At 45.2% G+C, this 288,358-nt stretch overlaps 1 protein-coding gene across 2 annotated transcripts; it reads right to left on the reverse strand.

Annotated features, from left to right (window-relative positions):
• Positions 1-60,127: 60,127 nt before the first annotated feature.
• Positions 60,128-210,567, reverse strand: LOC141108365 (histo-blood group ABO system transferase-like). 2 transcript variants are annotated; one of them, XM_073599924.1, is made up of 4 exons: positions 210,391-210,567; positions 196,583-196,645; positions 136,730-136,765; positions 60,128-63,123 (listed from the first exon to the last, which is right to left on the reverse strand). In XM_073599924.1, exons 3-4 carry the CDS (start codon positions 136,762-136,764, stop codon positions 62,346-62,348), a joined length of 813 nt encoding a protein of 270 aa, XP_073456025.1. In that variant the 5' UTR covers position 136,765; positions 196,583-196,645; positions 210,391-210,567; the 3' UTR covers positions 60,128-62,345. The 2 variants fall into 2 exon arrangements, with proteins under 2 accessions (XP_073456025.1, XP_073456023.1); XM_073599922.1 differs by lacking the exons at positions 136,730-136,765; positions 196,583-196,645; positions 210,391-210,567 and adding an exon at positions 94,472-94,601.
• Between the last annotated feature and the right edge of the window lie 77,791 nt (positions 210,568-288,358).

Raw genomic sequence — 288,358 nt, forward strand, 5'->3', positions numbered from 1 at the left:
CGGGCTGTGGTTGATCAGACACACTGGGAGACTTATGACAACACATTAATATAAAATTTTCCACAACATGTTGCGTCCAGAATAAAGTTGAAAATACATGAGACTGGGCATGTTTTAAGACAGGAAAGGGGGGTGTCCAGGGCTTATAAAAAAGACATGTACCACAGTATTCTCTTCAGAAATGACGATGACAGCATGAACATGTAATGCAATTCATTTCTCTTGCATATGCAATAAATATTACCTTGATGCCCGAGGACGGTCTGAGACGGTGAATTATTTCCCTAACACCCATCACATCAGGAGTCCCCAGCGGGCCCCCCTCACATCAGGAGTCCCCAGCGGAGCCCCCCTCACATCGTGAGTCCTCAGCGGAGCCCCCCTCACATCAGGAGTCCCCAGCGGAGCCCCCCTCATATCAGGAGTCCCCAGCGGAGCCCCTCTCACATCAGGAGTCCCCAGCGGAGCCCCCCTCACATCAGGAGTCCCCAGTGGAGCCCCCTCACATCAGGAGTCCCCAGCGGAGCCCCCTCACACCAGGAGTCCCCAGCGGAGCCCCCCTCACATCAGGAGTCCCCAGCGGAGCCCCCTTCACATCAGGAGTCCCCAGCTGAGCCCCCTCACATTAGGAGTCCTCAGCAGAGCCCCCCTCACATCAGGAGTCCCCAGCGGAGCCCCCCTCATACCAGGAGTCCCCAGTGGAGCCCCCCTCACATCAGGAGTCCCCAGCAGAGCCCCCCTCACATCAGGAGTCCCCGGTGGAGCCCCCCTCACTTCAGGAGTCCCCAGCGGAGCCCCCTTCACACCAGAAGTCCCCAGCAGAGCCCCCACTCACATCAGGAGTCCCCAGCGGAGCCCCCCTCAAATCAGGAGTCCCCAGCGGAGCCCCCCTCACATTAGGAGTCCTCAGCGGAGCTCCCCTTCACATCAGGAGTCCCCAGCGGAGCCCCCTCGCATCAGGAGTCCTCAGCGGAGCCCCCCTCACTTCAGGAGTCCCCAGCGGAGCCCCCTCACATCAGGAGTCCCCAGTAGAGCCCCTTCTCACATCAGGAGTCCCCAGCAGAGCCCCCCTCACATCAGGAGTCCCCAGCAGAGCCCCCTCACATCAGGAGTCCCCAGCAGAGCCCCCCTCACATCAGCAGTCCTCAGTGGAGCCCCCCTTCACATTAGGAGTCCCCAGCAGAGCCCCCCTCACATCAGGAGTCCTCAGCACAGCCCCCCTTACATCAGGAGTCACCAGCGGAGCCCCCCTCATACCAGGAGTCCCCAGCAGACCCCCTCACATCAGGAATCCCCAGCAGAGCCCCCCTCACATCAGGAGTCCCCGGTGCAGCCCCCCTCACATCAGGAGTCCCCAGCGCAGCCCCCCTCACATCAGGAGTCCCCAGTGGAGCCCCCCTCACATCAGGAGTCCCCAGCGGAGCCCCCCTTACATCAAGAGTCCCCAGCGGAGCCCCCCCACATCAGGAGTCCCCAGCGGAGCCCCCCTCACATCAGGTGTCCCCAAGGGAATCCCCCCTCACATCAGGTGTCCCCAGCGGAGGCCCCCCTCACATCAGGAGTCCTCAGCAGAGCCCCCTCACACCAGGAGTCCCCAGCGGAGCCCCCCTTTACATCAGGTGTCCCCAGCGGAGCCCCCCTCACATCAGGTGTCTCCAGCGGAGACCCCTCACATCAGGTGTCCCCAGCAGAGCCCCCCTCACATCAGGAGTCCCCAGCGGAGCCCCCCTAACATCAGGAGTCCCCGGCGCAGCACCCCTCACATCAGGAGTCCCCAGCGGAGCCCCTCTCACATCAGGTGTCTCCAGCGGAGCCCACCCTCACATCAGGTGTCCCCAGCGGAGCCCCCTCTCATCAGGAGTATGCAGCGGAGCCCACCTCACATCAGGAGTCCCCAACGGAGCCCCCCTCACATCAGGAGTCACCAGAGGAGCCCCCCTCACATCAGGAGTCCCCAGCGGAGCCCCCTCACATCAGATGTCCCCAGCGGAGCCCCCTCACACCAGGAGTCCCCAGCGGAGCCCCCTCACATCAGGAGTCCCCAGCGGAGCCCCCTTCACATCAGGAGTCCCCAGCGGAGCCCCCCTCACATCAGAAGTCCTCAGCAGAGCCCCCTCACATCAGGAGTCCCCAGTGAAGCCCCCCTCATACCAGGAGTTCCCAGCGGAGCCCCCTCACATCAGGAGTCTGCTGCGGAGCCCCCCTCACATCAGGAGTCCCCAGCGGAGCCCCCTTCACATCAGGAGTACCCAGCGGAGCCCCCTCACATTAGGAGTCCTCAGCAGAGCCCCCCTCACATCAGGAGTCCCCAGCGGAGCCCCCCTCATACCAGGAGTCCCCAGTGGAGCCCCCCTCACATCAGGAGTCCCCAGCAGAGCCCCCCTCACATCAGGAGTCCCCAGCGGAGCCCCCCTCACTTCAGGAGTCCCCAGCGGAGCCCCCTTCACACCAGAAGTCCCCAGCAGAGCCCCCCTCACATCAGGAGTCCCCAGCGGAGCCCCTCTCAAATCAGGAGTCCCCAGCGGAGCCCCCCTCACATTAGTTGTCCTCAGCGGAGCTCCCCTTCACATCAGGAGTCCCCAGCGGAGCCCCCTCACATCAGGAGTCCTCAGCGGAGCCCCCCCTCACATCAGGAGTCCCCAGCGGAGCCCCCTCACATCAGGAGTCCCCAGCGGAGCCCCCTCTCACATCAGGAGTCCCCAGCAGAGACCCCCTCACATCAGGAGTCCCCAGCAGAGCCCCCTCACATCATGAGTCCCCAGCAGAGCCCCCCTCACATCAGCAGTCCTCAGTGGAGCCCCCCTTCACATTAGGAGTCCCCAGTGGAGCCCCCCTCACATCAGGAGTCCCCAGCGAAGACCCCCTCACATCAGGTGTCTCCAGCGGAGCCCACCCTCACATCAGGTGTCCCCAGCGGAGCCCCCCTCACATCAGGAGTCTGCAGCGGAGCCCCCCTCACATCAGGTGTCACCAGCGGAGCCCCCCCTTACATCAGATGTCCCCAGTGGAGCCCCCCTCACATCAGGAGTCCCCAGCAGAGCCCCCCTCACACCAGGAGTCCCCAGCAGAGCCCCCTTCACACCAGGAGTCCCCAGCGGAGCCCCTCTCACATCAGGTGTCTCCAGCGGAGCCCACCCTCACATCAGGTGTCCCCAGCGGAGCCCCCTCTCATCAGGAGTATGCAGCGGAGCCCACCTCACATCAGGAGTCCCCAACGGAGCCCCCCTCACATCAGGAGTCACCAGAGGAGCCCCCCTCACATCAGGAGTCCCCAGCGGAGCCCCCTCACATCAGATGTCCCCAGCGGAGCCCCCTCACACCAGGAGTCCCCAGCGGAGCCCCCTCACATCAGGAGTCCCCAGCGGAGCCCCCTTCACATCAGGAGTCCCCAGCGGAGCCCCCCTCACATCAGAAGTCCTCAGCAGAGCCCCCTCACATCAGGAGTCCCCAGTGAAGCCCCCCTCATACCAGGAGTTCCCAGCGGAGCCCCCTCACATCAGGAGTCTGCTGCGGAGCCCCCCTCACATCAGGAGTCCCCAGCGGAGCCCCCTTCACATCAGGAGTACCCAGCGGAGCCCCCTCACATTAGGAGTCCTCAGCAGAGCCCCCCTCACATCAGGAGTCCCCAGCGGAGCCCCCCTCATACCAGGAGTCCCCAGTGGAGCCCCCCTCACATCAGGAGTCCCCAGCAGAGCCCCCCTCACATCAGGAGTCCCCAGCGGAGCCCCCCTCACTTCAGGAGTCCCCAGCGGAGCCCCCTTCACACCAGAAGTCCCCAGCAGAGCCCCCCTCACATCAGGAGTCCCCAGCGGAGCCCCTCTCAAATCAGGAGTCCCCAGCGGAGCCCCCCTCACATTAGTTGTCCTCAGCGGAGCTCCCCTTCACATCAGGAGTCCCCAGCGGAGCCCCCTCACATCAGGAGTCCTCAGCGGAGCCCCCCCTCACATCAGGAGTCCCCAGCGGAGCCCCCTCACATCAGGAGTCCCCAGCGGAGCCCCCTCTCACATCAGGAGTCCCCAGCAGAGACCCCCTCACATCAGGAGTCCCCAGCAGAGCCCCCTCACATCATGAGTCCCCAGCAGAGCCCCCCTCACATCAGCAGTCCTCAGTGGAGCCCCCCTTCACATTAGGAGTCCCCAGTGGAGCCCCCCTCACATCAGGAGTCCTCAGCACAGCCCCCCTCACATCAGGAGTCACCAGCGGAGCCCCCCTCATACCAGGAGTCCCCAGCAGACCCCCTCACATCAGGAGTCCCCAGCAGAGCCCCCCTCACATCAGGAGTCCCCGGTGCAGCCCCCCTCACATCAGGAGTCCCCAGCGAAGACCCCCTCACATCAGGTGTCTCCAGCGGAGCCCACCCTCACATCAGGTGTCCCCAGCGGAGCCCCCCTCACATCAGGAGTCTGCAGCGGAGCCCCCCTCACATCAGGTGTCACCAGCGGAGCCCCCCCTTACATCAGATGTCCCCAGTGGAGCCCCCCTCACATCAGGAGTCCCCAGCAGAGCCCCCCTCACACCAGGAGTCCCCAGCAGAGCCCCCTTTACACCAGGAGTCCCCAGCGGAGCCCCCCTCACATCAGGAGTCCTCAGCGGAGCCCCCTCACATCAGCAGTCCCCAGCAGAGCCCCCCTCACATCAGGAGTCCTCATCGGATCCCCCCTCACATCAGGAGTCCCCAGCGGGGCCCCCTCACATCAGGAGTCCCCAGCGGAGCCCCCCCTCACATCAGGAGTCCTCAGCGGAGCCCCCCTCACATCAGGAGTCCCCAGCTGAGCCCCCCTCATACCAGGAGTCCCCAGCGGAGCCCCCTCACATCAGGAGTCCCCAGCGGAGCCCCCTCCCATCAGGAGTCCCCAGCAGAGACCCCCTCACATCAGGAGTCCCCAGCGGAGCCCCCTCACATCAGGAGTCCCCAGCAGAGCCCCCCTCACATCAGCAGTCCTCAGCGGAGCCCCCCTTCACATTAGGAGTCCCCAGCGGAGCCCCCCTCACATCAGGAGTCCTCAGCGGAGCCCCCCCTCACATCAGGAGTCCCCAGCGGAGCCCCCCCTCATACCAGGAGTCCCCAGCAGACCCCCCTTACATCAGGAGTCCCCAGCAGAGCCCCCCTCACATCAGGAGTCCCCGGTGCAGCCCCCCTCACATCAGGAGTCCCCAGTGTTAGGTGCAGTTTTCAACTTAACTGCTTCTAGTTTATATTGCTTTGCCAAATTTAGCTATCAAAGAAATAAGACACAGAATATAGGTTTCTGTATATCAGATCCGAGCCTTAAAGGTCCCGTACTCTCAACTGAACCTGTCGGCTCTTTATTGGGGCTTTTTATGGGCTGGTTACAGAAGCATCAGTTTGAGCAAATTTCCATATAAGGTAACAAGCAGTATAATTTCAACATACATGACGCTAGACTTACACATCTGGAAAAACTTAAGCTACGTCTTACAACTGACACGCACACATTATGTAGAAAAATGAAAAACAACTTAAGTAGAACTCCAACCTATTATTTCCAACCTTATCAATTTCCCCCTTTGACATCATCCCCTCCACGATTCTGGGTCCTTGCAAACAAGTGAACAGCCGATACTTCAAAGAGTGCTATCCCTGACCGCGGGTTGTCAGAGGAGGATAAGTCTTCTTTATTTACCCTCATCCCTCAAATCCATACCTGCATCTTATAAGCAAAGAGAATAGAAAAGGGGTGATGTCAAGTTACCCTTTTTGTCATTGGAGTTCCTAATACCTTTCTCTTTCCATTCTATCTGTTCATACCTTAATCTTCCTATATAAGCAACAGTTTATCACGGTAAGCAGTACAAAAACTAAAATTAGAATAAGTATCGGATTGAGCATCCAATTAAAAATTGCCGTAGCACTGGGTGATCGTCCAGCAAATACATCATACCAATGATGTGTTGTTTTATCTCTTATTTGTGAGGATAAATGTATTAATTTCCCTTTATCTATAACCGCAGATATTAGATTATTTTGAAGGGTATGTTCTTGTGTCTCTATGTGTTTTCGAAGTATTTCGGACTCATTTAAGATTTGCCGTAAGAGCTCTAATGATATTATAAAAGGAGTAGTATCAGTAAGATTATCTACCGTCCATTCTAGATTAAATATTCTATGTGCATCTGGTTCAAAAAGGAAAGTGTCATTTTGTCATTTAAGCATTTTAACATTCTTTACGCATCCTGAAAAAGGGGCCGTTTTATTTAAACTTTCCATAGTTTCCTGATCATTTGTGACTAAACAAATATGTTGTGTTCCTATCTCCATAAATCTGTTTCCTACACCTACTGGTAATCTCTGAAACTTACATATGTTAGATTGATGTTTCAATAAGCAAGGTTCATAGACTGGAGAACTTCTTCCACAGACTATTCCCTTATTAGTTTTAGCACATAAACTTAGATCATGAGTCATGTTTTGTGTATCTACATAGTGTCCATAAATGTCAGAATACCAAAATTCAGGTAGATCCTTTCCTATCAGGAGTGGCATCACTATTAACTTACACATTACCTGGACCTCCTCCACTTTATATACATCAAACCTTCCAGCACACCATCTTTCCTCACATTCAACTTCTTTTCCTGGTACTTCAAACCATGTACTTTCTAAATTTAAACCCTTAAAATAGTTCATCCAAGTGCGATTTGAATGTGATAAGATAGTGTAGAAAAAGCACATTGAGTAATGTTTATGAACTCCTGATTTTCTTTCCACAACTCCAGACTAGCTAGTGCTGTGTGATTAACCATAATATTGAGATATTTAGTTAATTGTACCTGGCTAATTTGTGTTTCGAATGTTGTAGGTAACCATTTGCTTGTGATTATTAAACTATCAGCTATGTGACTTCCTGCACATTTCCACTAATTTTGTATCATTTCCATCTGTATCCCATTCATTATTCCCATTCCAGTTCCTGCAGCTCCCAGAACTGTATCATACCATTCTCGGCGATACCATTATTCTGGTAGCTGGGGAAAAGTTACATTAAATTTGATTTTTGTTTTCTGTTGTGATACCGAAACATTTATGCAAGATCTAGGAATAGGAATTAATACAGAGGATTCGAAGATGGTGGGTAGAGCGTCTTCTATCTTTATATTGAAACCATAATGTTGCCATTGTATATATATCCTCCTGTTGTGCTTTCCCATTTCCTTTCTGGTACAAAATACCATTCGTAGTAATGATATTGTGTTATACTCTTATCCTGATTTACCCATCTAAGATCAGTACTATTTTCATGAACTGTTACATTGATACCGGGAGTCCATGTATAAACAAACATTTGAAAACATTCAAGCATTATGATCATAGTTAGGAGAATCTTCATTCTGTTTCTCTCGGTTCAAGACTCTTTTTGCAGTGTGATGCGTGGATCCAGGCTGCTTTTCCTTCCAATTTCACTGAAGTGGCTGTGGTCAAAAGCACTTGATAAGGACCTTCAAATCTAGGTTCCAATGTCTTTCTGGTGTGTTTCTTTACATATACATAATCTCCTGGTAGCAGTGTATGTGTACCTGCTATTGAGTTAGGGTCTGGAAGAGAAGAATACACACTTTTGTGGATCTTAGTTAGACGTTGTTGTAATTGTATCACATATGCAGTCAAACTATCACATTGCAATTGCATACTCTGTGGAAAGTATAGACCTAATCTAGGTGCATTCCCAAAAAGTATTTCATATGGGTTTGTTTAACTCTTGCATGGCTTTTTGTATTTTCAACTTTATTGTCCCATTTACTCTTTCCACTGATCCTGAACTCTGTGGATGATAACGGGTGTGAAAACTTTGTTGAACCCCTAACATGGTCATCACATTCTGCATGATTTCTCTTGTAAAGTGCATATCCCCTATCTGATTCTATTGTTTCAGGAAGACCAAACCTAGGTATTAACTCAGTGATCAGTTTCTTGGCTGTGACTTTTGCTGTAGCTTATTTTACTGGATAACTTTCGGGCCAACCTGAGAATAAATAGATACACACGAGGACAAATTCAAAGGGGCCGCTCTTAGGCATTTGTATGTAGTCAATTTGCAGTCTCTGGAAAGGGTATTGGGCCTGAACCTGGTGTTTTCGTGGGGTTTTTACTCTCTATCCTGGGTTATTCAGGAGACAGATTTGGCAGGCTGCACAGTAGTTTCTCGCAGTACTACTGAATCCAGGGGCGAGCCATCCTTGGTTCACAATCCTATACATGGAATTGGAACTTCACATGTGTGGGTAGGTGAACTGCCGCTGCCATTGCTGGGTACAGAGAGGCAGGCAGGCATATTTTGCCTCCTTCCCTCCATACATTGTCAAGGTCTGGTGCTGCTCCCATCCTGACCCACTTATCTTTCTCGCTCTCCCCTGCTTGCTCCTGTAATTTACTCAACTGCTGCCATGTTGGTTCTGGGATACTCACCTCTACCGCTGCTAAGGTTTCAGGGCTTCCTTCCCCTAGAGCTGCCTGTTTTGCAGTCAAATCTGCAAATGCATTTCCTTTTGCCTCAATTGTTTTTGCGCTCGTGTGTGCCGCTATCTTCATAATGGACACTCGTTTAACCTTTTGAAGATTGTTCAGAACTCTCTTAATCCCTTCTCCATATGTGGCCATAATCATGTGCTACACCATAAGCGTAGGCAGAGTCAGTATAAATATTCCCTTCTCGTCCTTTTAAGTATTCTAGGGCTTGTTCTAAAGCTTTTAATTCTGCTTCTTGTGCTGACATATGGGCTGGTAAGGGCTGTGTTTCAATCACCTGTGTCAGTCACTACAGCATACCCTGTGTGATATTTACCCTTGTCATCAGCAAACCTACTACCATCTATGTACAAAGTGTGCTCAGCATTTAAGATTGGTGTATCTGTAACATGTACCTTTAAGAAAAAATGTACTCTGTCTTAATTAACACCAGATGTTCCTTCTAACTAGAATTACTCTATTGTAGGGATGTTTAACCCTTTCAACTCTAAAAATACACTATATATGAATGTAAAAAATGACGTGTAAAAAATATCTCATCTTGATATAATAAACATGTCCTGTCACATAAAAAATGATATATAAAAACTGCAACATATCTGATGGATAAATTATTTCATCAGTAGTCAAAAAAACTAAAAAGTCCATTGTTTTTAGAATGTCCTCTCTTATCAGAGGTTCGAGAATTTTTTTTTTCTTTTTCCTCTTCTTCTTCCTTATTAGCACTATTATTCCCCCTTGCCAAATCTGGTGACTGAAGAGGCAAAAAGGTGGCCAAATTTAAAGTTGTACAGCGCTGAAAAGTAACATTTGGAGGTAAAAGTAAAGTACACTGTAACCTTAGTTGCCTAGCCATTGAAATGTGTTTGGGCTGAACTTGAGACAAGATTGCATGTATGTCATGTGTGCTGTGCACTACAACTGGATTGTCTAGAACAATCTCTGATGACTTATCTAGGATTATCGACACCGCTGCTACCGCCCATACACAGGACGGTGAACCTCTGGACACTGGATCTAATGCTGCTGAAAATTAAGCAACGGGTCTTTGTTTTACATGTGCCTGTGTCAAAACACCTGTGGCGTGTCCAGTGATCTCAGCAATGTACAAATAAAATGTCTTGGTGTAATCTGGAATATCAATAGCCGGGGCAGAAATCAACAACCTTTTCAAAGTGACAAACGACTCATAAGCTACTTCTGTAAGCATATACGGTACAATTTTCAAACAATCGTATAATGGCTGCATCAAAGCGCTAGCATGTGGTATCCATTGTCTACAGTGTGACACAATACCTAAAAACATACGCAATTGTTTGAAATTCCGTGGGGGTAACATTCCCTTTATCACTTGAACCCTCTCCTCAGTGAGATGTCTTGTACCCTGTGATATACAATGTCCCAAAAAGATAACTTTTTCCTGACACACTTGCAACTTTTTCTTATTAACCTTGCAACCTTTTTCTGCCAAAAATCGCAACAATTAAGGGTGGTATGCAAGCTTTCAGTCTTTCACTTATCTGTGGAATTGATCCTTCCATAAACTGTCTATTGAAGGCTCAGATCGTGACTGGCAGAGCCAAATCCAATCCCTCATCTGCCATCATACTTTCCATAGATAAGTAAAATTCTGATACAGTCTGTCCTGGCATTTGTTTCATGAGTGATATTGACCCCCTCTCCTGTTGTTTTGCCTGACAGAAAGCTTCTAATCTAGCAATAAAAGGAGCCCTTGAGTCTATGTGTCTGACCTCCTGTCTCTAAATTGCCATCCCCCCTCAGCTCAGTCTGCAGGTCGGTCATAAACTAGTTAAACAGGGTCAGAGTCATTTTATGTCTGCATAAATCCTCCCCATCCTGACAGGTTGCTTCATGTGTATTCATTAACTGTGTCACAAAAAAAAAAAAAATCTACAGAAAGCAGCTGGCTTTGCTATACAAAACCTATCCTCTACCCTCAATTTCAGGATATATCTTGTGTAGTTTACGTACTATGTCAGTATATGGGGGTGGGATGGCTGAACTAAGATTACTTAAAATTTCAACATTTTTTTTTTTTTTTTTTATTCTTCTGTCTTTCATATCCCAACCATCACAATCTGGATTATATTTCCACCCCTCTTCTTTTGCTCTATTTGAGACTTTAATTAAGCATTGAACCTGACGCATCCATTGCTTCTCTAACACCTCTCCTTGTCTGTCCCTTTTTATTTCACTCCATACATCCAGGTCTAAACCCGCTGCTCCTTTCACCTTAAATTTACGAAGGACATCCTTTAAGTCCTATACTTCATCTTTCCCATAGATGTTCTTAATTATCTGTGGCACCGTATAATGCACCACAATTCCCTGACGGGGTTTCGTGTTCTGCTGGCCCATTCTGACAGTCCGTGCCTAGGTAGCGTGTGGGACACTTAGTGTACAGTACTAAATACTAAAAAAGCTACACTAGTTCCTCGTTGCCTTCCTCCTAGGGTGCCAGAATACTAAAAACCTCTCCGGATGAGATTTCTGAAATCGAATTACTTTATATGCTAGCCAACGCACAAATATTATGACCAGACTGACAGCTACACATATACAAGCATTCCTTTAAGTGATCAGGTATCCGACTAGATCTCCGGGCTTATGGAGACCTCATTCCCCCTGTATCTGGGATCCCTCTCATACACTCTTATCCCTGCTTTATGGAGCAGACAGGGCTTATACTTTCAACCCGTCTATGGTTTATGAATTAAATTGAATATCAAACTTAAGCGGCAGACCCCCAAAGTCCTCTTGCGAGGTAAGGGCGCATTCCACTGCTCATTGGGATGATATTCTTTCAATTCATACCAACCTTGGCAAGGCTCATTCACTTTCTCAACAAGACAGACAGACAACAAACAACAATTAATTCCAGCAATATAAACCACAATATACAATAATTCTAGACTCACCACTACAGAGGCTGGTGTTTTAAAACCAGGAGAACCGTAACTGACAGAACGGATAGGCACAAATCAGGGGAGCACAGAATATAAGAAAAATAAAGCTTTTTCTTACCTGCGCAGGTTTTCAATCTGTGGTTCCCGGAATGCCTGTCCTTTTGTTCCGTCAGTCCAATTCATCCACCTCTTGAAGTATCATCGGTGCGTCCCTGTTCGGGCGCCAGAATTGTTAGGTGCAGTTTTCAACTTAACTGCTTCTAGTTTATATTGCTTTGCCAAATTTAGCTATCAAAGAAATAAGACACAGAATATAGGTTTCTGTATATCAGATCCGAGCCTTAAAGGTCCCGTACTCTCAACTGAACCTGTCGGCTCTTTATTGGGGCTTTTTATAGGCTGGTTACAGAAGCATCAGTTTGAGCAAATTTCCATATAAGGTAACAAGCAGTATAATTTCAACATACATGACGCTAGACTTACACATCTGGAAAAACTTAAGCTACGTCTTACAACTGACACGCACACATTATGTAGAAAAATAAATGAAAAACAACTTAAGTAGAACTCCAACCTATTATTTCCAACCTTATCAACAGCGAAGACCCCCTCACATCAGGTGTCTCCAGCGGAGCCCACCCTCACATCAGGTGTCCCCAGCGGAGCCCCCCTCACATCAGGAGTCTGCAGCGGAGCCCCCCTCACATCAGGTGTCACCAGCGGAGCCCCCCCTTACATCAGATGTCCCCAGTGGAGCCCCCCTCACATCAGGAGTCCCCAGCAGAGCCCCCCTCACACCAGGAGTCCCCAGCAGAGCCCCCTTCACATCAGGAGTCCCCAGCGGAGCCCCCCTCACATCAGGAGTCCTCAGCGGAGCCCCCTCACATCAGCAGTCCCCAGCAGAGCCCCCCTCACATCAGGAGTCCTCAGCGGATCCCCCCTCACATCAGGAGTCCCCAGCGGGGCCCCCTCACATCAGGAGTCCCCAACGGAGCCCCCCCTCACATCAGGAGTCCTCAGCGGAGCCCCCCTCACATCAGGAGTCCCCAGCGGAGCCCCCCTCATACCAGGAGTCCCCAGCGGAGCCCCCTCACATCAGGAGTCCCCAGCGGAGCCCCCTCCCATCAGGAGTCCCCAGCAGAGACCCCCTCACATCAGTAGTCCCCAGCGGAGCCCCCTCACATCAGGAGTCCCCAGCAGAGCCCCCCTCACATCAGCAGTCCTCAGCGGAGCCCCCCTTCACATTAGGAGTCCCCAGCGGAGCCCCCCTCACATCAGGAGTCCTCAGCGGAGCCCCCCTCACATCAGGAGTCCCCAGCGGAGCCCCCCTCATACCAGGAGTCCCCAGCAGACCCCCCTTACATCAGGAGTCCCCAGCAGAGTCCCCCTCACACCAGGAGTCCCCAGTGGAGCCCCCCTCACACCAGAAGTCCCCAGCGGAGCCCCCCTCACATCAGGAGTCCCCAGCGGTGCCCCCCTCACATCAGGAGTCCCCAGTGGAGCCCCCCCTTACATCAGATGTCCCCAGCAGAGCCCCCCTTACATCAGATGTCCCCAGCGGAGCCCCCTTCACATCAGGAGGCCCCAGCGGAGCCCCCCTCACACCAGAAGTCCCCAGCGGAGCCCCCTTCACATCAGGAGTCCCCAGCGGAGCCTCCTCTCACATCAGGAGTCCCCAGCAGAGCCCCCCTCACATCAGGAGTCCCCAGCAGAGCCCCCTCACATCAGGAGTCCCCAGCAGAGCCCCCCTCACATCAGCAGTCCTCAGTGGAGCCCCCCTTCACATTAGGAGTCCCCAGCGGAGCCCCCCTCACATCAGGAGTCCTCAGCACAGCCCCCCTTACATCAGGAGTCACCAGCGGAGCCCCCCTCATACCAGGAGTCCCCAGCAGACCCCCTCACATCAGGAGTCCCCAGCAGAGCCCCCCTCACATCAGGAGTCCCCGGTGCAGCCCCCCTCACATCAGGAGTCCCCAGCGAAGCCCCCCTCACATCAGGTGTCTCCAGCGGAGCCCACCCTCACATCAGGAGTCCCCAGCGGAGCCCCCCCTTACATCAGGTGTCACAGCGGAGCCCCCCCTTACATCAGATGTCCCCAGTGGAGCCCCCCTCACATCAGGAGTCCCCAGCGGAGCCCCCCTCACACCAGGAGTCCCCAGCAGAGCCCCCTTCACATCAGGAGTCCCCAGCGGAGCCCCCCTCACATCAGGAGTCCTCAGCGGAGCCCCCCTCACATCAGCAGTCCCCAGCAGAGCCCCCCTCACATCAGGAGTCCTCAGCGGATCCCCCATCACATCAGGAGTCCCCAGCGGGGCCCCCCTCACATCAGGTGTCCCCATCAGAGCCCCCCCTCACATCAGGAGTCCTCAGCGGAGCCCCCCTCACATCAGGAGTCCCCAGCGGAGCCCCCCTCATACCAGGAGTCCCCAGCGGAGCCCCCCTCACATCAGGAGTCCCCAGCGGAGCCCCCTCACATCAGGAGTCCCCAGCAGAGACCCCCTCACATCAGGAGTCCCCAGCGGAGCCCCCTCACATCAGGAGTCCCCAGCAGAGCCCCCCTCACATCAGCAGTCCTCAGCGGAGCCCCCCTTCACATTAGGAGTCCCCAGCGGAGCCCCCCTCACATCAGGAGTCCTCAGCGGAGCCCCCCTCACATCAGGAGTCCCCAGCGGAGCCCCCCCTCATACCAGGAGTCCCCAGCAGACCCCCCTTACATCAGGAGTCCCCAGCAGAGTCCCCCTCACACCAGGAGTCCCCAGTGGAGCCCCCCTCACACCAGAAGTCCCCAGCGGAGCCCCCCTCACATCAGGAGTCCCCAGCGGAGCCCCCCTCACATCAGGAGTCCCCAGTGGAGCCCCCCCTTACATCAGATGTCCCCAGCAGAGCCCCCCTTACATCAGATGTCCCCAGCGGAGCCCCCCTCACATCAGGAGGCCCCAGCGGAGCCCCACTCACACCAGGAGTCCCCAGCGGAGCCCCCTTCACATCAGGAGTCCCCAGCAGAGCCCCCCTCACATCAGGAGTCCTCAGCGGAGCCCCCCTCACATCAGCAGTCCCCAGCGGAGCCCCCTCACATCATGAGTCCTCAGCGGATCCCCCCATCACATCAGGAGTCCCCAGCGGAGCCCCCCTCATATCAGGTGTGCCCAGTGGAGCCCCCACTCACATCAGGTGTCCCCAGTGCAGCCCCACTCACATCAGATGTCCCCAGCGGAGCCCCCCTCACATCAGGAGTCCCCAGCGGAGCCCCCCTCACATCAGGTGTCCCCAGTGGAGCCCCCCTCACATCAGTTGTCCCCAGTGGAGCCCCCCTCACATCAGGTGTCCCCACTGGAGCCCCCCTCAAATCAGGTGTCCCCAGTGGAGCCCCCCTCACATTAGGTGTCCCCAGTGGAGCCCCCCTTACATCAGATGCCCCCAGCGGTGCCCCCCCTTACCTCAGGTGTCTTGGTAGGAGGGGGTATACACAATACTGTCTCCCTCCGCCGGCCACATGTTTACATTAGAACCCCCGCCCCTTTCCATAACAGACCAGCAGCGGGGAGGGGAGTAGGCGGGGTGAGGCAGAGCAGGGCAGAGGGTGGGCGGCGATGCAGGAGCTCCATCTAGCCCCCCACAGCTATCCTCCTGATCTTCTCAAAAATGGCGGCCAGCAGAGACGGACCTCTAGTGGCGGCAGGCGGCGGCGGTGAAAATCCGTGAAGAACAGGATTTCTCGGTACATTTCCCAGGAAACTATAAAATTGGGAATATAGTCTAAATCCCGGGAATGTCCCAGGAAATCCGGGACAGTTGGTAACTATGTGATCGTTGCCTCTCACCTCCCCCACTGCATTCTAAACGGACAGCCAGAGTTGCAGGGGGAGATGCCGGGTCTTGGCTCCCCCCCACAGCACCAAAGCAGTAGGGCCATTGCAAGAGCGACTGCTGCGACGGTGATAGTTCCGCCACTGCTATGAGCCTTTGCAACCACAAATGCAGTGGAGAAATTAGTATTGGGAAATGTGTTTCTGAGCAGGTTTCAACAAAGTCTCCTGGGTTCTGATTCAGGAAGGCCCACAATCCTAAGATTGTTTCGCCGCAGGTTGTTTTCAAAGTGCATCCAATTACACATTTCCCTGTCTTTATTACATTTTGCTAATAAGCTCCTCGCAATAATGTATGGGAGGCCAACAAGGAGAAGCAGACATTCCCATGCCACTGTAAGGGGACCAGCAGCGTTTGTGACACAGGCAAAGGTGGTTGTGGTCCATCCTCAGGCAGGGCACCATTTTTTCTGTTTAGCGATTTTGCCCGTGCTATCCAGCCACAACATGCAGAGGAGGTGGTAGAGTGGCTTACTAAACCATCCTCATCCTCCTCCTCTTCTACTACAGAAAGCAGAGACTGGTGTGTGCACAGTCCATCACAGCTGTCAGAGTGGCTTATTCTGCCTCCTTGTCCACAGCTACTCTTGCCATAGCCCCAGCATCATGCAAGAAGGAGTCAGCTGGGTTATTTGTACACAGAATTAGCCACTTGCTCCTTGACGATGCACAGGCAATATTTGATTCTGATGTTGGTTCTGAGGTTGAGGAAGGTAGGAACATGAGCCTACAGAGAGGGGAGAACACTGACAAACAACAAATTAGCGGTCATGTTCCCCCAGCCGCAGCGTATTGCCAAGTTGGCTCCAGTGATGATGAGGATGGAGGGGATGATGATGATGAGGTCATTGATGTGACTTGGGTGCCGGATAGAGCAGAGGAGGAAAGTGAAGGTGAGGCATAACCCCAACAAGGCAGGATGCCCTCCAGCGGCAGCCATCGTGAAAGAGTAGAGAGCAGCCACCCTATTGCATCAGATTGTGGAGCTGTTATCTCCTGGCCCACTTCCCACAGCTCAGCTGTCTGGGCCTTTTTAGCATGTGCAGCCGATCACACTGTTGCAATTTGCAAACTTTGCCTCAAGCGGATCAAGCTTAGAAAAAACACCAGCCATTTGGGTACCACATGCTTGACAAGGCATTTAACCCCTCACCACTCAGCCCATTGGCAGGAGCACCTGAAAGCCACACAAAAGGGACCCATTTCTTTTCCTCCTCACTCCTCCCCTTGCAGGTCTACCCCCACTATATCTCATAACCTCTCAGCAGCCTCCACTGACAGGGATGACGGTATAGTGAAGGGTGTCACAGGTCCTTGCAGCACGTCTGCCACCAGCAGCACACCACCAGCTGTAGAGTATAGCAGGCAAATATCTCTCTGCCCCAGCTGCAGCAGCGAAAAAAGAAATACAGTCACTGCCACCCACATGCCCAGCGTCTAAATTCCAGCTTGTCCAAGCTGCTGGCTTTAGAACTCCTGCCTTTCCATCTGGTGGATTCTGCCCCCTTCTGTGATTTTGCAGTATGTGCTGTACCACAATGGCAGGTTCCCAGTTGCTATTTCTTTGCATGCAAGGCCATTCCAGCTCTGTACCGTCACGTGGAAGGCAATGTTGCGGCATCCGTCCTGACAAAGCATACGATCACGTGTGCAAAATGCGTTGATGTAGGCAGCGCCGCAGGGCCCTGCCCTCCACCATGCGTCCCAGCATCTAAGTGTCATCTAATCCGCCACCCGCACAGACCGGTACTATGATCACACAGACTCCAGGTGGCCACAATCCATCAGGCATATGCAGAGGCACTTCCCACTTACCAGCAAGGTCATTTGAATACAGCAGCTGAGGATAATCGGACAGATGGACCCACAGAAAGTGATGCTGATCTATTAAGGACACATGCATATATACAAAGGATTCGCCCTGGAACTTTAAACGAGGTGAGTATGGTTAACCAAGAAACATATCATAAGTATATAAAAAGCAAATTTATTTTAAATTGTCGTGCATGTGCAACATAACAGCAATAGATGCAGGCCGATGGGGTATACAAAACATTATGAAAAGAGAACAATCCACATGCATTGATAAATAAATCTTATAAAAGCAGCATACAGGTATCAGAATTATATGCAGGCGTCTGGTCCCCTTGGGGGCACAAATTGGAGCCTGATATGGCAGTGTTTCCCATTCACAGCCTGACCACGCACACAACAGTAGCACCTCCATGAGGGGAAGACATCATCCTCTGGTTTTCATACTGCACTCAGGTAATCACTGTTGTTTTTTAGTTTAGCTCACACCCCAGTACATTTTTCCTTCATACCTCACATCATTTTCATCCACATTGCAACCTTACACTACTTGCCAATATCCTTTCACATTTTTGTAACAAGATACTTTACTGTCCCTTCGGTCCCCCTAGTCCATACCAGCATTTACCTTATGCTGGTTAATGTATATTCATATGCATACCAATTTACTGCATTCAATTTATCTGCACTTGCAGGGTCTTTTTAAAACACACATATACTTTTTTTGAATACTTTTCAGCAGTCTTTCATCATGGACGATGTGAGACTTCTATAGACACTTGCACCCATCAAAGCCATGTCGGTTCTCCGGTTGTTCCCCTATTGGGGTTGCCAGTTGCTCTGCCCCCCCAGCTCCCGTGCTGGATGTCTGTTGCTGCCGCCACCTGTGGAGTCAGTGATTGTTGACCTGGCCCAGCCCATTGGTGGGTCCTACATCCAGACCCCTATGATCACTCACCTCTCTGCAAATGTTGTGCAACATACATTTATTTAGTTTACTACTTTTATTGCAGATATATTAAAGCATCTACCCCTGAAGAGCAAGCAAGGGGGTACTACTGATGCCTGCATATAATTCTGATACCTGTATACTGCTTTTATATACGAGTTATTTATCAATGCATATGGATTGTTCTCTTTTCATAATGTTTTGTATACCCCATCGGCCTGCATCTACTGCTGTTGTGTTGCACATGCATGACAATTTGCAATAAATGTACTTTTTATATACTCATGATTAGGGATGAGCCAAACACCCCCCGGTTCGGTTCGCATCAGAACATGCTAACAGGCAAAAAATTTGTTCGAACACGCGAACACCGTTAAAGCCCATGGGACACGAACATGAATAATCAAAAGTGCTCATTTTAAAGGCTTATATGCAAGTTATTGTCATAAAAAGTGTTTGGGGACCTGGGTCCTGCCCCAGGGGACATGTATCAATGCAAAAAGAAGTTTTAAAAATAGCCATTTTTTCGTGAGCAGTGATTTTAATAATGCTTAAAGTGAAACAATAAAAGTGTAATATTCCTTTAAATTTCATACCTGGGGGGTGTCGATAGTATGCCTGTAAAGGGGCACATGTTTCCCATGTTTAGAACAGTCTGACAGCAAAATGACATTGAGAGGGTGCTTTGAGGTAGCCCCCCAAAGCACCTTGTCCCCTTGTTGATGGGGAGAAGGGCCTCATCCCTACAACCCTTGCCCGGTGGTTGTGGGGGTCTGCGAGCAGGGGCTTATCGGAATCCGGAAGCCCCCTTTAACAAGGGGACTCCCAGATCCCGGACCCCCCATGTGAATTGGTAATGAGGTACAAATGTACCCCTACCATTTCACAAAAGAAGTGTCAAAAAAGGTTAAAAAGCACAAGAGACAGTTTTTGACAAGTCCTTTATTAATTTCTTCTTCTTTGGGCTTCTTCTTCCATCCTCTTTCTTCTGGTGTTCTTTCGGTGTTCTTCTTCCTCCATCTTCTTCTTCTTCCTCCATCTTCTTCTTCCTCTGCTCTTCTCATCCCGCATCTTCCTCCAGGCTTCTTCTCCGCTCTGTCTGCGCGATCCGCCTCAGTGGGAGTCTTCAGCCGTGTGACGCTTCACTTCTTCTGACATTTCTTTTTGTACCCCATTACCAATTCACATGGGGGGGTGGGGATATGGGGGCCCCCTTGTTAAAGGGGGCTTCCAGATTCCGATAAGCCCCCCCACCCGCAGACCCCCACAACCACCGGGCAAGGGTTGTGGGGATGAGGCCCTTCTCCCCATCAACATGGGAACAAGGTGCTGTGGCGGGCTACTTCAAAGCACCCTCCCAATGTTGAGGGCATGTGGCCTGGTACGGTTCCGGGGGGGCGCTCTCTCATCCCCCTCTCTTTTCCTGTGGCCTGCCAGGTTGCGTGCTCGGATAAGGGTCTGGTATGGATTTTCGGGGGACCCCATGCCATTTTTTTTTTAATTTTGGCACGGGGTTCCCTGAAGGGTCTGGTATGGATTTTGAGGGGCACCCCCATGCCATTTTTTTTTAAATTTGGCGCGGGGTTCCCCTTACTATATATATCAGACCTGAAGGGCCTGGTATGGAATTTAGGGGGACCCCCACGCCATTTTTTTTTTAATTTTGGCGCGTGGTTCCCCTTAATATCTATAGCAGACCTGAAGGGCCTGGTATGGAATTTAGGGGGACCCCCACACATTTTTTATATATTGGTTCGGGGTTCCCCTGTGGGGAAATCCCATGCCGTTTTTATCAATGAACTTTTATGTGTATTGTCGGACCCACAATTCATTATAGCCGCGAGTAGTTTTAAATGACTACGAAATTTAACGGAATATTACACATTTATTGTTTCACTTTAAGCATTATTAAAATCACTGCTCCCGAAAAAACTGACGTTTTTAAAACTTCTTTTTGCATTGATACATGTTCCCTGGGGCAGGACCCAGGTCCCCAAACACTTTTTATGACAATACCATGCATATAACACTTTAAAATTAGCACTTTTGATTTCTCTCATAGACTTTTAAAGGGTGTTCTGCGGCTTTCGAATTTGCCGCGAACACCCCAAATTGTTCGCTGTTCGGCGAACTGGCGAACAGCCGATGTTCGAGTCGAACATGAGTTCGACTCGAACTCGAAGCTCATCCCTACTCATAATATGTTTCTTGGCTAACCATACTCACTTCATTTAAAGGTCCAGGGCGAATCCTTTGTACATATGTATTGTATTGGGGATGGAGGTGATGTTGGGGTGACACCAGACCTTTTTTTATGTTTTTATTAAGGACACATGTAACAGCACCGCGGAGTGGTGAGAGCCTCCGGGCAGAACTTCATAGTCATTTCAGCATTGTGCAATGAACTATTAGCCGTGTCTTAGTCCTAATCCAACATGCTGTAGAGCCTTTTTGAATTGCCACTAGCTGCATGACTTTTTGTTTTATCACCGTATGCCCCTGTAGTGGGCACTAACAGCATTGATGAGCAAACCAAGTGAATGGTCTGATCGTTTATGGTGTCTTGTACGGGACTGTTATGAAGCTGAATAGATGCCCTATTCCATAGCCAGTTTGGCTTGTTTCAGGATGATTGCACTCACAGCAATTTCAAGTGTGATACCATCAACAGAGCTATTTCTTCTCCATATATGATTTGCATTGCTTTTGTGACCAACTTCCCAGTATTATTGGAACTACTTTACACTATAATGTGAACTTTCCAAGCATCTTTCATCTAATATTCAGTCTGAAACTAGAGCTAGCATGCCATCCCAATACATTTATACCATTAATCTCATACAGTACCATCCACAAGCTGTGTAGTTTTTCCAGCTGTCATGAGTGACATTCTGGACATTTGGTGGCCACCCCTGTAGCTCCACATTCTGACTCTACTAGGCTCTGATGATTGCACGTTTCCTTCAGTGCACTACGGTTGTTCAATGCCCCACTGGGCTTGCATAACACTGAACATTTGGGTATAGATATGTGGAGCACAGGACATTTTATATTCAATCTGAGTCTCACCCCAGGTCTGTATGTATGTACTGTATGTGTGGCTATGGTGGACCTTGGAGTGTGGCGTTTTGTGACAACATTGCCTTTTGATCATTTTTAATTGGTGGGGGTATTTGAATGTGGGGCACATTCCAAATTTGGATATATCATTTTTGTATTGTGAGTCAACGATTTTTCAAATAAAGAATTTTTCCGTTTGTGGTACACTGTGGATGGTCCTCCATATCTAACTTCTTTTCTGAGTTACTCTCTTTGGGCCTCGGTTTTACTGCTTATCTGATTCTATATGTTGAGGAGGTACCCGTCCTATGGACGAATCGGTGACCTGATTGCTGGCTGAATCGTTTGGAATTGAATTGTAGGTCCTTTAGTTACACTGTCATGGTTATGCAATAGAGTTTGTCGATCAGCCTACCTGTCTCCATGTGTTCATCTCTAGAGACCAGCTGCCCCTCACCTGACTGCTTATCAGGGAACCCTATATTAACCTGTGCACTGCAAGCCAGCAGTGCTGATCAACCATTGTGTGTTAGCCTCCGTGTGTACTTGCTGTGTTTCCTACGTCTGATTCCTGTTACCGACTTTGGCCTGTTCTTAACTATTCCTGTCTGCTCGTGACCCTGACCTTTGGCGTGTCCCCGACCATCCCTGTTTGCCTGTGACCCTGAACCTTGGTGTGTACTCTGTTGTCCTTATCTGCTTGTGGCCCCGACCTTGGCTTGTCCCTTACTTCCTTGTTGTTCCAGCCTGCTGCCTCCTTCCTCTTCTCCTGTAGTCTACTGTGAGCGTGAGCTGTGAGACCCTGGGGGCCGCGACCTGGAGCCAGACTGCAGCGCAGTCCATCCTTACCATTAAAGGCTCTGGTGAACACCTGCTGGCTCTTAGACTCCGTGCCCTGGGGAATCTATGCTCTAGCTCCCAGTGGGATCTGTGTCAGTGATCCAGTAGACCTGCTTCCTGAACCTCCCAGGGGTTTATCCGCAGCAGTCAGTCCTAGGGTCAACTACCTAGCGGTGCACTTCTGACTCCTACAGAGTGCATCTGTCACCTAGCCTCAAGGTGACCTGACATGCACTTTTTATTTTCATACAATTTTGTGGCATTGTTGGGCAAAGCAGTCAGCAGCAAGGTCCACCTTACTGCCGTCACATGGTCCAGCAAGCATGGTCAGGGAGGCTACAGTATTTCCTTCACAGCCCACATCGGTAACTCTGCTTGCAACTAGGAAGGATGCAGGACAGGGCTCTGTGTTGAAGCTTGTTTTGCTGCCATGTCTCCACACAGCTGGGGGTGATGATATGAGATTTGTCAGCTCCACCCGCTCCTACTCCATGCCCTCCTCTGCTGAATTGTCCTATGAACCACCAATACCCACTAGGCGTTCAAGGGGCTATTCAACGAGTCAGGCTAAAAGATGCCATGCAGTGCTTCAGCTGGTCTGTCCAGGGGGAAGGAGTCACACCGGAGCAGAGATTCTTTCAGCTCTGCAAAGGCAGGTGGTTCATGCCATGCCAGCTTGAGCCTGGAATGGTGGTGTGCGATAATGGCACTAACCTCCTGTCCACCCTTCAACAGGCACACATGTCCTGCCGTTTCTTTAACAGGTACCCAGGGTTACAAGATCTTCTGAAGCAGGCCAGAAAAGTACACAGCCAGTGTTCAGTTGGCTGAGATTCTGTGGGAATTCCACCAGCCTGTAAAATGCCTGATTTGTGACATGCACACCAGGTGGAGCTCAACTTTGGCAATGCTACAGCAGCTGCACATGCAGCAGAGGACTGTCAATGAGTACCTGTGTGAGTATGGCACAACAACAGGCTCAAGGCGGCTCTGCTTTTTTCCCTCACGTCAATGGCTGATGATAAAGGATGCATGCACTGTAAAGCCACCCTTTGAGGCGGCGACAAGGATGGTGAGCTGTAACAATGCATGCATCAGTGACACAATCCCTGTTGTGTTCCTGCTGGAGCAGACTCTGCGTGGCACTATGGAAATGTGTAGGTAGTCAGCAAATCAGATGCATTGTTTTTGCCCCTCGAAAGCCTGAAGGTGCTCCTTGGATTTTGGGCTTATCTATGCAGAAAACTATCTCACATGAGCGTATTGCTAACCCCCCCAGGAGTCGCTGGTATTTTTCCTGGGTCTCCACCACTTTTTGCTCCGCATCCAGGCACAAGGTAGATTCAGAAAGCCAGGTGCACACACACACTTCTGCTCAGTGTCTCTAATGACCAGTCTAGGGGTTTTGTTTTATTGGAGAACTCGGATATGGAATGGATATAGTAGGATACTCCAAATTGAACTGTTCACACCGAGAACGCTACCTTCCTTTCTAGTGAAACTTGGCTGAAGTCCTTGCAGAAGGCCCATAAAGACTTTTTCACAGCAGCATCACACTGATTGCAGAACTGAGCAATGTTACTTAGTAAAGTAGTGGACAGTCCTGGACTAAGCTCTAAGAACACTAGCTAGTGTTCTCTTTGTGTGTGGAACTTCAGCTGACTTAAAGGAGAACTACAGCCTGAGCTCGTTTGGCTGGGCTTCTCCTACGGTTTACAGGAGTGTAATTCGTTTTGCACTCCTGTGACTCATTTTTAGCAGAGAGCGGACTGAAGTCTGCTTTCTGCTGACGTCACAAAGATCAGTCCAGGCACCGCTTCATCCCGACTTTGGGAGTCTGGATCCGCCGGGAGTCTGGATCCGCCATGAGCCTGGACTGATGGCTGTCTCAGCCTCTCAGCGAGCCGATGAGACGGCCGCTCCCCGCCCCTCCACAGCTCAGCACTCCAGTGAGCGTGGAGGAGCAGAGAGGAGAGCTGCTGACTGACAGACAGCAGCTCTCTGCTTGGGGAGCTGAGATAACCAAGCCATCGGTGATGTTCGACCGCTCGGTTCTCAGTGAAGAGGTGCTGGGGGACAGATGCAGCATCGGACCGATGCTGCATCCACCTAGGTAAGTATGTTTCTGCAATAACCCCAAACCCATACTTCTTTTTTAAAGCACAAAAGGGGGGTAACTGCCTAAGGCTCCTTAGGGTGTCTGTACCCACAATGCTCCTGAAGCACCACCAGCAGCCTTCTCTCTCCATGACACCAGACCAGATGCAATGTAGACTCTCCCTGTCAGCTATGGTAGGACCAGGGTCAGCCACACAGCCTTCAAGCCCTCAGGTCACCCACCTGAGGCCACATGGTAGCAAATGTCGGGGGAAGCAACGTCTCTCCCCCCAGCCTGGTGCAATCCTCTGCTAGGGGAGACCAAGAGCCCATATGCTCCTCGAACATAAATACAGGCACCCAGCATGCCCAGGGTATCTCTCCTTCTAATTGGCCGGGGCTGTATGAATATTCATGCTCCCATCTACATGGTTTCTGCCTACTATCCAGCACTTTCCACAGCTGAATGTGTTTTGGAGTGTAATTGTAAGAATGGTAATGCAGTGAGACCTTTATTGTGTCCGTCAACTATGTGAAATAATATCAAATTTAATTTACATTCTTTATTTTCCAAAAAATTGTGGCAAAAAAATCTACAACTTCAAAAAACTCACCATACCTCTTACTAAATACATTTGACTGCCAAAATGTGTAATTCTGAGGCTGTTTGTACTGTCTTGGCACTTTAGGGCCTCGAGAAATCAGACATCAGGATTGTTATTTTCACATTCATGTACTGTAGTGTAAACCATAGTTTGTAGTTGCGATAACTTTTTACCAAAGAAATGTAGAAGAATACATTTTAGCCTACATTTAGGATTATTTTCTTGCAAAGTTTCACAGCAGAAACTTAAGTTTTTTCCAAATTTGTTTTTTTTCCACAAACAAAACAAAAACCCAGAGGTCATTTAATATCAGAAAGTTCTCTGTCTCAAAAAAAGATAAGAAAAATTCATTTGGGTACAGTGTTGCATGACCAAGTAATCATCAGTCAAAGTATGACAGTTCTGAAAACTTAACAATGGCCTTGATAGGAAGGAGGGTTAACATGCCCATTTTCAAGTGAGTTAATGATGTGTGTGTCAGTCCTAGCAAAGCAGAGTCAGCGTGGGACTGCAAAACTAACATGAGCAGAACTTTGTAAATTTCCAACATTTTACAATAAAATGATTTTCAAAATGAGTAAGAGAAGGTTTATTAAAAAAAGATTAGTTTTGGTATTTTCCTTTAACCACTTAAGGACCAGACCTTTTTTCAGACTTGGTGTTTACAAGTTAAAATCATTTTTTTTTTTTTGCTAGAAAATTACTTAGAACCCCCAAACATTATACTTTTTTTTCAGACACCCTAGAGAATAAAATGGCGGTTGTTGCAATACTTTATGTCACACCGTATTTGTGTAGCAGTCTTACAAGCGCAATTTTTTGGGAAAAAAGAATAACCTTTTTTTAATTAAAAAATAAGACAGTAAAATTAGCCCAATTTTTTTTTATATTGAGAAAGATGATGTTTCGCCAATTAAACTGATATCCAACATTTCACGCTTCAAAATTGCGCCCGCTCATGGAATGGCGACAAACTTTGACCCTTAAAAATCTCCATAGGTAACGGTTAAAAATTTCTACAGGTTACCAGTTTTGAGTTACACAGGAAGTCCAGTGCTAGAATTATTGCTCTTGCTCTAATGATTGCGGCAATACCTCACATGTGTGGTTTGAACACCATTTTCATATGCGGGCACAACAAACATATGCGTTCGCTACTGCATGCAAGCTTGGCGGGAGGCACTTTACTTTTTTTTATTATTTATTTTACTTTTTATTTTTATTTTGACACTGTCCTTTTAAAAATAAAATGTGTCACGTTTATTCCTAATACAAGAAATGTAAATATCCCTTGTAATAGAAAAAAAGCATGACAGGACCTCTTAAATATGAGATCTGGGGTCAAAAAGACCTCAGATCTAACATTTGCCCAAAAATGCAAAAACATTTTTTTCTCTTTAAGACCATTGGGTGGAAGTGACGTTTGACATCGCTTCCCCCATCCATTGGTGTGGAGCCAAGAGGGGGCCATCTTTCCCTCACTCGGCATTCAGCCTCTGAGGGGAGAGGACCCAACCGTCTCCCGCCCCCGATAAAAGTGATCTTGCGGCAAATCTGCCGCTGAGACCACTTTTATCTGAAAGCAGACCACCCGCTTTTGAAGAGGATACAGGGGTTATGACAGCTAGCTGCTGCCACAACAATGGTATTCCACTTCAAACAGCTGCCGTATAATGCAGACGGGCGGTCCGCAAGTTGTTAAAGTGTAACTCCACTTTTGTAGAGAAAAATACATTCCCCTCTGGGTGATCTACAGTATGCAGTATGTACATTACAGGGATTTTGACAAACTGTTGCAGATTCCCACCTTTTGTTATTCTGAAGAAATCCCTGTATATTTGTCTGTGTCCATGTGCAGAAGTGAATCTAATGGAATGTATGTACTCTTTAATAAATATTTATTTATAAAATATAGAATTTATACAAGGAAGAAAACGATGCAGGTAATAAACTACAAAGTCTGAAAACCTACAAAAATTTTATTTACCAAAAATCATTAAATCATTTCATTCACATTTTGCGGCATGTGTTGTGGCAATGCACCTGCTCTACGTGTGGTGTGTTGTGGTTCCATTCATTTTACACAAAACCCAATACAATGTACAGAATAAGTTAACAAATGATTCAGACTGCACCACAACATACAAGCATTGTGGTGCACTGTGTTACTAAAAAGAGACTGAAGAAGTAGCCAGCACACCAGTGACTTGCAGAAAAAAGGCTTTATCAAGACGTTTACTGCAAGTTAGTGGTGCGCTGTCTTCTTCTTCAGTTTCTAGGATGCAGGGTGCCTCCGCTGCCATTCATTCTTTAGAACAACCTAACCTTTCATTTCTAGGATTGGTCTCACAAGGACAGCAGTTAAAGAAAGTCTCACCAGTGGGTCACAGACCAGTTCCATTGAAAAAAATAATACATTTTACGAAATCTGTGTGCCATGCATCATTCTACTGATTCTGTGGGGTGGTTGTATTGTTCCCAGAGCTTATTCTTGGCTAGATGGTTCCCATACTTCAAGTTACATATGAGCATCTCTGAACTTTAACCACTGTAGGAAAAATTATCCTTTCCTTATTTATATAAAAGTTGTTACAGTTTTCATTTCAAGAGAAAGAAATTGTATTCCATAATTTGGCTATTGGAGACCAAGGTGGCCAAAAAAGAGGAACTCAGTTTTTTGGGCTTGGAGCATAGAGCACTGCACCCTGAGCCCACCCAGTTGTGTGACAATAGCGAATTAATATTTGCAACTGTTTGCCTGATTCTCCTCCCGTGTAAGACACGTCACCCGATTGGCTGAGAGGAGAAGTGATCCTATTGGCCTTCGAGGAGGAGGAAGGAGGAGGAGACGCCGGGGAAGCCGCCGAAGCCCAGGAGGAGAAGAAGCAGCGTGAAGCTGCCGCCCAGGGGAAGCGCTGCCTAGATGGGGTAAGTGCGGGGCTGGTGACCCGACCAGAGGGGGGTTTTGGGGGCGGGTTGGCTTGTTTGCTGCCCCCACCAAAAAAATACCATCAGCTGCCACTGCTAGGTGGGCTAACACAGGGTATAGGGACTCACTTTCTTTACATGAAAACTTCATGCAGTCCCCTTAGCAATCCTCTAAAGCGATCTCTCAGGCTATGTCTTTGATTAAACTTAAAGCTTTTGGAACAGTCAGCATTAGGGATGAGCCGAACACCCCCCGGTTCGGTTCGCACCAGAACCTGCGAACGGACCGAAAATTCGCACGAACGTTAGAACCCCATTGACGTCTATGGGACTCGAACGTTCGAAATCAAAAGTGCTCATTTTAAAGGCTAATTTGAATGGTATTGTCCTAACAAGGGTTTGGGGACCCGGGTCCTGTCCCAGGGGACATGTATCAATGCAAAAAAAACTTTTAAAAACGTCCGTTTTTTCGGGAGCAGTGATTTTAATGATGCTTAAAGTAAAAAAAAAAGTGAAATATTCCTTAAATATCGTACCTGGGGGTGTCTATAGTATACCTGTAAAGTGGCGCGTGTTTCCCATGCTTAGAACAGTCCCTGCACAAAATGTCATTTTTAAAGGAATAAAAGTCATTTAAAACTGCTTGCGGCTTTAATGTAATGTCGGGTCCTGGCAATATGGATGAAAATCAGTGAGGCAAACGGCATGGGTATCCCCCAGTCCATTACCAGGCCCTTTGGGTCTTGTATGGATATTAAGGGGAACCCCGCACCCAAATAAAAAAAGGAAACAGCAGTATACAGGCTCTGTACTCTGAACAGCAGTATACAGGCGGTACAAACAAGACAAGGACTGTAGGTTTGTTAAGTAGAATCTGTTTGTAATTTTGAACTGGTACATTTTTAATGTGTTTAGCTCCAGCCAAAAAATCTATTTTAAGCTTTTTGGAAAACATAGGGAAATGTTATCACCCCTGTGACATTTGTTTTGCTGTCTGTGCTCCTCTTCAGAAGATTTCACCTCCCAATGACAAATGTTTTTTGAAAATTTGGGTTTTTTTGTGAAACAAGGATTGGTTATAAAGCATCAGTGGAAAGGAGAAAGGTTTTTCCCATATTAACCCTTACAGGAGAGAATTTCCCTTCCTAGGGGTAGATTTCATCTCACTTCCTGTTGTCTCCTTCCGTTTGCAAGTAGGAGTCGTTTGTAAGTTAGATGTTTGAAAGTAGGGGCCTGCCCTATATACTCAGCAGAAATTTGGGCCTTAGGTGTTGTTGTGGCCACAACACTGTAAGCCCTCACAGGGCCCTGCTGTCAAATATTAATTCAAGAATTGTAATTACATGACCCTGTTGAACAAGGGCTGAAAAATTGGGCCTTTGGTGGTGGTGGTGGTGCTGGTGCCACAACACTGTAAGTCCTCACTTGCTCTTGGTGGGCGCAGAAACGGGCCCTGCTGTGAAATATTAGATCAAGAATTGTAATTACATGCCCCTGTTGAACAAGGGCAGAAAAATTGGGCCTTTGGTGGTGGTGGTGGTGCTGGTGCCACAACACTGTAAGTCCTCACTCGCTCTTGGTGGGCGCAGAAATGGGCCCTGCTGTGAAATATTAGATCAAGAATTGTAATTACATGCCCCTGTTGAACAGGGGCTAAAAAATTAGGCCTTAGGCACTGGTGCTGGTGCCACAACACTGCAACCCCTCACAGATAATCTAGTTGGAACGCAGGAACAAGCCCTGCTGCAAAGTATTGCATCAAAAATTGTAATTACATGCCCCTGTTAAACAGGGGCTGAAAAATTAGGCCTTAGGCACTGGTGCTGGTGCCACAACACTGCAACCCCTCACAGATACTCTAGTTGGAACGCAGGAACGAGCCCTGCTGCAAAGTATTGCATCAAAAATTGTAATTACACGCCCCTGTTAAACAGGGGCTGAAAAATTGGGCCTTAGGCACTGGTGGTGGCGCCCAGAACCAAAAATGTTCTTACAAGCTATCAGTGTGATCATTGAGGAGGAAGAGGATAATTACTCAGGATAGTCACTCAGCATCAGCATAGGCAGTCTTTGAAGGGATCTGAGATTTAAAAAAAAAATTATTCGGTTACATTAGCATCAGGTGCTTGGTAGCTGGTGGTGATCCAAGACTGATTCATTTTTATGAAGGTCAGTCGATCGACCGATTCGGTGGACAGATGCACCCTGTGATTGGTTACAAAGCCTCCAGCAGCACTGAATGTGCGTTCTGAAAGAATGCTGGATGCAGGACAGGCCAGTAGCTCAATTGCATACTGTGCAAGCTCTGGCCAGTGATCCATCCTCGAGACCCAGTAACCCAGAGGATTTTCGGTGGGAAAGGTGTCCAAGTCAGATCTTGCCCCTAGGTATTCCTGCACCATGTAAAACAGACGCTGGCGATGGTTGCTGGAATCGATCATACCTTGGGGCTGCGGACCAAAAAATTGTCTGAACGCATCGGTCAGACGGTCACCTTCTCCACCACTCCTTCTTTGACTGACCAAAGCCTCAGCAACACGTTGTCCAGAAAACAGGAGTTTGTAACCTCCCAGTCTCTGGGAACGCATTGCACAGACCTTTCTGCAAGGCCTCCCGAAGATGTTTCATCCTCTGCTCCCTCTGCAATGGCAAGATAAGGTCCGCAACCTTACCCTTGTAACGTGGATCAAGAAGGGTTGCCAGCCAGTATTGGTCCTTCTCCTTGATACCACGATTACAAGGATCCTTACGCAGGCTTTGCAGGATCAGGGAGGCCATGCAGCGTAGGTTTGCTGAGGCATTCGGTCCGGAGTCCTCTGGGTCACTAAGGACGACATGATCCGCAGCCACCTCCTCCCAGCCACGTACAAGTCCATGTGTTTCTTGGGACTGATCCCTTAAAGACTGCTGCTGATGCTGAGTGCCAGGCTCCACCTCTATACTGACACAATCTTCCTCCTCCTCCTCCTCCTCGTCCTCTTCCTGTGTGATCGGTGGGCACGCAGGAACACTGTCTGGATAAAGGGGGCCTTGAGAGCTAAGGAAGTCCTCCTCTTCCTGCCTCTGTTTTGCCTCAAGTGCCCTGTCCATTATTCCACGCAGCGTGTGCTCCAACAGGTGGACAAGGGGGACAGTGTCACTGATGCATGCACTGTCACTGCTCACCATTCTCGTGGCCTCCTCAAATGGTGACAGGACAGTGCAAGCATCCCTGATCATGGCCCACTGGCGTGGGGAAAAAAAACAAGCTCCCCTGACCCTGTCCTGGTGCCATAGTCGCACAGGTACTCATTGATGGCCCTCTGCTGCGTGTGCAGCCGCTGCAGCATGGCCAACGTTGAATTCCACCTGGTGGGCATGTCACAGATTAGACGGTTCTTGGGCAGGTTAAACTCCTTTTGGAGGTCTGCCAGCCGAGCACTGGCATTATATGACCAGCAGAAATGCACACAGACTTTCCTGGCCTGCCTCAGGACATCCTGTAAGCCCGAGTACCTGCCCAAGAACCGCTGCACCACCAAGTTAAGGACGTGAGCCAAACAGGGCACATGGGTCATTTGTCCCTGTCGGAGGGCAGAGAGGAGGTTGGTGCCATTGTTGCAAACCACCATTCCTGCCTTAAGTTGGCGTGGCATCAACCACCTCTGAACCTGCCCCTGCAGAGCTGACAGAACCTCTGCCCCAGTGTGGCTCCTGTCCCCCAAGTACACCAGCTCAAGCACCGCATGGCATCTTTTGACCTGCCTACTTGCGTAGCCCCTTGAACGCCTACGGAGCACCACTGGTTTCGAGGACAAGGCACAGGAAGAGGCCATGGAGGAAAAAGAAGAGGAGGGGGTGGAGGAGAGAGGTGTGTCACAATCATTAATAGTGGCATTTTGGAGGCGTGGTGGTGGAACAACCTCCAACACTACTGCACCTTGTCCTGCATCCTTCCCAGCTGCCAGCAGAGTCACCCAATGTGCCGTGAAACTTAGGTAACGTCCCTGTCCATGCCTGCTGGACCATGAGTCAGCGGTAATATGCACCTTACCGCTGACTGCCCTGTCCAGCGAGGCATGGACATTGCCTTCCACATGCCGGTAGAGAGCCGGAATCGCCTTCCGTGAGAAAAAGTGGCGTTTGGGTACCTGCCACTGAGGAACCGCACATTCCACAAACTCACGGAAGGGGGCAGAGTCTACCAACTGAAAAGGCAGCAGTTGAAGTGCTAGCAATTTTGCCAAGCTAGCATTCAACCGCTGGGCATGTGGATGGCTGGGAGCAAACTTCTTTCGGCGGTGCAGCAGCTGGGGCAGGGAAATTTGCCTGGTACAATCTGACGTCGGTGTACTGAAAGCAGATTGCCCACAAGTACTTGGCTGTGACCCACCTAATTCTACACCTTCATTCCTCTCAGTGCAGGTCTCAGAGAGGACTGAAGGTATAGTGGGGTTGGAGATCTCAGCTGATGAGGAGCAAGGAGAGGTCCTCTTTGTTCTTTGGTGTGGGTCTTTTAGATATGCTTGCCAACGAACTACATGGCAGGTCAACATATGTCTGGTCAAGCATGTGGTACCCAAGCGGGAGATGTTTTGGCCACGCGAGATACGCTTGAGACATATGTTGCAAATAGCAGCAGTGCGATCTGATGCACTCATCTCAAAAAAGGCCCACACCAAAGAACTTTTTGAATAACGTGCAGAGACTGCAGCGCCCTGCACATGTGGAGCTTTGGGTGTGATGCAGTCAGTGTGCTGCCCTTAGGCTGGCCCCTGGAGGGCATCCTGCCTCGTTGGTGATGTGCCGCCTCCTCCTCCTACTTCTCCTCCTCTCTCCTATCAGGCACCCACGTTGAGTCAGTGACCTCATCATCCCCTCCCTCCTCATCACTGGAGCAAACCTGGCAGTATGCTGCTGTCCTTCTTGGGCACCCCCTCTGTCCGTGCTCACGTTACTGCCTTCATCCAGCTCAGTATCATCATCAGAGCCTTCCAAATGCTGGGCATCCTCCTGGAGCATGTACCCAACACTGTGGGCAAACAGTTCGAGGGACTCCTCAGGAGGACATGGTGGGGCTAGGGAAGGAGTCACTGATGACATTGAGCCGAGGGAAGAGGCCGCTGCTTTGCCAGACTGAGCATGGGTGAGAGAGGATGAGGAGGATGAGGACGGCTTGGTCATCCACTCGACCAAGTCTTCCGCATGTTGCGGCTCAACACGGCCAGCTGCCGAAAAAAAGGCCAAGCATGTCCCATGGCCACGTGCTGATGAGGATGCACCGTCTCCACGACCAGCACTAGACACAGAGCCTGCTTGCCCTCTTTTATTGGCTTGTGACTGTCTGCCTCTCCTTGTTGGCCTTCCAGACATACTATGCAGTGCAGAGCTCGCAAAAAAATAACTTGCAGCTTATTTAGCTGCCTGCAGTAGTGATAGGATCAGTAAAACACCACCAACCTTCTACAGGTAGCTTTAGCTGAACACTGTGCAGAGCTTGCAAAAAAAAAATAATTGCAGCTTATTTAGCTGCCTGCGGTAGTGATAGGATCAGGAAAACACCACCAACCTTCTACAGATAGCTGTAGCTGAACACTGTGCAGAGCTCGCAAAAAAATAGCTTGTAGGTTTAGCTGAACACTGTGAGGAGGACGCACCACACTAACTTGTAGTTTTAGCTGAACACTGTGAGCAGGATGCACTACACTAACTTGTAGCTTTAGATGAACATGGTGCAGAGGTCTCACTACACTAACTTGTAGTTTCAGCTGAACAGTGTGAGCAGGACGCACTACACTAACTTGTAGCTTTAGATGAACACAGTGCAGAGGTCTCACTACACTAACGTAGTTTTAGCTGAACACTGTGAGCAGGACGCACTACACTAACTTGTAGCTTTAGATGAACACTGTGCAGAGGTCTCACTACACTAACTTGTAGTTTTAGCTGAACACTGTGAGCAGGACCCACTACACTAACTTGTAGCTTTAGCTGAACACTGTGCAGAGGTCTCACTACACTAACTTGTAGTTTTAGCTGAACACTGTGAGCAGGACGCACTACACTAACTTGTAGCTTTAGATGAACACGGTGCAGAGGTCTCACTACACTAACTTGTAGTTTTAGCTGAACACTGTGAGCAGGACGCACTACACTAACTTGTAGCTTTAGATGAACACTGTGCAGAGGTCTCACTACACTAACTTGTAGTTTTAGCTGAACACTGTGAGCAGGACGCACTACACTAACTTGTAGTTTTAGATGAACACTGTGCAGAGGTCTCACTACACTAACTTGTAGTTTTAGCTGAACACTGTGAGCAGGACGCACTACACTAACTTGTAGCTTTAGATGAACACTGTGCAGAGCTCGCAAAAAAATAACTTGTAGGTTTAGCTGAACACTGTGAGGAGGACGCACCAGAACAATTTGTCGTTTTAGCTGAAAACTGTGAGCAGGACGCACTAAACTAACTTGTAGCTTTAGATGAACGCTGTACAGAGGTCTCACTACACTAACTTGTAGCTTTAGCTGAACACTGTGCAGAGGTCTCACTACACTAACTTGTAGTTTTAGCTGAACACTGTGAGCAGGACGCACTACACTAACTTGTAGCTTTAGATGAACACGGTGCAGAGGTCTCACTACACTAACTTGTAGTTTTAGCTGAACACTGTGAGCAGGATGCACTACACTAACTTGTAGCTTTAGATGAACACTGTGCAGAGGTCTCACTACACTAACTTGTAGTTTTAGCTGAACACTGTGAGCAGGACGCACTACACTAACTTGTAGCTTTAGATGAACACTGTGCAGAGGTCTCACTACACTAACTTGTAGTTTTAGCTGAACACTGTGAGCAGGACGCACTACACTAACTTGTAGTTTTAGATGAACACTGTGCAGAGGTCTCACTACACTAACTTGTAGTTTTAGCTGAACACTGTGAGCAGGACGCACTACACTAACTTGTAGCTTTAGATGAACACTGTGCAGAGCTCGCAAAAAAATAACTTGTAGGTTTAGCTGAACACTGTGAGGAGGACGCACCAGAATAACTTGTCGTTTTAGCTGAAAACTGTGAGCAGGACGCACTAAACTAACTTGTAGCTTTAGATGAACGCTGTGCAGAGGTCTCACTACACTAACTTGTAGTTTTAGCTGAACACTGTGAGCAGGACGCACTACACTAACTTGTAGCTTTAGATGAACACTGTGCAGAGGTCTCACTACACTAACTTGTAGTTTTAGCTGAACACTGTGAGCAGGACGCACTACACTAACTTGTAGTTTTAGATGAACACTGTGCAGAGGTCTCACTACACTAACTTGTAGTTTTAGCTGAACACTGTGAGCAGGACGCACTACACTAACTTGTAGCTTTAGATGAACACTGTGCAGAGCTCGCAAAAAAATAACTTGTAGGTTTAGCTGAACACTGTGAGGAGGACGCACCAGAATAACTTGTCGTTTTAGCTGAAAACTGTGAGCAGGACGCACTAAACTAACTTGTAGCTTTAGATGAACGCTGTGCAGAGGTCTCACTACACTAACTTGTAGTTTTAGCTGAACACTGTGAGCAGGACACACCATACTAACTTGTAGTTTTAGCTGAACACTGTGAGCAGGACGCACTACACTAACTTGTAGCTTTAGATGAACACTGTGCAAAGGTCTCACTACACTAACTTGTAGTTTTAGCTGAACACTGTGAGCAGGATGCACTACACTAACTTGTAGCTTTAGATGAACACTGTGTAGCAGTGCCTGTCAGAAGTAGTTAGTGTAGTGCATCCTGCTCACAGTGTTCAGCTAAAACCGCAAGTTAGTGTAGTGAGACCTCTGCACAGTGTTCATCTAAAGCTACAAGTTAGTGTAGTGCGTCCTGCTCACAGTGTTCAGCTAAAACTACAAGTTAGTGTGGTGTGTCCTGCTCACAGTGTTCAGCTAAAACTACAAGTTAGTGTAGTGAGACCTCTGCACAGTGTTCATCTAAAGGTACAAGTTAGTGCAGTGCGTCCTGCTCACAGTGTTCAGCTAAAACTACAAGTTAGTGTGGTGCATCCTCATCACAGTGTTAAGCTAAACCTACAAGTTATTTTTTTGCGAGCTCTGCACAGTGTTCATCTAAAGCTACAAGTTAGTGTAGTGCGTCCTGCTCACAGTGTTCAGCTAAAACTACAAGTTAGTGTAGTGAGACCTCTGCACAGTGTTCATCTAAAACTACAAGTTAGTGTAGTGCGTCCTGCTCACAGTGTTCAGCTAAAACTACAAGTTAGTGTAGTGAGACCTCTGCACAGTGTTCATCTAAAGCTACAAGTTAGTGTAGTGCCTCCTGCTCACAGTGTTCAGCTAAAACTACAAGTTAGTGTTGTGAGACCTCTGCATAGAGTTCACCTAAAGCTACAAGTTAGTGTAGTGCGTCCTGCTCACAGTGTTCAGCTAAAACTACAAGTTAGTGTAGTGAGACCTCTGCACCATGTTCATCTAAAGCTACAAGTTAGTGTAGTGCGTCCTGCTCACAGTATTCAGCTAAAACTACAAGTTAGTGTAGTGAGACCTCTGCACAGTGTTCAGCTAAAGCTACAAGTTAGTGTAGTGCGTCCTGCTCACAGTGTTCAGCTAAAACTACAAGTTAGTGTAGTGAGACCTCTGCACAGTGTTCATCTAAAGCTACAAGTTAGTGTAGTGCGTCCTGCTCACAGTGTTCAGCTAAAACTACAAGTTAGTGTAGTGAGACCTCTGCACAGTGTTCATCTAAAGCTACAAGTTAGTGTAGTGCGTCCTGCTCACAGTGTTCAGCTAAAACTACAAGTTAGTGTGGTGCGTCCTCCTCACAGTGTTCAGCTAAACCTACAAGTTATTTTTTTGCGAGCTCTGCACAGTGTTCAACTAAAGCTACAAGCTAGTGTAGTGCGTCCTGCTCACAGTGTTCAGCTAAAACTACAAGTTAGTGTAGTGAGACCTCTGCACAGTGTTTATATAAAGCTACAAGTTAGTGTAGTGCGTCCTGCTCACAGTGTTCAGCTAAAACTACAAGTTAGTGTAGTGAGACCTCTGCACAGTGTTCATCTAAAGCTACAAGTTAGTGTATTGCGTCCTGCTCACAGTGTTCAGCTAAAACTACAAGTTAGTGTGGTCTGTCCTGCTCACAGTGTTCAGCTAAAACTACAAGTTAGTGTAGAGAGACCTCTGCACAGTGTTCATCTAAAGCTACAAGTTAGTGTAGTGCGTCCTGCTCACAGTGTTCAGCTAAAACTACAAGTTAGTGTGGTGCGTCCTCCTCACAGTGTTCAGCTAAACCTACAAGTTATTTTTTTGTGAGCTCTGCACAGTGTTCAACTAAAGCTACAAGCTAGTGTAGTGCGTCCTGCTCACAGTGTTCAGCTAAAACTACAAGTTAGTGTAGTGAGACCTCTGCACAGTGTTTATATAAAGCTACAAGTTAGTGTAGTGCGTCCTGCTCACAGTGTTCAGCTAAAACTACAAGTTAGTGTAGTGAGACCTCTGCACAGTGTTCATCTAAAGCTACAAGTTAGTGTATTGCGTCCTGCTCACAGTGTTCAGCTAAAACTACAAGTTAGTGTAGTGAGACCTCTGCACCGTGTTTATCTAAAGCTACAAGTTAGTGTAGTGCGTCCTGCTCACAGTGTTCAGCTAAAACTACAAGTTAGTGTAGTGAGACCTCTGCACAGTGTTCATCTAAATCTACAAGTTAGTGTAGTGCGTCCTGCTCACAGTGTTCAGCTAAAACTACAAGTTAGTGTGGTGCGTCCTCCTCGCAGTGTTCAGCTAAACCTACAAGTTATTTTTTTGCGAGCTCTGCACAGTGTTCAGCTAAAGCTACCTGTAGAAGGTTGGTGGTGTTTTCCTGATCCTATCACTACCGCAGGCAGCTAAATAAGCTGCAAGTTATTTTTTTGCGAGCTCTGCACAGTGTTCACCTAAAGCTACCTGTAGAAGGTTGGTGGTGTTCTCATACTACAGGCAGGCAGTTGATTTTGCTAGCTGCAGTATCAGTGCATATATATATATATATATATATATATATATATCCCAGCTTAGTGCAGCTACAGGCCATTAGTATGTCTGGAAGGCCAACAAGGATGGGCAGACAGTCACAAGCCAATAAAAGAGGGCAATCAGGCTCTGTGTCTAGTGCTGGTCATGGAGACGGTGCATCCTCATCAGCACGTGGCCGTGGGACATGCTTGGCCTTTTTTTCAGCAGCTGGGCGTGTTGAGCCGCAACATGCGGAAGACTTGGTCGAGTGGATGACCAAGCCGTCCTCATCCTCCTCATCCTCTCTCACCCATGCTCAGGGTACTTTGTCTGGCAGAGCAGCGGCCTCTTCCCTCGGCTCAATGTCATCAGTGACTCCTTCCCTAGCCCCACCATGTCCTCCTGAGGAGTCCCTCGAACTGTTTGAGCACAGTGTTGGGTACATGCTCCAGGATGATGCCCAGCGTTTGGAAGGCTCTGATGATGATACTGAGCTAGATGAAGGCAGTAACGTGAGCACGGACAGAGGGGGTGCCCAAGAAGGACAGCAATCTGGCAGTCATGCTCCCCCTGCTGCAGCATACTGCCAGGTTTGCTCCAGTGATGAGGAGGGAGGGGATGATGAGGTCACTGACTCAACGTGGGTGCCTGATAGGAGAGAGGAGGAGGAGGAGGAGGAGGCGGCACATCACAAACAAGGCAGGATGCCCTCCAGGGGCCAGCCTAAGGGCAGCACATTGACTGCATCACACCCCAAAGCTCCACATGTGCAGGGCGCTGCAGTCTCTGCGCGTTATTCAAAAAGTTCTTTGGTGTGGGCCTTTTTTGAGACGAGTGCATCAGATTGCACCGCTGCTATTTGCAACATATGTCTCAAGCGTATCTCGCGTGGCCAAAACATCTCCCGCTTGGGTACCACATGCTTGACCAGACATATGTTGACCTGCCATGCAGTTCGTTGGCAAGCATATCTAAAAGACCCACACCAAAGAACAAAGAGGACCTCTCCTTGCTCCTCATCAGCTGAGATCTCCAACCCCACTATACCTTCAGTCCTCTCTGAGACCTGCACTGAGAGGAATGAAGGTGTAGAATTAGGTGTGTCACAGCCAAGTACTTGTGGGCAATCTGCTTTCGGTACACCGACGTCAGATTGTACCAGGCAAATTTCCCTGCCCCAACTGCTGCACCGCCGAAAAAAGTTTGCTCCCAGCCATTCACATTCCCTGCGGTTGAATGCTAGCTTGGCAAAATTGCTAGCACTTCAACTGCTGCCTTTTTCAGTTGGTAGACTCTGCCCCCTTCCGTGAGTTTGTGGAGTGTGCGGTTCCTCAGTGGCAGGTACCCAAACGCCACTTTTTCTCACGGAAGGCGATTCCGGCTCTCTACCGGCATGTGGAAGGCAATGCCCATGCCTCGCTGGACAGGGCGGTAAGGTGCATATTACCGCTGACTCATGGTCCAGCAGGCATGGACAGGGACGTTACCTAAGTTTCACGGCGCATTGGGTGACTCTGCTGGCAGCTGGGAAGGATGCAGGACAAGGTGCAGTAGTGTTGGAGGTTGTTCCACCACCACGCCTCCAAAATGCCACTACTAATGATTGTGACACACCTCTCTCCTCCACCCCCTCCTCTTCTTCTTCCTCCATGGCCTCTTCCTGTGCTTTGTCCTTGGAACCAGCAGTGCTCCGTAGGCGTTCAAGGGGCTAGCTTACCAGTCTAAATATGTCTTGTGACTTGTTAAATCATCTCTGTTCCTCTCTGTTTTCTGTATGTCAAAGATTGTTCTATACACAGTGTAGCGCACTACCCCCGTAGGAGCTGCTGGTAGTTCATTCTTTTCTGTAGTGTGGCTCTGTTACCCCCTTGCACAGATTGACACAGCAGACAGTCCAGAACATTTAAACATTATTCTTTTCCGGCACTTATTGCGGTACTGTGATACAGAGTCACTCTGAATAACTCTTACAGATTTGGCATTAAGTGAAGTAAATCCTGAGAATACATAGTCCAGATCATATAGAGTCACTCTGAATAACTCTTAACCTGCACTTGCTTTCAGTTATACTTTGCAGCTTTCCTTCCCCCTGTTTGTTGCTACTTCCTGACTGTACAGTACTTCCAAGTATCCCCAAAGAACGTTACTCTGAATAAAGTTCTTTGGGCCGACTGATTGGATTTCTCCTGGATATTAATTCTTTAAGGCCCAACTCCCTGCACAGACTTCTTTATTGACTCGCACTCCAACACTCTTTTGGGGTATTGATTCTCTAAGGCCAAAGATCTGTATCTCCTCCTGGACCCGCACTTTAACACCCTTAAGTCTCCTGAAAGTAGTTTCCCTGGGTTTCCTCTCACTTGCACTCCTGAGTGTTAATTCTTTAAAGCCAAATCCCTGCACAGACTTCTTTATTGACCCACACTCCCACTCTTTTGGGGTATTGATTCTTTAAGGCCGAAGATCTGTACATCCTCCAGGACCCGCACTTTAACACTCACTTGTTCTCCTGATCAATCGTCTATGTTTGCCAACAGAGGGTAGATCACCCAGTCTTTCTCCTGTTGGTAATAGCAACTTCCTCCTGTTTGCTCCTCCATCTCTCCTCCCCGCATGGCACATTCCCCTCCCCAGAGGGGAGAGCGCCTGAGCTGCACCAGCCCCTACATGCTTCTTTTTCTCCAAAGTCTAGCTTCCAGAAGCATGTGACCTTCGCTTTTATAGCAGTCCCGCCTCTGCCCAAGCAAAACAACGATTGGTTCAGAGAGGTCTCCAAAACTACCTGCCACTCTATTCCTTCAGTCCACCCACTTTCCAGAACATCTCAAGGAAAGTGATGGAAATCTTGCAGGGCAGAGTGTAGATGGCCACACCTTCCTCTATTCTAACAAACCTCCCAACCACATTAACCAACCAGCTTACACCAACAGGGTAAAACACTGGCAATTTTACCTGATCATAATCCTAACTGACTACTTTAGCACACACCTAAGTAGGTGGGCGTTACAACAGTAATAAGGCTAAAGCATTGTAAAACAAGATGGATATACTGACCAACTGAACCTAGAAGTGTCTTGTGCATTGACTTCTAAGAGGTAAAATGGAGGAACTGTGAGCATAGTTTACAAGCTACACCCTTCACCCTTTTGTGCCAGTTCCTTTTCGGGCAGCAAAACAAAAGGTATGCCATTCTGCAAATTTGTTGTCATTATCCCTATTATTATTATTATCCCTGTTGTCATTATCTCTATAATTAATGTAAACAAACAATAAAACACTTTGCTCTTCTCTTGAACAAGGAAAAAAGAATTTCACAGAAACAGTTTTTGGGTGGAAAGGGGGCGAGATGAGGTGAGGCATGGTTTATGTAAAAAAATCTCTTAACCACTTGCCACCCAGGCCAATTCTGACACTTCGCTCCTTCATGTAAAAATCTACTTTACTTAGAACCCCCAAACATTATATACATTTTTTAGCAGAGGCCCTATAGAATAAAATGGTGGGTGTTGCAACTTTTTTTGTCACACCGTGTTTGCACAACGGTTTTTAAAACTACATTTATTTTCATGAATTAAAAAAAAAAACACACTAAAGTTAGCCCAATTTTTTTGTATAATGTGAAAGATGATGTTACACTTTAAAATTGCGTCTGTCCATGGAATAGAGGCAAACTACGGTGCTTAAAATTCTCCATAGGCGGCACTCTAAACGCCTTAACAGGTGACCAGTTCAGAGTTGTACAGGAGCTCTGGTACTAGCTCTGGTGCTAGAATTATTGCTCTTGCTCTGACGTTCGCGACAATACCTCACATATGTGGTGCGATCACTGTTTACATATGCGCGTTGGAGTAACGTATGCGTTCACATTAGCGCGTAAGCACGGTGGGACGGGGGGGTGCTTTAAATTTTTATTTTATTTACACTTTTCTTTATTAACTTTATTGCTATCACAAGGGATGAACAAACATCCCTTGTGACAGCATGGGCTATGACAGGGCCTCTTTATGGAGAGATCTGAGGTCTATTAGACCCCAAATCTCTCCTCTAGCTTCCCATGCAGCCGATCAGACAGATCGGTCTGATTGGCTGCTTTCCTGGCCGCTGGTGGCCAGGTAAACAAAGAGGCGGAACCGGTAGTGACAACATAACTTGTCGCTCCCGGTTGAGAAAGGGGAGTCACCGCTCCAGGCAGGTCAGATTGAAATTAACCTCTCCTCCTATCTGGAAGCCACAGGTGCTGGCAATGCGTATAGCAATGAAGTTTTGAGAAAAATTCTGGACAGCCACACTCCAAAAATTAGCCTTTATTCGTTAAAAGGAATCAAAAAATACATGCCACAGCAGAACGGACAGAAGAGTTGACGCGTTTCACACTATCAAACAGTGCTTAATCATAGCTAACAATCACAGAAATGAATATCATACATATACTTTTGTCTTTCAACCATGTGATCAAATAAGTGAATAACTGAGTCCAATCAACAAACAAGCAAGTGCTGTGAACACAATCAAGGACATGAGTAACCTCTGTGATTGAGTGAGGTGCCCAATAAATTTGTTTTAACTGGATAAAAAAAAATAAGTGAGAAACTATATATATATATATATATATATATATATATATATATATATATATATATATATATGCATGTGTGAACATTTAACCTTGAATAAAAAGTTAAAAATGTGTGCTTTAATATATATAGTAAATGGTGTCACTTAATCCATATCTAACAAAACTAAATCTGTGCTAAAAAGGAAAAAGATTTAAACAAGTTTTTTTTTTTATGTATATACCTAAGTATAAATACTATAAATCCCTATATATATGCAGAATATAGATGTTATTCATATTAATGTTATATTTAGATTTATTATATGTTTTTCAGCATATACTAAAACGATATATGGAATATATGCAAATGTGTGCAAATATGTAAAGAAAGGTGTTGTATGTGAATAGAAAGTAAACGATAAAGAGTAAACAATGTGAAGATGAAGTGAGCACTCACATATAATGAATGCATGCTATGCACACATCATCTCACTTAAACTTGTGTAAATCCTATCATTAAACACCTAATAATAAGCACCTCTCATTTACATAAATAATATAGTGCATATAACAATAAAGATTTTCTTTGTGAATACATTAACAATGAAAAACAACATTGGAATGTCTCCATAAACTAGTGACTCTAACAAGACAAAAATTGTATACAAGACAAAAATTGTTCCCGGGGTTAAAGAGAGAGAGGAACGATGTCAGTTTCTCCTTCACTGTCCAGGAAAGCCATCCCCGCCAGCCGCATCGCTCCCAGGCACTGCGATCTTATGGTAGAGTATGAGAGAGGCGGGGGCGCCAGAAGGGCGGTGGGACCCCCTTCCGCTACCCACAGAAGTAATCGAGTGGCTAATTAGCCACTCTAATCACTTCTGCATGAAAGTGTGACTCGGAGAAGAAAAAATTGACGCAGGGTCGGCATGACTAAGGGAGGAACAGGTCTGGGAAGGGTTAAAAAAATAAATAGTTAGTAGGGATGAGCTTCGAGTTCGAGTCAAACTCATGTTCGACTCGAACATCGGCTGTTCGCCAGTTCTCCGAACAGCGAACAATCTGAGGTGTTCGCGGCAAATTCGAATGCCGCGGAACACCCTTTAAAAGTCTATGGGAGAAATCAAAAGTGCTAATTTTAAAGGCTTATATGCATGGTATTGTCATAAAAAGTGTTTGGGGACCTGTAACCCCCACCCCTTCTGACCGTCAGAGGGGGGCGGGGTCACCAGGTGCCCCCCCCCCATTATTTAAGAACCGTCAGAAGAGGAGGGTGAAGGGTCTGGTATAGATTTTGAGGGGGGACCCATGCCATTTTTTTTTTTTAAATTTTGGCTGGGCTTTCCCTTAATATCCATACCAGACCTGAAGGGCCTGGTATGGAATTTAGGGGGACCCCCACGTCATTTTTTTTTTTTTAATTTTGGTTCGGGGTTCCCCTGTGGGGAATTCCCATGCCGTTTTTATCAATGAACTTCTATGTGTATTGTCGGACCGGCAATGCATTAATAGCCGCGAGTAGTTTTAAATGACTTTTTTTCCTTTGAAATGTCATTTTGCTGTCAGACTGTTCTAAACACGGGAAACATGCACCCCTTTACAGGCATACTATAGACACCCCCAGGTATGAAATTTAAAGGGATATTACACTTTTATTGTTTCACTTTAAGCATTATTAAAATCACTGCTCCAGAAAAAACGTCCATTTTTAAAACTTTTTTTTGCATTGATCCATGTCCCCTGGGGCAGGACCCAGGTCCCCAAACACTTTTTATGACAATAACTTGCATATAAGCCTTTAAAATTAGCACTTTTGATTATTCATGTTCGTGTCCCATAGACTTTAACGGTGTTCGCACGCTCAAATTTTTTGCCTGTTCGCAAGTTCTGGTGCAAACCAAATAGGGGGGTGTTCGGCTCATCCCTAGTAGTTAGTGGGGGTAGGGGCATAGCTTACCTTATTGGTGTATTAGGGGTCAGATGGTCAGGGTGGAGCCGCAGGGGGTGTTGTTCATGCAAGGGCTGATGGGTAACCCCCCGGAAATTTCTGTTGATTGAAGAGCTTCTGCTGTTCCCTGCAGAAAGAATAACGGACAGGATGAGCGACTTGGAGGCCTTAAGGGACCAGGCCAGGACCACAGCTGCTATGTGGGGTCCGCAGTGGCTCCAGCAGCAACTGATGGGCATGATAGGGGGTCGGGGGTTGATCCATCTCCTCCTGGGTCCCCCCATCATCAAAACGTGCTAGGAGGGTTCGCCCTCCTGAGCCTTTCTCACAATCCCCGGGTCCGGCTGCCGCATGGGAGCGCCAATAGGAACCCTCCAGTGTCCCCTGCTGTGCCACTTGCCTCTGGCTCCTGCAGTGGGCCTGGAAGGAATCCCATTCACCGGCGAGACCCGCGGGAGGAGGGGACGCCCCGCTCTTATTCCCCCTTCTCCCCCTCTTCTCTATCCCTGGACATGGCGGCTGGCTCTCCTGCTGATGTACCTAGCAGGAGATCAGCTTGGCGCGGGAATTGTTCGGCTGCGGGGAGGGGCAGGAACCCTGTGACTGGGAGAGAGGCTCAGCGCAGGAAGAGTCCAGCACCAGGCAGCAGAAAGATTTTGGCGCCCTCTGCTGCTTCTTCTATGGCAGTGCAGCATGAAAAAAATTATTCTGGAGAGACAGCTACACAGGGGAGTGGCTATGCCCAAATAAAGGGCCAGGGACCCCCTTCCACAGCTGGGGGAACACGGGGACCCCGCAGCTTTCTGACTTTGCTGGAAGTGCCTGAGGTGGACGAAGATACGTCGGGGCGCTCTGGTTCTTAGTCTACAGCAAGAGGGGCGCCTGTGGCAACTTTTTTTCGTGAGTTGTCCGACGAATCCGGTGAGGTATCCAGCGATGACGGTGATGGGCAGTCAGCGGCCATGCGCCCTACTCTTCAGAGCCAGCTGGGATCCGGAAGTGCGGCTGCTCGACATCCTGTGCAAAGGCAGCCTGGTAACTCACATTCTTTATTCAGCTCTTTATCTCAGGGTGTCAGGGTTGGTACAAGAGATCAGGGTGGGTCCCAGGGCGGGGTTACGGTAGGTCTGCTGGTAAGGGACTCTGGGGGTGCATTGGGCTTGGCAGAATTTTTTGTGGGATTTCGTGATTTGCTGGGCTTACTGGGCCCATTTTGGAGCCAACGGGGGCGTGGATCCCTGCCGTGGTCGCATCTGATGGCTTAGGCCTTGATGTCTCCGTCGTACTTAGTTCTTCACCACCGGCGGTGGTGGGCACAGGGTCACAGCATGACAGGCTGGGGAGGAAGGATGCAGCGGTGGGTACCAAGGTTGCTTTATCCCCGGCGGTAGTCGAATCTGCCTCCCCGACAGTGAAGGCTCGCGGCACGAAGTCGCGTAAGGCCAAGGAGTCTGGAGATGATGGGGTTCGTTTGGCGGATAAGGTGCAATGCGAGGTCTATGTATGCTTTGAGGGTCCATTGGGGGTTCATCTTAAGCCTGAAATCAGGGAAAAGATTTGGCGGGGAGAATATGTGGAAATATTCTCCCTCTTGCCTTTAGAGAAGTTTAATATAGACAAGGGGAAGGCTGACGAGAGCAGGAAGGAGGAGGACTAGAAGCGTCGCTGGCGGCTTATCCCTCAGACTTTATCCAATTGGCTTCAGGCCTTTGCTCTATTGGCAAGCGTCATCGGTGAAAGAGAACCTGAGAACTGTTCTCTGCTCTTTTGTTACTTGGACGCTAATAGGCCCATAGGGTCTACGGAGGATTGGTGTGGCTCTGCTATGACAAGCAGTTTCATCAGCAGAAAGCCGTGAGGCCTCAGCTACGCTGGGAACATAAGGATATTGGGCTTTGGATGAAGCTCATGGCGCAGGCATGGGCTTTGGGACAGCCCTTTCAGGGGGGGGGGGCGGCAGTTCAGGTGACGCTGGACAGTTGGCCACACACCAGAAAGACTACTGTTGGCAGTTCAACTAGGGAATGTGCCGTTTTGGCGCTGCCTGTCGTTTCCGCCATGAGTGCTCCGGCTGCGGGGGCTCCCACAGTTATGCCAAGTGCTTTAAAAAGGGGAAGAACTAATCAGGGGATTCTACTTCAAAAAGGGAGGACCCCAGCAAACCTGTCCGAGATGCTTCTGTGCCTAAATAGGTATCCCAGGAGAGCAGCGGTGGTTTTCCTTGCTGATGGCTTTACCAATGGCTTTCGGATTCCCTGTTCATTACCTCTGACTGGGCCTTCTGTGCCCAAGAATTTAAAATCCACGTTTCAGTTTCTGCAGGTAGTGACTGAGAAATTGGCTAAGGAGGTTGACATGGGCAGGATGGCCGGCCCGATCAACCACCCATACCTTTGTTGCATGTGTCACCTTTGGGGGTGGTCCCTAAAAAAGAACCCCACAAATTTAGGCTGATACATCATTTGTCGTATCTGAAGGGAGCTTCGATGAATGATGTGATTGAGCCTGATTTAACTTCTGTGTCATATACATCTTTTGATGCAGCGGTCAGTTGGGTTCAGCGGTAAGACCGGGGGGGATTGTTGGCGAAGACGGATATTGAATCCGCTTTTCGTCTGTTGCTGGTTCATCCGGAGAGCCAACCGTTGCTGGGTTGTTTTTGGGGTGGGCAGTTTTTTGTTGACCGTTGTCTTCCCATGGGTTGCTCCATTTCTTATTCCTACTTTGGGACTTTTGCGGTCCGTTCTGCATTACCTTGATGATTTTCTTTGTATCAGACCCCCAAAATCCATAGTTTGGTCGGTCCAGTTGCAGACGTTGGAAGGCGTCGTTCTGCGGTTTGGGATCCCTCTTGCGCCGGAAAAAACATCAGGTCCTTCCACGGAGATTCAATTCCTGGGTATCATCATTGACACGCAGGCGATGGAGTGTTGCTTGCCGATTGAAAAATTGGAGGACTTGATATTTGGTGAGGCCTTGCAGGCGCAAAAAGTTAGGCTGAAACAGTTTGCAATCCTTGTTGGGGAAGCTTAATTTCACCTGCCGCATCATGCCTATGGGGCACATTTTTTGCCGTCACCTTAGTGCTGCTACTTCTGGGGTGCAATTGCCGCATCACTACATTAGACTTTCGGGCGAGCACAAGGCTGATCTGCGGGTGTGGGATGAGTTTCTGACCTCTTATAACGGGAGGTCCTTGTGGATGGCCCCGGTGGTGTCGGCTTTTGACTTTGACCTGTATACCGATGCTGCTGGCAGCTTGGGTTTCGGGGCTTATTTCAAGGGGCATGGTGCACGGTTGCGTGGCCAGAGGAAAGGCGTGCATGCCGCGGGATTCTTGAGCAACCTGGTGCTATTGGAGCTTTTCCCGATCATGGTGGTGGTAGATATTTGGGGGCCTCGATTTCAAAATCATCGGGTTTGCTTTCATTGTGATAACATGGGGGTTGTTGCGGTTGTGACCAGTCTGTCCGCTTCATCTCCACCAGTAGTGCGCTTTAGGAATGGGCCGAACACCCCCCTGTTCGGTTCGCATCCAGAACATGCGAACAGGCAAAAGATTAGTTCGAACACTGTTAAAGTCAATGGGACACTAACATGAAAAATCAATAGTGCTAATTTTAAAGGTTAATATGCAAGTTATTGTCATAAAAAGTGTTTAGGGACCTGGGTCCTGCCCCAGGGGACATGTATCAATGCAAAAAAAGTTTTAAAAACGGACGTTTTTCCGGGAGCAGTGATTTTAATAATGCTTAAAGCAAAACAATAAAAGTGAAATATTCCTTTAAATTTCATATCTGGGGAGTGTCTATAGTATGCCTGTAAAGTAGCGCATGTTTCTCGTGTTTATAACAGTCCGAGAGCAAAATTACATTTCTAAAAGGAAAAAAAAGTAATTTAAAAGTGCTAGCGCCGGCTATTAATGAATTGTCGGTCCCGACAATATACATAAAAGTCATTGAAAGTCATTGAAAAAAAAAAAAAATTTCGTGATGGTCCCCCAAAATTCCATTATCAGGCCCTTCAGGTCTGGTATGGATATTAAGGGGAACTCCACGCCAAAATTTAAAAAAAAATGCCGTGGGGTTTCCCCCAAAAATCCATACCAGTCCTGGTGGTATGGAATTTAAGGGGAACTCTGCGCCAATTTTTTTTTTAAAAATGGCGTGGGGTTCCCCCAAAAATCCACACCAGACCCTTATCCGAGCATGCAACCTGGCAGGCCACAGGAAAAGAGGGGGGACGACAGAGGCCCCCCTGAACTGTACCAGGCCACATGCCCTCAACATGGGGAAGATGTCCCCATGTTGCTGGGGACAAGGGCCTCATCCCCACATTGGATTACATCACTTTTTTAGTTTTTTATTTTTAATAAAGGACTTGTCCCAAGCCGTCTCCTGTGGTTTTTTAACATTTTGACACTTTCTTTTTGTGAAATGGTAGGGGTACAATGTACCCCTTACCAATTCACATAGGGGGGCCGGGATCTGGGTGTCCCCTTTGTTAAAGGGGGCTTCCATATTCTGATAAGCCCCCCGCCCGCAGACCCCCACAACCACCGGGCAAGGGTTGTGGGCAGTGGCGTCACTAGGGGGGCTGGAGGGAGCCATGGCCCCCCAAAATTATATTGTGCCCCCAACTAAAAAAAAACAGACACTGGGAATGCAGGGGACAGGTATGGACTGAGCTGCTGTGTTGCTGGCTCCGGCTCCTCCTCCACCTCCTGAGTCTACTCCTGGCCACTGGTTGCTATAACCGCCTCGCGTCTAGCAACCAGTGACGTCAGAGCTGGCATTGATGTTTCTCTCTCCCTTCCTTTCTCTCTCGCACTGAATGATACACAGATGATCTGCTCATTCTCACCCTCCCCTCTCCTGTGTGTGTGTACCGAGGGAAGTGTGAGCTCCTTAGCTTCACACTTGACTTCCCTGGAGCACACATAGGAGAGGGGGAGAAGGAGCAGATCCTTTGCGTATCATTCAGTGCGAGAGAGGAAGGAGGGGAGAGAGAGAGAGACATCAATGCCGGTTCTCGGGCTCTTAGCTGTTCCATGCAGGGACAACCCCCCCAAAGCATCAGTTAATTTCACAGCAGCCAGGCTAGTGTAGCCTATCAACTGCAGGAGCCGAACTGCAGACGCTGGATACCGGCTTAAAATACATTTGTCCCCGATCTGCCTGCATTGTAAAGAAGGTCGGTTCTTGAGAGGTCCCGTATGATGCCGGGAGGGAGGAAGGCACTTATCGTGAGCTTCAGCTACCTATCGGCTGGGAAGACAGCAGGGATCGGTGCTTCTGCCTCCTCAGCCAATGGGTACACACAGTGCATTGTCCTTCCCTGCAAATTCCAGAAGCTGCAGAAGTTCCTGCAATGATCGAGGTGAGAGAGAGAGGAGAAAAGTTACTTTTACTTTCTCCTGATACATCGGCATCTTTCACCCCTAGCTTTACTTTCCTTCCCTCTGCAGGGCAGCCATCAGAAATTTTGGGGCCCCTTACACAGCTTTAGGCCTGGGCCCCCCTGGGGGCCTGACCACTAACGTTTCCCAGGGCCTGCCCACTGGCCGTCTCACCGAATATGCCCACATTGTGGAGACTGGAGGAATAGATGAATGGATGGACAATGCTGGGAGTGGATGTAGATACATTGTGGAGACTGGAGGGATGGATGGATAGATGATGGTGGACGTGGAAGTGGATACATTGTGGAGACTGGAGGGATGGATGATGCTGGACATGGATACAGTGTGGAGAGGGATGGATGATGCTTAGCATGCATTACAAAGGGACCCCCATCAAAGTCTTTCCTATAGTGTATAGTGCATATATTACAAAGTGGACCTGTCAGAGTCCTGCCTATAGCCTAGCATGCATTACAAAGGGCCTCCATTACAGTACTGCTTATAGTGTCACATGCGTTACAGTGGGGAGGGGACGGGGGGCATGAATTATAGGGGATGTGTATCTGAGTCCTGACTATAGGAAAATATGCATTACAAAGGGGACCTATCAGAGCCCTGCCTATTGGATGGCACGGGGTCCATTAGTTCTGCCTATAGTTTAGCATGCATTACAGGGGGTAATGTTGGAGTCCCACCTACAGGTTGGTAAAGGGGGTGTGTCTGAGCCCTCCTATAGGCTCAGGTGCATTACAAAGCCATGCTTATAATGTAACATGCAATACAAAGAGGGTCTGTCAGAATCCCGTCTTTAGGGCAGAAGCCATACCAGCAGACAGATTGAGATAGTCGGAGTCCACATTTCCATTCATGTCTGTCTATGGTCAGATGCACCTGAGTGGGGATGAAGATGATTGAGTTCAGTGGCGGCTGGTGCTCAAAATTGTTGGGGGGCACAAACAAACTGAAAAAATTTTGAAAAAAAAAACCCATCAATTGGAGCCTCACTGTGCCCATCAAACGCAGGCACTGAAACAGTTTGCAATCCTTGTTGGGGAAGCTTAATTTCACCTGCCGCATCATGCCTATGGGGCACATTTTTTGCCGTCACCTTAGTGCTGCTACTTCTGGGGTGCAATTGCCGCATCACTACATTAGACTTTCGGGCGAGCACAAGGCTGATCTGCGGGTGTGGGATGAGTTTCTGACCTCTTATAACGGGAGGTCCTTGTGGATGGCCCCGGTGGTGTCGGCTTTTGACTTTGACCTGTATACCGATGCTGCTGGCAGCTTGGGTTTCGGGGCTTATTTCAAGGGGCATGGTGCACGGTTGCGTGGCCAGAGGAATGGCGTGCATGCCGCGGGATTCTTGAGCAACCTGGTGCTATTGGAGCTTTTCCCGATCATGGTGGTGGTAGATATTTGGGGGCCTCGATTTCAAAATCATCGGGTTTGCTTTCATTGTGATAACATGGGGGTTGTTGCGGTTGTGACCAGTCTGTCCGCTTCATCTCCACCAGTAGTGCGCTTTAGGAATGGGCCGAACACCCCCCTGTTCGGTTCGCATCCAGAACATGCGAACAGGCAAAAGATTAGTTCGAACACTGTTAAAGTCAATGGGACACTAACATGAAAAATCAATAGTGCTAATTTTAAAGGTTAATATGCAAGTTATTGTCATAAAAAGTGTTTAGGGACCTGGGTCCTGCCCCAGGGGACATGTATCAATGCAAAAAAAGTTTTAAAAACGGACGTTTTTCCGGGAGCAGTGATTTTAATAATGCTTAAAGCAAAACAATAAAAGTGAAATATTCCTTTAAATTTCATATCTGGGGAGTGTCTATAGTATGCCTGTAAAGTAGCGCATGTTTCTCGTGTTTATAACAGTCCGAGAGCAAAATTACATTTCTAAAAGGAAAAAAAAGTAATTTAAAAGTGCTAGCGCCGGCTATTAATGAATTGTCGATCCCGACAATATACATAAAAGTCATTGAAAGTCATTGAAAAAAAAAAAAAATTTCGTGATGGTCCCCCAAAATTCCATTATCAGGCCCTTCAGGTCTGGTATGGATATTAAGGGGAACTCCACGCCAAAATTTAAAAAAAAATGCCGTGGGGTTTCCCCCAAAAATCCATACCAGTCCTGGTGGTATGGAATTTAAGGGGAACTCTGCGCCAAATTTTTTTTTAAAAATGGCGTGGGGTTCCCCCAAAAATCCACACCAGACCCTTATCCGAGCATGCAACCTGGCAGGCCACAGGAAAAGAGGGGGGACGACAGAGGCCCCCCTGAACTGTACCAGGCCACATGCCCTCAACATGGGGAAGATGTCCCCATGTTGCTGGGGACAAGGGCCTCATCCCCACATTGGATTACATCACTTTTTTAGTTTTTTATTTTTAATAAAGGACTTGTCCCAAGCCGTCTCCTGTGGTTTTTTAACATTTTGACACTTTCTTTTTGTGAAATGGTAGGGGTACAATGTACCCCTTACCAATTCACATAGGGGGGCCGGGATCTGGGTGTCCCCTTTGTTAAAGGGGGCTTCCAGATTCTGATAAGCCCCCCGCCCGCAGACCCCCACAACCACCGGGCAAGGGTTGTGGGCAGTGGCGTCACTAGGGGGGCTGGAGGGAGCCATGGCCCCCCAAAATTATATTGTGCCCCCAACTAAAAAAAAACAGACACTGGGAATGCAGGGGACAGGTATGGACTGAGCTGCTGTGTTGCTGGCTCCGGCTCCTCCTCCACCTCCTGAGTCTACTCCTGGCCACTGGTTGCTATAACCGCCTCGCGTCTAGCAACCAGTGACGTCAGAGCTGGCATTGATGTTTCTCTCTCCCTTCCTTTCTCTCTCGCACTGAATGATACACAGATGATCTGCTCATTCTCACCCTCCCCTCTCCTGTGTGTGTGTACCGAGGGAAGTGTGAGCTCCTTAGCTTCACACTTGACTTCCCTGGAGCACACATAGGAGAGGGGGAGAAGGAGCAGATCCTTTGCGTATCATTCAGTGCGAGAGAGGAAGGAGGGGAGAGAGAGAGAGACATCAATGCCGGTTCTCGGGCTCTTAGCTGTTCCATGCAGGGACAACCCCCCCAGAGCATCAGTTAATTTCACAGCAGCCAGGCTAGTGTAGCCTATCAACTGCAGGAGCCGAACTGCAGACGCTGGATACCGGCTTAAAATACATTTGTCCCCGATCTGCCTGCATTGTAAAGAAGGTCGGTTCTTGAGAGGTCCCGTATGATGCCGGGAGGGAGGAAGGCACTTATCGTGAGCTTCAGCTACCTATCGGCTGGGAAGACAGCAGGGATCGGTGCTTCTGCCTCCTCAGCCAATGGGTACACACAGTGCATTGTCCTTCCCTGCAAATTCCAGAAGCTGCAGAAGTTCCTGCAATGATCGAGGTGAGAGAGAGAGGAGAAAAGTTACTTTTACTTTCTCCTGATACATCGGCATCTTTCACCCCTAGCTTTACTTTCCTTCCCTCTGCAGGGCAGCCATCAGAAATTTTGGGGCCCCTTACACAGCTTTAGGCCTGGGCCCCCCTGGGGGCCTGACCACTAACGTTTCCCAGGGCCTGCCCACTGGCCGTCTCACCGAATATGCCCACATTGTGAAGACTGGAGGAATAGATGAATGGATGGACAATGCTGGGAGTGGATGTAGATACATTGTGGAGACTGGAGGGATGGATGGATAGATGATGGTGGACGTGGAAGTGGATACATTGTGGAGACTGGAGGGATGGATGATGCTGGACATGGATACAGTGTGGAGAGGGATGGATGATGCTTAGCATGCATTACAAAGGGACCCCCATCAAAGTCTTTCCTATAGTGTATAGTGCATATATTACAAAGTGGACCTGTCAGAGTCCTGCCTATAGCCTAGCATGCATTACAAAGGGCCTCCATTACAGTACTGCTTATAGTGTCACATGCGTTACAGTGGGGAGGGGACGGGGGGCATGAATTATAGGGGATGTGTATCTGAGTCCTGACTATAGGAAAATATGCATTACAAAGGGGACCTATCAGAGCCCTGCCTATTGGATGGCACGGGGTCCATTAGTTCTGCCTATAGTTTAGCATGCATTACAGGGGGTAATGTTGGAGTCCCACCTACAGGTTGGTAAAGGGGGTGTGTCTGAGCCCTCCTATAGGCTCAGGTGCATTACAAAGCCATGCTTATAATGTAACATGCAATACAAAGAGGGTCTGTCAGAATCCCGTCTTTAGGGCAGAAGCCATACCAGCAGACAGATTGAGATAGTCGGAGTCCACATTTCCATTCATGTCTGTCTATGGTCAGATGCACCTGAGTGGGGATGAAGATGATTGAGTTCAGTGGCGGCTGGTGCTCAAAATTGTTGGGGGGCACAAACAAACTGAAAAAATTTTGAAAAAAAAAACCCATCAATTGGAGCCTCACTGTGCCCATCAAACGCAGGCACTATGCCATCAAACGCTGACACTGTGCCCATCAAATGATGCCACTGTGCCATCAAACGCAGCCACAGTGCCATCAAACGCAGCCACTGTGCCCATCAAATGCTGCCACTGTGCCCATCAATTGCAGCAACTGTGCCCATCAAATGCTGCCAGTGTGCCCATCAATTGCAGCCACTGTGCCCATCAAATGCTGCCAGTGTGCCCATCATATGCTGCCACTGTGCCAAATGCTGCCAGTGTGCCCATCATATGCTGCCACTGTGCCAAATGCTGCCAGTGTGCCCATCAAATGCTGCCCATTAAATGCTGCCAGAGTGCGCATTAAATGCTGCCAGTGTGACCCCCGTCCATTCGCCGTCTACCCGGCACTTACCCTGTCTTGGTGGGGCAGCAGGTGACGGCGACAAGAGGGGTCCTTCATGTCTCCTGCGGGCACTTCTAGACACTGTCCTCATCTCCGACTCCCATCCTCTTATCCCACCAGGCATCCAATAGCGATGCCTGTTGTTTCAACCAATCAGGTGACAGGTAACCCTGATTGGCTGAGAGGCGGGTCAGTGTTAGGGAAGTGATGTATTCGCTTCTCTAACACAGCACTGAGTAATCAGCGAACGCACAGCGTTGCGCCTGCTGTTTACCCTTTTGGAAGCCTATTGGAGCCTATGGCTCTAATCAGGCGCCTCCAAAAAAACCCAGCTGCTGTAATTCATATGCCCGGCGCCTGACAAGGGGCCAGACACATGAATAGGGGGCGGCAACTATAGATTCATGCATTGCATGAATATGTCTATGTGAGAGAGCAGGAGAGGGGGTGTGCCTTTTATGGTCTGATTGAGTTTCCTTGTGAAAATGGATGAGGATGACTCTGGGTGGGGATGAGAGTTAGTGATGTAACTGTAATCTCCACCCAGAGTCATCCTCATCCATTTTCACAATGTAACTTGATCATGCCAGCTTATCAGCCTCAGGTGTCCCAACCAAGGAGAAGGAGATTAAAATAAAGTCCAAATATACAGCACATATACAGCACTTACTCTCCCACGCCACTCTCTCCTATCTGCATGCTCCTAATAGGGCTGGGTCATTCACCGCTGCCGAACTGACCACATCCCCTGCCCGAGTCCTGGCCAATCAGAAGTAACCTAGCAGCAACAGCTAGCAGGCTCTGCCTCAGCAGGGAAAGAAGCGGAGCCTCGATCACCTGCAGAGGAAAGGAAGTGGGGGGGGGCTGCTAGTGAAAGGCAGTGGTAACTCAGCTCAGACTTGAATGTAAGCTCCCTCCCTGCTTCTCTATAGCGGCCGCCCGGGGAGGGGGGTTGCTAGCGAAAGAAAGGCCACAGCTCATGTATTTGTGTATGCTCCCTTCTCCCTCTCTATAGTGGGCGCCAGAGGGGGGAAGGGGTGGCCGGGCCAGTCGGGCCCCTTGGGATGCTTGGACCGCTTACATGAGTACTGCCTGTACCCCCCTGATGGCGGCCCTCTCCCTCTGTGTACTACATGGCTCCACATTCTCCTGATAAGACTATGAAGTGAGCAGACACACACCAATCCTCATCCCCCTCCCCTTTCCAGTTCACTATCTGCTCTCAACTCCCATAAATCTGTACTGAACACATCCTGCAGCCTCCAGTCTCAGATTTGGGCATTCCAAACTAGTGACTGACTGTGTGCATGACACCCTTTCATTCCCAGCTTACTTCCAACTGTTCTGCAGCCTCATACATTCTTTACAGTCCTTAAATATATTTTTTTTCTTTCAGCCAGCAGGCTAGTATAGTACTAGAGTGAGACTCAGACTGGAGATGTTGCTACAATATACTGCTGTTACTACTTTTGACAAGAGTAGTAAAAGTATACAGTGCAAACACTGTCTGCAGCCATGAAAGATACAGCCACAGCACCTGTGATCATCGTTATGCTGATGATCACACTGTACAGCCTATATACAGTACAGTCACATGAAGTACTGTGTAATCATCTGCATGATAATGATGATCACAGGTGCTGTGTCTGTATCTTTCATGGCTGCAGACAGTGTTTGCACTGTATACTTTTACTCCAGGCTTTTTTTCTCCTGAAATCTGGACTCTGTACGTAGCACACCCTGTACTCTGCACGTAGCACACCCTGGACCCTGTACTCTGCACGTAGCACACCATGGACCCTGTACTCTGCATGTAGCACACTCTGAATTCTGTACTCTTCATGTAGCACACCCTGAACTCAGTACTCTGCAAGTAGTACACCCTGAAATCAGTACTCTGCACGTAGCACACCCTGGATATGGGTATGGGTATAGAATTGCGTTTCATAGTTGGCCCCCGTACTTTTGTCCCTGTCCCCCCACATGCCCCCCTAAATATGAAAGCTGGAGACGCCACTGGTTGTGGGGATGAGGCCCTTGTCCCCATCAACATGGGGACATCCTCCCCATGTTGAGGGCATGTGGCCTGGTACGGTTCAGGGGGGGCACTCTCTCGTCCCCCCTCTTTTACTGCGGCCTGCCAGGTTGTGTGCTCAGATAAGGGTCTGGTGTAGATTTTTTGGGGAACCCCACGCCATTTTTTTTATTTTGGCGCGGATTTCCCCTTAAAATCCAGTCAGGTATGAATTTTTGGGGAGAACCCCACGCCATTTTTTTTAGATTTGGGCACAGAGTTCCCCTTAATATCCATAATATCCCAATCCGCAGAGCCCCAAAAAGGCCAAGGCAAAAGCCACCATAAACAGCTGCACCTCATAAAGGGAGGTACTAACCCTGGGCAAGATCCCTACCAGCTCCTGGAGCAGCTCAAATGACACCGGGCACCTGGTATCTGGTACCACACGTCCGCGCCGAAACCCTGTCGCACCATGAAGTCTTTTGTAACGTCATGCAGGCCCTCTAGCTTGAAAAGGAAAGCTAGAGCAGCCGACCTCCAGTTAATTTTGGATACAGATGAGCCCATGGAGAACTCTATCATATACAAAAGCAGGGAAAGTCTGTCTTGATCTGAAGAGCAACCCCCAATGGAACTTACCAATCCGTACCAGTCCCACCAAACAGACGAGTAGGCCGTCCATGTACCCTTACTCACCGAGCACTGCACTAGGGCACCAGCTAATCCAATGCCAGTCTCCACAGATGTGCGGGACAAGGAACCGCCCTCTGCCCTGCCACTGGCGCCAGCTTCCGGAACCTGTCCCACTGAAAACGAGACAAGGCATCAGCAATGGAATTCTCATCTCCCGGAACATGTACAGCTTTCACAAAACAGTTCAAACTTAAACAACGAAGAACAAGAAAACGCAGCAAGCACACTAGGGATGGGCTATCTGTTCGAGTTGAAAATGAGTTCGACTCGAACATTGGCTGTTCGCCCAACAGCGAACAATTTGGGGTGTTCGCGGCAAATTCGAAAAGCCGCGGAACACCCTTTAAAATTCTATGGGAGAAATCTAAACTGCTAATTTTAAAGGTTCATATGCAAGTTATTGTCATTAAAAGTGTTTGGGGACCTGGGTCCTACCCCAGGGGACATGTACAAATGCAAAAAAAAGTTTTAAAAACAGCCGTTTTTTCGGGAGCAGTGATTTTATTAATGCTTAAATTGAAACAATAAAAGTGAAATATTACTTTAAAACCCCCCCTTCTTCTTCTTTTTTGTACACACCTGAGGATTGTACATTTCTATTTATGTTATAGGGTTAACACTATTTCTAAAAAGTTATCACCACTAGCGCCACACTTTATTTATTTCCTTACATATTTACACGGGTCAAGTTGTTGTGTTGGCTGCTCTATTTCGTGGGAGTTGGCGCAAATTTTTTGTATACACTTTAAATTTTGTACCTGGGGGGTGTCTGTAGTATGCCTGTAAAGTAGCGCATGTTTCCTGTGTTTATAACAGTCCGAGAGCAAAATGACATTTCTAAAGCCGCGTACACACGGGCAGACTTTTCGACCGGACTGGTCAGACGGACTTTCCGACGGACTTTCAACGGACTTCCGACGGACTTTTCAACGAACGGACTTGCCTACACACGATCACACCAAAGTCCGACGGATTCATATGTGATGATGTACACCGGACTAAAATAAGGAAGTTGATAGCCAGTAGCCAATAGCTGTCCTAGCGTCGGTTTTTGTCCGTCAGACTAGCATAGAGACGAGCAAATTTCTGGGTCCGGCGGATTTACGACGTAAATATTTGAAGCATGTTCCAAATCTAAAGTCCGTCAGATTTTCAACTGAAAAAGGCCGCTGAAGATCCGATGAAGCCCATACGCGATCGGATTGTCCGCCGGACTCAGTTCGTCGGACCAGTCCGGTCGAAAAGTCCGACCATGTGTACACTGCATAAAGGAAAAAAAGTCATTTAAAAGTGCTAGCACTGTATTGTCCCGACAATACACATAAAAGTCATTGAAAAATAAAGAAATAAAAATCCGTGGGGATCCCCCAAAATTCCTTAATATCCATACCAGGGCCTGGTAATGGAATTTTGGGGGATCCCCACGGATTTTTATTTCTTTATTTTTCAATGACTTTTATGTGTATTGTCGGGACCGACAATTCATTAATAGCTGGCACTAGTGCTAGCACTTTTAAATGACTTTTTTTTCCTTTATGCAGTGTACACATGGTCGGACTTTTCAACCAGACTGGTCCGACGGACCGAGTCCGGCGGACAATCCGATCGCGTATGGGCTTCTTCGGACCTTCAGCGGACTTTTCCAGTTGAAAATCTGACGGACTTTGGATTTGGAACATGCTTCAAATCTTTACGTCGTAAATCCGCCGGACCCAGAAATCTGCTCGTCTCTATGCTAGTCCGACGGACAAAAACCGACGCTAGGGCAGCTATTGGCTACTGGCTATCAACTTCCTTATTTTAGTCCGGTGTACGTCATCACATACGAATCCGTCGGACTTTGGTGTGATCGTGTGTAGGCAAGTCCGTTCGTTAAAAAGTCCTTCGGAAGTCTGTCAAAAGTCCGTTTCACATTTTCTGCATTTGCCCACTCATTTCTCAGATTATCATAATGTCCCTATTATTATTTTTATTTTTTTAGATGATTATTACGGTCTTGCTCCTGACGAGTGACTTAAAGGTCCCGAAACGCGTAGAGCTAACAACTACCGTTACAACCACCCATTTATGAACTCACTATGGCCGCTCCTCTTCACCAAGTATAAGTTCTCCTTTTTTCTTAATGTGATGCTTTAATGCATCCTTTTTCTGGTTTCAGTATTATCTACACTGCAATTAATCACGCCCTTATGTGACCCGTGCAACTGTAAAATACTGTCTTTACATTTTCTATTAGAGTCTAGATACAAGTTTTTAATATTATTTTTCCTACTTATCTTATCTTAACTAATATTTCTATCGACGCTTTAATGCGCAAGCTACTTTTATGAGTATTCCTACAATACAATTAATCATGTTATTACGTGACCTGTGTATCTGTAAAATACTGTTTTATAATTAGATATGATATTGTACCTATATGCGATGATCTATCTTGAAACAATGACATACTATATGTAATGTACTCTCAACTTATATTCTAAAAAATTGACTCAATTAATAAACCACTTCTTAATTCTTTTTTTTTACTGCATCCGTGTGCTTCACTCAAAGTCCCGCCTTATCAAAAACCTTTTTTATAACTTTTTATGACAATAACTTGCATATTAACCTTTAAAATTAGCAGTTTAGATTTCTCCCATGTAATTTTAAAGGGTGTTCCACGGCTTTTCGAATATGCCGCGAACACCCCAAATTGTTCGCTGTTGGGCGAACAGCCAATGTTCGAGTCGAACTCATTTTCAACTCGAACAGATAGCCCATCCCTAGTGTGCTTGCTGCGTAAGTTCCATTGGGGGTTGCTCTTCAGATCAAGACAGACTTTCCCTGCTTTTGTATATGATAGAGTTCTCCATGTGCGCATCTGTATCCAAAATGAACTGGAGGTTGGCTGCTCTAGCTTTCCTTTTCAAGCTAGAGGGCCTGCATGACGTTACAAAAGACTGCATGGTGCAACAGGGTTTCGGCGCGGATGTGTGGTACCAGATACCAGGTGCCCGGTGTCATTTGAGCTGCTCCAGGAGCTGGTAGGGCTCTTGCCCAGGGGTAGTACCTCCCTTTATGAGGTGCAGCTGTTTATGGCGGCTTTTGCCTTGGCCTTTTTGGGGCTCTGCGGATTGGGGAGTTAGTGAGCAAAAACAAGCAGGGTGTGTGTGGGTGGGTTGATGTTTTCAGATGTACAGGTCGCTGCTGACAGTGTCCAGGTTCATATCAGCATATCAAAGACTGATCAGCTGGGCCGGGGTGTTGCCATGACGTTGTTCAAAGTGCTTCTGGGGATGGTGTGTCCGGTTCTTGCTGTACAGCATTTCGTGCAGATCTGGGAGGGAGTGCAGGTGCCTTTTTTGCTGTATGTGGATGGATCATCCCTGTCACGTTTTCAGTTTGTGGCTATTTTCTATCGCTGTTTGGTTGAGGTTGGCAGGAAAGCTACCCAGTTTAATACTCACTCCTTCAGAGTGGGGGCAGCTATGGAGGCGGCTCGCTGGGGATTGAGTCAGCAGGTGGTGAAACGTATAGGAAGGTGGGAGTCTGACTGTTTTAAAATTTATGTCCGCCCACACATGCTGTAATGTTGTTCATTGTTCTGTACTTGTTTTTTTGGGTGTTTTTCTTTGGCTCTACATTTTTGCTTTGTTTTTTCTTATTACAGGTTTTCCACAGGGCCTGGTGTGGATATTTTGGGAGACTCTTACATCTTCTGGGGGGGAAATCAGAGCGGATGCACATCCCAAAGGGAGATAACTCAGGGTTCCGTGGAGTGAAGCGGTCTGTAAATGGCTGGGCATTAGAGGCATCCTGACTTTCATTATTTTTCAAAAATTGACAGGCCTGCTGATGTTCTGGTGCTCTCCGTGGGAGGGAATGACATGGGGATTCGGGCTGCCAGGGACCTTGTCAGAGATGTAAAATTTGACATTTTGTGCTTGATGCGTGATTTCCCTGGTATAGTCATCGTGTGGTCGGACATAGTGGCCCGACACAATTGGCGTCATGCTCGCTCTGTTGAGCGCTTAAATAAGGCCAGGATTAAAGCCAACAGGGAGATAGGACACTTTCTGTCTCATCTCGGGGGCTTGGTGGTTCGCCATCAGGATCTGGAGGACCTGACCATTCGCTATTGGAGGGATGATGGTGTTCACATGCCGTGGGCATGGATTTCTGGTTTTTGAGATTACAGGAAGGGGTGCAGAGGACTCTTCAGGCCTGGAGGGACTCGCTTGAGTAAGGTGTCAATCAGGCTCACGTGGCGGGTCAGGGGGTCTTTTTGGGCGGTCAAGGATTTACCAGATTGTAGAAGAATTGGGGGCCCATCTAGGGTATGGCGCTCCCACCTGGTTGGCTGTTGGTGGTTCTCCCAGGAGCTAGGTCCCCTGGGGGAAAGTCAAAATGTGGAAGTTGCAACGTCTTCGAGCCGGATGGGGCATGGCTGAGGACATGGTCGGTAATAATTCAAAATGGGATTTAAAGACCCCCTCCTGGTGTTAAAATTGTTTTTGTCTGTTGTTTATTAATTTGTTAAATAAAAGGGCTGTTGTGGCTGTTTAAATCCATGTCACGCAGTGTTGTGTTTTTATTATAAGTTAAAGGACCGTAAGTTGATGAATCCTATAGTGAAGAGAAGAGAAAAACAAACATATCGGAATGATGCCTGTAGGTGCAAGCATCATTCTAGTATAACCACTATAACCGGGGGACATCCATGGACATCCTCCCGGTGGGAAGTGGTTAAAGTGGAATTGCAGCTTACACCCAACCAGCCATAAAAACTGTCCCCTCCCCCTCCTAACATCTATGCTAACTAACCTGTGTAAGAAGGATGTATATACTTACCTATTTTTAGGCCGCTCTGTGATGTGTCATGTGATCTTCGCTGTGTTAGCCAACAATGGCTGCAGGGATGAGGAGAGAGGCCTCTGACAGCAACTAATAAAGTCTGGAGTGGTGACATCACCCATAGACATCAATGGCTCACCTGTTGTGGACACTGCCGTCTCTCCCCTAAAGCCACACTGGCTGACACAGGGGAGCCTTATCATGTGACTGGATCGGCGTGGCATGAAAATAGGTAGGTATACAGTATACATCTTTCGTACACATATTAGTTAGCATAGGTGTTAAGAGGGGGAGGGGACAGTTTTAAGTCTAGTTAGGTGTAAGCTGCAATTTCAATTTAAGGTTTTACAGTACCCCTGCTCCCACAAGGCAAAGGTGCTACTCCCACAGCCAGCATTCCTTCCTCCAAGCAGTAGTAGAGTGTGGTAACAGCAGGTTCATGAGTATGCACATAATAACAAACATCTTACTCTAACAACTTTAAATGCATTCAAAGTTACTTGATTGCAGGCATTTTAAAATCTTTCTAAAGTCCCAACTGTTGGAAAATATATGGACTTCCCAAATGAAATTTTAGGTTTTTTTCTTTTTGGTAGCCAGGATTCTCCTGCAACGCCCTTTTGTTCCTAATTGCATTGGAATTTTTGGGAACAGCAACAAACCGTCTTCTCTGAAGGAATTGTGGAACACCAAAGCCATTGTCCCACAGATATTCTGGGGACAGGATCTTGGTTGGCTTGTGGTAAAGAAAATACTTATTCAGATAGCTTTCATCATGCCAGATGGCTTCAAGGCTGTTGTTCTTATCAGTCATCATGGCGTTATGGCAGAAATTGGTTAATTTGTAGACTTCTTCCACCGTACCGCCAAAATTCCCTCCTGCATAATAGAAATCCCCCTCATCTGTAGGAATGTAAGCTGTTGACTGCTGTCTTCGCTCATAAGTGAAATGGCCACGTTGTGCATTGTAAAAACCAGGATGTAATGTGCCAAACACATCACTTAATATTTCCACCCCAACGGAGTCACTGAACCTCATGTCTACATCCACGCAAACCAAATAATCCACTTCTTTGTAGAAACGTTGATATGCATGATCACGGATCATCTCCATGCGTCTCATAGTCACTTCCTGCCATCGTTTATAAGTGGGAACTTCTAAGATGACCAGCTGCCTCCCCTCTGGGAGAGTGAAGTTGGAAATGTCATTAACACGGTCTGTAAACACATAGTAGTTGACTTTATACCCCACCATGAAGAACTGTTCAGCAGTTTCAATGAAGGTCTTGATGAAGACTGTGTACCTGAAAAACAGGTCAATGCATCTTAACATTCAGACATGTATAAAATAGATTTAACAGGTTGCACTTTGTAACAGACATTTCAATTACCCGATTGATAGCAAATTGATTAATGTTATTAGCCCTTATTCTGTACTGACACCCCCACGCACCCACTTTGATGGTCCTTAGCTGTTTTTTGCTATTTATTTGTATTATACTTTTTTAGATGTCTTTTTGTAGGTCATGTGAAATAAGGGGTCCTCTTCCTCTTCTTAAATGGAGAGGATCTCTGACATGATGTTGTCAGCAACACTCTCTGTATCATTACACTGTGAGTGCAAGGCACTGAGGTTACATCACTTAAGGGCAATCTAAAACCAAAAAGGAAATTCTGCAGGTACAGCACAAGAAGTAAAAATTGAAGCTAGAACTAGTTTTTTTTAATTCTACCTTCTGTCAGGGGATCTTTTAAGAAAAAAAAACCCCAGAATTATGCTTTAAAGCAGAGTTGCACCCAAAATGGGTCCCAGAGGTCCCAGCTCCCACTTCCTCCAGGCGCACCGTGGCACCGTAAGGGAGATCACCTCTCCCCCTCACATCCCAGATGATTGCCCGGCCAGTCACGGCTTGCGCATGCGCAGTGGGTGCCCAGCTGTGAAGCCACAGCCGGGCACCCACAGTTACAATGTCGGCGCCGCAGAGAAGAGGGGTAGACGAGCGAGGCTTCATTCCCCCACATCGCTGGACCCTGGGACAGGTAAGTGTCCAATTATTAAAAGTAAGCAACTGCAGTATTTGTAGCTGCTGACTTTTATTTTTTTTTTTTAAGCAGAACTCCGCTTTAAGTCTCTATTCACACATATTTGTTTTGGTGCATTGCGGGTATGGCGCATTGTAGGTGTGGTGCATCTTACACCGTTTACTGTAGCTTCAATACCATTTAGCCATATATATAATGCATATTTTTTTCTGTAAATCAAAGATGCAGCCAAGAGTATTTCAGTATACTGTACCTGCAATGTTCAAAGACAAATAAATATGCAAAATGCTAGAGCTTAAAAGCATGTTAAAATGAATACACTAATGTTAAAAAGAAAAAGTCATGAATGCTGTAAAAAGTTAGAGGATCTCCATCTTCCAAACTAAGGACGACCACAATGGATGACCAAGGGAAAAAATAGCAAAACTCTGACACAGGTACATTCCTAAATACCCAACTTGCTTTTACTTTTATGTGAGGACAATACTTAACTTTATTAAAGGTTTATAAAATAAACTACACTAGACATGCCTTTTCTGGCCCTTAAAGCGGTAGTAAACCATGGCTGTTGTAAAAAAAAAAAAAAAACCCACCTACAAGGCAATGGCATAATGTGCTAGTATGCGATGCACATTATGCCATTGCCTTGTAGGTGTTTTTTTTTTCTTTACAACAGCCGCATCACATACTACGGTAGCACATTATAAAATACTCACCTTGGAACAAAGCCCTCCAGCGCTGTGCTGTCACCGCTGAGAGGGCTGACATCTTCCATCATTCTTTCTTCTGGGTTCGCACGCTCTGGCTGGAGCTGTGATGACGTCACTCCTGCAAAGTATGCCGGACCTTCAGAGTGACGTAACTGGCTGCACCCAGGGTGAATATATCCTAAAGGGTGCATGTTTAGGAGATATGCATTTTATCTACAGGTAAACCTTATTATAGGCTTACCTGTAGGTAAAAATGACCACGCAGGCTTTAAATATTACATAACAATTTTCTAATGCAGTCTTTTTGTTGGATTAGATAATGAATCAATAATTACAGGGCAGCATGCTATGATCCAGAATAAGCATTCTTGGTGAAGAAAAGGAACAATTATAAAACCTTGCACAACTTCCACTCTTTGTTCTCCAGTACTGTGACTTTCGGTACACAACTCCTCTAGCATTACCCTAAGCTTGGAGTGCTTGGAGGCCCATCTCTAGCCCATGAAACATCTATGGCCACTACGGTCATCTTGGGGCCTCGTTTTGGTAGCTGCTAAATCTGGCTGAGCACATTAACATATGATTGTGCAATTGTTTTAGACTTACTAAGATCTTTTTAGCACTATGTCTTCTAAAAAATCTAGATATGTAGTGGAAAAGATAAAATATCAGTAAATATATTTTGATATATCTGTATTTAATTAAAATGTTTCTTTGTTTTGCTTTTTTTAATAGAGTAGATAATAGTTTTTTTTTTTTTTTTTTTTTTGCTGAGGAGAATTTACTTCACTTTCTGTCCCAGAGATGTAATAGGAAGTGAGAAGATATCTTTCCAAAGGGAAGAAAAAATCCCCTAAAAGTTATCACCAGAAAAGGTGTTCCCATTGAAAGATATTCTTTCTATTCCTGTCACAGTGACAACTGTAAAGTTTCCCATCACTTTCTGTTCTTTCAGTACAAATAGTGAGGGTGAATTTCCCCAGCTGGGACACAGCCCACAACAATAATATAAGCAAAAGATTTTAACCCTTCTATATTATATTCAACACTTATGCCCCGTACACACGATTAGACATTGATCGGACATTCCAACAACAAAATCCATGGATTTTTTCTGACGCATGTTGGCTCAAACTTGTTTTGCATACACACGGTCGCACAAAGTTGCTGGAACGCGGTCACGTACACCACGTACAACGAGACTATAAAAGAGCAGTTCAGTAACAAGTGTGGCACCCTTTGGGCTCCTTTTTCAGACTCGTGGTTTTCAGATCATTTTCTGCTGTTCAGTTTGTGCTTGTGGGTTTGTATCTGGTCTTTAGTGTGTGCAGCGAGTTCCCATTGACTTGTCATTGTGTTCTTGTTCGTTTGTTACTGATTTTCAGGTCGCTCTTCACAGGCCTTCCTGTTCTTCAGTGTGTTCTTTTACTTCGTTCTGAGCAGCCGACCGTTTTCTCGCCATGTTGCGTATACGTACTCATCGTAGAGTTCGTGCTGTGCGGGGGCTTGGTGTTGGAGTCCATACTTTGACACAAGCCCAGTCCATGAACAGGGCGAGGAGGAGTTCATGGACCAAGAATTGGTTGCTCCAGCGTGACCAGTTCTGTCACATGCCTTTGCTCTGTGAGGTCCGTGAGAATAATTCTGATGATTTCAGGAACTTTCTCTGGATGACGGACCCCGTATTTCACCGTTTGTTGGCTTTGCTGACCCCCTATATCAGCAGGCAGGATACCTGCATGAGGCAAGCCATCACTCTGGAGCAGAGGCTAGTCGCCACCCTGCGGTACTTGGTGACAGGGAGAAGCCTGCAGGACCTCAAGTTCTCGACAGGCATCTCCCCCCAGGCTCTGGGGATCATTATCCCAGAGACCTGTTCTGCCATCATCCAGGTCCTGCAGAAGGAGTATATTAAGGTAAGATTTTTTCCTTTTACATCACATTTTATTGTATTTAATGTTTGATAATGTATTGTATTTCTTTCCTCAATCCCTAATTACCATGATTGTAATATGCTGTGAATGTCCCCTTTGTCCTCATGCAAGCTGGATTTATATGTAATTTTTTTTTTGTCCTTCATACATATTTGCCTTCACTTACCTCCCCAGCATGCACTCCTGGGCATATATACACCTCGTGTAGTAACAATGTATTTTGTCAGCTCCGTAGTAGTGCTTTACCCTAAATACCCCCTAAAATGTTTAAAACTGTGATGTGTGCTTTAAATTGAGGTAGAGTGCCAGAGGCTTTTTTTTTGGGTCCCAAAATCATCTGGAACCCTCCCCCCCCAACTGCTAACTCAGCTGATACCAATCCTCTATCTTATACCCACCTCTTTTGTGGTCAGATTTATGGATGTATTCCCCAAAGCATGTAGTACAAGGCCCTGCCTGAATACTTTCAAATGGTACTGTTTTAAGTTTCTGTATCCTATTATTGTCTTGATAGCTAATAGCAGAATGTCAAAATGTGCTAAAATGTGTACAGTGTGTATTTATATCTTTGTATTATGACACTTCTTACCTGTCCAGTGGGCTGCCAATAGTGTAAAGTAAGGAGGGACTGGCCAAAGTAATACACATTATTTCGGCTTTCATCTCTCAATGAAGTAGAGAGGGTTACCTGTCCAAAACACCCCCCCCATAAAATTTTAAAAATGGCCCATGGGGGGTAGGAATCTGATAGGTGGACCTTATACCTTTGTCTTTAAATACTCCCTAAAATAAATGTTATACTGATGTTGGCCAATAATGTTTGTGTCTAATCTGCTTTCCATGTTTATGTGCAAAATGAATAATTTTTCATTCTTGTTTGACTCCACAGTTTCCTTCCAACCCACAGGAATGGCAGACTGTGGCATCCCACTTTGCCCATTGGTGGGACTTTCCTAACTGCGGAGGGACAATTGATGGGAAACACGTCCACATCGTCCCACCACCCAACTCGGGGTCATACTATTACAACTACAAGGGGTTCAATAGTATTGTGATGTTGGCAGTGGTGTCAGCTACTTATAAGTTCCTGTATGTGGATGTGGGGAAGAATGGCCGGATGTCAGATGGTGGAGTCATCACCCACACGGAGTTCTACAGGTGTCTCCAGAATGGCAGCTTGAACTTGCCACCTCCAGAAGACAATGCGGAAGGACTCCGATTCGTCTTTGTTGCGGATGAAGCGTTTGCGCTGGGGGACCATCTTATGCGGCCATTCCCTATGAGGACCCTCAGCCCGTGCCAGAGGGTTTTTAATTACCGGCTGGCCAGAGCCCGAAGAGTGGTGGAGAACACGCTTGGAATAATGGCCAGCTGGTTCCACCTATTTCTTACACCCATACACATGGCGGAGTATAAACTGAATCACATCATCCTGGCTTGCTGTGTTCTTCACAACTTTTTAAGGAGAAATTCTGTGAACTATGCTGGCTCAGTTGGGCCTGAATCCAGAATTAATCTCAATGAACCAACCCTGACGGTGCTTGAAGCTGGCCGTCCTGGCTTGCCCCCCCTGAGTGCCCGCGAGGTCCGTCTAAGATACATGGAATACTTTGCGAGTAGGGGGCCATCAATATGCCAGACAATGTCTGAGACATTTTTAAAATAAAAAAATATTTTTAACTTCAAAAACATTTGCTTACATTTACTGCTTGTGTTTCTTTTAGCTGACCATGACATAAATTTGAGCATTCCTGAAAACGGCGTGATTGTGTAACATTATAAAGCACTGTTGGGTGTTATTTACTAAAGGCAAAGACACTTTGCACTACAAGTGCACTTGAGACTGCACTGAAACTGCACTTGTAGAGCAAAGTGCATTAGCCCTTAGGAAATAACCCCCATTGTCACAGAAAACACCAATTTTACCAGAAAAAAAAGTTTAGGAGCATTGAAAGAAGAAGCCACACATTGTTGATTATCTATCTTTTTTAATACAAGCACAATCACATGTGCATTTATAAAAGGTTTTTAAAACAAACCAACATGTTTGTTGTCTAAAATATTTATAGGTGACATTAATAAAAGTAGAAATGTCCTTTTAAGGTAAAACAGGCATGTTTAAAACCAACAAGAAATACACAAATCTGGAACTTACAAAGTTCAACTTTTGTAGAACTTGAAGGCAATATCAGACATGAGTATTTATAAACTGTGTTTGATATTGTGTTCAGATGGGGTGAAGTCACCCCTGGAAAAGCCAAATTTTGAAGATGCACACAAATTGCCGAATGTCAACATGTGCTAGCTGCCATCACGGGGGATCAAGGGACGTGTTTTGTGGGTGCAACCCCAAAACACATACATTGATCTCCCATGATGGCAGATAGCACATGTTGACACACTGTGTGCATCTTCAAAATTTGGCTTTTCCAGAATGTATTTTAAAATAACTAAAAAATTTTCAGGAAAAAAAGGCAACAATATTAGGGATTTCGAGGGGTTTTAAACTCTCCCTAAAACATCAATGATGTCCTTCATTTTGTTTTGAACATCATTGATGTTTTGCTTAATGTTTTCTAAGTCCCTATTACCCCCCATGATCTCCCCGATCAGGATCTGGGCACTTTCAATGGTGAAATGACCTTCATCCACAACATCATGATCACCTAAAAATATAGAAAAAAAAACCACCATGTATTATAAATATGCAGGCATCCATCTCTTACCTGAGCCTGTGGTCGCAGACACTCACCTGTTGTGGTGACAATTTCCACCACGTCTCCCTCCTCCTCCTACTGTTGGCTTTGTGGAATTTCCCCTTCTTCATGAGGTGGGGGGTCTGTTGTCTCCTCTGATGAGTGGTGTCCTCCGAGTCTATTCTCTCCTATGTTAAAAAAAATAAGTATACTTAGCACACAGATATTTGATGGCAGAAATAGGATAATGAAACATTGCTTGGAAGTGGGGTACAATTGTCTGTTTTGGCAGAGTTGCAAGATGAAGAAATATTGTTTTCCTTTGTCAAGCTTCAATACTTCCCAGTTTTGTACAAGCTTCACAGATGGAGTCACCCCTATAGTATACACTGGAGCACCTGTGTGGGCCCCCTAATAAAAAGGGTGTTCTGGTGTCCCACACTAGTGCTCCAGCGTCCAGATGTGTAAACAGCTGCTGAGTGTCCTCTCCTTACACAGAACCTAGTTTGCAGTTCATTCTAGGTACAAACCCATCTAGACAACAAAATTATTTTAAGAGAAGTAGGCCAGAAAAAATGTATTGAAATGCATCTGGCCAAAACATGGTGTTTTATTGGCCGAACAAACAATGTTTCCTACGAACGAATAATGTGCCCATGAACATGAAAGTTGCCAATTTTAAGAGAAGTAGGCCAGAAAAAATGTATTGAAATGCATCTGGCCAAAACATGGTGTTTTATTGGCCGAACGAACAATGTTTCCTACGAACGAATAATGTGCCCATGAACATGAAAGTTGCCATTTTAAACTGTACAACTAAACTGTACAACAGTAATGAAAAGCACATGGAGTAGCGTTAAAGTTATAAAAATAAAGAATAGGAACACAGGACAAATAACAACAAAACCTGGGGAATGCCCAGGAAAAAAATCCAAGCCTACTAGGAACACAGGACAACTACTTACTTTTTTGCAGCACTCTCCTGATCCTTCTATACTGATCGCGCTCCCTTAATTTGAGGTCCGACCACCACTTCCTCAGTTGTACCTTGGATCGACGTACCCCAGAATTCCTGTGCAGACTCTTCACAACTTTCGCCATGATCTTGGCCTTTCTGACATTGGGGTTGGGGTAAGGTCCATACTTCCCGTCATAGTCGGCCCTCTTCATTATGTCCACCATCTCCACCATCTCCACAAAGGACATGGAAAGCATAAAAATACCACAAAACCCCCCAAAAAAGCAGCAGTTTAACTGAGGGATATACACAAAAAACAACAGACAAATAGGAAAAAAACTGCGCTATAACATGATGGATGTATGAGTGCATAAAAATTAATTAATACATATCAAAGTTTGTGAAGTGTGAAATCCAGAAAATCCTCTATAGGGATACCAACATCCATGGAATAAAAGAATCCACTAAACCATACACAATAAGTGATATGTAATGCATAAAAAACATAAAATCAATTAGTGCATGTCAAAGTTCATAAATTGAGAAATCCAAGAAATCCTCCAAGAAAAGTAAAGAAAGTCCCAAAGAAAATCCCCTCAATATTCCTCCCTTGTATGTGAAGACTGGAAATAAACACAGCTCACAGTGATCCTCCACCACATAAAATTCACGCTTACCAAAAAGCAAGCAAATTAAGCTTGTATATGGACCCAAATCTGGAAAATTCAGCTAGTGATGAGGCTTCTCTGTGTGCAGCATGACTGCGGAAGTGCGATGGATGGTACACCAACTCGAACTCAAAGGCATGAGGACAAAAGAAAGGTGGCCATAGCGTAAATCCGATAGGAACAGTTTAATTAAAAAAGGTAAAACACTTACACAAAATGTAGTTAAAAGAGCAGTTTGCCGGCCGGCATAGCGAGTGCCCGTTCATAGCAAGATCACAATGACGTCAGAGTGTCAACCTCCCGACGTACGTTTAATCTATAACTGACGTCGTCTGGGGTTCCCAGCCAGCACAGAGGCCCACAGTTGCTCACCAGGCAGGGTTGCTCCTAAATTTACCTGCCAGGTGTATTTGCCTTGGCCAATTGTTAGGGATCAATTGAGTTCACCCTAAGCCTGGAATTGCTGCACTTCTCTCTGTTGCCACTGGGTGGCCGGGTACCCAGTGGCATTAGATAAGCCAAGGGCAAAGCAAGGACAGATTAGGTGTATATGTGGTATCCCAGCCAATGGGCAGGGGTCTTCTTAAATCCATTGGCCTGCAGGGACAACCTATATATTTGGGTGGAGTTAGGTCATCGGGGGTTATGTGCCACCTGGACGGCTGTCTAGGTGGACGTGTTTTGTGCTGCCCGGGCTGCTAGGCTGGAGTTTGGTCCTATCCTGGGCACATCTGGCTGCTAGGCTGTTTGAGGGCCTATCCAGAAGCAAGAAAGAGTAGCGTAGGGATGGGATTGCGGCTTGCAGTCCAACCATAAGTGACGGTTCTGCTGGCCGGAGAAGCTGTCATAGTTGGAGGTGGAGGGGAAGCTGGTCCACTAAGGGTCCATCCACCTCTTTACCAGGGACCACAGTGAGTAGCAGGAGCAAGTACCGGAGCATAATTCTCACCAACTGGGACGGTGAAGAATCAGGAAACTTCAGGAGGTGCCAAGCCAGGGACCTAGCCAGTGGGGTGATGCTTGAGGAGTATCTGGAGTGCCAAGCCAAGATACTAAAGTAAGAAGATTAGAAGAGCTCAAGGGATTAAGTCCGACGAAAGCTTTTCATTGTATATTCCGATCGTGTGTATGCCTCACTGAACTTTTTTTTTTCGAAAATTCTGACGGACCTAGAAATGGAACATGTTCTAAATATTTCTGACAGAACCAATTCCTATCGGGAAAACAGATCATCTGTATGCTGTTCCGACGGACCAAAAACAATGCATGTTCTGAAGCAAGTACAAGATAGAAGCTATTGGCTACTGGCTATTGAACTTCCTTTTTCTAGTCCCATCTTAAGTGTTGTACGTCACCGCATTCTTGATGGTCAGACTTTGGTTTGACCACGTGTAGGGAAACCACTTGAATGGAATCGGAGTTCCATCGGAGAAACCTTCTGAGTTTATTCCAACGGCAAAACGGGTCGTGTGTACGCGGCATAAGACTGTTGCCATAGGAGACAGTACTCCTGCACATGCAGATGTGGTGGCCTGATGGATGCCTTTCCCTGCAGGGCTGTCTACCTGTAGAAGTCTCGGAGTTTGCCAATTGACATTGAAACTACCTAAGCATGTCCTGGCCCTAAACCCTCTCTCTCACAGTTCTGTTCAAGAGAAAATAAATCTCTTTGGATTCAAGAAGTGTCTGGCGCACATGAATCTACCTTACATCACACCCACTATGCCTTGCAACCCACTCTATACAGAAGGATGCAAGCTGTTCCTTGCTCTGGAGGTTCTCATTAGACTAAAGGAGGCCTGGGACCTTGCTACATTTGGTGCCCAACGTGGGACAAAGGAGTTATCCTTGTAGCAGTCGCTCATAACAACTGGCCGCAGCTCCATCTGGATTTCGTCCGGCTCAGTGGGAAGGTGGCAAGTAACATCTGTACTTCCCATGGACTGTGTTATTGTGCATTCTGGCAATGTGGGGAAGAACCAACAAGTCTCATTGTTCAAGGGAGAGGATCAGCCTGGTCTTTTGACACTTCCCGCCAGCGCTGTGAGGGTTAAAACAGACTCCAGAGAGTTTCCAGAGAGCATCTGCACCAATCCGTTGGGGGGGGGATTCCCCACTCTGCAGAAGAGGATAAGGATGTGCTGCCACGTGCGCCTAGTTATGGGTTGAAGAGAAAGATGGCGCGGTTTGGAAGTGAGATGGTGGATTGGAGAAAGTATGCTCTGGGTGTTGGTTTCGGTCTGAGAGAGCCCAAACCAGTACTGACTGACACCGGAGTGTGGTACATACCGAAGGGTAATCTTGCTCTGTACACGGCTGGAGGCTATGAGGCCATGGGATTGATCTGCAGGAAGTGTTCCAGTCTGGCCACGCATCTGAGGCCTTGGATCACACTTGGGACACCTGTCAGAGACCTGATGTGCCTATTTTCTGTGGTTGGGTGAGTGGACCTTGTGGTCCTTGGACCTTCTATAACCTTGCATAAACTGCTTGTGCTCACCAGTAGTTAACCTCCACCCATTGCTCAATGTTAGATAACCCCATACTGGATTAGCCCTGTTAAACGGCTAGAACACCTGAAATCATCAACTATAAATGGTTCTTTGCCGCTCTCCATACAGGATATATTACCAAGCCACATAACAGTAATTCAGCTTAATTCAGTGTTAGGTTACCTAGGGGTTTTTTCTTCATATGTGTGGACTTTTCAATCAATACCGTGGTATCCCCTAGTAGGGGGCCTGTTTTACATATAGTGATGGGATATACACATTGATCTAGGGAAGTGGTTCTCAACCTGCCATGACCCCTTGATAAAATTTCCCAAGTTGTGGGGAACCCTAACAGTAAAAATATTTTGGTAGTGTGGGTTGTCAGCAGCCAAGGCAAGACAAGTAATTTGCACCCCTAACCTATGGACATTTAGTCCCTTCCACTCGTACAGTAATAAAACCCTTTATGGTACATTTTAGGATGTACCACTCTCTCTGTTCTCTTTTCTTTCCCTTCTATCTCTCTCTATCCTAATTTCTTGTTTTTTTTCCCCATCCCTCTATCTAGCCATTTTTCTTGTTCTTTCTCTTATTCTTTCTCTCCCTTTTTCTTTGTTCCTCCCCCTCTTTTCCTCTCCCTTCTTTGTATTCTCTATTTTTATTCCTTCTCTTACTACTTGGTGGGGGAAGTTGGGATGAGAGGCAGTGTTTGCGGGGAGTTGGGATCAGTGGCAGTGCTGGGGGGGGTTCTGTTCAGCCAACGTAGGTGCTCTTGTTCAAGGTCATCTGCTGATCTGCAAACTGTAGTGGAGACTTTTAATGGCAACTATAATCACAGGTAGTGTTACTCACTGTGTCTCCAACTTTGTGGTGTCTCGTAGCAGTGACACCTATACCAAAATCAGAAGATAGGGTCTCCTCCAGCCCCTCCCATTTCGCATTCCTCACCAGTCAGCTGACCTCTAGTTTCTGCCCCCCAGCCATGCCGTGAACTGAATGGGCGGCTGCAAAGAAGCTGAGTGGGTGGCTGCGGGCTCCAGGAACAGCCCAGCTGGGCGGCCGCAAAAAGGCTGGGAGAGTGGCGCGGGCTTCAGAAACAACCCAGGATTCGGTGACCCCTGGCAAATCATCATTCGACCCCCGAGGAGATCCCGACCCCCAGGTTGAGAACCACTGATTTAGGTTGATACGCACTAGGATCTATGTGATGACTCAACAGCCACTTCTCGCACTTTATTTTGTAATCTAATTGAGTATATGATGTGTGCTTGCTGTTTTTACTCAGACAAGGTTGTCTTATGTTAATGTAGTCTAGGTGTTGGTGGTGGGTGCCTAGTTTTTTTTATAGTTTTGTATCAATTTTTGTGCAATAAATAGTTTTTTCCTGATATAAAGCAGCGTGGTCCGCCCGTGACTTCTTTTTCAGGGGGGTTTTCTTCTTCCCCCTGTATTATTAATTTCACTCTGAAAAGTGACCTGTGAAATTCAGCAGGTGACTGTTTCTCCAAATGGAAAGGGGAATTTTCTCATTCCCCAGCTGTCATGTGGACAGATTGAGGATATCGTTGCAAGGGGACCTATGTCCCAAAGTGTGGTCCCTTGCACCAGGGCTTGGCTGCTTGTTACCTGAATGCAGCTGTGCCTCCTTGTCCCCAGAGTTATCCCTAAAGAAGAAGGGGAAACTGCTGGGAAGTGTTGTTCCCCCAAGTGAAAATTTGATGGACAATGATATGTCAAGGGTCCATGTAGTTAGTTAGGTAGGATGAGCTGTGGCAAATTCTTATCATTTGTGTGAATAATGGACTAATCCATGCATCAGGACTGTTTGCTTGCTAAGTAAAAAAAAAAAAAAAGGGGTGTCATTCTCGGCTGAGAATGGGGCCCACTTTCATTATGTATAGAATGTCATTTTATTATAGGGTATAGAGGTACCCACCAGGCAGCCCAGCATTGCCTAGAGGGCCAGAGGTGCCTGCCAGCCAGCTCAAAGGCCCCAGCCAGCAAGCCCAGCATTGCCCAGAGGTCCTGCCAGCCCAGAGGTGCCGCCAGCCAGCACAGAGGCCCACAGTTGCTCGCCAGCCAGCCCAGATTTGCAGTCTGCATACACGTAAGTGGAGTACTCTATAGACCCCCATTACAGGCCCTGGACCCCCCACTACATCCCCTGAACCCCCCCACTACAGCCCCTGACACTCTAAAAAACTTCTTTAGTACTGTACAGTAGTTGTTATTTTCATAGTTATAGGTACCTATCGTGTACGTGCTGTGCATTGCCTGCCAGCCCAAAGGTGCCCGCCAGCCAGCACCGAGGCTCAGAGGTGCCCGCCAGCCAGCACCAAGGCTCAGAGGTGCCCGTCAGCCAGCACTGAGGCTCAGAGGTGCCCGCCAGCCAGCCCAGATAGTACCAAAAAAAACTTAAATCTATTACCTTGGATATGAGGCTAAGAGGTGCCCGCCAGCCAGCTCAGCGTTGCCCACCATCCCAGAGGCCTACAGTTGCTCGCCAGCCAGCCCAGCATTGCAGTCTGCATAAACGTAAGTGGAGTACAGTACCTATACTGTATAGCCCCCACTATAGGCCCTGACCTCCGACTACATCCCCTAACCCCCTCAAACACAGTCCATATTTTAGGAACTTGTACTGTACTGTACTTGTTCTTTTGATTGTTACAGGTACACATGAAATAATTTATTTATTTTATTTATTTATTTCAGGTACTTATATAGCGCCGTCAATTTACGCAGCGCTTTACATATACATTGTACATTCACATCAGTCCCTACCCTCAAGGAGCTTACAATCTAAGGTCCCTAATTCACATTCATACATACTAGGGACAATTTAGACAGGATCCAATTAACCTACCAGCATGTCTTTGGAGTGTGGGAGGAAACCGGAGTACCCGGAGGAAACCCACGCAGGCACAGGGAGAACATGCAAACTCCAGGCAGGTAGTGTCCTGGTTGGGATTCGAACCAGCAACCCTTCTTACTGCTAGAGTGCTACCACTACACCACTGTGCCGCCCAGATAGTACCAAAAAAAACTTAAATCTATTACCTTGGATATGAAGGCTAAAATGATTAAAATATATGATGAAGGTGTAACTCAAGCTGAAATAGGCCGAAGGCTAGGCTCAACTCGGACTGCAGTTAACACTGTCATGAAAAACAGAGAAAAAATTCTTGCCAAAATTTAGAGTGCTACACCTGTTAACATTGGGAAAATCGGAATCGCACTAGAAAGGACTCGTGACCATACATATGATCACCAATCCACAGTATTCCTAAACAATGTGAATAAGCAAATTAAGCAAAAAATATATAAAGGTGATGACAAAGTGACAGTCCATCAAATGTACATTGCTTAATGTGAAATAATAACAATAATAGACAAAAGTCCATGTGCATAAAGTGAATATAAATCACCCATGTGATAAATAAAAGTCCATGTGAATTATGATTCCTGCTGTATATAGACACGAGTGCTTGATCCACCACCGTAGGTAAACAATGGCCGCTTACCGGAAACTCATGATCCCCCACTACAGAGGATCAGAGAAAGCTGTTTAGAGAGATGATAATCCGGATCACAACCATTGAACCAGGAGCCTTGGAATGTGATGGCACATCAAAGACCTCAATGCCGTAGTGAAGGTATTCAAACTGACAGGTAATGGGACACCAACCCGCAGCAGAGTAGATATAATCATGAAAAATAGAAAGGCTCCAATAGTGTAAAACCATTAACTTTTATTAAAATATGTAAACAAAAAAGGATGCACTCACATGCTGATAGTATATAGTAAGCGCCTGAAAATGTCTGGAGCGCTGGCCGAAAGCTCACAGACAACCGGTCCTACTGGTAACCGCAGCAGCGATGAGAGGTGACGCGAACGCGTCGCTCCGCCCTATGCAGCGTTTTGTAATAGAGTTACATCGTCCAGGGGCACGGACAACGTAACTCTATTACGTGCCATGGATCCTGAATACTGATGCACAAGTGACAGATGTTCACATGGCGGGGGAGTGACGTCAACTAGTTCACAGGGAAACTCCCGCTTCTTCAGGACTAGTACCCCCTGGCTGAGACAGGTATAAATACCAGTGATGACAGTTTTTGTCTTCCCATAGGGAGATCAATTAACCATGTTTATTTATATGAGAAGATGAATACATTGTGCCATTCATAGTGAAAGAAGGATGTTTATCAAAATAAACCATCAATGATGTGGCTGGTTGAAATCAAAACACAAATAACATAACATGAAACACTAAGCCTTAATCAGGTAAACAAATAGAACACAATATACAGGACATAAAGAAAGTGACATATGCTTCAATCGTGTCTAATATAAACACGTTCATAAGTGTGTTGATACACATGAGGACATGAAGTTTTGAAAAAGCTAGAGGAGACCAAGATTAATTACAAAAACTGAAAGAAATTTATTGGAAAAAAGTTTTTTTCTTTTGTGTATTATTTGAAAACAAATGTCACATGGGAAACAATAACAAGTCTAAAAAGACCCGTAAATTCATCTCTTTGTTAAGTTCATAAGGCATCAAAGTATTTAATTTATATATCCAGAATTTTTCTTTTTGAAGGAGTACCTTATCAAAATCACCCCGCATTTTGCTAAGCTTGAGGGCATAGATCCCCTTAACCATCAATCCATCCGGTTTGGACTGGTGCTGAAGGAGAAAATGCTGGGCCAAGGGACTCTTAGGTTCTTTATGTTTGATGTTACCCAGGTGTTCGCCAATGCGTACACGGAGTTGGTGCTTAGTTTTGCCTATATAAATCTTTTTGCAAGAGCATTGTAGGCTACAGATCACCTTCGTGGTTGCACAATTAATTAAGCTTTTGATCTTATCAACTTTGCAATTGTTTGTGTTGGAAAAAGTATCAGTGTGCTCAACAAATTTTCAGATCTGGCAGTGACCACATGCAAACATTCCAATGGTTCTAGGAAAATCAGTCAACCAAGAATCATTGGCTGTCTGCAAGAATTCCCACTGAGTAAGCATGTCTGAAAGGTTTAGGGCCCTGCATGCTACCATATGTGGATAATCTCCAACAATACCCAACAAAGATGGGCACCGGGAGAGAGTGGACCAATGTTTGTTTAGAATATCCCTCACTAGTGGCCATCGTGAGCCATATTGTGTAATAAATCTTACGGGTTCTAGTTGTCCAATCCGTTTAGAGATAGGAGAAGAAGACGAAATGTGACCCTGTTGTCTTAAAAGTGAAGATCTGTCCTTATTCATCGCCCTTTTAATTTCAATAATTTTTATTGTTTTGAAGGTAACAAACAGTATCAAACAGTATAAATTGTAGACAATACAGAATGTACACAATATATATTGTAAACAGTACAATTCGCATACAGTTTAGTGTATTTAGATATTCTGCGACATCACAGTTTCGCCTAATATATCATAACGGTTGTTGACTATCGTTAATATGCTAGTATAATCTTCAGTTAGATGTTTGGCAATGAATATTCATACTAAATAGCTATTTTGGAAATAAGCTAGTAAAAGGACTAGTGTTCCGTCTATATACGATTTTGTTGTACTGGTAGTAACAATGTTAAAGTAACATAAATAATAATTAAATAAAATATAAACAGAAAATATGCAGCTTTGTTTTCTTCATATGAGTATGGGTTGTAGATAATCAGAACGAAGATAACTTTAACTTTTATGGTTCTTAGCGTACCATTTTATCCAACTGGACCATTTGGATTGTGACTTCAAATATTGACCCTGGGTTGCTGCAAACATACATTCGTAAGTAGCGTGTGTGTTATTCAACTCAATAATTTCCCTGAAGGTGGGAGGTTTAGTATCCTTCCAATGTCTGAGGATTTTTAACCTAGTGCTAAGTAATATATGTATTATTATAGTTCTAGTAGCTACTGGGATATTTTCTATGCCTAATGAAAGGACAGCCAGGTCTGCTTTCGGGGTAACTGTAATTCCTGCTATTGTTGAGATTAATATAAATACTTTTTGCCATAATGTATGTATACTTGGGCATTCCCAAATAATATGATGTAGTGTACCTACTTGTCCGCAGTTTCTCCAGCATAGAGGCGAGGTTTGTCGAGCGAATTTAGAAATTCGGTATGGCGTTAGGTACCAACTTAGTGTTAATTTATGGGTTGTCTCCCACAGGTTAACGCATTTAGTGGCAGCAAATGTGTTGCGTAAGACTTTTTGCCATTGTTCTTCAGTATAGGAAGCGCCCAATTTGTGTTCCCATGCTATGATGTTGTCAGTTTTGGTGAACACATGTTTGTTGTTGAGCAAGTTATAAAATAAGGATATACCTTTTATGTTGGTGTTGGGGTTTGTAAGGTATAGGAATACTCGCCATGGTACTTCAATGGAAGTGTTGTGGTATTTTTGAAGAAGATGCGATATCTGGATGTAGCTATAATATTCGTAGTCCTCCAAACCGTACTCGGTTTGTAGGGTTCCAAATGTTTTGAATATTGGACCATTCATAAAGTCCTCTAGTGTTCGTATGCCTCTGGATATCCAATGTGCTATACGTAAATTTGGTATGACCAGAGTTAGGCTGGATGTAGTGATCGGAATTCTTTTGGTTGTTTGATTCGTGAATTTTAATGATATGAATGTCTTCCAAGCTAGTAATGTAGCAACCATTGTAGGAGATAAGTGTGTTTGAGTGTATGTCTGGATGTCGGATGACAGCAGCAAGTCAGCCAGGTTTGACCTAGGGACCTGTGCTGTCTCCAGCTCCAACCATCTATGGATCTGAGATTGGGATAGCCAATATTTGGCTTGTGAAAGTATTGCTGCTATGTAGTAGTCTTTTAGTATGACGTGTCCTATTCCTCCAGCTTCTCTAGATCTAGTGAGTTTCATGAATGTACACCTAGCCTTCTTGCCCTGCCAGAGAAATCTATTAATCTGGGATTGTGCATTAGAAAAAAAGGAATTAGGGACAGGGACTGGGAGCGTTCTAAATAAATAGAGCAGCTGTGGTAGAACCATCATTTTAAACGCTGCCAGTCTTCCTGTCCACGATAGTTCAACTTTGGCAAGATCCGAAAGCTTCTTTTGTAAAGCTTGCAAGAATGAGGTGTAGTTAGCGGCCACTAGGCTGTCTAACGTTGCTGTTAGGGTTATACCCAGGTATTTTATCCCTTTATTTTCCCAGGAGTATGGGAATCTTGAACTAAGTTTAGCTTGTATACCAGGGTCAATGCCTATCCCCATTATGTAGGATTTGTTCTCATTCACTTTGTAGTAAGATATTTTATTGAACATTTCTAAAGCGTTGTGTACCAAAGCCAGGGAAGTTTCCACATTGGTCAAGATCATGATTATGTCGTCCGCAAATAAACTTATCTTATGAGTGGACTTAGCCATGCAGAAACCTTTAATGTCGGGGTGGGAGCGAATATATATAGCCAGAGGTTCCATAAGTAAATTAAAAATTAATGGGGACAGGGGACAACCCTGTCTAGTGCCGTTTGTTATGCTAAATGGTTTAGATAATGCTCCCGATGTAAATACTTGGGCCGAAGGTTTAGAGTATAAGGCCAGGATTGCTGAGAGAATGGTGCCAGAAAAACTGAACCTGCCCAAGACCTGAGTAAGGTATTGCCAGTGTATGCGGTCAAAGGCCTTCTCTGCGTCCAACGCCAACAGCAGAGGAGGCCTTTTGTGCACCCTAGCTAAATGTATGATATTTGTCAACCTGCGGGTAGCATCTGACGTCTGACGGCCTTTGGTGAATCCGGTTTGGTCAGGGTGTATGAGAAGGGGGAGTATGTTTAGTAATCGGGATGCAATAATTTTGGCATATATTTTCAGATCAGTGTTAAGCAGTGAGATGGGCCTGAAATTTGGGGGGGTATTGGGTTCCTTCCCTGGCTTTGGTAGTGTCACGATTATTGCACTCAACATTTCTGGTGGGAAAGAGGCAGAGGCAGCAGCGGTATTAAAAGTACGTTCCATATACGGAATTAATAGGTGTTTAAAAGTTTTGTAATAATCCCCAGAGAAGCCGTCTGGGCCTGGTGATTTGTTACTGGGGAGGGAATCTATGGTTTTGTGTAATTCTTCAGTGTTAAATTTTTGATTTAAGGTCTGTATTTGTTCTTGTGAGAGAGAGGGCATGTCTAGGTGTTGTAGAAAAGAATTAATTGCATCAGTGCTAGGTTGTATGGTGTTCGTATCGTCTTTTAAATTGTATAATGTACTATAATAGTGACTAAAAGCGTCCGCTATGTCTTGAGGGTGATAGAGTTTGTGTTTAGTTATAGGGTGTAGTATATAAGGGATCTTTGATTTGTGTCTGAGGCCTTTCAATCTATACGCTAAAGTTTTGCCAGCTTTGTTGCCAGTAGCGTAATATGTCATTTTAAGCTTTTTTGAAGATCTTTCAAAGCTCTCAAGTAATAGTAATCTTAAATCATTGCGTAGCTGTGTAAGATGTTGGGATACTATAGGGGATGTCTTTTGTTTGTTACTGGTTTCAAGCAAAAATATTTTGTCTGTAAGTTCCTTTACCCTTTGTTGCTGCTGCCTCTTGGCTCTAGCCCCTAATTGTATAAAGATACCGCGTATATACGCCTTGTGTGAGTTCCACAGCATAAATTGATCCTGCACAGAAGATTCATTAACGTTAAAGAACTCTTTCAGATGTTGACTTATAGCATTTTTAGAGTCTGGTTGTTGCATTAAATAGGTATTGGACCTCCACATGTGTGGCACATTGCAAGCTGATTCATCACTTATGGATAGGGTGATGGACGCGTGATCAGACCACGTGATGGTATTGATGGTTGTAGATGTCGTTTGGGCTAAGGTGTTTTGGTCCACAAGAAAAAGGTCAATTCGAGAGTAGACTCTATGTGAAGCGGAAAAAAAGGTGTAATCCCTTTCGCCGGCGTGCATGCACCTCCAGGCATCAAATAGGTCCTGTGCGTGAAGTGTGGTCAGGAGAGACGTACCCGGGCGTCTGGTGCTAGAGGAAGAGTCCATACTTGGATCAGGGGTTGTATTGAAGTCTCCACACAGTATTAATCTTCCTTTTTGGTGGGCCTTGATCTTTCGTAGAAGTTTGTGGAGAAAGTGGATCTGGTGTTGGTTAGGCGCATACACATTAACAATAGTGTATGTGATGGAATTAAGGTCACATATCAGGATTAAATACCGACCTCCAGGGTCTTTGATTGTTTCGTGGATTGAAAACGCCACTGTGTCCCGTATGGCTGTGAGGACTCCTTTTGTTTTATTTTGGGCATTGGCAGTAAAGATATATGGGAAGTTCCTGTGAGTGCAAGAAGGAGTAGCTGTTGTGGAGAAGTGCGTTTCCTGCACGCAGATAATGTCAGACTTGTTGGAAAGAGCCTCTTTCCACATTGACATCCTCTTAGCGGGGTGGTTGAGGCCTTTCGTATTAATAGAGAGGATTTTTATACCCATAATTGAGGGATTTGTGTGTTATCCGGGATTTTGTGATAAGTAATCATTTTTGAGGCAATGTTGCACTCTAGTGGTATTTTCAGGGATAGCAAGGAATAGGCACTGTATAGTATAACATAGCTTGAAATGTACTCACATTTGGGAGGCAGTGCGATGATGAATTCAAGTTGGAAATGTGTAGTGAGGAGAGTTCTATCTTCATATTTGTTGTTGAGGTAGGGCATGTCCTTACGGTACTTGTACATGTTCTGGCTGCTGCAGTTCCAGACACAACAGAAAAAAAAGAGAAGGGAAACATAAAAACAAACATAAATTGAAAGGCAGTGTATTCATCAAACTTGTGTGGGATCAGCATTTTCAAGAGCTGAGCCCAAACCTGAAAACACAAACGTTAAGGTACAGCTTATTGCTGTTCAAGTAGGTGGGGAAAAGGGTTTAAGCCTGTGAGCTCTTGGACAGATTTCCAGGGATTAGTAGGTTATAAGTTAACCATCCTGAGTTAAGAGTGTGATTTTGCGTTTTTTGTAGTGACCGTCTTCCACGCAGGTTCCACTGATCTGGGCGTTTTAGCCGTGGTCGTCTCCTGTTCTGGTATAATTTTCCATTCCTCCAAAAGGGAGAGGCCCTTTTCTAGTGAATTCACCACGTGGGTGCGTCCATCTTTAGTTATAGTGAGTTTGGTGGGGTACCCCCATCTATAGGTGATGTGGTGGTTTCTCAGTGCTTTAGTGATGGTGTTTAAGTTCTTCCTTTTTTGCAAGGTGTACTGAGAAAGATCAGCATAGAACTGTAGATGTTGAAATTGCGCGGGGATTTGATCTTTCTGGCGCATGATCAACATCAGTTGTTCTTTGGCATGATAGAAATGTATGCGCATGATCACATCTCTAGGGATGTGTTCTGACAGGTATGACGGTTTTGGCAGTCGATGAATTCTGTCTATTGTGATCTCCAGTTAAGAAAGATCAGGTAGGAGAGATTTAAACAGTGAGGTGGCATAGGATCTTAAGTCAGCTTGCAGGACTGTTTCAGGGATCCCCCTGATTTTCAGATTGTTCCTCCTATTTCTGTCCTCAATGTCTGCGATTTTATCTTTCATCCAATCAGTATCTCCCTCTCTTTCCTCATGGGAGTCCACTAAATCATTAATGGTGACGGCATATTCTCCCATCTTTTGCTCTATGTGCTCAACCCGTGTTTCTACAGCCTGAAGATTGGTGTTAAATTTGTGCATACACTTCATCATATCTGATTGTAGTGAGCTTCTTAGTGATAAGAGCATATCTTTCAGCACTGTGTCTATCACTGGTTGATGCATGGTAGGAAAGGTTTCAATGGAATCAGGGAGCTCACGTGTGTCATCCCCTGAATCAATGCCTGGGCTTGCCGCTCCGAGGGATCCCTCTCCATCCATCCTGAATTTCGCTTTAGCAGGGCTACCTGATGGCGGGGAGGGAGAGTATGGGTGTGGGCTTTCAGATGAGGGTCTATTTTGCCTGTGGCTGCTCTGTTTAGTCAGATGGCTGGCGGGGATATTAGCTGGGGTAGAGGACGACCCGGCGCCATCTTGCCTACCGTCATGTTGCTTCATGCTATAGAAGTCCATCAGGCACTGTGGCTTCCTTTGCTCTTTTCTTTTCCTGGACATCCTCTCTTCCTTGTCCCAGGGCGAATCGCCAGCTGTGGAGAGCAAAAACGGGACCCGATGGCGTGTTTTGTGCCGTTATTTCCCTGGATTTTACCGGAGCTCCGGTCTTATGCTGCCATCTAGCTCAAGCGCAGGCCACGCCCCCATTCATTGCCCTTTTCTTAGCTGTCCTCAACACCCTGTGACTGTAGCCTTTTTCTCTGAATCTAGCATACATTTCATGGCCTCTTTTTTTAATTGGTTTTCACTTGTACAGTTCCTTCTGATGCATAGAAATTGACCTGTTGGGATACCATTCACCAAAGATCTAGGGTGAAAACTATCTGCCTGAAGGAGGGTGTTAGCTGCTGTGGTTTTCTAAAGGTGGAGTTCATTCATTTACCGTCCTTTTTATGTGATCATGAGGTCGAGGAAGGAAATCGAGGCAGGATCTGAAACAAATATCAGCCTTAATATTGCAATCATTATTATTAAGTTCATCAACAAATATATGAAGTTCTGCCTCAGTTCCCTTCCAGACCACCGAGATATCATCAATATATCTAATCCAAGACCCCACCAGTCCATTAAAGAGGTCAGACTTATAGACCTCTTGCTCCTCCCACATCCCAAGGTGCAGGCACGCATATGAGGGTGCCCAAGGCGCACCCATAGATGTGCCTGACACCTGTTGGTAGTAAGTATCATTGAATTAAAAAAAATATTATGTAGCACAAAGTTTAGCAAATCCAAAATAAATTTGTTTTGATGTGACATCTCCAAGTAAAATTTTTCAAAAAGTATTCAACTGCTCTGTAACCCCATGTGTGGGGTATCGACATATATAACGACTCTACATCAATACTAACAAGAAGCCATTTTTCATCTACCTCTAAATCATCAAGCTTATTGAGGACATCCTTGGTGTCTCTAACAAATGATTGCAATGCAGGGACCATGGTTTTTAACAAACCATCAATGTATTGACCTACTTTTTCAAGTGGTCCATTAATGGCAGAAACTATGGACCTCCCTGGGGGGTTGGCAAAGGCTTTATGAAGTTTGGGGAAGATGTACAGGACTGGGATATTGAAGTCAGGGACATTCAGATAATACAATTGCTTCCTGGTGATGAGATCCTCTTCTTGTGCTAAGGTCAATTTATTACCTAATTCCTTCATTAGTTTAGGAAAAGGGGAATAGGAGAGCCTGTGATATATGTCAAGATTACCCAGCTGTCTTCTAACCTCTTTGACATATTTTTCTTCATCCATCAGGATGACATTACCGCCCTTATCGCTCTTCTTAATGACTATGCCTTTTGCATTTTTTAATTCTTTTAGGGCGACTCTTTCTTGTTTACCAATGGTCCTATTCTTTGACAGAGGTAACATTTTTTTAGATTTAATTTTCAAATCAACCTGTCTGAGGGTAATGTTTTCTTCGTCCCTTAATTCATCAAAATCAATTGATCCTTCATCCAAAAGGGCCAACAGATCCTCAGTGGCCCTTTGGTCCTCCTCCTGGATTGTTTCACATGCTATGAGGCTCTTGTTCCGCTGTTCATGTAGATAGTGGAACAGAACCTTGCGGAGAAAAAGATTAACATCCTTGAATACTGTAAACTCTTCCATATTTTTTTTGGAGAAAAGGATAAACCTTTATTTAGAATCTGTATATGTGATTTTTTAAAGGAAACAAAGAAAAATTAACCACCTTATTATCTGGACTTCCCAACAGGGAATCATGAATTAATTTCTCCTGCGCTGACTCCTGGTTCTATACTTGTGGTCCATGTTTTCTCTTTCTTTTCCTCTTTCTCTTTCCACTTCTTTTGGTGTCGCTTTCGTTTGTTTCAAAATCACAGATTTTCTTTTTGGGGACCCTGAGCTGTCCCACTCGTGTTCTAAAAAATCACAGACCTAGAGGAGTTATCACTATCCAAATCACTGACAACTACGTCAGTGTCAGAATGTGAGAATGGAGATTTACCCTGTCTGCGTCTTGATTTATTTCTGCCTTTTTGTGAGGAAAGATCAAAGATTTCATCTTTTTCCCAATCCAAGAGATCTCTTTTAAACTTAGATTGTTTTGTAAATTTTACATTTTTTTGCACCCTATCAATTTCCTTCCTCACCATATCATTTTGTTTAGTAAATTCCTCATCGTTTTTAAAAGGATCCAGATCAGAAATACTTTGTGAACGCGGTGACGTAAAACACGTACGTTGGGGCTATAAACGGGGCAGTAGCCAATAGCTTTCGTCTCTTAATTTATTCTGAGCATGCGTGGCGCTTTGTGCGTCGGATTTGTGTACACGCGATCGGAATTTCCGACAACAGATTTTGTTGTCGGAAAATTTTATAGCAAGCTCTCAAACTTTGTGTGTCGGAAATTCCGATGGAAAATGTGTGATGGAGCCCACACACGGTCGGAATTTCCGACAACAAGGTCCTAACACACATTTTACATCAGAAAATCCGACCGTGTGCATATCTCTCAGGCCTCTGGGAATTATTTTTTGTGTGATGTAGTTCTCCAAAAAAAAAAAAAAACATCCCATTTCGGTTCAAATGTTTGATCAAAAGTTTTTTATGGTTCTTAAAAAGTTTCTTTATATCATCTTCCTTATTATCATTTGTATTCTGACATCAATCTCCTCTCCCAGAACATAGGCCATTATGAGTAGAAGGTTTTGAGGAGGAGGGGGAGATGGGAAACGATGAGGTGGTGGAGAAGTAAATACAGAAAATCCTCACTGGCTAACTCACAAAAATGTATATGAATTTAGACAAAAAAAATCCATAAAAAAAATATATAAATTTAAAATCAGCCTTGGATAACATCGATTGTCAAAATGAACGAACAAATAACACCATATCAAAAATAAACAAACTATTGATATAACCTGTGTTGTGCTGCCTGGGCTGCTAGGCGGGAGTTTAGGCCTATCACGGGCACATCTGGCTGCTAGGCTGTCTGAGGGCCTATCCTGAAGCAAGAAAGAGCAGCGTAGGGTTGGGATTGTGGCTTGCAGTCCAACCAGAAGTGGCAGAAAACCTGTCGTGATCGGAGGTAGAGGGTAAGCTGTCGCCACTAAGGTACCGTCCATCTCATTACCAGGGACCACAGTGAGTAGCTGGTGCAAGAACCGGAACAGTATTCTCACCAACCGGGGACGGTGAAGAGTAGGGAAACTTCAGCAGGTGCCAAGCCAGGGTCCCAGCCAGTTGGGTGACGCTTGAGGAGTATCTAGAGTGCCAAGCCAAGATACTAAAGTAAGAAGATTAAAAGAGCTCACGGGATTCAGTGGCAGTGAATCCTTAAGTCTTGTGAGAAAGACTAGGAGCTCAGTGGGCTGAGAATCTATAAGAAGTGATTGTATAACAGTAAAGAAGTTTGTTACAATTTGTGTTAGAAACTGTTCTAAGACTGTTGCCATAGGAGACAGCACTTCTGCACATGCAGATGTGGTGCCCTGCTGGGTGCCTTTCCCCGCATGGCTATCTTCCTGTAGAAGTCTCAGAGTCTGCCAATTGACATTGCAACTACCTAAGGGTGTCCTGGCCCTAAACCCTCTCTCCCACAGTTCTATTCAAGAGAAAATGAATCTATTTGCATTCAAGAAGTGTCTGGTGCCCATGAATCTACCTTACATCACACCCACTATGCCTTGCAACCCACTCTATACAGAAGGATGTCAGCTGTTCCTGGCTCTGGAGGTTCTCAATAGACTAAAGGAGGCCTGGGACCTTGCTACATATACACTATAATGATGCAGATGTCCTTCGAACCTACATCTAGCATACATATTTAATGTCAAATGTAATCCAATGTGGGAAACGTGGAAAAATCTTGTTCTAGTTATTTTATAGTAACTCCTAAATTAAAACAAATATGGAGGAAGAAAAGAGTGAAGCTCATTTAAGAGTAAAACCAATCACATAGATCATCATATTGTACAACGTTATATAAAATAGAAGGAAATACTTGTTAGTAAAACTGTAATTCACATATGTAAATTTAGTCTTTCTATTCTGTAGATTTAAATGTATTTGATAAGAGCACTGCTATAAGGTCAAAATGCTCAAACTGCACTTTTTTTACAAAAAAAAGAAGAGTATGGTTAGTTGTTGTTAAATCTGCTAAGAACCTATTAGCGGTTTCCTGCACTAGTTGCTTAGTTTTCACTTTTCACCTGGGCTGGTCTGGGTGGAGTTGGCAGAGTATGTTAATTCGTGTAGATGTGTCATGTGACTTGCAATTGTCTGCTTGGCCATGCGCCTTCCCCTGAGAGATTGTACGTTTTTAACTATTGATTTCATTGTGCTGCCACGGCAATTTATGGCCCCTGTCTATTGCAATAAAACCTTTGTAATTATTTTTTTTTCTCAAAAAAGTTTATTGGAATATAGACAAGGAAAAACATAACAGTGTACAAAAAACATACCAGCAACAATCTTCACCTAGATTACAGAGATATAGCAACAACCGTCATATATACCGGACACCCATGGTTCAGTGGTTTAATCCACTCATACATGGCTCATTGTTCATTAGTGTGGGATACAAGTTACCGTTAGCTCCAAGCATCTCCTACATATATCACATCGTATGAGGTCTGTCACTTATACCCATAGAAATACTCCATTTACCCTCACTTGTGTCCTCATCTCTATGTCATTTGAGCAAATTAGAGCAACAGCCTATCCATCACCAGATCTATAGGTGAAATGCCCGGGGTATCCAGCCAGGGTGACCACAGTTTGTCAAATTTTTGTGGGCGCCCCCTATGTTGATAGATGTATTTCTCCAGCCGGAGCGTGTCCCCCATCTGTGCCAGCCACTCCCTCAGCGCAGGAGGGACAACCGCCTTCCAGTGCCTAAGGATTAACTTGCGAGCCTGAAACAAGGCTCTAGCAATGGCCTGTTTCTGATCATCACCGGTGGGGATGTCATCCACAATCCCCAACAGAAAGGGCTTTGTATCCATCTGTACCGTAACCTGGAAGGCACTATTTAGCGTGGACACTACCCCTGTCCAATACCTGTGCAGCTTGGGACAGCGCCATAACAGTTGTATGAGATCCCCGTGGTCGCTCAGACATCTAGGGCAGTGTGAGTAGGACCTCATCCCCATTTTGAACAATCAGTGTATAGTGAACTCTGAGGACAATATATAGCTGGGACAGTCCCTGGGCCACATTGAGGGAGTATAGCTGTACCGCCTGTAGCTCCTCCTCCCACTGTTCTTCCTCGAAGGTGCCCACATCCCTTTCCCATCTACTCGCCGTCCCCTGAGGTATGCTCTCCAGATAAGTGTGAAGGAGCATATTGGCCCTAGTCATGGATTCAGGTAAGCGTTGGTTCTCCCTGGCCGCATTGAGTACCTTAAGTAATTGTGGCAGGATGCTACTTCCGTATTGTTTAAATAGTTCTATGGGAAGACCATCATCTCCTGGGGCATTAAATTTAGGGAAGCGGCTAAGCGCCTCCTGTAGTTCCTCTAGTTTAGGAGCATCTAAAAGTGATCTCTGTGTGTCCATTAAGCTGGGTAGCTTGATGTCCTGTAAATAGTCCTGCAGGTCAGCCGGTGAGTAGTCCACTCGAGATCCATACAGATCCTAGTAAAACCCCACTAGTGTCTGCATGATAATCTCAGGGGTATTAACCAGCTTCCCCCCCTCTGGTCGTAAGGCACCAATGGATGGGGAAGCCTGGGAAGCCCTTACTATTTTTGCCAGCAGTCTACCCGTCTGTTTCCCCTCTTCATAGAAAGCTAGCCTGTTGAAAAACCTTTTCCGATCCGCTACAGAACCAGTAATCCTATCAACCGCCTCCTGTGCAGCTAGCCAGGCCTCCCTTGAGATATCACACGGGTCAGCTACAAACTCTGCCTTCAAACAACTGACCAGCCAGGCAGCCTGCTCCTGTTGGGCACTTGTTTTGGCTTTCACCCCATTTACCTCGTTGATAAGTAGGCCTTTAACGAAAGCTTTAAATGTATCCCACATTAAATTTAGATCGGGGTGTTCTGCATGTCACGTCCAAAACTCAGCAATCTCCTCGGATATCCTTTCCGGGGCGGGGTACAGATTGAGCCAAAATGCATTCAGTTTCCACGGAGCCCTGGGTAGATCTGTGGCCAGTTTAGTTAATATGGATACCACCAGAGGCGAGTCCAACACACCTCTCACCAGGTACACAATGTCCCGGAGAAGGTGTGCCGTCTGGGGAGTGCATAGGCAAAGGTCAATCCTAGACAGGGAGAGGTGTATTTTGGTATTTTGGAGAAGCAAGAGAACTGTTTTTGGTGTGGGTTGCGGCACCGTCACGGATCAATCCATCCGACCTCCTCCGTGAATTTCTGCAGTGCCGTTCGAGCAATTTTGCGGCTATTCGTCGAAAGCGAATGTTTGTCCAAAGCTGGGTCCATATAACAATTCAAGTCTCCCACTACAATAAAAGGAACATCCGGACTGCTCAGCTGGTAACGTCAATAATGCACCTCCAAACTGAAAGGCGGCAGCACATATAGGGCAGCAAGTATACATTTCAACTGGTAAATCCTACACAACAAAATCACATATCGTCCTTCAGTATCTATCAACTTATCTAGTAATTGAAAATCCACCGTGCGGTGTACCAGGACACTCACACCCCTAGAATACGAGGTGTGAGTAGAGTGGTACGCCCATCCCACCCATAAATAGTTCACACAGGGCAGCGAGTCTGGTACCAGATGCGTCTCCTGTAAGGCATATATGGCAGGGGAGTGTTTTTTAAGAATGGTGGACACCATAGTGCATTTTAGGGGACTCTGCAGACCTCTAACGTTCCAGTATCGGTATCACACTCATTTGTCAACATAAATATTTTCCCACACTTTTTCCTCTCCCTTGTCTTCTTTACCCCCATCCGTCACCCCCTCCCTTCCCCCCTCCCCCCCTTTTTCCCTCCCTGTCCTCCTTATCCCATCCCCTCATCTTGCTCCCTTCACGGGCCCTCCCTGTCCTTTCCCCCCCCTATCCTCCTTCCCTCCCCACTTTTCCTCCCCTTCCCCTTTCCCCCCTCCTTCTCTCCCCCCCTCCCTCTCCCCCCTCCCCGTCCTTCCATCCTCCCCTTCTTCCCCTCCCCCCCTTTCCTCCCCCCCTCTTCCTCCCCCCTTCCTGGTTCCCACTCCCCCCCTCTTCCTCACCCCCCCTTTTCCTCCCCCCCTTCTTTCCCCTCCTTTTCACCTTACCTTTTCCCTTCCCCTTCTCCCCCTCTTTTCCCTTCCCCCTCCCTTCCCCTCCCCCACCTTCTCCCTCTCTCTTCCCCTCCCTCAGTCCATTCCACCCTCCCCCTCCCCCCTTTCCCCCCTCCGCCCTCACTGTCCCCACGTTCACTGTTTCCTGTTTTACCCGTTTTTTCACCGGGTGTGCACTCCCCCATATGTTAGTGCTTTCACTATAATTACCAGATATTTTTATTATTCCTTATTTAATTAGAGTCTGTTCATAATCCCCCGTGTCCGCCGTGGGGGATTTATGTTGGGTCCTGCTGTCCCATTGAACCTGCCTGAGTGGGTGAGCCAGTCCTCAATTTTACCATTTCTGTATTTTGTGATATTTGTGATTTTTATGTCTGCTGCACACTCTTAATATGTTTACGAATTAAAGTTTTCCAACATTACCTTATAGACCTGTTTCTCCTGAAGAAGCGTTTTTTACCGCGAAACCGGTCGAGATCAAAATCCTATATACCCCCCTACAGAAAATTTGCGGGCTCTACTCGTTATTTGCTGTATTTAGTGTGGTATATAATTCTGATTTTATGCTTGTATGTATATATTATTTATGTAATTTTGTATTGCAATTATTAAAATTTATATAATTTTTATGTTGTTTTCTATTGTATAAATTCTTTATCTAGTACTGGAATAGTCCCAATTTCCAACTCTGGGGGTGCACGCGTGAATAGGCAGTAGCAGCAACTGCCTCCACGCCTCCACCCCTATATCCCTTTCATTGTATAAATATGTATGAGATATGGCAAGGCCGTTCTAGACCCATGGGTGCCTGGGGCAGTGTCCAGTTACTTCTTGTCAGACCAAGGAAAAGGAAAAGTCCATATCTGAGCCATGGTATTGCTTCTGATCAAGTGGACTCACCCAAAACACAGTCCTCCGTGAGTTCCTGTCCTCACTTGTAATGTCGGCTTCATGACAGTTGCTGGTTAAAATGGTAAAGAAGAAAGTTAAACATAACAGAAAGGTACCCCCGGTCCTACTTGGGTCCCTACACAGGGCCAGGCCTGCCAAAACACAGCTTTGAGTCCCACAGGTAGTAGGGCGGGGACTGCAGCAACTCCGGGGGAATTAGGTAAAACCAGGGGGAAACATATGGTCAATCTAGCCGACCCAACTTATAATTCACTCGTCCAGCAGAGGCCGGACTGGTAGAAAACAAGTACTAAGTCTCCAAATGGTAACTGGAAATCTCACTTGCTCTCAACGCTTAAAATGTAAGTAAAGGTTGTGGCTTCCCAGCCAATCAGATTGATATGTTGCAAACTTTGACCTGATGAAATAGAGTGTCAGTCTCCCTCCGCTGCCCTCCTCCCAGCCTGGCAAAAGACATGTTCATTGGCATCTAACCAGGAGGAGGCGTCTTCAGCCGACTCAAAGAAATGTGACTGACCTCCCGCCGTGATCCGTAACTCTGCAGGGAACAGCATGGCATAAGTGGTGCGAAGCCTCTGTAGTCATTTCTGTACATCTGTGAATCTGGCTCTGCCTTTTTGTATTTCAGCAGAATAATCAAGGTAAAAAGAGATGCGAGCTCCATTAAACTGCACATTGCGCCTCTCACGAGCCTGGCGGAGCACTATTTCCTTATCTTTGTAGTTGAGTAGCTGGGCCAGTAAAATATGGGGTGGGTGTCCTGGTGGAAGGGGCCTGGACAGGACTCTGTGCGCCCGCTCAACCGAGTATAGTGGGGTAAACACCTCCTTCTCAAAGATTTCCAGGAGCCATCTTTCCACGAACTCTGTGGGGTCCCTACCCTCCGTCTTCTCCGGTAGCCCCACAATGCGTATGTTGTTTCTAAGCAAACGATTCTCAATGTCGTCTGACTTAAGTTCGTTCACCTTGGCAATCCTGGCGGTAATCTGCGTATCTCTGAGGAACGGAGTCAGCTTATCCTCAAGATCGCTAATGCGGCCCTCAGCAGCTGTGGTGCGTTCCCTGGTTTTCTGCAGGTCATGTCTAATGAAGCCCAGCTCTTCCTTGAGACCCCCAAAGTGCTCCTGGAGAGTGTGTACTGACGCTGTGCATCTATGCACTGCTTTAAGGATTGCAGCCAGGGTGGGTTGCTCCCCCTCATCCCCCTCCTCATCCTCCTCTGTGTCTGGGGATGGCTGATCAGTGTCATGTGAGGGGCCTTGTGCAGACCATGCATCTTCCAACTGTGATTGAAAAACGGCCGGGGTGGCTAACATGTCCTCTCCCCCTCCCTGCTCTGCAGCACTTGTCAGATTTTTAGTGTAGTACAGCATGCTTTTAGGGGGGTCTTTCGCCATGCCCTTAGGTGTTTTAGGGGTCTTACCTGCATCCTGAGGCTTGTCTGTGCCCCGTGCTCGCTGGGAGAGAGGAACCGCTGCTCCATGTAAGATTTCTTGCGGGCCGCCTGTTTCCATCTGCTTACGGGTCATCATGGCTCTCTCAGTGATCGGTTTCAGGTTCGGGTGGGTCCGCGGAGGGTGTCCCAGGGTAACAAAGCTGTTTTTAAAGTTTTTACTGGCTGGGAAGAGGATCAATGCAGGATCTGAAGAGGGAGCTCAGTGAGACACGTCTGCTCATATGCCGCTCCTGGCCATGTCCCCCCAACCTTCACTGTTGTTAGTCACCTAGGTTTGGAGGTTCTGTTGACTTGAAGTTTCTCAATATATTGCAGCTTCAATGGTCAGTGTCATTATACAAATGCATCATCTCCTTGTTCATGAGTTGCCCTTTCCAATGCTAGCACACAAATTAGTCCAAAACTATAGATTTTGTACTTTTTTTACTTACTTTTTAATAGCAAAAACAGTAATGCCAATACGGACATTTCTTTGATGGAACTGTGCATTCAGAATATCAATGTTATAACTGCCATTCCATATGATTGGAGCAAACCAAGGGGTTGTCATCAAGATATCTGACCTCCTAGAGAGCACAGAAAGAACATTGTACTGGAGTTTAGAGGATATGCAAACATAACATTTCACAGACTTAGCCCCCGTTCACACTGGTGCAACTTGTCATGCGACTTGACAGGTCAAATCGCATGACAAGTGGCACCCTATTGTCGGTAATGGAACTGTTTAAATTGGTGCGACGCCAGCTTTGCGGTGCCGTACTGATTTGAAAATGTAGTTCCTGCACTACTTTTGGGGATTTCAGGTGCGACTTGCATAGACACCTGTGCATGAGGTCACACAGATGTCAGCCAAGTCACAGCTGAAGTCGCACTGACATGCGGCAAGTGCTTTCAAGTGAAGTTGCACAATTTCAAAGCCGCATTCAATGCAAACAAGGGCTTAAAAGAGCTCTAAGCTCACAAGATCTACAGATCAATTAAGGCAGGTATAAAGATGTTCTTTACAGTTACCTCTGTGCTTCCCAATCCAGACATCTTCATCCGCAAAGTTCTGCTTTCTGTGGGCTAATATGCAGCTTTCTAGAATTAGATTTCAGCCCTTTTCATTGGTATGAAGAATCCTCAGAGAAGCAGCTTGTTTCAAAGCAGAAACCATAAAAAGTGAAGCGCTCTATACAGTGCATTGCAAAAGTATTCACCCTCCCCTTGGCATACAGTCAGGTCCATAAATATTGGGACATCGACACAATTCTAATCTTTTTGGCTCTATACACCACCACAATGGATTTGAAATGAAACAAACAAGATGTGCTTTAACTGCAGACTTTCAGCTTTAATTTGAGGGTATTTACATCCAAATCAGGTGAACGGTGTAGGAATTACAACAGTTTGTATATGTGCCTCCCACTTTTTAAGGGACCAAAAGTAATGGGACAGATTAACAATCATCCATCAAACTTACATTTTTTAATATATATAATTGTGTCTGCGCTAAAAAATGGAAAAATGACGTGCAAAATTAATGACGTGCAAAAATATTAAATAAAACCACTATATATATGCTAATAAAAAATACATGTGTAATTAGATAAAAGTGTGCGATCATTTATATGACCTCAAAGTGCATATAACATTGTGCAAAATAGCAATATAAATCAATTGAAAGTGCACCATGCAAAAATAAAAAGCCAGGTGTTATCCGGTGTATTGCAAGTGTCCAACTCAATCAGCAGGTTCAAACTCAAAAAAATGTGCTCAAACAGTGTCCATGGAATGAAAATTCCTCAGAATTCTTCTGAACGGTGCCCAAATCACAGCAAACAATATGTGCTCTCCCGTGACACCCCACATGTGTTTGCGCTCACCTCTGATCGTGTGACCCAGTAACTAAACTGTGTCAAACACGCAATGGGGCCACTTCTGGGCTCCCTCAGGATGGAATGGTATGAATACAATGCTCACAGGTGCAGCCAGAATCCACATGTATAAAAGAGAAAGGAGAACTCCATGGTGTAATAAAGCTGGGATAATTTATTTAATTAAAGAATTTCCTCCAGGAGGGTACTCACATTGAGTGGGTGCTCCAGTGCACCAAACATTACAAGCATGAAAAACAAGCTGCAATTCAAATGGCGTGCAGTGTGTTGTATGATGTCTCCTCCACTGCTGACAGCTCCATCCTACCCCTCCCCGACGCGTATGCGACACAATTATATATATATATTTTGCATTATATTACACGCTATGAAACGTGGTTTAGTGTTTGCTGCTAAATAATTAATGGTTCTCACCCCTTAGAGGCATTTATCCATATGTGGCTCGCAGGAAACTCACATTTTTGTTTACACTTTTTAATAATTGGTTGCAAATCTTTGCAGTCAATTACAGCCTGAAGTCTGGAACGCATAGACATCAGCAGACGCTGGGTTTCATCCCTAGTGATGCTCTGCCAGGCCTCTACTGCAACTGTCTTCAGTTCCTGCTTGTTCTTGAGGCATTTTCCATGTTCAATCGGATTCAGGTCAGGTGATTGACTTGGCCATTGCATAACTTTCCACTTCTTTCCCTTAAAAAACTCTTTGGTTGCTTTCACAGTATGCTTCGGGTCATTGTCCATCTGCACTATGAAACGCCGTCCAATGAGTTCTGAAGCATTTTGCTGAATATGAGCAGATAATATTGCCCGAAATACTTCAGAATTCTTCCTGCTGCTTTTGTCAGCAGTCACATCATCAATAAATACAAGAGAACCAGTTCCATTGGCAGCCATACATGCCCACGCCATGACACTACCAACAACATGCTTCACTGATGAGGTGGTATGCTTCAGATCATGAGCAGTTCCTTTCCTTCTCCATATTCTTCTCTTCCCATCACTCTGGTACAAGTTGATCTTTGTCTCATATGTCCATAGGATGTTGTTCCAGAACTGTGAAGGCTTTTTTTGATGTTGTTTGGCAAATTCTAATCTGGCCTTCCTGTTTTTGAGGCTCACCAATGGTTTACATCTTGTGGTGAACCCTCTGTATTCACTCTGGTGAAGTCTTCTCTTGATTGTTGACTTTGACACACATACACCTACCTCCTGGAGAGTGTTCTTGATCTGGCCAACTGTTGTGAAGGGTGTTTTCTTCACCAGGGAAAGATTTCTTCGGTCATCCATTACAGTTGTTTTCCATGGTCTTCCAGGTCTTTTGGTGTTGCTGAGCTCACCGGTGCGCTTTCTTTTTAAGGATGTTCCAAACTGTTGATTTGGCCACACCTAATGTTTTTGCTATCTCTCTGATGGGTTTGTTTTGTTTTTTCAGCCTAATGATGGCTTGCTTCACTGATAGTGACAGCTCTTAGGATTTCATATTGAGAGTTGACAGCAACAGATTCCAAATGCAAATAGCACACTTGAAATTAACTCTGGACCTTTTATCTGCTCCTTGTAAATGGGATAAATGAGGGCATGACACACACCTGGCCATGGAACAGCTGAGCAGCCAACTGTCCCTTTACTTTTGGTCCCTCAAAACGTGGGAGGCACAAATAGAAACTGTTGTAATTCCTACATCGTTCACCTGATTTGGATGTAAATACCCTCAAATTAAAGCTGAAAGTTTGTTTAATTTCAAATCCATTGTGGTGATGTATAGAGCCAAAAAGATTAGAATTGTGTCGATGTCCCAATATTTATGGACCTGACTGTATACACAGTATATATTTGATTGGATGTTGGATAAATGTAACCCAACATTTTATTTAAACATATTAAAATGCATCTAAAAATTACATACCAAATGGTGTGCTCATAACTGATAGCCACCAACCCCCTCTCACTTTGTGCTCTTATTTGGTTTCTTGTGAAGTGTATATAGAATGTTGTAAAGCTTCCAAAGGATTACCTGTTGGGGGACTTCCAGTGCCGTCCTGAAGTCCATTTAATAACCATTCACAACTGCTCCCAGGCCCAGCCAGCTCAAGAACATGTTACTTCTCTAATGCAATTCATATCAGGATTAATTTAATTCTATTCTCTGTTCTCTATGCTAACCATACAGAGTGTCCACTGGAGATAACAAAAGTCTTGTGCAGAGAGCCAAGTGTATGTGCTGCATAGTAAACAAATTGCCACTAGGGGTCCCTAAAGTGACACTAAAATCAGGTTTTGTTAGCTCACGGAGGACATTATAAGGAGGCAGAAAAATACAGCAAGAAACAATTTAATGAAAAATAGATTACAGGGCCATACTGTATGTGTGGATTCTTTTTGAAAAATAAAGATACTGCATTGTTTATTGTCACTTTAATCATGGCAGATCCTCTGTCCAGACATTTTGCTGGCAATGGCAGTTTTTTTTAAGGGATACTGAAATCTCATCTGCTTTGCCATTTTAAATAATTGCTCACTAATCAGATTATTTTAATCAGTACTCTTTAAAAATGAACTTTACAATATTACTTATTCAGGTCTTGCGGGATCTGAAATGTTAATATAACTGTAAGTTGCCAATACAAGCTGGACGAAAAGGTCAAATAAAGGCACAAATAAAAAGGTTCTATCTTTTGAGCATGATTTTATATATTTTTTTAAAGATCTGTATTATGTTTAAATACAAAGATGTTTAAAGTAAAACTTTAGAACTCTCCCAATCAACATTCATTATTTGTAATCTTTGTAATCCTTATAGGTATATGGGAACTAGTGCGCAAAAACCACAATGTAAACTAAAGACTCTGAAACTGACGGTACGGTACCCGATAGAGAGCTGCCAACATAGATGGGTCCACTCAGTTCCCCCAGGCAAAAACAATAAAATAAAAATATGTGGCGCTAATCTATCAATCAGTAACAATCAGACAATTGGAAACCATAACCGTAATCATCTAAGATAAAGGATGAAGTTGACGAAGTGGACTCCAACATATATATTCAAGGCCAGAAAAAATGCTATGACCTTAGGAATAATAACACCATGCAGGAGTTCATCAAAGAAGACATCAGTTCTAAAATATGGAAATAAGTAGGTGAATACCAACCATTAAAGTGCTCAGTGGAATAAATATATACTGTATCAGCCACCCCTCCTCAAGGGAAATGACAATATAGAGTGAACCTGTGAGTAAAATAAAATGACTTCCCAAACCAGATGAACAAAAAAAAAAAAAAAAAAAACCCTAATAATAGGCACAAACACCAAATAAAGCTTGCAGTGTGTCACAGGCAGCAGCTGAAAATCAAATAATCTCTAGTGCTGATATCAAAAAAAGTGAACCACATAAAAATAGAAATGGATATAGCAAACTAACATAAAGTGCAAAAAAAATTTAAGGTCAGCAAAAATTGATAATGGTGCAGTCATGACATATTAAACGTTCTAATGTACTAAAAGTGAATAATAAATATAAATATAAGGACAGATAATCACACACCAGTGATGCTGTCCCAAACAGTGGCAATAGTGCAATTTAGTCCATAGAAAAGTGCAATTGTGATTAAGTGATGTCCACAAGGAACAGTCTTTGAATAAAGTGCAAAGTGTGCAATGACTGGTGCTCTTCTTCTAAACACGTTCTGGTGCATATACCAAGTGTTTCCCCCAGCCTCTCACCTCCAGCAGCAGCCCCCAGTGGGCCAAGTAAAGCGGGTGGATATTCTAGGAGAGGATATGTTTCCTGGAGCGATGTTAATGGATCTGTCTCTCTGCAACTCCTCCCGCAGCTCCAGCAGCGGCCCCCAGTGGGTCAAGTAAAGCAGGTGGATATTCTAGGAGAGGATGTATTTCCTGGAGCGATGTTAATGGATCTGTCTCTCTGCAACTCCTCCCGCAGCTCCCAGCAATCCCAGCAATCCCAGCAATCCCAGCAGTTATTTAGGAACAAAGGAGAGGTCTCATGCATAGCTGCCAACTGTCCCGAATTTCCCGGGACATTCCCGGGACTTGGACTTCATTCCCGGATTTGTGGTGTCCCGGGAAATGTCCCGAAAAATTCGGCTCCGGTTTTTGAAACCGCCGCCGCCGCCGCTAGAGGTCGGCGGCCGGCGGAGACATTGTCTCCGCCGGCCGCCATTTTGTTGAAGTTCAGGAAGACGGCTGGGGGGAGGCTAGACGAAGCTTCTGCGTCGCCGCCCACCCCCTGCCCCGCTCCGCCTCGGCCCGCCTCGGCCCGCCCCGCTCCGCCTCGGCCCGCCTACCCCCGCCCCGCTGCCAGTCTGATATGGAAAGGGGCGGGGGTTCTAGGTGGGGGGTGAGCGCGCGCACCGCTGTGGGACACGATGTGAGTGGGGGGGGCACTGGGGAAACCTGATGTGAGTGGGGGGGGGCACTGGGGACACCTGATGTGAGTGGGGGGGCACTGGGGACACCTGATGTGAGTGTGGGGGGGCACTGGGGACACCTGATGTGAGTGTGGGGGGGCACTGGGGACACCTGATGTGAGTGTGGGGGGGCACTGGGGACACCTGATGTGAGGGGGGGGCACTGGGGACACCTGATGTGAGGGGGGGGCACTGGGGACACCTGATGTGAGGGGGGGGGCACTGGGGACACCTGATGTGAGTGGGGGGGGCACTGGGGACACCTGATGTGAGTGGGGGGGGCACTGGGGACACCTGATGTGAGTGGGGGGGGCACTGGGGACACCTGATGTGAGTGGGGGGGGCACTGGGGACACCTGATGTGAGTGGGGGGGGCACTGGGGACACCTGATGTGAGTGGGGGGGGCACTGGGGACACCTGATGTGAGTGGGGGGGGCACTGGGGACACCTGATGTGAGTGGGGGGGGCACTGGGGACACCTGATGTGAGTGTGGGGGGGCACTGGGGACACCTGATGTGAGGGAGGGGGCACTGGGGACACCTGATGTGAGGGGGGGCACTGGGGACACCTGATGTGAGGGGGGGCTCTGCCGGGGACTCCTGGTGTGAGGGGTGCTCCCTTGGGGACTCCTGATGTGAGGGGGGCTCCACCGGGGACACCTGATGTGAGGGGGAGCTCCGCCGGGGACTCCTGGTCTGAGGGGGGCTCCCTTGGGGACTCCTGATGTGAGGGGGAGCTCCGCCGGGGACTCCTGGTGTGAGGGGGGCTCCCTTGGGGACTCCTGATGTGAGGGGGGCTCCGCCGGGGACACCTGATGTGAGGGGGAGCTCCGCCGGGGACTCCTGGTGTGAGGGGGGCTCCCTTGGGGACTCCTGATGTGAGGGGGGCTCCGCCGGGGACACCTGATGTGAGGGGGGCTCCGCCGGGGACACCTGATGTGAGGGGGAGCTCCGCCGGGGACTCCTGGTGTGAGTGGGGCTCCCTTGGGGACTCCTGATGTGAGGGGGAGCTCCGCCGGGGAGTCCTGGTGTGAGGGGGGCTCCCTTGGGGACTCCTGATGTGAGGGGGAGCTCCGCCGGGGACTCCTGGTGTGAGGGGGGGCTCCGCCGGGGACACCTGATGTGAGGGGGGGCTCCGCCGGGGACTCCTGATGTGAGGGGGGGCTCCGCCGGGGACTCCTGATGTGAGGGGGGCTCCGCTGGGGGCACCTGATGCAAGGACGGACTCTGCTCGGACATCTGAAGCAAGGACGGACGGCTGGTGGCAGGCGACGTGGCTGGTGACACGCTCAGGGATCCCACTGATTCTGCATTATGGTGAGTTGAATGATTTCATTTTATATTACAATATAATAATAGAAATAATGCGCTTCAATCATCCTGACACTATAACAACCATGGTGCCGGGATGATTGAAGCATTAACACCAGGTGTTTGGAGTATCTTTATCTGCTGATTGTTAAACTTTCTAGAATACACATATTTCTATTGTGTAGGATCTGGGGCTGCTGTCCCGTCATTTCCCTCTCTCTCCCCCTCTCTCCCCCTCTCCATCCCTCTCTCCCCCTCTCTCCCCCTCTCTCCCCCTCTCCATCCCTCATTCATTTCAGACTCTAACCACACCCTCTAGAGCCACGCCCATTTAAGCCACGCCCACAATTTCGCGTAAACCACGCCCATATTTCGGCGCGGCGCGCTTCGCGCGCCGCACTTGTCTGTTTTCGCCAGGCCACGCCTGCTGACGAATGCCCCGCCCCCTAATTATTGGACAGCTCCGCCTACAGCCACAAAAGTGTCCCACATTTTTTTTTTACAATGTTGGCAACTATGCTCATGGTGCAGTAATTATGAACAAGTTTTATTAACAAATATAGTAACTTACATCTAAAATCACAGCGATCAGTGGATGTGTTGAGCTTCCAGGAGTCAGGTGCCGACGCTTCTCGGGGACGGCCGAACCCGGAAGCTCAACACATCCACTGATCTCTGTGATTTTAGATGTAAGTTACTATATTTGTTAATAAAACTTGTTCATAATTACTGCACCATGAGACCTCTCCTTTGTTCCTAAATAACTGCTGGGATTGCTGGGATTGCTGGGAGCTGCGGGAGGAGTTGCAGAGAGACAGATCCATTAACATCACTCCAGGAAATACATCCTCTCCTAGAATATCCACCTGCTTTACTTGGCCCACTGGGGGCCGCTGCTGGAGCTGCGGGAGGAGTTGCAGAGAGAGACAGATCCATTAACATCGCTCCAGGAAACACATCCTCTCCTAGAATATCCACCCGCTTTACTTGGCCCACTGGGGGCCGCTGCTGGAGGTGAGAGGCTGGGGGAAACACTTGGTATATGCACCAGAACATGTTTAGAAGAAGAGCACCAGTCATTGCACACTTTGCACTTTATGCAAAGACTGTTCCTTGTGGACATCACTTAATCACAATTGCACTTTTCTATGGACTAAATTGCACTATTGCCACTGTTTGGGACAGCATCACTGGTGTGTGATTATCTGTCCTTATATTTATATTTATTATTCACTTTTAGTACATTAGAACGTTTAATATGTTATGACTGCACCATTATCAATTTTTGCTGACCTTAAATTTTTTTTGCACTTTATGTTAGTTTGCTATATCCATTTCTATTTTTATGTGGTTCACTTTTTTTGATATCAGCACTAGAGATTATTTGATTTTCAGCTGCTGCCTGTGACACACTGCAAGCTTTATTTGGTGTTTGTGCCTATTATAAGGGTTTTTTTTTTTTTTCATCTGGTTTGGGAAGTCATTTTATTTTACTCACAGGTTCACTCTATATTGTCATTTCCCTTGAGGAGGGGTGGCTGATACAGTATATATTTATTCCACTGAGCACTTTAATGGTTGGTATTCACCTACCTATTTCCATATTTTAGAACTGATGTCTTCTTTGATGAACTCCTGCATGGTGTTATTATTCCTAAGGTCATAGCATTTTTTCTGGCCTTGAATATATATGTTGGAGTCCACTTCGTCAACTTCATCCTTTATCTTAGATGATTACGGTTATGGTTTCCAATTGTCTGATTGTTACTGATTGATAGATTAGCGCCACATATTTTTATTTTATTGTTTTTGTAATCCTTATGCTGCTAGCATTAGTAAATAGATAGGAAAGTATATCATATTTACTTGTTTTTTTTTCTTTACATTTCTTCATTTATTTCCTAGTTTTTTGCCTAGGCAAATGATATCATACATCCCCGGGGTCTTCAGGACGGTGTGAGGGGTTTTCTCAGCTAAGGAAAACTCCCCTGCCTGCATGCTTGAGCTAAGGGCAGATGGATTCCAGAAAGTAAATGCTACATGAATCATTTGCCCTTACTAAAGATGGCCACAGCCAAAAATGCTAGGGGGGTAGGGTGGCCACCTGTTCGGGATTCAGCCAGTCTGGGTTTAGAATCATGTGTTCAGCCTGCCTGAAAACCAGACGAATTATGCAGACCAGACCGTGGCAAATAGCTGGGGAGACAATTAGACATTCTCCTCCCTTCAGCCTGCAGGGGGGCATTAGAGAGCTGACACAGACTGAGAATTCACATCAGTCTCAGCGGCACTGCCTAGGAATTAACACTGTTTGGACACTGGAGAGAGGAATGAGGAGCTTCTGTGCAGTTTGTGATCTTTGAGTACAGGGGTATGGAGGAGACTCTAATGTGTGTAGGGACATCTGGGGGAACCTGAGGTAAGGGGGGACTGTGATGTGTGGAGGGACTTTGATGGGCGCACCTGATGTTAGGAGGGACTCTGATGGGGGCACCTGATGTAAGGGGGACTTTGATGGGGGCACCTGATGTTAGGAGGGACTCTGATGGGGGCACCTGATGTTAGGAGGGACTCTGATGGGGGCACCTGATGTAAGGGGGACTCTGATGGGGACACCAGATGTAAGGGGGACTTTGATGAGGACACTAGATGTAAGGGGACTCTGATGGGGGGTAACTGATGTAAGGGGGGGGGATCTGATGGGGATACGAGACATAAGGGGGACTCTTATTGGATCACCTGATGTAAGGGGGGACTCTGATGGGGATACCAGACATAAGGGGGACACTTATTGGATCACCTGATGTAAGGGGGGACTCTGATGGGGATACCAGACATAAGGGGGACTCTGATGGGGACACTAGATGTAAGGGGCACTGTGATGGGGACACCAGATGTAAGGGGCACTCTGATGGGGATACCAGATGTAAGGGGGACTCTGATGGGTACACCAGATGTAAGGGGGACTCTGATGGGTACACCAGATGTAAGGGGGACTCTGATGGGGACGCCAGATGTAAGGGGAACTCTTAAGGGTACACCAGATATGAGGGGGGGCTCTGATAGGGGAAAAATAGCAAAACATCATGCATTTTGGTCCAGCATCTGTTTGTACTACATTTTGTTTTTCATTTGTTTTGTAAACTACAAAAAAACTAAATGCAGCGAATCGCTAAAGTGTTCGGGTTCGTGTTTTTGGTTTGTCGTGCTCAGATGCAGTGAGGATCTGCTTTAACTTTATCCAGAAGACTAAGCTGGTGGTATATTGTATACATGCAGCATATAATACTGTTTGGGTATTTGACGTTCATTTTAGACTACATTGAGATATTAAACTGCCTACATTTAATAAAAACTCAAAAAACTTGGATTTTCTAATATATATCTATATATAGATAGATATATCTCTATCTATATATATCTATATATAGATAGAGATATATCTATCTATATATAGATATATATATAGATATATATAGATCTATATATGTAGCACCCTCTACCAGAAGGTAGGTGCTAGTAAGGGTTATTTTACTAGGTTATTTCAGCACAAGCAAATTTAGGTAGGCTTATGCTGCAAGCTAGGCCTGTCTGTTTTGATCTGGGGGCTGGGAGTGGTCAGAGTAGCAGTAGGTGTGACCACCTGCACATCAGTTCTGAGGCTCTGGGTCTGGAACTGGAGTGGCAGGCAGCTTGTGTGTGAGCCCTGACCAATCCCCATTGAGATTGACAGGGGGCGGGCCTCATGTATAAGCTGAGGTGATTCTCCACAGGGGTGGAGAAGTTGACTGGGAGAAGTGAGGAATGGAGTGCTAGACAGTCGCAGATGGACACCCCCATCTGGGGGGTGTATACCGCCCACAAGAGGAGGCCCAGGGAGAGCTGTGAAGGAACATTGGCAATGTCTCTGTCACCACACGGTCAGGGGCAGGGAACTCCTGGAGCAGAGGGGCAGGAGAGGCTGTCGGAACCCATGGTCCGGACAAGTTCCTCATCAAGGACTCAGAGCTGGAAGGTCGTGAGTGTTACCAAAGTGGATGGCTGTAGGTGCCAGGGAATCTGTGAGGGAACTCTGCTTCTACATGGTCACTATCACTATCATGGTCTTCATCATGCCTGCGGTTGATGGTGAGGAGTCCTGGATCAGAGAAGAGACTGTGGGGATCTGTGTCAAATCAGTGTGGTCAGAGGGCACATGGTTTGCAAGTTGGGCTGGCTGGGAGCAGTAGTTCATTTCCTAGAAGATGGACTTTAACCTACTAGGCCTGCGGGGAGAGGTTCTTCAGGCCTCAGGCCTAGTAGCAGCGAGTCTCCAGAGCCAGTAGGGGGGCTTATTCAGAGTGAGTTCATACTACCCAATAGAAGAGGATGTGTCATACTTCAATTAACAACTACAAGTTTGTGCAAGAGGAATCAAGTCTGTACAGGAGGAAGCAAGTTTGGGCAGGAGGTGAAGAGATCTAAGACCATTGCTTTTACAAGGTCAAAATTGATGTTTCTGTCCCTCACATGGTAAGGGATGGAGAACTCCTAGGAACAGTATGTAAAACAGAAAAACGTGTATACCATGCTACCTGTTGTAAAAAGCTGCAGCTCAAAAATGTGAGATATACACAAATAGAATAATGATATAAAAACGTGAGCAGCGCTGCAAAAAGTGAATACAATATATGAAAATTATATGGATAAATATAAACCCGAGGATCCGTGATGGACCCAAAGAATGAACAATATGAGTGCCAAAAAAAAAACATAAAAGGGTGGTAAAAATTAGTCCCAACAGTGAAAAATATGGAAATGATAAAGAATCTGTGAATGGAATCATCCAAAAAGTGTTCAAACCAAATGAAAGTGAGGTTAATCGATCACACAGACAGCAACTTGTGACAAGATCCACCACTGTATGTGCTAAACGCTTACCAGATGGCAAGCTTTGGATAGCTTGTAAATACGAAATGTGGACACAATGTGGTGAGAATTTCTCCTGCGCTTGTGAGAGCGTTTGTTGTGTAATTGGGTAGTATTTGTAGATGGTGGAAGGTATAAAAGAGATGGTAATGCGTGTCCCACTGCCTCAGCTGACCAGGGGTGGTCTGGAGAAGTCTGTGTGGAAGGAGGGCGCGTGATCAACCGCTTACATCAAAAACATATTTTGGTTTAATCATGTATAATAGAATACAAAAACAAATAAATATCACCATCGGAATAATACAAATACTAGTTTCATAAAAACAGGTGACAAAATATACACTGAAAGGTTAAAATAGGGATATGCCCATGTAGAGGCAGATGTCTAAAAAAAGGCTGACGCGTTTCGAGGGTGACCTCTTCATCAGAGCCTGAAAGAACGGGAACGCAGTCTGTGTGAGCCAGTAGGCCAACACGTGTACATGGGGAGGAGTGGCTAGTTGGAAGATGTGTCCTGTGATGTAAAGTTACTTATCCTGAGCTCCATAGCAGTCCACGTCCCAACGGTCTAGGTGGAATACAGATCAAAAAACATGATAGTAAGGAGCACATGGTAGGTGTGCGCTGTACACTACAGACTGGAGTCGTATGATGAATTCACTTTGGTAACAGTCAAATCATTACAATTAGTGGGAGGTACCATATCAATATAGAAACAAATCAATGATTGATTGGTTGTGAACGTTGAAGCAAAAGAAGACATGAACATATATATATATATATATATATATATATATATATATATATATATATATAGAGGAGCATAAAAAATATATATAAAAATATAAAAAAAGATATAAAAGATTTTTATATAGACAAATGCATATAAATATATAGAATTAGGCATAAAAGTAAAAATAAATGGGTAAATAATCATGTAAGAAGCCTGTGAGTGATGTTGGATACACATAGAATCTCCCACCATTTGATATGTCAAGTTGTGTTAGCGTACAAAAAACATGCGCATGCGTGTGTGGACATCTCAGCCAGCACAAAGGAAGCTGTGTATTGACAATTTATGGATGTGAACAAATGAGCACAGAATGCACATCAAGGGGCACATAGACAAAAAAATATATATGCATAGATAGATAGATGAAGCCCACCTAAGTGCACGTGACATGTGCCTAATACTGAAGGTATCATATCGGTAGGGTGGGAATACACAGTTTGTGCAGCATGATGGCATAGAGTGTTGAATGTAAACAGATCGAAATATGAAATGTGCATATAAGCTATGCAAGTACAGGGGTGCAGTGGTGTTAAATGATAGACAATTATGATAGACAAATATGCTGCTGTGGAATCGCACCTACTTACATGATATAGTGGCAAAGTAAGTATGTATTCCATTAACGGTGGTACAGGACTGTTGGGTATGCCTGCAGGGAGAGGAGAGATGGACAGGGGGAAAAAAGAGGGGGGGAGCGGCCTGGGATGGAGGGTCCCTCAGGACACTAGGGAACAAACATGGACAGGTGCAGAGTCAAAGTAACTGACCTGTCTCCCGAGATGAATGGGGGAGTGCTGCAGCCTGCACACGTCCCTGGGGGCAGGGTGCCGTGTGATCTGTGGGGTAGGAAGGTGTAGGAAGAATCCTTGGTGGTGCCAGAGCCACGGATGCCTGTGGAGTGGTCGCTCCGTCTGTGACACAGGTACGCATGCTGAGGATATGCTGGAAGGTTTTAAATGTCGGAGAGGGGCGGGTCTGGGGGCGGGCTGGGAGTGGTTTGTGGCCATCATGAAGGGGTGGGTGTGGCCTGCCAGTGGAACACACGCCGAGTGAATGGGCGTGGCCGTGCGCTCCAAGAGGTGATCATATGACTGGTCACCTGTCAGCTCGCAGTGGAGAGAGAGCCGGCAGCGTCCATTTGGTGTATGAGCCGAGATGCTGTGTGCCGTGATAGATGGCACACAGGCAGCTCCCATGCAAGGGCCCCCTGGAGGTGTAAAAATACAGGCAAGGGCAAAAGTGGGAGTGAGTGGGGGAATGGTGTCCCTGTCCATAAAAGAGTAGAGGGGGAGAGGGGGAGTGTGCGCACGAAAATACAGGCCCACATGGCGTTCGAGTGATTTGCATATAAACAAGTCTACACCCCAAAGTGCAAACACACATAGATGCATGCAGCTTGTGTCTGCACACAAATTTTAGAGGATTTTGATACAGTATGTAGTACTAGTAGAGTAAATTGTTGGAGGATTGATTTAAAATTGATTGTAGGTAGAAACTATAATTTAGGAAAAAAAAAAAGGTAAAATGTAAAAAATATAAAATATAATATATATATATATATATATATGTAGTGGGATGGATATGGAAGGAGATAAGAGCACAAAGAACATGAATGATGTGTACAGGTGCTGCTGGGTGGATGAAGACCAGAAAGGGGGGGGAACAATGGGACAGGGGAGGACTACAGTGAGCGGGATGGATGGAAGTGTATAATGGTGCAGATCCTGCATTCAGATAACCCCGTGGATTTCTAAATCCTCATTCATTCCGTCAGGAACCATAGACCCAAGGGTGAAAATCCAGAATGATTCTTTTCTACAAAGTCTGCGAAATCTCCTCCTATTGTCATTGTCTTTTTTAATGGCTTCAATGCCAAACACCTTAAGGCCTGTTGGGTTGCCATCATGGCGTTCTCTGAAATGTCTGGGTACTGAGTAGCTGTGACTTTTCTTATTTTTCATGGACTGATGGTGGGTGTTACTGTTGATGATGCTGCATTTGTGCTCGCCAAATCTTATTCTAAGTGGGCCCAACATACAGTAAGCCACATGGACAGATTAGACCATAGATTAAGTAGGAAGTGCCACAATTGATGAACTGACTGATTTTGTGGTTCCAGCCGTTGGACCCCATGACTTCTTTTTTACGGTGTGCCATAAAGGCACAAGCTCCACAATTTTTTGTTCCACACTTGTAATTTCCCTTCTGGTCAAAGGTGGATGTCCAGTGGCCAGTGGGGGTCTTTGTTTGGTTTAGAGGTTTTCATACTATACTTGGAGCTATTAAACTTCTAAGGTCTTTTGATTTTCGAAATACAACTTCTGGTTTGGATGGTAGAACTAGATTGAGGATGGGGTCCTGCTTAAGAATGTTCCAATTCTTCTGGATGACTCTCTGTATGTCAAAAGCTTTGGTATTGTATTGTGTGCTGAATCTGATGGAATTAGAGACATTTCTGTCGATAGTCTGCTTGTTTTCCCTTGTTTTGTTGGCCTCCATTGCCATAGTGACTGAGGGGTGTTCATCGTACTGTGTCCAATATTTGGAAAAGGCTTGTTCAATGAGATATTCTTCATAGCCCTTCTCGAAAAATTTCTTTTTTAGAATGGACCCATGTTTTTCATAGTTGCTTCTTTTTGTGCAGGTTTTCTTCAGCCTGCAGAATTGTCCGTAGGGGATGTTGCAGATCCACTTGGGATGATGATGGCTTTTCGCATGAAGGTACGAGTTCCCTGCACTAGGTTTGAAATGGGTTTTAGACAGAATCATGCCTTCATTGTCGATATGCAGGTCTAAATCTAGAAAGATGAGTGATGTTTTGTCGACCACGTGAGTAAAGGAGATGCCAAAAGGATTGGAGTTGCAGTGTTCCAGAAATTTGTTTAGATCCGTGTATGATCCGTTCCAAATGATTAGGATATCATCAATGTATCTGGTATAAAGGGCAAGTTGATCTTTGAAAGGGTTATTGGCCCAGATAAAAAAGTCTTCCCACATACCCATGAAAAGGTTTGCGTAACTGGGAGCAAATTTTGCTCCCATGGCAGTCCCCCTGATTTGTCGAAAGAACTGACCCACAAAAGAAAAGTAGTTGTGGGTGAGGCAAAATTCGATGGAATCGAGGAGGAATTTGATCTGCAGGGGGTGTATGTCACTCTTGGAAAGAAAGTATTTGGCTGCTTCTATGCCATGTTTGTGTTCTATGGAAGTATAGAGAGATGAGACATCCAGTGAGAGCCACTTGAACTGCGATTGCCATGAAAATGATGAGAGAATGTTGAGCATATGTCCGGAATCTTTTATAAAAGATGGAAGTTGTATTACTAGATCTTGTAGGAAGTGGTCAATGTAACAACCTAGATTGCTAGTTAAGCTGTCAATCCCAGCAATAATGGGTCTGCCCGGTGGATTTGTCTGATTCTTGTGAATTTTGGGGATGTGGTAGAAATGAGGAGTCATTGGGTGCTGTTTGTTTAGGAAGAGGAATTCACTTTTCGTAATGACTCTATTCTCCTTAGCTTGATTTAGTAGGACTTCAAGAGAGATAGAGAAAGATGGTAGTGGATCAGCAGGGAGTTTCTCATATGTGTCAGTATCCCCAAGGAGTCTCAAGGCCTCTGCCATATAGTCATCTCGATTTTGAATTACTAGACCACCGCCTTTGTCGGCTTGCCTAATGATGATGTCTTCTCTATCCTGGAATTTTCTGAGGACTTCTTTTGGGACTTCGTGATCTTTATTCCTAATGTTAATAGATTTGTTATTGAGGCAGTTTTTCTGGCAGTTCCTTTTAATTTCGTCCAGCACTATCTCGTAGAAGATGGGAATGAACTTTCCTTTTGCCCAGTGGGGATGGAAAGAGGGCTTGGGTTTGAAATCAGTGTGTATAATTCGTTTTTCCATTAGGGCTAGGAGTTCTGGTTCCATTTTATAGTCCTCGCATGCTCCCTATTGGAGTAAACTCTCCAAATTTTCAAGTGCGTTGTCCACATGTCATAAAATGTTGTCGGGTAGAGTACTTGTGGGTGAGGATGACATTTCAGAGGGTCGTTCGCAAAGGGCAAAGTACCTTTTTAGGGTGAGATTTCTTGTGTATCTATTTAGGTCCACAAAAATCTCAAAAAGATTTGGAGGGTTTTTAGGGGCAAAGTTGTGTGTCATTGAACACGGAGCTTGATAGATTGAAGATTTTGATTTTGGTGTGCGTTGGAGTTATCTTTTCCCTTTCTTTATTTTTTTTTTCCTCCTCATCGCTCTCTTTTTCTCCATTTTCTCTTTTTCTTATCAACCTCTGTGGAAGTTCCAGAGAGAGTTCCTGTTTGGCCATGGGGTACCAGTTCCCCACAGTCCCCTCTTCTAAAAAAATACATGGTGGTGCATTTTCCATCGGTTTTTGCTGGGTAGGTGAAGTGACCGTCTGCTGGCTGGTATGGTAATTGGTTGTAGTGGTTTCTGGCAGTGGAGTGTGGTTCATATTATTTGTAGAGGTGGTGGCATAGTCATTGGTGTGTTCTTTTGTTTTCTGGGCTTTGGTTCCTGATGATGGAGTTTGGCCATTTACTCTGTCTAGTTTTTTTGTCCATTTATTTATGTCATTGTAGGGAGAGGGGTTGTGTGAGGCTGTTGCTTGATGGTCTTTGCGAATTGGAATGTTCCCCTCTCTCCTTTTCCCTTGAGAGTAGTGTGGATGTTTCTGTGGTTGGAGACTTCTGTGCGATCTTTGTCTTGTGGTGTTGCCCTTGTTGGTGTTATGCTTCGTGTGGCGTGGAGGAATCATAGGGCGTGTATCGTTTTGGGAGAGTGATATTGGCTTTTGTGTATGGGGGCCATCGACATCGGTAGGTCTTTTCCATTCAAATTCAAGTCCATATAGATAGTCTAGTCTGTCCCTCTCAAATTTGCCCGATTTCTTTCTGATGAGATTGGTCTCAAAACTGACCATTTGATCGTTGATCTTCTTATCCCAAAAATTGAAAGACGTGAGATCAGTAAAGGGGGGTAGATCATCCTGGACACTTTTGAGGTCACTACGGATTTTTAGTAGGTTTCTCTCTCTTTGAGTGATGATGGATGAGAGTAGTTTTTTATTTAGTTCTCTCATTTGCATTGCCCATGCATCCTTGAGACTGTCGTCTAACCAAACGCAGGTCTTAGTAAGTCTTAGACCTCTTGGCACACGATTTGTTTTGATATAGTTTTCTAGTAATAGAAAGTCCCACCACTGTGTCATTTCTTTCTGAAGAATGTTTCTCAGTTTAGAAAAGAACTATGTATGTACTCCTCCAGAAGGAAGGCGGCAAAGAAGAACAACAAGCCGACAAAATCCACTCCTCAGCCGCCCACATCAGGAGATATTAGATGGAGATTCCGGCTCTCCCTTCTCGGCTCCCCAGAACTCAAGATGGCGGCGACGCCTCGAGGTGAGCAATCACTGAGACAGACGGCGGGCGGCTCCGGCTCCGCTTCACCACACAGAGACATGCCACTCACAGACTCATATGCAGGCTTTCCCCCAGACCTCCGCTCCAGCTGTAATGAGCGATCGCAACCCCCATACCAGGGGACAGGGGTAGACGCCGAGCTCCGCTCCATACTGCAGGCGCTGCCCACTAAAGCTGATATCGCGGCCCTGATAGCAACAGTAGAAGCCACGCACCGCACAGAAATGAAGGCAGTGAGAGCTGAGGTTAGTGCCCTAACTACTAGACTGGAGTCAGGGGAGAGCTCCCTAGCTGCATTAGAGCATCGAATGACGCTGTTAGAAGATACCCAGAACGCACAAACAGAGGCATTACAGGACCAATGGCTGAGATTGGAAGAAATAGAGGACAGAAGTCGCAGGAATAATCTGCGACTTCAGGGTCTCCCAGAAGCCACGGGACCTGAAGATCTAGCGGATACAGCAGTCGCTATCTTCCGCAGCCTGCCAGGGATTGATCTACCAGAGCAGATTGAACTGGATAGGATACACCGTGCACTGGGCCCTAAGTCAACCGACCCCCTAAGACCTCGAGATGTAGTATGTAGAGTACACCACTACGTGCACAAAGAGCAAATTCTTCGCAGGGCCTGGGAATCAGATGACCCGGAACTGGATGGCGCTACGATTAAAATTCTTCCTGATCTTTCCCGGGCAACTTTACAGAGACGTGCGATTCTTAAACCGCTGATGGACCTGGCGAGGAGGAAAGGGGCTACATACCGCTGGGGGTATCCGCTTTCTGTCACATTCAGAAAAGATCAGAGAAGCTTCACATTGCAGAAACCTGATGCCCTACCGGCCTTATTTGACTTCCTTGATACAGATTCTATAGAGGTCCCAAATTGGCTTGGTCCACTCCCACGCACGCAGAGTCGTCCGTTTATCTCGAGACAAAATGACAATTTACCACCGAGACAGCAGCGGAGTCGCCGACGACCCAGAACAACCTCTCAAGCAGATGTCCGTGAGTCATGAGCCTAATATTGCTACAGAATGTAGTTTTGGCTATCTGTATTTCACTTGTTTGAGTTGGATTTTTTATATTTTTTCTTCCTTTTACTGCTTCTGAATAAGCATGTGGCCAATAAAGTAATCTGAGCAGGATAACTTTTCAATGACCCAATGCCAGTGGCCTGCATGCCCAGATGTATACCAGATCTACCAGACCACAACCGTTTTTGTCGCGAGCTATGCTATAGACACGCTCTGATGGATCTGAGCTATCCATACACCTCAGAAAATGATTTTCATCAATACCCTCTGGATATTATGGCCAGATATTCCTTTAAAGAGTTCTACTGTCATTACACAGAAGCCATATGGAGCGAGCAAGCTACCTTCAGCTAAGGAACTCCCTTGATGTTGAACTTAGGCCAATACATTGAACTGACGTGTGTTGTCCTGCAACATTTCAAGAGCCTTTCCTGTAAAAAATGACAACACATTTTGATATCCAGACTGGATAATTAGTGGCGGTAACTGATAATTCTTTTGCAGACTTGGATCTTTGACACCTTCTCTAGGGTACTAAAGGTACAGACTAGAATAGCAGAGCTTGATTTCTGGTGACTTCAGTGAGGGCCGCGTCGCCTCCTGCTTAGTGGAGATATGAAGCGGTCCTCCAGAAGTTCTGACAAATAGACATTAAAAGGTAACCCATCTTATTTTTCCAAGATAAATGCTAATACTGAGTCATAAGTTTGCTTTAAAAACCGCATACAGTTTTCTATTATTTTCATTAACTCAAGAGATGGGTTAGACTGCTGCAGGTGGGAGGGAGAGAGCCCTCTCGATGCAGGGTCGTACTCCGATCGGGGTGCTCGATCCCCTAGTTGGAATGTTAACAGTTGAGAATTATAATGCTGTCATGCTTATTATGATGTAAGGCGTTGATCGGTTAATCAATGTATAACGATACATAGTTAATCATAAATAGTTATGTATTTTAGATATGCCGGGGTGGGGGGACAAATGGGAGGCTCTATGTTCGGGCTGTGTCCTTCCTCTCTCCCAAATAGGTCAGCATATACTCCGGGGAGACTGATAAGTGCTTCCTGGAGACTATATGCACAAAACAACTCCCAAAATTGTATGGGGACTATTTCAGACAGGGCACTAGGTCCTGTCTGTATCTGACACTACTTTGTCTGCTATCTATCTATTGTTTCTACTTCTCTTTTCTGCTTCTTTTTCCTCCCCTCTTCCTCTGCCTCTTCTCTCCTTGGCTTGACTTGACCCTCCCCCTTCCCCCCTCCCCTTACTGGTCTATTTTACCATGACAACCAACAAACTTAAGGTGATGTCTCTGAATGCAAAAGGACTTAATATACCTGAGAAAAGACGTATGTTACTAGATGACTTAAAACGGAACCACACTGATATCGCCTTTATCCAAGAGACACACTTTAAGACTAATAGATTACCATACTTACAGAACAGACATTTCCCAATAACCTACCATTCTATGAACCCAGAATCTAAGTCCAAAGGAGTGTCCATTTTAATCTCTGGCAAAGTCCCCTGGCAGTGTCAGAGTTCTGAAATAGACTCGACAGGAAGATACCTCTTCCTCAAAGGCCTGATCGGTAATGTTACAGTAATGTTGGCAACCATCTATGCCCCTAATGAACAACAAGCTATGTTTGTGCAAGCGATCCTGGAGAAGTTTAATGACTTTAAAGAAGGGCAATTGATCTTGGGAGGGGACTTCAACACCCCATTGATCCCCTCGGTAGATACTTCAACAGGTAAAACATCGATACCTCCATCCCAGCTCAAGCGAATAGCTAAAACACTACATAAATCACAGTTAATAGATGTATGGCGCTTTCAGCACTCGGGAGAAAAAGACTTTACGTTCTACTCACATATACACCAGGTATACACTAGAATCGATTATTTTTTAGTTCCCCATGCACAACTACATGCCGTAGAACAAACCTTGATTGGTAACAGGACATGGTCAGACCATGCACCCATATTCCTAACGTATCGTTTATCAAACACTCCTTCTCCCAGACATTGTTTCTGGCGACTCAATGAAAGCCTTTTACAGAACCCCGAAGTCCTGACAGATGTGTCTAAAGCTCTGAATCTATATTTCCAAGAAAATGACCAACCAGATTGCGACCCAGGGATTCTTTGGGATGCACACAAAGTAGTCATTAGAGGGACCCTTATAGCTCATGGAGCTCGCATAAAAAAAGAAAGGAATAAACAGTTGTCCCAACTTCTGCAAAAACTGGCCACTTCAGAAGCCAGACACAAACATGCCCCCTCACAGTCATCAGAGTTGGAACTTTCCACTCTTAGACGACAGATCACTGAAGTTTTGCAATATAGAGCGAAAGCGGCCCTGCAGATCTGCCGCAGACAGACCTATGAATTTGGGGATAAATGTGGGAGAATGCTGGCCAGAATGGTTAGAAAACACAAATCAATGTCCTACATACCACATATATCTACAATAGGGAACAAAAAGGTAACCTTACCTGCACAAATTACCGAGGTATTTAAACAATTTTATTCTAATCTATACAATCTACCACATAGGAGTCCCCCGGCTGCAGAGATGGAGAATTATATAACATCATCCCAAATGCTGTCTCTTCCTCAGGAAATTAGAGAAGACTTGGAATCCCCCATAACTTTAATAGAAATTCAGAAGGCTATAAGATCAATGAAACCGGGTAAAGCTCCTGGCCCAGATGGCTATACATTACAATACTATAAAACTTTGTTCCCAATCCTAGGACCCCGTATGGTCACGCTGTTTAACAAGATAGGAGCTGGTAAAACCTTTGCTAAAGAAACACTGGGGGCTCATATTTCAGTAATTCACAAAGAAGGGAAGGACCCAACAGCGTGCAGTAGCTACCGTCCCATATCATTGTTAAATTTGGATCTTAAACTATTTACAAAAATTTTGGCTGTTCGGTTGGCGCAGCACCTCCAGCAACTTATTCACCTGGACCAGGTTGGTTTCATTCTGTCTAGGGAGGCCAGAGATAGCACCACGAAGGTGCTAAATTTATTACACATCACTAGATCTAGAAAAATCCCTTGTGTCTTCCTCAATACGGACGCCGAAAAGGCGTTCGACCGAGTGAGCTGGCCTTTTATGGTTGCAGTACTCAGACACATAGGCCTAGGTGGGGTGATGCTCAACCGAATAGCCAGCATATACTCTGTTCCCACAGCGCAGGTGAAGGCGAATGGAATTTTGTCAGATCCCTTCCCCATAACAAATGGGACAAGACAGGGTTGCCCTTTATCGCCCCTGCTGTTTGCTCTCTCGCTTGAACCCTTTCTATCCACCATTAGATTGAACCCTGATATACAAGGAATAACTGTAGGCCCCATGCAGCACAAAATATCAGCATATGCAGATGACTTACTTTTTTCCTTGACAAATCCAATGATATCTCTACCCAATCTCCTTAAAGAATTTGAAAGATATGGGGAATTATCAAACTTAAAAATTAATTTCTCCAAGTCAGAAGCGATGGGGATAGCGTTAACACCCAACAACCTCCTACACCTGAAATCTAATTATCGCTTTAGATGGTCTGACTCAGCCTTGACGTATTTAGGCACAAAAATACCACCAGATCCAGCCCGACTATATGACAGCAATTTCCCCCCTTTATTAATTAAAACTAGAGCCCTGCTGGACGAGTGGAATGTGGGACTGCACTCCTGGTTTGGGCGATGCAATTTAATAAAAATGAGCATACTGCCAAAATTCTTGTATCTCTTCCAAACCCTGCCGATTAAGATACCCTCTTCATACTTAAAGCAAGTGCAGTCTCTCTTCACTCGTTTTGTATGGGCGAATAAAAAACCCCGAATCCCAAAATCACAGTTATGTTTATCAAAACAATATGGAGGGGTAGCGCTCCCAGATATCCGAAAGTACTACCAGGTGGCTCATTTGGGTAGAGTCGTAGACTGGCACCGCCATAAGGAATCTAAACTATGGACACAGATAGAGCAACATCAAACAAATATACCCTTACAGACGGCTTTATGGTGTCATGATTCCCTTCCATCAGAGTTAAAATCCCATCCTTTCATAGGAAACACTATACAGCAATGCACTCAAGCTACGCTACAGACCTCATTGATGACCAAACAATCCCCTTTGACCCCTATCCTAGGACACCCCAAGTTTCCCCCAGGGATTTCTTCCGGGCAGTTCCAGACACTAAAGAGCTCGGGATGTGTTAGAGCCATGCAATTTGTGAAGCAAGACAAATGGCCTTCCATCGCAGAATTAATTGACTCAAATGGCCCGTTCAAACTTGCATTTTGGAGTGCAGCACAACTCCATCATTTTCTTCAGAAAACCCCAAACCCTCAGGCATACAATAGACCCCTGACTACATTTGAAGAAATATGCTTGGACACAGAACCGCTGCCTCAGGTTTTATCCAAGATGTACACTCTACTGAATACACCTCCACAACCACCGACTTTATCAGGCATCGTAAAGTGGGAATCAGACCTTCAATGTAATTTCACAGCAGTCCAGAAACAAAACATGATAGTTCTCTCCCTTAAATCCTCTATATGCACTAAATTACAAGAGCTGAATTATAAGATCCTGACGAGGTGGTATTTAACACCTAGTCATTTACATACTATATTTCCTGATACATCCAAATACTGCTGGCGTTGTCAAGAGGAGGAGGGAACGATACTGCACGTGTTTTGGTCCTGTCCTAGACTGACAAATTTCTCATCCGCGGTTCGCTCTATCTCTCAGAAATTTACAGATTACCAGATCCCAAATGACCCGGCATTTTTCTTGCTTCATGTTTCTCCTATACCACTCAAAACTTATAAAAAATCTATACTACGCCATCTAACAAGTGCAGCCAAAGCCTGTATCCCCTTGCTATGGAAACAAAATTCCCCACCAACTGTATCGATGTGGTTACGGAAAGTGGAGGATATAAATAGAATAGAAGACATTATACTGACGGCCCAAAATAGACAAGAAGTTTATAAAAAAAACTTGGACGCTATGGAATATGTTCAAATATTCTACTGAAGGTAAAGCCCTTATGGACAATTAATAGCCCTCTTAGGGAAGGAAGATCGTATTATTCACAAACTCTTGCTGGAGCTTGACCACCCCCTCTTCCCCCCCCTCCCCTCCCCACCTTTCCGCCCCCACTTTTCCCCCCCAACCTTCTTTCCTTACTCTTGCCTTTATTCACTTTACTTTTCTTTTTCTCTTTCTCTCTTTCTTAATCTATTCTCTGGTAGTAGTCTCCTGACTTTTACATTCAGACTTATATTTAAAGCCCGAATACTTAGATAAGATATTGATTGCTGACTTGTTCTTATGAATATACATGGATATCGTAAATCAGAGCAGAAATAACGTTGTGCAGATGTCAATGCTTGAGATAATACCATATTTCAGCAATAGGTTATCAAGAGTTTTTCTATTGTATTAGAAAGTATAATATGGGTTATTATAATATACTTTCGGGAGGCTGCGACCTCACTTCCTTATGTTATACCACTGTGGTACCCTGTTTAGGGCTCTGCCCTTTTCTATGAAAAAACTAATAAAATATATATTTGAAAAGAGTGCTATCATGATTTCCTCTCTTGTAGGAATTGCTAGGGTCACACGCACCCCGCCGAGAAGCCCTTTTATAAACGCAAAACGTCCCCCTTCGTCTAGCAGAGGCTCACTGCAAACTCATGAAAATTTACTAGATAGGAGGATAGATACACCTCTAGATTTAGTCAATTTATTAGCAGCATGATATATTACAGGAAAAAATCTGTTCTTAAGTACAGGCTTGTCCTCTCTAAAATGGGTCTCTTGTATGAATGCTATGTCAGTGTGAGAGGCCTTCAAATCGTGTAGCAACATTTTCCGTTTCTCAGGGGTATTTAGTCCCTTGGCGTTGAGTGAAAACACCTTAAGGCTATCCATTCCCAAAAAAAAAAAAAAAAAAAAGGTGAAAGAAAAATGGAGTGAGGGACGAAAACACAATCCGTTCCTCACACCACTTAACTTAAAACAACTAAATCAAAAACATCATTATTTTACCACCACCAGTTTAAGCATCGATATTTAATAATAATAATAATAATATCAAAATAATATTAACCAGAGACGCCTGTGTGCCTCCCCCGGCCCGACACCCCCCAAGAATAAGAGGGGGCCTGTCCGACTGGAGGAGGGGAGCAGACGTCCCCGGACTCCTCCCATCCCCCCCACCTTCATGTACATAAAATACCCCTGCCCCGGGGATCCCCCCATGCCCCAGGTGCATACATCTCCCAGTGAATTTAGGTTAAATTGGAAGTGGGTTGGAGACTTCTCTCCTAGGGCTGACATTGGCTGTGTCCTTAATCCATGGCTACCACCCGGGATCTACTCGTCCAGGAGCACCTAATCATGAGGAACATTCTGGGTTGTTACATTGACCACTTCCTACAAGATCTAGTAATACAACTTCCATCTTTTATAAAAGATTCCGGACATATGCTCGACATTCTCTCATCATTTTCATGGCAATCGCAGTTCAAGTGGCTCTCACTGGATGTCTCATCTCTCTATACTTCCATAGAACACAAACATGGCTTTGAAGCAGCCAAATACTTTCTTTCCAAGAGTGACATACACCCCCTGCAGATCAAATTCCTCCTCGACTCCATCGAATTTTGCCTCACCCACAACTACTTCTCTTTTGTGGGTGAGTTCTTTCGACAAATCAGGGGAACCGCCATGGGAGCAAAATTTGCTCCCAGTTACGCAAACCTTTTCATGGGTATGTGGGAAGACTTTTTCATCTGGGCCAATAACCCTTTCAAAGATCAACTTGCCCTTTCTACCAGATACATTGATGATATCCTAATCATTTGGAACGGATCATACACGGATCTAAACAAATTTCTGGAACACTGCAACTCCAATCCTTTTGGCATCTCCTTTACTCACGTGGTCGACAAAACATCACTCGTCTTTCTAGATCTAGACCTGCATATTGACGAAGAAGGCATGATTCTGTCTAAAACCCATTTCAAACCTAGTGCAGGGAACTCGTACCTTCATGCGAAAAGCCATCATCATCCCAAGTGGATCCGCAACATCCCCTACGGACAATTCTGCAGGCTGAAGAAAACCTGCACAAAAAGAAGCGACTATGAAAAACAAGGGTCCATTCTAAAAAAGAAATTTTTCAAGAAGGGCTATGAAGAATCTCTCATTGAACAAGCCTTTTTCAAATATTGGACACAGTACGATGAACACCCCTCAGTCACTATGGCAATGGAGGCCAACAAAACAAGGGAAAACAAGCAGACTATCGACAGAAATGTCTCTAATTCCATCAGATTCAGCACACAATACAATACCAAAGCTTTTGACATACAGAGAGTCATCCAGAAGAATTGGAACATTCTTAAGCAGGACCCCATCCTCAATCTAGTTCTACCATCCAAACCAGAAGTTGTATTTCGAAAATCAAAAGACCTTAGAAGTTTAATAGCTCCAAGTAGAGTACGAAAACCTCTAAACCAAACAAAGACCCCCACTGGCCACTGGACATCCACCTTTGACCAGAAGGGAAATTACAAGTGTGGAACAAAAAATTGTGGAGCTTGTGCCTTTATAGCACACCGTAAAAAAGAAGTCAAGGGGTACAACGGCCGGAACCACAAAATCAGTCAGTTCATCAATTGTGGCACTTCCTACTTAATCTATGGTCTAATCTGTCCATGTGGCTTACTGTATGTTGGGCGCACAACACGCCCACTTAGAACAAGATTCGGCGAGCACAAATGCAGCATCATCAACAGTAACACCCACCATCAGTCCATGAAAAATAAGAAAAGTCACAGCTACTCAGTACCCAGACATTTCAGAGAACGCCATGATGGCAACCCAACAGGCCTTAAGGTGTTTGGCATTGAAGCCATTAAAAAAGACAATGACAATAGGAGGAGATTTCGCAGACTTTGTAGACAAGAATCATTCTGGATTTTCACCCTAGGGTCTATGGTTCCTGACGGAATGAATGAGGATTTAGAAATCCACGGGGTTATCTGAATGCAGGATCTGCACCATTATACACTTCCATCCATCCCGCTCACTGTAGTCCTCCCCTGTCCCACTGTTCCCCCCCCCCTTTCTGGTCTTCATCCACCCAGCAGCACCTGTACACATCATTCATGTTCTTTGTGCTCTTATCTCCTTCCATACCACTACACATCACATCCTTCATACAGTGTCCCTTGCAGCCCAATAACATCATCATTTTTACACATACATTTGTCGTACATACATTCCATATCTATATATATATATACATATATATATATATATACATACATATATATATATACACATATATATATATATATATATATATATATATATATATATATATATATATATATATATATATATATATATATATATTATATATTTTATATTCTTTACATTTTCCCTTTTTTTTTTCCTTCTAAATTATAGTTTCTACCTACAATCAATTTTAAATCAATCCTCCAACAATTTACTCTACTAGTACTACATACTGTATCAAAATCCTCTAAAATTTGTGTGCAGACACAAGCTGCATGCATCTATGTGTGTTTGCACTTTGGGGTGTAGACTTGTTTATATGCAAATCACTTGAACGCCATGTGTGCCTGTATTTTCGTGCACACACTCCCCCTCTCCCCCTCTACTCTTTTATGGACAGGGACACCATTCCCCCACCCACTCCCACTTTTGCCTTTGCCTGTATTTTTACACCTTCAGGGGGCCCTTGCATGGGAGCCGCCTGTGTGCCGTCTATCACGACACACAGCATCTCGGCTCATACACCAAATGGACCCTCTTTCTCCACTGCGAGCTGACAAGTGACAGGTGATATGATCGCCTCTTGGAGCGCACGGCCACGCCCATTCACTCGGCGTGCGTTCCACTGGCAGGCCACACCCACAGGGGTGGGTCATGATGGCCACAAACCACTCCCAGCCCGCCCCCAGACCCGCCCCCCTCCGACATTTAAAACCTTCCAGCATATCCTCAGCATGCGTACCTGTGTCACAGACGGAGCGACCACTCCACAGGCATCCGGGGCTCTGGCACCACCAAGGATTCTTCCTACACCTTCCTACCCCACGGATCACACGACACCCTGCCCCCAGGGATGTGTGCAGGCTGCAGCACTCCCCCATTCATCTCGGGAGACAGGTCGGTTACTTTGACTCTGCACCTGTCCATGTTTGTTCACTAGTGTCCTGAGGGACCCTCCTCTCCCTGCAGGCATATCCAACAGTCCTGTACCACCGTTAATGGAATACATACTTACTTTGCCACTATATCATGTAAGTAGGTGCGATTCCACAGCAGCATATTTGTCTATCATAATTGTCTATCATTTAACACCACTGCACCCCTGTACTTGCATAGCTTATATGCACATTTCATATTTCGATCTGTTTACATTCAACACTCCCTGCCATCATGCTGCACAAACTGTGTATTCCCACCCTACCGATATGATACCTTCAGTATTAGGCACATGTCACGTGCACTTAGGTGGGCTTCATCTATCTATCTATGCATATATATTTTTTGTCTATGTGGACGTATTTTTACTGTTGTATGGTCACATCTGTGCCCCTTGATGTGCATTCTGTGCTCATTTGTTCACATCCATAAATTGTCAATACACAGCTTCCTTTGTGCTGGCTAAGATGTCCACACATGCATGCGCATGTTTTTTGTACGTTAACACAACTTGACATATCAAATGGTGAGAGATTCTCTGTGTATCCAACATCACTCACAGGCTTCCTACATGATTATTTACCCATTTAATTTTACTTTTATGCCTAATTCTATATATTTATATGCATTTGTCTATATAAAAATCTTTTATGTCTTTTTTTATATTTTTATATATATTTTTTATGCTCCACTATAAACACACACACACATACATACATACATACATATATATATATATATATATATATATATATATATATATATATATATATATATATATATATATATATATATATATATATATATATATATATATATATATATTCATGTCTTCTTTTGCTTTAACGTTCACCACCAATCAATCATTAATTTGTTTCTATATTGATATGGTACCTCCCACTAATTGTAATGATTTGACTGTTACCAAAGTGAATTCATCATACGTCTCTAGTCTGTAGTGTACAGCGCACACCTACCATGTGCTCCTTACTATCATCTTTTTTGATCTGTATTCCACCTAGACCGTTGGGACGTGGATTGCTATGGAGCTCAGGATAAGTAACTTTACATCACAGGACACATCTTCCAACTAGCCACTCCTCCCCATGTACACGTGTCGGCCTACTGGCTCACACAGACTGCGTTCCTGTTCTTTTAGGCTCTGATGAAGAGGTCACCCTCAAAACGCGTCAGACTTTTTTAAACATCTGCCTCTACATGGGCATATCCCTATTTTAACCTTTCAGTGTATATTTTGTCACCTGTTTTTATGAAACTAGTATTTGTATTATTCATATGGTGATATTTATTTGTTTTTGTATTCTATTATACATGATTAAACCAAAATATGTTTTTGATGTAAGCGGTTGATCACGCGCCCTCCTTCCACCTCCTTCCACATAGCTGGTAGATAGCCTGACACTCAATGGTAAGTAACGTCACACCACGGCTTCTCAGAGAGAAGACATTCAGGAAACAGCACATGTATTTCTCTATCGCCATCACCCCTTAGAGAACTTAAAAAGAATCACACAAGGAGCGATAGCGATTTTTGTCACATGGTTTGTACTCAGCACTGACACATCGCTGTCTGGGTTATAGGAGAAGGTGGCTGTAACATGACTCATGGACCTATACGGAAATGAGTACAGATCGCCTTACTGGATGGAGCAACCCTGTGTGTTTCTGGCTCTTCACTGAGAAGCCATGGTGTGACGTTACTTACCATTGAGTGTCAGGCTACCTACAAGCTATCCGAAGCTTGCCGTCTGGTAAGCGTTTAGCACATACGGTGGTGGATTTTCTCACAAGTTGCTGTCTGTGTGATCGATTAACCTCACTTTCATTTGGTCTGAACAATTTTTGGATGATTCCATTCACGGATTCTTTATCATTTCCATATTTTTCACTGTTGGGACTAATTTTTACCACCCTTTTATGTTTTTGTTTTTTGGCACTCATATTGTTCATTCTTTGGGTCCATCATGGATCCTCGGTTTGTATTTATTCATATAATTTTCATATATTGCATTCACTTTTTGCAGCGCTGCTCACGTTTTTATATTATTATCCTAGGAACAGTAGTCTGCATGGAGATGCAGAGGGAGTAACAGTTTGCATAGAGATACAGAGAGCAACAGTCTGCAGGGAGCTGCAGGAGAAGATTTGTACTTAGTCAAACATGCACATTCAATCTTCAGGCTCTAACTTTGTTCAAAGTATATGAAATTCTTTAAATATGATGGTAATGATTAATTCCATGGGCATCCCATATCCCTATCGAAGTTGTACCCCCCAATAAAGCAACAAAAACAAAGCTTGCAAAGACTGTTTATTGTCTCTGGAAAGGATGCATGAAGCCTGGCAGTGGGGTGATTGGGCGGATTGTTTGTCAGTAGTGCTAAAACCATGGCTAGATAGATAGATAGATAGATAGATAGATAGATAGATAGATAGATAGATAGATAGATAGATAGATAGATAGATAGATAGATAGATAGATAGATAGATAGGTAGATGTAGGGGAACCTACTTTCATAGTAGGTGACATTTTTCTGAGCTTACAGTTTCAGGTAAAATTTAGGCAGGCTTGTACTATTATATAAGGCCTGGTCATTTATTTTGGGAACTGGGAGTGTTAGTATAGTGCAGGGTGTGGCCACCTGTGCTTGGACCCAGAGATGCCTCTTCTTACTTCCAATGAAATGATTTTTGGAAGAGAGGTTGGACTTGGGATCTGAGTGACAGGCAGCTTGTAGGTGAGTTCTGGCCAATCATTAATTTGTTTGGAAGGAGGCGGGACTCTCATAAAAGCTTGCCAATCATTAATTTGTTTGGAAGGAGGCGGGACTCTCATAAAAGCTTGGGTCACATGACAGGTGAGGGTCTTTTTACAGTAGGAGAGAGCCTTCAGGGAGAGGTTCCCCTGCGGGGGGCCGAGCGGAGCCTTCCCCCACTATGGGGAAGGAGGGGGGACCGGGACACACGGAGGAGTTGATGACACCGGGCAGTATGTAGTCGCGGGTGTCGCTGAATGCCCCTACGTGGAAGGGACCGTGCCAGATTGGAGAGAAAGTACAGAGAAACACTTATGGAAGAAGTAGCAACTAAGTGGACTACATCTGGGCAGTCAATTGTTTGTGAGTGGAACAAGGGGGATCAAGTGAGTGAAAGCCCAGGGGAAGGGTACTACCAAAGGCTGAGGGATGTTGGTACACAAGTCAGCGAAACAGGTGGTGATGGCCTGTGACTTTGGGTTCAACAATGCACCGGGATTCCAATCAGTTGGGCGGGAAGAATTATTCAGAGTAATCTCTTTTTTAGCTCAACTTGGAAGTACCATGCAGACGGGAAGTAGTGGTAAAAAGGTAGCGGTAAAGCTCCAAGTATAAATAGAGATACAGACTGTCCTAAGAAATTCTGCAGGTGAAGTAGTTATTCAGAGTGACTCTTTACCATATATTCTCTAGTAAATCTACTTCCGTCTTCCCCACAAAGAAATCATTGAGAGTGATTTCTTATAGTCTGCATTGTGCTAAGTCTTTGCACGAAACAGGCAAAGAAAGAAATTATGAAGCAGTATAAGAGCATCTCAGAAAAACCCTTCTCCTAGCCCAGTTCACGTTGTATCAATAAAAGCAAGAGAAAACTACAATATGGACTGTTTTCTATTTCTATGGGCTGCGATGGGCTAGGTGGTAAATATAATTTATGGATATAACACACAAATTTCCGCTCCTACGGGGGTAGTGCGCTATATATATATATATATATATATATATATATATATATATATATATATATATATATAGAACTTTTTCCACCTTTAATGTGATCTATAAACTGTATAACTCAATTGAAAAACAAACTGAAATCTTTTAGGGGGAGTAAAAATAAAAATATGTGGTTGCATAAGTGTGCACACCTTCTTATAACTGGGGAGGTAGCTGTGTTCAAAATTAGGCAATCACATTCACACTCATGTTAAATAGGAGTCAGTACACACCTGTCATCATTTAAAGTGCCTCTGATTAACCCCCAAAAAAGTTCAGCTGTTCTAGTAGGTCTTTCCTGAGATTTACTTAGTCACATCCTACAGCAAAAGCTATGATCCACAGAGAGCTTCCAAAGCATCAGAGGGATCTCATTGTTAAAAAGTATCAGTCAGGAGAAGGGTACAAAAGAATTTCCAAGGCATTAGATATACCATGGAACACAGTGAAGACCGTCATCATCAAGTGGAGAAACTATGGCACAACAATGACATTACCAAAAACTGGACGTCCCTCCAAAATTGATGAAAAGACAAGAAGAAAACTGGTCAGGGAGGCAGCCAAGAGGCCTACAGCAACATTAAATGAGCTGCAGGAATATCTGGCAAGTACTGGCTGTGTGGTATATGTGACAACAATCTCCCATATTCTTCATATGTCTGGGCTATGGGGTAGAGTGGCAAGACGGAATCCTAAATTTTGCAAAAACACATCTGAAGTCTCCCAAAAGGGGAAAAGTGGGAAAATGTGTTATGGTCTGATGAAACCAAGGTTGAACCTTTTGGCCATGATTCCAAAAGATATGTTAGGCGCAAAAACAACACTGCACATCACCAAAAGAACACCATACTCATCGTAAAGCATGGTGGTGGCAGCATCATACTTTGGGGCTGTTTTCTTTATCTGGAACAGGGGCCTTAGTCATGGTTAGGGATGAGCTTCGAGTTCGAGTCGAACCCATGTATATATATATATATATATATATATATATATATATATATATATATATATATATATATATATATATATATATATATATATATATATATTATTCAGTTTAGCTAGATCCGTTCCTGTTATTCTCTTCCTACTGACAGGCAGGCAGGTGTTTTAACAGTATTTACAGCTACCTGAAGAAAATTTCTGGTGTTCTTCTGATCATATTAGTCCTATTAGCTACAGTATTTACAGTTAGTGTAGTGCGTCCTCTGCACAGTGTGCACCTAAAACGACCTGAAGAAAATTGGTGGTGTTCTTCTGATACTATTAGTACCGCAGGCAGCTGCAGTATTTACAGTTAGCGTAGTGCGTCCTCTGCACAGTGTGCACCTAAAGCTACCTGAAGAAAATTGATGTTGTTCTTCTGATCCTATTAGTACCACAGGCAGCTGCAGTATTTACAAGTTAGCGTAGTGTGTCCTCTGCACAGGGTGCACCTAAAGCTACCTGAAGAAAATTGGTGGTGTTCTTCTGATCCTGTTAGTACCGCAGGCAGCTGCAGTATTTACAGTTAGTGTAGTGCTTCCTCTGCACAGTGTGCACCTAAAGCTACCTGAAGAAAATTGGTGGTGTTCTTTTGATCCTATTAGTACTGCAGGCAGCTGCAGTATTTACAGTTAGTGTAGTGCGTCCTCTGCACAGTGTGCACCTAGAGCTACCTGAAGAAAATTGGTGGTGTTCTTCTGATCCTATTAGTACCGCAGGCAGCTGCAGTATTTACAAGTTAGTGTAGTGTGTCCTCTGCACAGGGTGCACCTAAAGCTACCTGAAGAAAATTGGTGGTGTTCTTCTGATCCTGTTAGTACCGCAGGCAGCTGCAGTATTTACAAGTTAGTGTAGTGCGTCCTCTGCGCAGTGTGCACCTAAAGCTACCTGAAGAAAATTGGTGGTGTTCTTCTGATCCTATTAGTACCGCAGGCAGCTGCAGTATTTACAGTTAGTGTAGTGCGTCCACTGCACAGTGTGCACCTAAAGCTACCTGAAGAAAATTGGTGGTGTTCTTCTGATCCTATTAGTACCGCAGGCAGCTGCAGTATTTACAGTTAGTGTAGTGTGCCCTCTGCACAGTGTGCACCTAAAGCTACCTGAAGTAAATTGGTGGTGTTCTTCTGATCCTATTAGTACCACAGGCAGGCAGCTGCAGTATTTACAGTTAGTGTACTGCGTCCTCTGCACAGTGTGCACCTAAAGCTACCTGAAGACAATTGCTGTTGTTCTGATCCTATTAATATCACAAGCAGGCAGCTACAGTATTTACAGTTAGTGTACTGTGTCCTCTGCACAGTGTGCACCTAAAGCTACCTGAAGAAAATTGGTGGTGTTCTTCTGATCCTAATAGTACTATGCGTCCTCTGCACAGTGTGCACCTAAAGCTACCTGAAGACAATTGCTTTTGTTCTGATCCTATTAATACCACAGGCAGGCAGCTATGGTATTTACAGTTAGTGTACTGTGTCCTCTGAACAGTGTGCACATAAAGCTACCTGAAGAAAATTGGTGGTGTTCTTCTGACCTATTAGTACCACAGGCAGGCAGCTGCAGTATTTACAGATAGTGTACTGCGTCCTCTGCACAGTGTGCACCTAAAGCTACTTGAAGACATTGCTGGTGTTCTCATACTAATAATACCACAGGCAGGCAGTTGATTCTGCTAGCTGCAGTATCAATATATATATATATATATATATATATATATATATATACATATATATATATATATACATCCCAGTTTTGTGCAGCTACATCTCACTGCAGGCCATTAGTATGTTTGGAAGGCCAACAAGGAGAGGCAGACAGTCACAAGCCAATAAAAGAGGGCAAGCAGATTCTGTGTCTAGAGGCAACAGTGCTGGTCGTGGAGACGGTGCATCCTCATCAGCACGTGACCGTGGGACGCGCTTGTCTTTTTTTTCGGCAGCTGGCCGTGTTGAGCCGCAACATGCGGAAGACCTGGTAGAGTGGATGTCCAAGTCGTCCTCATCCTCCTCATCCTCTCTCACCCAGGCTCAGGGTACTTTGTCTGGCAAAGCAGCTGCCAACGCGGCCTCTTCCCTCGGCTCAATGGCATCAGTCACTCCTTCCCTAGCCCCACCATGTCCTCCTGAGGAGTCCCCCGAACTGTTTGACCACAGTGTTGGGTACATGCTCCAGGAGGATGCGCAGCAATTTGAAGGCTCCGATGATGGTACCCAGCTAGAGGAAGGCAGTAATGTGAGCCCAGAGAGAGGGGGTGCCCAAGAAGGAGAACAATCTGGCAGTCATGTTCCCCCAGCTGCAGCATACTGCCAGCTTTGCTCCAGTGATGAGGAGGGAGGGGATGATGAGCTCACTGACTCCACATGGGTGCCTGATAGGAGAGAGGAGGAGAAGGAGGAGGAGGCACATCTCCAATGAGGCAGGATGCCCTCCAGGGGCCAGCTTAAGGGCAGCATACCGACTGCATCACACCGCAGAGCTCCGCATGTGCAGGACGCTCTGTCTCTGCGCGTTATTCCAAAAGTTCTTTGGTGTGGGCCTTTTTTTGAGATGAGTGCATCAGATCCCACCGCTGCTATTTGCAACATATGTCTCAGGCGTATCTCGCGTGACCAAAACATCATCCGCTTGGGCACCACATGCTTGACCAGAGATATGTCGACCCACCATGAACTTCATTGGCAAGCGTACCTAAAAGACCCACACCAAAGAACAAAGCGGACCTCTCCTTGCTTCTCATCAACTGGGATCTCCAACCCCACTATACCTTCAGTCCTCTCTGAAACCTGCACTGAGAGGAATGAAGGTGTAGAATTAGGTGTGTCACAGCCAAGTACTTAGGGCAATCTGCTATCGGTACACTGACGTCAGATTGTACCAGGCAAATTTCCCTGCCCCAGCTGCTGCACCGCCGAAAGAAGTTCGCTCCCAGCCATCCACATGCCCAGGGGTTGAATGCTAGCTTGACTAAATTTCTAGCACTTCAACTGCTGCCCTTTCAGTTGGTAGACTCTGCCCCCTTCCGTGAGTTTGTGGAATGTGCTGTTCCTCAGTGGCAGGTTCCGAAACGCCACTTTTTCTCATGGAAGACGATTCCGGCTCTCTACCAGCATGTGGAAGGCAATGTCTTGGCCTCGCTGGACAGGGCGGTCAGCGGTAAGGTGCATATTACCGCTGACTCATGGTCCAGCAGGCATGGACAGGGATGTTACGTATCTTTCACCGTGCACTGGGTGACTTTTCTGGCAGCTGGGAAGGATGCAGGACAAGGTGGAGTAGTGTTGGAGGTTGTTCCTCCACCACACCTCCAAAATTCTACTAGTGGTGATTCTGCCACACCTCTCTCCTCCACCCCCTCCTCTTCTTCTTCCTCCATGGCCTTTTCCTGTGCTGATTTGTCCTCGGGGCCAGCGGTGCTTTGTAGGCATTCAAGGGGCTACGCAAGCACGCAGGCAAAAAGATGCCATGCGGTGCTTGAGCTGGTGTGCTTGGGGGACAAGAGCCACACTGGGGCAGAGATTCTGTCAGCTCTGCAGGGGCAGGTTCAGAGGTGGTTAACGCCACGCCAGAGGGACAACTGACCCATGTGCCCTGTTTGGCTCACGTCCTTAACTTGGTGGTGCAGCGGTTCTTGGGCAGGTACCTGGGCTTACAGGATGTCCTGAGGCAGGCCAGGAAAGTCTATGTGCATTTCCGCAGGTCATATTATGCCAGTGCTCAGCTGGCTGAACTCCAAAAGGAATTTAACCTGCCCAAGAACCGCCTAATCTGTGACATGCCCACCAGGTGGAACTCAACATTGGCCATGCTGCAGCGGCTGCACACGTAGCAGAGGGTCATCAATGAGTACCTATGCGACTATGGCACCAGGACAGGGTCAGGTGACCTTGGCTTTTTTTCCCCACGGAAGTGGGCTATGATCAGGGATGCATGCACTGTCCTGTCACTATTTGAGGAGGCCACGAGGATGGTGAGCAGTGACAGTGCATGCATCAGTGACACTGTCCCTCTTGTCCACCTGTTGGAGCACACGCTGCGTGGAATAATGGACAGGGCACTTGAGGCAGAACGGAGGGAGGAAGAGGAGGACTTCCTTACCTCTCAAGGCCCCCTTTATCCAGACAGTGTTCCTGCGTGCCCGCTGATCACACAGGAAGAGGAGGAGGAGGAGGAGGAGGATTGTCTCAGCATGGAGGTAGAGCCTGGCACTCAGCATCAGCAACAGTCTTCAAGGGATCATTTACAGTCCAAAGAAACCCATCTACTTGTACATAGCTGTAAGGAGGTGGCTGGGGATCATGTCGTCCTTAGTGACCCAGAGGACTCTGGACCGAATGCCTCAGCAAACCTACGCTGCATGGCCTCCCTGATCCTGCAAAGCCTGTGGAAGAATCCTCGTATTCTTGGCATCAAGGGGAGGGATGATTACTGGCTGGCAACCCTCCTTGATCCACATTACAAAGGTAAGGTTGCGGACCTTATCTTGCCGTCGCAGAGGGAGCAGAGGATGAAACATCTTCGGGAGGCCTTGCAGAAAGGTTTGTGCAACGCGTTTCCAGAGCCTGAGAGGTTACAATTTCCTGATCCTCCTGGACAACGTGTTGCTGAGGCTTCGGTCAGTCACAGAAGAAGCGGTGGAGAAGGTGGCCGTCTGAGCGATACGTTCAGACAATTTTTTAGTCCGCAGCTCCAAGGTCTGATCGATTCCAGCAACCATCGCCAGCGTCTGATTCACATGGCGCAGGATTACCTAGGGGCAAGATCAGACTTGGACACCTTTCCCACCGAAAATCCACTGGGTTACTGGGTCTTGAGGATGGATCACGGGCCAGAGCTTGCACAGTATGCAATGGAGCTACTGGCCTGTCCTGCATCCAGCATTCTTTTGGAACGCACAGTGCTGCTGGAGGCTTTGTAACCGATCACAGGGTGCGCCTGTCCACTGAATCAGTCGATCGGCTGACCTTCATAAAAATGAACCAGCTACCAAGCACCTAGTGCTGATGTAACCGATTTATTTTTTTTTAAATGTGAGATCCCTTCAAGACTGCCTATGCTGATGCTGAGTGACTATCCTGTTATGCTGAGTCAAAATCCTCTTCCTCCTCAATTTTCATGCTGATAGCTTGTAAGAACATTTTGGTTCTGGGCACCGCAACCAGTGGCCAAGGCCTAATTTTTCTGCCCCTGTTTAACAGGGGCGTGTAATTACAATTTTTGATGCAATACTTTGCAGCAGGGCTCATTCCTGCACTCCAACTATCGTATCTGTGAGGGGTTGCAGTGTTGTGGCACCAGCACCAGTGCCCAAGGCCCAATTTTCAGCCCCTGTTTAACAGGGGCATGTAATTACAATTTTTGATGCAATACTTTGCAGCAGGGCTCATTCCTGCACTCCAACTATAGCATCTGTGAGGGGTTGCAGTGTTGTGGCACCAGTTCACTGTTCAACAGGGACATGTAATTATAATTCTTAATCTAATATTTCACAGCAGGGCCCATTCCTGCGCCCACCAAGAGTAACTGTGAGGGCTTACGGTGTTGTGGCAACACCACCACCACCAAAGGCCCAATTTTTCTGCCCCTGTTCAACAGGTGCATGTAATTCCAATTCTTGATATAATATTTCACAGCAGGGCCCGTTCCAGCACCCACCAAGAGTAACTGTGAGGACTTACAGTGTTGTGGCACCAGCAGCAGCACCACCACCACCAAAGGCCCAATTTATCTACCACTGTTTAACAATGGCATGTAATTACAATTCTTGATCTAATATTTCACAGCACGGCCCATTCCTGCGCCCACCAAGAGTAACTGTGAGGGCTTACAGTGTTGTGGCAACACCAACACCAAAGGCCCCAATTTCTGCAGAGTATATAGGGCAGGCCCCTACTTTCAAACATCCAACTTACAAACGACTCCTACTTGCAAACGGAAGGAGACAACAGGAAGTGAGATGAAATCTACCCCTAGGAAGGGAAATTCTCTCCTGTAAGAATTAATATGGGAAAAACATGTCTCCTCTTCACTGATGCTTTATCACCAATCCTTGTTTCACTAAAAACCCCACATTTTCAAAAAACATTTGTCATTGGGACAGAAAGTGAGGTGAAATCTTCTGAAGAGGTGCACAGACAGCAAAACAAATGTTACAGGGGTGATAACCCTTCCCTATGTTTTCCAAATGCTTAAAAATTGATTTTTTTTGGCTGGAGCTACACTTTAAAAATGTACCAGTTCAAAATTATAAACAGATTCTACTTAACAACAAACCTACAGTCCCTGTCTTGTTTGCACCGCCTGTATACTGCTGTTTAGAGTATATAGGGCCTGGGGGCCCCATGCCTTTTCTTTTTTTAATTTGGGTGCGGGGTTCCCCTTAATATCCATACAGGACCCAAAGGGCCTGGTAATGGACTGGGGGGTGGGGGGTACCCATGTCGTTTGTCTCACTGATTTTCATCCATATTGCCGGGACCTGACATTACATTAAAGTCGCAAGCAGTTTTAAATGACTTTTATTCCTTTAAAAACGTCATTTTGTGCAGGGACTGTACTAAGCACGGGAAACACGCGCCACTTTACAGGCATACTATAGACACCCCCCAGGTACCATAGTTAAAGGAATATTTCACTTTTTTTCACTTTAAGCATCATAAAATTACAGCTCCCGAAAAAAAAACGGACGTTTTTAAAACTTTTTTTTGCATTGATACATGTCCTCTAGGGCAGGACCCGGGTCCCCAAACCCTTTTTGGGACAATAACTTGCATATTAGCCTTTACAATTAGCACTTTTTAATTCTAACGTTCGAGTCCCATAGACTTTAATGGGTTTCTAAAGTTTTCGCGAACTTTCGGTCTGTTCGCAGGTTCTGGTGCGAACCGAACTGGGGGGTGTTCGGCTCATCCCTAGTCAAGGTAGAGGGAATTATGAACAGTTCCAAATACTAGTCAATATTGGCACAAAACCTTCAGGCTTCTGCTAGAAAGCTGAACATGAAGAAGAACTTCATCTTTCAGCATGACAACGACCCAAAGCATACATCCAAATCAACAACGGAATGGCTTCACCAGAAGAAGGATAAAGTTTTGGAATGGCCCAGCCAAAGCCCAGACCTGAATCCGATTGACAATCTGTGGGGTGATCTGAAGAGGGCTGTGCACAGGAGATGCCCCCGCAATCTGACAGATTTGGAGTGTTTTTGCAAAGAAGAGTGGTCAAATATTGCCAAGTTGAGATGTGCCATGCTGATAGACTCATACCCAAAAAGACTGAGTGCTGTAATAAAATCAAAGGGTGCTCCAACAAAGTATTAGTTTAAGGGTGTGCACACTTATGCAACCATATTATTTTAGTTTTTTATTTGTACTTCCTTCCACCTAAAAGATTTCAGTTTGCTGTTCAACTGAGTTGTAAAGTTTATAGGTCACACTAAAGGTGGAAAAAGTTCTGAAATAATTTATCTTTGTCTCATTGTTTTACATCACAGAAACCTGATATTATAACAGGGGTGTGTAGACTTTTTATATCCACTGTATATACTGTGTGTGTGTGTATGTATATATGTAATTTTTTTCTCTATTTTCAAACATTCTTTATTTTACAAATAAACACATTTAATTAGGCTACATTTGTGACTCTGGTGTCATAGATTTGTAGTGTATGTGTGAGGTAGTGCTAGACCTTGTCAGTGGTGAGTACGCCTGCAGCAGCTTGCCTCAATGAGAGTCCCTTCATGTGAAAATTGTGGAGGTAGACAAGAAGCTCTGTGCATAAAAACACTTTTCTCTTACCACTGAAGATGAAATAGACAACCCAAAAAACCGATATTATATTGACACAGACTGCGGTCTCTAGGACTAACATGTCTACAACTACCAAAGCCTTGAGGGGGGGGCATTCCCTATTCATGTGCAGTGCTACTCGGCTATCTATAATCTCTTTAGTGGTCTCCAGAGAATTATGGGTGTCCCAAAGTGAGAGCACAGCAGAAGCTGTTGACTGCCTTCTTCTTGTTTAATATCAGTAGGGAGCATCCCCAGGCAAGCAGGGTATGGGACACAGGGGGAGGAATCACTTCTCTGCGTCATCTAGCTGGATGTACCATCCAAAGCAGTTAAAATCAGCCTGCTAAAATGTGAAAAGATCCACCTGCTACATGTAATATTTCATATTTACCCGATTTCAATTCCGAAAGTGGAGTTCCACCCATTTAAAAGTCAGCAGCTACAAAAAGTTGCTGCTGACTTTTAATAATCAGACACTCACCTATCCCATGGTCCAGCGATGCGGGCATACGAAGCCCCGCTCCTCTCCCCCTCCTCTCTGCGGCGCCGGCATTCTTACTGTGGGCGCCCGGCTGCTGCTTAACAGCTGGGTGCGCACTACACATGCTCGAGCTGTGCTGCGCTGTGAATTGCTGGGCAATCTTCTGGGACCTGTGACATGTCCCAGAAGATTGCAGGGAGGGAGGGGGGAGAGGTGATCTTTCTTCCGGTGCTGCGGCGCCAGGGAAGGAAGTGGGAGCTGGGTGCCTGTAAAAACAGGGTACCCGCTCCCCCCCCCCCAAAAAAAAATGACATGCCAAATGTGGCATGTCAGGGGGTCACCAGCACTTAAAGCGGAAGCACCATTTTTGGGTGGAACGCTTTAAAGAATGATCTCTTTTTTTAACTGTATTCTTTTTCCTAACCACACATAGAAGCAAGTCTTGTGACTGATTTCCAACGATAAGTATGAGAAGGAGAGAGAGATGAAGATGAAAAGGAAAGAAGAAATAAAAGAAAAAAAAATTAGAGAAATAAAGGAAAAAAGACAGACTAAAAAATCTGGTTCACATGGTGCTGTATAATCAACAAAACAGACTCACGGTGGTTTAAAGGTCTGTGGCTTGTCATACAACATTCTGTAAAAAAAAAAAAAAAATATTATTATTATACAGGATTTATGTAGTGCCAACAGTTTACGCAGCGCTTTACAACTTGAAGGTAGACAGTAGAAATACAATACACTTTAACACAATAGGAATCAGAGGGCCCTGCTCGATAGAGCTTACAATCTAAGAGATATAATAGTTTAAAAGTTCATGTTGTGTTCAAATGTTAAAGCTGTGTTTAAATAAAACATGAATAAGGTCTCATGCACATGGACGGTCTGAGCCTTAAAATATGCTCTAGCATAAAATTCCAGTTTTTGTCCCCATCCAGTCAGCTGCTGGTGATGTGTACAGCTGGCTACAGAAGTGATTGGCTGTATGTGATCATACTCAGGTATACGCTGATACTATTTTGCATTAGTGTAAACAAAAGTGTATGCACATATGACATATTCCATGAACGCAGCTTTTCCACTGTACGCACTACCTGTAGGTCTCCTGGAAGCGATAAACACCAGGATTTTATGCTAAAGCATATTTTCTTGATAATTTTGTTTATTGAGTGTTTGATAATTAACAAACATAGGTACAATTTATGGTAGCAGTAGTAACGATCACATACAAGTAAACACTATTGAACTTAAGTTCCAATATTATTTTAAAATACTTAAATTAACTTAACTGATGTAGGTGAAGATCTAACATCTCACAAAAAAATATGTTTTATATTGAAAATGAAAGATTAAAACCCAGATAGAACATGTAAATATAATATGATCACTAGAGATGAAGAGAAAGAGAAAGGTCTTGATCATTAACTCGCATATATCACTTAAATGATTAAAAAATGGATTTGTGTAAAATCAATAGGCTTGTGCTTATTCATTGGAACTAGGGATGAGCCGAACACCCCCCGGTTTGGTTCGCATCCAGAACATGCGAACGGACCGAAAGCTTGCGCAAACATTCGAACACTGTTAAAGTCTATGGGACTCGAACATGAGAAATAAAAAGTGCGAATTTTAAAGGCTAATATGCAAGTTATTGTCCTAAAAAGGGTTTGGGGACCTGGGTCCTGCCCCAGGGGACATGTATCAATGCAAAAGAAAGTTTTAAAAATGGCCTTTTTTCCAGGAGCAGTGATTTTAATGATGCTTAAAGTGAAAAAATAAAAGTGAAATATTCCTTTAAATATTGTACCTGGGGGGTGTCTATAGTATGCCTGTAAAGTGGCGCATATTTCCCGTGTTTAGAACAGTCCCTGCACAAAATGACATTTCTAAAGGAATAAAAGTCATTTAAAACTGCTTGCGGCTGTAATGTAATGTCGGGTTCCGGCAATATGGATGAAAATTATTGAGAAAATGGCATGGGTAACCCCCCAGCCCATTACCAGGCCCTTTGGGTCTTGTATGGATATTAAGAGGAACCCTGCACCCAAATTTAAAAAAGAAAAGGCGTGGGGCCCCCAGGCCCTATATACTCTGAATAGCAGTATACAGGCGGTCCACTGGTTACAAACAAGATAGGGACTGTAGGTTTGTTGTTAAGTTGAATCTGTTTGTAATTTGGAACATGTACATTTTTTAAGTGTAGCTCCAGCCAATAAATCTATTTTTAAGCTTTTTGGATAACATAGGGAAGGGTTATCATCACCCCTGTAACATTTGTTTTGCTGTCTGTGCCCCTGTTCAGAAGATTTCACCTCACTTCCTGTCCCAATGACAATTGGATTTTGAAAATTTGGGGGTTTTAGGGAATCAAGGATTGGTGATAAAGCATCAGTGGAGACACCTTTTTCCCATATTAACTCTTACAGGAGAGAATTTCCCTTCCTAGGGGTAGATTTCCTCTCACTTCCTGTTGTCTCCCTCCGTTTGTAAGTAGGAGTCATTTGTAAGTCGCATGTTTGAAAGTAGGGGACCGCCTGTATATACTATACGGCCTTCCCTATATACTCTGCAGAAATTTGGGCCTTAGGTGTTGTTGGTACCAGAACACTGTAAGCCCTCACAGTTACTCTTGGTGGGCGCTGGAACGGGCCCTGCTGTGAAATATTATATCAAGAATTGTAATTACATGCCCCTGTTGAACAGGGTCAGAAAAATTGGGCCTTTGGTGGTGGTGTGGTGGTAACACAACACTGTAAAACCTCAGAGATACTCTTGAGTAGGGATGAGCTTCGAGTTCAAGTCGAACTCATGTTCGACTCGAACATCGGCTGTTCACCAGTTCACTGAACATTGAACAATTTGGGGTGTTCGCAGCAAATTCGAACACCCTTTAATAGTCTATGGGAGAAATCAAAAGTGGTAATTTTAAAGGCTTATATGCATGGTATTGTCATAAAAAGTGTTTGGGGACCTGGGTCCTGGCCCATGGGACATGTATCAATGCAAAAAGAAGTTTTAAAAACTGCAGTTTTTTCGGGAGCAGTGATTGTAAAAATGCTTAAAGTGAAACAATAAAAGTGTAATATTCCTTTAAATTTCGTACCTGGTGGGTGTCTATAGTATGCCTGTAAAGGGGTGCATGTTTCCCGTGTTTAGAACAGTCTGACAGCAAAATGACATTTCAAAGGAAAAAAAGTAATTTAAAACTACTTGCGGCTATTAATGAATTGTTGGTCCGACAATACACATAAAAGTTCATTGATAAAAACGGCATAAGATTTCCCCACAGGGGAACCCCGAACGAAAATTTTTTAAAAAATGGCGTGGGGTCCCCCTAAATTCCATACCAGGCTCATCAGGTCTGGTATGGATATTAAGGGGAACCCCGCGTGGGGTCCCCCAAAAATCCATACCAGACCCTTATCTGAGCACGCAACCTGGCAGGCCACAGGAAAAGAGGGGGGGACGAGAGAGCGCCCCCCCTCCTGAACCGTACCAGGCCACATGTCCTCAACATTGGGAGGGTGCTTTGAGGTAGCCCCCCAAAACACCTTGTCCCCATGTTGATGAGGACAAGGGCCTCATCCCCACAACCCTTGGCCGGTGGTTGTGGGGGTCTGCGGGCAGGGGGCTTTTCGGAATCTGGAAGCCCCCTTTAACAAGGGGACCCCCAGATCCCGCCCCCCCCCCTGTGTGAAATGTTAATGGGGTACAAAAGTACCCCTACCATTTCTCAAAAACAGTGTCAAAAATGTTAAAAATAACAAGAGACAGTTTTGACAATTCCTTTATTTAAAGTCTTCTTCTTTCCATCTTCTTCGGGTCTTCTTGCTTCCTTCTTCCTTCAGTTTCTTCCTCCATCTTCTTCCTCCTCTGCTTCTTCCTCCGATCCTCTGCTTCTTGCTCCGGTGTTCTCGTCCGGCATCTTCCTCTGCGGCGTCTTCTTCCACGCTTCGTTCTTGGACCGCTCCGCATCCATGGGAGGCTCCCGCTGTGTGACGCTTCTCTTCTTCTGACACTTCTTATATAACGGAGGGCGGGGCCACCCGGTGACCTCCCTATGGCTTTCCCCGTGACGTCAGAGGGGGCGGGGTCACCTGGTTACGTAACGGGACAGGCACACTCTGTGATCGGTTACAAAGCCCCCAGCAGCACTGAATGTGCGTTCAGATAGAACGCTGGATGCAGGACAGGCCAGTAACTCAATTGCATACTGTGAAAGCTCTGGCCAGTGATCCATCCTCAAGACCCAGTAACCCAGTGGATTTCCGGTTGGAAAGGTCTCCATGTCTGATCTTGCTCCAAGGTATTCCTGCACCATGTAAATCAGACGCTGGCGATGGTTGCTGGAACCGATCAGACCTTGGGGCTGCGGACTAAAAAATTGTCTGAATGCATCGGTCAGACGCTCACCTTCTCCACCGCTCCTTCTGTGACTGACCGAAGCCTCAGCAACACGTTGTCCAGGAGGACCAGGAAATTGTAACCTCCCAGGCTCTGGAAACACATCGCACAAACCTTTCTGCAAGGCCTCCCAAAGATGTTTCATCCTCTGCTCCCTCTGCGAAGGCTGGATAAGTTCCGCAACCTTACCCTTGTAATGTGGATCAAGAAGGTTTGCCAGCCAGTACTGATCCCTCTCCTTGATACCACGAATCTGTGGGTCCTTTTGCAGGCTTTGCAGGATCAGGGAGGCCATGCAGCATTGGTTTGCTGAGGCATTCGGTCCAGAGTCCTCTGGGTCACTAATGACGACATGATCTGCAGCCACCTCCTCCCAGGCACGTACAAGTCCATGGGTTCTGGGGACTGAAAACGATCCCTTAAAGACTGCTGTTGATGCTGAGTGCCATGCTCCACCTCCATGCTGACACAATCCCCCTCCTCCACCTCCTCTTCCTGTGTGATAGGCAGGCCTGCAGGAATACTGTCTGGATAAAGGGGGCCTTGAGAGGTAAGGAGGTCCTCCTCTTCCTCCCTCTGTTCTGCCTCAGGTGCCCTGTCCATTATTCCAAGCAGCGTGTGCTCCAACAGGAAGACAAGAGGGACAGTATCACTGATGCATGCACTGTCACTGCTCACCATTCTTGTGGCCTCCTCAAATGGTGACAGGGCAGTGCATACATCCTTGATCATTAGCCACTGGCATTGCGAAAAAAAGCCAAGCTCCCTGACCTTGTCCTGGTGCCATACTCGCACAGGTACACCTTGACGGCCCTCTGCTGCTTGTGCAGCCGCTGCAGCATGGCCAATGTTGAGTCACAGATGAGGCGGTTCTTGGGCAGGTTGCATTCCTTTTGAAGGTCAGCCAGTAGAGCATTGGCATTATATGACCGGCGGAAATGCCCACAGACTTTCCTGACCTGCCTCAGGAGATCCGGTAAGCCTGGGCACCTGCACAAGAACCGCTGCACCACCAAATTAAGGACATGAGCCAAACAGGGAACATGGGTGAAGTGTCCCTGTCGGAGGGCGGAGAGGAGGTTGGTGCCATTGTCGCAAACCACCATTCCTGGCTGAAGCTGGTGTGGTTTGGTGCCATTGTCACAAACCACCATTCCTGGCTGAAGCTGGCGTGGTGTCAACCACCTCTAAACCTTCCCCTGCAGAGCTGCCAGAACCTCTGCCCCAGTGTGGCTCCTGTCCCCTTAGCAGACCAACTCATGCACCGCATGGCATCTTTTTGTCTGAGTGCTTGCATAGCCCCTAGAACGCCTACGGAGCACTGCTGTTTCCGAGGACAAATCTGCACAGGAAGGGGCCATAGAGGAAAAAGAAGAGGAGGGGGTGGAGAGAGGTGTGGCAGAATCACCACTACCAGCATTTTGGAGGCGTGGTGGCAGAACAAGCTCCAACATTATTGCACCCTGTCCTGCATCCTTCCCAGCTGCCAGCAGGGTTACCCAGTGCGCCGTGAAAGAAAGGTAACGTCCCTGTCCATGCCTGCTGGACCATGAGTCAGCGGTACTATGCACCTTACCGCTGACCGCCCTGTCCAACGAGGCCAAGACATTGTTTTCCACATGCCGGTAGAGAGCTGGAATGGCCTTCCGAGAAAAAAAAAGGCATTTGGGAACCTGCCACTGAGGTACCACACATTCCACAAATTCCCGAAAGGGGGCAGAGTCTACCAGCTGAAAAGGCAGCAGTTGGAGTGCTAGCAGTTTAGCCAAACTAGCATTCAGCCGCTGGGCATGTAGATGGCTGGGACCGAATTTCTTTCGCCGGTTTAGCAACTCGGGTAGGGAAATTTGCCTGCTACAATCGGATTTAGGTGTACCACTAGCAGATTGCCCGCAAGTGCTTGGGACACCTAATTCTATACCTTCATTCCTCCCAGTGCAGGACTGAAGGTATAGTGGGGTTGGAGATCCCAGCTGATGAGGAGCAAGGAGAGGTCCGCCTTGTTCTTTGGTATTGGTCTTTTAAGTACTGTTGCCAACGGACTGCATGGGAGCTCAACATATGTCTGGTCAAGCATGTGGTGCCCAAGCGGCAGCTGTTTTGGCCACGCTTGATACGCTTGAGACATATGTTGCAAACAGCAATGGTACGATCTGCTGCACACGTCTCAAAAAAGGCTCACACCGAAGAACTTTTGAAAAAATGCAGTCAGCAGCGCCCTGCACATACGGAGCTCCGCGGTATGGTGCAGTCGGTTAACTGTCCTTAAGCTGGCCCCAGGAGGGCATGCTGCCTCATTGGAGATGTGCCTCCTCCTCTCTTCTATCAGGCACCCATGTAGAGTCAGTGACCTCATCATTCCCTCCCTCCTCGCCACTGGAGCAAACCTGGCAGTATGCTTCAGCCATTTCCTTGTCCTTGGGCACCCCCTCTCTCTGGGCTCACATTACTGCCTTCTTTCTCAACCTGGGTACCATCATTGGAGCCTTCAAAATGCTGCGCATCCTCCTGCAGCATGTATCCGACACTGTGGTCGAACAGTTCGGGGGACTCCTCAGGACATGATGGTGGGGCTAGGGAAGGAGTGACTGATGCCATTGAGCTGATGGAATAGGCCACATTGGCAGCCAAACTTGTCTTGGCCTGGGTGACAGAGGATGAGGAGGATGAGGATGGCTTTGTGATCCACTCTACTAACTCTTCTGCATGTTGTGGCTCAAAACGGCCAGCTGTCGAAAAAAGGACAAGCGTGCCCCACTGCCACATGCTGAGGATGCACCGTGTCAATGACCAGCACTGTTGGCTGTAGACACAGAGCCTGCTTGCCCTCTTTTAATGGCCTATGAGCATCTGCCTTTCCTTGGTGGCCTTCCAGATATGCTGTAAAATTAGTGTTATATATGTAGGAGACTGTATATATATATATATCTATATATATATATAGATATATATATATAGATATATATATATATATCTATATATATATATCTATATATATATATAGATATATATATATAGATATATATATATTATGCACTGCAGATCACTGAATCAGAATCACCTGCCTGCCTGCCTGCCTGCCTGAAAGTGTATTTGAAAACGTACACCAGGAATGGCCTGTAGTCAGGTATAGGCTTGGCTAGACTAGAATGCAGTGGATATATATATATATGTAGGAGACTGTATATATATTTTATGCACTGCAGATCACTGAATTACCTGCCTGCCTGCCTGCCAGAAAGTGTATTTGAAAACGTACACCAGGAACTACCTGCAGTCAGCTATAGGCTTGGCTAGACTAGAATGCAGTGGATATATATATATGTTGGAGACTGTATATATATTTAATGCACTGCAGATCACTGAATCACTTGCCTGCCTGAAAGTGTATTTGAAAATGTACACCAGGAATGGCCTGTAGTCAGGTATAGGCGTGGCTAGACTAGAATACAGTGGATATATATGTAGGAGCCAGTATATATATTTTATGCACTGCAGATCACTGAATCACCTGCCTGCCTGAAAGTGTATTTGAAAACGTACACCAGGAATGGCCTGTAGTCAGGTATAGGCTTGGCTAGATTAGAATGCAGTGGATATATATGTAGGAGACTGTATATATATTTTATGCACTGCAGATCACTGAATCACCTGCTTGCCTGCCTGAAAGTGTATTTGAAAAAGTACACCAGGAACTACCTACAGTCAGCTATAGGCTTGGCTAGACTAGAATGCAGTGGATATATATGTATATGTAGGCGATTGTATATATATTTTATGCACTGCAGATCACTGAATTACCTGCCTGCCTGAAAGTGTATTTGAAAATGTACACCAGGGACTATCTGCAGTCAGATATAGGCTTGGCTAGACTAGAATGCAGTGGATATATATATGTTGGAGACTGTATATATATTTAATGCACTGCAGATCACTGAATCACTTGCCTGCCTGAAAGTGTATTTGAAAACATACACCAGCAATGGCCTGCAGTCAGATATAGGCTTGGCTAGACTAGAACGCAGTGGATATATATGTAGGAGACAGTATATATATTTTATGCACTGCAGATTACTGAAGCTACATAGGATATAGTGTGTGTGTGTGTATATATATATATATATATATATATATATATATATATATATACAAAGCCAGGATGTATATACAAAATACACTGCAGCTAACTGAGTCAACTGCCTGCCTGAAGTAGATTAGAAACAGTACACCAGGAATGGTCTGTAGTGAGACCTAGCTAAACTGGATACAGTGGATATATATATATACCAGTCTGACTGTATATATATATATTAAATACACTGCAGCTAGGTGAATCAACTGCCTGCTGAAGTATATTAGAAACAGTGCACCAGGAACGGTCTGCAGTGAGACTCAGCTAAACTGGATACAGTGTGTATATATATATATATATATATATATATATATATATATATATATATACAAAGCCGGGATGTATATATACAAAATACACAGCAGCTAACTGAATCAACTTCTTGAAGTAGATTAGAAACAGTACAGCAGGAACAGTCTGCAGTGAGATCTAGCTAAACTGGATACAGTATATATATATATTATAAATACACAAAGCCGGAATGTATATATATATACAAAATACACTGCAGCTAACTGAATCAACTGCCTGCCTGAAGTAATATACACACACACTTACGGCGCTGTGATCTTTGCTTACGGTGCTGTGATTGGCCAAAGCATGCGGGTCATAGTGCGTGCTTGGCTAATCATCAGCCAGCAATGCACTGCGATGGCGCAGTGCATTATGGGGCATGACGCGCCTCTTGAATTTGGCACGAACGCCCCATAATCTTCAATCTTCGAACGATCGAACAGCTGATGTTCGATTCGAACTCATGTTCAACTCAAAGCTCATCCCTAATTGTAACTATATACGGTAGCTTTTGTATAATGATAGTTAAAGAGTTTGTAAAGGTTCATGTTTTTTCACCTTAATACATCGTATGCATTAAGGTGAAAAAACATCTGATGATTACCGGCTCCCCAGCCCCCCGATTTACTTACCTGAGCCCTCAAAAGTCCCGCACTCTATCCCGCGCTCGATCGTTGCCCAGGCTTCTCGGCTCTTCTCGGCTCTTCATTGGACAGATTGATAGCAGCGCAGCCATTGGCTCGCGCTGCTGTCAATCAAATTCAATGATGTTGGCGCCGGGGGATGTTGACGCCGAAAGCAGGACTCGGGAGTGCGCCCGCAAGGTAACCACCCGGGAGAGAGCTTCTCCCAGGGGGTTATCTGAGAAGGGGAGGAGCTAGGAGAGCCGCCGGGAACCCCAGAAAACGCCATTCAGGGCCACTCTGTGCAAAACAAGCTGCACAGTGGAGGTAAGTATGACATGTTTGTTATTTTTAAAAAATAAAAATCAAACCTTTAGTGTTACTTTAAGGAAATAAGGAATTAAGAATTCCGCTACCAGCATTGTGTAAAAGGTAAGATGAAGAAGGAAGGAAAGACTAAAGAAGAAAATCAGAAAAGAGAAAAAGAAAAGGAGAAGAAGAAAGAAATCAAAGATAGTAGGGATCCCCGGTGTATCACATAGTGGTAGTCATACACTATGAGTGCATAGAATAGATGTATGCAACAAGATTACCAAGGTCTGATGCCGCGTACACACGAGCGGACTTTCCGGCAGAAAAGGTCCGACGGAAGGAATCCGTCTGACATTCCGATCGTGTGTGGGCTTCATCGGACCTTTTCTGACGAAAAATCTGACGGACTTTAGAAATAGAACATGTTTCAAATCTTTCCGATGGAGTTGTTTCCTAGCGAAAAAACTTTCGTCTGTATGCTAGTCCGACGGACTGAAAATGACGCAAGGGCAGCTATTGGCTACTAGCTATTGAACTTCCTTTTCTAGTCCGGTCGTACGTCATCACGTTCGAAGGGATCAGACTTTGGTGGGATCGAGTGTAGGCAAATCTGTTTCGTCGGAACTCCGTCGGAACTCCGTTGAAAAGTCCTTCGGAGTTCAGTCTGACGAGAAGTCCGTACGTGTGTGCGTGGCATTAGCAGGGAGGTGTTAAAATTGGGAGGAAAAAAGTGAATCACCCAAGGACTCCATATTTTCTCAAAGTTATATATTTTATCATTGGATATGGCTTCTGTTTTGGAATGAATCATTGCTTGATTTATTCTATTCTTAGTTTCAGAAACCATTAAGAATAGGGATTTCCAAGCTTTGGCAATTGTTTGCTTTGCAGCTGTGGTAATTTTTAATAGAAGTTTGAATTGGATGTAGGAGATAGAGGCCAGTTTTAGGTCTAGAAGTGCTATTCAGGATCGATAGAGATTTCAAATAGTGTTGAAATCATAAGAAAAACTTCTTTCCAGAAATGTTTTGTTACCCTGTAACCAGGCAGTCCCACAATATATGATAATGCAATCCTAGTTCACCATAGCCAGGAAATCAAAACGGAGAATAATGGGGAACATACTTTCCAATTCTGACAGGTATCAAATACCAGTGTGTGAGTACCTTATAGTTTGTCTCAAGGCAGGAATATTTTGTGAAGATGATTTTGTTGTGGCCCAATTTTTATTGCAATCAGCTGCTTCCAACCGAAATCCAAGGTTTCTCTCCCATTTTGCTACATATGATGGTGGTAACGTATTAGGTGAGGTAAAAAGATGATTGTGGATTATTGTTTTTTTTTTTTTTTTTTGTTTAATTAGTTTTTATTGAATATGACAAAGAAAGAGGTGTACACTGTGTTTCTTAACTTATAACACCATTCTACAATACATGGCAGTGCCGATCATACAAATCGACAAGGTTTGTAATAGAAACAAAAATATATACCACATATCAGCTATATCTCTTAACGAGGCATAGAGTGCACTACCGGAAACGGTATACCTGAAATATCCATATGTACATCATCACAGAGGTATAGACGGTGTCAGTTTCTCAGTAAATGATCTTAGAGTACACCTCTTTAAACAGTATAATGGAAATAGGAAATAAGAGAGAGGGAAAAAGTGAAAAGCGAAAGGTAGGGAAGGAAATGAAAAGGGGGAAGGTGAGGGGACGGGAGGAGGAGAGGGTATATCTGCCTCGAGCCAAACTCAGCTGAGCAAACTCTTATCTATTAACATGTTACATGGGTTGAGACATAATTTCCGCGTAGGCGGTGGTGAATTTAAAGGCTAACCAACAGGACCATATTTTTTTCGCTAGGGCAGTTTTGTTTCTAAGGGAGAGAGTCATATCTTCCATGTAATAGGTATTATCTACTTTCCCCAGCCATTGGCGTAATGAGGGGATGGTTGATTTTTTCTAGTACCATATATACTCGAGCATAAGTCGAGTTTTTCAGCACATTTTTTTGTGCTGAAAGTGCCCCCTGCCCCCCCAAGCACTTTTCTCCAGCAAAAAATTTCATTTTCCGAACCAACTTTGGGGCCCCGTATCTCAGGGCCACTTGGTGCTAGGAACCCCATTTGGTGTGCAAATGCAGTGTACTGGTACCATAACATATCCAAAGCTGGGGTTCCTAGCTCCAAGTGGCTCCGAGATACGGGGCCCCAAAATCGGTTCAGAAAATGTCATTCTCTGCTGCAGAAAAGTGCTTGACATTTTCTGAATTGAGTTTGGGGACCCATATCTCAGGGTCACTTGGTGCTAGAAACCCCAGCTTTGGATATTTTATGGTGCTAGTTCCACTGGGTTTGCACACCAAATTTGGGGTTCCTAGCATTAAGTGGCCCCGAGATACGGGGCCCCAAAATCGGTCAACTGTGTCCATCTGAAGCAATGTCATTTCGGGACCCTTTGGGTTCAGAGACCCCAAATTTTGGCTGCAGCTAGGGGGCATCTAGGAACCCTTAACTACCGAGTTTGAAGTTCGGGGGACCTATGGCTGCAAATGGGCACAGTGAGGCATGCAAATGGGCACAGTGAGGCTTCAAATGGGCATTGTTGACCCTCTTTTCCACTTACAGTAGCTGTGCATTTCTCACCCTCGTCTTATACTCGGTTCACTAAGTTTTTCCAATTTTTTTGTGGTAAATTAGGGCCTCGACTTATACTCGGATCGACTTATACTCGAGTATATACAGTATTGAGGAATAAGTGCCTTTGCAGCATTAAGTAGATGTGGCGTGATTGACTTTTTATACAGTCCTGTTGGTTTACCTGTACAGTGAAATAAAACAAACCACGGATCAATGGGGACCTCTCAACCTTGTGTTTCCTTGATCCAGTGTAAGACAGTCAGCCAGAACGGGCGTATCCATGGACAGAACCACCATATGTGAGCATGTGTTGCTCTTTCCCCACATCCTCTCCAACACGTAAATGGAATTTGTGGAAAGGTTTTCTGTAAGACCACAGGTGTATAGTGCCACCTCATCAATAATTTGTAATTTACTTCTGCCGTTGCATATGCACCAGACGAGGTGTGGGCCAACATTAGAATGTTGGACTTTTGAATTGTTGTCAATTATTTTTGTAAATTCTGTTCCCAGTTACGAATGAAGGTAGGGATGCTAGTGGAAGACAAAGTTAGCAAGATTTTGTAAAAGTGGGAGATATGTTTCTCTACAGGACAATCATCGGAGAGTGCGGCTTCCAAAGGGGTCAAATCCGAGAAGGGTCTCAGGGGTTTTGGGAGAGAATGCACAAAAGCCTGAGGGGTTAGTCACTTGGTGTAATAGGATTTTGGGTCCAAAGTTCCACGTATGGATCCCCGGGTCAATATTTCCTGGGGGGAAGTAGTTATGTCTGGTGAGAGGCAGTAGGGGAGAATTATATGGCCATTCATGTGTCTTACACAGGGAATCCCATATCATGAGGGAGGAACGTGTTAGCGGAGAAGTGGCAGGGGACAGAGTTCTGTATTTCTTCGGTATCCAAATTTGTGTAAAGAGGTCTGTGCCACTGAGTTCTATTTCCAAGGATACCCATAGTTTAGTGTCTCTGTGATATTTCCAGTCAGATATTCTGTTTAAGGCAATTGATCGAAAGTATTTCTTAAAATCTGGTAATGCGAGGCCTCCCTCTCTCTCTTGGGTTTGATGAGAATGAACCTAGAAAGTCTAGGACTTTTCCTGTTCCATACATATCTACCCACCAAGGAACCTAGCAGTGTAAAAAAACCTACTGGTATACCGTATGGTATCATTTGAAATAAAAACAGTGCCCTGGGCAATATATTCATCTTTACGACTCCAATTCTCCCCATCCATGAGTGAGCAAGTTGGGACCATTTCTGCAAGTCAGATCTGATTGTGTTTAGGAGGGGGAGAAAGTTAGCACGAAATAAATCGGTCAGATTCGGAGTGAGAAAAATACCTAAATATTTAATTTTTCTCGACTGCCAGCTAAAAGGAAAGGCTTGTTTTAGTTGTGTCACAGTAGATGAGGGGACAGAAAGGTTTAGAATCTCAGATTTGGTCATATTAATTTTGAAATTGGAGATGTTGCTATACGTTGAGAATTCTGCCATGAGGTTAGGAAGGGATATCAGGGGCTGTTGAATATAAAACAAAATATCATCCGCATAAGCAGCGTATTTATGTTCAGATTTACCCACGACTAATCCGTGATCACTTGGTTTATGTCTTACCGTGGACAGAAAAGGCTCCAATGATAAGGCAAATAAGATTGGTGATAGGGGGCAGCCTTGGCGTGTGCCATTGTTTAAGGTAAAGGGATCACTCAAAGTGCCATTAATACGTAATTGTGCCGTGGGACAATTGTATAGTGCAGAAATTTGGGCTCTAAAGGATGGGCCAATGCCCAGGTGGGTCAATGTTGCCATAAGGAACTTCTAGTCCACCCTGTCAAACGCCTTTTCAGCATCGGTCGAAAGTAACAGGGTGGGCTGGGAGGCTCTTCGTACCTGTGCCATCAGTGAGAGAGTGCGAAGGGAGTTGTCCCTTGCTTCCCTATTCGGGATAAATCCTGTTTGATCTTTTGAGATCCATTGTGGGATCAGAGGGAGAACTCTGTTTGCTATGGCTTTGGCATATAACTTAGCATTGATATTCAGCAGTGAAATGGGACGGTAGCTACCACAGTTACAGGGATCTTTTCTGGGTTTAGGGATGACTGTAACGTGCGCATGAATAGTCTCGGGGCGGAGGTTACCACCTTTAGAGGTCGCGTAAGTATAGTCAGTCAAATGGGGTAGTAATACATCCGCGAAGGATCGATAATAGGTCACCGTAAGTCCATCTGGACCCGAGCTTTACCATTGGCCATGGCTTTTAGGGCTATGCGTATCTCTGAGGTGGTAAACTCTCCCTCTAACAAGGATAAAATATCAGGGGCGAGACTAGGAAGGTTTGCTCATTCTAAGTATTCTCCAATGAGTCTTATCTTAACCTCCCGGTCAACAATCGAATGTTGGACATATAATTGTTGATAGAACTCACTAAATTCTTTAGCTATATTTGGGGTGTCGTGTACCATAGTCGCTGAGGAATTTAAAATTTTTGCTATGAAAGCGGCAGATTTCTTTTGCTGTAAGGAAATAAACAGAGAAGACATTGGGACTTTAAATGAGGCAGTTGGCAGGATGGAGTTGAGATAAAAAAAGGGTCAGTTTTATTGCATAGGCATCCAGAAATACATAACATAATATAAACATAAAAGGTTGCATGCGCATACACGCAAACAAAACCTGCATAAATACGTGCATATACAACAGATAACATGACATCTGAGCAACGAGTCAAAATTAACAGATTTCATAGAGGGAGTACATATACAAAACTGGGAGGTACATGCCAGCATGATGTAGAAGGTATGTATAAATTCATAAATTCATAAAAACATTGCTCTGGATGAAATCCTATTAAAACAAAAAGTAGCTGCATCCATATTGTCCGACGCGTTTCTGTGAATAACACTTCTTCAGGGGAAGATGCAGTGGGATATACTAAACATCATTGGCTTATCTCAATGGACTTTTTATCCATTTCAGATACACATCCATGATGACTTTGATTTGGTTTCGCCTTTTTGTTGGAAATGATGGTCTGTGTTCTGGGGATGATGCCTGTGTATGCCTGTCCTGCATTGGGTCTTTGGCCGCCTCAGCTCCGGGGGAGAACAAATCTTTTTAGCCCGGTGCCCACCCTACCATACACCTTAGTTAGGTACATAGTATATCCCACTGCATCTGTCCCTGAAGAAGTGATATTCACAGAAACGCGTCGGACAATATGGATGCAGCTACTTTTTGTTTTAATAAGATTTCATCCAGATCAATGATTTTATGAATTTATGAATTTATACGTAACTTCTACATCATGCTGGCATGTACCTCCCAGTTTTGTATTTGTACTCCCTCTATGAAATGTGTTAATTTTGATTTGTTGCTTGGATGTCATGTTATCTGTTGTATATGCACGTATTTATGCAGGTTTTGTTTGCGTGTATGCGCATGCAACCTTTTATGTTTATATTATGTTATGTATTTCTGGATGCCTATGCAATAAAACTGACCCTTTTTTATCTCAACTCCATCCTGCCAACTGCCTCATTTAAAGTCCCAATGTCTTCCCTGTTTATTTCCTGAACCCGGGATGGAGGCACTACCCTGTCCTCATTTAAAGTCCCATATTCTCTTCTTTCTTTTGCTGTAAGGAACGGGCTAGAAGCCTACCTGTTTTATTTCCCCATTCATAAAAACTTTGAGCTACAAAGCGGGCCCGTTGTTTTTGATCTACATTTAAGAGAGATTTCAATTCTTCCCTCTTTTCCGTCAGGGTGTGAAATATCGCCTGGGATTGTGTGGCTTTATGTTGTTCTAACGTTTTAATTTCGTTGAGCAACCTGGATGGAATGTACGTTCCCTTTTTTTCCTAGCTCCCAATTCTATTAATTTGCCCCGAATATGGGCCTTATGGGCCTCCCATAGTGTCCCAGTTGAGATATTAGGATGTAAATTTTCCTTAAAGTAAAGACATAATTCTTCACCTATCATTTTTTTATCAATTTCGTCCGCTAGAAGTTCTTCATTTAATTTCCAATTAGTGGATTTAAGAGGTATGGACGGGATTTTAACAGTGAGCATGATCGGTGCGTGATCAGATATGGGTGACGTTTCAATTGCTGATTTTACTAATACAGGTAGATGGTGATGGTCAATAAGGAACAGGTCAATTCTAGAATAAGTCTGGTGAACCTAAGTTTAATGTGTAAAATCTCTTTCTCGTGGGTGCATAATCCTCCAGGTATCAAATAACTGGGATTCATGTAAGCATTTGCGAATGTATCTTAGATGTGTATATGACATGCTTGAGCTCCCTCTGGAGGTTTCTATAACAGGTTCCGGGGGCGTATTGAATTCACCTGCAAGAAGAACGCACTCACTCGAAAAGTCTCTTAATTTCCTAAGTGTGGAAGCTATGAAACCTGCCTGATCATGGTTAGGAGAATATAGAGCCGCCAAGGTACAAGGCATATTACCCAGGGTGCCCTTCAGAAATAAAAAGCGCCCCAGCGGATCACTCAACATTTCAGTGTAAACGCGGTTCCTCTGCGTAACCCAATGGCCACACCTTTTGCTTTATGTATTTCCGAAAGACTATAATACCACATGGGGTATTGCTGCGAGTAAAGTTTTACCGAGGTAGTATAAGTAAGGTGGGTCTCCTGCAAGAAGATCACGTCCCCCCGCAGGCGACCAAGCTCTCTATATAGGTTATGCCTTTTTCCAGGGGCATGCAGGCCTCTTACATTAAAAGAAAGTAAATTTACCGTAGCCATGGGGACCGAAAGTAGGGATCCACAACACTGTCATCGCGAGGAGTTGGACCCGAGGCAGGGGGAGAGAGGGATGGGTAGGTAGGGTGACAGGGATAGGGAGCGAAAGGCTGAGAATGATAGAGAAAGTAAGGAGAAAAGAGAAAAGAAGTTAATATCACATCTCGAGGAAGGTACAGACCACTGTGGGGGAGTGACTGCAAGTGCATGCATAAGTCTGCAGTGTGTAAAGAGGGTAAACATGACATCCAGCATCCCCACATCCACAGCCCACAAAAAGGCAGGAACATGAGGACACAAGACCACGCAACCCCTGCAACGGGGGGGGGGGGGGCGATAGGACCAGGGCATCCAGACACCAGTTCCATGAGGAGTATAGGTAGTGTCCCAATGCCCCGGCGCCGACACCTTATATGAAAACATAAGATTAAATGCAGTAAAATAGAATAACACTAAACAGAAAAACAAAAAATCATTACCAGATCCCCATCCGTATGGAGCACCTGGTAAGAAGCAAGAGGTCCAGGAATTAGTCCATTTATTTCACCTCATCCGGTGCGCGGACATAACATGTAAACTTGTATATAAACAGACAGGTAAATGAGGCCGACCAATAGGACCAATATAGGACAATGACAATCAAGGTACGCTTGTAGGTGAAATGGCCCATCACCATCCGGTGATAGGAGTGAAATTCAGAAGGCAGTGGGCCGAGTATTTAGCTGGACTGCAGTGGTAATCCAGAAGCAGAGGTGCGGTGCTTATTGTCAACCTTCTGCCATTTTGGTTCAGAGTTACCGGGTAAAGGTGGGATGACGTCTTGCCAACCAGGAAGCTCCGGCGGTGATATGTTCAGATCCATGCAAAATTTCTCCTGGTCTTCTGGGAACCGGAGAACAGCCATTTTGCCATCTCTGCTTGCCATTAGGGCTGCTGGGAAGCCCCATATGTAGTTGACAGATGCTGCATGTAGCTTCTCTGTAAGGGGACGTAGGGCTCTGCGCCGTTCGAGGGTTTCTTTTGCCAAATCCGGATAGAAAGAGAGGGTTGCTCCATCAAAGTCCAGTGATGTGGCATCCCTGGCCTTTTTCATAATCAACTCCTTTTCAGGAAAGTGGTGCACTCTGCAGATGACATCGTGCGGGATGTCTGAAGAAAGATTACGGGGATGGAGAGCCCTGTGAACTCTGTCAATCTTCAGGGGATTATCCACGGGAAGGCCTAAGAGGGTATTAAAAATACCTTGGACAGAGGGGAGAAGATCATCATCCCTTGTTGCCTCAGGCAGACCTCTAATCCTGATATTATTAGGCCTGTTGCGATTTTCCGGGTCCACTATTTTGTAAAGGGCCATTCTGTGAGCAATAGCAAGTTGGCGTGTAGTCGTTTGCAGGAGCCTAATGGCGGTCGCGTGGTGATCTAAGCACTGCTCAGATTCCTCCACTCTCTCTAACACATGAGAGAGGTCCGAGCGTACAGCAGATACTTCTTTCTTGATAACCCACTCAAGGCTCAGTAACATAGAGGCAAGATCAGTCTTAGTAGGGAGGTCACTCACCGAGGCTGCGACCCCTGAGTGTCTGCTTGTGCTTTCCTCTCCCTCCGGTCCGGCTGAAGACACATGGGGAACAGCGCCCAAGCTCAGGCCTGTTGCGGGAGGCGGAGCTTGCGCCAGGGAGCACGCCACGAGGTGAGCGGCCTAGTCCGTCCATTACTTCCCCTTCCTCAGGTTCTGTAGCTAAGGACACTTGATAGAGCCAACGGAGAAGCCCTTTTTAGTCAGGGGCTTACCGGATCTCTTCCGCATTGCTGTTCAGTGTTCTAGCGATGTTGGTGTGTCGGTAAAGGCTGATAAATCTGTGTCGGCGCCGGAGCTCAGGAGAGACACGTCCGGTCTACAGCATGCCGAAACCAGGCCCCCTGAGATTATTGTTATAAGTCCCTTTGAGTGAGGATCATGTTTGTAGAAATATTAGATGGTGCTGCGCTAATCCTAGACACCCTTATTAGAAGACTTAGGGTGATAATGAATAATTAAAAGGTGGTGTAAACATCAGGGAAGTGTTGGCATCAATCATAGAAAATCGCACTCATAAATAAACATTAGCAGTGCTAAAAACAAATAGATGTGAAAAATAAAATCACTAAAAATTCACTCATCATAAATAGTGCCATTAAATAAATCATCAGTCCATAACTGTAATCATGTGCAAAAATCAATGGTGTCAGCAATCATCACATCGTAACAAGGAATCTGTGTGACTCAAATTGAGTAGCAAGCAAAATAGCACATAAAGTGACAAGGTGCAAGGTGAAGAAAATGAAAAATTAATAAATGTAAGCCAGTGCAATGTTCAGGGATTGTCCGGAACTATGGCAAGCGATATTAATAAATAATGTGACTTGGATAGTTTGGCATGCACCAGATGTGACAGTAAAAAAAAAGTCCTTTTTAAATAATAGTGATAGCGTCCTAACATGCAACAGTCGCTCCGTGGTGCTTGACGTAAATCACATGGTGCTCAGGCTTCGTGTAAACACACTCATGTAAAAGATGGCCCCTTACCTTAAGGCAATAGGGCAAGCGCATATAACCAGGGGTCTTTACAAGGGTCCTCCTTGAAGCAATGGAGCAAGCACATATGGCCAAGAATCTTTTAAGGGGGGTCCTCCTAGGATGCAGAGACCTATCCTCGCGGTCATAAAAACCAACAATAATGTTCCTATCTCCGACGAGCGGCCTAGTTTGCATATACTTTGAAAGCATGTAAATTTATCTAGATTACTTTTTCCTTGTATATAAGGCATAAAAAAATGTTAAGAAAAACAAAATTGCGCTTGGATAAACAGAATTGAAAAAAATATAAATTAAATATCAGTGTAAAAATGTGAATAGGAGTGAGGTGACACCTTATGCAAGTATCATAAAGAAATTCGATAAGCTGCGGTTATAAGTGGGGCCCACCAACAAAATACATAAACAGGTAAACCGCGCTAAAAGTGAGTCCAGTATAAAATCAGTGAAAATAAAGCAATTGAGTCCAAAATACTGCAATAAGTTCTTCTATACGATGAGGTAAAGAAAGTGGAAGATGACTATGTGGTGAACTGCTTACCAGAACATAAGCCAAATCAGACAGATGGCTTAAAACCCAGCCCGGGCCTTTGGGAGCACTCCAAATGGGCAGAATCCTTCGCGCTCATACAGCAGAACGGGTCCACATAGGGTTAAATCAAATAAAAAAGACCATAGTGTGATACTGACATAACATATTCCATCAAAAGAGGAGGGGGTGTGTTCACACAAATAATCATAAAATCATAAATGCACCCTGAATGTATGGTCAATACAGGGACGCAAGAAAAAGTGTGTGCAGCATGCAATTAAAGGTGTCCTTAGAGTCTAATGTAAAAAACACCAGTTTACCAAAAAAAGGGGGTTGAACCAACAAACCAGAATTTGTACAGCAAAGAGAACACCCGGTGCACAGACACAAGGGGCCGCTTACCAGATGGTGAACTGGTGAGGACATAAATAGCAATAGATTTGCAGTCTCTGTGTAACCCAGAGTGTAGACTTAAATAGACCTATAGGGGTTCCTGCTCACCAGAGAGACGACCAGAAATAGCCCAAACAAAGCACTGGCAGAGTCACCACGATCCCGTCCTGGCAGGTCCTCACAGGCTCGGATAGGTGTCTGTATGAAGATTGGTGGCGTTATAAAGAAAAGATCAGCCTCTGTGTCCTGGCAGAAATGAACACATCCTCCCAGCCTGAGATTTCTACCTGTTGTTCCAGGTAGAAATCTCAGGCTGGGAGGATGTGTTCATTTCTGCCAGGACACAGAGGCTGATCTTTTCTTTATAACGCCACCAATCTTCATACAGACACCTATCCGAGCCTGTGAGGACCTGCCAGGACGGGATCGTGGTGACTCTGCCAGTGCTTTGTTTGGGCTATTTCTGGTCGTCTCTCTGGTGAACAGGAACCCCTATAGGTCTATTTAAGTCTACACTCTGGGTTACACAGAGACTGCAAATCTATTGCTATTTATGTCCTCACCAGTTCACCATCTGGTAAGCGGCCCCTTGTGTCTGTGCACCGGGTGTTCTCTTTGCTGTACAAATTCTGGTTTGTTGGTTCAACCCCCTTTTTTTGGTAAACTGGTGTTTTTTACATTAGACTCTAAGGACACCTTTCATTGTATGCTGCACACACTTTTTCTTGCGTCCCTGTATTGACCATACATTCAGGGTGCATTTATGATTTTATGATTATTTGTGTGAACACACCCCCTCCTCTTTTGATGGAATATGTTATGTCAGTATCACACTATGGTCTTTTTTATTTGATTTAACCCTATGTGGACCCGTTCTGCTGTATGAGCGCGAAGGATTCTGCCCATTTGGAGTGCTCCCAAAGGCCCGGGCTGGGTTTTAAGCCATCTGTCTGATTTGGCTTACGTTCTGGTAAGCAGTTCACCACATAGTCATCTTCCACTTTCTTTACCTCATCGTATAGAAGAATTTATTGCAGTATAAAAAAATGTTCAAATTGCAGATAACGAAAAAGTTCTGAATGGGGAAGTTTTTGACTTTCACACAGTTCAGGAAATGTTTTAAATTAGGTAGATGATGATAACTCACAGAGTAGGGTTAGATTAGAGGAGATCCATTTTTTAAAAGATTTAGGAGATGAACATGCAGGGTATGATAAAAGGGGAACATGGGGTGACTGTAGTCCATTGACTAATTTAAATTTATCCCAGATAGCAACTGTATGTTTAGTTATATTATTTTTAATATTTTTATGGTCAGAGGAGTTAGACCATATAAGGTTTGTTATGGAAAGTGGGTCGCAATCTATTGATTCTAGCGTTACCCAAAACTGAATTTCGTGTTTTACGTGATATTTAGGTATATGTGTTATTTGAGCTGCATGGTAATAAGTGGTAAAATTAGGAAACCCTAGTCCACCTTTAAGCTTGGGAAGGTAAAGAGTGTGTTTAGGTATACGAGGTTTCAAAGAGCCCCAAACGAATGCAAATGCTTTACGTTGTAGTATTCTGGGGAAATATGCTGGCACAGGAATAGGTAAGACTCGAAAAAGATACAGATTTTGGGCAATATAGTATAGTTAATTTTACCTATCCATGATATTGGTAAGGAGGACCATTGTTTAAGAAAATTGGAGATTTGCCTCAATATTGGAGGGAAATTAGCAGTGAAAATGTCAGAAATATTGGGGGTAAGAGTAATTCCTAAGTAGGTAAGGCGCAAGGTGGACCAGGAGAAAGGGTGGGAAGTTTGTTCTTGTTAAAAAAATATGAGAAGGTAAGGAGATATTTAAGGCTGTAGATTTTTGAGAATTAATAGTTAGACCATAAATGTGGACAAAATGATCAAGCTTGTTTATAAGATTAGGAGCAAAAATATGAGGGGATGACATAAAGATTAAGATATTGTCAGCAAATAGACAGAGTTTGTGTTGGTGACCAGCTAAATCTAGACCTTTGATAGAGTCAGTATGGATTGCCTGGGCAAGAGGTTCAATAAGTAGGGCAAATAAAAGTGGGGAGAGTGGACAACCCTGACGCATTAATCTGCAGATGTCAAACATGCTTGATTTGTATCCAGCATATTCAACATAGGCTTAGGATTTTTAGATAATGATGAAACCCAGTTAAGAAAATGAGGCCAAAGCCCCATCGTTGCAGGGCAAAATTTAGGTAGGGCCGCTATACTGTATTGAATGCTTTTTTGATATCTAAATATAGAAGACATATGGGTATTTGTCGTGTTTTGGCTGCTTGAATCAGTAAAGTAGTCCTGCGTACATTATCCGCTGCTTGGCATAATGGGATAAAGCCTACTTGATCTTTATTTATTAAAGAACCTATTATATTATTTAACCACTTACGGACCGCCCGCCGTTGTTTTACGTTGCTACTTTGAAGAGGTATACCGTTGTCATGGCAGTAGCTAGCTGCCATAACCCAGTATACTCTTCTTCAGCGGGCGGTCCGTTTCAAGATAAAAGTGGTCTCTGCGGCGGATTCGCTGCGAGAACACTTTTATCGGTGGCAGGAGAGGGCCCCCCTCCCGCCGCTCTACGATGCCCTCTTACTGGAGCCCTCGGCAATGACGGAGGCGATCGTGTCCTGTCCCTGGCTTGGCATGGAGACGAGTGAGGGGAAGATGGCCCCCACCTGTCTCCATTCCACTACAGGTGGAAGCGACGTCAAAACGTCACTTCCGCTCCTTGGCTCTTAAAGGGACTAAAAGGGACTTTTTTTGTTAATGTTTTTTTTCTCAAATGACATAAAAAAAATATTGTTTTTTATTGCATTTTTGTGTAAATATGAGATCTGGGGTCTTTTTGACCCCAGATCCCATATTTAAGAGATCCTGGCATGCTTTTTTTACATTCCTTGTAATAGGAATAAAAGTGACACAATTTTTATTTTTTAAAAGAACAGTGTAAAAAAATAAAATAAGAAAAAACAAAAAAGTTTAAATGCGCCCGTCCCGCCAAGCTCGCGTGCAGAAGCAAACGCATACGTGAGCAGCGCCTGCATATGAAAACGGTGTTCAAACCACACATGTGAGGTATTTCCGCGATCGGTAGAGCGAGAGCAATAATTCTAGCCCTAGACCTCCTCTGTAAGTCTAAACATGCAACCTGTACAAATTTTTAAATGTCGCCTATGGAGATTTTTAAGGGTAAAAGTTTGTCGCCATTCAACGAGCGGGCGCAATTTTGAAGCGAGACATGTTGGGTATCAATTTACTTGGCGTAACATTATCTTTCACAATATAAAAAAAATCGGGCTAACTTTACTGGTGTTCCCTGGTAATGCTATCATATTCTAATACAAAACTGATGGAGTGCTTGGTGTTTTACCCCCTATCCTCCTCTCGGGGTCCTAGAACGTGGCCCCCTGCAAGCTCGGTGGACTATGCGCCCACCTGGAGGATGCGGGGGGGACATGCGGCAGCGATGGGATCTTTGGACAACTACAATCCTGCCATGCTGGTTTGTGCGATACATCCTCATGTCTTCATCTGCCCATTGAATATAAAGCCCCCTGAAGAGACCGAAAAATCGCAAGGGTCGAAATGCATCAGGGTTTTTCATGTGGATACATACGTCATAAATACAATTGTCAAACCATGCTTGTACATAGGGTGTTCCTTGCTATGAGTGATGTTCCATGTTTGTTTTTGTGTCGCACTACCTATATGGATGATTCATTATTGTTCATTTGAAATTATTATTGTCTGTTAAATAAATGATTTTTTTACATCAACTACTTTTATACAAATTCTCTGCTGCTAAAAAACCCCTGGGGAAACTTCCTATTTTTTGGGCTAACTTTACTGTTGTCTTATTTTTTGTCTCAAAAAAGTGTATTTTAAAAAAAAAAAAGCGCTTGTAAGACCGCTGCGCAAATACGGTGTGACAGGGGGGCCGAGACATGGAACAGAGCGGACGTGTATGAGCTGAGCTCCGCCTGACCCGCTCCATACTTCGCTCCTTGCAGCAGCACAGATTGACCCAGACGCCGGCTCTGTGAGATGCCGACACGGAGGAAGCCATCCCCGCAGCCCCGGAGAACCCCACGGCTCCGTTCCAGCTCTCTTGAGGCCTTTTTTTACGGGGGAAGACGGTCGGGAGCAGAATCCAAGATGGCGCCGGGTGAGTCTTCACAGGCCGCACACGCGGCATCCCCAGCCATGTCGCCGCGCCATCCACCGACATCCCCCCTTCTCCCATCCTCTCCAGAATCCAGAGGAAGCCCGTTCAGTAGCCCGGGTAGGAGGGATGCGGGGAAGAGCCGTGACCATACCCCTCTACACGCTTTCCCGGCCCGATCTGCCGCCTCTCCCTCCCCCAGCTCTGGACTCTCCCAACACATAGCCCCAGGACTCAGAGGCCCGCACATAGCCCAAGATGACGGCGATCTCAGGTCCCATATCCTTGCCCTTCCTACCTGGGCAGACATTGAAGGATTCATGGCCCGCATGGAGAAGGCCTTTAGAAAGGACATTGAGGATTTACAAGCTGACACTGCCCACATAGGAGGCAGGGTGGAGGCCCTAGAGGCGACAGTGGAGGACATTAACCCTTCCCTACAGGCTTTACAAGCACACAGTAAAATGCAGGATCAATGGATTGACTCTTTGCTCGATCAACTTGATGATGTGGAGAATATAAGTCGCAGGGTCAATATTCGCATTAGAGGTCTGCCAGAAGCCACAGGCCCTAGGGACATAATCCCCTCACTTCAGGGGCTGTTCACCCAAATTCTGGGGAGAGAAGCTCCCGACCATATAGAGATCGATCGTGCGCACAGGGCCCTTAGACCTCCCTCAGAAGACCCTGATAAACCACGAGACATTATCTGTAAACTGCATAAGTATACTGTGAAGGAGCGCATCATGTTTCATGTTAGAGGTATGCGCCATGTGGATTTTGATGGAGCACAAGTGTCCTTATTTCCGGACTTATCCAGACGCACGTTGATGCAGCGCAGGGCCTTGAAGCCTCTGCTGGCAGTCCTGCAGGAAGCACACTTGGTATACCGCTGGGGATTCCCCTTCAGCCTTTCCGTCACAAAAGATGGCCAACAAATCACTTTGCGGAACAAGTCAGATCTTCCTCATTTCCTCTCACGCCTTGGTCTCCCCCCTGTGGACATACCTGATTGGCGCATTTCCTCTGAAGTTCCACTACCAGCCCGTCAGGAACCTTGGCAGCAAGCCCGCCGCAGACGACGCAACAAACCCCGGAATGGACAAGCTGCCGCAACGGAGCAAGACCCTCCTTCTTCCCCAACTGTACGTTGAGGTGGAGAAACGACTTTGGAGGCTTCAACTTTCCACCCACAGGACTGGCGTTATGTCCGTGTTTTGGTTCTAAATTCTGCTAGTTCAATTTTTGCTGTTGCAGATAATTCTCACATGCACCTGACTTTCAGAGGTGCTCACATAGAGGAGCGGGTCCCCTCAGTTGGGGCTCCTGTTTAGTGACTCTCCACTTTCCCCCCATAGGTAAACTCATGAGAGTTACATTCCTTGTAGAAGGAAATGCACGACGCAGTGATCGCCCGCATTTTGTGGTGCCACTAGGCCGGCGGGAGATCTCGGCACCGTTACACCTAGAGGTTACTGAATACCCACAGGGTATTACGTTTTTTGTTTTCTTGATGTTCCTAATTTTTCTTCCAATGCTTTCCCCCCTCTTTTTTTATGGTTTTTCTCCTCAATGTTTTATGATGATGTCTATGGAAGGGTTGTCTATCTATTGCATGGGTTATACTCATTTGCTTTTCTTATCAGCACTTTAGATTTGCTGGGTCGTATGCCGTGACTCTCTCCTCGCTCTCTTCGCACCCTCTGGGGGACCCTATGGATAACCAGCAATGGCTGATCTGAAAATCGTGTCATACAACGTACGGGGCCTGAGTTCTCCATCCAAACGCAGTAAGTTGTGGCTTGAGACAAAGAGATCTGGTGCACATATCTTATTATTACAGGAAACTCATTTCAGAGCTGACTCAGTCCCTCGCCTCCCCACACACATATACAATCAATGGTTCCTCAGCAATTCACCCAAATCTAAATCAGGTGGGGTCGCGGTGGCGATCCATAAAAATTGCCCCTTCATCACCACTGACCACCGCGCAGATCCTGAAGGCAGATTTGTTTTTCTGAAAGGCACTATATACAATCAAAAATTTACAATTGTGGCGCTGTACGCTCCCAATTCTAGGCAGCTAGATTTTTTGGAGAGGGTCCTGGATTCCCTCTCCGAATTTCGCGAGGGGCGTCTCATTGTGGGAGGGGACTTCAATGTGTGCCCCGACCCGCAGTTAGATACCTCTTCAGGCCACTCTACACACTCATTTGCGTTTCTTAAGCGCTTCCGTAAAACCTTACACGCTAGTCATCTGATCGACTGCTGGAGAGTGACACATCCTACTGGAAAAGATTTCAGCTACTATTCCGCTACACATAAAGTGTACACGCGGATAGACCTTCTACTGGTAGATCAACGCCTTTTGGAATCACTCTCTGGCTCGTCAATCGGATCTATGACGATTTCCGATCATGCACCCATTTCCATCTCCCTGGCACCTTTGTCTTCAGAGGCTCGCCAATGGACTTGGCGCCTGAACGAAAACCTATTAGATGATGCAGTAGCGTTAGCTCAGGTGACAGATGCTATCTCTCTGTATTTCAAAGAAAACGCGACGGGAGAAACTGGGGTAGCATATGTTTGGGAGGGACATAAAGCTGTGATAAGAGGTGAATTTATTGCCCAAGGAGCTAGGCTCAAAAAGGCCCGCTGTGGGGAACTCCAATCCTTGCTGACACAATTGCGTACAGTAGAACTCAAACACAAACGACAATTGACCCCTCTTTTATACGAGAAATTAACAGCCCTCAGGGCACAGCTCTCAGACCTACTAGAAAAACGAACCCGTGACAGACTCCGATACGTCTCACATAAATTCTATGAGTTTGGTAATAAGTGTGGCAAACTACTGGCCAGGGCCCTGAAACGGCAACGCACATCCGGACATGTCCATAAAATTCAAACGCCCTCGGGATCCCAAACTGTACTATCCTCTAAAATTGCAGATGCCTTTCGCGATTATTATGCCCAACTTTATCAACTCCCAGCCACACTTGCAGGACATACGCCCTCTCAGAAGGCAGACTGTATTGCGCAATACTTGGAGGAGGCACTCACACCACAAATTTCGCAACAAATTAGTGCTCAGCTTGATAGGCCTATAGCGGTGGAGGAAATAGAAGCAATCATTAAGGATCTTCCGCATGGGAAGAGCCCTGGTCCTGATGGACTAACTAATGCGTACTATCGCAAATTTTCTCACCTCCTGGCTGCCCGAATGTGCACATATTTCAATGTGTTAGCTTCGGGCACCACCCTCCCGAGGGATGCGTTGATGGCGCACATCACCGTCCTTCCGAAGGAGGGCAAGGATCCCTCCACCCCTAGCAGCTATAGGCCGATTTCATTACTGAACACTGATATCAAGATTTTCGCGAAAGTGTTGGCTAATCGCCTCAAACCTATCCTCCCGTCGGTGATTCACACAGATCAAACGGGTTTTATAACAAGTAGGGAGGCTAGGGACAATTCCAATCGAGCCATACAGTTGATACACTGGGCGAACCTGCGTCGGCCCAGTGCACCCTGTCTTCTCTTATCCACGGACGCTGAGAAGGCCTTCGACAGGGTGGACTGGGCCTATCTGCGGGCGGTGCTCTCTCAATTGGGCTTGGGAAGTAATATGCTCCAATGGATAGGGTCATTATACAGTTCCCCTGAAGCGCGGGTTAAAGTAAATGGAACGCTTTCCAACCCCTTTCCTATTCGAAACGGTACACGGCAGGGGTGCCCCTTGTCCCCCTTGATTTTTGCCCTCACTCTAGAACCACTACTCAACATAATCAGAGCAAACCCTAATATAAAGGGGCTCACGGTGGGAACGACAGAGCATAAACTATCGGCTTACGCAGACGACGTTCTTTTCTATGTTACAGACCCACTGATCTCCCTACCTAACATCATGTCTGAATTAAACAGATTCTGTTCTTTATCAAATTTCAAAATTAATTATAGCAAGTCCGAGATTCTCCCCCTCAGTGTTCCTCAAGCAATGCGCTCCCAACTACAGGCCTCCTTCTCCTTCACGTGGTGCTGCTCTTCCTTAAAATACCTGGGGATTCACCTCCCAGCTGATATAACACAACTTTACTCATGCAATTTTGCACCATTACTCACAACTATCAAAGCTGATTTAACTAGGTGGGATCGTACTTCCTTTTCGTGGATGGGGCGGGTCAGCATACTGAAGATGAATGTACTGCCACGAATTCTGTTTTTTCTCCAGATGATACCTATTGCTTTGCCCAGATCTCTTTTCTCGACCTTCAACAGCCTATTTGTCAAATTTATTTGGCAGGGTCATGTACCCCGCTTAGCTCTCCGTACGCTACAACGCCCTAAAAATATGGGAGGACTGGGAGTGCCTTCTGTCCGCAAATATTATGAGGCAGTGGCCCTGCAGAGAGTTCTCGACTGGCACCACCACACCTCTACCAAGGCTTGGGTTCCTCTCGAGAAGTTTCTGGCGGGACGCAACTTGTCTCATGCCCCTTGGCTCCCGCGTGAGAACAGAGGTCTTTCGAGCTTTGTTTCCCCGATCACTATACATGTACTGAGATTGTGGGATACCATTAACTCAAAGGAGCACCTGTCACAGCCAACGTCCCCGCTTGCACCGCTAGGAGGCTTTCCCTGGTTCACTCCAGGGGAACACCTTTCCTACCTCCGCAATTGGACTGGTGATGGGGAGGTTCGCTGTGGACGGTTTGTTCATGAACAAGGTATGGTGTCCTTAGACTGGCTCCGATCCAAGTTTGGTAGCTTTCCTATGGATGGATGGCGATATAGGCAACTACAGCATTTTATTAAGAGTTTACCTCTTCCTGTGCGACCCCCCTCATCACTAACCCCCTTCGAAAAACTATGTAAATCTGAGGGCCCCATTGCTCACTCTATCTCCTTGCTTTATGCGATGCTGCAGTCTGCGGAATCTCAGAACAAACCTACATACATTAGGGAATGGGAGAGAGACCTGGGACACACATTTACTGAGGTCCAATTGAATAACCTTTATCGGCTCACTCATAAAAGCTCAATAGATACCAAAACGCAGGAAAATTGTTTCAAACTATTAACCCGATGGTATAGGGTACCAACGAAATTGGCGAAAATATATCCGACATCTTCGGCTGCATGTTGGAGGGGCTGCGGGCTTAGGGGCACTTTCCTACATATTTGGTGGGAGTGCCCGAGGCTCCGGCCCTTCTGGCTAGACGTTAGAGCCCAGAAAAAAGGTTATCCTAGATGTGTATTTACCGGACTCCCCCATGGAGTTCTTGCTGCATGTGCCATCCACCCCACTAAGTCAGTACCGGAAGTCGATACTCCCACACCTCTTAAATGCTGCACGGCGTTTGATCCCTGTTCACTGGAAATCAACCCGTATTCTGAGACGAACCGAGTGGATGGGCCTGATTGACTCGGTCATGGCAGCGGAGGAGTGGATGGCAAAATGTAAAGATAAGTTTGATAAATTTTATGCAATCTGGGCGACATGGACACATTATAAGTCTAGGGATACGGCAACTCCCCTCCAGGCTTCCCCTGGGGCCGCTTCCTGTAGATCAGACATTGCTGGAGTTGCCCCTTAAACAACTTTGAAGGATGAGAGCCACGGCATACTTATTTACCCCCAAGATCTACATAATGATAATGATATTGCACTTTTAATTCACACAGTTGTGCTAGCCATTAGACAGATATGTCAGGGATTATTAGATATACCCATCATCCCCCCTCCCCAATTTTCTCCCTCTTTTTTACCCCCTTCCCTACCCCCCCTTTTTTTTCCGGCTAGGGTCTAACTCTTGGACACTAACAGGATGTTGTTTACTTAACATGGTTACTGTTGACCTGCTTAGATGTAGTGGTGGTTTCAACCATAGATTCCACCTCTATTATGATGGTGGACGCAGGATGAAGAAGTCATAAGTATCTCATGACACACTTACGTCAAGGTTTTAGTAAAAGTTTGCACCGTTTGTTCTTTTACTCTTTAAAGCACATCCTTTTAATATATATGGTTTGGTATACTTTTATGGTACTACACTGTGATTTATTAGATCCCCCCCCCCCCTTTTTTTTTCTTCTTTTTGTACCCCCTGTATTATTATTTGTTATATTTGAAAATAATATATAATAAAGATTATATAAAAAAAAAATACGGTGTGACAGAAAGTATTTCAACGACCTCCATCTTATTCTCTAGAGTGGTAGAAAAAAATATATATAATGTTTGGGGGTTCTAAGTAATTTTCTAGCAAAAAAAATGTTTTTAACTGGTAAACACCAAATCTCAGAAAGAGGCTCGGTCCTTAAGTGGTTAAGCGGGTCGCTACAACTTTCGCTAGTAGCTTTATGTCAAGGTAGGAAGTAAAGATATGGACCTATAATTAGCACAAGATGTTTCATCTGACTGAGGTTTGGGAATCATTGAGATTATTGCTGGTAATGTTTCGGGGCGAAAGGATTGATTATTAAGAAGGGAATTAAAAGCATCTGTCAACACTGGAGCAAGGATATGAGAACATTTCTTATAATATAGAGCAGAGAAGCCGTCAGGACCTGGACGCTTGTTAGGTTTAAGAGCCCTTTCACACTGCCAGTGCGAGGGCGCTTTACCATCATTTTTGCGGCACTTTTCAGGCGCTAGCGGGGCGCTTTTAACCCCGCTAGCAGCCGAATAAAGGGTTAAAAGTGACCACAAAGCGCCGCTCTTGATCCACTTTGCAGGCGCTTCAGCAGCGCTACCCATTGATTTCCATGGGCAGGGGCACTTTAGGAGCAGTATATACACTGCCCTTAAAGCGTTTCAAAGAAGCTGCTTGCAGGACTTTTTTTGATGTCCTGCCAGTGTAGCGCCTCAGTGTGAAAGCACTAAGGCTTTCATACTGGGATTGCAGATGAGGCTTTTTTCTGGCGCTAGTTTTAGCGCTAAAGCACCAGAAAAACGCCTCCAGTGTGAAAGGGGTCTAAGAGATTTAATTGCTAATTTAATTTCTGTAGATGTAATAGGGCTTTCAAGGCTATCACATTGAGCTAAGGGAATAGTCGAAGTTTAATTTGTGAGAAAAATTATTCTGCAGAGGATTGATCAAAAGATCCTTCTTTTTGTATAAAGAGGTGAGATGTTTGCAAAAGGTATGTAGGATCTTTACTGGGTTGCTAGCGTATGTATTATGAGATACCGTATTTATCGGCGTATAACACGCGCTGGCGTATAACGAGCACCCCAAGTTTAGGAGGGAATTTTAAGGAAAAAACTTTTTAAGGAAAAAAACTTACATTTAAATGCCCATCAATGCAGCCTTATCAGTGTCCATCTGCAGCCTTGTAGTGTCATTTGCAGCCTTGCAGTGTTATTTGCAGCCTTGTAGTGTCATCTGCAGCCTTGTAGTGTCATTTGCAGCCTTGCAAAGTGATACCGCAGACTTGTCAGTGTCACTGCAGTTTTTAAATATGGCGCCGCCGAGAGATACAGAACCAGTCCTGTGTCTCTCGGCTGCTTTCGGCTCCTCTTGTAGTCCTGTGGGCGGAGCTGAGCACCGCCGATATACATACATAGCAGAGTGCACTCGGCTAGGTTCGGCTAGCTCCGCTCACAGTCACGCCCAGTCCCTGTGTTATGGGCGTGACTGTGAGCAGAGATAGCCGAACCTACCGAGTACACTCAACTATGTATGTATATCGGCGGCACTCACTCCTCCGCCCACAGTCAGCAGGGGATCGGGGGGGGGATCGGCGGGGATCAGTGTATAACACGCACCCGCAATTTTCCCCTGATTTTAAGGGGGAAAAAGTGTGTGTTATACGCCGAAAAATACGGTAATTTTAGTTGAATCAGTTTAAATGGGCAATTTAATTTTTTTTAAGTGCCCAGGCAAGAAGGGTACAAGGTTTATTCGCTTTGAGATAAAATTTATGTTTCGAATTACGTAAGGTTTTGTCTGCAGATTCTGATAGGAAAAGGTCAAGGTTTAGACATGCTTCATCTAGCTGTATTTTTGTCACAGGGGTAGGATTAGATTGAAAATTTACATGGCAAGTATTAAATTCTGTTTCTAATTTTTGTTGCAGTTGTCGGTTTTCTTTTTTAAGAAATGATGCTTGGCGTAAACAGACCCCTCAAAGAACCATTTTATGTGCTTCCCATAAAGTTAATGGAGATATATCCAGATATCTCATTATTTGCCAGATAATCTTTTATGGCTACTTCTAGGTCGGAGGAGCGTGATGGGTGAGATAGGATTGAATCATTAATATACCACGTGGGGTCTTGTGTTTTAGGTATTAAAGAAGTGAAAGTTGAAAGTATAGCACAGTGATCAGTGCATGTAAAAGATATAACAGATGAAGTAAGCAATTCTGGGGACATACTTATTGAGATTAAAATGTGATCAATACAGGAAAATGATTTATGGGGATGGGAAAAGAAAGTATATTGGCATTTTGTAGGGTTGACTTCACACCAGGAATCTAGCAATGAATGTTGCTGAAGAAGTCTTTGGAACATTCGAGATTGAGAACTGAGAACTGGGGATTTATCTAAATAAGGATATAGAACTTGGTTAGAATCTCCACAGATTAATAGTGTGCCCATTTTATGTGTATCTATTATCTGTAATAAATGAGAGAGAAATGGAGATGGATTTCTGTTAGGAGCATAGTAGGATACCACTGTGATTGGGGAATCACATAGATGTCCCGTAAGTATGAGATAACGACTTTCTGGGTCTTTGATCTCTGTCAGAAGGGAAAAGGGTGTAGTTCGGTAAAATGCTAATAGCACTCCTCTTTGCTTATGCCGCGTACACACGGTCGGACTTTTCGTCTACAAAAGTCCAACGGACGCTGACGGACTAAAGCTGGCTGGTAATCCGATCGTGTGTGGGCTTCTCCGGACTTTCAACGTACTTTTTTAGCCTCAAATCCGACGGACTTTAGATTTGAAGCATGCTTCAAATCTTTACGTCGTAACTACGACGGACCCCGAAGTCCGCTCGTCTGTATGCTAGTCCGACGGACAAAAAAACGACGCATGCTCATAAGCAAAAACTAAACGGAAGCACTCGGTCTAGTAAAACTAGTGTTCGTATTGTAGGTAGCACATTCATCACGCTGCAAAATCTGTGATCGTTGAATGCAGCGCATTTTATTTCTTCTTTACGAATGCTCTAAAGAACGAAGGTGTTTTGCTGTTCTTAATCAGAGTTCTCCCAAACTGATTTCTGGATTCTTTTTCTCTTTGATCTCATGAATGATATAGTATGCATTTTAAAAACAATGTTTCCATACTAATAATACTTTTTCCCCTTTTTTTTTTTTTTTTAGGTTTGTAAAGTTACCACAAAGAACCCATTATTCTTTTTTTTTTATAGTGATTATTTTTTAGTTTTTAGATAAAGTTAACCCAAAGCACCGTTTTTGGTTATGTAAATTTTTTTATTTTCAAGACTTACCACTTGAACATTATTAACATTAGTAATGTATTTTTGGTGTGTTTTTTCCAAACTCAATGAGATTGTTGTCCCTTGTTAATTTAACATTGTGTGTAAAATCAATGATTTAAAAGAAAACACATAAAGTCTTTTGCTAAACTCAAAAAAGATCCATTTATTCATGGTCAAAATAAAATAAAGAGGAAGTCAACGCTGGAAAAAGTAGGTGTACCAGAAAATTGTGATCTTGCGGAGTCCATATAAGAGGGAGCACAATCTGGTCCAAGAATCCCAGAGATCAACAGCACCAGCAGATGATCTAGATGTCCCCAGACTGTGGTCCTACAACAGCCTGCGTCTTCTGTCAGACCAGACTGAACCCAGGTCATCACTTTCTTCTCTTCCCTGCAGCCTTTCCTCCACGCTGCCCTGCAGCCTTCCCTGTAGCCTTCTTTTGAGGCTGTGGCTCTGGTGTTTCAGTTGTGGCAGGAGGAGGAGGAGGAGGAGGAGGAGGAGGAGGAGGGGGGGCTGCCTCATGTAGTTGGGTGTTTTGTGTTAGCGTGCCCTGCAGCCCCTTATGGATTGTTTCCCCAAATAGGCGCTCACAAATGAGGCGCTGCTCCCAATCCATCTGAAGAAGCCTGCTGGCTAAGTAGCAGCCATAGGATTCTTCCGCTTCGGGGGGGCTCCTTAAAAAACGGGTGGCCTCTTGCATGAGGCGCAGGGATGCGTCCTGTGTGACCATCCCCTTCCTGGCCCTTTTTTTGGGAAGGTGGAGGGGAGGCACTTGGGATTCGGTCAGGCTCCTACTGGGCCCAGCCACCTCACTTGGCCCAGCCACCTCACTTGGCCCAGCCACCTCACTTGGCCCAGCCACCTCACTGGGAGCAGCCACCTCCTGCCTGACACTGGGCCCAGCCTCCTCCAGGATGATGGTGAATCCGGCCTCCTCCAGGCTGTCCATGGGCCCGGTCTCCTCCTGCCTGCCACTTTCCCCACATTCCTCCTGGATGGACTCATCCTGTGTATAAAAAAAAGGACAATAGTTTGAGTATATTTTTTTGGGTTCATCAATGACACACAGTTTGCTTCTCATGAATAGCAAATTCAATGTGAATACATCTCTTTAATAAAAGAGTCTAATCAGACACCCTAATTATTTCAAGCAGGTGCCAAACATATTTAGCCACTACTGTCAATTGATATGTATACACAATTTTGAGTGCAAAATTATTTTAGACAATTATAACATCCAGTTAACATCATTAATATTAGTACAGTAAATATTTGTTAAAATAATTTACCTGACTCCAGATGGTCATATCTGGTTCAATCAGGATGGAAGACCCAGCTTGCTCCTCATCAGCCTCTGCTGGGGTGGAGGGAAGGGTGGAGGGAAGGGTTGAAAGTGATGGCCTGGCTTCATTCTGGTCATCCAGAAAACGGAGTTGATTGTAGTACCACAGCCTGGGTACATAAACATCATCTGCTGATGCTCCTGATCTCCTTGATTCCTGGATCTTCTTATGCTCCCTCTTATACATGTTCCTCAAGACCCCAATTTTCTTGAGCAATGTCTCCATTGTTGCTTCCGGGATGGTCGCCTGGACAAAGGCCAGAAGTCTCTCCAGCGTTGACTTCCTCACATGCTTTGCATAATACTGAGGGTGTTTCACCTCCCACAAATTCCTCATCTCTCGATATTTCGAAATAAAAGCTGTAAGGAACTCTGGATCCTTAAATAGGGGATTCATTATATCTGGAAAAGATGAAGTCACAAGACAAAAAACACTTTTATTATAGGTTTCTGCTAACCCCTCATCATCTTCTCCCTATGTAGGCCTCATCAATCTATCAAGCCATATAGGCCGCTTGCTACAAAGTCATGACCATAAAACCCAAAAAATATAGATCTAAAATTACCTTCGTTTTGTAACGTCCTGGTCCACTATCACCTACCACAGAACGTACGTACGACACGTGCGCAAGGGCCCTCTTTACACACTACGCATGTGTGAAACTCCGCCTGCGTCGCCCGCCCCTGACGTTCGAAATTAACTCATGTTCTCCGCCCCCTAATTCGACGCACAGAACGTACGTACGACACGTGCGCAAGGCCCCTCTTTATACACTACGCATGTGTGAAACTCCGCCTGCGTCGCCCGCCCCTGACGTTCGAAATTAACTCATGTTCTCCGCCCCCTAATTCGACGCACAGAACGTACGTACGACACGTGCGCAAGGCCCCTCTTTATACACTACGCATGTGTGAAACTCCGCCTGCGTCGCCCGCCCCTGACGTTCGATTTTAACTCATGTTCTCCGCCCATTTTTTGTTACGGCGCGTAGTGGAGTTAAATAATGGCGGAGACACCTGAAATGTTGACGACCTCAGGTAGTGGAGATAGCCTGGAGGCTGGAACGTCAACAAAATCTATGAGGCCTAGATTTAAGGCCTCTAATATGAGTTTTAAAGAGATGGTGGAGATGGTGGCCATTCTTCACAAAGACGACTATGATGGGAAGTATGGGCCGTACGCACGGCCAAATTTGCGCAAGGCCAAAATAATGGCGAAGGTCGTGGCCACTTTGCAGGCTTCTTTTGGGGTCCAGCGCTCCAAAGATCAACTGAGAAAAAGATGGTCTGACCTGAAACTCAGGGAGCTGGATCAATACCGACGTATCCGGAAAGTTCTTAAAAAAAGTAAGTACTTGTCGTGTTTTTCTCTTGTGTTTATTACCTTGTATACTGCTCCATGTGCTTTTCCTTCCTATACGATTTTTTGTTCATCGTTTTAAACGATCTTTTAATAAACCTCGTTACATATCTATATATAGATATATATATAGATATATATAGAGATATATCTATATCTATATATCTATATATCTATATATCTATCTATATCTATATCTATATATATCTAGATATATCTAGATATATATATAGATATATATCTAGATATAGAGAGAGAGAGAGAGAGAAATATAGAGATAGGTAGATAGATAGATATAGAAATGTAAAACATTCTTTTTGAATATTTTAAGTTATCTTAATTTTTTTTCTTTACATTTAGTTAGATATTTAGAGATTTTGTTCCAGATATAGAGAGAGATCAAAAGATTATTAACTATATTTTGAGATATTGATATCTATCTATCCGATATGTCTTTATAATTTTAAATATTGAGGTAAAATAGGAACTCTACACAAACCACTTCACTACAAATGTTGGAAAATTACTATGTACTAAAATATCTGTGTGCTAAGTAGATTAATAATTTTTTGTTTCACATAGGGGAAAAATCACTCAGCCAACAAGAAGACAGTCCACCCCAAGCCAAACATGATTGGGAAATCAGCCCAAGTCCCACTGAGGATGTGGAGGAAGGAGAGGTGGGCGACATGGGCACCCCACCAGGTGAGTGTCTGACACACCAGCTTACGTTAATCTATGCATGGCTGCCTTTTGTTTAATGTAATTTGTCTACTCTATTTTAGGGGATCTGGTTGTGCTTCCTTCAAGCAACAGTGCCACCCCCGAGGATGTGGAGGAATTAGGCTACATGGGCACCCCACCAGGTCAGTGTCTGAGACAACAGCTTTATTTATGATAAGGTAAACTATGTATGTGTGCATATTTCTAAATACATTTTTTGGTTTCATTCCACTTTAGGTACAACAAGAAGTGACTATTTCACCTCTGAAAGTGCCCAACGGCTAATTGGTCAAATAATGGCCTGGAATAAAGACATTGATGAAATGCGTAATCGGCTGGATCGTATGCAGCAGGAAATGAAGGACATGATTGATGTTTTGGGTCGAATCTAAATGCCCTTTTTTAAACCCCAAAACATCAATCATGTCCTTCATTTCCTGTTTTGCTGACCCCATTCTGGGCCTTCTCTTTCTTTTTTTGGCTGAACATAAATGGCTGTTTAACCTAATTTAAAAAAGGAGGGCTGTTTCTCGTAAATACCTAAAAAATCCACAAAAAAATAAAAAACTTGATTTTCTCAAAAACCAAAAAAAAAAAAAAAAAAATTGATTTTAAAAAACCAAAAAAAAAAAATATATACTTGATTTTAAAAATACAAAAAAAACTAAAAAAACTTGATTTTAAAAAAACAAAAAATATAAAAGTTGATTTTAAAAAAAACAAAAAAAACTAAAAAAACTTGATTTTCAAAAAAACAAAAAAAAAAAAAAATTGATTTTAAAAAACCAAAAAAAAAAAAATATACTTGATTTTAAAAAAACAAAAAAAATAACAAAACTTGATTTTCAAAAAAACAAAAAAAAAAAAAATTGATTTTAAAAAACCAAAAAAAAAAAAAATATACTTGATTTTAAAAAAACAAAAAAAATAACAAAACTTGATTTTCAAAAAAACAAAAAAAAAAAAAAAAAGTGATTTTAAAAAACCAAAAAAAAAAAAAAAATACTTGATTTTAAAAAAACAAAAAAAATAACAAAACTTGATTTTCCAAAAAAAAAAAAAAAGCCTGTTTGCGAAAATCAAAAAGCCAAAAATATTTTTTTGTGGATTAGGTAGAAATATTTAAATATAATTATATTTTTCTACATTATTAAGATATCATTATATTTTTGTCTATGAACATTTTATACTAAATGCAGAACTGAATGCATAACAACCATTAATAAAAACATCTCCTTATAGGAATTAAATAAATGTGTGGTTTGTTATTTCAAGGCTCAGTATCAGTTTGGTTATAATTGTAAAAAAGTTGTTTACAGTGGCAATGGAGCTTATTTAGACATTTAAAATTAAAATACAGTTGGCACTACAACTGCTCGACCATAACCTAGGAGACAGCCCAAAAGAAAGGCAAGCAATAAATATAATGCAAGATTTCCTCAATATTTTTTTTATTGTAAAAAATTATATATCCTGGCCCATTGCAATGGCCCCCCTACCCATAAAATAATTAACATATTGCTGTCTAACTTGACGGGCACTTTGGGGGGCCAAGCCAGTACGGACAGTATCCAGGCCCGTAAGGTTGGCTTCTATTTGTCCGGCCTCAGGCCCAACTGTGCCTATATAATTCGGAGAATGTTTGTTTAAAAAGTTGTGCAGAATGCAGCACGATAAAATGATAAAATTAAGTTTGTATTCCGCCAAATTAATGGCTGTTTGAAACAGGCGGAACCGGCTGGCCAGAATTCCAAACGCATTCTCAACCACTCTTCTAGCTCTGGCCAGTCGGTAATTAAAAACCCTCCTCTCCGGGGTGAGGGTTCTTTGGGGGAATGGCCTCATGAGGTGCTTGCTGAGAGCGAAGGCTTCATCGGCAATGAAGACAAAGGGGAGTCCTTCCACGTTATCCTCATCAGGTGGCAATCCCAGGCCACCACTCTGGAGACGCTGGCAGAACTCCGTCTGGGCAAATACTCCTCCATCCGACATCCGGCCATTCTTCCCCACGTCCACATATAAAAAATCATAGTGTGCCGACACCACCGCCATTAAAACAATACTGTGGAACCCCTTATAATTAAAATAGTATGACCCCGAATGGGGTGGTGGCACAATGTGGACATGTTTCCCATCTATAGCCCCTCCACAATTGGGAAAGTCCCAACGGCTGGCAAAATGGGATGCCACAGTCTGCCATTCCTGTGGCGTTGAAGGAAACTGGGGAATCAAACAAGAAAACCAAAATCAATTAATTTGGAAGCTAACATTGCAATAAAATTAGACAATTCAAAACATTATTCCCCAGCATCAGTATAACATTAAATAATTTAATTCTTCTGGAATAACTAATATGGAAAGGCACACTTATCAGATTGCTCACCCCCTCTGATGGAACATTGATTACATTTTAGGGGGTTGTGAAATCCCTAAAAAAGATTACTTTTAGGACACGCAGGAATTTAGGGACTAAAAAGGCTACAAGACTGCAGTTGTCGCACTCTGCAGGTGCAGTTGCTAACCAGCTTACAGTAAATGAGGTAATGTAAAAAGGCATTCATGTTGCAAGGAGTACACAATCACAGGCAAGGGCAATTAATGAAAACACTTTGAGGCTTGCATATGATTTGATGATGGAAATCAGCAGAGCTTCTGCTCATTTACTAAAGCACTGGAACAAATGCACTTGTAGAGTGCACATGCATTTTGCAAACTGCAACATATATTTGCTTTAGACAAATCAACACCACAGAACATTCAAGCAAATTTTAACGAGGGTGGGGGGGGGGGGGTTGTGAAATCTAGATAATTGCTAATTAGCAGCACACTATTTGGAGTGAGTTTAGGTGGGGGTGGGTGGGGGGGTTGTGAAATCAAGATAATTGCTAATTAGCAGCACACTATTTGGAGTGAGTTTAGGTGGGGGTGGGTGGGGGGGTTGGGAAATCCAGATAATTGCTAATTAGCAGCACACTATTTGGAGTGAGTTTAGGTGGGGGTGGGTGGGGGGGTTGGGAAATCCAGATAATTGCTAATTAGCAGCACACTATTTGGAGTGAGTTTAGGTGGGGGTGGGTGGGGGGGTTGGGAAATCCAGATAATTGCTAATTAGCAGCACACTATTTGGAGTGAGTTTAGGTGGGGGTGGGTGGGGGGGTTGGGAAATCAAGATAATTGCTAATTAGCAGCACACTATTTGGACTGAGTTTAGGTGGGGGTGGGTGGGGGGGTTGGGAAATCTAGCTAATTGCTAATTATAAGCACACTAAATACACTCAAACAAAATACATTCTAAATGAGTAGACTAGGTGGATATGTTCCCATCACTTCATGCTGGGAAGGTTATTGAAGGAAAATATACATGCATGACAAAAAATAACAGGAAAAAAATCCAGCATGTGTGAGGATAAAAAGGGGACATTCACACTATATTGCAATGATGGTAAGTAGTGTTTGAAGCAAGAAATACATTACATTATCAAAGATTACATAAAAGAACATGTGATGCTAATAAAAGAAAAATATCTTACCTTAATATAGTCCTTCTGCAGGACCTGGATGATGGCAGAACAGGTCTCTGGGATAATGATCCCCAGAGCCTGGGGGGAGATGCCTGTCGAGAACTTAAGGTCCTGCAGGCTTCTCCCTGTGGCCAAATACCGCAAGGTAGCGACCAGCCTCTGCTCCGGAGTGATGGCTTGCCTCATGCAGGTATCCTGCCTGCTGATATAGGGGGTCAGCAAAGCCAACAAACGGTCAAAAACGGGGTCCGTCATCCGGAGAAAGTTCCTGAAATCCTCAGGATTATTCTCACGGATCTCACGGAGCAAAGGCATGTGACAGAACTGGTCACGCTGAAGCAACCAATTCTTGGTCCATGAACTCCTCCTCGCCCTGTTCATGGACTGGTCTTGGGCTGAAGAATAAACTACAGCACCAAGCACATACAATGCACGAGCTCTACGACGAGTACGTACAGGTAACATGGTTTCAAAACGGTCGGCTGGTCAGAACGCACTAAACAGAACGCACTGAAGAACAGCAAGGCCTGTGAAGAACGACCTGAAAATCAGGAACGAGCGGCCAATAAAACAAAGATTTCTCAATGCCAACTGACCAAACGCACTGAAAAGCAGATACAAACCTCACAAGCACAGACTGAACAACAGTTAAAACGAACTGAAAAATACGAGTCTCACAAGCGCGAATCGTCTCTCACCAAACTTCTACTAACACGAGATAAACACGAGATTAGCAGAAGGAGCCCAAAGGGTGTCGTACGGGCTATTGAACTTCCGTTTTATAGTCTCGTCGGACTTGGTGTACGTCACCGCGTACTAGGCTGTCGTACTTTTGTGTGGTCGTGTGTAGGCAAGTCCGTTCGTAAGAAAGTCTGCCGCAAGTCCGCCGAAGGTACGTCGGAAGTATGTCGGACAGGCTGTCGGACTTTTGTAGACGAAAAGTCCGACCGTGTGTACGCGGCATTAGGCTTAGCAGAGGCAGTAATAACTTGGGGATAAGCTGGATCCAAAATATTTAAGAGTCGTCAAACCAGTGAGATGAAGAGGAATACTGTTGTTATGGCAGCACCACTATGTGTGCTTTTGAGGAAGCCAAAGAACGAAAAACTTTAGTTCACTTTAGTGGAATGTTTAGACCTTGTACGTTTAATGTAAGGATATTAAGGGGGCCATCTAGAAACCTTAAGGAGGCTAATGTAGTATATTGCATTCATAGATTGTGAATCTATAGGTACACCGGGGAAAGGCAAGAAAAAAGAAGGGAGTAGTGGCAGATAACTAAGGAAAAAATAGAGAGTAAGAATCATATGTACAAATAGTTCACAATTAATTGTGTAAATATTGAAAAGTAAATGGTGGCGTACTGAGTGCGTACACATTGCTAACTCAGAGGCCCAGTATCTCTCCGAGGAGGTCCCTCACAAGAAAAAAACCAGAGTGGAGGAGAGTCCCAGGACAGAAAAATGGGGGGGAGCAGTGACCATTTCTCAAGTCCCCTGTGGCCAAGAAGTATATTCAAAAAAGAAAAAAAAATTGACTTGGACATGCAAGTTCCGCAATATATATAAAAAAACGAGTGAAGATAAAAGAAAGCTAAATTAGCTCTCCTTCAGCATCCTGCATCCGCTCCAGTACTGCTCGCTTGTGTATGACCCGGCCTGTCTGACCTTCCCGTGTTCCAATCCCTGGGACCATCTTCCTGCATCCTGTGAGGGTCTGCTTCAGCTTCCAGTCTGCTGCATCCCACCTGCTGTTCCAGTTGCCTCAGCATCATCCGGAGCTCCAGACCAGCCATCCAGCTGTTGATCCTGCCAGGCACTCGTGCTGTCCTGTACTCCTGTGCTTCCTGTCTACTCTACCAAGGACCGCGAGTCAGGGACGTAAAAGAGGCCTCCCTCTGCATATCGGGCTCAGCGACCAGGTACATGACAGAGAATTTCGTAATGATCCCTGTAAACTCAAAGGCACCTTTATCTGTGGGGCATGTAATTATTGCAAGTACATGCTTACCCAGAAGGATCCCACCCTCCCTAATGGGAGAATTTTTTGACACAAGCATTTTGCCAACTGTAAGATGTTTGGGGTGATCTATCTCCTGTCTTTTGAGTGTGGGTGTTTCTATGTTGGTAAAACAAAGCTACAATTTTGGAGGTGTGCATACAGACACATCAGGAGTATGTAGATCTCCAACCCAGACCTGCCACTTGGTCGCCACATAAAATTAATACATGGAGGAAAATTTCCAAAAATTAAATTTTTGATTTTAGATTGTATCCACTCTAATCCAAGAAGGGGGGACTGGAACAAAGTCCTTCTCCAAATTGAATTACGGTGGATCCATAATCTAAGAGCTACATGTTCACCAGGTCTGAACGAAGCAATATGCTTTAAACCCTTTTTAGAGGGTTTTTCATCTGGAGGTATGGTAGACATACAATACAGAATGGAGGTATTTGGTTCTATTATATGATGTATCTTACTGCCCCACACTATACTGGGTCATCATTCATGTAGGGCCTACTTCCTCTTCTCCCTCTTTGGTTTCCCACTCAGGCGGGTTTGCAGTCACCCGGCATGCAAGGCCACCTGGGTGTTCGACCCATGGCGGCTATTTGAAGCGCAAAGACCTTCCGGTCGGCTGCCCTCCATCTTGCTACTCCGGCGGACATGTGCAGTCCTCCGGTGAAGCCTTGTGTGTCGATGGGCGGCGCGCGCAGCTCTCCTTTCTGTCGCACTGACACTGCGCATGCGCGGTTGGGGTGGGGTGGTGCGTGAGCGGCCCAGGAGGCCATTAGGGGGGCAGATCTGTAATGCAACACAGCTGACGCTAGTCAGCTGTGTCAACTCAGCAATTAGTGAGCATTTATAAGCACACAGCAGTCTTAGTATGGCATCCGCTCCACAATAGCTGGATGTCAGGACGCTGTGTGCTTCTCTTATCTCCTTGAAGGTAATGATTTATTTGTATAACTCTAATCTGAGGCTCTATTTTCTATGCCATGTTGATTTACTCAGTATATTCACCACCCTCATTATTTTCTATACTTCAACTGATTGATTTATCAAAGCTGATATTGATTTTAGTTCATTTTTATTCACTACATAGACATTGGTTACCCATATGACTTCTGTAAATATTAGCATCCCTACCCTGGATTAACGCTCTAATTAGGTACTAATCTCCATGGCGTATTTTTTTCATATATTTTTTCATACCTTAACTCTAACAATAGGGCATATACACGGAACATCATACATATACTATTTACCCTTATCTTTTTGCATTTAGGCTGACCTCCCACCTGCTGGCCTCAGTGTTCCTGTTTGCCTTCCTCTGTGAGGGAGGGGAGGCCCGCCATCTTTGACTTCTCAATATATGTCCAACCTAGAGGCTTTCACCTCGGTGGGGAGATCAAGATCTTTTTATAAAACATAATTTTTTCTCTGCATTTTATTATGGAATGTTTAATCTATGACACTATTTCAGAACATGTAAGTGCATCCACTATACAAAAATGATACTTTCTATGGATTTATATGTATTTTATGTTTATTCACATTGTATATTTCTAACAATATTATAGATGCACGTGTGAGTTCTTGAAGAACACCCCTGAGGAAAGAATTTAATTGAAACGCATTGGGTGACGGATCACATCTGATCATGCGCTGTTATAGTGGTGTTTTCTCATACAGATTTGTATACATTCCAATCAATATTTGGTCCTAAGTGACCATGTTTTTAAAATGAAATGTTTTGTATAATAAATATATTTTTGTAACACTTCAAATACATCTCAAAACTTCTTTTGTTGTTTAGATATTAATGCCTCAAAAGTCCATCTAGGGGTACCTATTCTTTTGAAATGGTAATGGATTCAGTAGTAACTGAGCTTACACTATTCAGATGAAACCAACAGCAAATCAAGACAAGAGTAAGTATTATGTATTTTTATTTTTAATAATAACTGTAATCTTTCTCTCCAGTATGTAATATCTGCCAACTATCTATACAATGAAGAGAGCGTAGACGTTGTTAAACATGCTTTAAAGCTCTAAAGGAGACCTAAGTTTTACCTGAAGATGTATCCAACCTGGGATCCAAGATCAAATTAAAATATCCCCCCCAAGACCAAAAAACCCTCCCTAAACTTCTACAACTTCCCCAAAGTCTTATGCCCCGTACACACAGTCGGACAATCTGTATCTCAAATTATCCGACAACAAAATCCGTTGTCGTAAATTCCGATTGTGTGTACACAATTTAGATGCACAAAGTGCCAAGCATGCTCAGAATAAATTACGAAACAGAAGCACTCGGTCTGGTAAAACTAGCGTTCGTAATGGAGATAGCACATCTGTCGAATAATGAAGTTGTTTTGCTGCCCATATTAACACAGAGTTCTGACAAACTGATTTCTTAATTATTTTTCGTGATCTCCTGAATCATATTATTTATTTTTTTCGTCAGATCTCCATAATTATGTTTCTAATTTTTGTATATATGTAGGAAGGCCAGTATGGTGGCCTGAATTTATGGGAGGAGCCCGGGGGGTATTTAAGCAGCCCGCTCACCTGTGGTGCTTGTCGGTTTCCTGTGCGCGATATACGTCACTAGGCCGACTATTCGATATACCAGCGTCCGCAAGTTCTTGCCTCGCAAGTTCCCGTATTCGATATTCCGTTCTCAAAACCTTCGAAGTTCGCGTTTTTCGTTCGTATTTTGTACCACGCGTCTGGCTTGGCTGTCGCAGGTAAGGTCCCGTCGGACTTTTCGTTTTCATATCATGTCACTAAACCGTGATTTCAAATTTTCGTTTCACTCGCATTTCACAAACTGCAATGTATATCGCTCGTACGTTCGATATGTTACCCTTTCGACAGCACCACGACGCAGACGTCGCTTCATTTCTAGCATGTCGGTATTCAAAAAAAAAAAAAAAAAATATGTATATGCGTCGGTAGACAGCCATAGCGAGTCGCAAATTGCAATTTATCAAGTCAGTTCGATACCAACCATTTCTCATTTCTGAAACATTTCTAAACTCATTTCTGACATTTCAAATCATTTCTCATTTCAGTCACTTACCGCGCTCCGATTCGAATCCAGTCGCACCAAAGGTGCGCCGATTCGTTCCGGTGTGCCCCAGTTATTACGGCCTCATTTCTATACATGCACCAGAGTTACGTTATTGTCAGTCAATTGTACCTCTGCCATGGTTATCATTTCATTTCCACGTATCACGTTCCGACATGAATTCAGTCGCATGAAAAAAAAAAAAAAAAAATGCACCGATTCATCTCGGCGTGCCCCAGGATTGGCCTCATTTCTATACATGCTCCAGAGTTACGTTTATCAGTCAATTGTACCTCTGTCATGGTTATCATTTCATTTCCATGTATCACGTCCCGACATGAATTCAGTCGCATGAAAAATGCACCGATTCGTCTCGGCGTGCCCCAGGATTGGCCTCATTTCTATACATGCTCCAGAGTTACGTTATCAGTCAATTGTACCTCTGTCATGGTTATCATTTCATTTCCATGTATCACGTCCCGACATGAATTCAGTCGCATGGAAAATGCACCGATTCGTCTCGGCGTGCCCCAGGATTGGCCTCATTTCTATACATGCTCCAGAGTTACGTTTATCAGTCAATTGTACCTCTGTCATGGTTATCATTTCATTTCCATGCATCACGTTCCGACATGAATTTAGTCGCATGAAAATGCACCGATTCATCCCGGCGTGCCCCAGGATTGGCCTCATTTCTATACATGCTCCAGAGTTACGTTATCGGTCATTTGTACCTCTGTCATGGTTATCATTTCAGTCCCACGTATCACGTTCCGACAGGAATTCAGTCGCATGAAAATGCACCGATTCGTCTCGGCGTGCCCAGGATTGGCCACATTTCTGATACATGCTCCAGAGTCCGGATCATAGCTAAATCATAGACATCGGGGGATTGACCCATATCTCTGTCATGCAATTTCTACCATTTCACTCCCACAACGCATCACCGTTTCGGAACCAGTCGCATCTGAGGCGCACCATTCGTCACGGCATGCATCACTGGTTCCGATCACATTTCATACCTACACCAGAGCTCGGTTAGTTGCCAGTCGCTAACACGGCACAACCAGTTCGAGCCTCGGTCAAAACAATCATTTCTCTCATTTCATTTAATACTGCACTCCTATTCGAATCCAGATGCATCAAACAAACACCGATTCGTCCCAGGAGCACCAATATTTTCAGTTGCCTCATTCCAATACACGCTCCAGAGCCCGGTCCACGGTCGAACAAATCGTGACACGACCAGGCCGCACCTCTGTCATGCAGTTCATTCATTTCACAATCAAGGCAAAACATTTCGAATCATTTCATTGTCACAAAATTGCAAGCACCATACAAATCATGGCTTCAAGTTACTTAGCAATCCCTTCACGAATTGTCACCTTTCATCTTCCTCAGGTCAGTCAAAGTTCAGTAGGTCCACCCTGCACCAGGTTGGACGATATCCCCCCAGGTAAAAAAAAAAAAAAAAAAAGGGAGAATAAGTCGGGTAAGTATGACTCAGCGGATCAAAGAAAAACTTGAAATTCATCTCACCCCCAATAGGTTACAGTCAACCAGGAAATAAAGCTCGAGAGATCCTCACCAGAGCAACCATGTCCCAGGCCGGCAGTGAAGACTTCACGGCCCCTCTATCACCTACTCCGGTCTCAGAAAGCGGCAGCGTGCAATCCCTCAGGGGATGGACTATCCCCAAACTGACGGCAGAGCTCAGACGCAGAGGTGTCCCCTTCCCCGCCACAGCGAGGAAAGGCGAGCTCTTCAAACTCCTCTTCCCCCCACCAGCAGCAGGACCCAGTACCCAACAGGCATCCCTCCAGTCCATATCATCGGCCATCTCACAATTACACACGATGGTGTCATCTCTATCCACCTCAGTTGCAGACGTCCAAGCCAGGGTGGCACTTCTGGAGGCCCGACCGGCCACGGCTGTCCCCGACCCAACTGCAACTCAGACCTTGACACCTCTTCCTACAGGTACCTCAGGCTCAAGCGCCATTGTCTACCCCTCCCACCTGGTCCCAACCAGTATCAGGAAGGACATTTTGGACGGCAAGGACGTCAACCTGGCCTCTCTCCTTATCTCCGTGCATGATTTGGCAGAAAATAAGGCCTACTCCTGGGGCGACATATCGGTGGTCCTTAAAGCCAAAGACCCCAGGCTGAACCGCAAGCTATCAGTCCCTGAATTTACCCTGGCCTTTGGCATGCTCAGAGATGTCTTGTGCTCAGCCACCCCTAGCAGGCGGGAAGAGCTGGACTTATACCTCCATACTGTGGTAGACTTGGGCCACAAGTATGGAGGTTTCGCCTTCTACGATTATCATCGTTCCTTCTCAGCCAAGGCCGCCGCCAGATTCTCACAATTCCAGATCACGACAGATTGGAGTCTCATGGACACAGAGCTCTTCTGCCGCCACTTTGCCGGCTTACGCTCACCTCTGTGTGCAATTTGCCAGTCTTCCACCCACACTGCCACCTGGTGCGCCAATACGGCGATCAGACGGCCCTTCGAGTTCCCCTCTACCTCAGGTACAGTACAGGGCCAGTCGATCCCTGAACCAACGCCTCAGGTGGACAAACTCGGACGCCCAGTCCGAACCGTGGGAGGGGCAGCCATCTGTAACAACTTCAATTATGGGTCCTGCAACTTCAGCCAATGCCGTCTACTTCACATCTGCACTTTATGCCAAAGAGCACACCCTAGGAATTTGTGTGAAGTCAAGCAACACAAGAGGGCATGACTAAGCCGAATCAACATCTTATGGTTAGGACTGTATCTCACTTCACACCCCACCCCTTCCCTGGCCACCTACCTTATCCAAGGCTTCACAGTAGGCTTTCACACCGGCCTCATTGCACTGCCCCACAATACTCACGAATTCGCCAATCTTCGTTCGGCAGCCATCGACGAACAGGCCATAGATCAGCTCTTACAGGCAGAGGTAGATCGAGACTACGTAATAGGCCCTTTCACTTGCCCCCCTTTCAGCACATGGAGAGTCAGCCCTATTGGGCTTGTCAAGGGCAAATTCTCTAATAAATTGCGTTTGGTGTACGACTTGTCTGCGCCTCATTCTTCGCACATACCCAGTCTCAATTCCCTGATCCCCTCCGAAGAGTTTTCCCTAAAATATTCCTCCGTTGACATGGCAATACAAGCGATCATCAAAGCAGGCACAGGTGCCTGGCTCTCCAAAGCCGACATCTCGGATGCTTTCAAGCTCCTGCCCATCCACCCATCCCTTTGGTGCTGGCACGGCATCAAATGGAAGGAAGCGTATTATTTTGCCACGAAACTCACCTTTGGTTCGAAGAGTAGCCCGTGGCTCTTCGACACGTTCGCACAGTCCCTCGTTTGGATACTTTTACACAAGGCTCAATGCCATGAAGTCATCCATTACCTGGATGACTTCCTACTGATAGAACCGCCCAACAAGCCCCCAGGAGATCTCGACAAACTTAGAGCAATTTTTGGAAACCTCAATGTTCCTATCGCCGAGCACAAAGTCGATGGTCCAGCAAACATCATCACCTTTCTCGGGGTCAGCTTGGATACCTGCGCAATGCAGGCCAGTCTCCCCCCTGACAAATTAACACGCATTAGGGCAGTCCTTCACGACTTTACACACACCAAGGGCTGTACCAAAAAACAGTTGCAGTCTCTCCTGGGTATGCTCAACTTCGCTATGCGAATTATCCCACAAGGCCGCACATTTGTATCACGCCTGCTTAGATTTCTGTCAGAAACTCAAGACCCTGATCAGATTTTGAAATTAGACTCCGCAGCTATAGCGGACCTATCAATGTGGGAGGAATTCTTGTCCGCCTGGAACGGCATATCTCTATTTATACCTATGGTTTCGATCCATTCACCCCAGGTGGTGACTGACGCTGCAGCCTCCACAGGTTTCGCGGCAATTTTTGGCCATCATTGGTTTTCAGGACCCTGGCCTCAACAGATACTGTCGATACCCGGCTTTTCCCAAACATCTGCCCTCTTTGAGCTTTATCCCATAGTGGCAGCCGCACAACTCTGGGGCCACCACTGGACAGGACAAACCGTAGTCTTCACCACCGACAACCAAGCCACGGCAGACATCATCAACAGAGGCAGGTCCAAGTCCCTAGCAGTCATGTCCTTCCTGCGCAGGTTGGTACAACTGTCTTTACAACATCAGTTCAACATACACTGTGAATTTATACCCGGCAGATACAACTCAGCAGCTGACGCACTATCACGTTTCAATTATCCCTCCTTTTTCAAACAGGTTCCCGATGCCGATCCAATGTCGGCCCCTATCCCCGTCTGGTCACAACTGACCCTGGACTAGTTCAACATCTACACGGAGCTACGCAACTCATAAATAATTCCCTCTCCCACAACACACTCAAAGCCTACCAGACAGCTTGGAAGGCTTTTAATAAATTCCTCACGTCCTGCCGCAAAGAACCAACAGATATCAAACAGGTACTGGCCTTCACGGCACACTGCCACACGCAGCTGGCCTTATCCTACAACACCATCCGGTTATACCTAGCCGGCATTCAACATTTCATGGCACTTAAAGACCCGACGAAATCGTCACTGTTCTCATCTCACACTATACGAGCCATCCTAAGGGGAATACAGAAACAACAACCAGTCATCAGCACTAAGCGCTTGCCCATTACAGGGCCCATCTTTAGGGACATGTCAAATATTTTGGCTACATCGCCATTCGGTCTGCTCCCCAGCACGGTCTTACAAGCAGCCATATATTTAGCTTACTATGGGTTCTTGCGGCCTGGCGAATTCACCTCTAACAAACCCACAGACCAAGTACTATGCAGACGACACTTGCTTCGACACCAAGACCACTTTATCCTGCACCTCGAGGTCTCTAAAACCCAGCAAACGGGCTCGGGAGTGAACATCCACCTCTACAGAACCAACAACAGCTGGTGTCCAGTCGCTGTACTCAACCGACTCCTATCTCTCCTGCCTGAGCAACCAGACAGCAGTCCCCTTCTACCATTCCCAGTCAAACCCTTAAACGCCTCTCAGTTTGTGAGTCACATAAGGATACTTCTCCGCAATCTTCACCTTAACCCTAGTCAGTATTCCGGACACTCTTTCCGCATCGGAGCAGCCTCCGCGGCGTCCCGCCACGGGGTGCCAGATCACATCATCAAAAGACTAGGCAGGTGGAAATCAGCCTGCTTCGCCCGGTACATCCCCAATCCACAAACAGAGATGGCACAGGCATTCTCCAAATTGGCTCAATAAATAACTGAAAACCAATAAAATTATAACCCTACCTGAATGTTTTTGCCCCCTTATTTTGGCATACCGGCCATTAGACCAAGGCACACTTTCAGGTCCATTTCATATGGTAAGTCCACACTTTTAGGTCTATTTCCGATGGTAAGTCTTATCTTTACTATAAGTGTTATCTATGTCCATATCGGACATAGGGCTCCGACCATAAGTAGGAAGGCCAGTATGGTGGCCTGAATTTATGGGAGGAGCCCGGGGGGTATTTAAGCAGCCCGCTCACCTGTGGTGCTTGTCGGTTTCCTGTGCGCGATACCCACCCTCCCATCCCCATTTCATAGCATTTCTCAACTATTCATTTCATTCATTTCTCTTACAGAATAATCATTTCTTAAACCAGGGTATGCCCCCTTATTTTGGCATACCGGCCATTAGACCAAGGCACACTTTCAGGTCCATTTCATATGGTAAGTCCACACTTTTAGGTCTATTTCCGATGGTAAGTCTTATCTTTACTATAAGTGTTATCTATGTCCATATCGGACATAGGGCTCCGACCATAAATATATATATATATATATATATATATATATATATATATATATATATATATATATTTTTTTTTTTTTTTTTATAGTGATCTCCATAATATTTTTTCTCGTTTTGTGTGTCAGGTTACCACAACACCATTGTTATCTTGTATTTTTTAACCTCAAGGAGGTTCGTGTTGGTGTCCCTTGTTAATTAGATGTATTTTTGAAATGTACCTGCCTACTCACAAACAAACTGTCCTTTTTGAAGTAAAACACATAGGCAAGTATTTCAGAAAAAAAAATATCCATTTATTCTGGGTCATAACAAAATAAAGAGGAAGGCAAAGCTGGAGAAACTGGTGAAATTGGCGAAGCCTTTGTACCCCAGGGCACACATCAATTATTTTACAGTCAAAATTGGTGGCCTGAGGAGTCCTTATAATAGTGAGCACAATCTGGTCCAGGACTACAAGAGGTCAGGAACAGCAGCAGATGACATATATGTCCCCAGGCTGCATCTTTTGTCAGACCAGACTGAACCCAGGCCATCACTCTCTGGTCTTCCTTACACACTTCCTTCCAGGCTTCCTTTCAGGCTGTGGCTCTGGTGTTGTAGTTGTGGCAGAAGATGGAGGAGGAGAAGGAGGTGGAGGTGAAGGAGGAGAAGGAGGACCATGGCCAAACGTGGCTTTGGTTTGTGTGTTCGCCCCCCAACCCCTTATTTAGGGCTTGTAAGATCAGATACTCACATAAGAGGCGTTGGCCCTCCTCCATTTCCTGCATTTTGCAGGCTGCCATGTAGGCATATTCGTCTTGATTATTGTGGGGGGGGTTCTGAGGGCCGCAGTAGCCTTCCGAAATAGGCCAATTGCAGCCTCCTCCAAGTTAATCCTCTTCCTGGGACTTTTTGTTGGAATGCGGAGGGGAGGGACCTGGGCCCGGCCACCTCCTGGCTGCCACTTTCCACTGCCTGGCTGAGGCTTTCCTGTGTATGAAAAAGGGACATAGTTTAATTTTTTTGTTCAGCAATCACACACAATTTTCAGCTCATGACTGTTGCAAATTGAATGTTAATAAATAGAAACGACTATCATTCTGACCCCAGCATTTTTCATTCTTGTCACAATCATTTTTGTCTACTACTGTCTAATGATATGTAAAACACTTTGTGAAATCATAAATTAGTGATCAAAAATAACATCTATTTAACATCATCAATTTGACAACCAGAAATATTTTTAAGAATGCTATACCTGACTCAAGCTGGGCTCCTCCACATGTTGCTGCCTGTAAGGCCCAGGTTGGTCCTTGGCCTCAGCTGGTGGGGAAGGAAGACTGGAGAGTGCTGGCCTGGGTTCACTCTGGTCTGACAGAAAATACAGTCTGTCATAGTACCAAAGCCTGGGTATATAAACGTCATCTGCTGCAGCTCCTTATCTCAAGGAACCCTGGACACTCAGCAGCTGTTTACACATCTGGACGCAGGAGCACTAGTGTGGGACACCAGAACAAACTTTTTAGGGTGTCCCACACAGGTGCTCCAGTGGCTACTAGGTGTGTCTCCATGTGTGAAAATTGTACAAAAAAGGAAAGTATTCCAGCTTTAGAAAGGGAATAAAAATTTCTTCAGCTTGGAAATCTGCCAAAACAAACAACTGTACAACACTTCCAAGCAATGTTTCATATTACTATTTCTGGCCTCAAATATCTGTGTGCTAAGTATATCTTTTTTTTATTCACATAGGGGAGAAAAGACTTGGGACATCAGAGGACACCAGGGACCCCCCCCCCCCCCCACACCTCCTAAAGAAGGGGAAATCCCAAAACCACATGCAGAAGATGTGGAGGAAGGAGAGGTTCATGATGTGTTTGAAATAGTCGCCACAACAGGTGAGTGTCTGAGACCACAACTTCAGGTAATAGACGTATGCCTGCATATTTATAATACATGGTGTGTTTCTTTTATTTTAGGTTATGTGGATGTTGTGGAAGAAGAATCTCATTTCACAAGTGAAAGTGCCCAGATCCTCATCGGGGAGATAATGGGATGCAATCGTGATTAAAAAAATACAAAGGAAAACATCTATGATGTTCAACAAAAAATGAAGAACATCATTGATGTTTTAGGCAGAATATAAAACACACAAAAATTGTACAGTTTTCTCATGTATTTTTGCTTTTAAAAACAAGTTTTAAAGTATTTTAAAAGCCAAATTTTTAAGATGCACACGGTGTGTCAACATGTGCTATCTGCCATCATGGGATATCAAAGTACATATTTTGTGGGTGCAACCCCTTCCTCAAGTAGCTGAAAGGAAGGGGTTGCACCCCCAAAACACGTCCAGTGTTCCCCCATGATGGGAGCTAGAACATGTTGACATGGGCATGGGATCAGGAGGGAAGTCCCCAGTTTTAATCACAATTTGTGTGCATCTTCAAAATTTGGCTTTCACAGGGGTGACATCACCCTTTCTGATGAAGGCAAGATCAACACAGTTTGGACATACTAATGTCTGATATTGCCTTCACTTGAACTTTGTAAGTTCCTGAGTTGTGTATGTTATGTTTTCAAACATGCCTGTTTAACCAAAAAAAGGCTATTTCTAATGTGACAAAAAAAATGTTATACAACAAAGATGTTGGTTTGTTCAAAAACCCTTTTCTAAAGCATATGTGAATGTGCTTTGAGTAAAATGTTTTATACTTAACAATGTGTGACTTCTTCTTTCAATGTTCAATAGCAATTTTTGTAGTAAGTTGGTGTTTACAGTGGCAATGGGGGTTATTTACTAAAGGCAAATCCACTTTGCACTACAAGTGCAGTTTCAGTGCAATTTCAAGTGCACTTTTGCAGTGCACTTAGAGTGCAAAGTGGAATTTCCTTTATTAAATAACACCCACAGTGCTTTATAATTTGCCACAATCACACCATTTTTCCTGACTCCACAAATTTCAGTTATGGTGCTGAAAATGATGAATATTTTTATCAGTAATGCATTATATACATTAACAACAAAAACAAGGTGTGTGCATAGCAGACCCACAACATAATAGTTCACTGAAGAAGAGATTGTCACCTCATGTATCCAAAAAATTGCGTTTGCAATATTGAACAAAAAGGTAAAAAAAGAAAAGCCCATTGGATAACCTAGGAGCCAGCTAAAAAAAACACAAGCAGTAAAAATCAAAGTAAATATTATTTACGTTTGAATAAAACATTTATTTTTCACGTTTATTAAACATTTTGTGGCATATCAATGGCCCCCCTACCCGCAAAGTACTCTAGATACATTGTATAACCTTCACGGGCGCTTTGGGGGGGGGGGCAAGCCACGACTGCCAGCTTCCAGAGCCGTCAGGGTTGTTGTATCTGGTAATAAGCTGATGTCCGGAAATAAACTGAGGCCACGTAGTTCGATGCATTTTTTCTTAAAAAGTTATGCAATATACAGCATGCCATAATAATATGATTGACTTTTTATTCCGCCATGTTTATTGCAGTAAGGAATAGGCGGAACCGGATGGCCATTATTCCAAAGGCATTTTCCACCACTCTTCTGGCTCTGGCTAGCCGGTAATTAAAAACCCTCTGCTCCGGGGTGAGGGTCCTCATGGGGAACATCAGGTGTTCACTCAGACCAAATGCTTCATCAGTGACAAAGACGAACTGGAGTCCTTCCACGTTCTCTTCAGCAGGTGGCAATCCCAAGCCACCATTCTGGAGCCATCTGTAAAATTCGGTCTGGACGATGACTCCACCATCCGATATCCGGCCATTCTTCCCCACGTCCACATACAGGAACTCATATGTCACCAACACCACTGCCATCACAATACTATTAAACCCCTTATAGTTATAATAGTATGACCCCGAGTTGGGGGGTGGGACGATGTGGACGTGTTTCCCATCTATTGCCCCTCTGCAGTTGGGAAAGTCCCACCGCTGGGCAAACTGGGATACCACAGTCTGCCATTACTGTGGTGTTGAAGGAAACTGTGGAGTGAAACAAGAAAAAAAAATGTAATTTTGCACATAAACATTGCAAGCAGATTAGACACAAACATTCTTGTCCAAAATCAGGATTAATATTTATTTGAAGGAGTATTTAAAGACAAAAAGAGAAGGTCCACTTATCAGATGCCTCACCCCCTCTGATGGCCCATTGTAAAAATTTTAGGGGGGGGGAGATGTTTTGGACAGGTAACCCTCTCCACTTCATTGAGAGCTGAATGCATACATAATGTGTATTAATTTGGCCAGCCCCTCCTTACTTACACTATTGGCAGCCCACTGGACAGGTAAGGAGTGTCATAATACAAAAATAAAAATACACACTGTACAAATTGAAGCACATTTTTACATTATGCAATTACCTATCAAGATAATAGGAGAACAAAACTTTATACAGTACCATTTGAAAGTATTCAGGCAGGCTCTTTCACTACATGCATTGGTGAATTCATCAATAAATACGACCACAAAAGAGGTAGGTATAGTGTGTATTGTTTGGCAAAGTCAGCAGATAGAGGATTGGTATCGGTTGACTTAGGGGTTGGGGGGAGGGGGGTTCAAAATGATTTTGGGACCCCCAAAAAAAGCCTCTGGCACTCTGCCTGAATTTAAGCACACAAATAACATTTGTACAGATTTTAGAGGGTGTTTAGGGTAAAGCAGTACTATGGAGCTGACAAAATACATTGTTAAGTGACTAGGCTAGATGTGTATGGGCCCAGGATAGCATGCTAGGGAGGTTAGTGAAGGCAAATATACATGAAGGACAAAAAAGGAAGTTTAAAAGCTTCCGGCATGCATGAGGACAAAGAGGACATTCACAGCATATTACAATCATGGTAATTAGGGAATAATGAAAGAAATACAATACATTAGCAAACATTAAATACATATAATGTGATGTTAAAGGAGAAATCTTACCTTAATATAGTCCTTCTGCAGGACCTGAATGATGGCAGAACAGGTCTCTGGAATGATGATCCCCAGAGCCTGGGGGGAGATGCCTGTCAAAATCTTGATGTCCTGCAGACTTCTCCCTGTCACCAAGTACCACAACGTGGCGACTAGCCTCTGTTCAGGAGTGATGGCTTGCTGCATGCAGGTGTCCTGCCTGCTAATAGGGGACAGCAAAGCCAACAAATGGTGAAAAAGGGGGTCCGTCATCCGGAGATAATTCCTGAAATCATTAGGATTATTCTCCTGGATCTCCAACAACAAAGGCATGTGAGAGAATTGGTCACGCTGGAGCAACCAATTCTCCATCCATGAACTCCTCCCCACCCTCTTCATGGACTGGGCTTGGTTCAAAGCAAGAACCCCAACACCAAGCCCCAGCACAGCACGAACTCTACGACGAGTACGTAACATTGCTTCAAAACGGTCGGCTGGTCAGAACGAACTAACAGAACGCACTGAAAAACAGAAAGGCCTGAAAATCAGAAACGAGTTTACAAGAACGCACTGAGAATTAAATACGTACTATAATAATAATAATAATACGCACTGACAAACAAATGCAAACTGACTACATGCACTGAAGAACAGATACGAACCCACAAGCACAAACTGAAGAGCAGTAATAACGATCTGAAAAGCACGAGGCTGAAAAGCGCGAATCGTCTCTCACCAAACTTCTACTAACACAAGATTAGCAGAAGGAGCCCAAAGGGTGGCGCACTAGGTATTGAACTTTCCTTTTCCAGTGCCGTCGTACATGTTGTATGTCACCGCGTTTTTGATGTTCGCAATTTCCGACCAACGTTGTGTGACCGTGTGTATACAAGACAAGTTTGAGCCAACATGCTTCGGAAAAAATCCATGGATTTTGTTGTCGGAATGTGCGATTGTGCGTATGCGGCATTAGAGAGGAAACTGATTGTGCATGTATTAGGAGCATAAATAGAGGCGGAAGTCTAACAGTGGCCTTGCAGCCTCCCTTTGATAAAAAGATAGCGACCGTCTCAGTTAATTTGTAAAGACATGAGAGATAGGGGGCACGTTCTCCGAAAAGCTATTGTTACTCCCCTAGCCCTCAAAATAGGGGATGGTGCATGAAACCACTGATATAAAAAACCAAAGGCATGCATGGGGTAGACGAAGTGTGTCTTCTGCAAGAAAATAACATCTGCAGCTAAACTACGTAGTTCCTGCCAGAGACGACCCCTTTTAAAAGGTGAAGACCTCTCACAATTTATGACACAATTTTTAATGTATTACTCATTAAGTAAATGTAAATTGCTTAGTGCCATTCCCTTCAACAGACAAGAAAGAAACAACCCCCATACCATACCATGGCCCACCTTGAGCCGGAAAATCCCCTTCAAATGCACCTTAAAACAAAAAAAAAAACCAAAAGTAGAAAAAAACATATAGCTAAAACAACATTTTGAAAAAAGGAAAAAGAAGAAGAAAAAAATAACAAAATATCCTACCATATAGGATTAACCAACTAAGGGTTAGACGAATCTGGGAAGGGGCATACAGCCCATACCTGGAGCCCCCCCACCAATCTGCAATCTCGCAGAATACAAAGCCCCCTATACTGAGACTGACCTATTTGAAAAAAATCAACCAAGCTCATATATAGAGCATCTCTTACTCCCCCCGGAGGGAAAAAAAAATTAAAACAATTTTTCAATTCTTGCGGCTAAATATAAATGCATGCTTAAAACCGCCACCTATTTATAAAGTAAGGACTATATTGAATCACCCCTCCTTTACGTAAATCCTAAAGAAGTCAGACTTTAATCTTTTCCATTGGTCTGATTCCTGCGTCTAGATCTCATTGGAACCTGCTGCCAGCGTTCTGGGGGTTGTATATGTGGCATAAAATTGCTCATTCTCCAATCTGGAAAATCAATCGGTGGTAAATCCAATGTTTCCACAAAGTGGTGCAAATCATCTTTATTCTGTAAGACTGCCTTTTTGCCCTTCTGAGAAGCCATTAGATGGAATGAAAATATGGGATAATATTTTAGTTTTTAATAAATATTATAGGGCAGATGTACAGTATGTATACCAGTCAACAGGTAGGCTTATGATGCGCCCAGGTAACCTAGGTGACAGTAAACAGAAAGGCTGATGAAATGCACAAGATGCTACCCACTTCAAAGCCCCTGATAAAGTGATATGACATTATGTAATTCATAGGGCTAGGGCAGAGCTATGTAACCTGTGGGGATTAGCTGATAAAGAGGAGAACTTGAAAAGCATTCTGTGACCCCACTTTTACAGACCACCGTCTACTGAGAGCTGTCCTTGGGATTGATTGAGTTGAGCAGGGGCAGCAGAGACTTCTGGCATCCAGCCCAGCTCTTCACCTGTGAGCTAGCCACACAGTGATTCGGACACTGTGGCTGCTCTTCCATCCTTTCCTTGTGACTGTTTTGTGTGTTAAGTGGGCTTTTTCTCATGGACTATATGCGCTCTTTCACATTTTATTTTGTGAGTATATAATATGTTGTTTTTAATAAAGCCTTTTGATCATTTTACTACACCAGAGGTCTGAGCTGTTTTCTCCCCTCCCTTGCTTCTGTGAATTTTGGATACTGACCTCAGCTTGCCTCTGACTGCTCTCTGCCTATTTCAATGGTGCTGACCTTGGCCTGCTACTGGACCTCGCTCTGCCTGCTTCCCTGGTACTGACCTCAGCCTGCTACCTGACCATGTATGACCCTGGATCACCCCGATGACGTCTTAACTCTGGAAGACAACTGCTACCAAGCTACCTGCACCTGTGTTTCTTTGAGTATTCTACTTCTGTCACCACCTTCAGGAGTGCTTGGACCAGCGCCGCAAGGAGATCCCTCTCGTTAGCTCGGTCTTCAACCAAGATACGTAACATCAACATTTATCTGGAGTTATTTTTATTAATAACTGTATACCTGGGTATTCTCCACCAGGACCCTTGTTGGACCCTTTGCTGATATTACCTGTTTGTACATTGGATGTATGTACTATGATCAATCTTATATAAAGTTCACATTATCTCAATGCTGGTGTATGTCTATATACTTATGGTTAATGTTAATTTTATATGCTGGTTGCAGTAGTTCCCCTGGTTCCAACTACTTTGATTCAATTACTGGTTACTTTCCCAGGAAGGGAATACCCTCTGTTCACAGGGTGGAGGTAATGCCAACTTACCTCCAGGTCTGGCACAAACCGTTTTTGGAGAAGCTCATTTATCATAACCCCCCCCCAAAAGAGGGTTACAATGCCACATCACATCATCTATTAAGAAGAAACAAAGATGTATGTGTGACAAGATTTTAGTTATATCCCAGTCCATTAAACCTTACCTTCCAATAGCCAAGTCAGTTAATAGGTCCAGCGGTGAGACATCATCGTTCACATTACTGGATCTGTGTAGAGAATGCAGATACATTGTTACCTACTGACAAAGTCCAACCCCCACCATATTAAAGTGGACCTGAAAAAGTGAAATTAAAGAAGAAATCCAGCCTAACACTAACTAGTGTTAAAAGTGTTCCTGCCTCCTATCCTGCATAATTTGTGTATGAAGATGTGTATACCGATTTTTAGTCTGGTCATGTGATCCCCTGTGTTAGTGAGGAGGAAAATTCTAGAAGCTGTGACATCAGCCATGGACTCTAATGTGCCAGTGGTTGTCCTCTCCCCTGCAGCCACGACGCACTGACACAGGGGAGCCAGAGCTGCGGATCACTTGACAGGTCCAGAGCAGACTAAAAATAGTAAGTATACACAACTTTCTTTTCACCTTTGAACAGCAACATTGTCAGTCTGTTAGTAGTGTTAGAGGTACTAGCAGAAATTGAAACCAAACCATAGGTTTTACATAAATAAATAAAAGCTGATCATTGTAAGCACCCCTGTCAGTGGAAAATGGTTTGTCTCAACCCTCTAACTGCTACATCTGCAGGACCGCTTGCAATTGAAAAATGACAGACTTACTGACTGGATCACAAGGGGAAAATAGAAGAAAGAAAGCCTAAAAAAAGAAAACAAATACGGCCATCATATCTAAGAATAGGTAAGCTACAATATAATAAATGTCTGCTTGTGGGTTTAGTACTACTTTAAAGCGGACCTTCAGTCATTTTTTTTCAACTTTCCATCTATTAAATCTTCTGCCCTTGTTGTTTTAACTTGATAGTAAAACAATTTTTTTCTGCCAGTAAATACCTTATACAGACCACTTCCTGTTTCTTGTCTGGTCATTAGCCTAGGGCAGGGGTCTCCAAACTTTCTAAACAAAGGGCCAGTTTACCGTCCGTCAGACTTCAGGGGGGCAGGACTGTGGCCATTGGAAGTAGAAAATGTCCCAGTATAAGTGGGTGTAAACAATTCCCCATCTTTGGTGTCAGTGAGAGAAATTTTGCCCCATCATTGGTGTGGTTGGGAGGAGTTGTGCCCTATCATTGGTGTCATTGGGCCCCATTGTTGGGAGGAATTCTGCCCCTTCATTGGTGTCATTGGGCTCCATTGTTGGTCTCACTGGGAGGATTTGTGCCTCATCGATGGTGTCACTGTGCCCTATTGTTGGTGTCATTAGGAGAAATTGTGCCCCATCGTTGGGGTCTATGGGAGGAATTATGCTTCTTTGTTGGTGTCAGATAGGGGAATTGTGCCACATCATTGGTGTCAATGGCCCCATTGGGAGAAATTGTGCCCCATCGTTGGTGTCATTTGGCTCCATTGCTGGTGTCATTAGGAAGAATTGTGCCCAATTGTTGGGGTCATCGGGTGGAATTGTGCACCTTTGTTGGTGTCAGATGGGGAGAATTGTGCTCCATTGTTGGTGTCAGATGGGGTTATTGTGCCACATCATTGGTGTCATTGGCCCCATTGGGAGGAATTCTGCCCCATCATTGGTGTCATTTGGCTCCATTGCTGGTGTCATTAGGCAGAATTGTGCCCCATTGTTGACGTCATCGGAAGGATTTGTGCACCTTTTTTGGTGTCAGATGGGGAGAATTGTGCTCCATTGCTTGTGTCAGTAAAAGAAATAGTGCCCCAAGGGCCGGATAACAGCAAGCAAAGGGCCACATCCGGCCCCCGGGACGCAGTTTGGAGACCACTGACCTAGGGCTTATGAACAGCTTTCTCCCTCACTCTTGTGAAATTTTGCCATGAGTCTTAAGAGGGCCAATGAGAGCTGCAGAGCTGGAGATGTGTCTCTGTGTGTCTTTGTAAATCCAGGAAGTGAACGGGCATCAGCTTCAGCTGCCCACAGATAAAATGGCTGCAGCCAACTCAATGGAGAGAGATTTCTGCAGCATATTTGGCAAGTACAGAATCACAGTATATATAAAATAATATGTAAAAATGGTAAAAAAAAAGAGAAGCTTGAGAATGGCAAAGATGTTTTTATTACAAATTATGTGAGCAGACTGCAGTTCCTCTTTAAGTATAGTTAGTGTAGCGCACTCTAGGTAGGTAGGTGCTAGAGTGAGGATTTTTGGTTAGGATTAGGTAAATTTAGGCAGGCCTGGCTGGTCCCCAGGCCTATTTGTTTTGATTTGGGAGTGGCTCAGAGTAGCAGCTGGTGACTCACAGGCAGCATCACTGGTACCTCCGTCTTTCCAGAAGATTCTGGAAAGAGAGGAGAATAGGAGAGGTGGAGCTGCCTGGGGTATTCTGAGGAGCCGTGACCAATCCCCAACCTGGATTGGCAGGGGGCAGACCTCCTTAAATGCCCAGGGTCAGCCCAGCTGGGTAGGAGTTGTCGGGTGGAAAAGCAGGACTGAGAGAAGTGTGGAGGCTGTCGGGGCCTTGAGGAGAGGAGACTCCAGAAAGGACAACTGGTCGCCGGCAGGAGGGCTGGTGAGTGAGGCACAGTTGGGAGTACTGGGGAGGCATGCCTGAGAAGACTGGGAGTATGAGATGCAGTATGAGATGGATGCAGAACCAGGAGTGTGGACTGTGGTGGAAGGGGTAGTAGAAAGAGGCAGCTGCAGCCAAGAAGGCTGACAGAGCCTGAAGAGGGCTTACTGGGAGCAGTAGCCATGGATAGGATGGCTAGAACAAGGACTTTTCCTGCTACACAATTGGGGCCCATGGTACCAACCTGCAAAGGGCATTTGCTGAGGCCTGGCTGAGTCAGAGTCAGGCCCAACCAACAAATAGTGCTAGCTGTTCCTGGGAACCAAGTGATGTGCTGGAGGTGACTGGAAGTAACAGTTTGCAGCAAGTGATGTGCAGGAGGAGAAAGAAGTGAACATTAGAGAGGAAGAGATATTCAGGAGGAGAAAGTTGTGAACACTAAAGAGGAAGCGATGTGCAGGAGGAAATGGAGTGTATATACTGGAGTGTATATAATCGTCCCAAAACAAGTTCTACCAATTCTATTGGGCATCCCATACTTCCTTTACCCCATCCAAGTTCAATCCCCTCAATAAAACAAAAAACAACAAAGTTCACTGACTGCTTTATGTCCCAGAGTGACTGAGAGTGAATGCAGGGCTGGGCTGGGTGACAGACAGACCACAATTCTTAGCAGCCCCTACAGGGGTACCGCTACATTAGTGTTAGGCTGGAATTCTACTTTAAAAAGTGTAGATTTGCTGTGTTATAAGGAATATTTAGAAATGTAAATTTTTCCCAAGCAATACTCTAAAATGTACCTTTTGTATGTCACTCCTGAAAAACAGCAGTGCACTTGTGTAGTACGGGGGTCTAGGAACAGGAGTGCCTACAGCTCCATATCTGTATGCCTGCAGTATGAGATCTAAGGCACTGCCGCCTCTGATTACTAGTCTCATGAGACTTATGCCCCGTACACACGATAGGATTTTCCTAAAGAAATGTGTGATAGGACCTTGTTGTCGGAAATTCCGACCGTGTGTAGGCTCCATCACACATTTTCCATAGGAATTTCCATCACACAAAATTTGAGAGCTGGTTCCAACAAAATCCGTTGTCGGAAATTCCGATCATGTGTACACAATTCCGACGCACAAAGTGCCACGCATGCTCGGAATCAAGCAGAAGAGCAGCACTGGCTATTGAACTTCATTTTTCTCAGCTCGTCGTACGTGTTGTACGTCACCGCGTTCTTGACGTTCGGAATTTCCGACCAACTTTGTGTGACCGTGTGTATGCGAGACAAGTTTGAGCCAACATCCGTCGGAAAAAAAACATGGATTTTGTTGTCGGAAATTCCTATCGTGTGTACAGGGCATTAGAGTGAGATATGATAATGGCACTATTGTGCTGCTCACTGTTCTTTTTTGAGGGCTCTGACATGAATTAGCAGAGTCCATGGCTAAAATGGGGGATCGAAAAAAGGATATTAAGCCCCAGTCATTCTTGTCTTTTTAAAGTTTTATTGCAGAACCGTTAAGGAGGTGATGGGTAAAGGGTCCCAGATACCATTGCAAATCACTTACAGATTCTCCAGATCACAGAACATAGAACCAATGTCCAGCTTAGTCAGAACCTTTAGGTTGGGCTCACACTATAAAACTCGGTTGCTCGAAGCAGGAGTCCAGTGCTTCTGCATTCACCGTTTCAGGTCCGATTTCAGCACAAATTTAGTGCTGAATTCAGACCTGAAACGGACCAGAAGATGCACAGGACCTCTGTGCAATTTGCACCGGAGCCGCTGCGGAGATATGTGAACTGGCTCCTTTGAGAGCCAGTCATAATCTCCTGCTATGCGAATTGGATGTGGAAAAACTCGCATCCAATTCGCAATAGTGTGAACCTGGCCTCAAAGTATAACTAAAGGCAACATTTTTTTTGGTTTTGGATAGGGTGGAGAGGATTTAGAATGCCTGTCAGTCTTTATTGTGGTCTGTGCCCCTGTTCAGGAGATTCATCCTCTATATTAATCATGTTTACTATTATCGTGAAAGTAAAAAAAAAAAAACTACGTTTTGGGTTGTCCCCTGAAAAGTAATAGCGGGGAAATCTTCCAATGGGGACATTAGTTCAGGGGACCTGAGGCTCCCCAAGGAATTCCCTTAATTTTCAGGGATTTCCCCGCACTTCCTGTTTTGCTATGGTACAGGAAGTGAAGGGAAATCTCTGCAATGGGACACAGGTTGCCATAAAAAATCTGACGGGTTATAATTGTCCCTTGCTCTATCCAAAATAGAAAAACAAAAAAAAATGCCTATAGTTCTACTGTAAAACTGACAACACTGTAAGCCCGTTCCCAAATTTCAGTGCATCCTCCAAGTGCATCACTAGGCTCTTCTGGGAAACCAGCCTTCTTCCTAAGCTCTCTCTAGCAAGGGAGGCACAGTTCCTCCAGACCAGGCAGGGCAGCTTCAGGACCACTTCAATACACATTAGGCCCCAAACTAGACCATTGAAGTCCAACAGCAGAGCCCAGGGAAAGAGTAATGCCGCGTACACATGTTCGGAAATTCGGCCAGCAAAAGACCGATGAGAGCTTTTTGGTCGGAAAATGCGACCGTGTGTATGCTCCATCGGACAGCCTGCAAAAAGTTCCTATCCGAAAATGCGATCATCTGTAGCAATTCCGACGCGCAAAATTCCTACGCATGCTCGGAAACAATTCGACGCATGCTCGGAAGCATTGAACTTCATTTTCTCAGCTCGTGGTAGTGATGTACATCACCTCGTTCTTGGCAGTCGAAAGTTCAGCAAACTTTTGTGTGACCATGTGTATGCAAGGCAAGCTTAAGCGGAATCCCGTCGGAAAAGCCATCATATCTTTTTCCGACCAAAATCCTGATCGTGTGTACGTGGCAAAAGAGTACATGGCCTGTTACAAATATTAATATCCTTGCCCAGCATGCACTAGTGGCAGAAACCTCCTACTGGATTGGATAAAGAAAAGATAAATATTTATAACTTAGATTTGTTTGTGAAATCTCATTTCCAACCGCCTTACGCAGATATACTGCGGCATAAGGGCATGTACAGGCAGATTAATGTACCTGTACGCTGCCCTTTAAGAGGCGGCTTGCTGGCGCGCGCAGCCTGCCGGGAGCTCCATGACCGCGATCGCGGGTCCCGTGGACACGATGTCCGCGGGGATACCCGCGATCATCTCACGGTGAGGAAGAATGGGGAGATACTAATGTAAACAAGCATCTCCGCGTTCTGCCTAATGACACTGTCACTGATCACGGCTCCCTGTCATCGGGAGCGGTGATCAGTGACGTGTCACATACAGCCCACCTCGCTCCCAAGGACACACTTAACCCCTACAGCGCCACCTAGTGGTTAACCCCTTCACTGCCAGTGACATTTTTACAGTAATCAATGCAATTTTTTTAGCATTGATCGCTGTATTAATGTCAATGGTCCCAAAAATGTGTCAGAATTATCTGATGTGTCCGCCATAATGTCGCAGTCACGATGAAAATCGCTGATCGCCGCCATTACTAGTAAAAAAAAAAATTATAAATAAAAATGCCATAAAACTATCCCCTATTTTGTAGACGCTATAACTTTTGCGCAAACCAATCAATAAATGCTTATTGTGATTTTTTTACCAAAAATATGTAGAAGAATAAGTATTAACCTAAAATGAGGAAAACATTTTTTTTTATATATTTTTTGGGGATATTTATTATAGCAAGAAGTAAAAAAAAAATGCGTTTTTTTTTCAAAATTGTCACTATTTTTTTGTTTATAGCGCAAAAAAAAAAAACGCAGAGGTGATCAAATACCACCAAAAGAAAGCTCTATTTGTGGGGAAAAAAAGGATGTCAATTTTGTTTGGGAGCCACGTCGCACAACCGCGCAATTGTCAGTTAAAAAAGTGCTCTGGTCTTTGGCAGGCCAAATGGTCCGGGGCTTAAGTTGTTTTTTTTTTTTTTTTTTTTCTTTTTTTTTTTTTTTGCCACCTCAGAAAGTTCCTAGAGAGACTAATTCAGCTTACTCGCTCATATGTGTCTCTTCTCATCTCTTCATCACTGTGGCGTATATTTCGTTTTCAACAAAGGGAAACAACAGGGGTTTACAAAGAAATAATAATATGAGGCTAGGTTCACACTGCTGCGAATTTTATTGCGAATTTGAGCCGCTGCGATCGCTCAAATTCGCAAGTCATTTTAATAACATTGTTTTCCATGAGTGCTGTTCACATCAATGCGTTGCGAATTTAACCTGCGTAAAAAAAGGGTCCTGTCCGAGTTTGATCCGTGTGCAATGCGAATTCAGCTCCATAGATTGCAAAATTTGCAGTAGAATCGCAAGAACACACAAAGAATTCGCACTGCAAATTTGCAACGCAATCGGATCAAAATCGCGCTAAATTCGCACTACAGCAGTGTGAACCTAGCCTAAAAACTGACACCGCCTAACAAGGCTCAGCCCTTAGTTCGCCTTCTTCTTTTGCTATCTGAAATTTTATCTTTATTTATAAATCTCTCTGTTTTACATATCTGTATCAAAAACCATATATATATATATATATATATATATATATATATATATATATATATATATATATATATATATATATATATATATATATATATATATATATATATAAACCCCCCTCCCTCCCTTCTCCCTCCCTCCCCAACCCTTGTGCAATGCCTATGATCTACTTGGTAGCTAGTTTAAATCCTCATTTTTTTCTGCATAGCGCCATGTTTTTTTAAACTCCTTCCAACATTTCCATTTGTCTACTTCTATCTTTTCCTCTTTGTTATAATAAAACTGCTCCATGTTATAGGTCCCCTCCACGGCATTTATCCAGTCCCACATCTCAGGGCTTTCTTTTCCCCACCAATTTTTAGGGATTAATCTTTTTGGTGCGTTTAGTAGATGTGGATGTTCTATATTGTTTCACATTCCCTTCTATGCCGTGGAAGAGGACCATCCACGGATCTTCTTTCACCTCTGTTTTTGTAATCTCCTTAATCAAGACCAAGATTTTTTTCCAAAATTTTTTGATTATCGGGCAGTTCCACCATAAGTGAGCCATATTACCCACCCCTCCACAGCCCCGCCAGCAGTCTGCCGGTTTCCCATGTTGGAATTTACTTATCTTATCTGGCGTTGCATACCACCTCTCCATACATTTATAATTCATCTCGGCCATTTTTATATCTGCCGCTGAGCTATGGGCCAAGGTTAACATTTTTCTAATCGTGCTTATATTTTTTTGTGTTCCCAATTCTTTTTCCCATTTTTTGATGAATGCGGGTACCTCTGCTTCTTCTTCTTTCAATAGTAATTTATATAGCTTAGATATAGTATTTTTTGTTTTTTCCGAAGTACATAATTTTTCTAAAGCTGTCAAATTTTCTCCTGATCTTATTGGTTGAGGTAGATTTTTCACGAAGCGGTCTAATTGCATGTACCTCCATTTATCTATCACCCATGTGTCAGTGTTTTGTTTCAACTCTATAATTGTGACAATTTTCCCTTTTTTGAGTATTTCTCTAAGTTGTACTTTATCTTTTTTTATCCAATTCCCACCTATATTTATTTTCCCTGGTGCAAAATATTCATTCTCCTTTAATTCTATCAGGGGAGAATTATAAACCTTATCTAATTGCTTATATACTACATCCCATATCTTTAAAACTATTTTTGTCAAACAGTGCGTATTCTCATCTACCATTCTGTGGTTCGGAGGATTCCAAATAATAGATCCTAGACATGTTTTACTATAAAATTTTTCTATGTTCACCCATCTTTTTTCTTGGTTATCCCTAGCCCATTCTATTGCTCTTGATAAAATTATTGCTTTATAGTATTTTAGGATATCCGGGACCGCCTGACCCCCTTTATCTTTATCTTGTTTTAAGGTCTTAAAAGATATTCTTGATTTTTTATTTTTCCATATTATATTAGATATTATTGATTTCAACTTTCTAATGTATTCCTGTGGCAGTTTGATAGGTAACATTTGGAATTTGTACGTGATCTTTGGAAGAAGGATCATTTTTATGGCGTTGATACGTCCCATCCATGAAAGAGGTTTTGTCTGGAGCTTTTTCCCTTCCCTCTTTATTTCATCCAAGAGAGGGATATAGTTTTTCCTATATATCTTTTCCGGAGAGTTCGCGAGCCTTATTCCCAGGTATTTGATCTCTTTTTTCCAGCGGAATTGGAAATCTCTCTTCAGTTTTTCCTCCTCTACTTTACTCACATTTATCTTCAAAATTTCAGATTTCCCCATATTAATCTTAAAATTTGTTATTTCGCCATATTGTTCTAATATTTTAACCAATCTTGGCATTGTATTTCCGGGGTTACTTATATAAAAGAGCACGTCGTCCATGAATGCTGCCAATTTGTGCTCTTCTTCTCCCACCTTAAATCCCTCGATGTCAGGGTTATTTCTGATTGTTGCAAGGAGAGGTTCTAGGGCCAACACGAAGAGAAGGGGGGACAGGGGGCATCCCTGTCTTGTCCCCCTTTTCATCTCGAAGGGTGATAACAGGGTTCCGTTGATCTTAATGGCCGCCTTGGGTTTTCTGTAAAGTGTTTTAATCCATCCTATCATCTTTGGGCCTACTCCTATTGTTTCTAGGGTTTGAAACAGGAACTCCCAGTCTACCCTGTCAAATGCCTTTTCGGCATCACTTGACAGGAGCAGACCTGGGAGTCCTTCCTCCCTTCTCTTCTGGAGCAGTAATAGGGTTCTCACCCCATTATCTCTTCCCTCCCTTCCTGCTATAAAGCCCACTTGGTCCGGATGGATCACCCCATTCATTAATTCTTTCATCCTCGTAGCTAATACCTTTGAGTATATTTTTGTGTCTACATTAAGCAATGATATCGGTCTGTAGCTAGCGCATAGAGTCCCATCTTTAGCCTCTTTTGGGATCACGGTAATTGTGGCAAAAAGCGCCTCAATGCTTAGTTCAACTCGCTTCCCAGCCCATTCATATACTTACACATTTTTGGTACTAGTATATCTTTAAATTTCTTATAATAATATGTGGTGAACCCATCCAGACCTGGGCTTTTCCCCTGTGCACTGTCCGATATTGCTCTATATATCTCCTCCTCTGTTATTGGTTTCTCCAGGGCCTCTCTAGAGTTTTCTGTAACCTTGGTTAATTTGGCTAACTTTAAGAATTCTTTTATCTTCCTGTTTTTAATTTCATCTCTTGTCTGGCCTCCGTTCCTCTCCCCCGTATATAGCTCACTGTAGTAGTTTTTAAATACTTCACCAATCTCTTTAGTTTCATACACCATCTTCCCCTGTTTGTCCTGTATCTTTCCTATAAAGTTTAGGGCTTTTTTTTTCCTAAGCATTCTAGCTAGATGTTTTCCCGCCTTATTTCCCCACAAATATCTTTCTTTAGCTATTTGGTTGAATTTTTCCTTTGTTTCTTGCTCCATCAACATTTTTAGTTTGTCTCGTTTATTTACCAATGCTAGGTATGTTGTTTGGTGGTGTCCTCTGTGTTTTTTATGTTCTTGTTCTGAATTAAAAATTTCTTCTATAAGATTTCCCATTTTATTTTTCCAACAGCAAAAAGCACTCACATGAGTGTAGACGGATAGGCCGCACACCCCATAAAGTGCATAGAAACATATGAAAACCCCCTATCGGGGCTTTTAAGCAGCCAATAAAGTGCAATATAAGTGGTTGAAAAAGTTGAATTTTATTGGTACAAAAAATATAAATAACATATTAAAAAGAAAATTCACTAGAATGAATACTGACTGTTAGAGTCAGGACATGAACTGAATATGGCGTACAATTGCAACGGACAAAAGCCAACAATAAAAACCAATGCAAGACAAAAAAAAAATTCTGACGCGTTTCGACCCTTCCCGGGTCTTCTTCAGAGGATAGTTGTCCACTAAAAAAAAAAAGGTAGCATATATCAAACATAACATTGGATTTCCACAGTACCAAAACCACACATGCATACCCTGTAGTGTAACTGAATAAGTTGTATAGTTACCTATCGCAGGATTTGTGACGTTACAATGTCCTTTCTAACATTGCAAAAAGTTTGGGGTGATGCAATTTCTCCTCCGCTCCCCTATCTCCCCCTTGTCGGACCAACTCCCCAGGGGGCGGGCGGCGGACTGAATGTATCTTACGAGAGATCACGTCTACCAGCCCCCCATACAAGAGGGGGAGGGAAAGGAAGGGGCGAGACAGGCAATCCAAGCCGCACCCAGATGAGTTCACGTTAGTGCTAAAAATAAAAAAATAAAAAAATAAAAAATAAAAAATATAAAACGAAGGGTAATCGTTTTATATTTTTTATTTTTTTATTTTTTTATTTTTAGCACTAATGTGAACTCATCTGGGTGCGGCTTGGATTGCCTGTCTCGCCCCTTCCTTTCCCTCCCCCTCCTGTATGGGGGGCTGGTAGACATGATCTCTCGTAAGATACATTCAGTCCACCGCCCGCCCCCTGGGGAGTTGGTCCGACACGGGGGAGATAGGGGAGCGGAGGAGAAATTGCATCACCCCAATCTTTTTGCAATGTTAGAAAGGACATTGTAACGTCACAAATCCTGCGATAGGTAACTATACAACTTATTCAGTTACACTACAGGGTATGCATGTGTGGTTTTGGTACTGTGGAAATCCAATGTTATGTTTGATATATGCTACCTTTTTTTTTAGTGGACAACTATCCTCTGAAGAAGACCCGGGAAGGGTCGAAACGCGTCAGAATTTTTACATACAATCTTCGTTGTTCCACATATACTGTATTGCATACTGTCCTTATTTATAGGCATTTACTGTCATCCAACCTCAAGGATTCATTATTGGGGGAATTTTGGCTGCCCCCGTATACATTGTGTCTTGCATTGGTTTTTATTGTTGGCTTTTGTCCGTTGCACTTGTACGCCATATTCAGTTCATGTCCTGACTCTAACAGTCAGTATTCATTCTAGTGAATTTTCTTTTTAATATGTTATTTATATTTTTTGTACCAATAAAATTCAACTTTTTCAACCACTTATATTGCACTTTATTGGCTGCTTAAAAGCCCCGATAGGGGGTTTTCATATTTTTCTATCCATTTTATTTTTCCTTTCCTTCTTTCTCCTTGCTCCCTCTTGTATTATTATTCCCCTTATGTAAGCTTTATGTGCTTCCCATATCACCGACCCCGATATATCTCTAGTTTCATTTGTTGCAAAGTAATATTTTAGCTCTCTCTCTACCTTTTTGAAGATATCTTCGTTTTGTAATAAATCTTCATTTATTCTCCATAGTGACTGCCTTCCTTGAGCCTTGGATATCTGCATCTCCATCTCAATAGGGGCATGGTCTGATATTGTAATAATTCCTATTTTTGAACCTACTATTCTGTCTAAAAGTCTATGGTCTACTAAAATATAGTCGATCCTAGAGTACGTCCGGTGCACAGGGGAGTAGAACGAGTAGTCTCGTGTTTTACCATTCAAAACCCTCCATATATCTACCAATTGATTTTTATGCAGTTCCTGCTTTATCTTCCTCGTCTGACTGTTATTCGTCCCCTGTGCCCCGGACGTACTATCGATCTCTGGGTCTAAGCACATATTAAGGTCACCCATTACTATTAGTTCCCCGTTCCTAAAGTCCATTAATTTCTCCAATGTGTCCTTCAGAAATTTTGTTGGGTTTTTATTTGGGGCATATATATTGGCTAGGGTGCATTCTATTTCCCCAAATATTCCTTTGATGAATAGGAATCTTCCCTCTGGGTCCTGCATCATACCTCCTAATTTAAAATGTACCCCTTTTGCCAACCCTATCGCCACTCCCCTCGCTCTTTTTGATATTGCATCTCCGTAATACCAATTCGGGAATTCTCTCGACCTTAATCTAATATTTGACTCATATGTTAAATGGGTCTCCTGTATGGACACCACCTCTGCCCCATAGGTTTGTAGTTCCTTCAAGATTTTGTGTCTTTTCAAGTTTGAGTTTAACCCTTTTACATTATAGGATAAGAATTTAAATGTTGTCATTTTTCTAGTCTTGCTACCTTTTGTACCTCTAGCCTATCTCGAGTTATCCCTGTTTCTATCACGGCATTTGCACAATGTACCCTCCCTCCTCCCCATTCCCCCTCCTCCCTCCACCCCCACCCATCTACCCTCCCCCTCCTCTCCCCACCTGGCCCCATATGGGCCCCTAGTTTATTCGGCGTCCCGAAAATCAAGGCGTCCAACAAACCCGTTTGTCCCAGGTATGGGATCTAGTGTATCCTCTCACCCCTTCCTTAGATTGAAAATTTGAAGGGGTGTTGACCCGTCATCCTCTATTTCACGTAATCTGCGTGTCCTATATTTTAATATTCCTCCTTCCCTCTCCCCTAATCAGAAAGCTTCCCTTTTTATTTTTTATTTTTTTTCTTTCTTCCTCCCTTTCCCCCCCTCCTTTTTTTCCTTTTTCCCCCTTTTTTCCTTCCTCCCTGTCCCCCCCCATCCAGCCTGGTATATCTGGTATCTGTAAGTCCAGTTTTCTACAGAACCCTTCCAGGTCTTCGGGGAAGCGCAGTTTCACTGATCTCCCCTCCCTGTATCCTATCAGGCAGGCTGGGAACCCCCAACTATATCTAATATTTTGTTGTCTCATTTTTTCTAAGAGGGGTTTGAGATGTCTTCTTCTTGTCAGGGTTTCTTGAGACAGGTCAGCGTACACCTGTAACTCCGCTCCTTCATATATCAAGGGTGGTTTTCCCCTTAGTTTTCACCAAATCTCCAGCTTGTCTTCATAGAATCTAAACCTAATAATAATGTCCCGTGGTCTCTCTTCTGGGTTTCGCCGGTGTCCGACTCGATGTATTCTTTCTATTCTTAGGGGTTCTTCGTCCTTTTTATCTATAAGGGGGCCTAGCACTATTGAGCACATTTTCCTCAAATCTTCTCCCTCTTTTTCTGGGACTGATCGTAACCTTATATTCTGTCTTCTATTTCTATTCTCCACCCAAAGGGGGAAGTTTTGCTTTAAGGTCTCCCCCCCCCCTTTCTCCAAGTGACACTTTTTGGGGGTTTTGACAGTACTTCTCTCCCCCTCCCTTCCATGTGACATGGTCACATAGGCTTTTATGGAGTTGAGTTTAGGAGCTTTGGTAAAACAAACGCCAAAAGCTCTTAAACTCAAGTTTAGGAGCTACTAGTGTACAGGAAGTTCATGAATCAGCAGTGGTAGCCCACACATGTTCTCAGTACAGACCTCATTTAGGTTCCTCTAGTAATTAAACAAATTACTTACTCTTGGCTACAGCGAAGCAAAGCCTCAAATCTCCATCTAATGGTTTTGTTTTCATACCTGAAAGCAATTTTAAAAATTAAATTACATATGAAATATATTGTTTAAAAATATAAAGACTTATCTTATTCAACAATACTCATGTACCATGCTGTGTTACCTGTGTAGCTTGAAGGAGAGCCTACACATGAGGAGAGGAGCGAATCAGTTGGTCATTGCACACACAGTTAGGCTAGATTAATATCAACCAACAGCAGACCCAGAACTCCTCCTGAGATAGGGTATAGAGTATATACACATTCAAATAGGAATCTGAGAAATAGTCTTCACTGAAGTTGGGGCACACAGGGCTCCTTTATGACCTATTAATTACAATATCACCAATTGGGGCAAGCCCGTCTCCTATGCTGGTAGATGTCACAGAAGGGCAAGTTTCACTAAACAGTGCATTTAGTGAGTAAGTATTCAAATTCTTAAAGCGGAGGGCCACCCTGAAAAAAAAAATTGCACCAAAAATCCTAAAAAAAATTAGAAAAAAAAACATTTGAGAAAAAAAAAATTTAAACTTACCTGAACCCTTGTTGCTAGGCAGTCTTCCTAATCTGCCTGTTCCTCTTCCGCGGCGTCTTCTGCTCCTAGCTGAGCGGCCCCGTTGCCTTCTGGGAACTGTGTGTGTTCCCAGAAAACTGGGAAAAAATTTTTTTAGCTGGCCGGAATCCCGCTTTAACACATAATTCTATAAATAATAATTGAAATAACAATTCATGATATTAGTGCCATCATGCATAAAATAAAGTGGCAGAAAAACATAAGACAGTCCAATGTGAGTCTTTAGAGCGATATTTAAAGCGTGCATGTAAAACTCCTTTAGCCTAGGTTCACACTGAATGTGGGTTTGAAATCATGCGAGTTCAGCTGAACTCGCAGATTTCAAATTATTATTTCAGTCTGACTTTGGGGGTGATTTGAGGGACATCTATGCAAGTTAATGCACAAATGTCTATTGAAATCGCCCCCGAATTTGCCAAAAGTAGGGCAGAAACTACTTTTGGGAATCGGTGCGGCGCCATTCTCAGACATTGCAGCTCCCCTACATAGAACAGAGAAATCACCAGGTGCCTATGATGAGTGCAGGCCTTCCCATTGAGAAGTGTCAGAAGAAAGGGGAAACAAACAGCAACTTCTTCAAAGAGAAAGCAGCTATGCAGTGGGATTGGGTTTCATAGGAACATAGCTGTGGAACTCAGAGCCATTTGGGACCCCATGGAAGCCTATTTGAAAAACTCAGAGTTTTAAATCCTTCCATCTTGCCTTGTTGCTAGGACATGAAAGCCAGGGGCCCTTCCTCTCGCAGTGTGAGATCTGCTGTATAGAGGATTTGTAGAAGCTGACACCAGGTCTCTTTCAGAGGCCGGCTGGAAATGTAGAGATAACCTACACCCAGAGTGAAGGGTGAGCTCACTGAGGCAATTATAGACTTGAATAGGATCTATCTCTGTGGTAAGAGGCTCATTTTGCTTATCTTGGAAGGGAGCACTTGCACTATTGAAGGAGTTTTACATGCACACTTTGAATATCCCTCTAAGAATTCATATTGGACTGTCTTATGTTTTTCTGGCACTTTATTTCATACATATTGGCACTAACATCATGAATTGTTATTTCAATTATTATTTATAGAATTATGTGTTAAGAATTTGAATACTTATCACTACATGCACTTTGATATGTCATTAATGACCATGCAACACTTTCTATTTAAAATTTACTGTCAGTATTGGTGTGTACAATATTGTAAGTGCAGCTGTCAAAGTACACGGTTTTTAAGTATAATAGTAGCACTGAGCGAAGGTATTTTCTTTTTATTAGTTCACTAAACAGTGGATTATTTGGATTGGTGCCATCTATAGACATAATACTGGAATATAGATCTCAAAAACAAGCCTTCTGTAAGTAAAGCAATGTTCTGGTCTTAGATGATGTGATAATATTGAAGGTTACAATTCCGTTGACTGACTGTAGGTCTGTATTGACTGTGGAGATCTGCCTGAGCGTTACTCTATGACTTAGACCATGTGGCTAAAGCTGTGGCATTGGTCATATGAACTGTCCTGGGAAACAAGACTATTAGTTTCATTTGTAAAAAGGTATGTTTTTAACATATCTCTTCCTTTACTTGTCCAGTTGGCTATTCTGTTTGAAAACACCTGGATGGGCAAAGTAACAGCGCCAGCATTGCCTTGAATAATCTAAAATTGTATTTATTGTCCAGTGAATGCACTATATTTTGAAGTCTACTAGAGTTCCCTTTTTAATCAGATGTTAAAAACAGGGGGGCTTTATGAGAAGAGGTGTATTATTACTATTATTATTATTATTATTATTATTATGACTGATTGACTGATATTGCATTCTGTCTGGAGAATGCATATAAATTCATCAGAGGCTCTTACTATATGGTACCAGACCCCCGCCTGTCTAGCACAGATGTACCGACAGTAAATGCCTGTTGCTGGAGGGGCTGCGACCAACAGGGCACGTTCCTCCATTTGTGGTGGTCTTGTCTCAAGATTAAGCCATTTTGCCCATAAATTGCCGCCACTGTGCCCATTAAACGCAGCCACTGTTCCATCAAGCGCAGCCACTTTACCCATTAAACGCAGCCACTGTGCCATCAAACGCAGCCACTGTGCCCATAAATTGCCGCCACTGTGCCCATTAAACGCAGCCACTGTGCCCATAAATTACCGCCACTGTGCCATCAAACACAGACACTGTACCCATAAATTGCCACCACTGTGCCAAACGCAGCCACTGTACCCATAAATTGCCGCCACTGTGCCAAACGCAGCCACTGTACCCATAAATTGCCACCACTGTGCCAAACGCAGCCACTGTACCCATAAATTGCAGCCACTGTGCCCATTAAACGCAGCCACTGTGCCAATAAATTACCGCCACTGTGCCATCAAACGTAGCCACTGCGCCATCAAGTGCAGCCACTGTGCCCATAAATTGCCGCCACTGTGCCCATTAAACGCAGCCACGGTGCCATCAAGCGCGGCCACTGTACCCATTAAACGCAGCCACTGTGCCATCAAACGCAGCCACTGTGCCATCAAACGCAGCCACTGTACCCATAAATTGCCGCCACTGTGCCTATTAAACGCAGCCACTGTGCCAATAAATTACCGCCACTGTGCCATCAAACGCAGCCACTGTGCCATCAAGTGCAGCCACTGTGCCCATAAATTGCCGCCACTGTGCCCATTAAACGCAGCCACTGTGCCATCAAGCACAGCCACTGTACCCATTAAACGCAGCCACTGTGCCATCAAACGCAGCCACTGTACCCATAAATTGCCGCCACTGTGCCCATTAAATGCAGCCACTGTGCCCATAAATTACCGCCACTGTACCATCAAACGCAGCCACTGTACCCATAAGTTGCCGCCACTGTGCCCATTAAACGCAGCCACTGTGCCAATAAATTACCGCCACTGTGCCATCAAACGCAGCCACTGTGCCATCAAGTGCAGCCACTGTGCCCATAAATAGCCGCCACTGTGCCCATTAAACGCAGCCACTGTGCCATCAAGCGCAGCCACTGTACCCATTAAACGCAGCCACTGTACCCATAAATTGCCGCCACTGTGCCCATTAAACGCAGCCACTGTGCCCATTAAACGCAGCCACTGTGCCCATAAATTACCGCCACTGTACCATCAAACGCAGCCACTGTACCCATCAATTGCAGCCACTGTGCCCATCAAACGCAGCCACTGTACCCATAAATTGCCGCCACTGTGCCCATTAAACGCAGCCACTGTGCCCATAAATTACCGCCACTGTACCATCAAACGCAGCCACTGTACCCATCAATTGCCGCCACTTTGCCCATCAAACGCAGCCACTGTACCCATAAATTGCCGCCACTGTGCCCATTAAACGCAGCCACTGTGCCCATAAATTACCGCCACTGTACCATCAAACGCAGCCACTGTACCCATCAATTGCAGCCACTGTGCCATCAAGCGCAGCCACTGTACCCATAAATTGCCACCACTGTGCCCATTAAACACAGCCACTGTGCCCATAAAACACAGCCACTGTGCCATCAAACGCAGCCACTGTACCCATCAATTGCAGCCAAATGTGCTTTAAAATACATGGTTTTCCATTTTATGAACAAGAAAATAATGACGTTATGCTGTTGGGCTGGTATAATAATGCTATGGGGCTGGTATGACATTTTTTCCAGGGCTGGTGTTCATTCCCAGTCCGGCCCTGATCAGTACTTTACGTTTGCTCAGGGCCGCTGATAGAAATCATGGGGCCCCGTACAGCCTACCTGACGGGGCCCCCTTCGGCTCCACCCCGGTCCCACCCCTGGTCCCTCCTTCAGCCCAACCCCTGGCTCTGCCCCTGGCCCCTCCCCAGAGCCCACCTTGAAACAAAGTGTAGGTTTGTCTACAAGTGATATTTATTTTTCTCCAGCCAGTTATAAGTTTGATTATCCAACAGAAATACTGTTTTCAGATGAGTGCTTTCACACTGGAGCGGTGCGCTGGCAGGACGCTAAGAAAAGTCCTGCTAGCAGCATCTTTGGAGCGGTGAAGGAGCGGTGTATATACACTGCTCCTCCACCACTCCTCCCCATTGAAATCAATGGGGCAAGATGGCTATACCGCCGGCAAAGTGCTACCACAGCAGCGCTTTGCGGTGGTTTTAACCCTTTCTCGGCCGCTAGCGGCCAATAGCGCCGCAAAATTGATGGTAAAGCTCCGCTAAAAATAACGGCACCTTACCACTGCCCCAGTGTGAAAGGGGCCTTACTAGTAATGGTGGCGATCAGCAACTTGACAGCGGGACATGCCAATGCCATAATGTACTGCAGAGACAGTCCTACCCAATGACGCCAATGCCATAATGTACTGCAGACAGTGCCACCCATGCCATATTGTGCTGCAGACACTGACACCCATGCCGCCAATGGCATTGGCACTGTCTCTGCAGGCAGCACATGCGTTATGGCATTAGCGTCATGGGTGGCACTGTCTGCAGCACATTACGGTATTGGCGGCATGGGTGGCACTGTCTGCAGCACATTACGGTATGGGTGGCACTGTCTCTGCAGGCAGGCAACATGTGCGTTATGGGCCATAACGCATGTGCTACCTGCAGACTGTGCCACCCATGCCGCCAATGCCATAATGTATAGATGCTGCTGCAGTAGTAGTAGATCTTGAAGCCCCCCCGCCCCCCCCAAGCAAGCACACACCTCACCTGTGTAATTGTTAGCTGGGCCCCAGGAGTCACTTGCTTCCTCCCTGTTCTTGCTGCTGCCTGGACAGGCTGGACTTGAGGGTCCACAAACTAGTTAGATCGGATGCCTGCCTGACTGCCTCTGCCGATGTAGGCTCTGCCGCCGCTGCTCGCCGAGTCACCTCTCTCCTACTTCTTCTCACGCAGAGAGAGAGGAATCACTCCGCGGCGCCAGGGGGATGGGAAGGCACTACAGAGGATGATCATGCGCTGGCCGGGACTTCAGCCAGCACGAGGAGTGGGCGCGGGAGAGGTATTCTTCCGCACCCGAAATAGAAGAAATAGTCCATCCCCTGCCGCAAACTGATCATTTAACATAGCTAACGAAAAAAAAAAAAACTTAAAATGGAAGGGGGGGGGGGGAGGATGGGAGGCGGCCGATGATTATGAACGCTCTGATCGGTGGCTGGAGAAATTTTTTTTTTTAACATTAATCTACTTAGCTGTTCAGGTTGCCCGGCCCCCCTGATGGTCGGGCCTGGTACAACAGGACCAGTTGTACTGGCCTATCAGCGGCCCTGCCTTTGCTTACTGACTTTTGAATTACAGTAGACGAGTTGAAGTTATCATTTGCTGTGACCTCTCCATGGCTGTGGGATACAGTGACCATTAGGTCATAAGCAGTGGCGTTCTTCTGTTACACAACCTGAAGAACAGTCTCCCTACATATTTCTATTACTATCTGTGCCTAACCTGATTTTTGTCTTCCAACCACCACAGACGCTACGAGTACGGTAACTAACCACTTCCAGGTTCTTGAAAATACAAAGACTCCCGGAGGACTTCATCATCCGAAGAACACCTGAGGGACACTTTTCAACCCACCAAACGTGAGGTTTTTTTTCCTCACTGCACCACACTCTCACTGCCACCCACAAGTTGACAATGAACATCAACATATTGTCTATCAACGCAAAAGGCCTGAACCATCCGGCAAAGAGAGCATCCCTATGGAAAACGGCACTAGTTCACAATAGCGACATTTTATGTGTTCAAGAAACGTAGTTCGCCCTTGATGCTACTCCCTACTGCCAACCAAAGAACTTCCCACACATATATAAGTCAAGCTATTCGCGGAAACAGAGAGGAGTGTTAATCGCTATCAGAGATACTGTATCTTTCCAGCTACAAAAATGCTTACTAGATCCGGAAGGACGATATATAATACTAATCTGTACCATGGACAACGCGTTATACACTATAGCTACCATATATGCCCCGAACTTCAGACAAATGGAATTTCTTAAAAACACCCTGAAGGCAATCAAAGCAGTACAACAGGGACACCTATTAATCTTTGGTGACTTTAACTTAGTTCCAGACCACGATATAGACTCATCATCTGGTCCTAAGAGATTTGCATCTCCACTAACTACTTTTCTTGCAGCTAACAACCTTTATGATGTCTGGAGGTGTTGCCACGTGACAGAGAGGGACTACACGTTCCTCTCCCCGTGCCACACAGGGCCGGTGCTACCACTAGGCAAACTAGGCGGCCGCCTAGGGCGCCCTGCTGCCTAGGGGGCGCCCGGCCACTGGTTTTCCTACTCTCTTCTCTCTGCAGCAAGCAACTAAGTCTCAGCATCAGCAGGCAGCCGCAGCTCCGTTCACACATAGTGTCAGAGGTGCAGCAGTGGTGGAGGACTGTGTCTGTGTCCCGACTCCAGCAAGCAAACATTCATTGATGGGCACTGGAAGGCTGTATTGAAGGGCGCTGGTAGGCTGCATTTGATGGGTGCTGGTGAGGATACATTTGATGGTCGCTGGTGAGGCTACATTTGATGGGTGCTGGTGAGGTTACATTTGATGGGTGCTGGTGAGGTTACATTTGATGGGCGCTGGTGAGGCTACATTTGATGGGCGCTGGTGAGGCTACATTTGATGGGCGCTGGGTGGGGCTGCATTTGATGGCGCTGGTGAGGCTACATTTGATGGGCGCTGGTGAGGCTGCATTTGATGGGCGCTGGTGAGGCTGCATTTGATGGGCGCTGGGTGGGGCTGCATTTGATGGGCGCTGGTGAGGCTGCATTTGATGGGGGCTGGTGAGGCTGCATTTGATGGGGGCTGGTGAGGCTGCATTTGATGGGGGCTGGTGAGGCTGCATTTGATGGGTGATGGTGAGGCTGTATTTGATGGGCGTTTTATTAAAAAGGTGGGATTTACATGGGCAGGGAAAAGGGGGCAGAGTCAGCCGGGGGGCGGCAAAATGAGGTTTCGCCTAGGGTGTCAAAAATCCTTGCACCAGCCCTGGTGCCACAACACATACTCTCGCATTGACCTGATTATTTCTGATAAGTGGCTTTTGCAGAATATTCATGATTCCCAAATCCACACCATCACCTGGTCAGACCACGCACCTGCCAGTATAAAAATTACTAATAAAATCACCAATCCCAACTCTTATATCTGGAGGGTGAACAATTCCCTCCTTCAACAACCATCCAATGTCAAATACCTGTCTCAAAAACTGACAGAATTCTTCCTTGATAACACAGGCTCAGTGGCTGACCCAGCGGTCCTGTGGAACGCCCACAAATCCTTAATAAGAGGATTCTTTATACAAATTGGATCCAAAACGAAAAGGAGGAGGATGCAGAGGTTGGATGAACTGACTTCTAAAATAGCTGAAGTAGACTCCCAAAATAAATTAAACTCATCACTTTCACGTCAATCTCAAATTTTCAAACTACGACATGAGCTTCGCTCAGTACTACTTGAGGGATATAAACTCAATCTTAGGAAACTAAAGGCCAAATCTTATGTCACTAATAATAAAACAGGGAAAGATATGGCCCGCCGTATCAAAGGGCTGAGATTATAAACCAGACTATCATATTTGCTTTACCCTAAAGCCCAAAATAAAATCATAAATCCACAAGCCATAGATGATGCCTTTAGCTCCTATTACAGCGACCTGTACAACCTTAAAACAGATCGACATACCCATCAACCCAATCAGGCAGAAATTCAATCATTACTCAGCCATATCAACCTTCCCTCACTAACGACTGATCAATTAGTGAGTTTAAACACTCCATTCACAGAAACTAAAATACAAGCAGCAATTGAAAGCCTACCTAATTCCAAATCTCCTGGACCCGATGGCTTTACTAGGGAATACTTCAAAGCGTTCAATACCATACTATCCCCGCATCTATGCAAACTGTTCGACCACGCTGCACCCTCCTCCTCCTTTCCTCCTGAAATGCTATTTGCTCTAGTGATCACCCTACCTAAACCGGGTAAAAAACCAGACACCCCTCAAAATTTCTGTCCCATTTCACTTTTAAACCTAGATCTCAAATTATATGCCAAACTAATAGCAAACAGACTCATAAATATTCTCCCATCTCTAATTCACTATGACCAAACAGGATTCACTAAAGGTCGTTAAAGGACGCTACCAGGCGGCTAGGGATGAGCTTCGAGTTCGAGTCGAACTCATGTTCGACTCGAACATTGGCTGTTCGCAAGTTCGCCGAACAGCGAACAATTTGGGGTGTTCGCGGCAAATTCGAATGCCGCGGAACACCCTTTAAAAGTCTATGGGAGAAATCAAAAGTGCTAATTTTAAAGGCTAATATGCAAGTTATTGTCATAAAAAGTGTTTGGGGACCTGGGTCCTGCCCCAGGGGACATGGATCAATGCAAAAAAAAGTTTTAAAAAGCAGTGATTTTAATAATGCTTAGAGTCAATCAATAAAAGTGTAATATCCCTTTAAATTTCGTACCTGGGGGGTGTCTATAGTATGCCTGTAAAGGGGCGCATGTTTCCCGTGTTTAGAACAATCTGACAGCAAAATGACATTTCGAAGGAAAAAACTCATTTAAAACTACCCGCGGCTATTGCATTGCCGACAATACACATAAAAGTTCATTGATAAAAACGGCATGGGAATTCCCCAAAGGGGAACCCCGAACCAAAATTAAAAAAAAAAAAATGACGTGGGAGTCCCCCTAAATTCCATACCAGGCCCTTCAGGTCTGATATGGATATTAAGGGGAACCCCGGCCAAAATTAAAAAAAAAAAATGACGTGGGGTTCCCCCTAAATTCCATACCAGACCCTTCAGGTCTGGTATGGATTTTAAGGGGAACCCCGCGCCAAAAAAAAAAAAAAAAACGGCGTGGGGTCCCCCCAAAAATCCATACCAGACCCTTATCCGAGCACGCAACCTGGCAGGCCGCAGGAAAAGAGGGGGGGACGAGAGTGCGGCCCCCCCTCCCTCCTGAACCGTACCAGGCCACATGCCCTCAACATTGGGAGGGTGCTTTGGGGTAGCCCCCCAAAACACCTTGTCCCCATGTTGATGAGGACAAGGGCCTCATCCCCACAACCCTGGCCGGTGGTTGTGGGGGTCTGCGGGCGGGGGGCTTATCGGAATCTGGAAGCCCCCTTTAACAAGGTGACCCCCAGATCCCGGCCCCCCCCCTGTGTGAAATGGTAAGGGGGTACTTATACCCCTACCATTTCACGAAAAAAAGTGTCAAAAATGTTAAAAATGACAAGAGACAGTTTTTGACAATTCCTTTATTTAAATGCTTCTTTTTTCTTCTATCTTCCTTCATCTTCTGGTTCTTCTGGCTCTTCTGGTTCTTCCTCCGGCGTTCTCGTCCAGCATCTCCTCCGTGGCGTCTTCTATCTTCTTCTCCTCGGGCCGCTCTGCACCCATGGCATGGGGGGGAGGCTCCCGCTCTTCTCTTCTTCTTTTCTTCTCTTCTTCTCTTCTTCATTTTCTTCTCCGGGCCGCTCCGCAATCCATGCTGGCATGGAGGGAGGCTCCCGCTGTGTGACGGCGCTCCTCGTCTGACAGTTCTTAAATAACGGGGGGGCGGGGCCACCCGGTGACCCCGCCCCCCTCTGACGCACGGTACATGACGGGACTTCCCTGTGTCATTCCCCGTGACGTCACAGGGAAGTCCCGTCAAGTCACCGTGCGTCAGAGTGGGGCGGGGTCACCGGGTGGCCCCGCCCCCCCGTTATTTAAGAACTGTCAGACGAGGAGCGCCGTCACACAGCGGGAGCCTCCCTCCATGCCAGCATGGATTGCGGAGCGGCCCGGAGAAGAAAATGAAGAAGAGAAGAAGAGAAGAAAAGAAGAAGAGAAGAGCGGGAGCCTCCCCCCCATGCCATGGGTGCGGAGCGGCCCGAGGAGAAGAAGATAGAAGACGCCGCGGAGGAGATGCTGGACGAGAACGCCGGAGGAAGAGCCAGAAGAACCAGAAGAACCAGAAGATGAAGGAAGATAGAAGAAAGAAGAAGCATTTAAATAAAGGAATTGTCAAAAACTGTCTCTTGTCATTTTTAACATTTTTGACACTTTTTTCGTGAAATGGTAGGGGTACTTATGTACCCCCTTACCATTTCACACAGGGGGGGGGGCCGGGATCTGGGGGTCACCTTGTTAAAGGGGGCTTCCAGATTCCGATAAGCCCCCCACCCGCAGACCCCCACAACCACCGGCCAGGGTTGTGGGGATGAGGCCCTTGTCCTCATCAACATGGGGACAAGGTGTTTTGGGGGGCTACCCCAAAGCACCCTCCCAATGTTGAGGGCATGTGGCCTGGTACGGTTCAGGAGGGAGGGGGGGCCGCACTCTCGTCCCCCCCTCTTTTCCTGCGGCCTGCCAGGTTGCGTGCTCGGATAAGGGTCTGGTATGGATTTTTGGGGGGACCCCACGCCGTTTTTTTTTTTTTTTTTGGCGCGGGGTTCCCCTTAAAATCCATACCAGACCTGAAGGGTCTGGTATGGAATTTAGGGGGAACCCCACGTAATTTTTTTTTTTTAATTTTGGCCGGGGTTCCCCTTAATATCCATACCAGACCTGAAGGGCCTTGTATGGAATTTAGGAGGACTCCCACGTCATTTTTTTTTTTAAATTGTGGTTTGGGGTTCCCCTTTGGGGAATTCCCATGCCGTTTTTATCAATGAACTTCTATGTGTATTGTCGGCAATGCAATAGCCGCGGGTAGTTTTAAATAAGTTTTTTCCTTCAAAATGTCATTTTGCTGTCAGACTGTTCTAAACACGGGAAACATGCGCCCCTTTACAGGCATACTATAGACACCCCCCAGGTACGAAATTTAAAGGGATATTACACTTTTATTGTTTGACTTTAAGCATTATTAAAATCACTGCTCCTGAAAAAACGTCCGTTTTTAAAATTTTTTTTTGCATTGATCCATGTCCCCTGGGGCAGGACCCGGGTCCCCAAACACTTTTTATGACAATAACTTGCATATAAGCCTTTAAAATTAGCACTTTTGTTTATTCATGTTCGTGTCCCATAGACTTTAACGGTGTTCGCGTGTTCGAACGAACTTTTTTCCTGTTCGCATGTTCTGGTGCGAACCGAACAGGGGGGTGTTCGGCTCATCCCTACAGGCGGCTGATCAACCTTATTCACCACTCCAGCTCCACAGGAACGCCTTCTCTGCTTCTATCCCTAGATGCAGAGAAGGCGTTCGATAGAGTCAATTGGACCTACCTATCCATGGTACTCCGTAAATTTGGATTCGAGGGACGTATCCTTCAGGCCATACTAGCCCTCTACACTAATCCATCGCCCGGGTCTACACTTCAGATCTATTATCCACCCCATTCCAAATAACTAATGGAACCAGACAGGGATGCCCATTATCCCCCTTAATTTTTAACCTTGTGATGGAACCCCTGGCTGAGCAGATTAGGTCCAATACCAAAATATCTGGCATCACCATAGGGAAAAAAGTCCACAAAATAAGCCTATTCGCGGACGACGCAATACTAATATTAACCAACCCCTCACTTTCCCTACATGAAGTCCAAAAAATTTTACACTGGTTCGGAGAGGTCTCCTATTACAAAGCTAACCCAACACAATCTCAAATATTCAACTTGGGAGTAGATGCGGTGATGCAAAATCTACTGCAACAGCAATACCCATACACTTGGGCAGACAACAGTATACCATACCTGGGTATCCATCTCACTAGGTCCACTACATCTTTATTCTCTCGTAACTTCCTATCTCTTCAAGCCAAAATTCAAGACGACCTGTGCAAAATGGCCAAATGTGGGTTTTCCTGGTGGGGCAGGCTAGCCGTGTTCAAAATGATTCATCTACCTCAAATCCTATATTTATTCAGAACTCTCCCCATCCCTATACCTTTCAGTTTCTTTAAATCCCTTCAAACTATGCTATCCAGATATGACTGGAATAAGAAAAAATCCCACACCAAACTAGTCAAACATAGAATGTATAGGGGAGTGGGTTACATAGACTTTCAGGATTACTTCTCGGCCTCTATCTTAACTCAACTAAAGGAATGGTTCCTTCTCTCTCCCACTACAACATGGGGCTCCATTGAATCCACCTACAGCTCCTATGGTCCAACAATTTTATGGTTATTCGGGGCAAAACTGGGAGCAAAGATTCCGTCACACTTACCCCCGACCATGAAAATTTCAGTTAAAACATGGCTGAATCTTCTGACACATAATTACCCAACCATGCCCACAACTAATGTGGAAATTCCTTTAACGACTTTATACCACATCGTTAATCAAATTTCTCTTAACTCCTGGCTTGCAAAAGGCATAAAATTTATTCACAACCTATACTCCCAAGGATCGCTTAAATCTTTCTGTACCATCCAAAAAGAATTCAACGTTCCTCAAACTGACTTCTACCAATACTTACAAATCCAACATTGTCTAACCAAGCTTCCAAACACCATACATTCGATCCACACATCAGCTTGGTCCTACCTAACATCTAGCATACCATCTAAAAAGGGAATTACATTATTTTATAACATCCTCCACCAGAAACAAACCTTCGTTAAAAATACCTCTCATGTCCAATGGGAAACTGACTTACAACAATCATTCACTCCAACTCAATGGCTCAAAGCCAGCAAAATCACACAAAGAACCTTGAGTTGTTCCACTCTGTGGGAATTATCGGCTAAAATAACTCTAAGATGGTACTATACCCCTGCCTCCTTGTCCAGATTCAATCCCCACATATATGACAGATTTTGGCACTGCGGTCTACGAGGAGACATCCTGCATGTTCTATGGACGTGCCCCAAACAGAAACAATACTGGCTGAAAATCTTTGATATCATTTCTGATATTGCCCTTCAACAGGTCCTACTAAACCCAGCCCTGGCTATTTTATCCCTAGGGATAGACAACTTTCCTCCCAAAATACAACATACTATTGTACACTTGCTTCTGGCTGCCAAATTAATAATCGCTAGACACTGGAAAGACAGCAACCCCCCCACAATAGCTCAAGTAATTGACTTAACCCAACTACATTACACGTATGAGCAGATGGTGGCATCCTCTTCGGACATCTCCAAGACGCCCTTAAATGGTGGGCGCTGGTATCTCCTGGTATACAAAAGCCGAATTGGATGCTTCTCCTTAGGTGTGTATAACCAACTCACAATCCACGATGATGAGGCTGGGCCCCCTCGGGCACAGTAGGCTCCCAATGGGGTGCCAGAGGGGAGCCAGGCCAATAAGCTACCAACGGCCAACTCTACCGTACTCCAAACCGGAAAGAAACATATAATCGAATAATGGATCAATATTCTGAACTTTCACAATCAATGTAATGTTTCCAATATTGTTTAGTTTACCGCCTGTATCGCAGTTTTACTAATGTCACTGTGTAAATGATAACACTGTTATACTTGCTCCTGTTATCTCTTGTATTCTTGTTATTATATTACTGAAAACCAATAAAAATCTGTTGAAACAAAAAAAAATGTATGGCATGTATGAGGCAAGCATATTTGGCTATGTTCATGCAATTGCACTTACAAACATTGGTGTGGTGCAGCGCCATTGACTCTGAGTGGCACACAAAGCATCTTGCCCATAGAGGTGCTTTGCAGCAGGCCACAATGCATGGCAATGCATCGCTGTTCATTGTAATGCATTGTGTAACATAAAAATAGTACATGCTGCTTTTTTGGTACATTAGGCAGCCCAGGTCAAGGGTACAGATTTATTTTAATGGCAGCCCCCCATACTTGACCATCTCGTACCTTGCCTCTTAAACTTAGCAAACACATTATAATCTGAGTGTATAATCTCCTTTAGAATAAGTAACATTTATGCAAAAGCAAGGACCTGCCTGACTAGATATTAATTGATTAAATAGTTTACGTAGGTCCTCATATTACATAGCATTGGTAGATCTAAAGTTGATTGTACAGCGATTATATGGTTGGACTGTAATATGTACAATGAGCCTAATGGACCAGAGAGGTTTTTATATTTCCACTATGAGCTTGTATATTTGGTTATAACTTTTTCATTACTTAAGATAACAGAGTAATACATACAGGGGTTGATTTACTAAAACTGGAGAATGCAAAATCTGGTGCAGCTCTTCATAGAAACCAATCAGCTTCCAGATTTTTTTTGTCAATTTTCTGGTACCTTGAAGCAGATTAAACAGCACAGTGCTTGTGCTGTGTAATCTGCCCCCTCTAAACGATAAACAAAACCCTGAATCTGGCACTTCCTGTATCCCATCTCTAGTTAGACCACGAAAATCAGGGCAGCTCCACCCTGATCGACGTGGTCTAATTGCGGCCCTCCGTCATACGCTGCTGTCCCCTAGTAAAGGGGAGTAAATGAAATGTAAATTTTTTTTTCCTCACTGCAACTCTTTCATATCCTGGCAGAGCACACTGTACCTTTCTTTTAGAAAAACGAGCGATGTCAACACCGTTTTAACGATGTCTTCAGGCCGGTCACGTGACTCTCGGCCGGTTTCCTTGGCTACTGCAGTAGAGGCTGAGCGGCCATGTGATCTCCCCGGCTGATGTCAGAGGAAGATCACGGCCCCTCCTGCAGTATCCATCCATCAGGGCTGTACAGCGGCTTCGAGTCATGTGACCAGCCTGAAGACAGCTCTAAATTAGTATTTACAACGCTCTAATACAGTGTGCACTGCCAGGCTCTAATAGAGAGTCTGGCAGAGTTTGAGTTATATGGGTTAACAAACCCTTTAACTGAACAAGCTGAATTTAAAAGTTGATTGGTTTCTACACAGAGCTGCACCAGATTTTGCACTCTCCAGTTTTAGTAAATCAACCCCACATTGTTTTTTTTTTTGGGGGGGGGGGCAAGTATTGGGAGAATTTCAGTTGACAATATTGTCATGCAAAATTATTTTAGTTTCTAAAGACAAAATGATGTAAATGAAATTTCAAAATATGTCTTTTCGCTTGTGACTACAGTAGTTTTATTGTAAAGTAAATGTACATTTTATTCCATTTGCCCATTTAACATGACACTAAAATGATTTTTATGGCACAAAGTATGGCAGTTATTTTATAACAGTGTTTGATTTAGACCTTGGGGGGCCCGGGGGACTTTCAACATAGAAATTAAATTATATGACTTATAAAGAAGCAAACTGAAAAGAATGATAAACCGCATTCATTCTAAAAAAAATATGTTAGGTTCCAAAGAAGACCCTTGTCTGATTTTTTTTTCCCTCAATGTTAATGACTGTAAAAATAAACATTACACAGACAATTGGAACTGGCAAGTCATAGATCACAATTATGCATTGCACTACAATATTTACAAAAATTCTTCCTGTACCTAACATCTGCAAAATCTTTAACTAACTCATCAAACTGTATCATCATGAGGACACTGCTCTTGATAGCCAGTAGGCACAGAGAACTTAGCCTTGCATGCAGAGCTGGCCCAAGACATTGTGCTGCCTGGGTCCAAGAATGAATGGCTGCCCCCCCCCCCCTCCAAAAAAAAAAAAAAAAATTGCGCCCACCAAAAGGCACCCCATTATTTTATATTGTGATAATTAAAATGATCAGGAAGTCAGATTTACACTGAGATATCACTGATGGGACACTGATGGCACATAGGATCATTCCAGCTCATGCTGCTGCAGTGTCTCTCTGTCCTCTCACTGCAGCAGCACAAGATGAACCAGCAATGACGCTGGTTTGATGACAAGTGATCACTCCATCATTGGACAGAGTGATCAAGTGGTAAAAGGCCGCTGTCATTGGCCCTTTACCCCTATCCGTGATGCGCTGGGTCCTGTAGACCCAGCGCATCATGGACACTTCAGAGACGTGCGAGACTGAGAGGCCACCCAGAACTAGCCGGCCGCGCTGTAGCCGTTAATCCACTATAGCTCGGTTGGCAAGTGGGACGGACTTGCACTGAGCCAAGTAAACACACATAAAGCAACCAATGAAACTATCCTGCTACTCACATTACCTAGATTTATTATGAACATAGAACTCACCAGCTGGCAAAGTGGTACCTGAGCCTTTTATTCCATCTTGCAGCACTGGTGGTGTCGGTGATGAGCGGGTACTTGTGCTGTGCTATGCTGTCATGTGATGTGCTCCGGGCTTTCCAGCCCGGAAACCTGCTCCACTCCGCTCCACTCCCCAATCCATGCACTGCTCTGGCTCCGCCATACAAGCCATGCCTAACCCACGCAGCTCCAAACCAATGCCGCTCATTCCGCTCCCCAGCAGAAATGTACATAGGAGGAGAACAGGGATGAGCTTCGAGTTCGAGTCGAACAGCGAACAATTTGGGGTGTTCGCGGCAAATTCGAATGCCGCGGAACACCCTTTAAAAGTCTATGGGAGAAATCAAAAGTGCTAATTTTAAAGGCTTATATGCAAGTTATTGTCATAAAAAGTGTTTGGGGACCTGGGTCCTGCCCCAGGGGACATGGATCAATGCAAAAAAAAGTTTTAAAAACGGACGTTTTTTCAGGAACAGTGATTTTATTAATGCTTAAAGTCAAACAATAAAAGTGTAATATCCCTTTAAATTTCGTACCTGGGGGGTGTCTATAGTATGCCTGTAAAGGGGCGCATGTTTCCTGTGTTTAGAACAGTCTGACAGCAAAATGACATTTTGAAGGAAAAAACACATTTAAAACTACCCGCGGCTATTGCATTGCCGACAATACACAGAAGTTCATTGATAAAAACGGCATGGGAATTCCCCACAGGGCAACCCCGAACCAAAATAAAAAAAAAAAAATGATGTGGGGGTCCCCCTAAATTCCATACAAGGCCCTTCAGGTCTGGTATGGATATTAAGGGGAACCCCAGCCAAAATTAAAAAAAAAAATTGACGTGGGGTTCCCCCTAAATTCCATACCAGACCCTTCAGGTCTGGTATGGATTTTAAGGGGAACCCCGCGCCAAAAAAAAAAAAAAAACGGCGTGGGGTCCCCCCAAAAATCCATACCAGACCCTTATCCGAGCACGCAACCTGGCAGGCCGCAGGAAAAGAGGGGGGGACGAGAGTGCGGCCCCCCCCCCTCCTGAACCGTACCAGGCCACATGCCCTCAACATTGGGAGGGTGCTTTGGGGTAGCCCCCAAAACACCTTGTCCCCATGTTGATGAAGACAAGGGCCTCATCCCCACAACCCTGGCCGGTGGTTGTGGGGGTCTGCGGGCGGGGGGCTTATCGGAATCTGGAAGCCCCCTTTAACAAGGGGACCCCCAGATCCCGGCCCCCCCCCTGTGTGAAATGGTAAGGGGGTACTTACCCCTACCATTTCACTAAAAAACTGTCAAAAATGTTAAAAATGACAAGAGACAGTTTTTGACAACTCCTTTATTTAAATGCTTCTTCTTTCTTCCTTCATCTTCTTCTTCTTCTGGTTCTTCTGGCTCTTCTGGTTCTTCCTCCGGCGTTCTCGTCCAGCATCTTCTCCGCGGCGTCTTCTATCTTCTTCTCCTCGGGCCGCTCCGCACCCATGGCATGGGGGGAGGAGGCTCCCGCTCTTCTCTTCATCTTCTTCTCTTCTTCATCTTCTTCTTCATCTTCTTCTTCTTCTTCTCTTCTTCCTTCTTCTGTTCTTCATGTCTTCTCCGGGCCGCTCCGCAGCCATGCTGGCATGGAGGGAGGCTCCCGCTGTGTGACGGCGTCTCTTCGTCTGACGGTTCTTAAATAACGGGGGGCGGGGCCATCCGGTGACCCCGCCCCCCTCTGGCGCACGGTGACTTGAGGGACTTCCCTGTGACGTCACGGGGAATGCCACAGGGAAGTCCCGTCATGTCACCGTGCGTCAGAGGGGGGCGGGGTCACCGGGTGGCCCCGCCCCCCGTTATTTAAGAACCGTCAGACGAAGAGACGCCGTCACACAGCGGGAGCCTCCCTCCATGCCACAGCATGGCTGCGGAGCGGCCCGGAGAAGACATGAAGAACAGAAGAAGGAAGAAGAGAAGAAGAAGAAGATGAAGAAGAAGATGAAGAAGATGAAGAGAAGAGCGGGAGCCTCCCCCCCATGCCATGGGTGCGGAGCGGCCCGAGGAGAAGAAGATAGAAGACGCCGCGGAGAAGATGCTGGACGAGAACGCCGGAGGAAGAACCAGAAGAGCCAGAAGAACCAGAAGAAGAAGAAGATGAAGGAAGAAAGAAGAAGCATTTAAATAAAGGAATTGTCAAAAACTGTCTCTTGTCATTTTTAACATTTTTGACAGTTTTTTAGTGAAATGGTAGGGGTAAGTACCCCCTTACCATTTCACACAGGGGGGGGGCCGGGATCTGGGGGTCCCCTTGTTAAAGGGGGCTTCCAGATTCCGATAAGCCCCCCGCCCGCAGACCCCCACAACCACCGGCCAGGGTTGTGGGGATGAGGCCCTTGTCTTCATCAACATGGGGACAAGGTGTTTTGGGGGGCTACCCCAAAGCACCCTCCCAATGTTGAGGGCATGTGGCCTGGTACGGTTCAGGAGGGGGGGGGCCGCACTCTCGTCCCCCCCTCTTTTCCTGCGGCCTGCCAGGTTGCGTGCTCGGATAAGGGTCTGGTATGGATTTTTAGGGGGACCCCACGCCGTTTTTTTTTTTTTTTTGGCGCGGGGTTCCCCTTAAAATCTATACCAGATCTGAAGGGTCTGGTATGGAATTTAGGGGGAACCCCACGTCAATTTTTTTTTTAAATTTTGGCTGGGGTTCCCCTTAATATCCATACCAGACCTGAAGGGCCTGGTATGGAATTTAGGGGGACTCCCACATCATTTTTTTTTTTTAATTTTGGTTCGGGGTTGCCCTGTGGGGAATTCCCATGCCGTTTTTATCAATGAACTTCTATGTGTATTGTCGGCAATGCAATAGCCGCGGTAGTTTTAAATGTGGTTTTTCCTTCAAAATGTCATTTTGCTGTCAGACTGTTCTAAACACGGGAAACATGCGCCCCTTTACAGGCATACTATAGACACCCCCCAGGTACGAAATTTAAAGGGATATTACACTTTTATTGTTTGACTTTAAGCATTATTAAAATCACTGCTCCTGAAAAAACGGCCGTTTTTAAAACTTTTTTTTGCATTGATTCATGTCCCCTGGGGCAGGACCCAGGTCCCCAAACACTTTTATTGACAATAACTTGCATATTAGCCTTTAAAATTAGCACTTTTGATTATTCATGTTCGTGTCCCATAGACTTTAACGGTGTTCGCGTGTTCGAACGAATTTTTTTCCTGTTCGCATGTTCTGGTGCGAACCGAACAGGGGGGTGTTCGGCTCATCCCTAGAGGAGAGGAGGTGACACAGACACCATATACTGGTCTGGAGACTGGAGGTAGAGACTGTACCCTACCCATGGTGTATTTTAATGCTGGCTGCCTGTTGTACCTGCCCAGCGGGCGGCCACAATACTGAGGCTAAGAAGTAATGCCATTACAGGGCAGCACTTAGCAATACTTTTCTTCTTACACACACACAGTGGTGTCATTACGGTTGGTGTCACACGGTGTGGTAAAACATGGTCTCACCCCCCCTCCACCAACTATAGTCGCCCCTCAGTACAGACCCCCCTCCACTAAGTATAGAATCCCCACCATCAGTACAGACTCCCCCCCAAGATAACCCCCGCATCAGTACAGACCCCCCTCAGGATAAATCTACCCCTCCATTTGTACAGACCCCTCCCTTTAGGATCTACCCCCTCAGTATAAACCCCCCATTAGTACAGATGCCCCATCAGGATAAATCCCCCCTCCTCCATTAGTATAGACCCCCCAGGACAAACCACCCCCCATCCTCTATCAGTTCATACCCCCCTCAGGACAAACCACCCCCTCCCCCATTAGTACAGACCACCCCTGCTCAAGAAGTCGCCTGGGACCCATGGACTGACCGGGACCCATGGTAGGGCCGGCCCTGCTTGCATGGGTCATCGTGGTTCTCAGATAGTTGTTTATCAATATTAATTTGTGTAACAAAATGTCCCACACTACGCTTGAGTGCTTTTGTCATATACTGCTTCCTCCCAGTCTGAATATAGATATCAGATATTCCAGCCGCTCACGAGCACAAAACAAGACTATACTTGTTTAGTTGCTGAACATGGATTTCTTTATTAGAACCAAAGTACAAGTCTTATATACAGTTAAAGAGGAGGAGGTTCCTACCTCCTGCTCATATTACTCTGACAATACAACTGTAACCAGAAACAGAATTAACATGAGCTAATTAACTAATCCCTTAAAGCAGCCGATGTGACTCCGTGCCCTCCTGAGCATTGTTATGATTAATCAGGATTTCACTACAGGTCAGACTTGTTGTCACCAAGCTTCACACAGTAGATTATACATTATCATATGTATAACACAGGACACCTTTACACAATAGCAGGAGCTCCAGCAGGAGTCGGCCCGTCTCCTACATTGTACAGAGGCCAATGTGATCAGCTCTTTCAACTAACATGTTGAGTTCAGAATCAAACAAACCGAGAATAGTCTTTACATATATCCTGGGAGATATTGTGGATAAATATTACTGTCCCATTTTAAGTAATCCAAGATATATTTTCTCAGTCACTATTTCTAATATGGCATATACAGGGTTCCCAGAGTCTGTGTGTCTTGGGGGACATGGACCTGAATCTAAAGTAACACCACCTCAAGGGTCCCCAGGCATACAGCTCACAAAGAGCACTGTTCCCCCAATTGCCAGGGCCCATAATCGGTAGGCAAGAGGCCAGTATTCAGTCCCTTCCAAAAGCCTCTGTCCCAGGTGAGTCTGTCACAATTTGCTGAATAACCTTTGAATAATGCTCCGTACACACGGTCGGATTTTCCGATGGAAAATGTCCGATCGGAGCGTGTTGTCGGAAATTCCGACCGTGTGTGGGCTCCATCGGACATTTTCCATCGGATTTTCCGACACACAAAGTTGGAGAGCAGGAGATAAAATTTTCCGACAACAAAATCCGTTGTCGGAAATTCCGATCGTGTGTACACAAATCCGACGGACAAAGTGCCACGCATGCTCAGAATAAATATAGAGATGAAAGCTATTGGCCACTGCCCCGTTTATAGTCCCGATGTACGTGTTTTACGTCACCCCGTTCAGAACGATCGGATTTTCCGACAACTTTGTGTGACCGTGTGTATGCAAGACAAGTTTGAGCCAACATCCGTCGGAAAAAATCCTAGGATTTTGTTGTCGGAATGTCCGAACAAAGTCCGAGCGTGTGTACGGGGCATAACAAATTTTATTTAATTTCTTAATTCTCCAAAAACTTTTTACAAAAATCCTACGACTTCAAAAACCTTGCCATGCCTCTTACTAAATACCTCTGACTGTCTACTTTCCAAAAAGGGGTAATTTAGGGGGCATTTTAAGGGCCTCAAGAAATGAGAGGCCAGCAGTACATCATGATTCATCAATTTTCAATTATATACAGTATACCATAGTTTGTAAACGATATAACTTTCACACAAACCAATTATAAACTTATTGGGATTTTTTTTTACCAAAACATGTAGCAAAATATATTTTGGCCTAAATTTATGAAGAAATTTGATTTTATTGAATATTTTTTGTAACAGAACGTAAAAAAATTTGGTCTTTATTCATTTATATAGCAAAAATAATTAAAAAAACAGAGTGGTGATCAAATACCTAATACATTTCTTAGTCTCAGTTTTTATCTCAGAAGTCGATTATCACTATCATCTCGAGGGGCGCATGCGATAAGCCGTCTGGGTCGGTCATAACAGCCTAGTGCTCCGCTCCACGGAGAGATCACCACAGCCGCCCGCAGCACCCGCCAATCTGCTTAATCAGCTCCCACTGACCTACGGGGACCTGCTGCATATTTCGACACTGCAGCCATAGTTCTGGGGGGCACCAGATAAAAGCCCAAGCATAAATCCATCAAGGTGGTCCTGGCGCTGGCCTCCTCCAGGATTGTGCCACTACCTGCTTTCTCACATGCTGCCTTGCCCATCATCACTAAGCAGAGACAGTTGCAGCAGGGAGATGATGAAAAGTAAGACACAGAACTGCTGGCCTCCCCACTGCCCTCCCAGTCATTCTCATCACAGCCAGACCTGCTCAAGCAAATAGAGCACATGTTACAGAGGGCCCTTAAACAGACCCAGATTACAGAATGCCTCTCCAGGGAGATCTGTGAGCTGGGTCAGCGTACCTCTGATTTAAAGCAGCACGTGGATGACCTTGAGGCCCTCCGTTGGAAACCACTCTGACTAACTAGGAGCCTCTCACTGCAATCACAATTGTAAGTTTATGAGAATAGAGCTTGTCGCTCCAATCTACGTATCGGGGGATACCTGAATCAGTGGTGAATCTGCAATCCACAGTCACTGCACTATTTCAGGAACTGTCACCATCCACCCCCATTGAACGGCTTGAAATGGATCGGGTACAAAGAGCTCTTACCCCACTCAAACACAATGGTCCTGCACGCAACATTGACACCTAACTCCATTTTTACTATACAAAACAGCAACTCCTAATGACCGAACACCAACACAAACCTTTTTAACCACTTCAAGACCGCCGCACGACTATATACGTCCAAACTTTGAACGGGGATATCGTTGTTATGGCAGCAGCTAGCTGCCATAACCCCGGTATCCCCGTTTTCGTGCGGCGGCCGTTTTTCAGATAAAAGTGGTCCCTGCGGCGGATTCGCCGCGAGATCACTTTTATCGGTGGCGGGAGAGGGGCCCCCCCCCCGCCGCGATCCGGTGCCCTCCGCCGCTTACCGGAGCCGTCGGTAGCGGCGGAGGCGATCACGTCCTGTCCTGTGGTGTGTCTGGAGACAAGTGAGGCCAAGATGGCGCTCACTCGTCTCCAATACACTGCTGGGCGGAAGCGACTTCAATACGTCACTTCCGTCCACGCCTCTTAAAGGCACATTTTTTCAAATGTCATTTTTCTAAATTACTTTTTTTTTTTTAATTGCATTTTAGTGTAAATATGAGATCTGAGGTCTTTTTGACCCCAGATCTCATATTTAAGAGGTCCTGCCATGCTTTTTTCTATTACAAGGGATGTTTACATTCCTTGTAATAGGAATAAAAGTGACACCATTTTTTTTTTTTAAAAACAGTGTAAAAATAAATAAAATTTTGTAAAATAAATAATAAAAATAAAAAAGAAAATTTTAAAACCCCCCTGTCCCGACGAGCTCGCGCGCAGAAGCGAACGCATACGCGAGTAGCGCCCGCATATGAAAACGGTGGTCAAACCACACATGTGAGGTATTGCCGCGACCGGTAGAGCGAGAGCAATAATTCTAGCCCTAGACCTCCTCTGTACCGCAAAATATGCAACCTGTAGAATTTTTTAAATGTCGCCTATGGAGATTTTTGAGGGTAAAAGTTTGACGCCATTCCACAAGCGGGCGCAATTTTCAAGCGTGACATGTTGGGTATCAATTTACTCGGTGTAAAATTATCTTTCACAATATAAAAAAAATTGGGCTAACTTTACTGTTGTCTTATTTTGCAAATACGGTGTAAAAAAAAGTATTGCAATGACCGCCATTTTATTCTCTAGGGTGTTAGAAGAAAAACCATATATAATGTTTGGGGGTTCTAAGTAATTTTCTAGCAGAAAAACCTGTTTTAAACATGTAAACACCTAAAATCCAAAACGAGGCTGGTCCTTAAGTGGTTAATTCCAAGGCATTGAATAAAAGCTGTTCGCCGACCTCTCTCAAACCACCATCTCAAAGCACTGTGCATTCAAGCATCTGCAAGTCCTGCAACAGCACCATATTACCTACACTTGAGGGTTTCCCTTTGCCCTTCACTTGAACTACCAAGGCTGCAAACACTCCTGCAGAACTGCAGAGGAACTTCAATCCCTTTTTCAGGATCTGCACCTGGCACCACCACCGCCACCTTTAGCCGAACAGAGACAGCAAAGATGTTCCACATCTTGCTCTCCTCAGAAAGCCTATACCTCCACCTCTGCAGCAGGCCATTGAGGATCCATCAAGCATGGCAAATTTGTTTCTCTCTCACTAGAGAGATATTTACCTGCCTGGTGTCTCTCTCCACTTACGGTGGACAGTCCTCCTCTGTTAGCATTCTTCCTTTTTCCTCTGCAGTTTTCGTTACTGTTTCTCAATTTGGTAATTATAATCTTCTCGTAACAGATCAGACTTGTGTTCATTTTTTCCTAAAACTGCCTCCAGACCTTGAGCATAATGGGAGGTGACCACTTAGCCTCTAGAACATTATGTAGCCTAATGTTACAGGAAGCAATTGCTGCTTTCTGTTTATCGTTTTTTCCACTGTTATCTGTTTCTTCTACAAATTTTTTATGGCTTCTGGGAGACACGTCCCCCCCTTATTCTCACCTCACCTTGCCTTCCTTACCAGGTTTGGTTGGACCTGGGCATTGATTATTTCTTCCCATCCCATCTTGTCCAAAGACCATTGATAATAACTTTTTCTCCAAGCACTTATATACTGTACGTTGAATGTTCATTTATTACTGTGAATATTAATACTTGGGTTTGCCAGCTATCACAAGCCCTGCCTTATGCCTTCTCACTCTTCTGGCATTGTAGTTACAATACAGGTCACAATGGTCTACTCCATGTCATGCCTGGGTCACGCTCCAAGCTTGTTCTCCCTGGGGCTGACCCATACATATCTTGGGACAGTTCCGGGCTTCACCTAGCTACACCAAGTTGTCGTTTTTTCCTCCTCCATCATTATGTCCCTCTCTTCTCTGCATAACCTCCTATTCATTATCCCCCCATGTATTCCCAATCCTTAGCTAGGCCTGGCCCTTCCTCTGATTCCTGATTCAGACTGATCACATTCCACTGCTGTAGTGATCTCTGCTTGCCGTCACTGCTGCCCCCACACTTGCCCTCGGAAGACCCTCATTGGACCTCCTTAGTCAACGTATCCCCCTCCAGGAAGGTTGCATCGCTTGCCTTGACGGTAAGTCTTCTGAGCAAATAATGCTCCTTTTCCGCACACTAGCCAGTTTCCTCTGTTCTTTCTTTATTTCCCTTTTGTGCTTTCTCTCACCCCTTTTCGAAACCCTCTCTTCCCTTCTTTCTTGCCATATCCCGAGGGGAGACCGTATTCCAACCCCACAATTCTTAACAGTTCTACTTTCTATTTTCCTTTATGACCCCCTTAAATGTTCTCACCCTTAATGCCCAGGGTCTGAACACCCCTCAAAAGAGAATTAAGGCCTTTCAATCTTTCACTTCGACTAAAGCCCATGTGGTCTTCCTGCAAGAGACGCACTGTACCAAAGGCTTCATACCTAAGTTTGTCGGCGCCTCTTACTGGCAAATTTACTCCGCTTTGGCTGACACTAAGTGTGGGGACATCCTAGTTGCTTTTCATCGCTCCACCCCGTTCACCATTCGGGCAGAGATTAGTGACCCTAAAGGCAGATATCTTGTATTGACTGTCTACCTTCTAAGCAGAGACAGTTGCAGCCGGGAGATGATGAAAAGTAAGACACAGAACTGCTGGCCTCCCCACTGCCCTCCCAGTCAGTCATTCTCATCACAGCCAGACCTGCTCAAGCAAATAGAGCACATGTTACAGAGGGCTCTTAAACAGACCCAGATTACAGAATGCCTCTCCAGGGAGATCTGTGAGCTGGGTCAGCGTACCTCTGATTTAAAGCAGCACGTGGATGACCTTGAGGCCCTCCGTTGGAAACCACTCTGACAAACTAGGAGCCTCTCACTGCAATCACAATTGTAAGTTTATGAGAATAGAGCTTGTCGCTCCAATCTACGTATCAGGGGATACCTGAATCAGTGGTGAATCTGCAATCCACAGTCACTGCACTATTTCAGGAACTGTCACCATCCACCCCCATTGAACGGCTTGAAATGGATCAGGTACAAAGAGCCCTTACCCCACTCAAACACTAGCCAGTTTCCTCTGTTCTTTCTTTATTTCCCTTTTGTGCTTTCTCTCACCCCTTTTCGAAACCCTCTCTTGACCCTAAAGGCAGATATCTTGTATTGACTGTCTACCTTCTGGGCACTGACGTTATTATAGTCTCCTACTACGCCCCTTAACCGCAGCCCTACATCGTTCCTCTCCCACCTTCTGCAAGTTGTCAATATACACAAACAGGACACTTTGCTATTATGCAGCGATTCCAATTAATTAATTTACTCTTTACTCTAGATAAATCTCCTATACCAGCTTCCTCCACTCCACGTAAATGCACCCTCCAACACCTTTTGCAAAACCACTCCCTTTTGGACACTTGGCGAGAAATTAACCCAGCCCGTCGTCAGTATACCCACTATTCCCAACCCCATAAAACATTCTCCCGCATCAATCATATTCTGATATCGGTTGGAACGGCCCTAGCCCTTCTCTCTTCAATCATGTTACCCTTCACATGGTAAAATCATAATGCTGTTTTTACCTTCCTAGAATCCTTGCTACCTCAGCATGGTAACTGTCCATGGTCCCTTAATGACTCACCTTTAAGCCTACCCATAGGATGAATATTGCCCTGGCCATTAAGGATCATATTACCCATAATGTCATGGTTGACATGTCACCCCTGACAATCTGGGAGGCACATAAACAAATAACCAGCCAGGCTTCCTACTTTAAAAATGAGAGACCTACACCAATGCTTGGCAGATGTTGTGTACTTACTAGCAAGATGGGACTTACCGGTATGTATACGTGCACCCCCCAGAAGGACTTATAATGGATCGAATATCCATAGGGGGAGATGACCTTAAGGGTCCTCTGTGGAATAATCCTAATTAAATAATGTCAATTACAGGGGGGCGTGTCTGAGCCGCCGAGCCCCATGGCAGTCTGATCAGGGAGCTCCGCTGATCCACGGCCTCTCACAGCAACCCCAAGCGATGACATCCACCCAGACACCCGCTGCCATCTCAGGTAACGCTGCCCAACATAGAGGGGGATCCCTCAGGGGGAAAGCCACCTCCGTTTAGCCCCGCAAACTCACAAAATTCATCCCCAGAATGAGCATGAAGGGAGTCCAAAATGGCGCTGACACACAGACAGCTCCAGTCCCAGCTGCACAGCTGCTCTCCCCCTGACACACTGGGCGAAACAGACTAAACAGACCTCACAGAGGATATTGCAGATCCACTCTCTCCACAGAAAGATCCCCATAAATGTCCAGCTTCCTCTTCTCTGCAATCTTCATACTCCAAGCCACATGTAAGTAAAAAACTAAACATGTCCCCTGCACAAACAATGCCGCTGATTATGGAGTCTAACACACTACTTCAGGAATTCCCAGCTACTGTCAAACCTGCATTTGCCTTAGATCTTAAAAAAATGTTACAGTCCCTATCTAAGGACATCCAATGTAACATAGACAGAGCAATCGGTCACACAATCACAAATATCACAGATTGCAGAAGGCATAGACGACCTGGAGTTAAAAGTAGGGGAAATCGTAACAGCCCACATTGACATGGTAGACACTTATCAAGACCAGTCATGTGAAATTCAGCGCCTTAAAGACAAAATAGCAGATATCGAGGACAGATCTCGAACAAATAATGTCAAAATCAGGGGCATACCCAAATCCGTGACACAAACGGAGCTAATCGGATACCTGCAATCCCTATTTTAAAAAATTCTACCGTCAGCCTCAAAACAAGAGCTTCTTATTGACCGAGCTCATCGCCTTGTAAAACCAAGCTACCTTCCAGCATTAATACCGTGCGATGTTATCGCAAGAATACATTTCTTTCACATTAAAGACATGATAAAGTCTACAGCAAGAAAAATCAAATCTTTACTGGAACCATTCTCCCGTTTCGCCATCTTCGCTGACATATCCCAAGCTACTGCAGTGAGACGTAGGGTGTTCAGACCCATAACAGAAACATTGAGAGACCAACATAGGGATGAGCTTCGTGTTCGAGTCGAACCCATGTTCGACTCGAACATCGTCTGTTCGCCCGTTCGCCGAATTGCGAACGATATGGGCCGTTCGCGCCAAATTCGTGCGGCGCATCACGGCCAGTAATTCACTGCGGCATCGCAGTGCATTGCTGGCTGATGATTGGCCAAGCATGCACTATGACCCGCATGCTTGGCCAATCACAGCGCCGTCTGAACAGAGCCGTAATTGGCTAAAGCCAAGGAGGCTTTGGCCAATTATGGCTCAGGGGATTTAGCACACGGCTCACACTATATAAGGCCGCCTGCATGGTGGCCCTGTGTAGTGTGTGTTCCGGCGTTCATAGAGAGAGAGAGACAGACAGTGTCATTTGATTTGAGTTAGATAGATTAGGCAGAACAGTCAGTCAGTTAGCTGCACTTACAGTGTATTGTGTATATATATGCATCCCAGGTGTTGCATATATATATATACACTGTATTCAGTTTAGCTAGATCCGTTCCTGTTATCTTCTTACTGACAGGCAGGCTTGTCTTGTTACAGTATTTACAGCTACCTGAAGAAAATTGCTAGTGTTCTTTTGATCCTATTAGTACCACAGTCAGGCAGCTAGACTATTTACAGTTAGCGCAGTGCGTCCTGCTCACAGTGTTCAGCTAAAACTACAAGTTAGTGGGGTAAGTCCACCTCACAGTGTTCAGCTAAACTTAGAAGTTAGTGCGGTGCGTCCTGCTCACAGTGTTCAGCTAAAACTACAAGTTAGTGCTGTGCGTCCTGCTCACAGTATTCAGCTAAACTTACAAGTTAGTGTAGTGAGACCTCTGCACAGTGTTCATCTAAAGCTACAAGTTAGTGCAGTGCGTCCTGCTCACAGTGTTCAGCTAAACCTACAAGTTAGTGTGGTGCGTCCACCTCACAGTGTTAGTGCGGTGCGTCCTGCTCACAGTGTACAGCTAAACCTACAAGTTAGTGCTGTGCATCCTGCTCACAGTGTTCAGCTAAAACTACAAGTTAGTGCTGTGCGTCCTGCTCACAGTGTTCAGCTAAACTTACAAGTTAGTGTAGTGAGACCTCTGCACAGTGTTCATCTAAAGCTACAAGTTAGTGTAGTGCGTCCTGCTCACAGTGTTCAGCTAGATCCGTTCCTGTTATCTTCTTACTGACAGGCAGGCTTGTCTTGTTACAGTATTTACAGCTACCTGAAGAAAATTGCTAGTGTTCTTTTGATCCTATTAGTACCACAGTCAGGCAGCTAGACTATTTACAGTTAGCGCAGTGCGTCCTGCTCACAGTGTTCAGCTAAAACTACAAGTTAGTGGGGTAAGTCCACCTCACAGTGTTCAGCTAAACTTAGAAGTTAGTGCGGTGCGTCCTGCTCACAGTGTTCAGCTAAAACTACAAGTTAGTGCTGTGCGTCCTGCTCACAGTATTCAGCTAAACTTACAAGTTAGTGTAGTGAGACCTCTGCACAGTGTTCATCTAAAGCTACAAGTTAGTGCAGTGCGTCCTGCTCACAGTGTTCAGCTAAACCTACAAGTTAGTGTGGTGCGTCCACCTCACAGTGTTAGTGCGGTGCGTCCTGCTCACAGTGTACAGCTAAACCTACAAGTTAGTGCTGTGCATCCTGCTCACAGTGTTCAGCTAAAACTACAAGTTAGTGCTGTGCGTCCTGCTCACAGTGTTCAGCTAAACTTACAAGTTAGTGTAGTGAGACCTCTGCACAGTGTTCATCTAAAGCTACAAGTTAGTGTAGTGCGTCCTGCTCACAGTGTTCAGCTAGATCCGTTCCTGTTATCTTCTTACTGACAGGCAGGCTTGTCTTGTTACAGTATTTACAGCTACCTGAAGAAAATTGCTGGTGTTCTTTTGATCCTATTACTACCACAGTCAGGCAGCTAGACTATTTACAGTTAGTGCGTGCGTCCTGCTCACAGTGTTCAGCTAAACCTACAAGTTAGTGTGGTGCGTCCACCTCACAGTGTTCAGCTAAACCTACAAGTTAGTGCGGTGCGTCCTGCTCACAGTGTACAGCTAAACCTACAAGTTAGTGCTGTGCGTCCTGCTCACAGTGTTCAGCTAAAACTACAAGTTAGTGTGGTGCGTCCACCTCACAGTGTTCAGCTAAACCTACAAGTTAGTGCTGTGCGTCCTGCTCACAGTGTTCAGCTAAAACTACAAGTTAGTGTGGTGCGTCCTCCTCACAGTGTCCAGCTAAACCTACAAGTTATTTTTTTGCGAGCTCTGCACAGTGTTCAGCTAAAGCTACCTGCAGAAGGTTGGTGGTGTTCTCATACTACAGGCAGGCAGTTGATTTTGCTAGCTGCAGTATCAGTACATATATATATATATATATATATATATATATATATATCCCAGCTTAGTGCAGCTACAGGCCATTAGTATGTCTGGAAGGCCAAGAAGGAGAGGCAGACAGTCACAAGCCAATAAGAGGGCAAGCAGGCTCTGTGTCTAGTGCTGGTCATGGAGACGGTGCATCCTCATCAGCACGTGGCCGTGGGACACGCTTGGCCTTTTTTTTGGCAGCTGGCCGTGTTGAGCCGCAACATGCGGAAGACTTGGTCGAGTGGATGACCAAGCCGTCCTCATCCTCCTCATCCTCTCTCACCCATGCCCAGGGTACTTTGTCTGGCAAAGCAGCGGCCTCTTCCCTTGGCTCAGTGTCATCAGTGACTCCTTCCCTAGCCCCACCATGTCCTCCTGAGGAGTCCCTCGAACTGTTTGACCACAGTGTTGGGTACATGCTCCAGGAGGATGCCCAGCGTTTGGGAGGCTCTGATGATGATATTGAGCTCGATGAAGGCAGTAACATGAGCACGGACAGAGGGGGTGCCCAAGAAGGACAGCAATCTGGCAGTCATGCTCCCCTTGCTGCAGCATACTGCCAGGTTTGCTCCAGTGATGAGGAGGGAGGGGATGATGAGGTCACTGACTCAACGTGGGTGCCTGATAGGAGAGAGGAGGAGGAGGAGGCGGCACATCACCAACGAGGCAGGATGCCCTCCAGGGGCCAGCCTAAGGGCAGCACCTTGACTGCATCACACCCCAAAGCTCCACATGTGCAGGGCGCTGTAGTCTCTGCGCGTTATTCAAAAAGTTCTTTGGTGTGGGCCTTTTTTGAGACGAGTGCATCAGATCGCACCGCTGCTATTTGCAACATATGTCTCAAGCGTATCTCGCGTGGCCAAAACATCTCCCGCTTGGGTACCACATGCTTGACCAGACATATGTTGACCTGCCATGCAGTTCGTTGGCAAGCGTATCTAAAAGACCCACACCAAAGAACAAAGAGGACCTCTCCTTGCTCCTCATCAGCTGAGATCTCCAACCCCACTATACCTTCAGTCCTCTCTGAGACCTGCACTGAGAGGAATGAAGGTGTAGAATTAGGTGTGTCACAGCCAAGTACTTGTGGGCAATCTGCTTTTGGTACACCGATGTCAGATTGCACCAGGCAAATTTCCCTGCCCCAGCTGCTCCACCGCCGAAAGAAGTTTGCTCCCAGCCATCCACATGCCCAGCGGTTGAATGCTAGCTTGGCAAAATTGCTAGCACTTCAACTGCTGCCTTTTCAGTTGGTAGACTCTACCCCCTTCCGTGAGTTTGTGGAATGTGCGGTTCCTCGGTGGCAGGTACCCAAACGCCACTTTTTCTCACGGAAGGTGATTCCGGCTCTCTACCAGCATGTGGAAGGCAATGTCCATGCCTCGCTGGACAGGGCGGTCAGCGGTAAGGTGCATATTACTGCTGACTCATGGTCCAGCAGGCATGGACAGGGATGTTACCTAAGTTTCACGGCGCATTGGGTGACTCTGCTGGCAGCTGGGAAGGATGCAGGAAGAGGTGCAGTAGTGTTGGAGGTTGTTCCGCCACCACGCCTCCAAAATGCTAATGATTGTGACACACCTCTCTCCTCCACCCCCTCCTCTTCTTCTTCCTCCATGGCCTCTTCCTGTGCTTTGTCCTCGGAACCAGCGGTGCTCCGTAGCCATTCAAGGGGCTACGCAAGTATGCAGGCCAAAAGATGCCATGCGGTGCTTGAGCTGGTGTGCTCGGGGGACAGGAGCCACACTGGGGCAGAGGTTCTGTCAGCTCTGCAGGGGCAGGTTCAGAGGTGGTTGACGCCACACCAACTTAAGGCAGGAATGGTGGTTTGTGACAATGGCACCAACCTCCTCTCTGCCCTCCGACAGGGACAAATGACCCATGTGCCCTGTTTGGCTCACGTCCTTAACTTGGTGGTGCAGCGGTTCTTGGGCAGGTACCCGGGCTTACAGGATGTCCTGAGGCAGGCCAGGAAAGTCTGTGTGCATTTCCGCCGGTCATATAATGCCAGTGCTCGGCTGACGGACCTCCAAAAGGAGTTTAACCTGCCCAAGAACCGCCTAATCTGTGACATGCCCACCAGGTGGAACTCAACGTTGGCCATGCTGCAGCGGCTGCACACGCAGCAGAGGGCCATCAATGAGTATCTGTGCGACTATGGCACCAGGACAGGGTCAGGGGAGCTTGGTTTTTTTTTCCCCACGCCAGTGGGCCATGATCAGGGATGCATGCACTGTCCTGTCACCATTTGCGGAGGCCACGAGGATGGTGAGCAGTAACAGTGCATGCATCAGTGACACTGTCCCCCTTGTCCACCTGTTGGAGCACACGCTGCGTGGAATAATGGACAGGGCACTTGAGGCAGAACAGAGGCAGGAAGAGGAGGACTTCCTTAGCGCTCAAGGCCCCCTTTATCCAGTGTTCCTGCATGCCCGCCGATCACACAGGAAGAGGAGGAGGAGGAGGAAGAAGATTGTGTCAGTATGGAGGTGGAGCCTGGCACTCAGCATCAGCAGCAGTCTTTAAGGGATCAGTTCCAAGAAACACATGGACTTGTACGTGGCTGGGAGGAGGTGGCTGCGGACCATGTCGTCCTTAGTGACCCAGAGGACTCCGGACCGAATGCCTCATCAAACCTACGCTGCATGGCCTCCCTGATCCTGCAAAGCCTGCGTAAGGATCCTCGTATTCGTGGTATCAAGGAGAAGGACCAATACTGGCTGGAAACCTTCCTTGATCCACGTTACAAGGGTAAGGTTGCGAACCTTATCTTGCCTTCACAGAGGGAGCAGAGGATGAAACATCTTCGGGAGGCCTTGCAGAAAGGTCTGTGCAACGCGTTCCCAGAGACTGGGAGGTTACAAACTCCTGTTTTTGGACAACATGTTGCTGAGGCTTCGATCAGTCAAAGAAGGAGCAGCAAGAGTGGAGAAGGTGGCCGTCTGACCGATGCGTTCAGACAATTTTTTTGGTCCACAGCCCCAAGGTATGATCGGTTCCAGCAACCATCGCCAGCGTCTGTTTTACATGGTGCAGGAATACCTAGGGGCAAGATCTGACTTGGACACCTTTCCCACCGAAAATCCTCTGGGTTACTGGGTCTTGAGGATGGATCACTGGCCAGAGCTTGCACAGTATGCAATTGAGCTACTGGCCTGTCCTGCATCCAGCGTTCTTTTGGAACGCACATTCAGTGCTGCTGGAGGCTTTGTAACCAATCACAGGGTGTGTCTGTCCACCGACTCGGTCGATCGACTTGGATCACCACCAACTACCAAGCACCTGATGCTGATGTAACCGAATAATTTTTTTTGAAATCTCAGATCCCTTCAAAGACTGCCTATGCTGATGCTGAGTGACTATCCCTGAGTAATTATCCTCTTCCTCCTCAATCATCACGCTGATAGCTTGTAAGAACATTTTTGGTTCTGGGCGCCACCACCAGTGCCTAAGGCCCAATTTTTCAGCCCCTGTTCAACAGGGGCGTGTAATTACAATTTTTGATGCAATACTTTGCAGCAGGGCTCGTTTCTGCGTTATAACTAGAGTATCTGTGAGGGGTTGCAGTGTTGTGGCACCAGCACCAGTGCCTAAGGCCCAATTTTTCAGCCCCTGTTTAACAGGGGCATGTAATTACAATTTTTGATGCAATACTTTGCAGCAGGGCTCATTTCTGCGTTCCAACTAGAGTATCTGTGAGAGGTTGCAGTGTTGTGGCACCAGTGCCTAAGGCCTAATTTTTCAGCCCCTGTTCAACAGGGGCATGTAATTACAATTCTTGATCTAATATTTCACAGCAGGGCCCATTTCTGCCCCCACCAAGAGCGAGTGAGGACTTACAGTGTTGTGGCACCACCACCACCAAAGGCCCAATTTTTCTGCCCTTGTTCAACAGGGGCATGTACTGTATTTATTGGCGTATAACACTCACTTTTTCACCATGAAAATTGGGTGCAAATAGCATGTGCATGTTATACGCCAATACTTCAATTTTAGCTGCCTCGGAGGGTACAGGGAAGGGGGCAGGACGAGCGCCGTCGGATTACATACAGTGAGAAACTCCTGTTTACTTGGTGGCCTCTATAATAGGAAGTCCTGTCTCCTGGGCCACCATTGGACCACTGTTCTGTCTATCATAGGAGATTCTCACTGTATGTAATCTGTCGGCGCTCATCCCACCCCTCTCCCTGTCCCCTCTAGGCTGCAGATGGACATCGATCAGGCTGCACTGATGGCAATGGTGAGGCTGCTGCATTGATGTGGTGTGGTAAGGCTGCAGATGGGCATTGATCAGGCTGCATTGAAGGCAATGGTGAGGCTGCAGTTGGGAACTGACCCTTATTTTGCTTCAAAGTTCCTTATTTAAAATTTAAGTTTTTTTCCTGAAACTTCCCTCTGAAAATGAATGTGCGTGTTATACGCCTGTGCGTGTTATACGCCGATAAATACAGTAATTACAATTCTTGATTTAATATTTCACAGCAGGACCCTGTGAGGGCTTACAGTCTTGTGGCCACAACAACACCTAAGGCCCAAATTTCTGCTGAGTATATAGGGCAGGCCCCTACTTTCAAACATCTAACTTACAAACGGAAGGAGACAACAGGAAGTGAGATGAAATCTACCCCTAGGAAGGGAAATTCTCTCCTGTAAGAGTTAATATGGGAAAAACATTTCTCCTTTCCACTGATGCTTTCCAATCCTTGTTCCACAAAAAACCCCAAATTTTCAAAAAACATTTGTCATTGGGACAAAAAGTGAGGTGAAATCTTCTGAAGAGGAGGAAAGACAGCAAAACAAATGTCACAGGGGTGATAACCCTTCCCTATGTTTTCCAAAAAGCTTAAAAAAGATTTTTTGGCTGGAGCTAAACACGTTAAAAATGTACCCGTTCAAAATTACAAACAGATTCTACTTAACAACAAACCTACAGTCCCTGTCTTGTTTGCACCGCCTGTATACTGCTGTTCAGAGTATATAGGGCCTGGGGGCCCCACACCTTTCCTTATTTTAATTTGGGTGCGGGGTTCCCCTTAATATCCATACAAGACCCAAAGGGCCTGGTAATGGTCTGGGGGATACCCATGCCATTTGTCTCACTGATTTTCATCCATATTGCCAGGACCCGACATTACATTTTTAATGAGATTTTTTCCTTTAAAAATGACATTTTGTGCAGGGACTGTTCTAAACACGGGAAACACGCGCCACTTTACAGGCATACTATAGAGACACCCCAGGTACGATATTTAAAGGAATATTTCACTTTTTTTTTTTTTTTACTTTAAGCATCATTAAAATGACTGCTCTCGAAAAAACGGCTGTTTTTAAAAGTTTTTTTTGCATCGATACAAGTCCCCTGGGGTAGGACCCGGGTCCCCAAACCCTTTTTAGGACAATACCATGCAAATTAGCCTTTAAAATGAGCACTTTTGATTTCGAACGTTCGAGTCCCATAGACGTCAATGGGGTTCTAACGTTCGTGCGAATTTTCGGTCCCTTCGCAGGTTCTAGTGCGAACCGAACCGGGGGGTGTTCGGCTCATCCCTAGCCCAACAGATAAAATACAGCTGGGGACACCCTACAAAACTCTTGGTGACTTATCAAGAAAAAATCATCCCCATAATGACACCAAACGACGGCCTCAAATATCTGGCACAGTGGGGTCTTAAAGCAACAACCCCTCCATCCAACATGAGGAACCACAATACCCAGCATCTCACTAAAGTTTGGGAGACGGTCCCTCCTACTTGAGTCTGCATTTTTTTTCATGACACTTCTGGTGGATGTTTATCATTTTTCCCACCTGCCAATACCTAAAAGAGGTCATGGTGATACGAGAACCCTGATGTTACGTGTTTAGCTTACACCCCCTGGTTAACAAGCCTGCTAAGCAAACTCATCGTTTTTTTTTTTTGTTTTTTTTTATTCTTTTTCCTATTTACTGCCTGTCTTTTTCTACAGTGTAGACAGCTATACTTACCTGTTACAGTTACTGCGTAGCTTATTACATCTGTATTGCAATTTAGCCTTTATGTTTACACTCATTTCTAAGTTGAAGTACCTCTTTTCCTATATACATCTAGTATTAGTCCCTCTTTAGACATCCCCAGACATTCTATTTCTGAAATATGGTTAAAATCACCTCCATAAATGCCAAGGGCCTTAATATGCCCTATAAACGATCGATTTTATGGAATGAAGCCATACGCCTCCACACCAATATTTTATGCGTCCAAGAGACACATTTTAACCAAACTAATCCCCCCACATGCAAACATACAGATTTTGCGCACTATTTTTTCACTAACACTGATAATAAATCAAAAGGTGTAATGATAGCCATCAAGCACTCCTCCTACACTGACCCAGCTGGGCGCTTTATTTTACTACAGGCTACCATAAACAACGTTCAAATCACATTGATTAATCTATATGCCCCTAACACACGCCAAAGCTAATTTTTTCGAGAGATCCGCTCTAAAATCAAACATTTTGCCCACGCCCATTTAATACTATGCGAAGATTTCAATGACACCCCAAACCCATTCTGGATTCCACCAATAAGGCCCACAAATGCTCATATACCCTCGCTTCCTTTATTACTTGCACAAATATTTTTGACGCCTGGAGATGTTTACATGGGAACAGGGCTACCAATAGGCAAACTAGGCAGCTGCCTAGGGCGCAATGCTGCCTAGAGCGCTCGACCACTAGTGTTCCTACTCTCTTTTCTCTGCAGCAAGCAACTAAGTCTCAGCATGAGCAGCCAGCCGCTGCTCCGTTCGTACATAGTGTCAGAGGCACAGCGGAGGACCGTGTCTGTGTCCCGACTCCCGGATGAATGGAAGCAAGCAAACATTCATTGATGGGCACTGGTGAGGCTGCATTTGATGGGCGCTGTTGAGGCTGCATTTGATGGGCGCTGGTGGGGCTGCATTGATCGGCGCTGGTGAGGCTGCATTTGATGGGCGCTGGTGAGGCTGCATTGATGGGCGCTGGTGAGGCTGCATTGATGGGCGCTGGTGGGGCTGCATTGATGGGCGCTGGTGAGGCTGCATTGATGGGCGCTGGTGAGGCTGCATTTGATGGGCGCTGGTGAGGCTGCATTGATGGGTGCTGGTGAGGCTACATTGATGTGCGCTGGTGAGGCTACATTGATGTGCGCTAGTGAGGCTGCATTTGATGGGCGCTGGTGGGGCTGCATTGATGGGGGCTGGTGAGGCTGCATTGATGGCTGCTGGTGAGGCTGCATTGATGGCTGCTGGTGAGTCTGCATTTGATGGGCGCTGGTGAGGCTGCATTGATGGGTGCTGGGTGGGGCTGCATTTGATGGGCGCTGGTGGGGCTGCATTTGATGGGCGCTGGTGGGGCTGCATTTGATGGGCGCTGGTGGGGCTGCATTTGATGGGCGCTGGTGGGGCTGCATTTGATGGGCGCTGGTGAGGCTGCATTGATGGGCGCTGGTGAGGCTGCATTGATGGGTGCTGGTGAGGCTGCATTTGATGGGTGCTGGTGAGGCTGCATTTGATGGGCGCTGGTGAGGCTGCATTTGATGGACGCTGGTGGGGCTGCATTGATGGGTGCTGGTGAGGCTGAATTGATGGGTGCTGGTGAGGCTGCATTGAAGGGCGCTGGTAGGCTGTATTGATTGGGGCTGGTGAGGCTGCATTGATGGGCGCTGGTAGGCTGCATTAATTGGCACTTCATTAAAAGTGTGGGGTATACATGGGCAGGGCAAAGGGGGTGGAGTCAGGGTGGGGACAGTGTCATCAATGCAGCCTTACTAGTGTCCATCAATGCAGCCTCACCAATGTCCATCAATGCAGCCTCACCAGTGCAGCCTGATCAGTGCCCATCAATGCAGCCTCACCAGTGCCCATCAGCTCAGCCTCACCAGTACCCATCAATGCAGCTTCACCAGTGCCCATCAATGCAGCCTCACCAGTGCAGCCTGATCAGTGCCCATCAATGCAGCCTCACCAGTGCCCATCAATGCAGCCTGATCAGTGCCCATCAATGCAGCCTGATCAGTGTCAATCAATGCAGCCTGATTAGTGTTAATCAATGCAGCCTCACCAATGTCCATCAATGCAGCCTTACCAGTGCAGCCTGATCAGTGCCCATCAATGCAGCCTCACCAGTGCCCATCAATGCAGCCTCACCAGTGCCCATCAGCGCAGCCTCACCAGTACCCATCAATGCAGCTTCACCAGTGCCCATCAATGCAGCCTCACCAGTGCCCATCAATGCAGCCTCACCAGTGCCCATCTATGCAGCCTGATCAGTGCCAATCAATGCAGCCTCACCAGTGTCCATCAATGCAGCATCAGTGCCCATCAATGCAGCCTCACCAGTGCCCATCAATGCAGCCTCACCAGTGCCCATCAATGCAGCCTGATCAGTGCCCATTAATGCAGCCTCACCAGTGCCCATCAATGTAGCCTGATCAGTGCCCATCAATGCAGCCTTACCAGTGCCCATCAATGCAGCCTCACCAGTGTCCATCAATGCAGCATCACCAGTGCCCATCAATGCAGCATGATCAGTGACCATCAATGCAGCCTCACCAGTGCCCATTGATGCAGCCTGATCAGTGCGCACCACTGCAGCCTCAGCAGTGACCATCAATGCAGCCTGATCAGTGCCCATCAATGTAGCCTCATCTGTGTCCATCAATGCAGCCTGATTAGTGCCCTTCAATGCAACCTCACCAGTGTCCATCAATGCAGCCTCACCAGTGTCCATCAATGCAGCCTCACCAGTGCAGCCTGATCAGTGCCCATCAATGCATCCTGATGAGTGCAGCCTGACCAGTGCCCATCTATGCAGCCTGACCAGTGCCCATCTATGCAGCCTGACCAGTGCAGCCTCGCCACTGTCCATCTATGCAACCAGACCAATTAAGCCTCACCAATGCCCATCAATGCAGCCTCACCCGAGTCCATCAATGCTGCCTGATATGTTATTTAACAATATATGTTGTATCCATCCTTAGATTCTTTCTCTCTTTTATACAGCCCAGTATAGGTAATTACCTAGTGACCCCTCATGATTCTGATTGGTGCTCTAATAATTTAAACTGTTGGGAATAAACCACCCTTTCCTCCCTCTTCTGATTTTGGCATGCCTCATATACGTGCTCTGTCTGTAATTTCATCGGCAATGCACTATTGTTTCTGAATCATGCCTTTACCCACTACTCCTTTAGCTACAGTATATTACTGAATGCTTTATAGATACCAAGCAGACATATGGCCTGCGTTTTCTATATTGGACATATATATATTTCTTTGGTATATTTCATTTTTTCAACAATTGTTATTATTTTCTATACTGGTATAATTTATCCCTCTGATTCTCTCTCCCTTTGATGGTTAATTTTCCTGTTGCCCCTTACTGGCGGTCTCGGGCATCATTCCATCACTATGTGGCCGCCCAGCGCCTCATTCTGTATACTATTCAGTTTCCAGCAGTGTGTGGCGCGCGGAGGTTCAGTTGGAGGACGCTGTCCTCCTCCTTAATGCTCATGCGTCACTGCCGGCCCATCACTCACGTCCTCTTTTGTGCTGTTTACATCCTTAGCCAATGGATGGGCGTGGTTTTGGGCGCTTGCGCAGTGACGCATATTCGGCTGGTCCAGATTATGTCATCCATGGCGTTATACACGCTGTCTCCAGCGTTCTATCTAGTTACATTCATTAGTGTTGCTATTGCAATGGCGGCTGACACTAGCACATTGTTTGATATAATAGACTTTTTTTCTTTTTGTTTTATTCCTAGACTGTCTAGCAGCTTGTTTGGTCTGCCTTTTGGGGGGCTTTCTGTTTCCCTGGCCATATATGGTATTTTTAATCTCTAGTGTTAACCATTGAATGCCAAAGGCCTGGGGATTCTCCTTCCTGCCATATAGTCTGTCTACCCCTGGCTTTGCTACAATAAACACTGACTCATCCACCTGCATGCCTAGTTAATCTTGAAACTGGTGAGTTCTAACTGCCTCTATATACCCTTGCTGGTTATGCACTTTCAGCATGATCTTTTTTAAAAACATCATATATATATATCAAACATTTCGTGATATGTCTGTGCTATTACCTGTTATAGATACTTCATACATACCCATACCCTTTGACAGGACTACCTGGCTCCTCAACAGCTGCCCTGCATTTTAGTCTGTTTTTAGCTACAAGTTTATGTTCTCCACTACATAGTTACATAGTTACATAGTGGGTGAGTTCGAAAAAAGACACAAGTCCAACCCATATGTGTGATTATATGTCAGTATTAAATTGTATATCCCTGTATATCCCATGTTGTGGTCGTTAAGGTACTTATCTAATAGTTTTCTGATACCACCGCCTGTGGAAGGGAATTCCACATCCTTGCCACTCTTACAGTAAAGAACCCTCTACGTATTTTAAGTTTAAACATCTTTTCTTCATATTTTAACCACTTCAGTCCCAGACCATTTGGCAGCTCAATGACTGGAGAACTTTTTACAATTTGGCACTGCACTGCTTTAACTGGTAATTGCGCGTTCATGCAATGCTGTACCCAAACGAAATTTGCGTCCTTTTTTTCTCACAAATAGAGCTTTCTTTTGATGGCATTTGATTGCCTCTGCGATTTTTATTTTTTGCGATAATTTTGAAAAAAAATGATATTTTCTACTTTTTGTTATAAGAAAAATCCAATAAACTCAATTTTAGTCATACATTTAGGCCAAAATGTATTCAGCCACATGTGTTTGGTAAAAAAAATGTCAATAAGCATATATTTATTGGTTTGCGCAAAAGTTATAGCATCTACAAACTAGGGTACATTTTCTGGAATTTACGCAGCTTTTAGTTTATGACTGCCAATCTCATTTCTTGAGGTGCTAAGATGGCAGGGCAGTACAACCCCCCCCCCCCATATGACCCCATTTTGGAAAGTAGACACCGTAAGGAAATTGCTAAGAGGCATGTTGAGCCCATTGAATATTTTATTTTTTTGTCCCAAGTGATTGAATAATGACAAAAAAAAAAAAAATTTCCAAAAAGTTGTTACTAAATGATATATTGCTCACACATGCCATGGTTATATGTGGAATTGCACCCCAAAATACATGTTACTGCTTATACTGAGTATGGGGTTACCACATGTGTGGGACCTTTTGGGAACCTAACCACGTACGGGCCCCGAAAACCAAGCACCGCCTTCGGGATTTCTAAGGGCGTAAATTTTTTATTTCACTCCTCACTACCTATCACAGTTTTGAAGGCCATAAAATGCCAAGATAGCACAAAACCCAGCCAAATTACCCCATTTTGGAAAGTAGACACCCCAAGCTATTTGCTGAGAGGCATATTGAGTCCATGGAAGATTTTATTTTTTGCCACAAGTTGCAGCAAAATGACAAACTTTTTTTTTTTGCACAAAGTTGTCTCTAAATGATATATTGCTCAAACATGCCATTGGCATATGTAGAATTACACCCCATGTGTGGGACTTTTTGGGAGTCTAGTCGCGTATGGGGCCCCGAAAACCAAACACTGCCGTCAGGGCTGGTCTCAGCCCTTCCTTCTCTGAGCTGGCCGCTCAGCTGTCGGCTAATTGCCAGCTCCCATCTCTCTCCACAGTTACCCAGCTGTTGTTGATTCTGCTCGTCAGTCCTGCCTACTAAGGCTGGATTCACATCTATGCAGTTTTATTGCTTTTTGCATTTTGCAGATTTGCACTACATTGTTTCCTATGGAACACATTCTGTAGTGCAAATCTGCAAAATGCAAAAAGCATTAAAAATGCATAGGTGTGTATCTAGCCTTAGGCTCCATTCACACTAGCGCGTTTTTTGATGCATTTTGCATTTTGCAGAAATGCATGGGAATTTTTTAACATGGGATCCTATGGAACATGTTCACATCAATGCCTTTTTGTACCTCTGCGTTTTTGGAAAGGGTCAGGGACTTTTTTTCATGCAAAAAGCAGCATTTTGCATGTAATGGATTTCAATGGACAAGCATCAAAAACGCAAGTGCACCGTTTTTGCAGCGTTTTTGGTGCGTTTTTGGTGCGTTTTTGCCGTTTTTTTTTTTTTTTTTTTTTTATTTATTTTTTTTTGTAATTTTTTTTTAAGACTGTAAAATAAAATGAAAAAAAAAAAACGCAAAACGCAAATCGCGGCAAAAACGCGGCAAAAACGCCGCAAAAACGCTACAAAAACGCTGCTCAAAAACGTGGCAAGCATGAAAAAAAAACCTCCAAAAACGCTCAAAAGCAACATGCATAGGTGTGAATCGAGCCTTAGGCCTGATTCACACCTATGCATTTTTAGTGCTTTTTGCATTTTGCAGATTTGCACTACAGAACGTGTTCCATAGCAAACCATGTGAAATGGACTGTAGTGCAAATCTGCAAAAAGCACTAAAAATGCATAGGTGTGAATCAGGCCTTAAAGCCATCCAGCTTACTTGATCTTTGCCTTCGCCTTTGTCAACATCACAGAGACTTTCTCCTGCGTTCCTGTTGAAGACTTGCATGGCTGACGTTCCTTCTGGTTCCTGATCCTGCTTGCTGTACTACTACGTTTATCTCTGGCTCTCTGACATTTGCATGGCTGACTACTCGATCCAGTTACTGAACTCTGGCTTATTTTGACTACGTTTACTCTGTTTACATTATTATTATTATTATTATTATCATTAAACAAGTGTGATCTAACTACACTTCTGTCTCGGTCTGATTCATGGTTCCTGATAGGGCATACATTTTTTATTTCACTCCTCACTACCTATCATAGTTTTGATAAAAAAAAAAACCCCAAATGACCCCATTTTAGAAAGTAGACATGCCAAGCTATTTGCTGAGAGGCATATTGATTCCATGGAATATTTAATATTTTGCCACAAGTTGCGGGAAAATGACAAACTTTTTTTTTTTTTGCACAAACTTGTCACTAAATGTTATATTGCTCACACATGCCATGGGCATATGTGGAATTACACCCCAAAATACATTCTGCTGCTTCTCCTGAGTAGGGAGCCTAGCCGCGTATGGGGCCCCTATCACGGTTTTGAAGGCCTTAAAATGCCAAGATAGCACAAACCCCCCCAAATTACCTCAATTTGGAAAGTGGACACCCCAAGCTATTTGCTGAGAGGCATGGCGAGTATTTTGCAGCTCTCATTTGTTTTTTGAAAATGAAGAAAGGAAAGAAATGTATTTTTTTTTTCTTTTTTCAATTTTCAAAACTTTGACAAAAAGCGAGGTCTTCAAAATACTCACCATACCTCTCAGCAAATAGCTTGGGGTGTCTACTTTCCAAAATGGGGGTTTTGTGCCATCTGGGCATTCCATGGCCTTCGAAACTGTGATAGAAAGTGAGGAGTGAAATAAAAAATTTACACCTTTAGAAAGCCTGAAGGCGGTGCTTGGTTTTCGGGGTCCCATAAGCAGCTAGGCTTCCAAAAAGTCTCACACATTTGGTATCCCCATACTCAGGAGAAGCAACAGAATGTATTTTGGTGTGTAATTTCACATATGCCAATGGCATTTTTGAGCAATATATCATCATTTAGCGACAACGTTGTGCAAAAAAAAAATGGGGTCATTTGGGGGGGGGGGGGGGTTTGAACTGTCCTGGCATTTTATGCACAACATTTAGAAGCTTATGTCACACATCACCCACAGACAAAGGCCTTTCTGACACTTTTTATTTACATGAAAAAAGAAACAAACATTACATATTTTTTTTAAAGCAAATGCCCTGCAGATTAAAATGGTGGGTGTTTTTTTTTTTCACACAGTATTTGCACAGCGATTTTTCAAACACATTTTTTTGGGAAAAAACACACTTTTTTTATTTTTTATTTTAATGCACTAAAACACACTATGCCCAAATGTTCGATGAAATAAAAAAGATGATCTTAGGCCGAGTACATGGATACCAAACACGACATGCTTTAAAATTGCGCACAAATGTGCAGCGGTGACAAACTACATACATTTTTAAAAGCCTTTACAGTTTACCACTTTAGATTTACAGAGGAGGTCTACTGCTAAAATTACTGCCCTCGATCTGACCTTTGCAGTGATACCTCACATGCATGGTGCAATTGCTGTTTACATTTGACACCAGTACAACGCTTGCGTTCGCCATTGAGTGAGAGGGGGACAGGGGTACTTTCCCTCTTTCGTCTTTCAGGACAGCACACTTGAGAGACTTCGGCTCCTCCCCTCTTAGGAAACACCGCCTCCACCAGACTTTTAAGTCGCCCCTTCCCTTCAGCCCATCAGTTTTGGTGTTTCCTCCAGAAGGGAGACATTGCTAGGAACCAAAGGCTATTTCAGCTGGTGAGGCTGAGGCCGATACAATCCTGGAAGGGAGAGACGGAGGTCTCTCACACACAGCAGCACGGATGGGGAGTCTGGTTACCTGCTGTGGCATTGCGCTCCCTGTCCTCCCTTGGGGAATGCGGAGGCCTGAGAGTTCGTTTCTCCGCTGCCTGGGGAGGGCGATGCGGAGGTGTCCAGATCCCCCTCTCTCTGAGAGTCAGCATGGAGCTCAGCGCTGAGTCGGATGACGGGCGACGTCATTTCCGGCAGGGAGGGCACTTCCGTTTGACCCGCAGCTTCCGGTTCTGGCCTGCAGGACGGATAAACGAACGGCGCGACGGCTGGTGCGGGCTCCATTAAGGCTGTAGTGTCAGCCAAAGGAGCATCCTGAGGCGGGCCACTGCCCTGGCCAGAGGGATGTCGGAGACTGATGTTTCCCGTTCTGTGCCGGGTGACGCCAGCACCAGCCACACTAAGGTAGGTGGAACCCTGGGGTGGTGTTCCCTTACCTTGTTCACACTTAGCTCCATGGGTGAACCCCCCTCTTAGTGGTCAGAGGGGAGGAGAGGCACGTTTGGGACCCTGGTGGTGGTTGGTCATGGGGGGTGCACTCCTGGTGTTGGTCACATAGAAAAATAAAAACTAAGAACTGTTGCTGATGCTGGCGGGGCTTATTTTGTCATTTCAGGACAAATCTGCGGAAAGAAACAAGCCCTTACATGTGTCCAAAAGAAAGTGCCCATCTTGTAGGAGTACTTTAGGGGAGTCCTGGGGGAAAGTTTTGTGCAGTAAATGCATTGAAGGAACAGAGCTCTGACCTGGAAGCTTCTGTTAAGGAGCTTTCCAGCACTTTTCAATCTTTCAAAGCATTGTTTGAAAATTTTCAGCCTATACAGCCCCCAGCCGGTCCTCTGCCAGCACAGGAAGATGTTGCACCTGGTCCTTGAGGTCCATCAGTCAGTGAGGAGTTACCGGGGGGCTCCAGAGAGGCTTTGGAGGATGAGCCAGATAGTGCAACCTCACATTCCTCAAGCGAATCAGACGGAGAGAAGGTGGACGGCGAGTCCTCCAGAACCTCCCGATATGAACTCTCCTTGGAGGAAGTGGAAGAGCTCTTGGGAGCAATTCACACTACCCTAGGTATCCAAGAGGAGAAAAAATCTCTGTCTCTACATGACCGAATGTACGTGGGTCTTGGAGAGCAGAAGAAAAAGGTCTTTCCGGTACATGAGGTCCTAGTAGGCACCATTAAAAAGGAATGGCGGGACCCAGAAAGGAAGCTTTTCTTTTCTAGAGCATTAAAACGCAGATTCCCTTTTTCAGAGGATGAAGCTGCTGTATGGAACAAGTCACCCAGACTGGATGTAGCCTTCTCTCAGGTATCCAGAAAAACAGACTTGGCGTTTGAAGATATGGGGGTGCTAGCAGACCCCATTGACAAATGAATGTATTCTCTACTTAGAAAGTCTTGGGATTCTTCGGGTGGAAGTTCCGGAAGGTATTAGGGCTCATTCCACTTGGGCTATGGCAACGTCACAAGCAGAGTGGGCTGGTGCTACACCCGATCAGATCTGCTGAGCAGCAACGTGGTCAAGTTTTAAGACTTTCGTTAAGCACTACAGACTGGACTTATTGTCTGCCCAGGACCAGGCTTTTGGGCGTAAAGTTCTGCAGGCAGTAGTCCCACCCTAGGGTAAGTGCTCACTTGTCCTTTTAAGTGTGCTGTCCCGAAAGACAAAAGAGGGAAAATCAAAGTTACTTACCGGTAACGTTTTTTCCAAGAGTCTTTCAAGACAGCACTGATACCCACCCAAATATTGTCTTGCCACTAGGACGTGAGAGCATCAGGAATATGAAAGTTGTTATGATGTGTTCTTATGTCTCCCTAGACTGGCCGGAGGTTCTCGTGCAAAAACTGACGGGCTGAAGGGTAGGGGCGACTTAAAAGTCTGGTGGAGGCGGTGTTTCCTAAGAGGGGAGGAGCCGAGGTCTCTCAAGTGTGCTGTCCTGAAAGACTCTTGGAAAAAACGTTACCGGTAAGTAACTTCGATTTTTTTTTTTAATTATTTATTTCGCTTTTTTATTTTATTTTTAAACTGTTCCTTTCATTTTTTTTTTTTTTTTAATCATTTTTATTGTTATCTCAGGGAATGTAAATATCCTCTATGATAGCAATAGGTAGTGACAGGTACTCTTTTTTGAAAAAAATGGAGTCTATTAGACCCTAGATGTCTTCTCTGCCCTCAAAGCATCTGACCACACCAAGATCAGTGTGATAAAATGCTTTCCTAATGGCGCTGTTTACATCCGGCGAAATCTTTTTTTTTTTTTTTTTTTAATCAAAAATTTTTTTTTTATTTTAGAAAATTATTCTCATTATACATATCATTCCTGCATTTTGTTCAATAAAACATTACACATAGAATATACATGCCTATTCCTGCACTCATGCACTATTCTATGTCGTTCTTGTGTATTTACTTCTATATCATATCACTCTATCTTCTTTTCCCTTTTCCCTCCCTTTCCCCCCTCCCTCTAATCTCATGGCTACATCCATCACCTGTGTCTCCTAATATTTATTCACCACATTCGTTTTTCCCTTTCTTCCCCCACCGATGCTTTTTCCTATCTAAATATTCAACCTTTACTCCTTCAGGCCTTTCTTTTCCTCTCCTCTCTGCCCTTCCCTCTCCTATACCTCCCCCATGGCTCTACATCTGAAGTCTTTCCACTACCAGTTGATGTGGTGCTAAATCCGCATCCCCCAACCATGATTGCCATATAGAGTCAAATTTACCCTTTTCTCTCCTACGACTATACGTCAATCGCTCTCTAGGAAGCAGAGAATTTACATAAGAGATCCACTGCTTCCCCGTGGGTACTGCTGGTGCCATCCAGTATTTTAATTATAAGTTTTCTGGCTAGGTACATCAATCTAGTTAACATATAGTACATTCCTCTTGGGAACATTTCTGCATTTATGGCTCCAAGCAGGTACACTACCGGGTTTAGGGGGATAGGAACTTGCGCTAGTCTAGTAATACACTGGGAGACTTGTTCCCAGTACCTATGTAGTTTAGGACACCTCCAAATTAGGTGTATGAAGTCCCCCTTATATATTTTACATTTAGGGCACAGAGGGGAGTCTCTTCCTCCCAATTTATATAGCTGCTCTGGTGTTCTATAAGCCCTATGCAAAATAAATAATTGTGACAATCTATGGGATGTGGATATTGATACCGCTGGAATAGATTCAAGTGCCATTTCCCAGTGGTTTTCATCTATCTCCCCTATATCTTCCACCCATTTGTTTCGACACTTTAACGAGGCATAGTCCTGAACTGAGGACAGCAATTCCCTATAAATGTTTGATGTTAATCCTTTCCTGGTGTCTGCTACAAGAACTTTTCTCAACAAAGATGATGTTGATACTGTCAGAGGGTGCGTTGTTTGTTGTACCTGCAACGCATGACGGAGTTGGAGATATTGATAGAAGCTCCTGGGGTTTAACTGAAATTCCCTACATAGTTTTTCATATGTCTTTAGCACCTCCCCCTCATAAAGTTGTGCAAAGAACCAGATCCCCCTTTCTTTCCAGGGGGTAAAACCTTGCAATTCTTGTACCTCTGGGTATCTTTTATTGTGCCATATCGGAGTAAATGGGAGTACACCCGTTATTTTCAGCGCTTTCCGGATCTCCCCCCATACCCTTTTGAGAAGGATGCTCGTAGGTTCTGAACCATTCATGCTTGGCAAATCCATCTCCATATGGGAGGCCGCCTTTAATGCGGGATCTGATATGGTCACCAATTTACATATAGGGTCCTCATTTCCTTCCCACCCCCACCCTGCCATCTGCTGTGAGGCCAAAAAATACATTTTGGAATGGGGTACTGCCACATCTCAAAAAGAGATTGATCGGTGGGTATGCCCACCATTAGAATACCTCCCTTCATCCACGCACTTCTAATGATGGGCATACATGCACTATTTTGTTTTTAACTGTGGTGGTGGAATCACCTCCTACAGCGCTGGAGTCACGGCTTTATGTATTGTGGGAGCAAACAATGTCGCTGTCAAGATAAATAAATCTGCGCTGCAACTGAATGGTGTACCTGCTAAGCAAATGATGGTTAACAATAAAACAAAGTAACATTACAGTATAACAGTAAGACATACCATACCTGCAAAGCAAATACAAAAAAAAATAGTAAAAAATAAAACATTTTTTTAAAGCAATCTGTGCCTAAAAAATATATATATATATATATATATATATATATATATATATATATATATATATATGCCAAAGCATGGGAGCATCCACCCCAAAAGTTAGGAGCAAATCGCTCCTCCACCCCTGCTGCCCCCATGCTTCGGCATATATGCTCTTTTTTTTTAACTGTGGTGGTGAAATCACCTCCTACGACGCTGGAGTCATGGCTTTATGTATCGTGGGAGCAAACGCTGTTGCTGTCAAGATAAATAAATCTGCGCTGCAGCTGAATGGCGTTCTTGCTAAGCAAATGATGGTTAACAATAAAACAAACATTACAGTATAACATACCATACCTGCAAAGCAAATCCAATAAAACATAGTAAAAATAAAACAGAGAGAACGATAGATATAGAATAATAGTGAGAGAATAGTAGAGCGGACAGTAGAGAGCTAACATAAGAGAGAGAACAATCTAGAGAGAGAAGAAAAATACAACCACAACTATTTTTGTCTTTTTTATTTTTTATTTTTTTGTGTTTTTGTGTGGTTTTTTTTCCCACTATTTTCACTTTTATAAAAACTGTAAAAAAAACTATAAATTGAACATTGCAGATTAGGATCTCTCAAAATGTGATGGCCATCACATCTTCGAGACCCGTGGACGTGTGCCTATGACTGTGCGGTGCTGAACCCTACGCTAATACTCAACTAGTGTGTGATAGCGTTTGAAACAGTCACCAATGCAAAGACCAGGTTAGTCAGGACAGGAGGGACAATAAAAGCCGGTGTCACGCCTAAATCCACACCTTTCTACAGACACAACATCTTCTTTGGGGTGTTCTATGGGTAGGGGTACCAGAGAGGACATACGGAAAATGCCTCTCATGCAGCCGGCTTACTGCATTTGCGTTGGGAAGTTGGGCCTGAGCACCATCTAGAAACAGAAGGGCTCTGATGATCTCTTCCTGGAATTTAAGGAATGATCCAGTTTGTCCTAAAGCTCTGTATAGCACAGCCAATTGAAATAAGTATACAGACACTTTTTTATACCAGCGTCTGGCCTTACAGGCAATTAGGTACGGCGCCAACAACTGGTCGTTGAGGTCCACCCCTCCTATATTGATGTTACAGTATCTCACAAAAATGAGTACACCCCTCATATTTTTATATTTTATTATATCTTTTCATGTGACAACACTAAAGAAACGACACTTTACTACATTGTAAAGTAGTGAGTGCACAGCTTGTATAACAGGGTAAATTTGCTGTCCCCTCAAAATAACTCAACACACAGCCATTAATGTCTAAACTGCTGGCAACAAAAGTGAGTACACCTCTAAGTGAAAATGTCCAAATTGGACCCAATTAGCCATTTTTCCTACTTGGTGTCATATGACTCGTTAGTGTTACAAGGTCTCAGGTGTGAATGGGGAGCAGGTGTGTTAAATTTGGTGTTATCACTCTAACTCATCATACTGGTCACTGAAATTTCAACAGGGCATCTCATGGCAAAGAACTCTCTAAGGGTCTGAAAAAAAGAATTTTTGCTCTCCCTAAAGATGGCCTAGGCTATAAGAAGATTGCCAAGACCCTGAAACTGAGCTGCAGCACAGTGGCCAAGACCATACAGCAGTTTAACAGGACAGGTTCCACTCAGAACAGGCCTCACCATGGTTGACCAAAGAAGTTCAATGCACACTTAGCGTCATATCCAGAGGTTGTCTTTGGGAAATAGACACATGAGTGCTGCCAGCGTAGCTGCAGAGGTTGAAGGGGTGGAGGGTCAGCCTGTCAGTGCTCAGACCATATGCCGCACACTGCATCAAATTGGTCTGCATGGCTGTCTTCCCAGAAGGAAGCCTCTTCTAAAGATAATGCACAAGAAAGCCCGCAAACAGTTTGCTGAAGACAAGCAGACTAAGGACATGGATTACTGGAACCATGTCATGTGGCCTGATGAGACCAAGATAAACATATTTGGTTCAGATGGTGTCAAGCGTGTGTGGTGGAAACCAGGTGAGGATTACAAAGACAAGTGTCTTGCCTACAGTAAAGCATTCTGGTGGGGGTGTCGTAGTCTGGAGCTGCATGAGTGCTGCCAGCACTGGGGAGCTACAGTTCATTGAGGGAACCATGCATGCCAACATATACCCTGACATACTGAAGCAGAGCATGATCCCCTCCCTTTGGAGACTGGGCCGCAGGGCAGTATTACAACATAACGACCCCAAACACACCTCCAAGACGATCACTGCTTTGCTAAAGAAGCTGAGGGTAAAGGTGATGGAATGGCCAAGTATGTTTCCAGACCTAAACCCTATTGAGCATCTGTGGGCCATCCTTAAACGGAAGGTGGAGGAGCACAAGGTCTCTAACATCCACCAGCTCCATGATGTCGTCATGGAGGAGTGGAAGAGGACTCCAGTGGCAACCCATGAAGCTCTGGTGAACTCCATGCCCAAGAGGGTTAAGGCAGTGCTGAAAAATAATGGTGGCCACAAAATATTGACACTTTGGGCCCAGTTTGGACATTTTCACTTAGGGGTGTACTCACTTTTGTTGCCAGCAGTTTAAACATTTGAGGGGACAGCAACTTTACACTGTTATACAAGCTGTACACTCACTACTTTAGATTGTAGCAAAGTGTCATCTCTTCAGTGTTGTCACATGAAAAGATATAATAAAATATTTACAAAAATGTGAGGGGTATACTCACTTTTGTGAGATACTGTATATTCTTGGACACAGAGGGGTTTTTCCACAACACCAGTCGCCGTAGAAATTTGGACTGTCGTGTCTGCGTGAAGGGAGTAAAGAATGAAAACATTCTTATTATCCCTCCACTTCACAGCGAGCAAATTATTACATCTCAAGCGGGCTCTCTCCCCCAGCCTAAGACGGGAATCTACAAGCACCTGGGGAAAGCCCCGGTGATTAGATCACACGGTGCCACATGCGCCAATTTGATGATCAAACAAGTGACTAAAAAGTGGCACGCTTGTGTAATAATTGTCCACATACAAGTGGTACCCCTTTCCGAATAAGGGTGACACCAAGTCCCACACAATCTTACCAGCGCTCCCTATGTAGTCAGGGCAGTTCTCCGGCTCTATGGAACTATCTCTTCCCTCATAAACCATAAAACTACATATATAGCCTGTGGCCCTGTCACAGAGCTTATACATCTTGATCCTGTATCTGGCACACTTGTTGGGAAGATACTGTTTGAATGACAAGCAGCTGGAAAACTTAAGCAGGGACTCATCAACGCAGACAACTTGATGGGGAGTAAACAATGCTGCAAAACGTTGGTTGAAGTGGTTTACGAGGGGCTGAATTTTGTAGAGCCGATCAAATTCAGGGTCACCCCGAGGACGACAGAGTTCATTGTTATTGAACTGCATGAACCGCAAGATCTGCTCGTATCGTGTCCTGGTCATGGAGGCAGAGAACATGGGCGTATGGTGAATAGGGTCAGTGGACCAATATGACCGCAACTCACTCTTTTTATTTATGCCCATGAGGAGGGCTAGGCCCAGAAAGGTCTAAACTTCTGAACCGTAATTGGTCTCCAATCTCTGGCAAGGGTCAGCGGGGGATTAGCGGCGATGAAGTGACCAGCATAAAAAATGGCTTCGGTCCACAATAGATCTATAGAGATCTTCGGTGAAAAACAGCAAATAAAAATCAAGTGACGTAAAATTAACTGTTTCCACCTGAATTAGGGGTTGGCCAGTGAATGGGGGAAGTACGGGTGCTGCAGAAGTGGTGGGTTCCCAATTAGGATTGGCGAATGCAGCAGGAAGGGCACGATGGGCGCTACGGACCTGTCTTTGTCTTCTTCTTGGTGGCAGCGGGACGCTACTCGTGCTTGCCACCTCGCCAGCTTGAACTGCACTTATGGGACTCGCCACGTCACCAAGTGTTACTGCAGTGCTGGATGTACGACCAGGATGTACTAGGCCGCTGGTGCTTGCCAGTTCACCAGAACGAATAGTGGCGCTAGTACTGGCTCTCTGCTCCATACGAGGGACCTGCGGTTCTTGCACCTCAACAACAGCAGAAGAAGATCGGGGTCTGGTACGCCTGACCTTGGCAGGGACCACAACTCCGTCGTCAGAGCTATCTGTCAGGGTGCCGCTGCTGTCTACAGGTTCGTATTCTGAGCCTGATTTTGACAGATGAGTGACTTCCTCTTCACTATCTGTCATGCTCAGAAACGTGTAGGCCTCTTCACTACTGTACCTTTGATTTGCCATTTTGGGCTCTAAATTTACTGGTACAATAGTGAGACTCACAGGTAAAAAAGCTCCTGATGGGGCGCATGCGCGGCGCGAACTTGGACGGAGGCAGGGGATAAGAGCTCCGCAAGGACCGGAGAATAAAGCTGATTCCCCGGGGCTACTAAACAGCTTTATAAGCACATAAAGACCCAGCACCCCTGGCGGAACACACAGCGCATGCCGGGCCCAAAGAACCACCGTGGCAAACCGGCCCAAAGATCTCTAACAAACTATTTACTCCGTGAGCGGGAGCAGAGCAGGATGTCTCAAGATGGCGCCCAGTCGGACACTGCTCCAGTGTGCACACAGACTGCAGCCTTATCTACGGAGCACTCCACAGGGGCCTGTGACTACAATACACGGCTTACAAAAGCTGATCTGGAGGACAGCCACTCCTGTATGTATGACAGGCTAGCTAGGAAATTTCAATCCAAGCTGCACAAGTCCACAAACACCCTATCCCTGGAGATAGCGACCCTTGGTACTAGAACTGATCTGCTAGAAACCAAGCATGATGAGCTTAGCCTCTCTCATTCAGCCCTCAGGAAAGATCATAAGTCCCTCACCAAAACGGTACAGCTTTTGCAAGCCCACCTTGAGGACCTTGATAACAGAAATAGGAAGAATAACTTGGGGTCCCAGAAACAGTTACAGACCTCCCCTAAGCCATCCAGAAATTGTTTTTGTTACTTCTCCCAGAAACCCCAGCAGCTTTGTTTACTTGTGATAGAATTCACAGAGCCCTGCGCCCGAAGGCTTCCCCAGACAGGCCTCCCAGGGATATTGTGCTATGCCTGAAGGACTTCTTAATTAAAGAGGAGATCCTCAGAGCCTCACGCAACACTCCAAATATCCAGCTGGAGGGCATCACTATTCAGATATTCAGATATACCCGGATATATCCCTCGCTACCCTTGACAAACGCAGGAGAATGAAGGAGATAACAACAGTGCTTCAGGCTGCCAGAATTAGATACCGTTGGGGCTTTCCCTTCAAGCTACATGTCCCACATAACGGCACCGCCTACGTGGTCACCATGATCCCAGAGTGGAAAGACCTGCTGGTGAAGCTCGGTCTCCTGGATGCCGTGGATCACCCTAGAATGCCATCCACCCCACGCCCGTCGGCCATATGGGCTACACCATCTCCCAAGAGGGAGCACCGCAATCCACTAGACATGTGCACACTGAAATATTTTGTTTCAGAATTTTGTTTTCTTTCGAAAAATAAATTTATTTAGTTACTCCCGAAATTCGTTTTTATTTATTTTGTTTTTCGATAAAAAGTGCATTCGTCCGAAAATCCAAATTAATTAAGATCGAATCTGTCATTGAAGGCTTATGGTGTCTGTCGAATGTTCAAAGAAGATTCGACGGAGCAGCTAAACTGTACAAAGCTGTATAGTTTACCTGCTCTGTCGAATCTTCTTAGAACTTTCAACAGACACCATAAGCCAAAGTACGTGTGCACTTAGTTCTAGCTATTTTACTGCTCTTTATTTACAATCAGCCAATAACATTCATCATCATCATTATTTTTATTTATCTTTTCTCCCCTACGTCGAATCTTTTCTCTCTATGTCGAATCTTTTCTCTCTATGTAGAATAATCTTGGACTAATAGAGTTAAGGTTAGGCACATTCGACCACAGGTTTGATGGACACAGATTGTTATTGTCATCATCATGTCGAATCTCCTATCTATATCGAACTGTTGTAGCAACGAAAACGAAAATAAAGCATTTGTTTATGTCGGATCTTTCGTTTTTTGGATTCTGCACTTTCGTTATCGTTTGTTAAAACGATAACGAAAATACCTGAAATTCGGACGAAAACGAATGCACATGTCTACAATCCGCACTAGGCCCAATTGGCCCCACACTGGAGGATATGACCAATATGCTGCCCGCATGTACATTATCCCAAGTTCAGTCTCTACCCCGGGCTGAAGTTCTTTTGCGCCCTTTTGATTTACCCCCCCACTTCAATCAAGTCGGTTCGAGGTTACGATCCCTGTTCAGTTTTTGGATCTGTCTCCTCCTGGTCTTTTCAGGCCCGGAGTCCGTACAGTCAACGGATCACAAGGATAGTGTTCACCACTTGATTCGAGGTCTCGACCATTTGGTCTGTATTAGGTTTCTTCTGGTCAGGGTGATTGTTTTTTCCCCTGACCCCCATAGCAGAAAAGCTGCTTTTAGCAGACATGACTAACTGTTGCAAGAATTTTCAGAATGCAAAAATTAGAAGAGAGGAATCAAACGGAAACACCACATCCCAAATTTATAAAATTAAAGTAAATACGGGACTAGAGGTCACAAGCCTCGGGACTTTAAGGGTGTTCAATGTGTTTAGATAATGTTTAAGTATTGAATTTTCAGCATTAACATATAATAAAACATATACATTTTATTTACAAATCATTAAAAAAAAATTAGACAAATACATTTTACAAATACAATTATTCTACTAGGATATGATGCATAGATAATACCACTTTCTCAACATGTTTCGCTCAGCAGAGCTTCCTCAGGAGATTTTGGGTGTGGCATCTATTAACCGGTTCCCGACCGGCTCCTGTAGATATACGTCGGCAGAATGGCACGGCTGTGCAAAGTAACGTACCCGTACGTTACTTTGAATTTGCCGCCGTGTGCGTGCGCCTAGTGACAGTGTCACTGGATCTCTGCTCCCTGTCATCGGAGCAGAGATCAGTGATGTGCCACACACAGCCCATCCCCCCTACAGTTAGAATCACTCCTCTAGAACATACTTAACCCCTCCCCGCCCCCTAGTGGTTAACCCCTTCACTACCAGTGTCATTTACACAGGAATCAGTGCATTTTTATAGCATTGATTGCTGTATAAATGACAATGGTCCCAAAAATGTGTCAAAAATGTCCGATGCGTCCGCCATAATGTCGCAGTCTCGATAAAAATTGCTGATCGCCGCCATTACTAGTAAAAAAAAAATTATTAATAAAAATGCTATAAAACTACCCCCTATTTTGTAAACGCTATAACTTTTGCACAAACCAATCAATAAACGATTTTTGCAATTTTTTTTACCAAAAATATGTAGAAGAATACATATCGGCCTAAACTGAGGAAAAGAAATGTTTTTTTATATATTTTTTGGGGATATTTATTATAGCAAAAAGTAAAAAATAATGCGATTTTTTTCAAAATTGTCGCTCTTATTTTGTTTATAGCACAAAAAATAAAAATCGCAGAGGTGATCCAATACCACCAAAAGAAGGCTCTATTTGTGGGAAAAAAAGGACGTTAATTTTGTTTCGGACCCACGTCGCACGTCCGCGCAATTGTCAGTTAAAGCGACGCAGTGCCGAATCGCAAAAAGTGCTCTGGTCAGGAAGGGGGTAAATCCTTCCGGGGCTGAAGTGGTTAAGCTATGGAGAACAAAAGATTCAATGAATGCTCATGTTACAGTATAATGTGTATCTATAAAATATCGATTGGCATATAGAATTAATTATGCGAGTGTTATCAAAATGTAATTGAAAATATTAAGTTAAGGGCATAGAAACAACATAGATATCAAAAATGGCTATAAGAAAAAACAAAAACAACAAACAAAAATGAAAAATATCAATGAACCTTACCAACACTGCTTCAAATCTGTATATAACTTTTAATTGTTGTAACTTTTAATTGAAGATAAATAGTTAGGAACTCCTATTGTGCAAGTACAGAGTGCCTCTTCGCCTTGAATCCCATCAGGTTATGTTGAGAAGAACAAAAAAACAAAAGTGGAGTTTTTCTATTAGAAAAAACAACACAACATGGTAGATGGAATAACATGTGTATTTGAATCAACAAAGGTAAAGACAATAAAGCCTTGATTCCCAATGATGGGAATAGAGATAAAAAATACCTTCAATGAGTCAGTGTGGTTGAAACAATTGCGTGCTTGGGTCACATCCACAGCGATGATAAAAACATGTTCACCCTATCCATAAGGATATTACAGGGTAGGGAGAAAAGCAAAAGATCCAGCATACAGTCACAGGGACCCCAAATGCCATGGGATGGGGTTAGTGGTGAACAAGCGCAGTACTCTCCAGATAGAAAAAACCTAAGGGTTAATGAGTAACAGAGCAAGGAATAGTATAAGAGATGAGGGTTGAAACAAATGTCCAGCCCAAATCGCTAGCATTGCTAAGTGATATATTCTTATCTGAAGGAAAGATGCTTACCAATGGCGGATAAGAGAGGAGGTTCGCAGGTGTATCAGGCTAGACGTAACTCTCTTCCTGACCCTCGAGGTAGCCGACAGAGAGTGGCGGGGGGCATCCCCCCGTTTTATTTACTTCACTGGTGCGGAGACGTCTGACGTCATCGCCGCGTCGTGGACATAGAGAAGAGTGCCGTTGCGCATGCGTCAGGGTTAAGATGGCGCCATGGATGAGAGAGTACTGGAGAGTACTGCGCTTGTTCACCCCTAACCCCATCCCATGGCATTTGGGGTCCCTGTGACTGTATGCTGGATCTTGTGCTTTTCTCCCTACCCTGTAATATCCTTATGGATAGGGTGAACATGTTTTTATCATCGCTGTGGATGTGACCCAAGCACACAATTGATTCAACCACACTGACTCATTGAAGGTATTTTTATCTCTCTTCCCATCATTGTGAATCAAGGCTTTATTGTCTTTACCTTTGTTGATTCAAATACACATCTTGTTATTCCATCTACCATGTTGTGTTGTTTTTTCTAATAGAAAAACTCCACAATTGAATTTTTGTCCTTCTCTGCATACCCTGATGGGATTCAAGGCGAAGAGGCACTCCGTACTTGCACAATAGAAGTTCCTAACTATTTATCTTCAATTAAAAGTTACAACAATTAAAAGATATATACAGATTTAAAGCAGTGTTGGTAAGGTTCATTGATATTTTTCGTTTTTGTTTGTTGTTTTGTTTTTTCTTAGCCATTTTTGATGTCTATGTTGTCTCTATGCCCTTAACTTGTAATATTTTCAATTATATTTTGATACCACTCGCATAATTAAACTCTATATGCCGATTGAAATTTTATAGATGCACATTATAGTGTAACATGAGCATTCATTGAATCTTTTGTTATCTATAGCTTAATAGATGCCACACCCAAAAACTCCTGAGGAAGCTCTGCTGAGCAAAACATGTTGAGAAAGTGGTATTATCTATGCATCATATCCTAGTAGAATAATTGTATTTGTAATATGTATTTGTCTCATTTTTTTTAATGATTTGTAAATAAATACATTTTATATGTTTTATCATATGTTAATGTTTAAGTATTGAATTTTCACCATTATCTAAACACATTGAACACCCTCAAAGTCCCGAGGCATGTGACCTCTAGTCCCGTATTTTCTTTAATTTTAAGAATTTTCAGAAGTTGCTGTAAAAGTTTTTTTTCATTTTGTTTTTCTTTCTGTCACGGAACGCCCCACACTCCGCTTGAGTGCTTCCGTCATATACCGCTTCCTAAGTTCTGGAACACGAGTCCAATGGATCTGGCTATAGGAACCCCAAGAACTAGACAACACCAGTCTTGGAGTACATCAGAACTGCCTTTATTTTGAGATCTCACAGACCTTTTTATATCAGGGATGACTCAAAGCTAACCTAATTAACATGACCTAATTTACTACAAAATGTACCCAGACCAGATGACAGTCTTGTGGGCACCGGGCTTCACACATTAATACAATTAACAATACAAACAACAATCTCCCCCCTCCTCAGCCTAGACCATTCGTCTATTAGCCAGGGCTGGTGGCTAATGTGATCAGCTCATTCAATTAACACACATTACCATAAACATCAACACAGGGTTAATTAGAACAAACAACAATGAGTTGAATACCTTTAGAACCTAGACTAAACTTATTTACATTAAACCCATTATAGCTGACATCAGACAGGTGAGTGGAGATGATGACATTAGCATCTCCTCACAGGATGTGTCCCAGCAGAATGAATCAGTCTTATCAGCAGGGGGCTGCTGGAGGAATCCCCCCTCCCTCTTCAGGGACACAAATATACAGTAAGGAGTCCCCATACAATATATACATGACTGAGTCCGATTAATACAGTTCAGACTGGATTTCTCATTCACCTCAAATGCTAGGGCCCATAATCGGTGGGCAACAGGCTTGCACACAGTCCTCTCCAACAGCCTCCGCTCTGGCCATGCCCGTGACATTTCTCCCCTTTCGGCAGGAGACTAACACAGGAGGAGACCCCAGACGGGTTGACTCCGAAGTTAGTAAACAGCTCCAGTCCTCTACTGCCTGTACCCACACAGTACCCCAAACAAATTATCCCAAACAGTGCATTACTCACCCAGCCATCCTCTGCCTCTCTCAGAGAACATATCTGCCGCTGGAGAGAAGACAGGGTGACTGGGCTCACTCTGTCATGCTGTTGGGGATCTGGGCCCACTGCCCAGCATCCCTGGGGTATACAGGTGGAGACTGAAGTTCCATCCACCTTCACAGGAAATCCATCCTCTGTTAGTTGAGGGCAGAGTCCAGCAGTCCTCGGCCCTGTTGCCAGCCCTTCTGCTGGAAACCCCACACCATCTGTTCCGGCTAACTGTTGGAGAGGGAGGCCGACTGCCCCGCCTCCCTGGAACTCTGTAGTTGTTGCCGGTGCTGGGCAGAGGTTGGTAGCACTCTGCCCTGTTGCCAGCACTTCTGCTGGGGACTCCGCATCCTCTGCTCCGGCTAACTGTTGGGGCAGGCAGCTGGCTTCCTCCACTCCCAAACTGTGTAGCTGCCATTGGGGAGGTGAGCCGGCTGCTTCCTTTTCCATTCCCTCATCTGGCTGCTGGGACGACATGTCGATGGTACTGTCTCCCAGGTACACGGATCTTTGCTGGGGAGGAAAGCCCACTTCCTCCACCCTGGCCAACTGTTGGGGAGGGACAACACACACCTCCTCTCCCTTCTCCCCCTGTATCTGCTGCTGGGAAGTGATTGCCATCTTCTCACCCTGAGCCTCCACAATTGCTGCAGGTGTGGGGCAGAGGTCTTGAACCCTCTGTCCGGTTGCCAGCACTTCTGCTGGGGGTTTGCTAGGTGGTTCCTCCTCTACAGAAATGTCTATTAAATCCCCAGTCTCTGGAAGTGGTAAAAGTGTGGGACAGAGGTCTTGGACCCTCTGTTCAGTTACCAGATCTTCAGCTGGAGAAGTTTGTTTTAACTCCATAGATGCTGCTGGCAGAAAATCACATGTCCCTGTCAGTGTTGTGGGAGAAAGGCCGACTACCTCTTCTCTCAGGAAGGCCGAAGCCACTGTTGGTGCTGGGCAGAACACAGTGAACTTTGGCCCTGATAGCAGCTCTTCTGCTGGAGGCTCATCAGATTGTTCTTCCTCAGCAGAAAAGTCTATCAAATCCCATGTCTCTGCAACTGATGTCGGGGAATAGGGGTTCACCATCTCCTGTCCATGGAACCCAGAAGATGTTATCATTTCTGGACAGAGGTTAGCAGAGCTCTGCCCTGTTGTCAGCACTTCAGGTTTGGGGACGGCAATCTCCGGATTTTCCACTGCCGATTCTCTGGCATGCTGCTGAACTTGTTCTAGCAGTTTCCTGTATGCCCTTTCCAGATGCTGCTCCTTCCTTAGCAAATGGTCCAGATCAGGTTTGAGCTCTGAGACCCCTGCAAGACCGAGCATAGACTCTCTATAGTCTCTCATGTCTTTAAGGTCAGGTTCCCCTTCATCGCCAAACATAAAAAGATCTGTAAGGTTCTCCCACAGCAATCCAGGGCCGCCAAAGTCATATCCCTCCGGAGAGCATTCTGTTGTCTCCCCTAAATATCCCTCCTCTGCGTGCCATTGCAGAGCCCGATATCGATTGTCCAGCTCTATCTCCTGCTGGACCAACCTGTCCAACTCAGTCACCCATTGTTCCTGGGGCTGCTCTCCCAGGAATGCCATCCGCAATGCCCGTTGGTCACTGGCCCGTTGCTCTTGGGTTGGAAAGCACTTGCCCTGTTTTATACCAGCGAGACGGAGGGCTGCAATCCAGAGCTCCACCCGAATCAGCTGCCTGAGCTCCAGGTATTCATCCTCAGACACAGTCCTGGTGTACGTTGAAAGGATGATCCGCAGCAGCCCCGGGAATTCTGATGCCAGGTCCATATCTCCGCTGGGGTGACTGAAGTCTGCTATGCTGATCTTGGATCCAGTTGGAGGTTTGGATGTCCCAGACTTCAGACTTCAGGAAGCTTTCCCGCTGCTTGCCACCAATGTCACGGAACGCCCCACACTCCGCTTGAGTGCTTCCGTCATATACCGCTTCCTAAGTTCTGGAACACGAGTCCAATGGATCTGGCTATAGGAACCCCAAGAACTAGACAACACCAGTCTTGGAGTACATCAGAACTGCCTTTATTTTGAGATCTCACAGACCTTTTTATATCAGGGATGACTCAAAGCTAACCTAATTAACATGACCTAATTTACTACAAAATGTACCCAGACCAGATGACAGTCTTGTGGGCACCGGGCTTCACACATTAATACAATTAACAATACAAACAACAATCTCCCCCCTCCTCAGCCTAGACCATTCGTCTATTAGCCAGGGCTGGTGGCTAATGTGATCAGCTCATTCAATTAACACACATTACCATAAACATCAACACAGGGTTAATTAGAACAAACAACAATGAGTTGAATACCTTTAGAACCTAGACTAAACTTATTTACATTAAACCCATTATAGCTGACATCAGACAGGTGAGTGGAGATGATGACATTAGCATCTCCTCACAGGATGTGTCCCAGCAGAATGAATCAGTCTTATCAGCAGGGGGCTGCTGGAGGAATCCCCCCTCCCTCTTCAGGGACACAAATATACAGTAAGGAGTCCCCATACAATATATACATGACTGAGTCCGATTAATACAGTTCAGACTGGATTTCTCATTCACCTCAAATGCTAGGGCCCATAATCGGTGGGCAACAGGCTTGCACACAGTCCTCTCCAACAGCCTCCGCTCTGGCCATGCCCGTGACACTTTCCATGACTACTTTTGTGTTTTATACTGCTGCACACATTATTTTCTACAAATAAGCTACCTGACCTTAACTCTGCCATATCATATATGATTGCGTGGATATGTAAAGTTTCTTGTGTCACTTATTGCACCAGCCTGTTAATGCATACGATCATAGCAGAGCGGTTTGCAAGATTTAATTCAAAGCTGTCAACATTTCCTGGATTTATCTTTAACCATGCGCTTCCCAGTTCCAACAAATTATGGGTATTAAAATAATTTCCCACAACCTGAAAGGTTTTAACTCCCCGAATAAAAGGAGGAAAGCCTTTCGTGCGTACAAGAGATTGGGGGCGGATGTCTTGCTTCTCCAGGAGACACATTTCTCCTCCCAAAACCACCCACACTATTTTGATAGGGCCTTTCAACAAGGATACTGTACAACATATGAGTCCAGGACACGTGGAGCTGCATTTTTTATTAGGAATACGGTTAGGTTTGATGTGATCGTTAAGGGAAGTATTCAGGGTAAAAGCACCACCATGGCATCAGTATATGCATCTAATGACTCTCAGGCTTCCTTTGTTAAAAGCTTTTTCCTAACACTAGATAAATACCATTCTCTACATATGCTAATAGGCGGGGACTTTAACCTGGTAGCACATTCAGAGCTAGACAGGAGTAGCAAGGGCCAGACCACAAATGCCTTTCCAAAATCACTTCAGTACCAATTGAAAAACCACCAGCTGTTGGACACCTGGAGAGCTCATAACGTGGGGAACAGGGATTACACATTTTACTCCCACCCCCACAACAGCTACTTCAGGTTGGACTACATATTCGCCACAGCAGTACTGACGGCCAACTCCACCTCAGCCAGAATTCATGTTTGAACGTGGTCGGACCATCATATGGTGTCTTTTCACATTGAACTCTCCAGGGATGCGGGAGCCTGGAGGCTCAATGACTCCATGCTCAGAGACCCAATAGCATTATCCCAGATAACAGAATACATCTCAGAATAATTCACACACAACGATGTCAGGGAGAACTCCCCTGCGTCGTTGTGGGCAGCACACAAAGCGGTTCTGAGGGGTCAGCTTATGCAGATTGCCTCGGAACGTAAATGCCAAAAACTTCTAGATATTACCTCCCTCACAACTGATCTAGAAAAACTATATCATCAACATGGTCGAACCCCAACAGAAGAATTGCTTAACAGATCAATCAGAAAAGGAAAACACTGGATATTATCCTATCAGAACAAACTGAAAAATCACTTAGGTGGTCCAAGGCTCGTTTCCTACTGTATAGCGGTTCGGCTTCGACCGTGTTCACAAGGAAATTAAAGCAATCCTTACAACCCACACATACCTACAAGCTGAGGGATAAGACAGGGAACCTCACCTCCCATCCAAAGGAGGTGTTACAACTGTTCTCCACATACTATCAAACACTACTTGCTGACCCTCAGGCTCCCATTTCTCCGTCATCCCTATCATGGTCAGAGGCCATTTCACTACCTAAGCTTACTGAGGAACAACTACAATCCCTGAATGCCCCCTGTACAGAGGAGGAGGTTGCCTCAATCATATCCACACTGAAACCTTTGAAGGCCCCAGGCCCAGATGGTTTCACAGCCCTTTATTATAAAAAGTTTTCTGGACTGTTAACCCCTAAGTTGACAAAACTTTTTAATAAAGTTTTAGCTGGAGACTCATTCCCTACTGATATGCTTATGGCAAACATGTCATTGATCCCAAAGCCAGGAAAAGATAATTCTCTTCCCCAGAACTATAGACCCATATCTGTCATTAATAATGACTTGAAAATATTTAGCTGCCTGTTAGCAGATCGCCTAGCATCCATCATCACAACATTAATATCCCCTGTTTAAACGGGATTTATCCCTACTAGACAAATCACTGATAACATACGCCTTGCATCAAATATTATACACGATGCTGACTTGCACTCACGCAAAGTCTTAATGCTGAGTTTAGATATTAACAAGGCCTTTGATAGTGTCCTCTGGCCATATTTAGACACTATTCTATCCAAATTTGGGATCCAAGGAGAATTTGTAAGCGGTTTCCGCACTCTATATCGCCAACCTCAAACCAGAATTAAGCTACCTGGCTGTTCATCAGGATACTTTTCCTTAGGGAAGGGGACTAGACAGGGCTGCCCCCTATCCCCTCGCTTATTTGCCCTCGCAATGGAGACCCTGGCTAGGTATATAAATAGCAACCCCAACATTAGAGTATTATGCAGCAATAATCAAGAATATAAATTAAGTCTGTATGCAGACAACGTTCTTATGTTTCTAACCGACCCCATAATCTCTTTGCCCAATCTTTTTACAACATTAGACACCTTTAGTAATATATTGGGTCTAGGGGTTAATCCCTCTAAATGTGTAGCTATGCCTATGAACTTACCGCATCCCTTGGTCTTATCCCTGAAGAGCAGCTTTGAGTTCTCCTGGAATATGGAATCATTACAGTACCTGGGTATAAGACTAGCACCAACTCTGAAACTATATACCCACAATTATCCCCAGGCCTTCTCTAATATTAAAAGGTTACTAGATCAGTGGTCCCTATATCACATTTCATTTTTAGGCCGCATACAGGCAGTCAAAATGTGGGTCCTTCCAAAGTTGTTCTATTTCAGGGCCCTGCCATTGTATGTGTCCAAATCTACCATACACGCCATTCAAATAGATCTATTAAAATTTATATGGCAGGGTAAAAAAAACATGCATGGGCAGGTCTCTGATGTTTAGGTCCCGAGATAGGGGGGGCCTGGGCTGCCCGAACTTATGGAAGTATTATGTGGCAGCCAGGTTGGTACAATTAGCCCAATGGCACACATCCTCATCTCACATACCATGGCTGCAGTTTGAAAGAGCCTCCATTAAACCATACTTTCTCCCAGGCATTCTGTGGACTAATGCAGTGAACCATAGAATTATCTCCCAGCTTGATGGAATTGTTGGGCAGTTCCTGTATCTCTGGACCTTGTACAAAGAGAAGTTTGAGCTCTTTTCTGGGTGATCCTAGCTTCCCTGTGGCATTTAACGCAGAAATAGATTTTGCACACTGGTCCTCACAAGGACTGGTGGCGCTGCATTCGTTGCTACAGGGCACCACATTATGCTCATTTGAACATCTAAACTAAAACTATGCCATACCCAACTTGGATCTCTAAAAATACCTACAGATACGCCACTACTTCCAAAAGGCTATCTCTCAAATTAGGGGGGATGCTAGAACACCTTTTGAAAACTTGTGCCACAAGGGGTACAGGGATAGAGGGACAATCTCCACATTATATATGCATCTGAATGATCACCAAATGGAAGCTAAATCCCAGGCAACGTTGGGATGGGAAGCGGAGGTGGGCCTGGAGTTTTCAGCACAGGGCTGGCGTTATATGGTTAATAATATGCATAAATGTACCCGCTTAGTAGCTATTAAGGAAACTGTAATGAAACTGCATACTAGGTGGTATTATACACCAGTTAGAATTCACAGACTGTTCCCTACCATCCCAGATAGATGTTTCAGAGATTGTGGAGTGAGGGGTACTCTACTCCATACTTTTTGGAGCTGTAGGGAGTTGGGCTCCCTCTGGCAGCAGACAGCTACCAAAATACTACAGATAACGGGTTCGAACATCACCCTGACATATCAAATGTGTATTTTGTTTACAGGCCTCCCAGAGGCCATACCCCCAGAACAAAAGTTGGTCCACACGCTGTTTAGTGCTATACAGTGGGCATTAGCCCTAAACTGGCGTAAACCCTCAGTCCCATGGTCCCAGGTGCTTCATCGCATGGAATCAGTAAAACTAATGGAACGTATCCACCACACACTTATGGATTCTATGCGAATCTTCGATAGAAAGTGGGACTCCTGGCCAGCCTCTTAACGGGCCCGGGGGACTGTTTTGCCCTGAGGGCACCAAAAAGCACCTATAAAGTTGGTAGAAGGAATGATGGTGGACCTGCTTTCTTTAACAATTAACACCAATTGTGCCTTGACTAAAAGTGAACTCATGCAGATAATTTAGTCATGATAAATGTGAAGTCAGCTAATTATAAAACCTGTTGCACTAGTAGCAGTATCTTATTTTTATTTGATTGTTTTTCGTTCCTAGTTTTGTACAACAGTTCATGAAGAGCATTACAAGAACTCATATATTGTGAGTGCTACCTACACAACATTTGTATTTTAGCTCTCTATTTTGCTGACTAGATATTAATACTCATATTCTAGATCTGTATAACACTCTCAATGCTGATCAATGTATTTGTTATATCTTTTCCATGTAACAGTCTGATTCTATTCAATAAAAAAAAAGTTTGTAAACAAAAAAAAGGGGGGGGGCGTGTCCAAGATGGCGCTGAGAGCAGTCGCTTGTTAACTGCGCTCCTCTCACCGGCTTCCTATCCTGCATAAATCCTGGTGTAACAGACCCGTTCTGCACCTATCTTCCAGCGGAAACTTGAGGGGAAGCTCGGGCAATGCCCGCGGGCAGAAAAGCTGGGATCAAATCGAACGCTGCGACCCCGGTGAGCACCCGACTTTTCCACGAGACTCTCAACATGGAGTCTCAGACAGATCCGCCGCCTAAGGGAGCCATAGAAGCAGGCTTGGTGGCATTTGAGGCCCTCATGATGGCGATCTCTACATGTCAGGCAACACTGACTGCAAAAAATGAGCATGTACAAACTGAAACGGCACTCATCCGCAGAGACAAGGACAAGTTTCGGGAGCGGGTGACGGAGGTGAAGAGAAGGGTTTCAGACACGGAGGACACCCTGAGGGAACATCATACAGACATCCGGGCCCTACAGGCAAAAGTAAAAAACCTGGAGACTAGGGCTGAGGACGCCGAGAACCGCAATAGACGTAGCAACCTGCGGCTCCTCGGCCTCCCGGAGGGAGCGGAGGGGGAAGACTCGGTAGGTTTTATGGAGGGCCTGCTGCCAGCCTTACTCCCCAGGGCTAAATTTTCCCAACACTTCTCTATAGAAAGAGCCCATCGTATCCCAGCAACCAGAGGCCCCCAGGGAGCTCCGCCACACACCTTCATATTCAAGTTGCTACACTACCGGGATCGGGATACAGTCCTGCGGGCGGCCCAATTGCAAGGAGAGCTAAAATTTGAGAATACTCATCATATTTCCAGATTATATCGTGGAGACCCAGCGCCAAAGGAAGGCATTTGACCATGTCAGAGGAATGTTACGTCAGAAAGGACTAAAATATAGCATGCTTTTCCCGGCTAAGTTGCGGGTCCAGGATGGGGAACGAGTCCAGTTTTTTACCTCACCAAGAGACGCCGCAGCGTGGGTTGAATCGCTCCCTAATTGATCCTCTATCTGGTATGCTGTGAACTCTGTATCCTGGCTTGCTATCTGTTTGGCACCACCTCTTTACATCCCTGCACTGAGATTAAGGTTCCCCTGCCTATGGAGGATTCTCTGTTGTTGTGAAAGGAAGGTACGTGTACCTAGAAAGCACATGACATGATTTCCTCTTCTGTCTGGAAACCGCCTTCATGGAGCTGGATCTTGCTTTGGGTGACGGCGCAAAAGGGGAGCCCTGGGAACGGAGATCTTTGAGACTTCTCCCCTCCTTCCTTGACAGGTACTGCTTCGGGAGCCATGAGTTGAAGTGCAAGTTTCAGACGGGTGCTGCCTGGAACCTCCCCCACCCTTCTCTCTTTTTGGTGTCAATCTGCTGTCTCATGACCCAGGGGGGCTGATGCAGTCATTGCGGATTGTGGGGTAACCCTATTTGTGCGGGCGGGACGATTCACCCTTAGTCTATGCATGGATAAAGACCCAGTATCCTTGAATCTCTCCATGTCGGTTAACCTCCACAACAGACTCCCACCTCGGAGAAGGTCACGGCTATGCCGGGGGGGAAACAGGTACTATCTGTGCAACTCTCCCTGATATCTTAATACTCCTATAACACTTATGTCCTGCAACAACCTCCAGCATTGGGAAGACTTTCATGGGATGTCCCCTCTAAAGATCATGGATTTTTTCCATTTCATGCACATCTTGAAGGGTTGATTGGACATTGGGATTTGGGTGCACAGTCATAGCTTGTCAGGTGTTTTTGTTTTTTCTTTTACAAACAACAGGGGTCCGAATTTGTTTTATTGTTTTGTTAAGTCCCCCCCAAGTTTGAAGTATGTGCCCCCGGGGAACCGGGTGATTTACACACAATATCCTTGCTGGACTGTTCCATGAACGCTTAGTAGAGAGGCTGAGTACCTCTTGCACATTGCCCTCATGTTGGGCTGGTTAGCTCATTTCTTTTTGGGGAGGGATGCCCTCCTACTGAGATGGGGGATGGGCGGTGTGGGGGGGTCAGTTGGTTGGTTTGGTCTGCCGTTGCGGGCCCTGTGTTATTATTGTTTTTATTTGTATTTTTTTCTTTATGGTACAAGACAATATTAATGGCGATTGTTTATAACAGTATACTATGATTCTCAATGTCCCCTCTGTGCTTTTGTGGGTCTGGATACCTGATCGAGGGAAGTCGGTTCCATATTTGTCACCCCCCCATTATTTGTTAATTCCATAGATGTCTTCCCTTAGGATAATCTCCTGGAACACCAGGGGCCTCAATTCACCTATTAAACGCTCCCTTGTGTTTCAATTTGTCAAGTCATATCATCCTCATATCTGTGTGTTCCAGGAGACACATTTAGTTGGAAGGAAGACTTTGAGCCTTAAAAAGCCATGGGTGGGATATCACTACCACTCAACCTATTCTACCTTCTCTAGAGGGGTAAGCATTTTGATCCTCAAAACACTCCCTTTCAGACTCCTCGATCTGGCTCTAGACCCTAATGGCAGGTTTGTGGTGATTCATGCATTAATACATCATATCCCATGGGTAATAGTTGGTCTGTACCTCCCACCTCCAGCTTCTCTTCAGGTTCTGAACCAAATAACATCAAAAATTGCTGAATTTTCTACCGAGAATGTAGTTATTTTAGGAGACTTTAATCTAGTTCCAGATGCAGAAATGGATAGGTTGCTCCCTTCCGGTACGTCCCGTAGAGGGCTTGCAGACTGGGCTGACACTTATGGCCTTTTTGACTTGTGGCGCTGGAAATTCCCCCAAGCTAGAGAGTATACATGCCACTCTTCATCTCATAGAACCTTTTCCCGCATTGACCTTGTCTATGCGGGAGGACCGGTTCTCCCTAAAGTTCGTGATGTCAGGATCCTCCCCCGGGGTATTTCGGACCACGCTCCGCTCTTACTAGAGCTAGATCTCTTGCTGGCTCCATCGGACAAACTCTGGCGGTTGTCCAGATACTGGGTCTCGGACATGGAAGTGGAGCCGAAATACAGGGAGGAGCTGGACTCATATTGGAGGATAAACACGGATACAGCCTGGGCCTCTTCTGTATGGGATGCTTTTAAGGCATTCTTCAGGGGACAATACCAGCATATAATCACAAAGGTCCGTCGGGAACATAGACAGGAGCTCACCAACCTAGAAGCGGAGGCAGCAAGGCAGGAGGCATTATACATCAGGTCGCCGGACCCACAGTCTTATGCCCGGTTGCAGTCCCTTTTGTGAGAGACCCTCCTGTTAAGGACATCTCTGACGCAAAAGAAACTCCTACACCAAACACAGAGGATATTTGAACAAGGGGAGAAGACAGGCCACCTGTTGGCCTGGCTCTCCAAGGAACAATCCATGGGAATGTCCATAGGGCAGATTTGAGCGGCGGACGACTCACTCCTCTCCACTTCAGCCGAAATTAACCGTGAATTTTCCTCCTTTTACCAAACATTGTATAGTTCCAGGGTGTCTTATGAACCCGAGGAACTCAGGGCCTACCTTGAGAATGTAGACATCCCGATTCTCACCCTGACATATGCTAATAAATTAGATGCCCCCATCAAAATTGAGGAAATCCAGAAGGCACTAAAAATGATGCAAACAGGTAAGACACTGGGACCGGACGGTTTCCCGGTAGAGTTTTACAAACTTTATGCTGAGCAATTAGCCCCTAGACTTCAAATTTTATTTTCTAAATCTATGGAGGAGGGCCACCTTCCAGACTCCATGCACGAGGCTGTAATAGTTGTTATCCCCAAGCCAGGGAAGGACCCGACTCTCTGCTCCTCATATGGTCCCATATCTCTACTCAATGTAGATACAAAAATTCTCTCCAAGATACTGGCAAACAGAACACAGTAATCACGGCCTTAATACACCCGGACTAGACGGGATTTATGCCCAGGAGGGGTACAGACATAAACATCCGTCGCCTACACACACATATAGCAATCGCCTCCTCGGAGGGGCAGGGCGTGGTGGCCTCACTCGATGCCGAGAAGGCCTTCGACTCGGTAGAGTGGGGCTACCTCTGGGAGGTTCTTGGCAGGTTTGGGTTCGGGCCCAAATTTCTGGCTTTGATCCGACTGTTATACTCTCATCCAACAGCCAGGGTCTGCACCAATGGGACACTTTCTGAAACGTTCACGCTGGGGAGGGGCACGAGGTAGGGGTGCCCGTTGTCCCCAGCGCTGTTCGCCCTAGCGTTGGAGCCTTTGGCCACCCTTCTGAGAGCGGATGACTCAGTCAAGGGGCTCCGAGTGGGTCCTTTGGTAGAAAAACTTTCCTTATATGCCGACGACTCCCTCCTTTATTTAGCGGATGCCTCTGCCTCTCTAAAAGCAGCCCTATCAATCATTGACAAATTTGGTCACTTTTCTGGTATTAAAATCAATTGGAATAAATCGGTCCTTTTTCCCCTTAATCCAACAATGCCCCTGATAGACACTGAAACCGCCTTACAATGGACGCAGGAATTCACATATTTGGGGGTGAGAGTTGGGAATGATCTTTCTGGTTACTTAGAAAAGAATATAAACCCATTACTTTCCCAGCTCCAGCAGAAGTGCTCCACCTGGAAAGCTCTCCCTCTGACCCCGGTAAAGGGGAAATCTCTTGATCTACCTACCAAAATTTTTATACTATTTTAGGCACACTCCAATACCTATTCCCAAATCATTCTTTCAGCGGTTGGAAAGTATAGTGGTCTCATTTATTTGGGCAGGCAAATCCCAGAGAGTAGTGAAACACATACTCTATCTCCCATTATCTAGTGGTGGCTTGGCACTGCCCAATTTTCTGATTTATTATTGAGCAGCTGTCCTGGTAACGGTGAGGTGGTGGTTTTCGCAACCCCAACTTAACCCAGCAGTCACTCTGGAAGTAGCTCTCCTGGGGTCATATGCAGCCCTCTCTAATCTGCCATATAGGGGAGTGAAGGCTAGCACTGCAGTTACAGGCCCTATGAAAGCTACAATCCAAGTATGGAAATCCTCCAGAGTTGCCCTCCTGGGGCAATCTTGTATCTCCCCACACACCCCACTTTGGGCTAATCCCATGCTCCCTCACCTACTCTCTATCCCTGATCCTGCGAGTTGGGCCAAGAGAGGTATTGTTACATTGAAACAGGTTATCCAAAGGGGGGGTATAGTTCAGTTCCGGGAGCTGCAGTCGACCCACGCGTTGCCAAGGTCCTTCTTATTTAGGTATTGGCAGTTACACCATGCTCTTAGAGCCCAGTTTCCCTCCCCAGTGATGCTCGAACCAGACCCGATTGAGCGTCTCTTGATCTCGGGAGTACTGGAAAAACCTCTCATCCCTGTACCTCCACCTCACAGTGGCACACGATGTTAAAACCGATAGGTCTATGGCCAGGTGGCAGGCTGATATCCCCTCCTTAAGGGAAGAGGAATAGGAGGAATGTCTAACTGCCTTCATTCTGTCTGTGATTGCGGCTAAGGACAGGTTTATCCAGTTAAAATTCTTGCACAGAGCCTATTACACGCCACAACGGCTAGCAAATATCTATCCTGGACTTAGCCCCAATTGCAATAGATGTGGTGTGGAGGTGGGCTCCTTCTTCCATGTCGTCTGGTCCTGTCCTAGGCTGCACCCATACTGGACTTCGGTGGCAGATACATTAGGTACAATATGTGGAGTCCAAGTACCGCTTGATCCTTTAACCCTATTACTGAGTCATTTAGCTGATATAGAGGGGGATCGTTACATTAAGCTCAGTCTAACCTACTCTCTATTTTATGCTAGAAGGGAAATACTTCTTAGGTGGAAGCAAAAAGAACCTCCATCCATAGAAGCATGGCAGAAATCGATCAATGGTATGTTACCCTTGTATAGACTTACTTATGAAAGTAGAAACTGCCCACAGAAATATGATAAAATTTGGTCGAACTGGGTAGATGCATGCGGCTGAGTAATGTCGGGGATTGCTGAATTAAAATGGTAGCTAGCACCCACATTTTGTCTGGTATGGCGAGGTAGGAATGGATTAGTGCTGGCTTTCCGAGCTCTGAGCTATAAATTTTGTTTACTATCAAGTCGAGCTGGAGTTGATGCTGGCCCCCCTTTCCCCCTGCCCCCCTTCCCCTCTTTCTCCCCCCCCTTTTCCCCCCCTCCCCCCTCCCATTCTGCTCCCTACATCTCCCCCCCCCTCCTTTGCTTCTGGCTAGGGGGACAGGGACTAGCCACCATCGAACAGGTTAGGCTTCTTCACCCTTCTTTAACTCTACTTTTTATATGAATGCATCTGACTTTATAACCCACCTACTAATAACATAAACTACAATGAGAACTATGGATACACTATACGTTGTTAGAAGATGATATGCAAAATATATGTGTATATACCGCTGCAGAACTCTAGCTGTTTATATATCATAGGATCTTATGTATGACTCCTGCTAAATCTGTACTGTCTTATTGCTCAATAAAAAACTTTTTCTGTTAAAAAAAAAACAAAAAAAAAAAGCTCCTGACTGTTAGCGACTCAAACGCTACAAAAAAAACGGTTAGCTTTCGCAGGGATCAGGCCTGACTCTGCGAACGCTGCAATTATGTGTGTTGTGTTTTGTAAGTGACAGTGATCGATTGATACTGCACTTGGGTGGGCTGGGCTGGGCTGGGCGGAGGGGCTAAACGCAGGTGATAGCAGGTACCTGGGCTGATCCTGCTAACACTGCATTTTTGGGAACCCTAAACTTTTGGGGATGCTAGTATAGATCTGATCAGATCAGATATCAATCCGTTCAGACACCATTCTACTAAGTGAGGCGCATGGTGCGTGCGTGGGTGTTAGCGGTACTGGCACTAACCTGACGCTGCCTGGGGCGACGCAGACCCTATCTGATGCTAAAACCTAACTTAGGGGGTTAAACCTTTATTGGGTAAAATATGGCAGGTGCCCTGATGCTATAAAAAAAAAAATCTAGCTAAACTGCATCACCCGTGACACTTGTACTGTGATCACAGGTGACACGGGGTAATCAAGGGATTAAACCTTTATTGGGGGGGTTAGGGGGGGTCCCTAAACCTATCTGGGCCTAATACTAATTACCCTAACACTGATTAGTGTCACTAATGACACTAGTACAGCGATCAAAAAAAAATCTGATTGCTGTACTGGGTGACACAGTGACAGGCGGTGAAGGGGTTAATTGGGGGGATGATGGGGGGTGAATTGTGTGCCTACATGACCTGGTGTCAGTGTAGTGTTGGTGCACTTACTTGGATGCCTTCTTTCCTCTCAGTCTGTAATGAAAAGACAGACACGAGGAGAGATGACATCACTTCCCCTGTCAGTGTTTACAGTTACACAGACAGGGGAAGGATATCATTCGTCAGTAATGGGTCAGATGGGTTCTTTGTTTTTGTTTTTTCTTAAAATGAATTATATAGAACCCATGTACATTTCTATATACATGGGCTCTTTTTACAGGAATAGGCCCCTCTTCTTTAATGTCGTTATTGTTATGAGCGGCGCGTGTATGAGGGCCACTCGGTAGTGGGTTCCATATGCGTGCGCATGCACTTGACTAGATACATATCTGTGCATATATATGCACATATGTGTATATGTATATAGATGTATTAATAACTTTAATTTTAATTACTACAGTAATGTTTAACATCTCATTCTATTTATCACACACATGTGATTTTGATTTTAAATTCCAATTAATGACTAATCTCCAATTCTCTTTGGGTTAATCAGCAGTTTCTTATGACCTTGAGAAATCATTCACCCCCCTCACATATATCATATATCACTTTTCCATAATAACACTCTTATTTAATTTTATTATTTATTATTATTATTATCATTTTCTGATTGTGTGTTTCTCCTATAACCATTCCCAAAATTACTCTGACGCATCCCGTTTATTTCCCCTCTGTTTTTGCCCCCCCTTTTTTATTTTTACTATTATGATTATTTTTTACCTTTATTTTTATTTTTATTTTTATTTTATTTTTATTTTTATTATTATTATTTTTATTTATTTTTATTTTTATTTTTATTTTTAATTTAATTTTATTCTTATCCTTATATCTACCTTTATTTTATTTATATATATTCTCTTATATATGCATGTGTACATATGCAATTATTGATATGCACCTTTTTATTTTTATTTGGATAAATCAGATATATGGCCATCATTTTCCGTCCTCTCCCCCCCCCCCTTCTCTTGTCAATTCGCTCTTCCTTCCTCCCCTTCTCTCTCCAATCCCCGCCCCCATCCTCTTCTTAAACCATTCCCTCGATCCATCTGTAGCTTTGATGAAGGAGCGCGGCTACCGTGACATCGTAGCCCGTACGCTCATGAAACGCGTCGCATTCCAGTGACGTCACAGCTCCGCGCCTGCCTTCCATCAGCGTCCCAGGCCTCGCTTTGGAATTTCGTCACCGCGGCCGGCTTCAGCGGTGTTCAAGCATAGCCGTACGCACAGCAGGACCCAGCGTTGTTGTGATGGATCTGACGGACCCCCCTCTGCTTGGATTTTAACTGTATTACACGCTTTATGTTATTCTACTAAATGTGAGTGTTCTGCACAGAGTTTTTTTTATTAAATCTGGTTTTAAATACTGCACTTAGAGGCGCCTTCTCTCTGTGTGTTATATCATTCGTCAGGACCGATCAACAGGTCCAGGCCAGATTTCATTGACCTGGGCCTGGAGATTGATCGGTTCCTGATCAAATCGGTCCATTTCCAGTACACCCTTCCTGAGGACTGGTGCCCAGAACTGGACAGCATACTCCAGGCGCGGCCGGACCAGAGTCTTGTAGAACGGGAGAATTATGGTTTTATCTCTAGAGTTGATCCCCTTTTTAATGCATGCCAATATTCTGTTTGCTTTGTTAGCAGCAGCCTGGCATTGCATGCTATTGCTAAGCCTATCATCTACTAGGACCCCCAGGTCCTTTTCCATCCTAGATTCCCCCAGGGGTTCTCCCCCCAGTGTATAGATTGCATTCACATTTTTCTACATTAAACCTCATTTGCCATGTATTTGCCCACCCCATTAATTTGTTCAGATCTTTTTGCAAGGTTTCCACATCCTGCAGAGAAGTTATTGCCCTGCTTAGCTTAGTATCGTCCACAAATGCAGAGATTTAACTGTTTAGCCCATCCTCCAGGTCGTTTATGAACAAATTAAATAGGATTGGTCCCAGCACAGAACCCTGGGGGATCCCACTACTCACCCCTGACCGTTCTGAGTACTCCCCATTTATCATCACCCTATGAACTCGCCCTTGTAGCCAGGTTTAAATCCATGTACTCACCCTATGGTTCATGCCAACGGTACTTATTTTGTACAGTAAACGTTTATGGGGGAACTGTGTCAAATGCTTTTGCAAAATCCAGATACATCACATCTACGGGCCTTCCTTTATCTAGATGGCAACTCACCTCCTCATAGAAGGTTAATAGATTGGTTTGGCAAGAATGATTCTTCATGAATCCATGCTGATTACTGCTAATGATACTGTTCTCCGTACTAAAATCATGTATATAGTCCCTTATTCCCCCCAAGAGCTTGCATACTATTGATGTTAGGCTAACTGGTCTCTAATTCCCAGGGATGTATTTTGGACCCTTTTTAAATATTGGTGCTACATTGGCTTTTCTCCAATCAGCTGGTACCATTCCAGTCAGTAGACTGTCAGTAAAAATTAGGAACAGTGGTCTGGCAATTACTTGACTGAGTTCCCTAAGTACCCTCGGGTGTGACATGGACATTCACTGTACTGTTCATTTAAGCACAAGAGACTCCATTTTGTTCTCACTGTTGAAATATGTTCTGTAACCTTCACCTAACACACAGTCACATCTCCTACTAAACGCTCTCTACTCCCCCCTCCCTTCTCAAGGTTTTACTTTTGCAATTGTTCTATTCGCTAGCTTTTAATAATATATTTCTGTGACTGGAGGGCCCGTGGAACTCAGAATCCCTTGGAAAGTAGGGGATGCCCTTGTTTCAGCTCCCCATACACCTCTTATGTCTAAGTCACCCTGTGCTATCCTGGCACAGGGTGAGTGAGAAAATATATCTTGGACTACTTAAAATGGGACAGTAATATTTGTCCACAATATCTCCCAGGATGTATGTAGAGACTATTCTTGGTTTGATTGATTCTGAACTCAACATGTTAATTGAATGAGCTGATCACATTGTCCTCTATGCAATGTAGGAGACGGACCGACTTCTATTGGAGCTCCTGCTATTGTGAGAAAATGTCCTGTGGTTGTACTTATGATAATTAACTCTGTTACTGTGTGAAGCTCGGTGACCACAAGTCTGGGCAAAAGGTCATGTCTCAGTCACCTAGGCTGTATAAAGGATTAGTTAACTAGCTCATGTTAATTAGGTTACAGTTGTATTGTTAGAGGAGGTTCCAACGGCATATAAAGTCTTGTAATTTTGATTCTAAATAAAATAGTCCATGTTAGCAGTGAAGCAAGTATCGCCTTGTTTTGTACTTGGAAGAGTTTGGAATATCTGATATCTGAGTCCAGACTGGGAGGAAGTGGTATACTGACGGAAACACTCAAGCGGAGTGGGGAACGTTCCGTGACAATTTCTATTTGTTAGTTTTTAATATATTTTTATTTGTTAGTTTTTAATAACATCTCACACCACCCCTTTCTTATTTATGTATAAAATAACATGGAATAATAAATTTTGACACTGAACGGACATTTTAAAGACAGTGATTGAGTCCTGTGAATCTGTTCCTGCAGCTGCAGTATTAACTTTGTTTTAGAGTCCCAATCAGAAGTCAATGTAGATATTTGCCAGCACACCAAGGATCAGCACACGGTGGCTTCCAAACGGTTTGATTTATTGCATGATCACAACACAAAAGGTGCAACGTTTC

Source organism: Aquarana catesbeiana, linkage group LG09 (assembly GCF_042186555.1).
Source record: "Aquarana catesbeiana isolate 2022-GZ linkage group LG09, ASM4218655v1, whole genome shotgun sequence".
NCBI classification, from domain to species: Eukaryota; Metazoa; Chordata; class Amphibia; order Anura; family Ranidae; genus Aquarana; species Aquarana catesbeiana.

What these genes read in the sequence shown, in the direction of transcription:
- LOC141108365 (XM_073599922.1), bottom strand. Translation starts at nt 94,590, where the DNA reads ATGACAACCCCTTGGTTTGCTCCAATCATATGGAATGGCAGTTATAAC. An exon ending in ACTGTTTTTGCTATTAAAAA is followed by an intron (nt 63,124 to 94,471) that starts GTAAGTAAAAAA and finishes CCTGTTTTTCAG; the next exon opens with GTACACAGTCTTCATCAAGA.